The sequence below is a fragment of the Lontra canadensis genome, unplaced genomic scaffold (assembly GCF_010015895.1).
Source record: "Lontra canadensis isolate GAN:19392208 unplaced genomic scaffold, GSC_riverotter_1.0 scaffold129, whole genome shotgun sequence".
NCBI lineage: Eukaryota > Metazoa > Chordata > Mammalia > Carnivora > Mustelidae > Lontra > Lontra canadensis.
Window position 1 is genome coordinate 7,699 of NW_022631123.1, and position 288,358 is coordinate 296,056.

General features: G+C 41.2%; 2 protein-coding genes across 2 annotated transcripts; one reads left to right on the forward strand and one right to left on the reverse strand.

Annotated features, from left to right (window-relative positions):
• The first annotated feature begins 10,466 nt into the window (after window positions 1-10,466).
• On the forward strand, window positions 10,467-200,753 carry FNDC3B (fibronectin type III domain containing 3B). The gene is made up of 25 exons (XM_032842390.1): window positions 10,467-10,531; window positions 31,012-31,088; window positions 42,496-42,572; window positions 59,161-59,404; window positions 63,616-63,903; window positions 104,607-104,665; window positions 111,745-111,896; window positions 114,082-114,141; window positions 123,001-123,139; window positions 126,220-126,273; window positions 142,037-142,161; window positions 143,378-143,552; window positions 145,414-145,500; window positions 146,899-147,037; window positions 149,414-149,485; window positions 151,448-151,566; window positions 153,800-153,905; window positions 154,844-155,016; window positions 157,374-157,487; window positions 157,806-157,955; window positions 160,303-160,583; window positions 173,702-173,914; window positions 187,039-187,205; window positions 190,168-190,295; window positions 199,118-200,753. The coding sequence occupies exons 1-25, from the start codon at window positions 10,467-10,469 to the stop codon at window positions 199,427-199,429; spliced, it is 3,576 nt and encodes a 1,191-aa protein (XP_032698281.1). The 3' UTR covers window positions 199,430-200,753.
• Window positions 200,754-261,392: 60,639 nt separating this feature from the next.
• GHSR (growth hormone secretagogue receptor) lies at window positions 261,393-264,827 on the reverse strand. The gene is made up of 2 exons (XM_032842385.1): window positions 264,032-264,827; window positions 261,393-261,827 (listed from the first exon to the last, which is right to left on the reverse strand). Exons 1-2 carry the CDS (start codon window positions 264,825-264,827, stop codon window positions 261,523-261,525), a joined length of 1,101 nt encoding a protein of 366 aa, XP_032698276.1. The 3' UTR covers window positions 261,393-261,522.
• Window positions 264,828-288,358: the final 23,531 nt, after the last annotated feature.

The window sequence follows — 288,358 nt, forward strand, 5'->3', positions numbered from 1 at the left end:
TAGTGCTAGTTTGTGAAGGGCTTCTCAAACATCTCTTCCGTCTTGGAAGTAGGTGTGAAAGACCTTCCTCTTGAAAGCCTGTTACGAGCTCTACGTAATTTGGTTATATGATACAATTTTCCCACTAACCCTAAGGAAGGCCTGATTTTTAGAACGCCTGTGTTTCATAGAGGGGCAAGCTGAGGGTCAGAAAGGCTTCGTGACTTGCGTAGGACCACACAACCACTAATGAAGGAGCTGAACTTCAGTCTGATTGGAGTCTGAAGTGCAAGCTCACTGCATCTGTCTGTTCTAGATTGCCAAGTGTGGATGGTCCTGGCCGGTGGGGATGAGATGGGGTGAGGGGAGGCAGGCAGAGGCTAACACGTCAGTGCAGCCATGGACTACTATGGCCAGAATGCTGGCCCAGGGAAGCCAGATAAGCCAACATCCTGGCAAACCCATTAGGCGTGATATACTGATGGGCAATTTTGAAGCCTGGGAAACATTCGTAAGAAGCTGGCTGCCTCGTTGCCCGAAAGCTCACATGCTGACTTTCCAAAGCATGTGGGAAGAGATCACAAGCTTTACTTAAAACTGCCTGTGAACTTTTTATGAGGCTTTTAAAATCACCACTCATAATGCTTTTCCTTGGCAGATGGTAAGACACAGACTGGTAAGAGTTAAGGGGCTAAAGTTTTGCAGGGGGTCAAGGCTGTAGCGGTGGGAACAACAGGAAAATGGAAGGGACAGAAGGCAACAAAAGCTTGTTGTGTAGATACCCAGTGAGCTGGGATGTCCCTGCAATCCCACATTGTTGTCATTTTAATATGTCTTAGAACCAAAGGTATCTGTGGAGAGTGATGCTAAAAGGGATAAAAATGCAAATTATAACAGTAGTCCATAGATAAGGAAAATTGGAAGAAGTCTGGAGTTGTTTGTGGATGAAAATCCTGTGCCACATTCTGCAAACCCCGGGTCCTTTACTTCCACACTGCCCGTTAAGTTCTGCTCCCTCACACAGGCGGTGGGTAAGCATTTGTGATCTTCCTCTTTCTGTGTTGTGAGGTAAATATGAATGCCATAAATACTAGTGTTTGATCAGAAAATTGGTTTGTTTTTGGAATCTATAGGTTTCAAAAAGATTTACTCTGTATTTTGACGTTCTCTGGGGACCAGTGGACCTTGAGTCTCATAAAAATAATAGTTGTCATCAAGGTAAATAGAGGATGTCAAGTCAGAAATTACGTTGAGGCAATTACAATGTCTATATTAGAATAAAATACTCATGTCTTGTCTGTAGGGGAAAGGGTGTGAAGTGGGATTACCTGAGTTTGTGCCATACCCTCCCTGCTGGCAGCATGCATATAGTGCCCAGATATGAGGGTTTAGAGAAGTAATTCTGTCCCTGGGCCTTATTCTCTCATCCCTCTGATGAGGGGAATGATTGAATGACCTCTTTAGGGTTTTACATTCCAGAGTCATCAACGACAGTTTTGTGGTGACCCTGACTGGCTCCATTCTGACCCTGGCGACTTCCGGAAACATTTTTTGTCTTCTTCCTCTCTTTGCTTTTGCTTGTTTTGATGGCGCTTGTTTCTTGGACTTAGTGGGTCTACAGGCAAAACCAGCATGTCTTCCTTGGAAGCACATAGAAGTGGGTGTGGGCAGGCAGGGTCGTCCCTTGGCTCCCTTTGTGCTTCTGTCATCCACCCAGGTTGACAGTGTTTCTCGGATGTGGATGGTGGGTCTCCTAGGGATTTGGTAAAAAATGAAGATTCCCAGACCTCTTGGGTCCCTAGTGAGGATGGATCCCTGGAGGTACAGCTGTCTGCAGTCTGTACGTTAACAAGCCCCCCAAGTGGTCCTTGGGCTCACTACACTTGGAGAGCCTAAATGATTCCCCTCTAAGTACATGCTGTGGTCTTCAGACATAACCCATGGTTCCCTGAAAGCAGCAGTGTGTGTGTGTGTGTGTGTGCATGTGCATGAGTGTAAATAAAACTTCTGAGAATAAGTTGTAATCATCTGGTTTATTCATTCATGTAACAAATATTTGCATGCTTACTGTACACAGAACTCTGTAGCCACTGTGGGAGTGGAGGCAGGACGGATGGGATGTTATGAGGGAGAGGTCAAATCAGGTTGCTCGCTGGGTCTGGGAATCCAGTTGTACCACTCTGTTGGAAGTGAGTATACAGAAGAGCAGGCAACAGCTTTGGGAGAGATGATGCCTGTATAAATGGGATCCTATAGGGTGATGGTCTGCTGTGCCTGGATTGCTGGAACCAGTTATAAAATGGGTTCTACTTAGTAGATTCTTGGTATCTTAAAGAGTTGGGAGCTTATCTTCTAGATCCTGTTCAGTCTCCTCAGAAGCAGGAAAACCCGATACCATTTGGAGGCTGTGGTTTAGGTCAGGGGAAAAAAATACTGAGGGGACACACTATGTGTAAAGGTGACCTTTCCTCTCCATCTTGACAGAAGCTGATTTCCTTAATAATCTCTGACTGATTTTGGATCTCTACCAGAATAAGCTGGAAGTAAGATTTGAAGTGAGACAGGCATACCTAGCAGTTACATTCATTTTATGTTTCTTTTTTTTTTTTTAAACCTGCTTTTAGAGCATACTTTCTGTGGTTGGTCAAGTCATGTTGGTGTTTCTTTCAGTGTAGCCACTCAGTACCTGCCTCCCTCCTGAACCTGAGAGAGAGCGAGGTATCGGGGGACCTCAGGGGGAACAGACCGCTGCTCACCCACACAGTGGGTGTCCTTGGTGTTTTCCCAGATGGCTAAACAAATCATGTGCGTGATTGTGTTTTCCTTACTCTGGCCTGAGAGTGAGGACGAGTAGCTTGTTGAGTTTAGAAGGATCTTGAGCTTCCACACCAGAAGTAGTTTTAAGTGTGCATTTCCTTCTCAGCAGGGGTCCCCTCAGCATGGAGGTGGTTTTGCCCTTAGGGCAACGACTTCTTTGGCCTACCAGAATCATCGAGGTAGATGGCAAGAGATCCTTTGCCAACCGGACGGGGTGGCAGCAAGTGAAGCCTGGGTCAGCGGAGAGAACAATTCACAAGGCCAATGCGGTCACAGGATGGATAGAGTCAGGAAGAAGTGTGAGTCAGGCTGGTGACTGGCCGGGGTCTCCTCATACCGGCAGCTAGAGAGCCAGGTCTGAAGGTTGAGTCAGAGCCGCCTGGCCTGAGGTCAGTACAGCACAGTAGTTAGGGTGTGCCATACTCCAAGTGGATTTCCTGAGGCTCAGAGCATGAGGGGTTTTTCCTCTTGTGGGGAACCAGCAATCAGCACCTTGAGGGTTGCGACCCATGCCCTGTCCAGAGCTTGGTGGCGGTTCCAGGCACGCTTTTGCTAAAGGTGTCTGCAAGACCAGTGGTTGGGTGTGATTTGGCTGTGACACGATGAGCAGTATTTTTCAGCTGCAGCCAAATGCACGAGTCCCCTCAGCAAGAAACTAGCATGGGATCCTGAGGAAGTTCTCTCACCTTAAGATGTCATCTGTGTTTTTTTTTATGCCAGTACAAGTAAAAACATGGTGATATTTGGAATTAATTTTAAATGTTCTTATAGAATCTGTTTAATTTGGTGCCAGGACGTAATGAACTTGAGGTGTGAGAATGAGAAATGGAGGTGAAGTTTTTTATAGTTTAAGAGAGGGTTAAAAAGGAACTCGGAGTGTTATGGAGAGTTTTCAGCTCCGAAACCCCACCCTTTTGCCACACCAGCAGCAGAGAAATTACAGAAAGCTGATTGTGTTGTCTATTTGGCAAGTCAAAGCAAGATACAGCAAGCTAAAAGATGAGTATTCTAGATTGCCTTCACTTTCTGTGACATGAAGTTTCTAAATATAAAAAATACGAAGCCCCCGGGCGGTTGCTCTTTGGAATTTGTGTGGACAGATTCAGGTCATCTTTATTCTTCTTTGTGCTTTTTAACAAGAAAGACTTTCTGATTAATGAGTCAGAATTTCTGTCTGAGAGCTTTTAAGTTTGATTGTTTAAAAGCACAATTTGTTAAGCAATCATTACATTTATGATGTCCGATTTAGTAGGAGATAGAAATTGCCCTCCCGCTCCAATTTCATTTCCAGGAGTTTATCATTGCCACGTACTAAAACCTAGAAGTTCTCCTCTACTTCACAATATATTTCTCTTTCGCTGTGTCATTAAAGTGAGTTGCTTTACTTAAATATAGGTGCAGTGTGGTTCTTAAAGCTTTGTCAGAGTGTGTGTCATTTTAATCCACTTTTGATTGTTGTTAGAAATACAGTTAGGCAGTTCTATCCATCTTCTGCCTCTCTACTTTTGAGAAAACTTTGTTTTCTTGTAGGGTGACATTACAAGTCTTTCCGTCTTCAGTGGCGTTTCATATTTGCACTTATCCAAGTTTTTCCAGTCTTAGCACTTTATGTACCTGGTCTGTTCTAGTTCTTGACTAATGATATTAATAAATTCAACTACATTATAAGATTATTAAACTGTAAGAGAGATATATTTTCTTCCTTCCTTGCTCAGCCTCCTTCCGCTGTGGAAATATAAGGCTAGAAGTCCTAACTTCCCAGTATTGCAAGTAGTTACGTTGAGACTAACGATTTCTCGTGTGGTTCTTCCCCCAACCTCTGCACCCCCATTTTGGCATAGTGATTTTCATGAATATTACTAGCTAACTTCTGTTCATTTTCATTCCAGTGTGTCCTAGGTGTATGGCTAGGTGGGTAACCTGCTTTTGATCCCCATGATTCCTTTGAGATAAGTGCTATTATTTAAAATACAAATGAAGACATAAAAGTATAGAAAATATAAGTAATTCATTGAATTACCCTTAAGAGATGGAGTGGAAATTTGAACCTAGGTCTTTGTTGACCTCAAAGCCTTGACTTTAAGTAAGTCTCTGCTGCCTCTTGCATTATTATTCTTGTTTTGTTTTTTTTTAAGATTTTATTTATGTATTTGACAGAGAGACAGATCACAAGTAGGCAGAGAGAGAGAGAGGGAAGCAGGCTCCCCGCTGAGCAGAGAGCCGGATATGGGACTCAATCCCAGGACCTTGGGTTCATGACCGGAGCCGAAGGCAGAGGCTTTAGCCCCCTGAGCCACCCAGGTGCCCTGCATTATTATTCTTTTATTTAGCTCATACTAATGAGCTCTGGCCATTGCCATTCATGGGTCTTTGTGTTGAGAAAACCACAGCAAGTGGAACAGTGGATACGGACAATAAAGAATTAAATGAATAAACATACACCATTTCTGGAGGTGGTAATGGCTATGAAGAAAATATTGGATAAGAGGGATGACGGGGCTATGCTTTCTGGCAAAATTTATAAAATAAGAGAATTTTTCTAGTCATTGGTTCTGTTGAATATCCTAGAATGGTATGAATAAAAGCAAGAAAAAAGAATTCAAGCCTTAAAAAAAATTCAGGATCAATAAAGTTTTGTAAATGAAATGGTGATTTTATTAGCAGATAGGCTTGTCAGACAGGGAACTAGAAAGGCGAGTTGTTTGTATACCTCCCTCGGTGGTGTGAGCAGCCGGCCGGTAAATGGGGAAGGAGCTGAAGGTTTAGAGGCTGGATGCACCAACAATCCAGTTACCAGTTTTTCAGATACTAGTGAGAAGTTTTCTTCCTGGGTTTTTCCTTTTCTTTAGGAAATACTATTTTAAAATTATTTCACTAGGAAGTGCTAACAGATCTTCTCTGTTAGCCCTTTTGATAATTCTCAAGAATGTTTTTCTTCACTGCTCAGTGTTTTAGTTGGTATAACACTTGGATAGTTGATTGAATGGTTGATACGCAGATTTTTTGTTTTATGTTATATGTCAATATACACTATTCTCATGTGTAAGATACACAGAATAATATCCTTTAGAACAGTTATGCACAAACAGGCAATATTGGATTGATTCATCGGATCCGAGGATGTGATTGGAGAAAAATGTAGGACTAGGTCTGCCGGGTGAGGGAACCGGAAGTTCTGTCAACACAGTGAACACACATCTGGTTTGAAGAGCAGCTGGGACATCTAGAACATCGGCAGCGGTGCCTCTGAGGTGTGGTGGAGCTATTTGACATGAGTTTAGGTCTGTGCAAGAAGGGTGCCCCCCGGGGCTTCGGGATTTCGCTGCATGGTTTTGTCAGCTATTCTTATTTTTTTCCTAGGCCCTTTGCGTATTACTCCTTGAGTCGGTGATCAGATGAAAGGGACAGTAGGCATAACCACCAGCCAAAGTCCTCTTGTAGCCTAGACAGCAGAGGGGCACAGTATTGGAGGCTTTAGAACTGCAGCTTTGTTCGGATCATTCTAGGTGTTTCTGGGCTCTTCTTCAGATGGGCCTCCTCCTCAGGAGTCCGCCCCTCACAGCATCTGAGATTCTCTTCTGTCCCACGATGCAAGGAAGACCAAGGAAGACGTCCTCTTTTATTCTGTAGAACCCTTTATCATCGTGGAAATTGGGCCCACCTGCCTCAAAGTCTTTGTAATACTTTCTGCCAAAATTGCACAGTCCAGTGCCTTTCAGTTGGATCACTCGGATCACTTCATAAGCACTGTCAACCACCTGTTCCACAAATGAAGTTTTTAAGATTCAGAAGTTAAAGAAAAAACAAAAAAGACCAGAATTCAAATATTAAGAATGTGTGTTGTTACCATTCTGGAGATTGGTGTCCAAGCAGTGAAATACTCGCTGTAATTCCCCCCTTCCTCACCCCCCAGGGTGGTAGACAAAGGCCATTACCGTTTGCCATCTTGAAGTTGTGGGTTTTTATCAGTGACTTTTGTCGTGAACGTGGATCTGTCACAGAAGACCATTTTAGCTCTGTCGTCTGCTTGGTTGGGTCTTCTCTAGGAGCTTCTGTCAATTTCATAGTATCTTTCATGTCACACATAACCTTTTTATTTGTAAAAGGTCAGAGAAAGGATTTCCCATTTCTTTCTACTAGGTAGACTTAAAAAAAGGGCCTGGCCTCTTTCTGGCTCTTTTTCTTCCTCTCACCGTGCCCATTGATTGGCCCGGTAGCCCAGAAGTCCATAGACCAGCAATCCAGATAGACACAGAAGACCCCTGATCCTGTGTAAAGCCTCACCTCTGGAAAATTATTTGTTCTAAATAAAGCAGAACATTTCTGTTTTCATTACTCACATTCTTACTTTGGGAAAGTTGGAGATACTTCATTCTTTTACAGAATGTATTTATCTTATTTTCAAGTGTTTAAAGATGGAGTTTGTTCTTCTGCAGTGATCTGTTCCTTACTGAGATTTGAAAGGAAATGTTTCAGTTTAAAAACTCATGAAAAAAAATTCCTTTCCATTTGCAATATGGCATGTTACCTTTTACCATTTTATTTAGAATATGTTTATCATAGTTATAGGAAAATTTAGCTACTATTGGCCACAATAACAGGCCAAAGGATTCTGTGAACTTTGTATTGGTAATTTAGTTCCTTACAAAGACAAATAATTGGTCCAATGTAGTCACTGTTTTTTTAATTACAAGGAAGTAATTATACTGCTCTAATTTAATGTAGATTTTGTGCCTTCTTTGCTTCCTTCTAAAACATGTAATGTGTATGTTGAATTCTTACTGAATTGCTAGTGCTAGCTTTTGTAAGCCATCACTGCTTTTGGAGACCATACCTTCTATTTCACTCAGAGACTAAGATTTTTGAAGACCAGGCAACAAAAAGGACAGTGGCTACAATTGACAAGAACTGAATTGTAGATGTTGAGTCTGGAAGAGGAAGAGAGCTGTGAAAGCTGAAGTAGGGCTTTCAAAAGTTGGGGAGCTTCAAGAATTTCCATGAAATGCGTTCTTAGAATTAATTGCCTCACTGCCCTTTCTGTGATGTTCCATCTGCTATAGTTTTGTTTTTTAATTTATGGAAACTGGAGAAAGTAAATAGTTGAGTTAATAAAGTATCATGTTTCTTTTGATGTCTAAATAAAATTTGGGGTTGCATATGCTCGTCTCCTCACCTCCATGGCAATATTTTGTTAAAAAAACAGAACAACAACAACCAAAACCAAAAACGAAACCCACAAAACTCCAAATTTGGGATTTGAACATTGTGGCAAAGTCCTTTGAAAAGCGTCTGAAATGCTTGCTTTATTCAGTTAAGAATTTAAACATTTATAGTAGGCCATTTATGGGTGTTCCCTTTGCCCCCGAAAACAACCCAGACTTATTGACAACTTCCACAGTCTTGGAAAGACCTGCCAAGCTGCATAAACTTGGCCAAGGGGGAAAATGCACATGACATTTCCCCAAATTTCTGATTTCTAGTGCCTTGGCACTGTGCTGTTTTTATTCCTACTTTACAAATCCTCTACTGGCATGAGAAAATGAAGTAGATGGGAGGAGAGATTAATGGATGTTTTAAGTGTCCTCAGTTAGCATCTCTCCTGTCTTTAACAGATGAGGTGCTGAGGAGAGGCCGAGGTTGAAGCCTTCTCTCTCTCCCTTGCCCTGTTCTCTCTCTTCCTCTTAGTGAGCTGCGTTACCAAGACATATTCATACAAGCACCCCCCTGTGGCTTTTCCGTGTCTCACTGACAACCACAGCGGGTAGCATGGCCCACAATTTGGCTGACTTGAGTTTCAAAACCAGAGTTATCATTGACAACATGATTTAACTTATTTTTTTATTTTTTAACTAATTTTTATTTATCAGCTGGAGGGAGGAAACTACTGTAAAATCGTGTCTCAGTTATTGCCTAAGATGGTGATAATACTTCCTGGTTTTTCTAAATGAGTTCTTCTGGGTTATTGCACAGTGGCTTGCCTCGCCGAAGCCGACCATATGCCCTAGCCTCTCCAGACATATCAGAAGTATATGGCAAAAAGTAGAAATGCTGGGTTGACTTCCCCATTTCGTAGTTGAGATGGTCAGCTGTGGGTATGTTCATCTGTCCAAAAGTGTTTGTAAAACACTTTTGAAAAACATTTGTGGTGCTCTTTCCTTTTGAACGTTTGTGGTACTCCTTCTAAAACCGCATCTTAAAATCCTATTATAAAAAATCCTATTTGTTTTGAAAAGTAAATGCCATTATCGTTGGTGAAATTATTACTTGACCTCTGCTTATTTATTGCATAGTAATAATGTGTAACAGAATAACTTTATTGTTACTGTTTGATCACGGCTAACCCCTCCAGCTGAAAAGGTGAGCTTCCTGTAAGTAGTGATGTGGTGGTCTCATTCACCTGCCACTTGGGCACTCAGTACATGTTGGAGGAGTAATTGTTTTGTTTTTGTTTTTAAAGATTTTATTTATTTATTTGAGAGAGAAGGAGAGCACAGGGTAGGGGAAGGGACAGAGAGAGAAGCAGACTCCCTGCTGAGCCGGGAGCCCAATGCAGGGCTCGATCCCAGGACCCTAAGATCATGACCTGAGCCGAAGGCAGATGCTTAACCCACTGAGCCACCCAGGTGCCCTGGAATGACTTAAAAAATATATATATTTTATTTATTTATTTTTCAGAGAGAGTGTGCGGGCACGCGCACACCGCTGCGTTGGGGCAGGAGGGCAAGGTCAGAGGGAGAGGGAGAGGGAGAAGCAGACTCTATGCTGAGCAGGGAGCCCCTTTTGGAACTTGATCCCAGAACCCTGGGATCATGACCTGAGCTGAAGGCAGACGCTTAACCAACTGAGCCACGCAGGTGCCCCATATTAGCTTTAATGTTTGCTTCCAAAGAAAGGCGAATTTGCCTAAACTTCGTAAATTTCAGTCGTAATAGTGGGATAGTCACAATTTATAACGTTCAGTTATTTGTAAGATATAGTTTGCTTTCTACTGTGGTGCCATTTTAGAGGGGAAATTTGTTAAAAAAAGAAAAAGTACAATTACAGTGTTGTCATTTATACACTCCGTTTTTGGAGTATGAAAGCAGTGCCTTCTTAAATCTGATAATAAGTAATAGCCCCAGAAAACCAGTGTTTAGAATAAATTTGGCTGTTTGCTTCCTTTAAAATCACATCATTCAGCCAAGTTTCTTACATTGTTTGGAATGAGGAGATACCAGGAACTGTGATCCTGTTACTCTCAAATACTTAGCAGCTGATGTTTACTAGTTGCTCGGTGTGTCTCGACCGTATACTGGGTTTATTCCTGTTGCACGGATGGCGAAACTGAAGCTCAGTAAAGTTAGGCCCCCTGACCAAATGCACAGAGCTGGCCAGAAATGGAAATGGAATGTCCGCCCAGGCAGCGGGACTTCAGCTCTGCTCCCCCAGCACATCTCTGTCCTGCTGCAGCCTCGTTTCCCGCCTGTGTGGCCAGCCTGCTCTGAGCTGGAGTCACTGTAGAGGTTGTGGCCCCAAGTGAACAGGACTGGGGTGAAAGAAGGGCAGTGAACGTGAGGCTGTGGGCATGCTGGCAGCTCAGAAACACCTTGGGGTTCGTGTAGTGAGCTGTCCTGACACAGAGTTTTAAAATGACATAGTCTCAAATGTAACCTTCTCAGCAAAGGCTACGGATGGCCCCCAAACTGGGGGAGTTATCAGAGGATGAGGTGGAAATGCTTCCGGGTTCTTCGGGACGGTAAGGTCAGAATCTGATCGCAGCATCTGTCGCACACGGCATTTGTTACGAAATTCCTTCTTTCTCTGGTCAGCTCATCCGTTTCATCCCCGTCAAGAGTCATGGGTGTGAATAGATAGGTTAAACTAAACCATAATTGGTAAGTTTGTTCAGTGTAACATATTGGGTGCAGGGAGGTGGGAGATTAAATATTCAAAAATTGGATAGTGGTTGGATAACCACTGTATCTCATTTAATGGTAAAACATAGAAATCATCTTTATACTCTCATCTCACTTTGTAAGAGCATACAGTGTTCGAAGTCAGTGAGACCATGGAGCATAACCAATCCTCGTTATTTTCCGGGTGAAGAAACTGAGGCTCAGTCTATGCCGTTTGCCTAAGATCACACAGCACAGAGCTGACGATGACTGGAGGCTTCCTGAGTCTTCTGCTGTGTCTGTGTGTATAGTTACTGTTTTGAAGTGAGTCCTGTTCCTCACTATTAAGCTTAGACTCGGTTACTCTTGTATCCATATTTGGTGTATGTGCTGTGAATGTCAACACCGTGGTGTATTTTCGGGCCAGTGGGAGTATCTTAGAGGAATTGAACATATAGTAAACATTTGCTTTGTGCCGGGCAGGCTTTACTCTCAGCCATCACTGTTAATGCTACGAGAACTGATAGGGTCATGGCTGTCCTCACCATCAACCCCATTCTAGAGGTTAGAAGGCCTGAGTTGCTCAGAGCTTAAGCATACTATTCAAGTGGTGGATCGAGGTTTCAAATTCTAACTTTCAAGTATTGTCTGTTTCACAGCAAGGAAAAGGAGGTTGCCACTTTCCCTGCCAACTCTTGACCAGTTGATTGCAGTGATGGGAGCACTCAGTGCAGGATCCAGAAATGGCCTCTGGGCTCAGGTGGGAAGGAGCAATGTTTGCTGAGGTCTGCCTCGGTCTCAGGTTGGGGTCCGAGGTGATACATGCAACATAGATGTTCCCAGACTGTTTCTCCTAACATAACAATCTGATTCTTGGCTTCACAGGGTCACAGACTCAATTTTAAGCTTACATGGAAAGGTGGAGATAGGGTTTGTGATTCGGCTCTGGAAAAGCAACTCCTGTTCATCCAGTTCACGGAACACTGTTGTATAGAAGTACTAGTGCTCATTCTAATTTGCCTCTCTGTTCTTGGGTATGCTCACATGTATTTATTCAGGAAGGATTAATTCTATAAGTACCTTATCTCCTATTTTATTTTGACCGTAACGATCTCCAGTTATAGGTCATTACGATTTCTGGCTTCATCCTACTTTTGCTATTTCCCCTGTCAAGAGCAGGTAGCCCCGATGTACTACTACTACTACTACTACTTCTTTTTTTTTTTTAGATTTTATTTATTTATTTGACAGACAGAGATCACAAGTAGGCAGAGGGAGAGGGGGAAGCAGGCTCCCTGCTGAGCAGAGAGCGCGATGTGGGCCTCGATCCCAGGACCCTGGGATCAGGACTGGAGCCAAAGGCAGAGGCTTTAACCCACTGAGCCACCCAGGCACACCTACCCCCCCACCGCCCCCCACCCCCATGTAGTTCTTATGGTAATGAGGACTTAACATTAGAGCTCTGGAGATAGAAATTAGTTCATTAAGATTGGATGTGTCAGATGCAACTTACTTCAGGCTAGAAACAACAATGTCTTCAAAACTCAGATAATTATTTGCAAGAATTCATTCTCTAGAGTTTCAATATCCAGAGGAATGCTGTTTATTTGCAAAACAGTGAATGTCTCAAATGTTCACTTGTGATTGTTCATTTTTCATTTCTGTCTTTTGACTTCTCTTCACATCCGCAAAGCTATGTTCCCAGTGTCACATACTAGGCTGCAGTCTGTCTTCTCTCTGTCCTCTTCCTCTGACTTTCTTTCTCACTTGTACTGTCATTTTTTTTTTTTCACAATATTTGGGTTGTGAGTCTCAAATACATTAAAAGCTCCTGCAGAAGACTCTTCACACTCAGAGTATGAGTCATATTACTCTTGTTTGTAGCAGACTGATTATTTTGAATGGCTTTTTATTTGGTTGGGGGGCTCCTAATTGTTGACTTGTAAACTTGGGCTTGGTGGTGTTTCCTGCTCCTCGTTTTTGCTAACATCTTGGTTGCTGGCTTGGGGTGGAGGGCATCTCTGCCGTTCACCACCTCTGCTGGACTTCGTCTAGGATTTGGGATGCCTGGATTTTGTCTAGGTTTGCTTGGCCTGATGTCTTTCTTCCTTCTCATGCTGGGACACTCAGTTGGAAGCAAGGATGTTTTTGATGCCTAAAAATGAGTCCTCTTGAGGAAGCTGCAATAACTCAAGGTTGTGCCAAAGAAGGAAGATCAGATCAAGCTTTTCAAAAATTGCATCATTTTTATAATAACTGACATGCCCACACGGAAAAGCCAGGGGCGAAAAGATTACGTTCATCGTGGGTGAACAAGCAAAACTTATACAGTCGTATTAAGAGTTCCCCTGTTGCGGAGTAGTCCTGCTTCAAGCATTTGTCCAAGCAGCAGCCCTTAGGGAGCTCCTGCTGCTTGCCAGGTGCCCCAGTAGATATTTGGAGAGCTGTAAAAATGGAAATGCGCAATTCTTGCCTCAGATGAGCTTTCCTGCCATGTGAAATAAGACAGAAACAGGATCTATACTACACTACTATGAGTGAGATTGTGTGTCACTATTAAAAATAAGGGTCCCATTTGATAATCAGGCGTGTGTTTCTTGTGGCATATTCTTACAGTGGTTGGGATGAGACTGAGAAGCTCCAATGTGCAAGCCTAGCATTCGTGAAAAGCATATTCTGTTTTTATGAATTATTAAGTGATCTTGGGTACAGTCAAATGACTGGGGTTGCAAGTAAAAATTGAAATAAAAATTGAAAATTGAATTAGCTCATGCTGCTCTTGATTGCAGTGGTAAATGTCTGTTTTCCCGACACAAGCAACGTCTGCTGTAGATTTTAGAAAGTGGTATTTATATCAGTTCTGCATTTCTTTCCATCTGTAGAATGTTTATTAATCTTCTGTAATATGTGAACAAATGGTTATATAAATATTTGACTTTAAGAGCAAACCATCACTCTTGTTTCATGGATATTTTTAATGAATTGGAAATCATTGTGATTTTGTTTGTTTGTTAATGGAATTTAAGAATATTTTCGTATACACTCCAAAGTTTTGTGTTTTGTGTTCGAATTACAGCTTTCTGCTTCTATAAAATCATCATCTCATCAGAATATACATTGTACTGTTTTCAGAGTTGGTGGAAATACCGAAAAGAATCTAGTTGTAACATAGGTATCACATGCCCTAACTCCAGATTTCTTTAAAAAAGTATTAAAAGCATGAAGGATTTTTTACAACTGGAAGTTATGTTTCTAAATATCTTCCTCATCCAGTCTGGGCACTGAAAAGTTACATAAGAGCTTCATTTCATAGGTGAATCACAAGTGGCATTTTAAAAAATGGTGTTTTTCTTGTTACCTTGGGTCCTATAGATTTAATGAGTTTAAATTATTCCTTTGGCCTCTACCCGGGTGGGTAACCTAATTCTAATACCATGGTGAATGGTTACTGTGACTACCGTGTTGCTAAGAAACCTGTTATGTTATCAGGTTGCCTTGGTGAAGCAATGGCTTCTAGGGCCTCCTTAGCACTGAGGGGAGGTGGCTAATCGGAGATACAAGAGACCTGCATAGAATTTGTTTCCCAGGTTATAACTAATATTTCATCAGGAAGGGAACCAAACCTGGATCTGTTAAAGTTGACATAGAAGAAAGTCCCAAGTAATTTAAAATTAAATCAAACCTCTAGTTACTTTTTAAAAAGTTGTGACCCAAGATACAAAGCTGCTCTTACTAGTATTAGGTTAGAGAGCCATTTGTGTATTGAATGGTATGTATTTCTCTTTCTTCTTAACTTTGCATTCCGTTTTTGTTTCTTGGAGTGACTCTTGGCAGTGCCTTTACAATGTATGGATGATTGAATTGAGACTGTGAGGAAAAAAAAATGGGACATTATTTTTCTATTAAATGAGTTTGTAAGAAAACAAATGCTACACTACGTAGCCTTTTTTTTTTTTTTTCTTTTTTTTTTAAATATGCCAAGACCTGTTACTAGGTTAAGAATTCTGTTCAGGGCAAGGCCCTGGCTTTGGCTGGTTTTGCTGGTTTTGCTCCATGTCAAAAGGCTCTTAGATAATTTTGTCATCACTGCAGCTTCTTCGGGCCCCACAGCCCACAATCTCTTGTGGAAGGATCAGGGAAGCTTTGCCATAGGCTGTTCACTACCCGAGTGGGTAACTCTGGTTTCCTCTGTATTCTTTTCTTCTCATTCCCACATTTTCGTTGGGCTCATTATTAGCAAATCCAGTTCTGAGAGCCCTTGTTCTGCACTGTTGTGCAGCTGGAGAATGCCAAAGGAGCTCTTTGCCCTTTGCCACTAGCCTCCTCAGGGTAGTGGTGGTGCAGTCATAGGGCAGTGGCACGGGGTGGGGGAGGGGCTTGGACAGGGCAGCCACCCAGGACTGGGGACCAGGCACAAGCAGCTAAGAGCTCAGGCTTTGGACATCAGCCTGTCAGGGTTGTTTTGGGTCTTTGCCTCCGATTTTCTGAAATGAGTTTCATAATGACCCTAATCCTTAATTTCCTCCATGGTCAAAGAGGGATGATAAGTGTCTGCCTCAGAGGGTTGTGAGGATTAAATGAGATTATGTGAAATGCTTAGCATGATTTGTGGCACATGTTAGGAGCCTTCATAAATGTACAATGTTAATTATGGTTGCAGAGGACATTTTTAGGGGGCTGTGAGTTGTTCCTTCAAATCTGAAGACTTAGGTAGCTGGCATTTGACAAGCCCTCCGCCAATAAAAGCTTTTAATTGGTGGGGCGCCTGGGTGGCTCAGTTGGTTAGGCGGCTGCCTTCAGCTCAGGTCATGATCCCAGGGCCTGGGATCGAGCCCCACATCGGGCTCCTTGCTCAGCGGGGACCCTGCTTCTCTCTCTGCCTGCCACTCCCTCTGCTTGTGATTTCTCTCTCTCTCTCTCTGGCAAAGAAACAAAATCTTAAAAAAAAAAAAAATCTCTTTTAAAAAAAAGAGATTTTAATTGGTGAGAAGAACTTTCATATTTTCAAGTGTTCATTTGATATCTTACTTTCTGTAGTTGCTTCCCATTTGTCCTTTGTCCTTGAATTCAGTGTTGCTCTGACTCTTGGTCTCTCTGGGGCCTCTGTTTTCTCAGCTGTAAAATGGAGGGGTAGAGGTGGGATTTGGTTGATGTCTCCGCTGATGCCTAACTCTGTGATCTGAATGAACTCTGGAAGTGGGTGGTGAGCAGTTCATTCTGGTTTTTTTTTTTTTTTAAGATTTTATTTATTTATTTGACAGACAGAGATCACAAGTAGGCAGAGATGCAGGCAGAGAGAGAGGGAAGAATCAGGCTCCCTGCTGAGCAGAGAGCCCGATGAGGGGCTTGATCCCAGGACCCTGGGATCATGACCTGAGCTGAAGGCAGAGGCTTTAACCCACAGAGCCACCCAGGCATCCCTGAATAGTTCATTCTGAACAGAAGAAGGAGATTTAGAGTTTAAGGCAGCCTTAAGGTCTGATAAAGTCAGAATGGTCCACACAAATGAGAGCATCTGCCTCTTCTCTTTTCCCTAAGAAAACAACAAGAGCTCTCAAGGGGCAGTAAGTGGACATTCTTTTCATGTGTTTGGGTTAATTATATGCTTTAAGCCATCATTTTCCTCTTTTAAAAAAATAATTCCTAAAAAATTATGAAACAATCTCACAGTTAATAGAATTGTTGCAAGTACAGTACAGAATACGTCGTAGTGCTTGTTGGCTAAAGCCACATTTTTTGCGGGAAGTGGGGGGAATTGAATAGTACAGAAAACTGAAGGATTCCATTCAGAATCATGTGTAACCTTTAGTTGGTGTATCTGTTTAATCTCTTTGGGACTGGGACAGTTACACAGTCTTTCTTAGAATTCTGCAAACTTCATACTTTCGAAGATTACTGGCCAGTTATTTTGTAGAATGTTCTTTTATTTGGTTTGTTGATATATCATAGATTCAGGTTATCCATCTTTAGCAGGAATATCACAGAAATGATGTTGTGTTCTCATTGTCTCCTGTCAGATGGTTAAGATTTTGATTTGTCCCATTACTGATGACCGTCATTTTGATCAGTTGGTGAAGGTGGTGATGTCTGCCAGTGATTTTCTCATTTTCCCATTGTAATAAGTACTTCATAGGGATGTAAATAAGTCACAGTCAAAATGCCTGCTTACTTATTTATTCATTCTAGTATGGACTCATGATTTTGGTTTACTTGTTTATTTATTTTTTTTCAAAGTAGGCTCCATGCCCAGTGTGGGGGTTGAACTCACGACCCTGGGAGTAAGCGTTGCATGGACTCATGGTTTTACTTTAATCCGTGGGTTATAATCCATTAGTAACATTATTTATTTCGATGCACAAATAAAATCTCTTTCAGCCTTCTTCCTTGTCCTTTTAAAGTGTCTCCATCATTCTTTGACTACTTCCTTTCTGATAGTAAAAGCTCTTTCAGGCTTATCTGAAAATTTTCTGCCATAATTAAGTTTTTAATTTAAATTAAAAATTGTTAAATTAATTTTTTATTAATTAAACATTTTCCTAGGAAATCCTGGTTTCTGTTAGTAGAAATGGTATTTAGAAGCCAAGATCTGGGTGGTATGTGTGTCTGTTACTGTGGGGGTTGTACATCTCCAAGACTGTCAGTGGACAGAACTGGAAATTACTTATATATATGTGTAGACTTACGCAGTCACATCGATATAAGAGTACATAAAACCACAGACTTGCATAAACATTTTATATTTATTTTTACATCTCACTGTAATATGTATGTTGAAATCTGTGTTTGCACTGATACATCCAGTTCGAATCCAAAACCAAGAGTTCATTTTAATTTTCCTTACTATGTTCGTATAAAACTCTTCTATGACTGTGACAGATCTGACTCCATATGTAAAGCCTTCTGCTGCTTCCCCTACCTCGCCCCTTGGGCCCTAATGCCACATGTGAGGCTTGGTCTTTGCCTGGCTCAGGTTCTCACACCAGTGCCAGGTTGCCACCATGCTCGATCTCGTCTTCATCCTGGTCTCCAGATTCACATGCTGGGCCACCCTTTCCTGTGGACACTCCCATCTGGGCTGCCTCCATCCCTGGACATCTCCCCATCCCACTCCAGCTGTCGTTCTCCATGCCAGGCTGACTTCCTGATCCTGGGATCCTGGATTGCCTGCCATGGGGATAGGGAAGGGGAAGGCGAAGAAATAAATGAAGAGCTATTTTTCTGTTCTACATCTGCCAAGTGAAGGAGTGGTAACTATCAGGAATATTTTATTTTTGACATTATTATTGACCACACTATTGTATTAGTAATTGTAGTTTGTCATTTGAGTGGAGCTTAAAAGCGTGAACATGGAGATGTGTGTGCCTCAGTTGACTGGCTTAGTTTGAAACCTAAAACTCTACCTGAAAATGGGGTAAAAATGATTTTGTAGTTCAGAGAGAGGAGAGAGGAGCATTTGAAGCAGTGCTGTTTTTTTTTCCCCCCTCAAGAGCATATCTAAGTACCTTTGATTTTATTTAATTTTTAATAAAAAGGCTATCTTTGTGGCAATTGTCGACATAATTGCTTCCATATGCCTCTGTGAGTGCAAAGTTAGAGTTTGAACAGCACTTGTTAGCTAAACCAGCTTCTTAGTGGATTTATTTGAACAATGCTTAAGAATTTTTACGCTTATGATCTTATCCCTGTGTGGATGTTGGGGCCAGCCATGTTTTCGGAGCTCCCTGTTCCAGCCAGCCTCTCTAAGGGCTCCTACAGAGAAGCTCTGTTCACGCTTCCATTGGAAACCTAGCATAGGGGCTGGGTTCTGGCTGAGTGCCCCTCTCAAGAAAGCCATGGGCCCAGCGGGGAAAGTGCAGGGTGGAGATTTTCCACCCAGATTCTGGCTGCTTTCCAGACCTTTTAGTGTCTGTGGGGTTTCTCCTCTTTTCTTTCTCCCTTTAAAAAATACTGTAACACTACTACTTGGGACATATGAGGGACGTGGGCATCATGTTGGCGGGGGTGGGGTGGGGGGTGGGGTAAGGGTGGGCCTTTTAGCAGGCTCCCTAGTGGTGCTCTTCTGCCACGGTTTTTCTTGCGAGGGTGACCTCATAAGAACTCGTAGCAGCACTGTAAGGTAAGTCTGTACCTCTTGAGGGTTTCTAGTCACGGGCGTTGTGTTTCCCTGTGGTTGTCTGAGTACGGCAACAAGACTCTTCTGCTGCGTCTTTAACTATTTTTCTGTAGCATTCTTTGCACAGATTGTTGACAGATTAAGTCATCCTTACCTGTTTTTCACCTTCCAGCCTATAGATGATTACCAAATGGCTGCTGTGTAACAGATACCGGGTTTCCCTTAAAGTCTTTATGCACAGCCGCCAGATTTAGCAAATAAAAATACAGGATACCCAGTTAAATTTGAACTTCATGCGTACAAATAACTTTTAGCGTATGAACCAGGCAGTATTTGGAACAGAGTTAATGTGAAAAATTATTTTGTATCTGAAATTCAGATTTAACTGAGTGTGTCCTGTGTCGTTTTTCTGGCAACCCTACTTCATGAGTCTGCGTGATGCAATAACTTGGATCCAAGTTGTAGTTAAGGTACACACACACACACACACACACACACACACGTACACACACATGCGTATATATATATACGCATGTGTGTGTATGTGTGTGTGTGTGTGTGTGTGTATAAAATCAGTTTCTAAAAAATTGGCAGCCTTCACACATAAGCCCTTGGGTGTACAAAAATTTGAGGCTTAGTCCTCCTTAAAAGGCAACTTGAACTGCAGTTGAGCTGGCAAATCACATTTGCTGGATTTCCAGACAAAGTCGGCCATCTTGACGTAGGAACTTGAAGTTAGAGCATCTAGAATTTCTAACTATCATTTAATTCCTCCTTCTCGTTAATGACTCTGCAGCTTATAGATTAGACATTTAGGCTCTCTAAGCATTCCCTTATGTAAAACCCCCCTCTCCTTTATTCACTGGAAAAAGCTGGCTCTCTGAGTTTGTATTTGTGCACATAGGAAACAAAGTTTTGGAAAGCCTTCTGCCTTTTTCTTTTATTTGTTCAGTATTTCCTTTGGCATATTCTACAAGAAGACCAGAGAGTCCCATATCCTTTGACTCACTTGATTCAACTAACACCCTCTTATAAGGGCAAGTGGTTCTTATTCCTCATTTTGTAAGTTAGGAATTCTCCCAACTTTAATGATTTATTGGGTACATTTCCAAAGGATAAAGAGTTTGTCTTGTTATGAAGTCTTAGGATTGTCTTATCAACGCTCTGTTGTTGAATGAGTAGAATCTTGGTGGGGGCACTCCTGTTCTCAGCTCTGTCATGGAAGAGATTATTTGAAAGCATACTCATAAGTGGGTGTCACCTCTATGATTTGGCTTAATTAGGATCTGGAGTTACTATTTGAGGCTTTTGAATGATTTACTACAAGATTGGCAAACTTTCTGTAAAGGACAAGATAGTAAATATCTTGCAGACGTTTAGTCGGTGATGCATATTCCTCTTTAATTCTTTCACAACCTTTAAAAACTTTCTTTTAAAACCATTTTTAGCTCCTAGGCTATACAAGAAAAACAAGCCATAGGTGGGCAGTAGTTTCCCTAAGGGAGAGTATTTTCTCTTAGAAAATGATTGCATGGAGAATTTTCTGGGTTCTGAGATTTACCATTTGTTTTTGACATATTTACAAGTGATGTCCATGGGGAAGTCAGGTACAAATGAATACTTACTAATAAAAATAGGTGATGAGCTATGGACAGTATAACATCCTGGGGGACACTGCCCCCTCTCCTTCTGGCCTTCCTCCAAGACATCATATCATGCTTTTGTTTTCGTTTGATTTCATATTTATCCTAAGCAAAGTGACTTCCTGCAGATTTCTCTTACCAGGTATGTAGGAATAAGTAATCATACAGCAAGTTCATGCCCAAAGTGGGAGAAAGCAAGGTAGGTCATGAATTTGTCCTCTGTCATTAGGGTTTTCTTTTATTTAGGCAGGATTTGGTGAAAGTTTGGGTAGAGCTGGATGTCTTAACGAGTTATGGTGTCTTTCAGAACTGACAGTTCTGAAGCTGTGTAAGCTTATTATTTTAAACCTTATGGAAGGGAATGTCACGTTCACCTGCATCATTTACTGTCTTCCCCCTGACTTCCCTTTGAGAGGTTATCTTGGTGTTCTTTCAAATTGCAGTGGCAACAACATCCATGCTCCCCAAAGCACCCTAAAGCAAGAGGCAACCAGTCAGATTCATGACACACTTCATACCTTTCCTGCTGCTGTTCTTGCTGATTGGTGCCAAAGCCGTTCAGTCATTCCTTGTCTATTATGGTAAATGGGAAGTGGGGTATTTCCCATTACTTTTTTCCTCCAGCCCTTTACAAATGATTTTTGGGCCCAAATGCAATTGTGAATAGTCAGACATAGCTTCTAGGAAAGCTGTTGGGACCCACTGAATTGTGACTATTGGACAAAGGCATTTTGTTCAGAAGGCTTGTCCCAAAGTGGCGTTGGAGTCTGAAAGAAGGGCCGTCAGCGTCTGGTTCTTTCTGCTGTGAACTAATAGGAAAGCTGATGTTTGCTGAGTGGATGGCTGTGCTCACTGTCCAAACAGATCTCTGTTTGCCAACTGTGAACATATTGCTGCCTCTGTGAGGCACTCCATCATGCCTTGAATGGATCCTCTTGTGTTCAGAATTTTCTGACTCAAAGAGAGGGAGAGAGAAATATTTCTTTCAGACTTCAGCATTCACTGTAGCATCCATAGTCTCATCAGACCTTTAGAAACCAAGCATGCACCAAGAGACGCTTCTTAAGGAGAATGAATGAGAAAGGGGCAGAGAATAAGGAAGAAAGTAAAAGACAGCCTCATTGAAATGCCTTTATTCTGGCCACTTGTGGCCAAGATTTCGTAAATAAACCCGGCCGCCTTGGTAAACAGAAAGGATTGTGAGAATATTCCTGATTTCTCCTGAGCAAAAGAAAACTCTCCGCACTGTTTCCAACCCATGATTCATTTCTGTTCACTTTTCCCGACACACACCTCCCAAAGCACGTCATGCATTCGTAGTCTGTTACTGAATGGGTAATAGAGTTTTATTCTACCCGGATCATTTCTTTCAAAAGGTTAATTGATAGAAAGAAGTTTTCATCACTTTATAAACTCTATTTTAGAGTTCCAAACTTCTTCTGTGTTCAGAGGTGCAAATGAAACATTTGCATTTTAGTTACTTCAATCATTCTCTAGCCCCAAGTCTGTTGTCTGGCAGGGTCTAGTATTAGCTGCGTGAAATGAGGACACCACTCAGAGGGACACATGGTTAGGCATTCTTTGCAATTACCCATTGTTCGTTTTAAGGTGTAGAAACCTTGGTTGAGTCGGGGCTGTTGAGAACCAGCTATGTTGATGAGCCGTGCGAGGATGTGAGCACGCGACATGGACACGACACGTCCATTTGGGCCTGACTTACTACCAAGATCCCGTGAAATGCTGGGCAAACTTTGCTTGGCATTGTGGGGGAAATGCAGAGGGTGGTTGTAGTTGACGGCAAGGACAGGTGCTTTACTCAAGGGGAAGGAAGATTCCCATGTGGCAATAAACTATTGCTTTCCCTCAGTCCGTAAGAAATCAGCATTGATTTGCCCACTGGAGTAAGTGAGTTTTGGCTTAACCTAGTAAAAAGCTTAAAATCAGAATCACCACCTCAGCTTAAGCTCTGGTATTAATCATTTTGTTGTCTGCTTTTTTTTTATGCATAAGTTTGTGTACCCTTGGAAAAGTCTGGGTCCTTAAGTCGTGAAAACTGGAATAGAACAGGAATAGTCATAGGGACAATCTGGGTAGGAGAGGACATGGCAGCCGTGCCTGTGGTGTAATGGTGATGGTCTCAGCTAACCCACATGGAGAGTTTGGCACATGCCAGCCCTCCTTCTAAGTACTTCAGGTCTGACACCCTTCTTCCCATGGTCTTGTGAGATTGGTACCCTTGCCTCCTTCATGGTAGAAGAAAGGAGGAAGAGCTGAGGAAGTGAGGCACAGAGAGGGCTTTAGTCATCTGCCAAGGATTGCACACGGATAACTGGAGGAGCTTGGAATGAAATTTACAAGAGTACGGCTCCAGTATCTGTGCCACAACCGCTGGACTCTGGGTGTCTGGGAACGAAGCCTGCATTCTCCAGAAGCAGCCCTAGTGGCCATCAGTGGACGAATGGGTAAAGAGGTGGTATATGTGTACACTGGAATATTACTGGGCCGTAAAAAAGAATGAAATCCTGCCATTTGCAACAACATGGATGAAGCCAGAGGGTATGATGCTAAGCAAATACTATATGATCTCGCTCATATGTGGAATTTAAGAAACAAATGAGCAAAAGGGAAAAAGGAAAGAGACAATCAAGAAACAGGTTCTTTATCATAGAGAACAAACTGATGGTTACCAGAGGTGGTGAGGTGGGTGGGGGTTGGGTTATAGGTGATGGGGATTAAGGAGTATACTTGTCGATGATGAGCACTGGGTGATACGTAGAATCGTGGAATCACTATACTGCTCAGCTGAAACTAATAAAACACTAGGTTTTAAAAAATCAACACAAAAATGAACACCTGCATTGTCCTTGTAGAGTTTTCAATTTACCTTTGCTTGCAGTGTGGTTTTGGGTAAGTGTTTAAAGTTGCTCAGAATAAAGTGCTAGGAAGCTGGTATCACTTCAGAGAGAGAACCTTTGCTATAGGTAAAGGAATTTGCCTCTGTTCTGTATCCGTTTTTATCACAGAGAGATGTTACGTAGTTGACTTACTCTTTACTAGTAACTTGTGAATCGATACTGTGGTCTAGTAGATAGGGCTGGGTAATAATACATTTTGTTCAGTGCCTAATTGACATATGATTTTAAACTTAAAACCAATGAATCATTATGAGGTATCTTAGTATAAAACCAGGATATTTATACTTGTATGCTGTGTATAAAAAAAGAAAAGCAGATATATAAATTATTCCACCATATATTTCTTTATGATGTGATGAGAGACAGAGTAATAAGGAGTATAAGGCTTGGAAGCAATGTTTTTAGACTTTTACTACTGTAAGGTAATATGCCTATTGGCAACACAATTAGTTTTGCTCAAGGGACTTTAGGGCTGATTGAAATTGACCAGTTTAGGATGATTTTTATAACAGTTATATTTATTGCAGCTCATTAATGCTATTTCAGTAGTTACCAGTCATCTGAAATGTTGCACCACATAAAGAGGAAGTCTTCCAACTCCTAAATAGGAGTCAGAAAAGTTTTGCACGAATAACGTAAGGCATGTCTTGTTGTTTATTTCTAGGAGCCCATCAAAATATAAGTTTGTGTAGAAGTATATCCTAGAGACTGTGTTCCACAAAACCAATTATAAAAAAAAAATAGATGGTACATATTGTGATGTTTTATGTAGTTGTAAGCCCTGTAGCTGATAAAAAAAGTTTTGCCAGTGTGTTGAGTCCATGAAACGTCTCCAGAATTTCTAGGACTGGGCTTGCTCTAAAACTGAAGTTTGTTCAGGAGGCCTCTGTTTTGAGAGAGAAATCGTGACAGAAAAGTATAGCTCAGCGTTCTGCCTCATTATTTATAGGGATCTTCGTTTTGGCCATCTTGGCCTTGATTAGTTTTTTAAATCTTACATGTCTTGGGTCTGTTTCACCTGTTTCGAACCCATTTTTGTGGAGCTATGACGTCACACCCAGAAAATTCCCAGCCCAGCTTTCTCATCACATCCCCGATCACTGCCTTAGTTGCCAGCCAGGACGTTTCAGCAGTCTTCTCTTTTGGGTTTAGGATTAGTCTATGAAATACACCTAAGATGTTAATTTATGTGAAAACCTGAGGAAATCGTAAAACACGTTTTGTGTTAGTTTTGCCTGATGTCTATGCACTCAGAAGTAGAAATAATTGATAGCATTATTAACACTTGCTTCCCAATCATTGGGCGCAAATGAACCATAAATAGCAAATAAACAATAGGAAGAACTGGGGGGGAAAACGAATGAAGAAGCCCCCTGGGGATCAGTTGTGACCACCTTTTGCTTTTGTGTGCGTATGCTTCCGACTGTTACGTTTCTCTTTGGTAAATTTTGATAGGCCAGACTTTTCCAGATGATCATTTTGTGAGTAGGAAATTTAGTCAAATTAGGAGAGTAAAAGATAACTAAATAATACTTTAGCATTAACAGTGATTCTTTTTCCAGAGACTTTAGAGAGATTTGTTCTTTAATTTCCTGGTAATTCTCGTTCTGTAAAATCTGGGTTAGGACCGCACATTGCCTGGTAAAATCTGAGCTTTCATTTCCTTTCATCTGGCTGACATTAGTAAGAATATTTAGATAGGAGCACCTGGGAGCAAGAAAAACAGAGGGTATGATAAAGCTCAAATTGAAGGAATCTGGCATTTCTCCCAGCCACCAGAGAACAATAGTAGTTCAAACGTTAATGTACCATGTGGTTACAGCAATCGTAGGTAGACATGCTTGCTGTCCACGGTCAGAAGTGACTTTTTCAAAACATGAATAATACCTGTATATATTTAAAAAAAATTATTTATTTTAGAGAGAGATAGAGAGTGTATGTGAGTGGAGGTCTATGTGGGACTCGATTCTAGGACTCAGAGACCAAGACCCCAGCTGAAAACTAAGAGACACAAAACTCACTAAACCACCCAGGCACCCCAATACATGTATTTATCTTAAACTCCTCCCCATACATCCTTCTTCCAGAGTTTGTAGACTAGGAGGCAGGGCCAGGGGTAGGTAGGAAGAAATGGAGAAAAATGAGTATAATTTAATTTAATTTATTTTTTTTTGCAGAGTATTGTTTATTGGTTATTACATTCCAAGGATTAATGAGACTAAGGGGGATGTAGAACTCTTTAAAACGTGGGATAAAGTAATATTTTTCATTATGTTGAGACTTAAGTTCTTGAAAACATGTGTATATGTAATACATGGCATTTTAATGCAAATCAGATGTATTATAGAGTTTATGGGATGACCAAATTTTCCTAGGACTGTTTACACTCCCATCTGTCCAGAGACATCAAATTTTTTTTTAAAGTAAATTATTTTGTTTTGCTAACGAATGGTGTTGAAACTTCTGGACTGGTGGTTGTATGTGTTCAGAATATGAGGACACTAGATTAGTGGCTGCTCGGAAATTGTCTTCAATTTTAGATTTAGTGGGTTGTGCCAGTCTCTTGGAGGGGATCATGACCCATGTTTTTGTAAACTCTGGATATTTAGAAAATTAATCTAAAAATTGCTTGGTATATAAGGTAAAATGAATGATTTGGTTATAGCAATACTGAGTTCAACAGAAGTATAACAGATCCTAATTTGAAGTTAAAAGGAGAAAGAGGCCAGGTGGATTCATTCAGATGAGCTACCGTATCATTGCATTTTGAAAGTTCTGTGCAGGAAATGAATTTTGGTGATTTCTGAGACATCAGACTTATAGCTGGATAGACCCATGTTGGGTTGTTCACAAACGGATTTTCTAATTGTGTCCACAAAGTTCTTACATGCCCAGTGGGCATCACTGGACCTTGGATAGCTCTCCAGGTTGGATTTATGAACTTGCTGATTTTTTGCAGTTTATTCTCAAACTGTATACCGTATTTCATTAATTTTTTTAAAGATCTTCTTTATTTATTTGACAGAGAAAGAGACAGTGAGAGAAGGAACAGAAGTAGGGGGAGTGGGTGAGGGAGAAGCAGGCCTCCTGCCTAGCAGGGAGCCCGATGTGGGGCTGGATCCCAACCTGAGCCAAAGGCAGACACTTAACCACACTGAGCCATCCAGGTGCCCCCGGTATTTCATTAATTTTAAAAAGCACACTTCCATCTCATTTTAACGTATTTTAAATTGGCTATCATCTTACAATTGATTAAATGTAAATTGAATGCAGTTTAGGCAGTGGTTTTGTCTTTTTTAGTAACATACACAGTCTTTTTGCATTTTATCAATGGCATCCCAGATTTGGTGAAATAGTATGCTGTTTATTTAAAAACAATGGCCCTGTACTACACATGAAAAGATGCATCATTTTTCCCCCCCTCTTCTTATTCTTTTGGATCGCAGTAGGGATTCTAGACTTCGGACTGGTAATAAACAAATGAATTTTATTTTATTTTTTGAATGGGTAATCCCTCTGTGTACCCCATCAGTTTCAAGAGTTCTGTAAGTTGCTCTAAATCCATAGCAGTATGATTATATGATTATCCCATGAATAGTCTTTATGAACAAGCGCCCAGACTGGGGTAAAATGAAGAAGTGGGTTCTCACAAAAGGAAAACTTCGTTTTTTAAAGTAACAAAATCGAATAGAGGTAAGCATCTCTGAGTAAGACCTTTCCAGAATGAATTAATATTGGCACTTTGAAAAACCTTTGTGAAATTTAACTGAGAAAGTACTTACAGACCTCCTTTCTACGTTATAAGCTGTTCTATTTATTAGTTCTTAGGATTCTACATTTTTTGTGGTACTTTTAAAAAACTTTGTGGCCATGTGCAAGAAATGAAAAGATTTGCTTTTGTAAAAAGCCAAGTTACGAATAGGTTACCAGAAAGGTCTCTCAAAAAACCCAAGTTACCAAAAGGTTACGAGAAAGGTCTCCTTGCTGATTCACTGCCGTTTTTTTCTAAGCTGAAAAAGCAGCAGGCTTCTCAAGAGAATGAATACTTATTTTAAAGTTATCTCATCCGGACAGCTACCAGCTCTCAGTTTGCTAATCAGGAATGGCCAAGACTATACCTACCCCATGTTAGGATAGGTAAGAGGGGGAGAAGGCAAAATTATCAGCATGTTTAGTAAAAACAAACAAAAATACATCCCAACGGGAATCTCACATAGAGTACGATTATTGGTTAAACAAGAGCATAACCACCGACAGAATGCAATGATTGATAATCCACATCTTGTTCTTAGAGTGATGGACCAGTGTTTTCACAACCCAATTTTAATAAAGGACTATAGAAAGGTAGATTGTTATAGCGATCCATGGGAATGCAGTTGGAAGCCATTTCAGAGAAAACCCAAGTGGATTTGTCTATAGAAGAGTCGGCCTGATGAGATTTAACTCTCCCAAGTATCTAAAGGATTGTTTATGGAAATTGAGGTTACATTTAGTCTCTTTGTCTCGTTTGAATGGAATCCAGATTTCTGCTTGTTAAAGGGTTATTAAAAATTCAACTGACTATATTTCAAAGATAATTGGCTTTATTAATTGATTAATGAAACAAGCAGCATCCCCTCTAGCAAGTAGAGGGGAACTCCAAAGGGCTACAGAAAGGGTAAGGTTTTTAAAGCCAAGACAAGGGAGTCATAAACAGAAAAAAGGATTATTTCAGGTGAGGTCATCTTCATTTGGGGACAAAAGGGTTTTAGTATGTGGATTACGTCATTTTCCTTTGGGGGATAAAGAGCCCTGTGACGGATTACCTTATTGGTGTCAACCAGAAAATTCCTGACTGACTGGTTAAAGGTTACATTCCTGAGGGGTTGAAACTGCAGTTAAGTTAGGTATTAAGTCTTGGTTTACCAGTATGGGGCCTTAACCTAAGTGATGCCATTTTGGGCCTGTGGTTTTCTTTTTAACAAAGGAAAAACCATTTATCAATTAAGATTGCTAAGAAATGGATTTGCTGCATTTTGAGGAAGTGAACTCTACATTACTTGAAGTATTCTGGGCACTTGCTAGAGAGTTTATTTAGCAGTTCAATTCTTAGATGAGGAACTGGACTGGATTCTTCCCACCCCAGGGGAATTCTGATTTCTGTGATTTGGGCTGTCAAAATCTTTATAAAGATTTTATCTTTCTACTCTGTTTACCTCTTCTTAGGTGTGTACGGTTTCATGGTAAACTATCTGTCACTGGTGACCAGTAGTCATGTAAACGAATGCAGTGATCATAGAGACTGCTTTTTTATGTGCTTATTATTCTATATTATATAGAAATCCTGTGGCCATTTTGTTGTTGCCTTGAAGTATACAGACAGTTGCTTTATTGTTATTAAAATGGGAGGACTAGTTTTCATCAAATTATAGTCATCTTTGTTAGTTGAAATATATTGAGTTAAATACCCAGCAGTGGGATAAAATTCATGGAACTCTGCTGCCTTATTTTCCCTCTTCACTTTTAAACATTATGTTGAAATTAAGAGTCAGCCAGTTTTGCTTAAACTAAGTATAGATGAGATGTGCTCAAGGATCTTGAATACGTTGATTTTTTTTCTTCCTTTTATTTATTTATTTTTATGGTGTTCTTTCTAGGACGTTATTCCTCTGATTGGTCCATAGAGCACTTATGTCAAAATTACTGGCGTGTGCGGTTGGTGGGAGGTGGGGAGGAAGAGAGAGGTGGCTAGCCCGGAGGGGGGGGGGGGGAAAGCAGATGCCAGAGGCCTGGAAATCTACATTTTCAAAAGTTTTGGGTATTCTAAATGTACTCACATTTGAGGTTCACAGCTGGAAGGATTTTAGGGATTGTCAACTAACAGCTGTTTTCTAGAATCGGCAGGCGTAGACAGAAATGACAGCAGTGCCATGCAGCATATTACTCTTCAAAAAGCATAGAATTTATTAGGTTCCTTTTCTTTTACTTTGCATTTGAGGCAGTTAACATGGACAGTTAAGTGACTTGCCCAAGGACCTCCAGATTGGATCCCATATCTCTACTGAGCGCTGCTTGGTTTGGGGAGAGGGGACATGTTGAAGAGAAGAACATTTAAAAATGCCATTCAAAAGCTGAAATGAACCAGGGACCAGCCTCAGTGATGCTTTTTATATGTTGCCATTTTGAATATCCTGAGTGTGCTGTCACCGTAGACTTTTTAATGTGTCACATTGAATTGGAAAAACAATTCCGTTGAGATTAATTGGAGCCATATATTTTCTGAGTGTGGTTTTCTACCTGGTTTGTAGTCATCTACAGAGCCCCCAAGTCCACAAGATTATTTTCACTTCCTGCTTCCCCACCTTCTTCCAGGTTAGGTTATCTGTCTAGAGCCTCCCCTCTTTTCAAAGAGAAGGTCAACTTTCTACCCCAAACCCTTCCCATTATCTCATTATCTACTCTTCCCTTTGTTCTAGCCACACATTGCGCTACAGACCTGACCTCCTATCTGTGGCCAGGAAGTTCTTAATCAGATATTTTGGCATTGTTTTTGTCATCTAAAAGTGAACAGGGCCCTCCTTGTTAAGTACGAGGCTGAAGGTGTGTCTTGTTGAACCTCAGGACATGTGTGTGTGTGTGTGTGTGTGTGTGTGTGTGTGTGTGTATATATATATATATGGGGATTATTTTATAGGTGAAATCAGGAGGAAGAGAAGTCACAAAACAATGGTTTCTTAAAGGCAGTGATGGAGAAAAAGACAAAAATTCATGCTCACAGTTTAATCTGAGTAGGAGTGCCTGGGAAGGGAGGGGTACAGGCCTAACATTTTTACCTTGAAGGAATTTGTGAGTTGCTCGTGTTTTGTATATCATGCATATCTGTTTGTGGTTATTCCCATTTGGATGTATTTTTGTTTTTATTGATCGTGTTGATAATTTTGCCTTCTCCCTTTCCTATCTATCCTAATATGGTGTAAGCATAGCCTTGGCCATTCTTGATTAGCAAAATGAGGACTGGCAGTTATCTGGATGATCTCACTTTAAAATATATCCATTTTCAGGGCGCCTCGGTGGCTCAGTCAGTTAAAAGTCTTGATTTTGGCTCAGGTCATGATCTCAGGGTCGTGAGATGGAGTCCTGCGTGGGTCTGCTTGAGATCCTGTTTCTCCTTCCCCACCCTTTCTCTAAAATAAATAAATATATTTTTTTAAAAAGTAAAATTTAAATAAAATAAAATATATCCATTCTCTTGAGAAGCCTGCTGGTTTTTTAGCTTGGGAAAAAAAATGGCGGTGAAGCAGCGAGGAGACCTTCCAGATAACCTGTTCCCTAAGCATAGACCCTGTGTCTTCATTGGTCTCAGGTCCCCTTAGTGAAGGGAGGTTTGATAATTTAAAAGTGAAATTGTAGCCTGTTCAGTAAAAGTGTTTCTCTGGAGCCAGTGTGCCAGGGCTAGAAAGTATTTCTGCCATAAAGCAGGCCGCTGCCCCTTGAACAATAACTATGTCAGCACATTTTTATAGCTGAGAAAAATAGCTGGCCAGGGTTGACCCAACCTTCCCACAGTTACTCCGAGGTGTTTACTGACTGCCTTTGATCAGACTTCAAATGAGAGAGTCTAACCTATTTGTGGTGGTTGTTTACTGTCAGTGCTCAGTCTGCCCTTTGTTTTTCCCACACAAACAAGAGTAAAAGCACCAGGCTGTGTCAACGTGGCTGGTCTATAGGAACTCTCATTTATTTTCCTGGCTGCTTCTCTGTGGTTTAGGTAAGGCAGAGACTAGAACTATAAATTGAGCTTGTCATTTCAAAACCCATTATTAGATCCCAGCTCCTGGACCATTTAGAGAATTTTTATTAGCAATCAAAACACTTTTGTAAAATTAAGTTAATTTCAGAAGATTGCCGGGCATGGTTGCGAGAGACCATTTCCAATCTGACATTGGGTGGTTGTGGGTGAGTGTGGCCTCCTAGGTTGGAGAGAAAATGACATCAGGTAGGTAAACTGTCATTGGTGTCTAACAGGAAGTTCCCCTTTTTATGTTTCCGTAATAACCAGTGCCTTAAAAAAAAAAAAAAAAAAGTGGTTCTATTCCGTGGATCTGAGACGTTCTCTCTTGCCTTGAGATTTGAGGTGCATGAGTTCAAAGAACTGAGCTAGTAAACTGTGGTGGAATATTGTCAATAAAATGCCTGTAGAATATTGTCAGAGGCTTTCCTTTATGGCCAGCAGTCTTGCAAGGGCAGCTAAGGAGCCAACCCGGAGAGTAGTTAGAAGGAATCCTCTTTGGTTTGTTTTGTAAACCTCATTAGAGCAATGGACAGTTGCATTCTCCTCAGTATGTTGAGTAATGATATGTTGAGTAAAGAGCTATACATCGTTATTACTTGTACTTCAGCTCTCAGGTGGGCGATGTTTGCAATGTTCGTTCCTTTGTAAGGTGAATGATGTCAAACAGCACAAGGAATGCAGTCACATACTGTCTGGTTAATAATTTCGGTAGCGGTTGCTGACTTGCCCCTCTAGAGTGTGACCTTGGAATTGTGAAGTGGAGCTCAGATAGGATAGGAAGTACACATTTGCCCCCTCACTTCTTCACAAAGTTGTCATGAAAATAACTGTTTGCTGTTTTGCATTTTGCTCACTCTTTTTTGTCCCTCCTGGAAGAAGAGGGCCTGTGGCCAGCCAGATGGGCAGGGAGTGGGGGTCTGGAGAGGAAGAGTAGACAATGTTTTTTATTCATCCCTCTTCCCCTTTACAACCCTTCTGCAGAGAAAGCTGGCAAGAGAAGGAAGGCAACCCCATTGAAATACTCGGGACCGCAGTGAATACATTCTCCCCCATTCTTGCTGGCACGTTGCTTAGTTGCCCTTCTAGCCATCAGCTTTTAACAAACAATCTTTCCGATTCTTTCCCTTACAAAACTAACAGACTTTAGTGGTTTTTTTTCCAGTGCTTTTCTTTTAAAAACAGCAGTTTGTGTTTTATTTGAGGACCTTTAGAATGAGATGTAAAATACTCTGCTGTAATAAATTGTTACCCTCAACAAGACCGTCCAGGGGCTCCGCTGGAATTGTGCTCAGCTATTTTGACTCCATGTTTCTGGTAACTCCCTCTTGAGTGTGTTATTAGCTGGAACACCAGCAGTTGGGTGAAATGGTCCCTCTTTACTCAGTGGAGGAGGGGCGAGGGCCTCTCAGATGCCCTTGATGGGCCTAATAGGAAATATGCTGGGGAAGAAGGCTTTGAAATAAAGGCTCAGTGCCCCTTTTTGATCCCTTTATTTTAACTTGGAAGCTAATATTTGCAGAGCCTTTAAGAAAAAATGTCAGAAGCCCTTTCGTAGTATTATTGAGTTGTCTTTGTATCATTCCTGAGAGCTTTGAAGTTTATAAGGTTCTGGTTGAAGTATAAATAAGCAAATCCATGGATTATCTGCCATTAAAACCTGACATTAAAAATCAAAGACAGACTGGCTGTTGGTATTCATTTAGAGAGTTTAACTCACAGGGTGAGAGTGAGTATGTTTCATTGGTAGACTGGTAAATTATATTCTGAATTTGGACAAGGCAATAAAGGTAAGCTTGTAAGCTGCGTCCCAAGACCTGGGGAGGTACAGCTTCGGCATCAGCGTGAAGCCATGGTTTGTTTTTTGTTTCGTTTTGTTTCCAAAGAGCATCTTCTCGAGCTAGTTGTCATAGGCCTTCTGCCTAATTCTTTAATCATTTCGATTGCTGGACTGCAGTTTCACCAAAGTGTCCTTGCTGCTTGAGACGTCTGGGCCTTATGCCTGACTCCACAATGAGACACACAGTGTCTGTCACAGAAGCCTCGGGCCGAAAGCAGGACACGAGGCTAGGGGTTCCCCTCCCCCATGCACTGCTGTGCACCTGTGTGTTACTCATGCTGCATGCCATTCTCTCCATAATTAAGAACAGCAGTGCTTGTTCTCTTCAATGTCATCGTGTCCTTGGCATCCTGCACAGGGCCTGGCAACTAGATCGGGTTCAGCAAGGGTTTGTTGAGCTGAACAAGCAGCAATCAAGAGTTCTAAAATCAGGAGTTGAGGGCTGTGTTACTGGCCTCCCATAATACCTGATGTCTTTGACAATCTTAGTTTGTATTTCTGAGGCCTTGAATTTAAGTCAAGTTCTTTTTATGAGACTGACACGCTACCTACTGTGCTAACGGGGCATCTTAAATCAAGTTCTTTTTAAAACTGTAAGATCATCATTCCTGTTGTGGATGGATTCACCAATTTCCTTCCCTCTTCACTTCTGATCACTGGGAGTTTTCAGTATCCTTCCCTTCTGTACCCCATGGGTAATTTTTATTGTCCAGCTCTAGAACTCTTGGCCTCTAATAAAGCAATTGCTGCTTATTTATATGGTAGTTTATTGCTAACCTAGCTGTTGTAAAATCCTCTCTCTGGCTTTCAATTCCTTATAGCATCTTGTATGATAAGGGTTTATTGAATTGAATTCAATAAAATATCAGTGGGTATAAGTGGAGCACTCTGATCACACAGTAATTATATGGATTTTATTAACATTTAGGCCTTAAAACAGTGTGATAAGGTAGATTGGGTAGATATCTCAATTGAAATTGAAGTAAATTGGGATTCAGGAAGTTTGGTCTCATGTGAGAATTATACCCTTGTCCCCTAATTCTTAATGCCCTTAAAACAGCTAAGGAGCGAGACAAGTCCCAGGAGAAATATTTGAAAGGAAAGACTTACATTTCAAATGGACAAAACAGCCTTGATAACTAAAATGGGGGCACTCTGTGTGTTGAAATGGTTAAGAGGCAAGAGGCGGCGACCCATTATTTATGAATTCTCTCAGTAAGTCGGTTTCGGTTCTTGGTATGGTGGTAGACATCGAGCAGATTTCAGCAGCAGTGTTTAGTCATTAGGCAGTTTGTTGTTATGGTCACTTGCTAGTTTAAGGACAATGGTTGAGCTAGACTAGAAATTCTTGGAACAAAGCCAATGTCAGAGACCTGTAGAGGGATCAACTTTCAGAAAACAAGGGCTGATCCCTTGGTTTAAAGCTGTCTCAGGACATTTGAAAGCTAGGCACATCCAACTTTCTAAGGTTTCCTAGAAATTAGGGGAAGATAACAGGTAATTTGGGAGAAAGGTAGATAACCATGGAAAGGCATCCTTCCTTTCCTTTTTCAAACTTGGTCCTTTTTTAAAAAAAAGATTTTATTTATTTATTTGACAGACAGTGATCACAAGTAGGCAGAGAGAGAAGGGGAAGCAGACTCCCCGCTGAGCAGAGAGCCCAATGCGGTGCTCGATCCCAGGACCCCGAGATCATGAGCTGAGCCGAAGGCAGAGGCTCTAACCCACTGAGCCACTCAGGCGCCCCGGTTCTTATTTTTTTAATCATAATTAGTCTATCTTGAATGCATGACATTTTTAAATGGAGGATGCTGTTTGCAAACTACAAGATGGAACATGTTTTTGGAAGAAAAAGTGTCAAGAACAAAACAGTTAACTTGCTCACTTGAGAGACTGTAATTCTTCTTTTGTCTCTGTGGTAAATGAATGTACACTGTTAATCCTTTTGTTCATACAGTATTTTTCTTCCATGACTTGACCAGGCAATGTGCTAGGTACTTTTATATACATCACATCTTGTGGTCCTCAGAACAACTCTTGAAAGTAGGCCCTGGTCATCCCTTTTTTTAGGTGGGAAAAGTGCTCGTCAGAAAGATTTTAAGAAACTTGGCCAAGGTCATGCTAGAAAGTGGTGAGGTTCACTCAGACCCAGGCCTCCCTAGCTTCCCGGCTTTTGTTGTTCACAGTGCCTGGATTCTGCCCTTCCCAGCCTGTTTCCTCTCTGGCAGGATGCCTTTGGGAGGGAGTAGTTATAGGTCAGAGAGACAGGCTTACCCGAGCCACAGAAATGCACCTTCCCTTCCTGGGCTCTATATGAAAATCACACCTTGAGGGAAAATGACTCCACAGCAACATTTTCAGGAACAATGAATCTTTCTCCCAAAGGAGAGTAAAATTAGAAACAACTAAACTATGCTAGTAAATCCAAAGGGCCTTATAAACATTCATTTCTGTAATTACTAACGTGTCCATGGGATGACAATCTTTTAAAATTTTACTAAATTTAGACAGTGCCTGAAATGCCTCCTTGTGTTTATTTGTTGATATGTCTGTATCCCTGTAATTAGACTATCAGTCCTTTGAGGATAGAGAACATATCTTCTGGTCTTTGCAGAGCACAGCGTCTGGAAATAGCATCCTCCCAAATACAGATGTATAAGGAATGAAGATGTGCTCTAGGAGATTTATACTCCGTTGCTTTTGGGTAGTTTATTAGTAACTCCAGGTTTCCTGTCTTACTTTTTAAAAAATATTTTATTTATTTATTTGAAAGAGAGAGAGTGAACAAGTAAGAGAGAGAGGGCACGAGCAGGGGGAAGGGCAGAGGGAGAAGCAGGCTCCCTGCTGACCCAACCCCAGGACTCAATCCCAGGACCTCGGGATCACATCCTGTACTGAAGGCAGACTCTTAATTGACTGAGCCACCCAGGCGCCCCTCCATTTTTTTGGTTATATGCTCATCATCTTAAAAAAAGGAAGTGACATGCACCTAACATCAAGTTAACTATTTTAATTCATTGGCATTTAGTAAATTCATGGTGTTGTGCAATCGCTACTTCTATTCTTAAACGTTTTCATCATCCCAAAAGGAAACCCTGCACCCCGCAAGCAGTTTCTCTCCAGATTCTTCCCACCCCTCGGCCCTTGGAAACCACAAATCTGAATTCTGTCTCTTGATTTTTTCATTCTGGATGTTTCATATAGATGGAATCAGTCATACCGTATGTGAACTTTTGTGTCTGGCATTTACTTAATGTTTTTAAGGTTCCTCCACACAGCATGTATCACTACTCGATGTCTTTTTATGGTTGAGTAATATTTCATTGTGTTATATCATATCTTAATATCCATTCATCCTTGAATGGACCTTTCAGTTCTTTCCATCATTTGGTTATTGTCAGTAGTGCTCTAGCAGACATGTGTGTTTAGGTATTTCAGTCCTTCTTTTTGAATCTTCTGGTTATATACCGAGGAGTTGTATTGATGGGCCATATGGTAATTTTATGTTGAACTTTTTGAGGAAGCACCAAACTGCTTTCCGCAGGGTCTGTTCTATTTAACATTCCTAGCAGGAATGTATAAGATTTCCAATTTCTCCACATCCTCCCTGATGCTTATTTTCCATTTTTCTGAGAATAGCCATCGGAGTGGGTATGAAGTGGCATCTCACTGTGGTTTTGATACGTGTTTCCGTAATGACTAATGACGTTCAACATGTCATGTTTGTTGACTGTTTGTACATCTTCTCTGGTGAAATGTCTGTTCAAGCCTTTTGCCTATTTTTAAACTGAGTTGTTTTTTTCTTGTGTTGTAAGAATTCTTTATGTGTTTGGGATACAGGTCTCTTATCAGGTACATGATTTGTAAATATTTTTCCTGAATCTGTAGTTTGTGTGCTCATTTTCTTAAGAATGTCCTCCCCACAAAAAGTTTCATTTTTGATGACAAATTCTAGGTTTCTTTTCTTTTCTTTTTTTTTGCTTGTGCTTTTGATATTATCTCAGAATCCACTGTCCAATTCAATATCATGAAATGTACCCTGTTTTCTTCTTAGAGTTTTATGGTGTTAAGGTCTTGTATTCAGGTCTCTGATCCAGTTTCAGCTGATTTTTGTAGATGATGTCAGAGAGAGGCTCAGCGTCATTCTTTTTGGCAGTTTGGGGCATTTGGCAATTTCCTATGACTTTGAGGATCAGCTTTTCCATTTCTGCCCAAAAGGCCATTGGGATTTGATGACGGTTACATTGCCACTGTGGGTCACTTTCAGTAGTATTGCCAGCATTATTCAGTCGTCATCCCATGTCTTTATTTAGGTGTTCTGTAGTTCCACTTATTTAGGTCTTTAATTTATTTCAGTAATGCAGTTTAAGGGTATAAGTTTTCCACACACCCATCCCTTAGTAAGATTTATTTCTAGGTATTCTTATGGATGCTGTAGTAAATGGAATTGGTCTTTTTAAATATGGTGTATAAAAACTCTCTTCACTTGTGTGTTGCTCTTGTACCCTGCAAATTTACTGAATTCATTTATTAGCTCTAGTAATTTTTTAATGGAATCGGTAGGATTTTCCACATATACGATGATGTCATCTGTGAGTAGATAGGGTTTTACTTCTTCCCTTTACAGTCTGGACACCGCCTCTTCTTTTCTGTTGAAGAGTGGTGGTGAAAGTGAGCATTTTTGTTTATTCCCGATGTTAGGGGGAGAGATATCTTTACCCATTGGGTATGATGTTAGTTAGCAATGGGTGCTTTTTCATCTTGTAACCCCCCAAGTCAGAGGTTATCAAAGTATGGCCCATTAGCAGCAAGTATATCACTTGAAAAATTGCTAGAAATGCTAATAGTTGGGACCTGTCCCAGACTTTCTGATTCTGCAACTGTGGGAAGTAGAGTTTAGAAGTCTGGATTTTAAGAAACACTCCCGGTGAATCTGGTATACACTAAAATTTAAGAGCCATTGCACTAGATTTTAAGTTTCTTTGAGGTCAGGACTTGGGTTTTGAGGACCTGCTTTATTTCTTTGTATTCTTTTTAGCTCTCTTGTGAGATTAGTCAGTGTTGAATAATTAAAAAAATAAATGAAGGAAAAGAATGTCAGAGTTTCCCAAAGTGCCTACACAACCTCTTAGCTTGTCTGCATGTCTTGAGTCACCATCAATAATTGGAGACTCATTATTAGTAATTCACCAGGTTGATCTGAAACCCTCCCATTTCATATTCAGTCTTGGATCATGGCAGACAGCACAGTGCACACTTATTTAGAACATTTGTTCTGAGAGTTTTTTTCACTCTTAATTATCTGCTTACCTGCTAGCTGTGGACTATAATATGCTTAGGACTACTGTTGCCAGCCAGAATGTCTCTTTTGGCTACTGAGACACAGTGGTCATTTTTTACAGTGTTTTTTGGATTTTTGTCACATCATTATTTTGCCTTAGCTTTATTTTTCTTTCTTTTATCTTGCAGTGTTGTCATCTGAGCTACTTTACATCTTTTTTGAATAAGATAATATTTAAGTAATCAAGATAAGAAATATTTAAGTATCAAGATAAGAATGTGATCCATTGCCATTTGTTGCAAATAGCCATTTGGACACACAAGTACCCATATGTAGACAAATGCACTAATTAATTCCATTTATTCACTACTTGTTTACCTATTGGTGAATACTCAACTTTTAAAAATACCGTTTAAAATTGTCCAAAATTGTGGTGTAATTATTTATTTATAGCTGGTCTTTTCCTAAAGCCAGTTTAAATGGTAATTTATACCCTGTATTCTAATTGTCCACCTCTGTCAGATTTCTGACCCTCCTTTGTACGCTCACCTCAAGCCAATCTAGTTAACCTTGCCCCAGAATGGGTGATTACTCTGAGTTTAGCATCAGAGCATGGATTATCTACGTGTGTAAGCTCTGGGGGTCAATGGTAGCAGGAGGAGAAGCACAGAGTGAAGCAGAATGTCCTCACTCACAGCCTTGGCAGGGGCTCAGAAGCTCTCCATGGACATGTGTGGTTCTGAAAAATACAGCACTGTTGGGCTTTCCTGCAGTCTCTTTGATGTGGGAGTAAAGTCCTAGCATCTTTGCAGGAATTACTGTTGATTGACTAAACTGCTCTCCAACCTTTCTTGTTTAAGGTTTGCTATAAGCAGATAAAAAATCAATTCATTAACAAATACTAGCTGCCTTTTAAGATACTAGACCATGTACTTGCATCACAGTTAAATTTTTTAATGAGTATAAACAGTCATAGTTCTTGTTTCTCACATCTTGTTCAGTGACAACAAGGAATTCTTGACATTTGAAATCATAGGCTAAAACCTGAAATTGATCAAATTTCTAAAGGCATTTTTTCATGGAGTTACTTGGCTCTTAGCAAGCATACTGCTTGCATCCTAAAAATCATGCATGTGACATTTTTCATCTGTCTGCGGAAGAACTCTAGCTGAGCTTGCTTCCTAATTACTTTCTCAATAAAGAAAGAAATCTAACTGTAGTTTGGAAGTATATGTTTGTTTACTTTTGTTTTCAAATTATTTAATCTATGTATACATATATCTGTGTAAACCCACCTATGTGTAACATAAGTGTTTAATTAAGGGGGGTTCCAAATACCTCAGAGGTTTAAAGTACCACCGCCCCCCTCGCAAGTTTAATAGTTCAGTGATTTCCCAGTGAAGTCAGAGAGGAGGTTGGCTTGTTTGAGAAAATTATGTGGCTTCCCCACCTCATATATCCATTGTTAGTCTGAACAAGAAGAGAGCATTTTCACAGTATTCTAAGAGACTTATTTAAGTGTTGTGTGTTGATTAAACGGTATCGATTAAAAAATCAAAAGAAACCTAGAAGTTTAGGAAGAGAAGTTTGTTTTAATTAGGGAAGAGTTGTAATAAGATCAGGAGCTTCTGAAACACAAAGAGTTGAGCAGAGGCTCAACTAACTCACTGGGAAGTTAAGAATTCAAGAGAAACACTTACTTCTCCTACCCCCATTGTGAATGGATTTCATTTTGCTAGCTTTTCCACTCCTAAGTGCCTGTGGGTGCAGTGGTTTATTTCAGAAAGGAGAGGAACTTAGGGTTCCAAGGCACAGATGAGTTTCAGGAGCCATCACTATATATTTCGCAATGCCCTTTGAAAGGGTTTGATGACAGTGACAGGAGGAAGGGGGAACAAGCATGTTAAAGTCATTTGGCTACTTTTGAAATCAAGGCCAGGAAGAAAACATTTTCTGGCTGTAAATCACTCACTTGTCCTACATGCTTTAAAGCATTTTATACAAATGACTTTAACAGTTTTAGGGGTCATGCCTGGGGTTAAGAGACTGTTTGCCTGGTATATACTTTGGTGATTGAAAAGCAATACTTTTGTGGAGATGGTAGCATTTCTGTTCACCGTCTGTGCTGCATTTATGCCATGAGCAAGGTTTACCTCTTAAGGCAATATTGTCCGAAGCATGTACTAGTTGATTTTCTGGGTTACAGGAACATGAACTATTAAAAAAAAAAATGTACTCCTTGTAATTGTAACAAATAAGAAAAAGCAAAAAAGTTATGAATAAAATGAAAAAAATTGTAAAGATCACTAACATTTTGATGAGCGATTATTGTGCTGTGCTGTGCTCTAAAGCACTTTTTGCATGTATTATTGAACTTTAAACTCAATTTGGTGGGGTAAGAATTGTTATCCTTATGTGCACCTGTTGAGAAGTGAGGCTCACAAAGTCTAAGTGAATGGTCTAGGGCCACACAACCAGCGTGAATAGTGAGCTAGGGACCGAAACCCAGGCGGAAGCTGTGATTTTGATGCCTGCTTCTAGAACCGAGTGTATTGACCCCTCCGGTTTCACAGGTAGTGAAACCTGGCACAGGCTAAGACTGATATACTTGCTTGTGATTTTTTTTTTTTTTTAAGTGAGTCAGATCAAGTAAAAATACTTGCTAAATACCTAAATGTCTTAATGGCTATGGCCAAAATACTGAGGCTGACAAGAAAGATGGGGTTGGAAGATGATTTGGAAAGCGCTTTCAGTGGCTGGTGAATATATCAGCTTAAATCGTACTTCAAAATGGAGTGCGGTCTTGCAGTTACCCCCTCTCATGTTCCTGTTGTTGTCTTTTGCTTTATTTGATTACCAGTGTGTTAACCCATGAGACTGCTCTCATGTGAGAGTATTGTATATGTTAGAGCTTATCAGGTAGTTTTGCTGTTTTGTATTGTCCCTGCAGTTGGAGTGAACTCTAGTCTTAAGGAGTTTTATAGGAATATTCACATCTTTTCTGCCCTGCCCCTGTTTTTTTTCCCCCTATACTTGCAGACCTGCTGATAGGCACCCGGTATCCTTGTCTCCTCCACATCCCGCACCAGTCCTCTCCTGCGAAGCGTTAGAGCACTGGATTTTACTCTGAGGGGAAAGCGGCCTTTTGCTAACAGTGTAAATGCAGCACTTGGGGAAGGGATCTGTCTTCTTTTGCCAAGAAAAGGATTGTGTTTTTCTCGGTTTTTGTTACAGCCTAACAGTTTTAATTGCCGGCAGCACAACACACATTAGGAGAAAGAAAATAAACAACACTAGGCACTTGGAGCCAGGAAGTCGCATCTCAGACTAGAAAGGCAGCTTTGGGTTGACGTAGGGGCAGTGGGTTGCTGACTAGGGGAGCCAGGTACCAAACTGAAACCCAGTAACTGTGAGCTTCTTGCACGTCTAGAGAAACCACTTAATCATAGGATCGTTGGAAGGGTGTTAGGAGTTGATTTTAATGTTAGGATGATCAGTTTCTTTGTAATTAAATATTAACTCAAACTATGTCTCAGGTAACTGAGTTTTGCTGTTCTTGGTTTGCTGTAGACATGGGATTAATATTTATTGAATTTAATATTTTGAAACTAACACCTTGTTAATTGAATGCTTTATTTTGAAATAATCTGGGTAAATTTGACATGAATCTTCCTAATTATGCCTAGGTTGAAAATTTGATCTCTTTTTTCCCCTGCCTTATAACATAAGAGGCATTCGTTTGGAGTATTTTAAAGTTTTCTTCTATTTTAGATAATTGGTATGTCATAGTAACTTACTGAAAATTATAATTGAAATGAAAATTATAAACCCAAATTGTATGGGAGCTTTTTAAACCAGAGGAGATGGGACATATTTAAACTTTTATTTGTTTAAGCATTTATTAATAATACATTCTTTTAAGGCAGAAAAACCCAACCATTTTGCCCTACTTTGTTAGATGACTCTTACTGGGCAGCCTTCGTTTATGGAACTTGAGGCTTTGGGAATCATTAAATATTTATAAAAATGCTCATAGTTTTGTGTTGTTTGTTTGTTTGTTTGTTTTTACTATTGATTTATACAGCTGGAGAATTCTTTTCATCCATGATTTCAATTCTTAGGCATGATGTACCAATTACTGAAGAGAAAATACTTAAAGTAATTCTCTTCATTTTTGATAGTATATTAATTCTAAAAATACCAATAATTATTTTAAATAATGTGTATGTCTTCAGTGGTTAATATCTTACTCTTGTCTCCCATAGGACCTGCTGAAGTTCCCATGATGTCACCCAATGGATCCATTCCTCCCATCCATGTGCCTCCAGGTTATATCTCCCAGGTAAACCACAGGATGGGCTTCTCCACCCACTATGGGCAATGTCGTTGTTCCAAAAGAGTATATGTTGAGGCTTCAAAAATTTATTCCAAGATTAATTGAGTCGGGTAACCTGAGAGTTGTCATCATTTTGGTAGCACCACATGGTCCTTCCCAAGTCTTGCTTCTTGACTTGCCAGAGAGCCAGAGGGAGAGAAACACAGTAGGGCTATCAGGCAGTCCTCAGCCAAGGTGTGTTCACATTTGGCTGTGCCGCAGAGATTTCCCTCCATCTGTACCACAGTTTGCTGGAAAAAAAAGAATTTGTAGACCTAATTGGTAAAAATACCAAAGGAGACATCGTTAAAACAAAGTGAGGGGAGGGCTCTTTATTATTCGAGTCGCATTTCTCTGTACTGTGGCCTTCCCTGGGCGTGGTGAATTGCTGAGTGTGATGTGAAAACTTGGCTGTTTGTACTTAAATTTCTCTGAAATTTGACTTTTTTCATAAGAAAACAGCAGTAGCAGTTAAAAGAGTAAAAGCAATTTCAGAGGTACGCTGGAAGGATTAAGAAAAATGTTAAAGGCTAAACTGGACAAGGTTTACAGTATTCAGGGTGCCTGGAATATGGATGTCTGTACATGACTTTCATTTTGTCCTGTGCTCAGTGTACGAGGAACACTCCCTGCCCCTCTCCCTGGACAGCTACCTTTCCAAGGGCCTAATTGACTATTTTTCTCCTCTCTGCCCATTTTGCTCTTTTGTTGTGATTATAAGAGCATTCTGTACTCCTTAGGAAAAAATCAGAAAAGACAGAGAAGAAAATATTTATAGTTTTACTACCCACAGAAGATAATCATCGCATTAACATTTTCTGGCTTATCCTTCTAGAGTTTTTCCCTTTCTATTCTTTCTCTGTCCCTCTGTCTGCTTTTGAAGTGGTTTTAAAAATCTGTATTTTTCAGTTTTTAATGATTTTGCTAGGGTGAAAAAAAATTGGCAGCTGCATAGGAAAATTGCTAAAGTGCAGGCAGGAATCAAAGATTTATCCTCCTCTGATGTTAAAACTTAGCCATTTCTTCACTGTCTGAGCCATAGTGCAGCCACTAGAATTTCATTTTTTCCATCCCTACTTTTATGTGAGCCAATTTGACTTTTTTTTTTGAGTAGCCAGACTGTTGGCCAGTCTCCCCGCTGTTGCAAACAAATGATTTGTTTTACATGAGTCTTTGTAAATAAGAATTCACTGGGAGGAGAGGTGCAGAGCGGGCCCTTCCAGCCAGGACACGTGAGGATGGATCCCGTTCACGTCACCAGTCAGTTAACAGAAAAGAACAAGGAATGTAGAATTCCATTATGTCTCCTGCTCATTTATTTTGAGGAAGTGTTTCATTCCATTGACCCGAGTACAGTTCTCACAATTGGGATAGCAGAAATAGCACCTCCTTTTATACTAAAGGCCCATTTGAGGAATAACAGAAAGTTGGGACATTCTAGTGAAGAGAAGCAGCAGTGGGCTTTTTCTTGCTGGTGGTGTTGCTGGGATTGCACTAATCGCAAAACATTTATTAGGAGTCCTAGGCAAAATAGAGACGTTTTATACTGTGGTATATTTCCAAGTCTATAAAAACATCTATAGAAAATCCAAACAGAAGGGTTTAATAGCAGAGCTGTAAACTCACTTCTGTAAAACTGATGATGGAAACATAACGAAGCACTTTTTCAACTGAGAATTATGGCAGAAAATGCTAGAGGATGTTGGAAGAAGAGTAGACATGGAATCATTTGGATTCTGAGTGGAGAAAAGAGAAAAATAAAACAGTCTATAAGGTATATATTTAACTTCATTTAGATGGGCTCCTGGATCAGAGGATGGGCCCAGAGCCATGTGACCTTCAGTGGTCACGCTGTCTCTTTAATGATATCTGACTGTGAAGTATCTGAGTAAAACTGACTATTAATATGGAGGAAAATTAAGAAACTGGTAGAATGCTTGTACAACATCTTTTTAAAACTCACGACATGTATCCTTCAAAGAAACGAGGAGGGTGTAACCAGGTGTGAGATGTCTTAGGAGGCTTGTTAACACCAAGAGATCTAAGGAGCAAAGTACATTTTGTCATGTAGTTGTGGAAAGAAAGAGTCCCACACCCCAATTCTCCTCCCAGCTGGACATATCTGTGAATTGCCCAACACTAGTCTGTCCCTGTGTGTATTAGTTCAATTCTTCGTCATATCCCCACAGTTCTCTTCCTCAAATACATGTGATGCCCTTGTTCAGATCTAGAGTTGGGTGTACATCCCATCAAAGCAGAGTTCGAGTTCTCTAGTGTGGTGGATGGATTTTCAGTAGTTAACTTTGTTCTCCTTCCAAGGGTCACCTTTTCCTGTTGGCCTATGTTGTTGCCACCTTAAACTTCTGTCCTTTGGATATATCTGGTCTTTTCTCAGCTACATACTTTTTTGCCCATTATTTCCCTGTTCTTGGAATACTCTAGAGCTCTTCTTTGTCTAACAGTTTAGTCATTTTTCTCATTCAGATGGCCCTCCTCAGTGTGACCCTCTCAAGAACCTCCAACACAGAAATGGTGGTTCTGTTTTTTTCAGCATCTTTGGTGCTTTGTTCCCATCTCCAGCAGGAAGTACAGTACAATTTTATAACCATCCTCAAGAACTCTTAGTGCCTTATTGGTATTATATCTGAGAATCTAGAATACTGCCTGGTACATAATAGGTACTTGATAAATGTTTTTAAAGGTAAGTGATTGGCCAAGCTGAAATAAAGTGAATATAACATAGATTTGCTTCAGAGATGAGGAGGTTCAAGTGGAGTAACGAAAAGTAGTTGGAAAAGTAGCAAAGTAGAAAAGTAGTAAGATCAGAGTGATGTGTACCTAACAAGAGTGAAATTCTCTGGGGTGCCTGGGTGGCTCAGTGGGTTAAGCCTCTGCCTTCGGCTCAGGTCATGATCTCCGGGTCCTCGGATCGAGCCCCGCATCGGGCTCTCTGCTCAGCAGGGAGCCTGCTTCCCTTCCTCTCTCTCTGCCTGCCTCTCTGCCTACTTGTGATCTCTCTCTGTCAAATAAATAAATAAAAATCTTTATTAAAAAAAGAAAAAAAAGAGTGAAATTCTCTGAAAGTGCCTTTGAAAGAGAGGAATGCCGAGACAGTACAGAAGAGGAAAGAATGGTCTCTTCAGCAAATGGTGTAGGACAACCAGATATACAAATGCAGAAGAAATGAAGTTGGACCTCTGCTTCATACCAGTATACAAAAATTAACTCAAAATGGGGTATAGACATAAGTGTTAGAGCTAAAACTATATAACTAGAAGTAAAATTTCATAACCTTGGATCAGGCAATTGATTCTTAGATGTGACAGTAAATGCATGAGCAGCTAAAGAAAAAACAAAACAGATAAATTTAATGTCCTGCAAATTAAATTTTATGTGCTTCAATCAAAACTTTTCGATACCATCAGCAAAGTGAAAAGGGGATTGAAAGAATGGAAAAAAATATATGCAAGTCATATATTTCAGAAGGGACTAGTATCTAGAATATATAAAGAAGTCTTACAACTCAAGAATAAAAGGACAACCCAATTTAAAAATAAGCAAAGGATCAGACTAGACATTTTTACAAAGAAGCTGTATACATTGCCAGTTAGCACATGAACAGATACTGAACATTGTTAACCAGCAGGGAGATGCAAATCAAAGTCATGATGAAATATACTTCACACATACTAGTACGGCTATAGTTAAGAAGATCAATAATAACAAATGTTGGCAAGGATGTGGAAAATTGAAACTGTTACATACTGCATTTGGTGATATAAAATGGTATAGCGCTTTGGAAAACTAAGCATTTGCTCAACTAGTTGAGCTGAGTTACCACATGACTGAGCCATTCCACTCCTAGGCGTATACTCAGGAGGAATGAAAACATATGTTAACAAAAAAACTTTGAGATGTGAATAACAGGATTATTCATAATAGCCCCCAAATGGAAACTACCCAAATGTCCATCGGCTTTACAAATGAATAAACATGATGTGATATATGCCTACAGTGGAATATTATTCAGCCAGAAGAAGGAAGTACTGATTAGTGCTAAAATGTGGATGAACTTGGAAAATACTATGCAAGGTGAAGGAAGCCAGACACAGTATCATCCCATTTATTTATAATGTCGGGAAGGGGCAAATCCACAGACACTGGAAATGGATTAGTTGTTGCCCGGGGCTGGGGGAGAGAGTCTTAGGGAGTGACTGAGAATGACTATGGTACTTCTTAGGGGAGGGGGTGATAAAACTGTTGGTCATTCAATTCTGTGACTATACTAAAAACCACTGAGTGAGATACTTTAAAAAGATAGATTTTATGGTATGTAAATTATATCTCAGTAAAGCTTTTATAAAAGAGAGGGTAGAGGGGAAGATGGTGACTAGTCCTAATTATTTGTTATGGGACAGCTGGGAAACATGGGTCAGCCTCTCCTGGTGCGGCTGGTGATGGTGGTAGTATTTACTGTGTATGGTGTTCACTTTGTGAAATGCTTTCTTTACTTCTCTAATTTTACATGTAAGGAAGCTGAGGTCCTGAGTAGAACCAGGATTGCAACCCAGGCATTTCTAAGTTCATGGCCTCTTTCCCTCTGTGATGTGATTTTGGAGTCAGCATCGGAGCCTGCCTTGATGTACTTATTTTTGCTTTATGTTACGTTACCTTCTGCCAGTGCAAGTGTAGATGTGTGCTGTGTCTGCTCGTGCATTTCCGGAGCTGAAATACCAGCTGCTCACATACAGAATGGTCCATGATTAGAAGAAAACTGAAGAGGGAGGCAGGTGAATGCTTAAAGATGTTACATTAGTAGCTCTAATCCGAGTCATTGGAGAAATTCTTGATTATAGCATTCATGACATAATTTAGTAGCTGAAAATGCTTTAAAGATAAATTGATCAGATCGATTAAATAAGAATGTCAGTAATGAACAGATCGTCTCATAGAAAGATAAGTATCTAGCATTAAAGACAACTCTGCTCTGCACAATCTCTTTATTTATTTTTTGTGGGGGAAGGCGGTGTTGGGAAGGACTGAACCCTGTGAACCTAAAGATAGTGTGGTCTTGTGATCCTAGGACAGGAGAGCCTGGAATCTTGTCATTTCAACTCTGTAGTCTCTGATATTGCAGGGTTGTTTTTTGTGTTACAGTGTGTGTGTATTTTCTGCTTTACTATTTGGTGAGAGGCTGGGAGAGGTCTGAGGAAAAAGTAACCTGACATTTTCAACTTAAGAGAAAATAGAGGCTAAGTTTTTTTGTTTTGTTTTGTTTTGTTTTTCAACTATAAGAGGGCTCTTAGTCTTATGACTCTCATCAGCATTATTTCCATTCCATAAAAACAATTGTGCATGTGATTGGGGTTGAAACTCTGGGGTGAGGGCAAGGACTGTAGCTGGGAAGAATATGGACAATACTTGAAGAGGCCTGCCTTCAGGTTCCGCCAGATCTCACCATGGCTACTTTCTGTGTAACTTTGACAAATTGTTTTCACCACATACACAAATGCGTACATGATATGGTAGAGGTAAAGATTAAGAGAAGTGTTATGTGAGATATGTAGTCCACAGTGGGCATTCAGGAATTAGTAGCTGTTATTATGAAGAAGACTGCTAGAACAATTTCAGTGAAAGTTTGGCAGACTTTGCCTTCCTAAAATACATACTGAGATTGTACAGTATGAAGCAAATTTTTCCTTTCACTGTATACTGGCCATGGTGTTCCTCAAATTTTTTAACCTCATCATTAACTTTATGAATAATTTCTATGTAAAAATTTCTTAAACAGATGCCTTGAGTTTTCTTTTCCATGCTTCCATAGTAATTTATGAAATATTTTTCAACTGTTACGGGAAAACCTTATGTAGACCAAAAGGTTTAAGCATATGAAAAGAAAAAGTGAAACATCCAAGTTAATGTTCTGTCATTTGGGAAATGACTCTTTTTTCAGGTTAACTGATGTAACTTAAACACTTCATGTTGTCAAAGTAAGTGTTTTTCTTGTTATAGCACAAGTACACACTTTATCTCGTTCCATAATGGATCGATACCTGTTGAAATTGTGTATATTTCATTTCCCTTGACTGGGGAGAGGCAAGAAATGTGTTGAAAAATGCATTTAAATTTTGGTTGGTCATTCTTCAGTGGGAATTGTTTCAAGAGTTGGCCAGAAATCAGAGCCCCTATGAAGAAATAATGGGGTCCATTAGGTGGAAACCATGGAATGCTTTTTCCCATTTTGCTCAGGCAGGCCAGCTGAGAGCTATAAATATTAGCCCCAACCACTTCCCTTCGATAATTACAATCGGGGATTAAACCAGTGGTGGGTTCTACCTTCAATACTGTGAAAATGATGAGCAGAAAAGAGCATAGGGGGTTGCCCTGAGCCCTGACAGTCTAAGAATCAGACACATTTGGTAGCCAATAATAAGAAAACTGGAATCTCTTTCAAGACTTGAAGTCCTTTGGAAGAATAGATTTTTCTGTAGGAAGTTAGGAAAATTTCCACAATGGACAGAGTATGTGCACGGCAGTTCGAAGCTTCTGTGGAAAAGAGCGGAGGATTTATATGTCCATTCTGCTTTAATTCCATTATCAGCAGATTCACAGCAACTTTCTTTTTCATCTGACGGCTTATTTGGTCTGAAGAATGAATTACAGACAGGGTTGGCAATGCTAAATAAAAGAAATGTATCAGGGACATTCCCTCACTCAAAGCATTGTGTAAGTTTCTTCCTTCTGAGCTTTTTCTTTGTCTCCCTTGTCTGCCTTTTCTCTTGGATTTCTTTTGTTTCTCAGACACTGATGTCGTGGCATAATAGAACACAGGATTAACAGGAGGGAACATGAGCCTGGTGGGCTCCGTGTCCAACCCCTTGTGCGGTTTTAGGAATTTTTTTTCTCAACTTTTTAATTTAAATTCTAGTTACTTAACATGTAGTGTAATATCGGTTTCAGGAGTAGAATTTAGTGATTCATCTTACATTAGGAATATTTTTAAATTATTTATTCGGGTGTTCCACTTTTTTGTTTACTTGAAAATTGTGGGTTTTCCTTTCCTTTAGCATGCAGGCTTCACAAGTCCATGGATCCTCATGCCCCATGCCTCACTGGATCTCCATTTTCTTGAAAAGTGCCCAGCATATGTGAGGCATTTATTGAAATTTGGCTGGTTGGCTGTGTCATTTTCTTCCTATAGAGAGAGGAGGGGAAAGGAAAATGTTTGAGGATCTTTGAAGTTCTTTTCTGATCTCAGTGAGGTGATATACTTCTACTGTTCATATTGTTCCTTTAGTAGGGGACCAAGTGAGAATATAAGTAAGTTTCCATAAGTAGTACCAAAACAGTATGGCATATTCCCTTGTTGTTTAGCATTCTTTTGACTAAAATGATGTGTTTTACTTCAGTAGGAAAATGATAGTTGATTTTCATTATAATAACATTGAGACAGGGCACCTGGGTAGCTCAGTTGGTTAAGTGTATGACTCTTGATTTCAGTTCAGGTAATGATCTCAGGGTCATGGGATCAAACCTTATATCAAACTCTGCATGGAGTCTGTTTAAAATTCTCTCTCTCCTCTCTCCCTGTTCCTTCTCCCCTTCTCTCTCAAATAATAAATCTTTAAAAATAATAATATTGAGACAGTGTCACATGTAGAAATGACTTTGGAATCAAGAAGTATTAAATTATACACATAATACTATATTTAATTTTATTGCACAATTTGTCTTTCTAAATTAGTAACCCACATTTGTCATATATAACTGCTTTTCTTGGAAAAATACCTTTGCTCGACTTGCTGGGTGCAGAACTTTACCAAGATGGATTTTATATTCCTCGCATTCTTTGAAATCCATGTGGTTTATGAACTTGGACTTACATAATAATATAGTTATTTTGCTCTGTGATAAATAGGATCTGAGTATCATCAGCATGGATTCTTAATCCTTATGCCACGGAGCGCATTGGCAAACTGGTGAGGCATTTGTAAATGTAATATGTAAAATTCATAGATACAATCTAGAATAATCTATGTTTCCCATGGGTCTGAGACGCTAGAGATGTGATTGGCTCTCTCTTGCGCGCAGATCCACGGAGACTGCCTGAGCTAACAAACACTACCTACCTACAGATTCCTGCAGTGGTATCTTTCTTAATATATTAAAGGCCGCTCAGTTTGGAACAAATTACACCATCAGACCTCTCCTTAACCATTTGTCTTCTGACAAATATTCTGTTCCTTAAAATAGCATTTTAGCTTTTTCTGAAATACTCATTTGGCCCATGTTACTGATTGAAACTTGGTGGATGGAACTATTCACTTGTCCTGTGTGCTTATGTGCACATTGGGAAGGATTAGATTTGTTTTTTGATCTTTCATTGTGGTCCTTTTCAGTATTGAGGTTGGTGATGTACAATAAAACGTGCTAGAAAAGGCACATTTCCGGAGTACTTGAGTATGAATCTTGATGAGCACTTAGTTGGCCTTAGGTTACTTAATTGCTCGTAAAGCTACTTCGCCTTGACTTAAGGACTCTCATGTTGCCTATGTTTGAGGTTAGAGGTTTGCTGAAGATTATGCAAGTTAAGTTCTGTGCCAAACACTTCATAAGCTGTTAAAAGATACACAAATCACAGGAGTTGTTACTGTCCCCTTTCATTGTTATATTGTTTGCTGTTTGGCCTTCAGCAACAGTGCACAGTGCTGTATTTCTGCTCAGAGGAGGCCTCTTGGCTGTCAACAGTGTCTTGAGACACTTTGCTCTTTATAAGCAGGGACCTCTGTTTCCCTGTGGGATCCTCAGGATGCGGCCACTGAGTCGGCTAGTAAGAGGGAGCTGGAGGCAGCTGAGGACCCAGTCTGGGTTCTTCAGTTCCTGAGATGTTTCTCAAACCTTGGCTGGGCATCCTGTTGAATTTGGAAGGTCTTAGATTACTGCCATGTCCCCTCAACTACCACTTACCTGCTTTAAAGAAAGACTACAGACGATGTAGCTGTTACTGTCCTCCTCTCTAGCTCTCAGCGGTCTTAGTTGTAAAGCATAGGGTAGTTCCCCGGAAAGAGCTAAGTGTGTTTAGTAAGGCACTAAATGTTGATTTTGTTTATATGTGCTTTTGTTGTGTTTTTTTCCCAGGTTCGAAGTTTATATAAGTGTGCGTAGCTTGGCTTGTGTCTGTGTTTAAAAGCGTTGGCATGTACAAAGCCAACAGATGGGACATGACGATGACTGCTTATGAGGTTATCTCCTTAACAGTGGTCACCTCTGGAGCAAGCCTTTGTGTGAGAGTCATGCCCAGAAGTACTGAAGACAAATGCCACCTAATTGTGATCCCCCAAGAGGGAAAAATAAAACAAGATGAATCAGAGAGTCAGACAAACCATAAAAGACCCTTAAACATAGGAAACACAAGGAGAATTGCTGGAGGGGGTGAGGGGTGGGGGCTGGGGTAACTGGGGTAAGGGCATTTAGGAGGGCACGTGATGTCATGAGCACTGGGTATGCTCAACCTCTGAAACTTGTAATAAACTCTATGTTAATTAATTGAATTTAAATTTTAAAAAATCGTTAAAAAAAACCTTAAAATAATTGTGGACAAACCCCCCAGATTTGTATCTGGATCCAGCCATTTTCTGCTTAGTCTATACCTAGCCATTACCTGGAGCTGGCATGTGGGTTGAAAATTAAGCACCAGTAGAAAACTCAAGGTTTCTAGATGTAATGAGTGTGTTTGTAAAAATGGGTGAATTTTTGTTTATTTCTTATTAATTAAACCTGAGGTTTAGTTATTGATAAAGCAAATGAAATGGATTATTTATTTAACCATTGGCAAGAACTATCCGGAACTTTTTTTTTAATTTTTTTTTTTTAAAGATTTTATTTATTTATTTGACAGAGAGGCCACAAGTAGGCAGAGAGTCAGGCAGAGAGAGAGGGGGAAGCAGGCTTCCCACTGAGCAGAGAGCCCAATGCGGGGCTTGATCCCAGGACCCTGAGATCATGACCTGAGCCGAAGGCAGCGGCTTAATCCACTGAGCCACCGAGGTGCCTCAGAACTTGGGTTTCTTGATTGAGGGGAGGATATTTATTACCATTCTGTAGCTACTCTGCAGGATCCTCTCATGATATCATGAAAGGGTTTTGAGAAGCAACCCAGGAACATCACCAGTAATTTATTTTTCCTTTGGGCTACAAAACTAGCCATGCTGTGTGACGAAAGGAGCTGGTCCTCAATCTGGAGGGTTTACTGTCTAAAACACTAATGATGGTGGATTTAAATAACATTTCATCAGTGTTAGCCATTACAGGTAGGAAGAGTACTGACAGTGAGAAGTTGTGTTTGGTGTTTTTGGCCACAGTTGTAATCATTAAATTAGTAAAGACAGGAAGAAGTAAGTCAGGAGATTTTGGGAAATACATCCAGTTCTGCCTCAATTTTTAAGTCCAGTAACTTGACTTCATCTATAAAATAGAACGATGCTTGCTCCTGTAACTCTTGGGTTGCTTCTTGAATATTCCATAATGCTGGTTTTCATTTTCTTCTAATGGCACTTAGGGGATGGTTGTGTGGGTTTCCTCCGGGATAGCAAGATGAGGATGGGCTCTACGGGAAGCATGGTCTTTAGGTTTCAAATCACTGCCTGTCCTGAAGAACACACCTGCTTTTACTTTTTTATGCTGTTCACTGTATTAGAAAATACACAGTGGAGAGCTAGTGCAAGAAGGAAACGTGGGAGCTAACGCTTTTGTACTCCTGGTTGGTCATGAATAAGATTCCTCAGCTGCAGGGCGCCTGGGTGGCTCAGTGGGTTAAGCCTCTGCCTTCGGCTCAGGTCATGATCTCAGGGTCCTGGGATCGAGTCCCCCATCGGGCCCTCTGCTGAGCGGGGAGCCTGCTTCCCCATCTCTCTCTGCCTGCCTCTCTGCCTACTTGTGATCGCTCTCTGTCAAATAAGTAAAATCTTAAAAAAAAAATGATTCCTCAGCTGCATTTAAGATTGAAGTAAAACTTGCATTGGAAAGGTCTATTTTTCGGTGTCTTTCTTTTGGTAAAATCACATTTAATGTAAAATAAGAGGGTTGGGAATGATGGGTCTGGAATTAACTGGGTTTAGATTAAGTGAAATTTTAGAATAGGAGGTACTTAACCTGAATTAAGGGAGAAACTTTGATAATGAATTTATAAATAAGTCTTGGTGGACATCAAATCTAAGCAGAGAAATTTTCCTTCCTTCCCTCCTCCTCTCCTCCTCCCTCCCTCCCTTCTTACTCTTTCATTTCTTTGTTCACTTAGCATTTATCAAAAGCCTCCTGTGTGTCCAGGTGCCCTTGGGGGACAGGAGATAGAGCTGTAACTTCTGCTACAGGACAGATGTTGGGGGGTGGGGGACACCAGTCTGGCTGGGAGAAGCCTGGACTGTTGGCCTGCTCATTCCTCTGTCCACGCAAGTGTTTTGTATCCTCTGGCCTTTTCTTCTCCTGTTCACTGCTCGTGTGCTTATTTCAGTGGAGACTTCTTCCCTTCCTGGAATGGCCTGGGAGCCCATTTCAAGTTTGTTGGCAGGAGTTAGGAATTGAGCTGGAGCCTGATTTTCACAAACTCATTTGGTCCCAGTTTCCTGTGTGCAGTCAGCACTGCAGCAAGCCGGCCGCCCAGCCCCACACCCTGCTTGAGCTCGTGCTGGGTTCGTGTGTGTCCATGCGCGTTCTGCCCTGCCCGCTTCCTGGATCATCCTCGGCCAACTGGAACGGCCTTTTAAAATTTCTCCTTTGTTACTAACCATTTAAGCCCCTTTTTTGATTGTTGTTGCTTGCAACCCAGAAGCAGAAGGGAGAGAGTTGGAAGAACTGAAGCGTTAATTAAAATTTCCTGCGGAGGGGTGCCCGGGTGGCTTGGTTGGTTAAGCGTCTGACTCTTGATCTCGGTTCAGGTCATGATCTTAGGGTCCTGAGATGGAGCCTCATGTCAGGCTCCGCGGTCTGCAGGGAGTCTGCTGGAGATTCTCTCTCTTTTCTCTCTCTCTCTCTCTCTAATACATAAATAAATCTTTGAAAAAAAAGTTTTCCTGTGGAGCATTTTATTTCAGTAAGGGGAGCTACCTTCCTTCTCTGTGAGCTATGAGAAAAGACACTCAAAATGTGTTATTAAGAGCTCTGTTTTAGTTCTTGGGACTCAAAATTGTTCCCTCTCTTTCCCTTTTGCTCTCTGGCCTTGAGTCAGTTCGCTGAACTTTCCTGAGCTTCGTTCCTCTTAATCTCTAAAATGGGGATAACTGGATATGCCTCACAGGATTGTTGGGAGGATTTAATGAGGTGTTAATCTTAACAGTAGTAATGACTAGGCAAGATTTTTCTTTCAGGTGTCCGTTACTGTTCCAGGCCCTTCACGTGTGTTGCCTTGTTTCAGATGGAGGGTATTAAAGCAGAGCAGCAAGTAGTCAGTAAAGACTGGTTTGTCTTAAATCCTTTCACATTTCTGAGAACCCAGCTGTTCTGTTTCCTGTGGTTCATTATTTATGTATTTATTTCTCAGCATACCTAGCTTCTGTGTAATTCTCTACATACTGAAAACTTCAGAGTACGGATCAGAAGGAAAATTGAGGTGCAAGTGTGACAGAGATTCTCCCTGTTGTGAGCACCTTATTTTCCAGCCTCTCATCTTTGTGTCTAGACCACCGATTAGCAAGAGTACTAGGCACATAGACGTTTCACAGAGAATGTTTATTGAGCAGACTCAATGACGTGGTGAAGAATCAAGCCAGCTCGTGTTGGCCATCGAGCTCTGGTAGGTGCTGTGTTGATTTGCTAGGGCTCCTGTAACAGAGTACCACAGAGTGGTTGGCTTCAATGACAGAAATTGCTTCCTCACAATTCTAGAGGCTACAGATTTGGTTTCTTCTAAGGCTTCCTTCCTTGGCTTGTAGGCGGCCATCTTCTATCTTTATGTTCTCACATGATCTTCCCTCCGTGTGTGTCTGTCCTAAATTGCTCCTCTTACAGCAGTCTCAGTCATATTGGATTAGGGCCCAACCACAGAACCTCGTTTTACCTTAATTATCTCTTTAAAGTCCCTGTGTCCAAATAGTCACATGCTGAGCTACTGGGGAGTTAGGACTTCAATATATGAATTGGTGAAGAGTGGCAGTGGGCAGGGTTGGGGGGAGCGCACACACTTAAGCCCATAATGGGTGACTGTCTGAGAAACTAGCACATTGGTGAGTGACTGTTTTGTTGAGTCACAGAGCTAGGAAAAAATCTAGATGAAGAATAGTTGTGATTTTTGAAAAAACAATACTGTGTTCTGATTTTTGAAGAGCACTTACTGGAACTTAGTCTGATGTTTCTCTTTATATTACTCTTAGAGTATGTAGATGAATCCTACCTATTTTTTTCCTCAGTTATGAACATCCAGTGCTTAGCTCATAGTATGTTACAGGAAATAATTGTTGAATTGAATACAGGTGATTTGTCTGCCTCTGGATATTGTCAAAATTTCATTCATCCCAAAAGCAAATGGATCTGTCTTTTCAGTGGTCACTTGTGAAGGCACATTTTATTGCCTCAGGATTTTTGGACTGAACTCTTTCAAATGTCTGAATTCTTCTCTAGTAATACTTCTTTATGAACTTTCTTTTTTTTTAATTTCAAGATGTTATTTACTTATTAGAGAGCGAGCACATGAGCAGGGGCTGGGGAAGGGTGGAGGGAGAGGGAGAAGCAGACTCCCTGCTCAGCAGGGAGCCAGACCCTGGACTCTAGCCCAGGACCCTGAGATCATGACCTAACCTGAAGGCAGATGCTTACCTGACATCCCTAGGAACCTAATTTTTAAACAAAGAGTACTATTACCATGATTTCCTGAGTTGCTTATTATTTTGTGCATTTTTATTACTCCTTGGATTTTCTTATTGTTTGGGGGAACATAAGCACAATTTCCTTAGACATAGATCAAACCTGAATTTGATAAATATATTGCAGTTTGTGTTACGGAAGAACAGTGAACAAAATATTCAGCATATTTTTAAATTTTTGTTTCTCATTATTTTAGAATTATTTCATTTCTTAAAATATTTTTAATGAACAAATACCACAGAATAATTTAAGATAATTAAAAATGTGGCTGTCAGACAATTTTCATTATAACTAGGCCATTTGTGGTTTCAAAGAGCTACTTGGTTTTCTGACTGGAAACTTCTCTTTTCGTGAAGCATAATTTATGCATCAGAGTTATTAATTTTTCAAATTAGTGGCAGTACTTATTCTTTCAAAATGTACTGGTAAAAAGCTAATGTATTAGCTCTGTATCTCTTACAGAGTTTTTTCCCCTGTAGTAGAATTCTTTTCTTTGTTAGTGCTTTCTGTTCACCTCATTTTTTAAGTGTTTTCTTTTAGCAAGTTAGAAATTATAATGAAATTAAAATAATTTCTTCTCACTGTAATATGCTCCTGTTTACAAGTAAGCCCAGAGTTCTTCATATTTAGTGAGGGCCGTGTTCTTGTTTTACTGTATTGCCTGAGTCTGTGTGGCTGGTAGGTCATTAGAAGTTTTACAATAATCAATGTAATGCAGGTTGCAAGTTTTAAGAAAACAAATACTTTGCTTTTGTGGACCTTCTGGTGTCTACCACAGGATTGAATTGGAGGTTCCGTGAAGGAGGAACATCTGGAATATACCTTACTTTTTTCTTACTAGCCAGAGGCAGAGTGGGGGAGAAGGAAGACGATAGAATAATGTGTGTTTCTATCAGATAGTAAGAAAAATCTGTACGTACACAAAAATTGTACAAACTGCAATTACCAAATGCCCTTTTCTCGCTCTGCATTTTAGATGATATAGAAGATGCTAGCACGCACATAGCATTAACGACGTCATAGTTTAAGCATCATTTCACATCTACCTTCTATCAACTGCCATGCCTTCATAAATGGGGTTAATGGGATTAGCTTGTCAAAACCCAGAAGAGGTTACATTTATTAAAGAATGCGTAAAAAGCCCCATCTTGAGCTTTAGGAGGGAGTATGACTCAGAATCTTCATTTTAAGGAGTTAATACTGTTATCTTAATGAACTGTTAACGTAGTGATTAATTCTGAAATTATTATGTTAATTGGTTCATTAATAAACATAACAATCTTTCTTTTCTTAACATAAAGATGACTGGCTGTTAATTCAGATGGGATCTAACTCGTACACTCATGTACAGGCTAACATTGATAAACTTGACATTTTGTATCAAACAGTTTTTTTTTTTTTAAACAAAGCATATTATAATTTTTTTATTAGAATGTTTTAGATATGATTAAGTCATTTTATTTTGGCCTATAATCAGCCTCCTGAGGTGTAATGAGAAATCTATTTCAATATACAAGTTTAATTTTCAGTGCTTTTTAGTAGTGGTGGTGGTGGTTTAAAATTATTACTATTTTTTTTAAGCAAGCTTCCTACCAGTGTGTGCCTGATTGTCTTAAATACTTGATTAGGCCAGCTGGTCTCTTTGGCATCTAGGTGTACTCTTGGGCCCTGACCCCAGGGGCCTTTCTCCGAGCTATCCCAGCACTATCAATTCTTTCAAATCCTAAAGCATCCCTCATTCTGCCTTTCCCTGCTCCTCTGCTCCTCAGCTTTCCCTCTTAATTATGTTATCTGTTGTGTAATTTCTTACCTGGCATCTCAACAAAAGCCTTTGTTTTGAGAGCAGGTCCCATGGAGTTGGCCAGAGAGGCAGTAAACATTGTTACTATACTGCCGTAGCTACATTCCTTGAGGGTATTAGAAAGCCTCTGAAAAACGTGTGGACAGAGTGGTGATGGGCTCCTTCTGCTTATAGCAGGTCCCCTGTCCTAGTGTCTCCCTTCACAGCTCCCATTGTCATCAGGATGTCTTGGGAGCAAAGGTGTCCATCTTGATTGAGTATTGTTTGAGTTTTTTATTGGTTGGAATCCCCTCATTTTATCTGCTATCCTTGGTCCCAAATTAAACGAACCTTTGGTACTCCCTGGCCTCTGAAGTTAATGTTCTCTTTGTTTCCGAAAGCCCTGTACAAATAGTACGGTCATGCTAAAGCAGGAATGGGTCAAAAGCTGTCAAGCCCATCTGGAAAGCTTGCCCTGTGAAGTACATTTATGTAACTCAGAAATTTCCTTTCTGGAAAACCAGTGAACCATTAGTTACATTCAAAGTCATTGCTAAATCACACATGAAATTCACTTGTCTTGGATGAAGTCTTCAGAAGTCTTCTTCCAGGTCTTCTTGGAAAATCTTATGAGACAAACGAGATTTATTACCAAGCCATTGATCTCTCCAAAAAGTTTTGTGTAATCAGAATCAAGTGGTTGATGAAAGCTTATTTTCATAAGTTTTCATTGTTAAACATTATTATTTCTAAGACGCATCTAAAAATTGGTTTGAATTAGAGAGCCAGAATTCAACATGCACTATTTTTTTCTTCCATGAGGAGAGGAAAATTCCAGTAAGGGAAGCAGTAAAATACTATATATGTCCACGAAATGTTGATAATATATACGACACTGTCTCTTTCTGCTGTTTTCTTTAGGTGATTGAAGACAATACTGGAGTCCGCCGGGTGGTGGTCACACCGCAGTCTCCTGAGTGTTACCCCCCAAGCTATCCCTCAGCCATGTCTCCAACCCACCACCTGCCCCCCTACCTGACTCACCACCCCCATTTTATTCATAACTCACACACGGCTTACTACCCACCTGTTACTGGACCTGGAGATATGCCGCCTCAGTTTTTTCCTCAGCACCATATTCCCCCTACAATATACGGCGAGCAAGGTGAGTAGATTATTGCTGGCATTGGGAGCTGTTGAAACAGGTTCCAACTCGGAAGTAGCTTAGGAGAACCATGGAGCCTTTGTTTCTCCTGCAGTGAGCCTGGTAGGGGATCTACTGGCTGTAGAAAGCTCACAAGAAATTCCTAGCTTCCTTTGTCTTGAAGCGCATCTTGCAAAGATTCCTTTGTGGGTTTCAGCTCTTTGTGTTTTCCAAGATTCTGCCCCCTGTTCCAGCCACTGCAAAAAGAGAAGGGAGTGGGATAGCTACTTGTTACTGTAGTAAGAAGTGAATGATGTAGCATTATGTTCCTGTGTCCCATTTTCTTATTTTTCTGTGACAGTGGCCTGAGATGGAACTGTGGGACATTGTTGCCTAGGCATCCATATGGCCTAGCAGCAGAAGGAAAATTAAGCGTTTTGTGCCCAGTTGCACAAAAGGCAACTACGTGGCTTCCTACTAACACACTGTGTAAGGCACTCTTCATCAAGCAATTAGCCGGTCGCCAAGGCTTTTAGTCATTAAGCTTAGACCAAATCAGAAAACTCGGATAGAGGACTCAGTTTCCCAGATGCCCTGTGTTGGCAATCTTAGTAGAACTCAGAATCTCCTCGATAGGGTCCTCCTGAAGCCCGTTTTTACTTCAACCAATTTCACTGTTTAGTAGCCAAGTACTCACCTCAACATGAAAGAGTCTCAGACATTACGTCTTTCTAGTTTGGGCCTTGGTGTTGGTTGAGTCTAAAGCCTTTTTCTATCAAAATGGATACTAAGAAACCAGATACGTGAGGGTAAAAAAAATCAGACTTTTTTTTTTTTTTTAAAAGATTTTATTTATTTGGCAGAGAGAGAGAGAGAGCACAGGCAGGGGAAGCAGCAGACGGAGAGGGAAGAGATAAGCAGGCTCCCCACTGGCAGGGAGCTCAAAGCCACACTCCATCCCAGGACCCCGAGATCATGACCTGAGCTGAAGGCAGATGCTTAACCAACTAAGCCACCCAAGTGTCCCCCCAAAATCAGACTTTAATAGCTAAGATGTCTAAAGCTTTGCAAAGTGATTTTCTTCTATGAATTGAAGCATTTTATCACTTCAAACATTTCTTTCTATTGGTTCGAATACGAGAATTCCTGCTGTATAAGGAATAGCAACTTACTGTAAACTTCACTTATCAATTATGTATGTATATATATTTTTCCCCCTGTATGCTTAACTCATATCGTAATTTTTTTCCCTAACAAAATAAAAATTTGAGATGGTTATTTTAAGTGGAACATCCTCTTCCAACTTAGGGATAGAATTTGAGTTTGTTGTTTTGGTTTTTGTTTGTTTTAGTAGTTAGAAATTCAGTACTTAGAAATACAAAATTCAGAAGAATCAAGTGCTATCATAGCAGGGCATGGAGAAATGATGGCATTGATAATTTTGTATTGATAAAATCTTCCTGCCTAATGACATAACCCCCCCAAACAGAGTGAGGAAATGCCATGAAAGCATTTGGATAAAATCTGAAAAAAATAATTAACTGTCATTTTTAAGAAAGTATTCAGTGCTTTGACACAAGGCACATGAAATATTTGAGTATTGTCAGAGTTTTCTGATTTGGTCTGAGCTTAATGACTAAAAGCCTTGGCGACTGGCTAATTGCTTGATGAAGAGTGCCTTACACAGTGTGTTAGTAGGAAGCCATGTAGTTACCTTTTGTAAATGATGTCCTCTTCAATTTTAGACAGCAGTATGATTTAAATGGTCATTAGAATTAAGAAGAAAAGTGTTTTTCTTTCAGAGGGTATTTTGGTTTATTTTCATTGTAATAACATGGTGTAATAATGTAAAAATGAAAGTGCCTCATTGATTTCAAATTAAAGAAAGCAAAAAACAAAATCCTTTTGTTTTATAGTTTAAAAGCCCTATATATATATCCCTTACCTTACTTCCCGGTGTATGTATCTAAAAACAACTTAAAACATTTAATTTCCCATACCGGAGGAGTAAAGTTTCAACGTGTTTTAAAAGATTATTATATTAGTGTCCATGGTGAATATCTTAAATTTCAAGTATAACGTATTGTGATATTTAAAACAATTAATATCCTTTTGTATATTTGGGTATGATTTAATTGGACATAGGCTCTTAGAACAAGAGAGGGAGCGTGAGCCCGGGGTGGGGGGTGGGCAAAGAGAAGGACTCTCAAGCAGACTCCCCTCTGAGTCAGGAGCTGATGTGGGGCTCTATCTCTTGACCCTGAGATCATGACTCAAGAGCCAAAATCAAGAGTCTGATGCTTAACCAGCTGAGCCACCCAGGCACCCTGGGCATAGGCTCTGAATCACATTGCATTTGTGTTTTTACATTCTTTAGTGCAGTTTGGTTACCTTGTGAAGATTTGCTTTTTAAAGATCTTCTCTAAGCTATATGAACAGAAAGAAAAGTGGAGCTTTACCATTGATCAGTTGAAAGGTCAGTTATGTTAAGTAAGGGGAGTGTGCATTCCTGGTATGCTTAAAACAGGCCCCATTTAGGTCTCTTGTCCAGAGACAGGGTAGGAATGCTACCTTTCACTCTCAGAAATATTCAGCTTGGAATGCTAACTTACTTGGTCATTCTGTGCGTATGGGGGCCCTTTTTTCTTATTATCACTTAAGGACCCAATCTCTGTGTTATATATTGTCATTTTTATTAATGTCTAAATGCAATTTTTAATTGATTTTAACATCTTTTAATTTAAAATAAATGTTTTCCCCTAAGATCAGAAATTGTTTTGTAAGCTCCCATTGTTTTTTTTTGGAGCCACTTAAAAGTCTACATAATAGGGACTCCTGAACGGCTCAGTCGCTTAAGTGTCTGTCTGCCTTTGGCTCAGTTCAGGATCCGAGGATCCTGGGATCCAGTCCTGCTTTGGGCTTCCTGCTCAGCTGGAGGTCTGCTTCTCCCTCTCTTCCTCCACCTACTTGTGCTCATAAATCTTAAAAAAAAAAAAAATTCTACATAATGAAGCCAGGTGACATTCTACTAGTCAGTTTATCTTGCCTCTAGTTTACTCGAAAATAGACGCTTGAGACCACAGCTTACTACGTGAGCCACCAGGTTGCAGAGATGGCTTCTGTTTACTCCTGCTGTTTCTCTTTGAACATTTCCCCTGATTCTGTGAGCTTTGATTATTTTTAGTTAAATTTTTCATCTCATCATGTTAGTAAGTTTTATTCAGAAGTTGGCTTTTTTCACATGCCATAAACAACTCCTTAGATTCTGATTGTTATACACTTTTCACTTGATCTTAGCCAAAAGGCCGAGAAGCCATATGTTATATGCTTTTCAGAAGAAATGCTATTTTGTTTATAACGATGAGTATTGTTTTAAGTGTCTTGATTCTAAGGACACGTTTATGGGGCTGTTTTTTTTTTTTCTGATTTGTTTTCGATATATTGCGGTTAAAAAACATTGGACAGTGATTTTTGACAACAAAATCTATATATAAATTCAATTAGAATATGAACTCTTCAGGGACAGTAACCTTATCTTCAGTATTTTCCATAATTTTTGGAACATTCATGAAAATGCACTACAGTTGTTTTATTTGTTCTTTCACACAATACAGTTTTTAATGATCATTCTTCAGTTGGTTCAAAATGAATGGGAACAATTTAAACATGTATTCTATATATATGTAAAATTAAAAATATTTAGTAGTTTTTTAAACTCCTTCTTCAGGAGCCAGGTCTTTTGACCATTTATTTATTTATTTATTTATTAAGATTTTATTTATTTATTTGACAGATCACAAGTAGGCAGAGAGGCAGGCAGAGAGAGAGAGGAGGAAGCAGGCTCCCTGCTGAGCAGAGAGCCCGATGCGGGGCTTGATCCCAAGTCCCTGGGATCATGACCTGAGCCGAAGGCAGAGGCTTCAACCCACTGAGCCACCCAGGCGTCCCCGACCATTTAAAATTTCTTACTGAAAATGTAGACTGGGGCGCCTGGATGGCCCAGTTGGTTAAGTGTCTGCCTTCTGCTCAGGTGACATTCCAGGGTCCTGGGATGTCTCCTGCATGGGGCTCCCTGCTCAGCAGAGTCTGTTTCTCCCTCTGCCTGCCACTCCCCCTGCTTGTGCTTGCACACTCTTTCTCTGACAAGTAAATAAAACAAAACAAAACTAACTAACTAAATACATACATAAAATGTAGACTGAGTGTGTGTTTGTCATAATCCTCCGTTTCAGAAATCATACCGCTCTATGGAATGTCAAGCTACATTACCCGGGAAGACCAGTACAGCAAGCCTCCACACAAAAAACTGAAAGACCGCCAGATTGACCGCCAGAACCGCCTCAACAGTCCCCCGTCTTCTATCTACAAAAGCAACTGCACACCCGTGTACAATGGCTATGGGAAGGGCCACAGCGCTGGAGGCAGCGGAGGCAGTGGAGGCAGCGGGGGTGGGCCAGGAATTAAGAAAACGGAGCGGCGGGCCAGGAGCAGTCCAAAGTCGACTGATTCTGATTTGCAAGGTAATGGGCAGAGATGTTTGCTGTAAGGAGTGATCCATGGAGCCGGACATCCGAAAAGAAACATCTTATACCTAACAGTGTTATTTCACGGCCATTGGTCTTATAGGGATGGCTGGTTAGACCTTCCGATCGTTTTCCGAGGAAGAGCTGAATATCGTATCCTCTGTTTTTATTAATAGTTTATGGCAGAAATATCCTTGGGTCACAAGTGCCATGTGACGTTTTACATAAGCTCAATAACAAGTATCCGAGCGAGTGGCTTTTCACATTAGCCCATTTCCTGTTGTTTTCACTCCAAATAGACAGGCAGGGAGGAGATCCAAAGAGTCTTTCTAAGAAGTACAGGGCTAGTTTAACAGTGAAAATAATTACACCTCATCAAACCAGATGTAATTACTTGGTTCTGTCGTGAAATGTATCATTGTGGAATAGGAATATATTTCTGCTATTTCTGCTTACTTTCAGGCATCAGTTCTTGCTTAACACCACCTTTGCATTCTGAATGAAGTATTCATTGCTCAAGACTGAGGTGAAAGAAATATGGTCACCGTATATGAGACATCAGCTCCAAAGGGCATGTGCTTTTTTGTAGATGGGTCTTATGGCTATAGATTGGTTAATTTGGGGAAGCAAGTATATGTACTTTAAGGTTTTTTTTTTTTTTTAAGATTTTATTTACTTATTTGACAGAGATCACAAGTAGGCAGAGAGACAGGTGGAAGGGGAGTGTGGGGGGCGTGGGCTGAAGCAGGCTCCCCGCTGAGCAGAGAGCCTGAAGCGGGCCTCGATCCCAGGACCTTGGGATCATGACCTGAGCCGAAGGCAGAGGCTTTAACCCACTGAGCCACCCAGGCGCCCCTTAAATCAAGTTTTTAGCCAAGATTTAGAAACTGCCTCTTTCAATGCCATCGGAGTTAAAAACAGCCTTTTGATACAGGTGTGTGGAGAAGGCTGACTTAAGTGAAGTAGAATAAGGTAACATTTTGAAAAGCGAGGTGAGTTTTCAAATATAAATATATAAAGTCATGAGCGTCTAGAAAAGACAGGATAAGACGTGTTTATAGCAGTCATACTCCTTTGTCTTATCAGACCTCATCCACTTAGGAACAGGGACTGTGTATGTGAGATGTGTTTGTGAATGACAGAGACAGAAGTTGTTTTATGTTTGATTGCGTAGAGAAGACTGGACTCCTTTGGGGCTGAGGAAACTGAAGTAGAACCAGCCATTGGCTTCAGCCTTCCCCCCCCACTTTATTTATGAGTGAATTGTAGCATTAAAAAGAGGAATAGCAAGATACAGTCAAAAGTGACCAGAAATTTCTCTGAGTAAAATGTATTATAGATTCCTTTAATTTTGTTTCTTATCCTTTTTCTATATTTTTCCAAGTTCTTATTATGCAAAGTGTAAACAAGTATATAAAAGAGACCCAAAGTTTAAGAGACCTTTAAGTAGTTTTTTAGGTATAGTGCTATTTTTGCTATTTTTTAACGTTATTTTTAGTCAACTGGTAATACAGACTCTCAGTTTGAAATTAGATCACTAGCAATGTTAGACTTTTTAACAATGGGTATGAAAAGGAATTCACACCAAAAAATTAGAAATTAGTTTTTCTAAGGAGAATTTTAGTTTGTAAAAAAGAGAAAAGGAATGTAGAAGCAGTTTTCAGAGAGCTTAATGAGGTTTGAACTACCTTGATTATTTGATTTATTCTCTAATACTGTCTGTCTTGCACCAACAAAGATTTCAGACAGATGACATAGATATGTATAATAGCATCAGAATAAATCTAAGGAGCAGAGAGATAAAGGAAGGAAATTAAGATGAATCAGGGTCAAAGTTAGCAAATAAAACTAAGGTAATTATGGATTAAGTATAGCAAAAACAAGTATCTTCCTTATCTGTATAGTTATTCTGTATTGCATGTCTAAATGTGTAAGCTGCTTTATTTTTTAATATATTCACAGCTTTAAGAGACGATAGGGATTTGCACTGAAATCTGTACTGAAATGTTTGCTAACATCTATATATTTACAAACATTTTGGCCTCTTACGTAATGAATGAGAGTATAATTATTTTGAGCACCTTAAGCTCTTCACTGTTGTGTAGAAAACATGATGATGATAATGGTGATGGCAAATCTGATAGTAACAGTGAGATCACTCTCCTGTGCACTTACAGGAGTGTGTGTGTTTTGCCATGAAAAAATAGAAAAAAATGAATATCTCTGCTTTAGTCTGAACTCGGTCTAATGCTCCTTTTCTCATCGCATTATTTACCTCCTCAAAACCACTCTAAGTGTAGTTCTCCACGTGGTTGAGCCACGAAATAAAGAATCAGAGTATTATGGTTTCTGCCTCATGTCAATAAGGATCTGAGGGGTTTACATGTTGGATTTAAAAACTAAGTATTCATTTTCCCAAATGAAAACTTAGGTCCTGACAAAAAATCTACACACAAGTGTTTATAGCAGCTGTATTCATAATTAACAAAACTTGGAAGCAATCTAGATGTCCTCCAGTAAGTAAACAAGCTGTGCTATATGCAGACAATGGAATATTACCCAGTGTTGTTAAAGTATAAAAAGGGGTAAAACCACCTTAAATGCATATTACTGAATGGAACATGCCAATCTGAAACAACCATGTTCCAATGAGGTAAACGACCCGTGTTCTGAAAACTAAGACATTGTTGAAAGGATTTGAAGAGGACACAGACAAATGGAAAGGTATTCTATGCTCATGGATTAGAAGAATTAATATTGTTAAAATGTCCATACTATCCAAAGCAGTCTACAGATTCAGTGCAATCCCTATCAAAATACCAATAACATTTTTCACAGAAACCAGAATGAATGATTCAAACATTTGTGTGGAACCACAAAAGACCTCGAATAGTCAGAACAGTCTTGAGAAAGGACAACAAAGTTGAATATATCACCATCCCAGATTTCAAGATATACTGCAGTGCTGGAGCAATCAAAACAATCCGGTACTGGCAGGAAAACAGATGCATAGATTAGTGCAACAGAATAGTGCAAAGGTAAACCCATGGTTATATGGTCAATTAATCCATGACAAAAAAGGTGAGAATATACATGAGGAAAAGATAGTCTGTTTTATAAATGTGACTGGGCAAACCGGATAGGATGAAGCTGGACCACTTTCTTAGACCCAACACAAAAATAAATTCACAATGGATTAAAGACTTAAATGTGAGACCCAGAATCATAATACTCTTAAAAGAAGACATAGGCAATAATCTGTTGGACAGATTTGGGCCTTAGCATATTTATGGACATGTCTCCTCAGGCAAGAGAAAAAAGAAACAAAAATGAACGATTGGGACTACACAAAAATAAAGAGCTTTTGCTCTTTATTTACCCAGAGAAAACCACTAATTCAAATGAAATGAAATGAAAAGGCAGTTTACTGAATAGGAGAAGACATTTGCAAGTGATACGTCCAGTAAAGGGATGATCTCCAAAATGTATAAAGAACTTCTACAACTCAACACCAAGAAAAGATCTAATGGTAGAGGACCTGAATGGACATTTTTCCAGAAAAGACATACAGATGGCCAAAAGGCACATGAACAGATGCTCATCATTATTAATCATCAGGAAAATACAAATCAAAACCATGAGCTGTCACATCATCCCGGTCAGAATGGCTAGTATCAAAAAGACAAGAAATAACAAGTGTTGGCGAGGAGGTGGAGAAAAGGGAGCCTCATGCAGTGTTAGTGGGAATATAAACTGGTGTAGCCACTACAGAAAACAATATGGAGGTTCCTCAGAAAATTAAAACTATAACTACCATATGATCCAGTGATTTCACTTGGGTTATTTACCCAAAGAAAAACACTAATTCAAAAAGATATGCACCCCTGTATTTATTGCAGTATTATTGACATTAGCCAAGATATGGAAGCAACCCAGATATCCACTGATAGACACGTGAGTAGAGAAATCTAAAGAAGTGATATATGTATATAAAATGGAATATTATTCAGCCATAAAAGAAGAATGAGATCTTGCCACTTGCAACAATATGGATGGACCTAGAGTGGGTATTATGCTAAGTGAAATAAGTCAGACAGAGAAAGACAAATCACCATTTGATTTTACTTATATGTGAAATCTAGAAACCAAAAAATAGACTCTTAAATACAGAGAACAAACTAGTGGTTGCCAGCGGGAAGGGGAGGGGATGGACAAAATAGGTAAAGAGGATTAGGATTATACTTCCAGCTGTAAATATTTTCAAAGAAGAGAACCACAAATGAATCAGATATTGTTTAAAAATATAATAAAATATAAAAGAGTGCTCGCTTCGGCAGCACATATACTAAAATGTAAAAGAATAAGCTGACGAATCAATGTACAAACAAGAAAAGAATTGAATAAAATATAGTAGATTGAATGAAATAACCTACAAAAATCCCAGAATAGATCCATGAACCTCGCTTTCAGATCTACTAAATCAGAATCTGTTCACCTGATCTGGCTTCATGTTTTCTTGTTGGTTTGTTTTATCAGTCCTCCGCTGGGGATGATGTCAGCCAAAATAAAGAACTACTGTCTTAGAATTAAGGATGGCTACAATATGTGTGGTTCACTAAGTTGTGTACAGTAAGAAATAGGAACTTTGATTCTCCATTTTTACCTCCTAGAACTATTTCGGGCACATAGTAGGTACATAGCAAACGTTTGTGGAATGAATTGTGTATTCTTTTTTTTTTTTTTTTTTTTTAAGATTTTTATTATTTATTTGACAGAGATCACAAGTAGGCAGAGAGGCAGGCAGAGAGAGAGAGGGAGAAGCAGGCTCCCTGCTGAGCAGAGAGCCCGATGCGGGGCTCGATCCCAGGACCCTGAGATCATGACCTGAGCCAAAGGCAGAGGCTTAACCCACTGAGCCAACCAGGCGCCCCTGAATTGTGTATTCTTAATTGGTTTGTTTTCTAGAACAGGTCTTCCATTTGAACATATGTAGCAGTTTGGTGTTTACTCTTCCTAGGAAGAGTTCTTTACCCCTAGTGAGACTGCTCTGCAGCCAACCCCTCCTTTCATTTACTGTTACCTTCAGGAAAACAGCTTAGGGAGATTGAGTTCCACTGTACCCTCTAAGGAATGTTGGCTCATGTTTCTTTGTACTACCTGGAGTTTAATGGTGTGTTGGGGGCACAGAATGGTTTGGACTTTGTTAGCAGGCTTCCTTGGCTTAGAATTGATCTGGCTTTGTCACTTGCTAACTATTTGCTTTTAGTATTCTCTGAACCTCTGTATCATCTGTGAAATGGGTATTGTAATTCTCTTTATTAAATATTAAAAGTAGCCTAGTTCAGTTCTTAACACCTCAGGATAATGTTCCCCCTTTTTACTTGAATATTTTTGCTCTCTCCCTCATGTCATCTTAGGATCACCTTTCATCCAGGACAGCCCCCTCTCTAAACCGGTGTCTCTCTATCCTCATATGCAGTGACCCTCCTTCCTCCCTTCCGACGCTCTTCCTTCCTGCAGCTCCTTCCCTTGTAAGCTAGAAGTGCCTTCCTTCTGCTCAGACCGCCTTAACGCTTTTACAGCTACACCCTGCGTTCCTGGACATGTGTATACTTTGCTAAATGATCCTGACACTCAGTCTAGTCACTGTCTGTCACCACACAAAGTGACCAAAAAATTTTTCTTTTGATGAGAACTTTTGAGATTCACTTTCTTAGCAACTTTCAGATTTACAGTACAACATTGTTGACTATGGTCCCCGTGCGGCACACTACCTCCCTGTGACTTACTGTTTATAACTGGAGGTCTGTGCATCTACCTCCCCTTCCCCTGTTTCCCCCATCAACTAACCCCCTTCCTCTCTGGCAGCTGCCAGTCTTTCCCCTGTATCTGTTCGGTTTTATTTGTTCATTTGTTTGTTTAGATTCCACATGTAAGTAAAATCACACTGTATTTATTTGTGTTCCTCTGTCTGACTTCTTTCAGTTAGCATAGTACCTTCTAGGGACGTCCATGTTGTTGCGGATGGCCAGATTTCCTTCTTTTTTATGGCTGAGTAATATTCGTGTGTGTGTGTATGTGTGTACGTGTACACACCATCTATTTTCAGTTCATCTGTCGGAGATCACTTAGGTTGCTTCCTTATCACGACTACTATAAATAATGGTTCAGCGAACTCAGGGCTACATATATCTTTTCAAATTAGTGTTTTTGTTTTCTTTGGATGAGTACTCCATAGTGGAATTGCTGAATCCTGTGGTATGGAAAAATGTGTTCTCATCTGCAGAATATTGCCCAGGGGATGGGTCTCGAGAGTGTTCTGTGGCCAAGGCCCAGTTAAAATTGTCCTATTGTCTTTCATCACGGAGACTGAAGAACTTACTGGTGTGTGTCCCTGAGTGAGAGGGAAGTTTCATTCTTTTCCTTTTAGCCTCAGTTAGAACCAAAGCATATGATATTAAGGAAGTTACCCAGCAGTTCCAGGTTTGAGACTGAAATCCCGCAGTTTTCGTCTGAGTGGTAGTCCCATTATTCTATATCCTCAGAAAAGAGAAAAAGAGTATCTACTAGGCTATTTCCTAAAGGATTACGTGAATCCAGAGTGAACCAGAAAAACTTCAGTGAGGAGCCACTGTCTGATAATACGAAAAAGACCTAGCAGGCCCTTTAATTATTATGGGTGTGTGTGTCTGTGTCTGTGTCTGTGTCTAGGATGGGACAAGGACAGGAAGAGAGTACGTCAGACATGCTAACTCACAATCTCCACTTTGTGTGTGAAGGTGTGGCGTGTGTGCAGTTAATACTGCAGACCTTTCCCTCATCTGTAGGTTTATCCCAGCAATGAAGATGTCTTTCTCACTCATTACTTGTACATTTTAAAACCTTAGTGGAACTGTTAAGATACAATAGTATATGTTTTGGGATTGTGTGATACACAAGTCATGTCACTAGGCCTCAGGTTTCCTTTAGTAAGATGAACAGGTGAATTGGGGTCAGTGATTTTCAAAATCTTACCCATGAGTAGATCCTCCTTTTTCAAAAACTCTTGTGTCGATCCCAATTAAATGCAGATCCTTATTCCCATGCCACCATTATAAGCATTCGTGTGTGTGCATACACACACACACACACACACACACACATTCTGAAAGCAGACAGAGCTGGTACTGCTGTGGTTGGAGCGGGGAACCCGGGTCCTTGTTAGCGTCCACAAGGCTTTCCCAGAGCTGAGGCTCCTCTAGACCCCAGCTCCTTGGTCTCAGACCCGCAGCTTCACTGCGACAGAGGGGCTTGTGAGATCCGTGTAAACTCATGATCTTTCCCAGCCTTCAACAACCTGTAGAGCTGGGGCCCACCCGTATCGGTTTCCCTCCGCTCTCTGGGTGGGGAGTAGGCACAGTAACACTTGAGAGCCTCTGGTCCTTTGACTGCCAAGCAATTTTTAACTGCGTTTTTAATGGACATTAAGGAGGGCGCGGGATGTAATGAGCGCTGGGTGTTTTATAAGACTGATGAATCACTGACCTCTCCCTCTGCAACTAATAACACATTATATGTCAACTAATTGAATTTAAATTGAAAAAATAAAATAAAATAAAATAAGACGGAGAGACTCTGGGAGGCATTCAGTTAAAACAGTTGATTTAAGTGAGGCATATTCCTTTCGTAGTGTACTGATATAATGATAAGCATGTACTATTGGTGGAAGAGTTCCAGTTGTGTCACTAATATATAGGTAGTAGCTGATGTGGAGGATTCTAGAACTTTCTGTGCCACGTGGGAAAGACTTGGAACAAAATGGTAAGAATTCCAAATATGGAAGAAAACGAAGATACAGCATACTTTTGGCATTTGACCTTTGGCCTTTGGAATTGCTGGCAATCCCAAGATTCAGTTATACTTTAGATGAAATTCCACTGCACGGAGTCATAGTTTCTGACTGTAACGTTGGAAGCTGGTGACAAAAGCATTATTCTTGTGCTTTTCTCCTTTGGAGATCACAAATTGCCTTCTGACCCTAGCAGTTTCCCTTATTATCAGGTTTTCGTGTTCTAATTCCTTCTCAGATGGTCCTCCCTGATATATTTTTCTCTTTTATATTTTGCTGTCACTGCTCAGAAACAGAATCTGACCCCAGTGTCTGTTTACCCAAACTTAGCTTGAGCGCGCATTCATTCTTGCAGATAAGAATTATAGGAGTACGACAGGGATGGTGTTTTCTTCTCGAGGTCTGAGATTGTGAACGCTGGGGAGGCCTTAGAGTTTCTCCTCCTGCTGGATGGCATGGGCTCCGGGAGGGGTGGCTGCGTCCACCTGTGCAGGGCCAGCGACAGTGATCCCCTTTGTTTGGAAGGAGGAACTCAATGTTAATAAGGTCTGGAATGTTGGGAGTCAAGGCAGATTTTCTTCTGGAATCTCTTCTGGTCTTGGCTCCCTCTAAGAGATAACATTGGTGCTTTTCTGTTTAAAATAAGCTATTTGGTGGGGCTTGTACACGTGGCAGGTGGCTGATGGCTTCGTTCACTTGCAAGCTCTTCTGTCTCCTGAGCGCGTATTCTCCAAGGCCTGCTCAGACTGGGTGTGTGGGAAGAGAGTCTGGTTGTGGCAGGGCTCTGGGGCTTCTCCTTGCTCCTGTACTGTGTGCTTCCCACGCTGCAACTTGAAAATCTGCGGCCTCTAGATGGATTCCCATCAGTGTGCCATCTCTCAGGTCTGTCTTTGCAGATAAATCCTATGTGTTTTCACTTGTTTGCAGCTGTGGATGATTCCTCAGCATGGCAAAAATATCAAGAAAACATGAAAAAAATTAAAAGTGAGCTCAGGTCAGTGGAATTCACCCGTCTTTCTGCCAAGTACAGTCTGAAAGTGAAAATAGTCCAAGCAAGCCTACATAGCTTCATTTTTTTTTTTTTAAAGGACGATAGATATGTGGACCCCTGGCTCAAAATGCAAGAGACATTCCTTCTAGCAGGAAACCGGGCAGTTAACACCCTCTTTTCCATTTCAAATGTGGGCTGCCAGATCCGTTCTCTGGTTTTGGAGGCCTCTGAGTGATGATGATGGAGGTCTGGAGCCGACTTCCTGCAACAGCTGCCTACGTGTGGGATGGCAGAGGAGACAAGCCTGGGGATAGAAGGCTGTTTTCAGAAGGAATGTGCTGTTTGTTGACATGTGCTTTCCGACCTGGGCATTATCCTCTGAAGGCCTGAGTTGGAGAAATCTGAGGACGGACAACTCTCTTTTCTGTTAAGATTCCTGTATGCTTTTTTCCCCTCTTACACAGTTGTTAACTGACTTTCTGGTGCAGAGGCCCGAGTGTGGCTCCACGAGGAGGAAACTAGGGTGGCCTAAGTTGTTGCTAATGAATAGAATGTGTAGGTGTGTCTTTATCAAGTCCCATCGCTTATCTCTCCGCCTTTTGCCCTCTTCCTCCCCCCAGTCCTCATTGTTCCTGCAGTCTGGAATGTTTTAAAGATGTTAAGGACCTGATCTTTACAGGGACAGGATGAGGTATTTTTGTCCTGGCAATTGAAGGAGTCTTAACCCAGTAAATCATACTTGAAGTTTCACATTTTTCCCCTATGTGTAAAAAGATAACGTGTGAAAGCATTCTTTGAGTTTTCTTTTGAAACGGATGTTCACCCGAAGACTGAGGGCAGAATTTTGATTAGTCTCTACCATATGTAGTACTTAACTCCATGCACCCATGTTATTTTCTCTGCCTTTTTACTTTTTTGGGAACTGGCCCTAGCGGCATTTTGATGACATCAGAACCCGTGTTGGTAAAATATATGGCATTCCAAAAAACCCTTTAAACAGCAGGTATAAGTGATGACATGGTTTGTTTCTGGTATATATGTAACCTTCAATTTTATTGAATTGAAACTTTTATATGCTGTTCTCTCATTTAGCTGAGTTGAATTCTGAATTTACCGGGGTCAGAGGTCATCATCAGATATGTGCCCGACTTAGACGCAGAATGACTTACTAGCTGGGACCCTGCCATTCCTGGTTTTGTCCCAACTCGGCCACTTGAGAGCTGTGTGCCTTTGGGCAAGATAGTTCATCCCTCAAAGCTTCCGTTTCTTCACAGGCATATAAAATGGGGGTAACTCATTTCAGAGGCTGTTGGGAGCTCTCCATCCTATTTCAGACGCTGAATGCTTTAAAAATGTTACAGAGCATGGGTGAAGAACGACCACGACATTTTTCTGCTTATGAGAACTGCGTCCTGTGGGCCGCATTAGCAGAACCCCAGCAACCCGGGAGCGTGCCCCTCGGAGTGCCCAGGGGTGAGGCATCGTGCAGTCGGGGTCAGTGCTGAGTCCTTGACCGCCAAGGACTTGAGATCTGAGAGGTTTCTGTGGAGAGTCTGGGCTCCCCACCAAAATTCTCTTCGCTATTGCTACCCATAGACAACCTGAAGAATCCTGAGCAAGAGTGAAATTCAGCCCTCCCTCCTCATCTTTTTTCTGCCTCCTCTGGCCAGGATTCCCTTCTGAGATTGAGGAGGAGAGCGTGCTGGGTCAGCTTGGTTCCCTGTCCGAACCTCCTCAACCTCTTGACTGCTTTAGATTACTTTGCTGGTGTTGCGGGGGGGAAAAGGCAAAGAGCTTAGCTTGAGTTGATTTGGGCGAACAACAGCTTGTCTGTATTTATTTTGCCACCACTGAGCTACTTGCTGTAGGACAGTTAGTTGACGCAAGTGGTAAGCCAACAAGGAAACCCACTACATTTCATCATCTTTCACAGTTTTTCCTTACGCCCCAGAAGCCGTACAGCCATCACTTCCACATCCCGTTGCTCATATCCTGTTGGTCATACATTGTGTCTGTTGATACAGCACAGAAGGCACTGAGGTATGAATTTAGAGAAGATGGTCATGGGGCAGGGGAGTAGAGGACAGCATCATGGGGGCTGGCTGCCGCATGGTGTATGGAACCACAGACTGATCCTATTAATACCTCATCCGAAATATTCTCACCGTTTGTGATGGAGTTGGGGCAACTTTCCAGCTACGTCAACATAGATCATGTCACTGGATCTTCTGTGGAAGGGTCCTCCGGGATCCCTCTTTATCGCTGCTCTATGAAGAGGCAGGGTTTTGTGGGCTCAGTGCCTTATGACGTGACAGTTGTAGTCAGAAAAGGTCATCTTTTCTGCCATGACCAGCCTAGTTTAATTTAATTTGCCACATTATCAGACATACCACACACCACAAACACACCACAGTGTCACAGACTGTATTGCCCTCTTCCAATTTTGGGTGCTTTAAAAAGACCTTGAAATTCTATTAAGAAATGGGTGGAGAACACAAGTGTGAAATAGGACCCGTCTAGGGGAAATAATGGTGATACCAGCTTAGTGCTTGTGATTTGGGATTTATAAAATAAACAGTATAAATGTCTCTGCAGTTGATTATAAAATTTCCTCTCCCCGCCCCCCCTCTAGTGCTGAATTGACATTTCAAAAAAACTACCTCCCAAGATCTTAACTCCTTGCCACCTTCATCACAAGAATGGGGCTTTCCACATAGGCGTTCTGCTCAGAAAAGGGCAGGAAAGACCAGGTAATAGTGGCAGGGATGATTTATTCCAGGCACAGAAGGGAATTGTGATGGTTTAGGGAGACTGCGGAAAATCAGGAGGCAGAGAGAAATGAGAAGGGCCTCCGGGGAGGGACACAGTGAAATAAAAGGAAGCCCTAGAAGTAGGAGAACAAGGAGAATGAAAGGGGCAAACACAGTAGACAGGGACGATTAGATGGAATGTGCAGTAACATTAATTTGGGAAAAAGCGAGAGAAGATCAGAGGGGCCTCATGGTTGCATTTCTGCACCTTCCATTCCTCTCATGTGGTAGACAGTTTCCAGCGGAGTAGGGTGGAGGGGGAGCCTCTTTGCTCCTTTGTGGTCCTTGAGCCATTTTATTGGCGGCTGCACTTTGAACAGATTTCCATGTGAATAAAACTCTTTTTCCTTTCTGGGCTTTCCTCATGCTTGGACCTTTCTCCTGTGCTAGATCAGAGCATCTCCTGCCAGAGCACCTGGGTTTAATAAGCCAAATAAAAATGCAGTCTTTCTTTTTTTTTTTTTTTAAAGATTATTTATTTATTTATTAGAGAGTGCATGCACACAAGCAGGGGGAGCAGCAGGCCGAGGGAGAGAGAGGGGGGGAAGCAGACTCCCCGCTGAGCAGGGAGCCCAATGCGGGGCTCGATCCTAGGACCCTGGGATCATGACCTGAGCCGAAGGCAGTTGCCCAACAGACTGAGCCACCCAGGCGCCCCAAAATGGAGTCTTCTGTGTGGAAGTTTGAAGGGAGTTAGTGGTCCATTATATTGAGATAGTAGGTTTTTGAACAGTGACCAGTAGTTAAAGCGATACTACCAATAGTTAAAGTGATATTGTAAAAGTTTGATGTGCTTAAAAACTGGAAAGTTAGAAATTTTCCCTTTTTTGGTTTTAGTTAAAAACTAACAGGGATTCATCTTTACCCTTGGGTCATTGTACTTTTGTTAAAAGTAGCCAGCTTTCGGGGCACCTGTGTCGCTCAGTGGGTTAAGCCTCTGCCTTGGGCTCAGGTCATGATCTCCGGGTCCTGGGATCGAGCCCCGCATCGGGCTCTCTGCTCAGCAGGGAGCCTGCTTCCCCCTCTCTCTCTGCCTTCCTCTCTGCCAACTTGTGATCTCTCTCTCTGTCAAATAAATAAATAAAATGTTAAAAAAAAAAAAAGTAGCCAGCTTTCATTAAAGACGGTGTGATTGATTACTTTCAGGTCCTGTTACAAACTGAGGTGACTTTAAAATGCAGCTGTTTTTTTCTGAATGATGCTCCCTCTTACTTACCTTTCTATGTAATAGGAAAGAGTATGGATGGCATTTCTATGAAATGATCAAATTTTGCTTTCTAGGCTTATTAGAATTTTCCCCCATGAAAGCAACATGAGGCAGTAAGAGGGAAGAGTTAGGTCTACCAACAGTTGTTGTTTTAATTTTCAGAAATGCATTTATTAATGCTAGTTGTTTTTTTTTTTTTTTAAGATTTTATTTATTTATTTGACAGAGAGAGATCACAAGCAGGCAGAGAGGCAGGCAGAGAGAGAGGAGGAAGCAGGCTCCCCGCTGAGCAGAGAGCCCGATGCTGGGCTCGATCCCAGGACCCAGAGATCATGACCTGAGCCGAAGGCAGCGGCTTAACCCACTGAGCCACCCAGGCGCCCCTATTAATGCTAGTTTTACTTCACACAGTGAACTTATATTAACCTCTTTTTCCCTGTTATTTGAAAAGACATATGTGATTCTGTGGTACAGCAAAATCCTTTAAACCAAGAGGGATGGAGAAATTGCCATATTTGAGTTCCTCAAAACTATTTAAGTATTTTGCCAAGCACATTAAAAAAAAAATTAACCTTTCTCAAAGATTTATATTTTGGTGGAATGTTGTTCCAAGGAACTCCGTAAAATATCAGCATCTCTTGAAAACTGGTTAAAAATCATGTGTTACTGAAATAAATGGTTATTAGTACCTTAATTCTTTTTTTTTTTTAGATTTTATTTATTTTTTGACAGACAGCTAGAGAGGGAACACAAGCAGGGGGAGTGGGAGAGGGAGAAGCAGGCTTCCCACAGAGCAGGGAGACCTATCCCAGGACACTGCGATCCTGACCTGAGCTGAAGGCAGACGCTTAATGACTGAGCCACCCAGGCATCCCTGCAGACAGTTTTCAATTTGAAACTATGTTTTCAGGTGCCTGGGTGGCTCAGTTGGTTAAGTGTCCCAGGGTCCTGGGGTCAAGCCCCAATCAGGCTCCCTGCTCAGTAGGGAGGCTGCTGCTTCCTCCCTCTCTGCCTGCTGTTCCCTGAGCTTGTGCTCTCTGTCAAATAAATAAATAAAATCTTAAAAAGGAAAAAGAAAAAGACACTGTGTTTTCATTTCCTTGAAGGTTTCTGTGTCCATGAATTATTACTCTCCTTTGATTCCTCTGGATTCAGTGGATTCAACACCCTCTAGAAGATCATGTGTGAGGGCAAAGCTGTCTCTGTTAAGTTTGTTAAGTAACTACTGTGTTGGTGTTTGTTACAAAGACAGGTTCTATTTTAGGTAGTAAAGCTACATGTGTTGTAGAATCAGACTGCCTGTTGGATTTGCATGATTCTGCTGGGTATATGTGCCTGTTTGCTGCATCATTTCTCTAAATCATTGAAGGCCAGTTGGTTAGCATGCTTTTGTTCCCGCAGTCCGTAGTTGGAATGGGAGACACTTGAGCCCTCTTTTACACATTAGCTTCCCTAGGTAAGCTTTCAGAACTTTGGTTTTCTGCACTCGATAATCTGTGGGATGTTTTATACCCGAAATTAGGATTCTCAAATGTTCTTCTCTTTCTCTCCTACTTCATACTGTATTCCTTGCATTTTTAAATTCTGTGAATTCATTTATTCCCCCTACTCTGTAAACCTGCCTTCCTTGACCTGCTGTATTTATCGTCACTGATACTTTTAAAATTCCCGAACTTTTTATTCATTCATTTACTCATTTACAGCTGGGGTATTTTCATTTTGTTTTGCTTTCAAGGAAATAGAAGAATGTTTCTCGTACTTGATTTTTATCAAAGCTCTTCACCCATTTACTTTTGAAGAAGTAAAGTTCAACACTTGCGCTTATTTTAAGACTAGGTTTCAAGCTCATAGAGTTCTGAAGAAAACGATAAACACAGCCCTTCAGTTTAAGTTCATGGTCCTTCTTTACAGGAGTGTGATCCACATGGTTGATTAGCTGTGTCCCCTTATTTCACCGTTTCATTTCTGCTCACCCCTTTTGTCCTTGTTGTTCTTCAGTAATCTCCCCAGTGAGTGATTAGCCCCGAGTAAGAGGCTAGGGGGAGATGTGTCCAGATGGCTGCTGTTCATAGCTCCGGGAAAGGTTTGGTGTGTGAGGAGAGCCTGACACTTAGAGTGAGGCTCAGAGCTATCTGCAGAGTTCATTCAAATACTGAATAGATCCATAGGAAACTGGATTTTGGGTTTTGTTTTGCCTTTTTTTTTTTGGTCAAAAACAATTGATTAGAAATTTTGTGATTTAGGGTGCCTGGGTGGCTCAGTCAGTTAAGTCTCTGCTTTCAGCTCAGGTGATGATCTCAGGGTCCTGGGGTAGAGCCCCATGTCAGGCTCCCTGCTCAGTAGGGGAGTCTGCTTCTCCCTCTGCGCCTCCAGTGTGCCATCTAACCCGTGTGTGCGCTCTCTCTCTTGCAAAAATAAAGCTTTTTTTAAAAAGAAATTTCATGATTGAAAAAAACTTATGATTCAGCTCCGTATTCCAGATCCCCAGTATGATTGATAACCATATGTATCCTCCAGTGTGTATGTCTGTTTTGCTTTTCACCCATTCCTGTGCCTCTTGCAGTGTTCCTATTTTCCCCTCTTCCAATGTTAAGAAAGAGTAAGAGGCTTAGGAAAAGAAAACTATGAACGCTTGAGGAATGCAGATGATTTGCCCAGTTAATAGGCTAGTTTTTGTAGTCAGCATATCACAAGTGATACATTTTTTTAAGATTTTTTTCTTTCTTTGAGAGAGAAAGGGAGAGGGTGTGTGTACACACAAGTTGGGGGGGAGGGGCAGAGGGAGGAAGAGAAGCAGACCCCCTGCTGAGCAGGGAGCCTGAGATGAGGCGCAAGCCCAGGACCCCCGAGCATGACCTGAGCCTAATGCAGATTCTTTAACTGGCTTAACTGACTGTGTCACCCAGGGTGCCCCACAAGAGATATTTTGGGGGATCAGTGGATCAGTTACTGTTTAAGGCAGGATGTTGATGGATTTTAGGAAGATACCAAGGGATACAATGGATACGTTTACAGTGTCTAAGATGTTTACTTGAAAACAGTGGCTGGAGTCCATTGATTAATGCTGCTGACTGAGACACCAAAATGGAAAGTAAACCGTCTCTAGACAAGTGGTATTATAGGTAACGATTATGTTAATTATACTTTATTTAGTTGGTGGTTTTGTTCCTGGAAAATTACTTTTTTTTTTCCAAGAGGAATTTGAGGCATTAGAGAGTTGAATGTTTTATGGAAACTCTTGTGTGTAATTTTTCGGTTTTACCCGACTTCGTAAGTCTTCAGGGAATATTTTCAGGCCTAGATTTATGGGCACTGTACATAGTATCCGCTACCAAAAGAACATTCTGCCATCAGGCTCATTGGGAAACATCTTGTCTGTCTTTCTGTTATGAGCAGATGTTCCCTCAGCATTTTGGAGTTATTTTAATGCACAAGATGGAAAAAAATAGAAAAAAGAGAAAGATAGGCATAAATTTCTGTGACAGAGAAACTGTGTGTGAGCAGGGGTAGACGTCAGTATTTTCCATCTTTTTTATCCCTGTGTTAGATTTGGGGTAAGACAGTGCGGTGACAGTCTCTTGTCACACCCTAAAAATTCAATAGCAAATTCCAGTTCTATATCAGTAGGAGAATGGACTCAAAAAAAGTTTGTGGCTAAACTCTAACACACTCCTGGCACATAGCATGAACTCAGTTCACTTAATTTGGCTTTGTTCTGTCTTCCTTCATATCAAATGACTGCTTTTCGTGAAGAAGCTTTGCACAACAGAGCATACCTCTGATAGGCTGTGTATTAGCTTCCTGGGAACTAACAAATTACTATAAGTAGGTGTTTAAAACAGCAAGAACTTCATCTCTTCCAGTTCTGGAGAGAATCTAGAGAGGACCATTTCAGAGGTCAGAAGTCTGAAATCGTTGTCACTGGGGTGAAGTCAAGGTGGTGGCAGGTCAAGCTCCCTCCAGAGGCTCTAGGGAAGACTCCGTTAGCTTCTAGCCAGTGGCTGCCGGATGCCTTGACTTGTGGATGCATCACTCCCATCTTCAAGAGCAGCATCTTCCAACCTCTCTCTCCTCCATCTTCACATCATCTTCCCCTCTCAATATGTCATATCTTCTCCTGCCACCTCCTTACACAGATCCGTATTATTTAAATGGAGCCCACTCACGTAATCCAGGGTGGTGGGCACATCTCACTCAGAATCCTAATCACATCTCTGAAGATTTGGCCACATAAAGGCAGTACTCACAGGTTCCAGGGCCTGGAGTGTGGCTCTCCTTTGGGGGCTATTTTCAGTCTCACTGCAGATTACCCTCTGTTATCAGCAGACTAGAACCGTGACGTGGCCAGAACCAGCCCCTTAGCCTCCTTACTGTGTAGGTCTGATTGCAGTGACTTACAGTTAGTATAAATGGCCACTAGCAGCACTGAGAATCTGTTTTCGGATAACCTAGGCCAAGAAGCATTTAGCTGAGCTACCTCCTCTCTGTGGTAGTTTGCGTTGGGGAAATCTCCACATGGTCAGTTAAGTTAGTTAAGGCAAGTCATGAAGTTGAATGCTGTTAACAATTGTTCACTTTAACTCGAGTTGTCTCATGGATGTGCATGTGTATAAACATGTAAAGTGGTGGATGTGTACTTCCAGCACACATTTAATGGAAATTAAATATCAGAATCTGTATAATTACTTTTTTCTTTTTTTTTTTTTTTTTTAGATTTTATTGAGAGAGAGCAAGCTAGCATGCACACATGGGGGGAGGGTCAGAGGGAGAAGGAGAGGCAGACTCCCTGTTGAGTGGGGAGCCCAATGCGGGGCTCCCATCCAGGACCCTGAGCTCATGACCTGAGTCGAAGGCAGATGTTTAACCAACTGAACTGTCCAGGTGCCCCTATATAATTACTTTTAAGAGATGAATAGTTAATGGCGTTTCCCAAGAAGCGAAAGAAACCTATTAAGAATATATATGTATATTTGGAATATACAAATGAGTATGTATGTATGTATGTATATGCATACATATATATAGTATTTATTATGTATTTTTAATATATATATGTATTTGTGGGCTTTTTTTTTTAACCAGAAAGGAAACAAAGATAGTTTTCAACTAGTGTGAGATAAGAGTCACAAAGCTTTTAAAACAGTTCCTCATGAATCCAGTAGTTCTGTGATGATAATGATTAATCATTATAGAATTCTCCTAAAGGAATTCTGCACACACGGTGCTTGTTAGGTGTTGACTGGGTAACTAATGTTATAGATTGATTACATGCGTCCTTTCCGTGGGGACTGTTCTGTAGATGAAGTCTAGTAATTGGTTTAATTCTGAAGAAGAGTTAAATGGACTGAGGGTTTTGAAGGGGAGGGCATGGAGGGTTGGGTGAGCCTGGTGGTGGGTATTAAGGCAGGTACGTATTGCATGGAGCACTGGATGTGGTGCATGAACAATGAGTTTTGGAATACTGAAAAGAAATTAAAGAAATGGAGTGCAAGTTGTCATAAGGGTTATAAATTCTGCCTCCTTGTTGTCTGCCTTGCTGTGTTTTAGATTATTGCCTGATGTAATAAAACTTAAGTCTTATAGATTGCCTTTTTCACCCTTTGGTGGGTTTTTACCTGAAAAAGAAAGACACAGAAGATTCTAAACTTCATACAAGATAGTATTTTAAATCCATTAAGGTTCTCTTTTATTCTAGAGCTGTGGTGGGAAATACAGATCAGAATTAAGTGCCTGCTGTATAACTATAGAGTTTAAAGCAGATCACTGTTTAGATGAAGCAATTAGAGCCCTACTATATCTGTTATAGGTTTGCAGAAATTACCTGGACAAGCATTGTGGAATTACAAGGAGTCCTAAAGTAAGAGGTGAATGAGAATAATGAGGTTGAGGTACAAAGCCCAGACTGGTTAAATGAAGAAAAAAGAAAATCTAGTTTTGACTAGACACTGAGAACTCAGCCGGATTATCCGGTCTCAGCAAAGATGACACCCTGTCGGTGGTGCAGGTGAAGATAGTAGGTGCAGATTCCGTGCCACCCTGCGGATAGGAAATGGAGAAATTGAGGTTAATGTTCAAGGCCTGTAGATCACAGTCCTGCTTGTAGCAAGGTTGAAGCTGAGGCAGATGTGCTATTTTTATTGTGTAATTAACTCTTATGGTATTCAGAAAGGGGGAAAGAAGCTGAGGGAATCACTTCTTGTTACCTGCTTGGAATAGCTTCTCTAATCTTACTTTTAATGAATTTAAAACGTGAACTTTGTCCAATTTAAACCATTCAACCGCCCATAGTCCTGAGCCTTTAGCTTTAGCTACTTACGAGTTTTTTCCATAAGAATATCAATCACTTACAGCATATACTGTGCCCTGCCAGTTCCTTTTGGAACCAATTTAAATGAGAAAAATAAAGGACTTTGGGAAAAACTATTTAAGTATGTCTGGTAAGTTGTTTTACTATTTGAGAACAACTCTGGAGACCAAAATATATTTTCCACTTAGTAGAATTTGGCTTTTTTCGTGAGCCGCAGCATTGATGGAAATCTGTTGAAATCTTAAATGTAGAGAGTGACTTACTTCTTTTGGTATTACTTGCGGTCTAAAATGATGTTACCATCTACACTACAATATCTTTCTGATCCATAGCGCTTGGACTACAGTGAAACATGTTTACTGTGATCCACAAGTTTTCTTCCTGTTCTGGATTCTTCTGATCGTAGAACAAGTATGCTACAAACCGTGGTTTTCCATGGGATGTCGAATGCATATTTTTTTGTCTCGAGTTGCAACTCTTTTGAGATACTAATACCTTACACTAAAACTTAGGTCTAGAAAATCACCTTGCTTATTACAAGACAAGTAATAAGTTTCTGAATATCTAAAACATTCTATTAAACATGACCCTTGTCCTAACTTTTCAGTGTTCCTGTAGTCCTTGCTTATTTTTTAAAGACCTTTTTAAGAGCAGTTTTAGGTTCATGGCAAAACGCAGAAGAAGATACAGAGACCTCCCGTGTACAGTACTTCTGTTTAAATCTTTGTGGACACAGATTTGAAAACATGTACTTTCATAGAGTTTTTATTCCTTGAGCTAGTCTCTCTGCTTTAACTTTTGTTCCCTCACAGTTCATTTCATCCCACAGCAACTGGGGAGACCTTGTTAAACCCTCCATGTTTTCCTTTCCAATTGAACATAAAGTGCAGACTTCTTAACCCATATCCGAAGTCTGCCTCAGCTGGCTAATACCTTGGCTCCTTCCAGGCCTGTTCTAGGTCTCTGGGCTCGGGACGCATAGGGCTCCTCTCTAGTTTCTCCAGTGTGCAAGAGCCTTCGCTCTTTCTGTTTCCTTTTGGTCAGAAGTTCTCTTGTTCTTTACGTGGGGGCGTTCCCCCATCTTTCCTGAACCCCAAATGCTTCAGAGTCAACGAGGCCTTCTCAGACTGCTCTGTCACATCACCCCTTCAAAAATCTCCTTCCTGGCACCTACCCCTAGCTGAGCTCATGGTTTGTTCATGGATATGTATGTTATCTGTATTCACTGCCCGGCGTTCACACTTTGAATGTATTAGAAATGGATCGACATTGTCCGAAGTTCAAGTGCAGAGCTCATTCAGAGGGAGTCCCAGGCGCTTTTGTGAGTAATACGAATTGCTGAATTCGTCTTTTATTTAAAATTTTTCATTGTATAAGGCTTGAGTTAAAACAGAGAATTCCATTGCAGTTGGAGGGAGTTACAGATAGTTTCTTATGAGTGTTCGTATGTCAGAGTTGCATAGCGCGTAACCTTGAATGCTTTTTTGAGGAACTGAACTGCCAGGTAAGGAATTCTATGCTGAGCCTTTTGCAGCCCCACTTTTATTTATAGGATAAAAGGCCTTTCCTATAAATGAAGTCTTTTTTTTTTTTTTTAAAGATTTCATTTTATTTATTCGACCAGACAGAGATCACAAGCAGGCAGAGGGGCGGGGGTGAAGCAGACTCCCCGCCAAGCAGAGAGCCCGATGTGGGGCTCGATCCCAGGACCCTGGGATCATGACCTGAGCCGAAGGCAGAAGCTTTAACCCACTGAGCCACCCAGGCATGCCTATAAATGAAGTCTTAATGTTTCCCTCCTGCTAAGTAAATGTAATAAATGGTCATCACTGTACACCCCTCCCCCATTTTTATTTACTAAGAATTAGCCTCTTTGGTGGGGACGATTTCAGAGTCCATTTTGGCAGGCCGTTAATCGCTTCTGCTATCATTAGCTTTTCCCCTTAGGTGGCATCTGGACCTTGTGTTTTCCTTATGCAATTTTCATTGAGTTGAAATTAAAACTTCACTCAGATACTCCTAACTGCATGTCAGTAAATATATTTTGGAATGGTAAACCAGTTTTTATATGGAAACTGATTCAGCCTTTGGTTTTAAACTGTTGATTCCTTCCATGGGTTGGTGTTTTTCAGGCAATAGCTTTTTAGTAGTCAGTTTCTCTTAGCCCTTTTATTAAAGAATCTTTGAAAAAAATGGTATTGCAACTTCTGTATTACTTAGCATCTTTGGCCCTCAGAAGGGTTTTTATATTGCTCATTCTAGTGAAAGATGAGATGAAAATCCTCTTTCCTGACTGTTGGGAAACATTGTGGGAACCTGACTTTTTAACCACTGTGCACCTTTGTTAGGGACTGTTTACCCACTTGGTCCCACTTGGCTTTTCCTGCAAGAGCTTCCTCATGTGGTTACCATGCTCAGATGAGGGAATTCTTTTTTTTTTTTTTTTTAAGATTTTGTTTATTTGACAGACAGAGATCACAGTTAGGCAGAGAGGCAGGCGGGGAGAGAGAGGAGGAAGCAAGCTCCCTGCTAAGCAGAGAGCCCGATGCGGGGCTCGATCCCAGGACCCTGGGATCATGACCTGAGCTGTTGGCAGAGGCCTTAACCCACTGAGCCACCCAGATGCCCCTCAGATGAGGGAGTTCTTAAGTGGACTTCTGGTCTGTGCCAGAAATAAAAATGGGGATATATCACCTTCCAGATGTTAATAGAATGAGAAAGCAGCACATTTAACTTTGAGATTATCATTATCCATCCACATATGACAGCATTTGACATTTTGGAACAAGGGTAGACTCTACCATCTTGGTTCAGAGAGACACACCCACCCACCCCCCAACCCCATCCCAGTAATAGCATTCTAGGAAAGAAAGCCTCTGTGATATGTAGCGTAGGAGATAAGCTTGTTCTGGAAGAACTCATCTGAATAAGAAGCAAATCCTAGCCCCTATGATATTGTCACTGAGGTCCCTTCACCACTGGGCTTAAGCAGAGACCTCTAATTCCAGCTTTTTTTCTCAAAAGATTCTAGCAATCTGAACTAATCATATAGGAGATATAAACCTGTGTTTGCTTGAAACCATTGTTGTCACCGAGGTCCAGAGTCAGGATCATTCTTTCTCCTGCTCTCCATAATAACTCTCTGAGGGTAGGGGATGGAAAGGTATTTCAGTGTTTAAAAGGAATAAAACATGGTACCATGAGTTATGCTTGTGACTTAAAAAACTTTGGTATTTTGTTTGGTTAGAATACCTTTTCTGTTCCTGCATTGAGCTATGGTGACCACCTCTAGGGAGCCTAGCTAGAAACTGCCTTTAGTGCCTTAAGGAAAAAGTGGCTGAGCTTTGTGACAGTGGGAACATCTTATAACACCCTGACCCTGTCTCTGGTCGGTGACCAACAGGCAGAGGTTATGGACTGCAGCGAGGGAAAGGACTGACTACTGCAGAAGACAGAACCTCATTCTAGACACAACTGGATGTAACCTGTATTTAGATGTTGCCTTGGACAACTTTCAGGGAGTTTTTAATTTCACATGTCAGGCTGATACTCTTTATTGGAGCCTATGGATTTTGCTGGAGAGCACAGAACCCTACAAACTCAGTGTGATGACCTTGGAACCTCCTTAATTTTTGTCTTCCCATTCTTAATCTCTCTTCCGACTTCCTTTCTCTCCTCTGAAAATGAACACCTGCCAGCGAAACCAACTTTATGCAGCTTTCGCTGAAGACTGGTGTCTCAGAATCAGTTCTGGCAACTAATGTAAAGTCAAATTTGGAAGACGCCCGGATTCTCATGGAGTTGTGCAAGCTGAAATTATTAAAGAGGATTAGGGACCACAGCTGGTGAGCAGATGGAATGCTTCTAATTTCACCATCTTAGGTAGCAGTAAACCTAAATCTGCACAAAACCTATTCAGTGTTTCTCTAGTTCATTTCCCTTTATCCTGCTGGAATATGTGATTCCCCATCAGATGTGATGCCTTAATGGTTGGGGATGATGAGCCTTAACAGGCCACTCCCTTAGATGATACGGGTCACGATTCAGTGCGGCCATCTCCAACTCCATTGCATGTCGTGTTGTAGTAACCACTGTTTAATAATGTACTGATGCGAAGCTCAGGAGGCAACAGGGGGAGAAGACGACTTTCACATTTCCTTCAAAATGTAGACATGAAGGCTAGCTCACCATAACACGACCAGCGTGATTACATTCCGTTGAAGGCCAGTTCACACTGCAGTCATTACAGCTAAGTACTTCAACCATTTGCTGCTGAAAGGAATTCCTGAATCCGTCTCCTCGGCTCTTTTTCTTGTGTGTCCACTCCTTTAGAAATTTGCCATGCCGTCAGAAAAGCCCTTGAAGCCAGCCACCTTCCACTGCCTGGCAGCCTGATTATAGGCCACCGCTCTCCCACCCCTGCTCTTACCCCCCAACCCCAGGTCCTCTGTCCCTGGCGGCTTTTGACGAGGACCTTCCAACAGAGCAACTGTTAATCTCAGAAACACATGCCTGAGCTGCACCATTCACAAAGGAACGTATTGGTGAGACTTTTGCTCGGTGGTTAAGAAGGTCAGATTGGGAACTCCATTCTGCTATTCCTGTGCAAAGATATTAATTTATGTTTTAATGGCTGTTATGTCATCTACGAACAGAATTCACGTCCGCTCTACAGTTTAGCTGCTCCTTTAGCCTTGCTGATGAAAGACTTAAGGAAAATGGCTGCTCTCCTTTTGAGCGAATGCTGAGTGTCTGAAAATACAGCCAAACAGCTGGAGCCATAAATAAGTGTAGTCTGGATACACTGTGTACTGGCTGGTTGGGAAGAAAACAACACACATATTTCAGGTGGCTTTGCACAGCAAACAGCTGTAGTTGATGGTCCAACATAGTCTGTTCTTTTGGAACCAGTATGAGCTTCTTCTCTAAAGCCACAATCAGCTGCAAAAATATTGTAACGTGTTTTGGAAGCAATTACCGCATAATAGTGTTCTAGCCTCAAAACATCCTGAACGATCCATTTCTATATGGGAGGGGTGGGGGAGGAAAGGGGGAAATATTATGGTACTGATGTATTGGCATGGAGTTAGTCTGTAGAAGTATTGTAGGAAGTGGTCTTTTTTGGAATCGGTTTTACAAATGATTTTTGGTAGCTTCTTTCTGGGACTTCTAAATTTTGTAATTGGATGTGACCTCTCATAGAAGGGTAGCGTAAACACATTTGAACTTTCAGTGTAATTATTTTGTACTGAACCAAGGAGTCTAGCAATCCCTTCAGACTGATTTGTTTGTCTATCATAAGTAAAATTGTTCTCCCCACCCTTCTCTTACTCCTCTTGGATGTAGTAGATGGCAGAATGAGAGGAGGTTCTGGAGGTTCTCCAAGAAAAAATACACTAAGCAACAGAAGACCTAGAGTTCTTTTTGATTTGCCCAGGTGATCTTCACCAAATTCTTAAACTCTCTAGTTTGCAGTGTCTGTATCTAGAAAATGGATGTACTAATACCAAATATTACATTTGCAAATACATGGTACACGTGTTAGATCTCTAGGGCTGCCATAACAGAGACCCCAGACTGGGCAGCTTAACCAACAGATATTTTCCCACAGTGCCGGGGTCTAGATCTAAGATCAAAAGTGTTTTCAGGGCTGGTTCTTTCTGAGGGATGTGAGGAAAGGCTCTTTTCCAGATTTCTCTCCTTGGCTTGTAGATGGCTGTCTTCTCCCTTTGTCTTCATATCATCTTCTACGTGTATGTGCCTATGTCCAAATTCCTTCTGCTTATAAGTTATGACATTAGTCATATTGGGTTTGGGGTCACCCTAATGACCTTATTTTAACTAAATGACCCCATGCAAAGACACTATCTCCAAATACAGTCCCTTTCTGAGGTACTGGGGATTAAAACTTCAAAGTGTGAGTTTGAAGGGAAACACAATTCAGCTGATAACAATACCATATGGAGACCTATCTAATTATAACTGAATATTCTTAGGCTATATTTTATATTTTGGGTTGCTCTGGCAATTCAAAATATTATAATAACATTTTATTCTAATGGATACATTGATAGAAAAATAATGATACTTTTTTAAAACCTAAAATTCAAAGCTCACTTGTGTCTTCATTCCTTATGATTAATTTGCAAATGAAACAATACATCTTTTCCTCTGGAGGCATTAGATGGAACTTCTGTGCACCCACCATTCTGGTTCTCATTTCTTAAGACATCTTTTTGTTTGACTCTTAGTTATAGAGGTTTGCTTGGGAGTTTATTGGGAAAGCTTCAGTGAGTTGAATTGCTTATTGCCAGTAGCATCAAGAAAATCTGAATTTTTTGCCTAAGGGTAAATAGACTCTTTTTGGAAGTGAACGTTTGAGCAAATGGCACTGTTTTACTCTGAGTATCTAACTGCTAGATGGCTTGCTACAGGTGGTAAGCCGGTAAAGACCGAGCCTGCAGCAAAGCCAAGGACTTTGCGGGCCTGGGATTGAGAGCAATGCAAAGAATGAGATCCCTTAATGGAAATTGCTGAGCTTTTCGTTTATTGGGATTGCAGTCGGAGGACTGTTAATTATGGGAAGAAAGGCAGCCAGATGGTCACATACTCCAAGGCAAAAAGGAGAAAGGGTAGTCAGGGCAATTGGAAGCATGCATTAAGATTGCAAAGAGGGAGACGTGCAAATACTTCTGCAGGTCAGACTTGCCTCTTTGGCTGAGTAATTAATTGCTAAATAGGCATAATAGAGTCATCTCAAATGGTTCTTTAGAGATGCAGGATTTGTGCACACAAAAAAACCTATTGTGGAACAGGAAAGCTGGAAAACAGCTAACTTGATTAAACAAAACCAAAGCATTTTAGCCACTAAAAACAACGTGGTGCATTCTGATTTAATTTTCTGCAATCAGATTAGTACATAACACATTAAAAAGCTACCCCAGTAGGTAAAAAATTCTCCGTTGCTTGATTAGTAATGTACTGTTACATTTTTATCATCATGGCAAGCTTAAAGACTTTGAGTTTTTTTGTCAGGCAGACTTAGCTTTAGTTATAGAAATGTTTCCAATCCACAACAAATTTAGGATTCTTACTGAACTTATTTCGTATGTGCATATTGGTTTCCTGTGCAAAAATAAGGATCTGCAGGTGTTTGACACAGTGTGGTCATAATACATTATTTGGTATAATGTCATGAGCTATCACGGTGCCTTCCCCTTATAACTCTCCCCATCATGATGTCTACCATGGTGCTTAAAAGATTAAGCAGAGATTAAAAGCATAGTATGTGTGTTCGTAGGTAGTGTTTCTCTGACCATTTATTCAGTCATATGTGTAGTAAATTTTGCCGTGCCAGGCACTGAGCTAGGCAGCACTGGGGAACTAATGACACATGGCACAGACCTGATGGCTGTACTCATGCAACTCACCCTTCCTGTTTATGTCGGGATTGGAAAGGGTTTACTGTGAACAGGAACACGCAGTGGGACGTATACTTAACTATGGAGAGGAAGACGGATATTAGGGAAGATCCTACAAAGAACACCAGTGCCAGTGGTTGAGAGAAGGGTGACACTGCCTGGAAGAACTGATCTCTGAATGGAGACATGAGGGAGGAGAGGAGTCAGCTAGACTAGGAGAGGAGGGGTAGACTCGTGTGCGTACCCATCTGTGGGTAACTTAAAAGCCTTTTATATTTTGGTATCTTAAAATAGAAACTTGATCATTATAATCTCTAGGAAATTATTATAAAATCAGTTACCTAGCAAAGAAATTGTCAGTTTAATGTATTTGCTGAGCCATGTTGTGGCTCTCTTTAAATCTGTCATTCATTCCTTTTTTGGTGCCTCCCTCATCGCCACCCCCCCGCCACACCCTCCATCCCCACTTTGGCCTTCTCTTTTAAATTTTTTTCTTCTGTGCGGTCTTTTATATTTTCTTCTTGTGGATGTTTACCTCTTGTCCAGTTTGCTCTGTGACCCAAATAAAATGGCTACTTTTGCTGAGGGGTTTCCCTCAGACCTGATGAGCTCACATGATCCAGGGGTTGTAAACCCGTGCTGTTAGGAGATGGAGATCAGGTGAGGATGATTTATCATCTGTAGACATTAAAATGTGGCAGGTAAGGTGTGCCACTTGTAGAGCTAGTTTGGGGCTTAAATGTCATTATTGCAGTTCTCAGACCTTTTGACTGAATTTTAATGTACATGTAAAAGGTCTACATATTAAGGCCTGTGACTACCCTATTTTGGATAACTAGGGTGGTCCATTTGAAAAGAGTCACCAGCTACATAGCTTAAGAATTTTATTTTGTACAGAAACTGAATACTTTAAATTCCAAATGATTTAATTTTATGAAAGACTTAGAATGAGACAGCAAGATCAGCACGTGTGATTTTGGTATAGAGTATCGTTTACTTGAAAGCAACACACAACTTCTTTCATGCTAAGCTTGGACTTGTGAGAGTTCTGCTCTGTCATAGATGTTTTAGAGAGTAAAATCCTGAAACCTTAGAAGTAGAGGGTTTCTGGTTGTCGAAGAGAGGTCACAGTCTCAGAGGAAAATCTCTGGTAGCATCCTCCGTGTAGACCTTGTTTGCCCAATCTAACTTTCCACTTTAGTTTCTTCAACTCAGCGCCATGCATTTAGAGTACAGTCCATTTTCTTTTCTGAACTGGGACAGATGGTGCTGTCTCTTTTGATTATCTGTTTTATAAGGGAAGTGTTGGTTAGGAAGAACAAGAAATGAAACACAGCCAGATTAAATTGAGAGCAGGAATTGTACAGTCGAAGAAAAGCCAAATGTGTTCAGTGTTTTTCTACTTAAAGTTTACCATGACTAACTTGACTTTCTAGAGTTCAAGTTAGCTGTAGGGTGTTTTTTTTCCGCTTTCTTCAGTTTATTTAGGTCAGGGACTATATAGTCATTTTCCATGGAATTTGTAACCCTCTGAATTGGATAATGGCTTGACAGGATTTATGTTTAATCTATGTTATATCTTTTTTATATATGAATTTGGTGTGTTACATAGTGTTTAAGGTGTATAGTGTGTTACTTTGATACATTTATCTTTTGTAATGTAATTGCTAATATAGTGATATTTATCACATTACAAGATTATAGTACATATTATCATCTATATTCATTATACTGGGCATTAGATCACTATGGCTCATTTACTGTTCATTGTAAGTTTGTACCCTTAAATACCATCACTTTTATCTCCTCAACCACTCTCTTCCCCTTCTGCTGCCCCCTTTCCCCAATTCCCTCATACCACCATTTTACTCCATATTTTTCCGGGTTTAACTTTTAGAATCTATGTAAGTGATACATCGTGCTGTTCTTTGTCTGACTTACCTCGCTTACCATAGTGTGCTCAGGGTTCATCCGTGTTGTCCTAAATAGGAAGATGTCTTTCTCGTGACTGAGTAATATTCCATTGAGTATATACAACACATCTTTTTCATCTGCTCATCTGTTGACGGGCATTTGGGTTGCTTTCATGTCTTGGCTGTTGTGAATAATGCTGTGATAAACATGAGAATGCATGTATCTCTTCAAAATCCTGTATTCATTTCCTTTGGGTATAAACCCAGAAGTGGAATTGCTGGATCATATGGTAGATCTTTTTAACTTTCTGAGGAATCTCCATACTGTTTTCCGTAGTAGTTGGCCCAATTTACATTCCCATCAACTATGTATAAGGGTTCCTTTTTCACCACATCCTTGCCAGCACCTGTTGTTTTCTGTCTTCTTGAAGATGGCTCTTCTAACAGGTGTGTGGTAATAGTTCATTGTGGTTTTGCTTTTCATTTATCTGAGGAATAGTGATGCTGAGCATATTTTCATGTGTCTGTTGGCCATTTGATGTCCTCATTGGAGAAATGTGTGTGTTGCTCTTCCTATTTTTTAGTCAGATTTTTGTTGTTATATTGTTTGTTTTTATATTGTGGATATTAACTCTTTTTTATTTGTTATATTATTTGCAAAAATTTCTTTCCTTCCATAAGTTGTCTATTTTGTAGTTTCTTTCGGTGTGCAAAAGCTTTTGAGTTGATGTAGTTCAATTTATTGATTTTTTTTTCTTTTATGCTTTTGATGTCATGCTTTCAAAATTATTTACAAGACCAATATCAGTGAGCATCTTACCTATGCGTTTTCTTCTCAGAGTTTTATGGTATCATGTCTTATATTTTGACCTTCCATCTATTTTGTTTTCTTTTTTTTAACAATATAAATTTATCATTTTATAGTTTTTTAAAGATGTTTGTGATTGTGTTGGGCCCATCAGGATAATATCCCTATTTTAAGATCTGGTCATTGGGAATCTTAATTCTTTCTCTACCTTAATTCTCCTTTACCATGTAACCTAACATATTCACACATTCTAAGGAGTAGCACCTAAACATCTTTGGATTATGGTATCCACTGCACCTAAAGTCAGCTAGAAGCTATAGAATTTTTTGATTGTTCTTTTTTTTTTTTTTTTTTTTTTTTTTTTTTAGTACAGTTGATACAGTGTTATCTTAGTTTCGGGTGTACAACATAGTGATTGGACAAGTTCACCACAAATGTAGCTGCTATCTGTCCTTATACATCTCTGTTAGAATATCATTGACTCGGTGTTCCATTTTGCCTGACCCCCCCCCCCACCCCTCTGGCAACTATCAGTTTGTTCTCTGTATTTATAGATCTGATTCTCCTTTTTGCTTATTCTTTTTTTTTTTCTTTCTTTCCAGATTCTACTCCCATTTTGAGTTAATTTTTGAGTGGTGAGAGATAGGGGTCCAATTTTGTTATTCTACACGTGTTTCTCCAGTTTTCCCAGCATCATTTGTTGAAAAGATTGTCCTTTCTCTTTTGGGTATTCTTTTCTCCCTTGTTACATATTAGTTGGCCGTATATGCCAGAGCTTAATTCTGGGCTCTGTAATCTGTTCCATTGATCATTGTACCTTTTTTTGTGATGGTACCATTCTGATTTTATTATTGTGTCTTTGTGGTATAGTTTGAAATTTGAAAGTGTAATACCTCCAGCTTTGTTCTTTTTTCTCAGGATTGCTTTACCTACTGGAGATCTTTTGTGGTTCCACACAAATTTTAGGATTGTTTCTTTCTGTGGAGAATGCCTTTTGTATTTTGATGGGGATTATGTTGATCTGTAGATAGCTTTGGATAGTATGGCCATTTTAACAATATTAATTCTTCTGACTCATGAACATGAGATTTCTTTTGTTTGTGCCTTTGATTTCTTTCAGCAAAATTTATAGTTTGCATTGTACACATCTTTTACTTGTTTGGTCAGATTTATTCCAAAGTATTTTGGTTTTGATGCTATTGTGATTAGAATGTTTTATTTCTTTTTCAGATGCTTCCTCATTAGTGTAAAGAAATGCAGTTGATTTCTATATTTTGATTTTGTATCCTCCCATTTTGCTGAAATTATTGGTTAATTCTAGAAATTTTTGACTGATTATACAGGATTTTGTAATGACAGTTTTACTCCTCCCATTTCAGTTTGCATGCTTTTTATTTCTTTGTCTTGCCTAATTGCTCTAGCTTGAACATGCAGCACTATATTGTATGGGAGTCATGAGAATCGGAATCCTTGCTTTGTTTGTGACTGAGTAGAAACCATTTAGTTTGTCTCCACTGTGTATAATGTTTGTTATGTATATATGGCTTTTATTAGGTTGAGGTATGTTCCTTCTATACCCAATCTGTTAAGAATTTTTATCACAAAAAGATGTTGTGTTTTGTCAAATGCTTTTAACTGTAGCTATTGAGATGGTATAATTTTTATCTTTCATTTTATTGATATGATGTAGTATGTTTGTGGATTCGTGTATGTTCAACCATCCTTTCATCTCAAGATTAATGTGTTCTTGAATTTGGTTTGCTAATATCTTGTTGAGAATTTTTGCATCTGTATTCATTGGAGATACTGGCCTGCAGTTTTCTTGTAGTATCTTTATCTGGTTTTAGTATTAAAGTAATGCTGACTTTGCAGAATTAAGTTTGGAAGTGTTCCCTCCTCTTCAATATTTTGGAAAAGTTTTAGGAGGATTGGTATTTTCTTTAAATGTTGGATAGAATTCTCCAGTGAAGTCATCTGGTCCTGGAGTTTTCTAAGTTGGGAGTTTTTTGATACTGATTTAATCTCTTGTGATTGGTCTGTTCAGATTTTGTTTCTTCCCAATTCAGTCTTGGTCGGTTGCTTATTTCTAGAAATGTATCCATTCCTTCTTGGTTACATAAATTGTTGGTAATTGTTCATAGTAATCACTTATGATTCCTTGTATTTCTGTGCTGTCATTTGTAATTTATCTTCAATTTCTAGTTTTGAGTCATCTTTTCTTAGTCTAGTTGAAGGTTTGTCAATTTTATCATTTTTGGAGAACCAGCTCTGGGATCCATTGATTCTTTCTTTTTTCTGATTTCTGTTTCATTGACTTCTACTCTGATCCTAAATATTTCCTTCTCCTGACTTGGGGCTTTGTTCCTTTTCTAGTTTCCTGATTTGAAAGTTGTTTATTTAAGGCCATTCTGACTTCTTAATATATGTGTTTATTGCTGTAAACTTTCCTCTCATAACTGCTTTTGCTGCATCCCATGACTTTTGTCTTGTGTTTCATTTTCATTGGTTTTGAGATAATTTATTATTTTCCGTTTGATTTCTTCTTTTACCTAATGATTGTTTCAAGTTTGCGTTGTCTTAAAATGCCATTTAAGATGAATGGCTCTTGGGTTATTGGGTTGCTTTGTTTTAACTTTAATTGCTAAAAGACTTAGAAACCAGAAATGTATTTACATGTTGTTTTTCTTTCTGGTTGCTTTTAAATTAGAAAATCCTTGGCTAATAGTCGCTTTTGACAAATCTGAAAAATTTGGATGAATTTTGATAAATTCTACTTTATGCTACTAAAATCTCTCACCAGCAGTCTACACATCTCTGTGCTATTGGCCAAGCGACCTTTAGCCAGAATATTTTTTTTTGAAGATTTTATTCATTTCTTTGACAGTGAGAAAGACAGCGAGAGCAGGAACGCAAACAGGGGGGAGTGGGAGAGGGAGAAGCAGGCTTCCCACTGAGCAGGGAGCCACATGCGGGGCTCAATCCCAGAGCTCTGGGATCATGACCTGAGCCCAAGGCAGTTGCTTAACTGACTGAGCCACCCAGGTATCCCTAGCCAGAATATTTAATAGGTGTTCAAAACAGAAGTCTTAAGGAGGTGGACAAAGGGACATAGAAACAGTTTGAAGGGCCTCCCACTGGCTACATTTGGTATAGTTTTAGCATCAAAAAGAAGGATTGCACTGGAGTATTACAATGTTTTTAATAAAAAGAATCCATGAATTCATATATACTTAAAGTGAAGGAAGAACTAATACACATAGAAAGAATGATAGAAAGCGTTATCGCCATCTTGCAACTATTAATATAATACCTTCTGGCAAAGATCATCATTGTTTAACCCTCAAGTGAAAGGAGGAGAATGTGCTTTCACTGTGGAGGAACAGGTTACCCAACACTGTAACCAGGTCATCACAGTGCAGAGCTTCACCAAAAGCTTCCAACTGGTGTACTGTGTGCTTCCTCATGTATTGGATGAATTATATCTAGAGAATTCTTGCCAAAAGTTTTTAATTTGAATCTAATTATGAGGAAATAGTTACACATTTAAAATAGTGCTACATGCTCGAAGAAACCTGGTCTAGACTCTTCAAAAATAACAACTTTAGGAAGACAAAAAAATATGGGGGACTTCTGTTCTAGGTTAAAGGAGATGAACAAAACCGGGTAGATGAATCCAACATGTCTTTCTCTATTGGATCCTGGATTAGGGGGAAAAACATTAAAGATACTAATATCATTGGAATGATTGGGGTAATATGAATATGGGATGTATATCAGATTTTATTCTGTTGGTGTTAAATTTTTTGGTTGTGATGTTATGGTTGTGTGCGAGAGGGTCCTTGTTCTTGGGAAAGACACGCTGAAGCTTTTGGGGTAAACTCAAGATCTTGTCATAAGATCAACAAATTCCTTCCAAGTGGTTCTTAAAAACAACGTGTGTGTGTGTGTGTGTGTGTGTGTGTGTGTAGACAAAATGTGAATGCGAGTATAGCAAAATGTTAGCAATTGATCTGTCTAGGTGAAAGGTGTATGGGTATTCATAGTACTAACTCCTTCACTTTTCAATAGATTAAAAGGTGTTTGACAATGTATATTTGTACAAATCAGGCAATTTCCTGAAAATTTTTCCATTTCTAGATTCTCTGGTAAAATGGCAGTGTCGGTCAGCCTTAGACCAATGATCCTGCCTGGCAATAATTGATTGTGATACACAGCAGCTCCCCCTGTTAAGTAGGGTGAAGGCTTTTTCAGTTTTCCACAGTCTTTACCCTTCCCATTTGCATAATACGTCCACCTTCTTTTACTCATTGACATTACCTGCCTTGCGGCTAATATGCATCTGAGTATGTACCCACTTGTATGTACCCACTTATATCCTTTGCCGATTTTCTGGGTGAGGTCAGTTGTACCATGGGTAGTAAGGACTTTTCCATGTGTTAAAACTCTGGGGAATGATTTGGAGCTCTAGCACACAGAGTTAGCTCTGAGTTTGATCCCCGTGTCAGCTGATGAGCTTCACTGGGTTCTTTGGCCGTTGACTGAATATCCAGCCTCACCCTCAGATGTGTAGGTTAGTCATATGGGACGTCAATTAAGAAAATGTAGGTGTAGAAAGTGTTCATATAGGTGTTATAAATATTAAAATTCTCTTTCGAATTTAATGTGTTACAACATTGTTCTCTCTGGATTCTGCCTGTTAGTTGACATAGTCTTGGCAAAAGTTTTGAATAAAGCCACTTGAGAAGTTTTCAATGTGGCATGCCAATTCTTAATGAAAAAACATTTTGTGGAAACGTTTACAGATGCCAACGCAGAAAGTAGTATATAAACTTTAATTACGTTTGTAAGTCGTTCTATCCTGTGTTTAAGCGATTGCCTTCCTGTTACACACCCAGGGAGGGTACCAGCTCTTGCTGGATAATCATGGAGTTGAGCCTTCCCCCAAAATAAAAGAGCTATATCTGGCACAGGTTAGGACTCAGCTAGCCAGTGAAATGTCTCAAACACACAGAGGGAGGGAAAGGACAGGACTGGTGTCTAGTCATGCTTGACAGGCAAGCATATCTAATATGTAATACCCCATCCATTTTTTTGTGGGGTTATCATTGCTGTTTAGTTTGACGTTCTTAAAAAATACTAGCTGTGTTTGTCTAGTTCCATGTACAGGTGTGATTTTTGTGAACTCAAGAATTTTTCTCCAGAAATTTGACAGAGATGAACAGAGACCATCCTAATATTTCAGGCAGAACCAACCCAGTTTAGTTAGCATTCCAAGAAGGTGGTTAAGAGAGAAGCTATGAGTTGACCTGGAAGTCAACAAAGGGATTATATCTGGTGTTTCTCTTTTCTTTCAAGTCCCGGACCTAGCACTTCTGGGTTGTCCTCCTTACTACTTACAGTGTTAGATAACTTTTGCCCAGAGACCCACTTTTGCCTATGAGTAGATGAATGTGCATATTCCTGGTAGGATTTTGCTCAAATCTTGGGCCAGGAAAGAAAATCACTCTTTCTACTCAGTTCCAGAAATATTGACAAAGGCTGGGAGGAGATCTGCCTCCCCCTTACCCTTATCCCATTTACATCCTCTGGCCATCCCTCCTTTCCAGCGGGGCACTCCACCAGCAAAAGGAATTCATCTCTCCTCTGCTCTTCCTCTTAGGGCTCCAGAATCTGTTGGGAGCCCAAATTCCCTTGAAAATATTTTCCTCGACTGGAAGGCAACTTCCTACGACATATGTTCACCTGCCTGCTGCTTTCTCTTTAGTGTTGAGCGTCTGGTATTCCCTTAGCTATCTTCCAGAATTTCCAATAGAGTAACCAACCACTTAACCAGCTAAATGGCTAGAGAGATGTTTGCTTTTGCATTTTAAGCATCAGGATGATTGATAACTGAAGGTATTTCTGGAATATTTGTCCTTGGCATTAACTGCATTGTCCTAGATTATGTAAATTTATTCCTTGTGATTTTGTACATTTTTAATATTTGATTTTAATGCCATTAACTCTGGATTATAATCACTAAATGGAGGTCCTTAAGTAATTAATACTGCTTTTGTATGCATTTATTGATTCTTTTTTCTCAGCATAGGTAATATTTTTTAAATGAAGATAGAGGATTTTTTTTTCTTTTTGATTAGAAAAGCAATTCAGCAAGCATTCTTTAACCATCTTACCTCATCCCCATTCATTCATTTTAGCATTGGTAGGCAGTGATTGCATATTTAACTCTTCCTTACTATTGAGTCATATTTTTTTTTTCATTCCAAAGTGTTTATTTCCATTCATTTAGTACTTACATTGAGTATTTAGTGGTTTTTAAGCCTCTTATCCCCAAAATGGGCATGACGAGAAGTTGCATATTTTCCACGCCCCTAGTTTAATATATAATATGTATTAAAGATAGTAGCGAAGTCAGCTCTTGGCAGATCTGAGAAAGCATATCATGTTATGTCGGGCATATCTGCAAATGAGGCGTGCGGATGAGAACTAGACAGAAGGTTTACAGAGAAATAATGCTGATGTCATTCTGTTGGAATGAAGGGGTTGTTACAACCATAAATACATTCTATAGCTCGCAGCTAAGTGTCTAGCTGCATTTCTTTTCTAAGATGGAAAAAATGTGAAGCAAACCAAAGAAGTAGATTGTGTTTATAAAAGGGGATATTTTAATTAGTTTAGGCCTTACAGTTATTCAAACAGTCTGAACTTACAGTTCTTTGTGGAGCAAACATGAAAACCATTATTTGTGGAAAGTTTAAATTTCACATGACACATATTCCATCTATGTGTGTGGGTTGTTGTTTTGTTTTGTTTTTCTTAAAAAAAAAAGCATATTTGCTTGCTTGTATATTTTTATTTTAAGTTTCCCTTTGCTAAAAAATGCTTTATTTTCTTGGGAGAAGATTTGTTTTTTGGGAGAAGAAACATGTAAGTTACTGTGCAGAAGCCCCCTTCCCCTTTATTTGGCATTTGCAAATTGAGTGGTTCTCAGCTCATTGGGATATGTTTAAATGAGAGGCTTCCCTCTTGACTCCTTTTAAAGAAATTACCTGTCCCCAAAAGTGTCTGTATCTGTGAAACAAAACACCTATTCTCTCTATGAAGCCCTGTCTACGAGTACCTAGTAATCCTTCTTTACTGATTGGCAGTCTTCACTGCAAGGAAAAGGCTTTCAAATATTAGGAAGGTAGTGATGTGAAAGGTGGGTTGTCCTGTCCATCCACGTCAGCCATGGTGGCAACGAAAATCAAAGCAGGTAGAAAATGATTTTGATCTGTTGGCTTAGCTCCTGGCAGCTTCAGTGCAAGGAGAAAGAAATACAAAGTTGACCTCTAAGATCTGCCTCTGTATTAGTTGACTTGCTACAAACCAGAGGGAAGAACGCAGGCCTGATGATGAAAAGAACCTTGTCCTACAACCTTGTGCCAGAACCTGGCTCCCCCCACCCCACCCCACCCCTTCTAGGACATTCTGCTCTTCAGTTGTCACGCACCAGATTCTTTAAGGAAGTAAAGACAGAAACAAACGAGACCTAGTTTTCTCTTTAACTTGATATAAAAGATTTACTGAAGGCAGGTCACCAGAACTGTTCTTTCTGGTTTCGTTTGGAAATTTTTGTGAGAGCATTCACTACTATTTATCTGTCCTCATGCACGATACAGCATGTGTGTGCATGAGCTCGAGGCGAAGGGAGAACCACAGGGGTAAAGAAAGCAGGCGAGCAAGCGAAAGCTTCATCCAAACTCTGGAATCTCCTGGATAGCTGAGCTCCAAAGCTGTTGAATGGAAAGGGTGATAATTTGTAGACTGCTCCGAGGCACAGTTCAATTTAGCTTTGTGAGAAGCAGGCCAGGGTCTGAGAGAACTGGGTTATTCAGGTGGGAGAGTTGTGAATTTTGGCATCCCATAAAGGACTGCTAGCTTTCACACGTGAGTTTACTTTACATGTGTAAGTAACTGTCACTTTAGCTCGGTTGAATGAGTTTTATTTTCACTCTTGTGTGTGCACATTGTATGCCTGGCATTTACTCTTTTCTCCTAGTCTGGGGCAGCACAAATGGAAAAGTGTTCAGTAAATGTGGTATGAATGCATTTTTCTCTTCTTTCTCTGTATTCAGCATTTAGAATCTTGAAAGAAAGAAAGAAAGAAAGAAAGAAAGAAAGAAAAAGATAGAAAGATAGAAAAGGAATCCGGTCTGGCTTTGAAACTGCCGTTTCTCCTGATATAATAGGCCAGTGAATGTCCCTTTACTACCTTTCCTTCCCTCGCCCTGCCCTTTTTAGTTTTGATCTTCTCAGAATCCTTTGTTTATTTGGCTCCATTCATGACCTGCTTTTTCTTCTTTTCTCACATACCTTCCCTCAGATCCAAAGGCCTTTGCTCTATTTATTTGACAGCTTTCTTAGAGATGGAAAAAAAGAAAAGAAAAGAAAAGAAACAAGCCCAACAACCCAGGCTCTCTGATGGGACCTGGGGGTGGGGGTGTTCTGCCGCCACCTTCTTGCTTCCATGCGTATACCCACCCCCCTCAGGCCTCGGCTCTTCTCTCTCCACGTGCTCGCCTTCGCCACCCCCAGAGCCTTACTCATTTGTCGCCCGTGCGGTCAAAGGTTCTGCTTGCTTTTGGGCCACACACTGGTCTGTGGCCCTAGGGAGATGTGTCTGCTGGCCTGGCATCTGTTGCCTCCCTCATTCCTCCTCCTCATTTCTCAGTCACCAATGACACCTGCATGTGTAGTGTTCAGCCTCAGAGGTGAAAACCGTGATGCACAGAATAGACTTGGGCCCTGCCCACTGCTGTGAGGCGGAGTGGAGACTGTCCATCTTGCTCACAGTGGTGTGCACATGAGCCAGCGGATGGTGCCCTGAGCAGCCAGCACGTACCTGGGTGCTCAGGAAAGGTCAGCTTTCCTCACCGTGATCACGGACAGACTGGAACAGTCCTGACCTCCCTTTGGAAGTTGCTTTTATCCCATTCTGGACCTTTCACTTGTATTTCTGGCGCTTAACCTGAAACCCATTCTTTCCTGTCTTAAACAGACACCCCCCCACCCCCAATCCAACCTCCTTTTCCATTTTTCCTTTTTCTGTCAAAAGCCTGACCATTTTCTCCTGTTATCTGTGTTTGAAAGCTGGCGAGGGTGAGGGGGCTTCCATTTTTGTGGGACAAAGTGTCCCTTTTCACTCCTTTCTTTCATGCCCTATATCTAGTACACAGTCCTGAGGATTCTTCTTTTGCTGAGTTCTTCAGTTCTTCTCCTCGTCTTTGTTGAGTAGGTGATTATCTCCGTTCTAATCTAAACCTTCATTACCTCAAGGATAGGGTCTGGCTTTGGGCTTCTTGTCGTTGTGCGGTTGTGCCAGTGACTGCAGAAGGAAGCAGTGTAGCTAGTGATGAGAGCGTTTGAAACCATAGGGTCCTGCAAACTCTGGAGTAACCAGAGATTCAGAAAGTTTCGTCTTTAACAAGGGAACCAGTTCATTTATTGCAACTGTGCTTATTTTTATTTTATATTTTTTATTTTTACTGACAGTTAACTTCTCAGATACACATTACTTATAGTTTCCTTAATTACAAGAGGCTTTCCAGAAAGTGTGAGGGTTATGTCTGTGTTTGACTTATAAACTGTTATCTACATCTTAACGGAACTGGGACTACGTGATTATAAACGAGCTTGTCATTTGGTCTTCTGAAGGTGAAGTTCCTCAGTTGTAATTTAAACACCTGTATTGCCGCCAGCCGGTTTCTTTTTCTCACCAAAGTAGAGGTAAACACATTCTCCTAAGTAGAATGCAACAGGAAAGAAAGGAACTGATCCTTTTAAAGTTTAGGGTGGTGCCAGCTTCTTTACTCAGACTTGGTTTCGCTTGTTACACAACAAAAATACTCACTATCTGATTCTTCACGGGGGAAAAAAAAATTATTTTGAGTCTTGTAGCATTGCTGTCTTCCTAAAATGTGTATTTAGCAGGAAAGACAAGTAATAAACAAGGGAACACACAGACAAGAGGATTTCCAGATTTTGGTAATCAAGAGAGAGGAAATAAATGGCATGTGAGAATGACTGGAGGCTGGGCAGGGGGTAGGGTTGAGGCAGGATTCTTGTAGAGTGACTTTGAGATTAGACTTGAGCAATGAGTATGAATAACCCTGGGGAAGAGCTGAGCCTCCTAACCTCTCACCCCCAGTTCCACTTCCCTCCTCACCTCCAAATGCCTGCTTGTCCACAGGGGCAGCGAGGTTTTGGTTCTCAGGTAGCTTTCTAGAATGCTCTGTTTTGGGTTATTTATATCAAAGCACCTATCACATGGAATTGCCTCTTGCTTTCATTTCCCCCCCATTAGACTTGAACTATTTGAGGGTGAGGACGTATGCTCAGCAATCCTGTAACTCTAGCATTTACCTCATAAACTAGGTTTAACAGTTAAATAGATCGGTAAGTTCAAAATTAGATTACATGAAGTAGGTTGTGAAAGTCGGGAGGTTGGTTCCTCTACAACACATAGTCTTAAGTTTAAAGTCTCTTATTAACTTTTTTTAATACACATTCTTCCCTCCCCATCCTCTCTGCTTCAAGCACGTTTCCCCTTCTCTTTCTAAAACAGTTCTTGCCCTCCTGCAAAACCTTCCCACTTCCCCATCTTATTTAAAGACATCACCATCCATCCAGTTGATCAGGCCCAAAACTGGGACATATCCTTGATTCTTTTCATTCCTTCACCCTTGATTATCACACCCAGTCCTCCAACACCTATACCTCTAAAACCAGTTCTATTCTCCCTGTCTTTCATACCACCCCCAGCCCAGGCGACCTCTGTCCTCCACCCAGACAGCACAGCAATGTGCTGACTGATCTCTCCAGGAAGTTCCATGCATACTTTCTATATGTCCATTATTCATGCAAAACCAAACAGGTCTTCTCAGACTTGGGGAAAAAAAAAAAAGACCATGTCAGTCCCTCTCCTTAAACATGTCAGTGGCTGCCCATTGAACTTAGAATAAAAATTGAACTAAAAAATCTGAACTCACAGCCCTGGATGAATTGGCCACTGTCTCTTCAACCTCATCTTTTCATATGGCCTCAGCTTCTAGTGATCCAGTCTCTCCCTTCTTCTTAGGACCTTTTATTTTCTGTTGCCAGGGACATTATTAAATGGAACTCACTGTTAATCTCATCAGCTTTGTGAATATGTAAACCGGTACAGTGGCAGGTTGGCACAGCCTCAGTGAGATCCCCACCCGGGCATCATTGCCATTCCCGATTCGTCATTATCCTGTGTGTGGTACCAAAAGTTCATGGTCACAGGCAGCTGACTCCATGGTAGCACTAGTTAAAGCCCTTGGAGAAGGAACTGGACAACCTCATTACCTTCTACTGGTATTAACCATTCTTCTTTTTTCTTTTTCCATGCAGAGTATGAGTTGGAAGTAAAGAGGGTGCAAGACATTCTTTCAGGAATAGAGAAACCACAGGTATGTCTTCTGGATTTCTCAGCATAAATGACACATTCTTAAGCATTTCAAGTGTGCTTTTCTTTCACCACATAGTAGGTAAACAAAAGGGCCCCTTCCTATTGCTGATTATTTATAAACTATGAAACAGTGTTGTTATTAATGGAGCATGAAAATACAGAACAGCAGTCTTTCTATTCAGTCATAAAACACCAAAATGTCTTCTCTGTTTAGGTATTCTGGATGCAATTAGGTATTCTTTCCTACTTCAAGGATACATACCGTCCCCCTCACACCCTCCCCACCACAGGTCCACAGAACAGTTTTCTTTTGATGATTTCCTTTAGCCTGTGTAAATGTAGTAATAATCATTTTTTAAAACCTCAGTGATTCCAAGTATTTTTCCAGGTAACTTTCAAAAAGGTATTTAAATGTTAGTTGAGAAAAACTAAGTCCAAAATATTGAGTGTAATGGCAAGAAGAAAAATTGGTAGGAATGATGATATTGTGAGGTTTTAAGTTTGATTTTGCCAAATGCTTTGAAATTCAAGCAAAAAATGCAAACTGTTGACTCAGCCTTTCATCTGAGGTGAGAGAGCCAGTGTTTTGGATGTTTTCCGGCCCAAATGGAAAACCTTGATCCTTGGTGTGTTTCAGATACTGAGGCTTTTTAACAGAAGAATTCACACATGCCTCAGGGTACACAGTTGACTTTGACTAACCCTAAAAGCATGAGATATGTTGGAGGACGGGGACAGTAGGGAACTTACCGAGGAGTGGGGTGTCAATGTTGGGTTGTGGAGTCTGTCCTGACTCTGGTAAGGAGCAGGTGGACATTGCAAGTTTCTGAGCAGAGAAGTTACGCAGTCGGGGCTATTCAAGCTGATGAAACCATTGACAGAGGCACTGGATTGAGAAGAGATTGAACCCAGGAAGGCAAGCCTCAGGAATCCATTACTGTGGTGTCAGTAGAGGCTCTAGGAGGCAGAATTCAGATGGTGTTCCCCGGCATTGCAAGGAGAGAACGGAGAGCCATGGAGAGACCTCAGTAAGGTGTTACAGTCTATCGGATACTTGGTGTCACAGACTGCTGAGCTCTCAGGCTTTGATGCCTCCTGTGAAGAGTGGCTTCCTCTGAGAGTCTCCCTGGATTCCTGTCCCTGCCTGTCAACTGGGATTCTCCACACAGTATTTAGAACCACTGTTACTCCCCCAGCCTCTCTGTGCCCTGCCTGTATGTACATAATACATCGTACGCCATTTACTTGCTGCCGCTTCTTCCCTGGTCATTTGTGAGTCCTCTAGAATGGGCTCCTGTCTGTGTCCTTTGTGTATCTTCAGTGCCACTTTTAGACGTGTGGAGTTTGTTTCACTAGCAGGACACCCTGGGAGGTGAAGCCGGCCGGCGGTCAGTCGTAGGTGCCTGGTGGGTCAGGGCTGTGGAGAGAGGGGAATGAGACCTTGATGAGGAGATCCCATTGCATGGAGTTAGGGTTCAAGCAGAGCACTGGGTGACAGCTTGGGGGGATGGGGGTGGAGCATGGAAAGAGATTGGAAAAGTCTGGGGGACAGAATCGTGGGAGAAGCTTATACTTGTGGTACAGCAGAATGAAGAAAACTCCATGAGGGAGGCAGGCGTCAGAATCGGAGCGCAAAGGCAGAGCCGCCAGTTAGTTGAGTGACTCAGCACAGTCACAAAACTCCACAGTCCTGCCTTGCTCACGTGTACACATACACGTGTCTTGTCTTGAGTTACTCCTAGTCGTTTCCTGACTGCACAAGCAACAGAGTCTGTGTTTGTTCGGATCATGTGGCTCTGGCCAGATAAGAGCACTATGGAAATGCTTTAGTCCTTCCCTTGATTCAGCATTTATTGAGCACTTACTCTTTATGGATCATAGAGCAGCTTTGAGGTAAATGGATAGGGCACGAGCTGTAACATTGATAGGATTGTCATCTGAGTGGCCAGAAAGTCCAAAGTGGGTCTCATTTGGCTAAAGTCAAGGTGTTGGCAGGCCTGCATTTTTTCCTGGAGGCTCTGGAGGGAGTCTGTTTCCTCACCTTTTCCAGCTGCTTCTGGAGTTCACCTGGATTCCTCGGCTTGTGGCCCCATCCATCCTCCTACCTCCTTCTCTGATTTTCCTTCCTCCTCCATTCACTTATAAGGACCCTTGCTATTACATCAACCCCACCCAGACACCCCAGGATTGTCTCTGTCTCACATGGTCCTTCAGTTAATCACATCTGCAGAGTCCCTTTCACCTCGCAGGGCAATATATTCATACGCTCCAGGGATTAGGATGTGGGCGTACTTTGGGGGTCGTTCTTTTTCCCCTGGTCCCCACATAGACCTTGTCTGCTTGGTGATTGCCCCCTCATCCTTCCCAGCTCAGTTAGTTGTTTTACACATTTTTTTTCTCCCTCCCCTCCTCTCCCTCCTAGTCTCACCTCCCCTGTCTCTATCTGGAGTTCTTATTCATGATTGTGTCTCTTATTTATCTTTGTGCCTCTGATACCTAGCGCGGTCCTTGGCACATTGTGAACCCTTAACAAATATTTGCTGACTAAATGTGGGGCCGACTGTGGGGGCTGCCGCTAGCTTCCAGCCAGGGAGACAAATGCCTGAAGGCTGGCCGCCATCAGACAGGGCTCAGCCAGCAGTGGTGGAATGTGGGACAGCTTAGTGCCAGAGCTCGGGGCAGCAGCATGAGGAGGAGGGACCTCTGCTTTGCAGTCTGGCACTCTGGGCCATGAACTGTCTCTGTGATCTTGGGTAAGTGACATGAGCACCCCCCCACCAAGCCTCGGTTTCCTCACCTTTGAAAGGTAGGACAATAAATAGCACCAGGGCTATGAGAAGTAAATCATATGTGGTGTGTACAGGACTTGGGATGGAACACCTCTGTGTCGTGTAGAGCGTGTCATTATGTGAAAGTGAAATTCCCTGCTCCACTCTGAAATGGGAAAGGGGTGCCTGGCCACTTCCCAGAGAAAGACCCAGAGCAGCAGCAGTTGGGCTCTTTTTAAATTTGTTTTTCATTTCAGCCACGTCCCATAACGCCTCCCAATGAGAGGCATATATTTTTCTTTGAGATTCTGCAAATGATTTGTTTTAGGTGTATTAAAGGTTTTTAGGATTTGTTGATTCCAGCCATCTTTCTAGAGCCTCGAGCCCCCTGAATTAAGCGAGTCATTGGCTCTCCAGAAACCGGGATACTATAGAGGCCCAAACAACTTAGCCATTGAGTAAAAACAGGGTACAGATTGACGAGGTATTTGTCCTGAGACTTGTAAGAATTCGGTGCCTTGGGATCTGCAAGGCATCTGTGGATCTCAGAAACAAGGTTGCTGTTATTCTAAGTGACTTCGGAAGAAACCCCGGTCAGTACGTGTCACCTCCAAAGCCAGCGCGGTTTAATCTGCTCTGATAACAGTGCTGGATGTTGTCCCCCACATACTGCTGGACTGTTTATTTTCAGGGTGCAAATAAATGTAAGCTGCATTGTTCCCATTCACTCATGTTTAGCTTGTGGAAACAATTGATTTGTCGGTTTCAGAAGTGAGTAAACTGACCTAAGAGAAACAACTGTCCCTCCAAGAAGCCATTCCTCGAAAAAATAATCAGTATATCTGAAAAGATTCAAGGTTGTTAGTACTTAAGGAATGATAGAAACAGATTGTGAAACCCTAGATTTGAGTATCTTTTTTTTTTGAATAATGATCTCTGACCTTTGCCTTTTAAATTTTCCATTGTGTTATTATTTTCATGATGATACTTTTGAAGTGAAGCCAATATTTCCATGGTAATATTTCCTTAACGTACTCCCTAATTGGATCTGCAGGCCTCCCACATAGTTAACTCCAAAGTCCTGACCAAATTTAGAAGCTACTGACTTACATAGAAAATATTTTTTTAACATGGGATGAATAATTTAGTAACTTTATGAAAATAAATGGTATTTTTGATCCAAATAATGAGCATCATTTGCATATGATATAATTTAAGAATTAAGATAGTAAAATTTTACAGAAAAGTTTTAAAATACTGAATGAACAGGAGAGAAAGGGGGACAAGGAGAAGGAGAGCTAAAGACCATATATCAAACACCTACCAGATCAGGCATCTTACTTCCCAGTGTGTATGCACATATGTATGCTTTTACCTAGCAACTACTTCGAGTTGGAGTCTACATTTAATTAACACAGAGAACAATGATTTTTAATCATTATGTAATTACTTAGAAGTAAATGATGGTTTTATGAATCCTTCTAGATCCTTCAAAGCAGTTTAATTCCTCAGCAGGCTTGCACTGGTAACCTCCACAACAAACCCATTTACATCTCTGGTGCCAAAGCAAGTGTCAGCTTGGGTCTTGTCCACTGATCCTGTAACTAGAAATTACCACTTTTATCATCATCGTGAAGGAGATCGACTTCAGTTTGCAGTAGAAAAATTAAACATCAGGAAGTCAGTTTCATGGCTTCTACACTTTTTTTTTGGATGTCAGCCATGACGATCCTTGTGATAGTCAGATTAGCTTTCCTGAAGAAGCCCTGAGCCAGCCAGAGTTCTTAGAGCCTGAATCTCTCATTAGGGTCACCACCTCCCTGGACACCTGGAGTAGGCATCTGGTGCAGAGGATTCCCCTTTATGCGACATTCTCTTGAAAGGCACCGTGTCTTCTCCTGGCATCCTCCTTGAAATGGAAGTGAGTTCCAAGTTGTGCCAGAGACAAAGCTCTCTTTCTGTCCGGATTCCAGCGCCTAAAGAAAGGAAGCCTGAGGCCTGGGAGTCTGCATGAGGGAGGCAGCAGGAGCACAGGAGGGAATGTTCTCCTGCTTCTGCGACAGTGCTAGTCAGCTAGGTGGCAGGCCGCTTAGCTCTAGGAAAGAATTCCCAGAAGCCACAGTTGGCTGTTCTTTGAAAATGCTGGACCGTTCTCAGCACCTCTGAAAGCCTGGCCCGTCAGAGGAGCGCACGTGAACGGAGATCTGCGTTCAGAGGACCCTTTGCCTGCTTCAGTCTTGCTCAGGGAATCTGGAGAAAGGGGGAGCGTTGTTTTAGTCAGTGTTTCAAGGGCTGTACGTCACTCTTGCATTAATAATTGAGCTAAGTATAAGTTCTTAATAGCTGATGGAAAATAATTTAGAGGGTTGTGAGCTTATGGATACTTGTTCAGTATCTAACGCACTAGCATTCGCCAAGCTACTTTGAAACTTGATGTTACTTCGAATCAGTGTTCATCGAATCAGTGTTACTCCACTCTGTTCTTGGAATTGTGCACAGCAGCGATTTTCAGTACATAATGAGCCCTCTTTTGTAATTGTAAACTAAACTCTTCGTAGCAAAATATCTCCAAGTTAAAAATCAAATATAGCACCCAGTACCTCAAGATGACCCATTAATGATGTGTCCAAGAATTCAGCAGACACACTGGTGTGTATGTTGTAGAAATACTGCCTTAAACTCTGTCTAGTCAGGAGAACCAACACACGAGTTACCAAGGAAGGGCTATGTGAGGAAATGACTGCTGGGCACAGGTACCAGCAAAACGTGGCCAGGGCACAGAGAAAACAGTGGTTGATCCTGAGCGGGGTTCCAGGCAGGGGTAGACAGAAACCTTTCCTGACTTGGTCTCAGGCTGCTGTGGGTCTCTCTGTGCTGTGTATCTGATGTGAGAACATTTCCCACATGTCAGTCTTCTCTTCACTCGGTTGGTAGTTTTTGAGGCAGCAGTCCTAGGTTAGAAAGTAGGAAAGTCAAGAGCTAAGTTATAGGTGGAAGGGAATGGCATCCTTGAAGGGGTGGTATAGGGCAGGAAGGGCAGATGGCAAGAGGAGATGCTTGTCTGGAGCCATAGCAACAAGGATGGAGTTTGATTCTGTAACCATGTCTCCGATTTTTTAAAGAGGTGTGTAATGCTGGTCTACCATCCACTGTGTCACCTGTATTAAAAAAAATCAGAGTATCATAGCCCCTTTGGTTTTGTTTTTCAGCTAGCAAACATTTACTAAGCCACGACTACTCACAGTTGACTAGGACTTGAGTCCTGTCCTTATGGAGTCCCACAGTCCAGTGGGAAAGGGAGACAAATGCCATAATGTGATTTATGATAATAAGAATATTAACAAGTTGCTGTAGAACAGAGGGGTGGTGATAGGTGAACTACTTCAGGGAAGGTTACTTGGGAATAAGAAGGCTCGGCTGATGTCATGAATGACGCGTAGGAGTTAGACTAAAGAATTGGTTAAATATATCATGAAGCTGTGTCTGTACGGAGCAGAAATGGTACGGAGGGATCTCTGCGAAAAATGGAACGAACGACAGACTCTCAAAAAAAGATTGGAGTGCCCCAGGAAGCACTAGTTAGAGTGAGCACCTGGGATGGAAAGGCAGGAAGCCCACAACAGGGTCTCTTACTGAACAGCTTACAGCTCCGGGTGGCTGGAGCCCCATCCTGCTGAGAACGGCAGGCACGTGGGGTGGAACCTGCCTCAGTGGGGTCCTAAGTAAGGGAAAAAAGCTGGCATGTTTGAGGGTGCCAGAGTCCTCTGTTCAAATGAGGTCTTACACAGAAGCTGCACACACACACATACACACCACCACCACTAGCTGGGAGGAGGTGAACCACCACCTAGGCACCCATTTCAGCCCAGGGCTGGGTCCCACTCCCCCCATCGCTAAGTTCTTCTGGGAGCTGAGGCCTCCAAGAAGCCTGGTTTGAAAGGTACTGGCTTTGGCAGCTGGGAGGCCTCCAGAAAGTACCTGCGGACAGGGCTCCTTCCAGGTAATGAGATGTTCATCACGGAGATCATGAAAGTCTCACATTCAGCTTTTTACCTTTAAAAAAAATTCCCACACAAGACTGATGATTTTACTTTCTGGAGGATCAAATGTGAATTGCGTTAGGAGAGATATTCCAGGAGCTATTGTGGACATCAGGATCTAGACCATCCGTGTGATGGTTTTTGCCTTGTCATTAAAATTGTTTACCTTACGTTAACTCCCGAGCCTGTCTCAGGCCACTGCTCATCATCACAAAAATGTTACTGCAAGATGTAGTGTCTGAATAATTTCCTCTGTGTTTGTTTTTCCTCAGGTTTCTAACATTCAGGCGAGAGCGGTTGTGCTGTCCTGGGCGCCCCCTGTTGGACTTTCATGTGGGCCCCATAGCGGTCTTTCTTTCCCCTACAGCTATGAGGTCGCCTTATCCGACAAAGGACGGGATGGAAAGTACAAGATAATATACAGGTAGTCCATGTCTCCACATGTTTTCTACACTGCTGAATGGTGAAATCGGAGTCATTAGGGAAAATCAGAAACAGGAAGAATTTAGAGGCTTTGCAAACTTTTCTTTAAATAGTTCATTTTAAGAGTTAGTGATAATTCTAATGGTAGGAGTTATTTTTGTCCAGAGTGATTGCCGATCAGAAATGACTTTTGTAGTTATTTGGTGTTGATGAGCTATTACTTGGTTATGTTAGCCTGTCAATATAGGACTAATGGAAAATTTCCATGAATGCCTATCAGGGTAAAAAGTGAGCATGACTTTGAATTTTTAAATACATATCAGTCATGCGCTCTCATGATTGATTACCTTTTTTTAGACCCAGACGATTTTTTAGTCTGATTTTTTGAAATTCTGTATTATGGTTTCCTTCCATTTCATTCTATTTCTTACTCTCCACAAGAGTTTTCTAGCCTGTAGTAAAGATTGCTTGAAAGCATTTCAGTCCAAGGCTTCCTAAATAAGTATAGCTCAGAGTAAGGAATCATCCCACACCACAGAAACCAGGTCACACCAACTCACTCCCAGGTGAGGACACTGTGGTGATTCCCCATTGTACTTAGAATAAAATCCTAACTCCTTACTCCAGCTCACATCCATTTGGTTCTGTTTTGAGAAGTTGAAATTTGTAAAGAAATGCATAGAGCACCATTTTTCCCAGCTGCTCCAAGAAACAGTGAGGTTCTGTCCAGTCTAGTGCAGGATGACCACGAATGGCAGGAGCTAGCCTCCAGCGCCCAGGGGGGCTAGGTCAATGACGTAAGTGAGGAAGGTTGGGAGTGAGGTGAGCAAGAGCTTTCCTGCCTTCCTCTGAAAGCACCAGCCGCCACTCATGTCAGGCTGTTATCGTAAGGGAATACAGCTCTAGAGTTGCCGATTTCTTTGGATTTTTTTTTTTCTAAGAAATACTGGAAATCTGAATTGTTACATAAGCTTTGCTAATGTCAGACTCATTCAGCAAACTCAAAAACACTAAGGATACAGTGTAGGTCAAACTTGAGAACTGTAGGCACCGTGTGGACACTGGCTTCCAGTTTGCAACTTTAAAAAAAGTGTTACTGTTTGAAATAACATCCAACTTATAAAATGTTGCAGAAATAAAGAGACAAAGGAATTTACCCAGATTTCACCTATTAGTATCTTTTTATTTTCTTTGGCTTACTTTTGGAGTTATTCTTTCTCTCCCATTTTTGCTCTCCTCCCAACCTGTATTTTTTCCATTAGTTGTCTATCACGTGTCCTTTTACTGCTAAATACTTCGGTATGTTTCCCAGGAGTAGGGATATTTTCTTACACAGCCACAATGCGATGACTAACTTCAGGAATGTACGTTGATAAAATACTTCAGTCTAGTCCATTGTCCACATTCCAGGTTTATCTATTCGTTAAATACTGTCCGATAGCGTTTTTCTTCCCCTGAAGTACAGAATCTTGTACAGGGTCTGATATTATGGGTTCGTGGCCATATGTCTTTCACCTTTAACTTGGAACACTGGCGCAGGATTTGTCTTTTGTGACCTTGACCTTTTCTGAAGAATATAGTCAGGCCCCCACCCCTCACCTTTTAAAAACTTTTAATGGAACATTCCTTATTTTATGTTGGCTGTTGCCTTGTGATTAAGCTGCATTGCATTTGCAACTTCTGATCATATAAGTGGTTTTGTTTTATGTAAGCAAGTATTGATTTGTCAGAGAGCAATTAGTATTGATATGTGAGGGAAGCACATGGAGATTTCTTCAAGAGAGTAGAGAAGTTGAAGTATTTGGGGTTCCTGCCAAGGTCAGTCTGAGAGCTACCTTCAGTGGACAGCTGGTGTAGTTATTTTACACTTCCATTTATCTCTCTATTTAATTTCCTTGCTTACTTGTTTTTATGTATTTACTTTGAAGTACTGATAAGACCTTTTGGAACTTTGTTAGTAAGTTAACCTTGCCATTTCCCGGTCTAGGGTGACATCATTAAAAGGAATCTAATTTGCTAGTCCAGAAGGGTAATAATACCAGATAGGCAAGATTATTTCTGGTTTATTGTGGTATCAGACATGAGTTCTGGAACCATTGCTCTACATGACTGTGAGACCCAAATCTAAAACCTGTCTTAACTGTTGAAACTGATATCATTGACTAATAGATAATTTTTCTTTGCAGTGGAGAAGAATTAGAATGCAACCTGAAAGATCTCAGACCAGCAACTGATTATCATGTGAGGTGAGTTAGGATATGAGACCTGACCTGTGTTGGAGAATTCAGATTGCTAAAATAGATCATGTGCTCCTTTTAGGAAGTTTTTGGGTAAGGGCACTTGCCTAACGGAAAGTTGTGCTCCCTTAGCTCTTTGGCCATATGTTAGTGCTGTGCACTTGAGAGATGGTAATTGGGGAGTAAACAGAAGGCTTCTGATAATTGAGAACTAGATGATATGCTGAATGGAATTTTTAAAATGATTTTTAAAGTAACTTTTATAGAATCTTCTAAGATCTACTGGAATATATGGTTTCACTTACAGTATTTCCTTTCTGTAAAAAAAATGAATATTTTGCCATTGGTGTTTCAGTTGTTTGTCAAGCCCCTTCACATATAAATATATATAAATACATAAATTCAGCACAAATGAGTAAGTCTTGCTTTGTTGCAAGAATACCTTTGGGCCTTAAGAGACAGTAGGTTTTGAAATGAGACAAGTAATGCAAATATCTAATAGGCATTAACCCAACTTGGCAGAACCATGAATCTATATAATCTGATACGTAGTCTGATATCTCTACTCTGATTTTTCTGGAATCTCTGCTGGGACTACTATAATGGGCAGAACTAACTAATCTTAGGAAGAAGCCCAGCCAACCATAGACTTGTGAAGAGGAGAGTATTACATGAACTTTTACAGAGCTCACCTAATCTTTAAAGATAGATTCACATATCCATTTGCAAACAGGTCTCTGAAGGTGGTCCGTAACATTTTTTAAATTTCAATTTTAACTTAAAATTTTACGTAATTTGTAAGCTGACCAGGAATTATAATTTTATCTAAAAGAACACATAACAGCAGATTCTGTCTTCATTCTTTGTCTATGTATGTGTGCATCAAAGTGTGTAGTACAGTTGCAACACCAAGCATACATTGTTTATTATACTTTCCAAAGGTTCCTTCGTGATGGAGTGGAGGGAGTATCACCTAGTAGGGAGAGTACATATCAGTTGCCAGGTGGCTTAAGTTCGAGTCTCTTTCTGCCATGAATTGACTATTTTAACTGTGCTTAATCACACAATATTCTCTCTAACAAAGGTAGGGAAGTAGCAATTATGTGCCTTATTATATTATATATGCCAGATTATATATATGCCTTATTAGCCACATAAGTGTTTAAAACTAAATGTAAAGCCATACATGAAAGAGCAAGGTGTTCTATATTTCGTCTCAACGGGCTTATCTGCCTGGTTGTTACATTGCTCAGAACTGTGTTGCAGCGCTCTCTTCCTGTTTAAATCAAAACATTTGGATTTTGAATCAGTTAGCTTCAGCCCAAGCATTTTGAACTTTTCACAGTCCAGACAAACACAAAGATGGGTGTAATTTGTGAAGCTGAGATGATTATAGAAATACTTGATTCTTTCAAATGGTTGATTTGACAATGAACCAGAAAACCTGCCACCATATAGGGAACCATGTAAATGTTCTGCATTGTTAACATATGTTTCCTTTTCTCTCCCGTCTTTTCACAGTGGATTGTTATTGCTTTATAAGGGTTTACTTTATTAATTTCCTGCTCATTCATGAGCTAACAATGTCTTTGTAAAGAAACTTACATATCTTCAGGAGGCTGCCCTTGATTTGCAATTCTCTCTCTTGTTTCCCTTCATTTCTTTTTAACTCATCTTACAAAGGGTAAATTCTGACAACATTGGCTCATTGGTTCTTTTTACTGCCATGTCTTATAAGCATCTTGAACTCCCGGGCAGATAAAAGGAATAATCAATGGACGCCCCAAGAAGAAGAAGAACATGGGGTAGTTACTCTCTGGAGGCTTTGGATCCAGACCTCTCCTGACACATCGGGGACCCTTCTTCTTAATGCTTTACATCACACCTGTGCAACACCACACTGCAGCCTAAGACACCACCCGCTGTTACGTGGTGTCTTTCTCTGCTTGCCAGGGAGGTAGAAAATTCTCCCTCTTTTTGGTTGTATTCGCTTTTAGTATTTAAAAAAACTCTCTCCTAATAAAAGTGTCTACAATTCAGATTTTCCTTGTTCCCTGCCTGGTCCCCAGTTCCCTGTAGATCATTCACACTCTCGCCTTATACAGTTTTTCCTTTTTCAAGCTAGAGAAAAATCGAACTGCTCGCAACTCCTGCTTGGCTATAGCTTCCTCTGCATGGAATTGCTTTGGTGAGGCAAGGTGACAGTAGGGCACAGAGCTTGGACTTCAGGGTTAATGGCTCCGGTCACTTAGTAAGGGTATGTGCTTAGGCAAGCCATTTAAACTTAAATGGCCTTGTTTTCTTACTTATAAAATGAGAATGAGAAGGATACCAGCCTTGGGAAGATGGTGTGAGAACAAACGAAGTATATGTACAAACTTGTTCTAAGTCTGTGAAGTGTCTAAGTGTTTCTGTTTGTTCTGTTTTGTTTTTCCAAGATGTTATGGTGTTTCCACACTGACAGTAAAAAGGGCTGCATGACACAGGTTCAAAGCCTGTGTATGGTTTGACCCTATCTCTTACTGTTTTATTGAGGTAAAGATATGTCATACTTGTCACTGAAAACAAAAGGGAGCAAAAATCCTTTTTATGATGTAGCTGAGTTAACATTCACAACGTCTTAGTTCCAGGAATATAAGCTTGCATGAAACAACAGTAGCCTCAAATATGATTTTAAATTTAACAGTCACCTCTAGTGCCTCAAAAGACTGGGTGGAAATAATTTTCTCACTAAATTTCCATAATAGAAGCTGCAGAAGAATTCCATTACTGTAGGACTGCGAAAGAAGCAATTACGTTCATTGCCATTTTTATGTATTCGTGTGTTACCAATTTAGAAAGTGTCACCCTGGTGCAAGTCTGTAGAGCCAATGATGGAAACGACGAGAGAGTTCTTTCAGCAGTTCCAAGGAGGCCGCCTCCTCCTTCCAGTTCTTAATGCTGCACGTTTTGATGAAGGCCTGCGGAAGTCTCCGCACCTCACTCTTCAGTAGAGTGAACAGTTTCTTTCTCATGTCATATACTAAAGTCCTGTCTTGGGCATCTGTTCTTACGTTTCTTGTTGCCTTTGATTTTGCCACTCTGATTCCATCCCCTTCATTCAGATCATTCCATATCTTCATTCAGTGCTTTTTGCCATTTTCAACTCTTTTCTCCCTCCTGCTAGTGAGTATTGCTTGAGTTGGTTCACCCATCAGATATCCAAACCTTTCTTTAGTAACAGCCTCTGAATGTCATGGATGATGTTGTTGGCTGTCTGGTGCTTAGCTAGCCTCAGTTCCTGGGCAAGACAGCTCATGACATCTTCCCATCAGCCTGCTGGGATTGGGAATCCTCAAGACAGTGCTACAGGTCGTGCATCTGTGGCTGTTTAGACTGGCATCTGACATGCCATTTACGCCAAATTCCACGTGGAAAATTGCATATTGAGATATGTTAGTTTTCTTTTTTTTTTTAAGATTTTTAAAATTTATTTGACAGACGGAGATCACAAGTAGAGAGGCAGGCAGAGAGAGAGAGACACGAGGAGGCAGGCGCCCTGCCAAGCAGAGAGCCCGATTTGGGGCTTGATCCCAGGACGCTGGGATCATGACCTGAGCCGAAGGCAGAGGCTTTAACCCACTGAGCCACCCAGGTACCCCGACACATGTTAGGTTTTAAAGATTTTTTTTCTTATTTTTTGCTGTGAGTTTTTGTGTTCATTTCTGCACATCTAACTATTCAACTTTTTTTTTTTTTTTTTTTTTTCCTCCCCTGGTGATTGAGGAAAGCAACACTCCTATTGATTTGAAAATTTAGGTCTTGGATCTTGGCATAGATTCTTACTAAAGCCATCACTTTTTTATTTGTTACCAAATTCTAACACAAATTGCTTTTTGCATTTTAATGTTGGTTGAATGTTTAAAAGGAATCAGTTTATAATTACCAAAGTGTATTTATTCAGTGCTTCCACATAGGGCATTGTATTATTTCTTGTATAAAGCCACCTGTACAAAATCTTATATGTGTGTGTGTGTGAGAGAGAAAGACAGAGAAAAGGTGTGTGTGTGTGTGTGTGTGTGTGTGTGTGTGTGTGTGTGAGATTATATATTGAGGGAGAAATGAGAAAAATCCAGTACATACATACATACATACATCCAACATGAATAACTATTTTATAATACTTACGTATAAGTGTATGAGTTTAAACACATAAACATCTATATTAACTTATTTATACGAATATTTATACATACACAAAATACCATACTTCTGTTCTAGTTGGTAATTTTAGAATTAATACTGCCATTGAACTAACCATTTTATCATGGGAGTCAGGAACAATGGTGGGGTAATCAGGAATTTGAGTGATGGAATGGGTAGCAATTTCATGACAAACTTTGAAGCAGTTTTCCAGTCATCGGCATTAACAATTTGGCAAAGAAGTTTTCCAGAAATGATACCACATAATAACATTTCTCAGAAAAATTACATGATGAAACATTTCCAAAAATATGGTTGAGCATCTCAGTACAGAATTATGAAACAGGTGTTACTGACTAGAAACCGTGGCTCCTACCATGTCACAGATGGGCTGGAGGAAGTTGGAGGCAAATTTCTGAAATTTTTGGAGCACCTGCTTCATAAGGGTTTAGGCTGTATTTAAACAGAAACAAATGTGAAAACCCAACACAAGATTAATCATATCATTAGAAAAATGTATTCTTCTTGTCTGGGATAAATGTAAAAAGAACTGAACTGTTTGTTGACTTATTTAACCCAAGAAACTGATCCTCATCCACTGATCCTCCTTTCACGTGAGAAACACATCACCATCCTATGAAAAACATTATTACAACATTCTTGAGACTAAAGCATCAATTCCGGAGACTTTTCTGTAAAAGTTACTGCTAAAAACGGAGCAATTAGTTGCTGTCTACATACTGAACGACTTTAATTGAAGGATATAATCATGGGATACTTAGATGTTGTGTCAGCTTTTAGATAACTCTACACACACAGAACGTTTACATTGCATAGAAAATGGATTTCCTTTGTGGACAGACTTTTACGAGTGCAAAGCACTGACTCCCAATTTAAACTATAACGTTCTTTGAGTTGAAAGGCAAGAAAAATAACTTCTTGGGCCCCATACAACTGCTCATCTTCAACAACCTCAAATTTTTAGTCTGTCTCCAGGATCTTCTGTTTCTCCCATCAGTAGTCGTCCTGCCAACCTGGCTGTCAGGAGCCTCCATCACTCCTGTTTCTCTAGCCTAATAAATGTGGATTTTGTGACTGCCAGAATCTCATTAAAGAGTAAGAGTGCACTTGACTGAGTCCAGATCTCCACAGATAACTCACGGCCGTCAGCCAGCCCCCTGTGGGCCCTTGTCCCTGCTTCCTTTCCTCCGCTCTATGCGCCATGTAGATTTTGGGGGCTGACTGTGTCAACATTCAGGACCCAGTTGACCTGAGTATAGTCTTAATTCGTAAACACATGCCCAGTGTCTATGGAGTGAGACTCCTCCTAGGAACCCAGGTGGGTCAAGAGCTGGGTACAGGGCAGCTGAGACACTGTGTGTGTGCTGACGAGACAGCAGAAAGTAGTGAGGACTCTGAGCTGGACTGTACCCGCCCCACCAAGAGGGGAATCGCTCTCCTCTATCTGGTTACTACCATGCAAGTATGCCACTGCATTGCTAGAACTTCTAAGTTTTGTTTTTTGTTTTTTGTTTTTTTCATTTTATTTTATTTTTTTCAGTGTCCCAAGATTCCTTGTTTGTGCACCACACCCAGTGCTCCACGCAATACGTGCCCTCCACAATACCCACCACTAGGCTCACCCAACCCCCCACCCCCATCCCCTCCAAAACCCTGTTTGTTTCTCAGAGTCCACAGTCTCTCATGGTTCGTCTCCCACTCCAATTTCTCCCAACCCACTTCTCCTCTCCATCTCCCAATGTCCTCCATGTTATTCCTTACGCTCCACAAGTTAAGTTGAAACCATACGATAATTGACTCTTTCTGCCTGACTTATTTCACTCAGCATGATCTCCTCCAGTCCTGTCCATGTTGATACAAAAGTTGGGTATTCATCCTTTCTGATAAAGGCATAATACTCCATTGTATCTATGGACCACACAGATGAATATCCATTCATCCGTTGAAGGGCATCTTGGTTCTTTCCACAGTTTGGCGACTGTGGCCATTGCTGCTATGAACACTGGGGTACAGATAGCCCTAGAACTTCTAAGTTTTATGAGAAACCAGAGGTTTGTTTTTCTTAATGAGAGCTCTCCAGAACTTGAAGTGGTGGCTTGATCTTTAACTTTTGATTTCAGAAAATTTGAGATACAGTTAGAAGTAGACAGTAACTGATGGATTCTCTTAGACCCATCACCCAGCTTCTCATTGCCTTGCTGCCCGCACCTCCTCCTCCTGCCCTCACAGCTGTGGTAAAGTCTGGACGTCATCATATTTCATCTGTGTACCACATGACCATCATCACATGCCCGTCCAAAAAGCAAAAAGGATAATTCCTTCATGTCTTTAAAATTCAGGGACTGTTTCCATTTCCTCAACTGTCCTAAATATGGAGGTTTTGTTTCTTCACTCTATTGTCATTGAAATTCAGACATGGTCCGACTATTCCATTGGGCTAGTATCTCATAAATTTCTTTTCATCTGTAGGTTTCCTCTCCCTTTTTTTTTTCCCTTTGCAATTATTTGTTGGAATAATTTTTTTTTGATCCTGTAGAATTTTTGACAGTATGAATTAGGCTGATTGCATCCCTGAGGTTTTGCTTAATATATTCTCTTGTGTTTCCTTTATAGTGGCAAAGAGGCTTAATCTGATACAGGTTTGGTTTTTCTGCAAAGGTTTTCTAGATAGTGGTATTTGTCTTTCATTAGGAGTGCATAATGTCTGCTTATCTCTTTCTGTACTGACCATTGCCTATGTCCTTCCATTCATGCAGAGGTGGCTATGATATTTTAAAACACTATTTCTTCCCTCTCCTCCACACATATCTTGGGCCAGATGTAACCCATGAGCCACCAGCTGTAGAATCTAGTCCATCTATTAAAGTTTAGGCAGGAACCCTGCCCATGTCTGAAATGTTCTGTGATTCATTTTCCGAGTGAGCCTGTCCTAGTACAGGGAAATGATTTGCCAGATCTACCATTCACTTTTCTATTATCATGTTCCTACTTAGAGTGACTGCAGAAAGGGACATTTCTTTTCACTAGGTTGGGTGAAGAGCATCTTAGTAAGTATCCTTTGTTTGGATCAGATGTCATGGTGTCCTTCCATAAGGCACATAAGTCAAATACCCAGAAAATATGCATCTTACCTTGTAACATAGAAATAGGCATTAGTACCTTTACAATGCGTGACCTCTATAAATTGTTTGTGATTGACCTTGAGGAGAAAGGACCTTGCAAATCACATGCCTAATTAGGTCCTGTTTCCATAATGTTATCTGTAGCCATTGTTTATGTTCTTTGCATAGAGTGAGGAAAGATGAATTGTGGGTGTTCAGAGATGCGTTAATTGCGGGATGAGTATGGACAGTAGGCAATAGAGTGTAGCAGTTAGATTTCCACAACTGTGTTCAGTTGAGGCAACTTTCTAGCTGTGTAGCTTTGGGAAATTTACTTCCCCTCTGGATTCTGAATTTTCTTCCATCTTTAATGGGACCTCAAGAATTAAGGGCTTGAGACATTTACTGACTCTGATTAGCTTAATCCTTGCATCTTTATTAGGCAACAGTTTCTTTGTTGTCTTTTTAAAAGAGCAGATTTTCAAGTTGGATTTTTTTTAATGCTCAAGATTAAGAAAAAATGAAAAAACAGAAAGGAAGATGGTAAAAAACCAACATAACCCTCCTTTATGCTATTTGAAAGAAGCATAGTTTTATAACAGTACGTTGTATGCTTGTTGTTCGTAGCTGGTCTGGAGAAATCGGGCCCATATGTTTAGCACTGAGCCTGGCATTTTAGTGCGTGGAGTACACAGCTTTTAATCTTGGTGCCAGGTGCAAAAGTAAAATGTTCACATGGATAAACTGTACCTGAACATTGTTTTTCTTGAGTCAGAGATGCACTTGGCAGTAGCAGGCATGTTTCTGTGTGTGAAATGTCCGTATTTCCACCCAATTCTCTGCGGTGTTCGAAACAGTTTAAAGATGGTATCTGTTCTACCCCATTGTTTATACTTCTCGCTCCAGTCTGTAGACTCTGAGCACTGCTTCTTGTCTCTTTTCGGCCATTCCCTTACTCTCCTTTCAGCCTCCTTCCGCACAAAGTCTTCTGGAAAGTGGCCTGATGGTTTAGAATGTATATTTGAAGACCGATTTGGGGATAAGGATATTTCCTTCTCTCCTTCTTTCCATCCTTTCTTCCTTCCTTCCTTCCTTCCTTTCCTTTTTTAAGATTTCTGTATTTCAGAGAGAGGGGGGTAGGGGAGGACTGGCGGAGCACAGGGAGAGGGAGAGAGAAACTGAAGCAGACTGTACACTCCCATCTCACAACCCATGAGATTGCGACCTGAGCCGAAACCAAGAGCCAGGAGTCAGGCACTTCACTGTCTGTGCCACCCAGGCGGCCCAAGGATATTTTCGTATTCAGCGTATTCTTTTCCAGTCAGTAGACCCTGCCTATCGTAATGCGTTCGGACAACTAGTAGAAGGAAAGAATGAGTTGAGGCACATTCCCTGCTGGGGTCATTATCTCCTGAGGATGCTGGCAGTAGTTAAGTCAGGACAAGACCAGTAGATAAGAGAAGGAGTCATGGTGTGTACTATGTAAATTCTGTTCTTCTTTGGAAAGCCCTGATCTTCTGGGCTGGGCCACCACCACTGACCATCTTTGTCTCTTTGCTTTCAGGGTGTACGCCATGTACAATTCCGTAAAGGGATCCTGCTCCGAGCCTGTTAGCTTCACCACCCACAGCTGCGCACCCGAGTGTCCCTTCCCACCTAAGCTGGCACACAGGAGCAAAAGTTCGCTAACCTTGCAGTGGAAGGTGGGTAGCGCATCATGCACAGTCTGACATCTAGCCATTTGAAGCATCCCTATTTAGCACTACAGTCTGGTGATCATGTTTGATTTTCTACATAGTAACTATGTAAAACAATTGATTATGATATTGAAAGTAGTCGGTCTGTCTGTAAAAACTGGGCAAAGCGGTAGGAGGTAGAAGTGCAAAAAATAGTTGTAGCTTTCTCTGCAGGGGTAAATCTTTCAGGTTCACGAGCAATACGTTATACGTGGTATGAATTCTTAAGATACTTGGATTTCATCACTTTCTAATGGTTTCGTTCATTTCAACAGACGTTTGAACTGAAGACTCTAGTAGAAAGTTCTCATGAAGAGAGATTTAGAGATAAGTTGGTTTTAGGCTCCATGGGCTTGTTTCAGTGGCAACTCTAAAATGTTTAATATTTAAAACAGCCTAGAATGTTAAGTGTTCTAACTATATTAAGACTTAACTTTCACTGATGAGGCCTTAGATCAGCTGGGGCTCCTCATTATTTTTTAAAGTCTGAATTGTATAGTCGTTTTCATAAAATGCAATTTCCTGGCTACAAATAACTCTTGCCAAAGAGAGGTCTTTATGGCGTAGCCACACAGTTGTGTGTTCCCAAGAAAGTAGCAGATTCTCTGTAATACCAGTCTCTATGGTAATTATTTCTCTATGTTTCTATTTAAATGGAGCTTAAGATACGAAATTTTTAGAGGGAGAGCTAAAGAGTTGTGGTGTTTGGGGAGTACACTCACGTGTGAAAGAAGTAAGGGGACTAGAAAGATCTTGTATTGGTGAAGACCTACTTTGTTCCCAATGTAGGAGGTTGAATTTGTGCAGGGCATCCATTCAGGCCTTTGAGAGAAGTGGTTAGCAGTAAAGCCCGGGCTTCTGGAGACCCCTCTTGTGTGGGGAGCTGCATTCTTATAGCCACTGGCCAACATGGAGTGTGTTGCTTGGCAAAGGCAAAGTTTAGACTGGCTTAGAATCTGAACTATTTTATTTTCCTTCCTGGCTTCCAGGGATAATCCAGGTCAGTGATTCCCTACCTTTTCAGAGTTGTAACACCCAACTGGTCATCATTGTTGAAGTCTTTGGAGATACACATCCATTTTAAAACATGGTCTCTACTTGCACATGTACATACATGAACATATCTTTTTTAAAGGAAAGAATTAAAATTCATTTTGTTTGGAAAATAGAAGAAATCTTCTTAAGATTACCAGAGGGACCCCGGGGTCTTATAAACCTAAAGTTGGGAATCACTGATAACATACTCGGCTTAAAACCTGGATGAAATTCAGGTCTTAGAGCAGCACCTTCAAGAAAAAGATTACTTATTTGGAGGAAAACATTTCACGTTGTCTTTCTCCCTTTATTTAACTGTGAATCAAAAACATACTCTTTCTTGTTCCATGCAGTCAAGTACAAACTTGAAAGTTCTGGATTCAGTTCACTTTTCATTTAAATGTCCTTAAAACAGATTTCCTGATCACAGTGTACCAGCTGGGGGCCCGAGGACAGGGGGACAGGGCTCGACTCCCGACCTGTCCTTGAATCCTCAAACACATGGACAGTCAAGATCTTCTCACTTCTTGTTTGTCAGCAGTAAGAGACAGGGCAATACAAAAACCAAAGTCACTGCTCCCACCCTCAAGTTATTAAGAACCTGGTGGTGGGGCAGGATATCATAGAAGAAATGACCGAAGCAGTAGTTTCTCTAGAGAAATTTCTAAACATCATTAATAGAGTTCTTATCTTAGAAATGGGTTCTCCTCTAAAATTTTGATTTTGTCCGTTATTTAGAACTCGAGATGTATCCCTGTCTCCCAAAACGAGCCACAAAAAAGCCTGAGATCACAGTTCCGTAGAACCTAGAGCACTCCCCTGAAATCTGGGTTTGAGACCAGATATGACCCAGAAGGCGAAAGCAGGGGAGAAGGGTTTCTTCATAAATTTAACTAATACTTGCTGAGCCCTTGATGATGATTTGTTATTCACAAAAATAAAACAACAGTTATTGTTCCTGCCCAGTAGTTGAGTAGGTGACATATATAGTCTCCCAGTGACCTACCACATCATTTATTCTCGGAACATGCAATTAAATGTGATAGCAAGCGGATAACAAAAGACCACACTTGACAAACAGCCGAGCTGGACTTTAGATGCAGTTGTGGCGGCTCCGCTGCCTTTAGCTAGGGACCGGACAGTGTAGTTGTGAAGCTCTTGTTTTTCCTGGGGGAAGGCCAGGCACAGACACATTGGTGCAGTGGGGAGCCCTGGTCTCCTCCTCCTTCTAGCTGCCTTCTCCTCCCTCCATCTTAACTACGCTCGTGCAGTGAGGGACCCCACGGCAGCACCCCCTTCTAGCAGGGCTAACCCCATAAAACACTCTTCTTGAAAGTTCTCCACTCCCCTTCCCGTGGTCTAATGCCCATTTTCTCAGTGAAATCGACCTCCACATGCTTTGAAGAGGAAAGCAAACGATGAGACTTCTTTTCCCTAACATGTGAAGAGCTAATTGCTCCTAGTAACCTCCCAAGAGATCTCATTTTTTTCTCATTTTTTTTTAAAGGGAAATCTCAGTGGCACAGAAGGCTTTCTAATCTTAAGCACTTAAAAAAAAAAAAGTCCTCTGTGGAGGAAGTTACAAAAAAATATATACTCTTAACCCTGAACCTGGCTGCTCAGGTTTACCCACTGGACTCCAAGCAGCATCTACATTTCCCAGCTGCCTTTTTTCTCCCCCTCTTCCCGAAGTGCCTCTTGAAAGTCTTATCCCCAGAGGAAGTAGAGCACAGTGTGGGTGTAAAGGTAGAGGCGGAGGGGAAAGAAAGCAGCTTTGGCTCTTTGTGGGGCATGATTTTGTAGTAGTGGGGCTCTCTCTACAGTTGAATTGTATGAAAATTCATTTGTAATAATGTTTCCCAAGGTAATGCGGGAGCCACCAGGGGTATCCGCCCAAAGGGTGAGCACAGGGCTAGCATAAATAGTGTATTTGAACAAAGCCGAGAGCTCGGAAGTTTTGTCTGCGAACTGCTTTCTCTAATCTCATTGTACTGTTTTCCCTTTTTTTTTAGGCACCAATTGATAATGGTTCAAAAATCACCAACTACCTTTTAGAATGGGATGAGGTAAGCGTATTTTCATATCCATCCATCTGAAACACCATTTCAAAAATAAAATTGCTGAACAAATACCATTTTATTCTTTTTTAAGATGTGCTAAACACATGGGGGAAAAAGAACGTAAGTAGTGAAAAATTTAAACCCATAGTATTGACTGTGGAAAAGGAAGATGGACGAAAGCAGTGTAATGAATTATATTAAATTGCATTAAATGTATTTAGTAGGCTTATTTGCAAGAAATGCTACAGAAAGAAAAGACAGGGTCTTACCTCTCATGGAATCCCTGGTGCCTAGCCAGCCATCAATTCCTATTAAGAATCAACTGCTTTGTTACCTTGACCGCTCAGGGCCATTCTGCATAGATGGTTTTGATAAGGTAAACCACAGTGTGACTCGGGAAGCATAATTTGTTTCTTCTTTTTGAAGCCATGGATGTACTTTGGTGTTGCACTGTTGGGCATTCTCTGTGGGAGAGTTGGAGCCATGCCTGGAGGTCTCACTCTCCCAGAGGCAAGTGTGATCACCCTGCGGGCTAGACTGTCCCGTAACAGGCGCCCTGTGCCCCTGTGCTGTCTCTGTCACCAGAGGCCCTATAACAGTATCCATGGTGAAGTTTCCTTACTCATGAGCCCACTCTGGGCTGAATGGTGACCCTGTGCATTTCTGGCCGTGCTAACACTACCCGCAGAATCTCACACAGGAAATAACTGGATGCAGAAAGAAGCCTTTCGTTTCTAAAAAGGAACCGTACTTTTTGTTCCTGTAGATTTTAATTCTATTCACTCATTTACCCTCGCTCTATTCTGTCTTGCTGTGAGTGAGCAAGTAGACGAAGGGTTTCGAGAAGAAATGTAGACGTTGGGGAGAAATGCAAGTTAACTAGTTTTTGGGACTTAAATTTAGGGAGATTTTAAAAGATTCAGAATTCAGGCTTGGGTAAAAAGGGACTTGTTGAGTGTGGAAAAAATACTTTCACCAAATGTAAAATGAAATTGAACAAAACTCTCACGATGAAATTTTGATGTGAGAAAGGGGGCCCTCCATCACTTTGGGCATTAGCGTGTTTTCCCATCTGGGTTGCATCTGAAAGCTGGAGTCCAAGTTACCGAAGAAACAATCTGTTGTTCGGAGATCCTTGTGAATAGTTCCTGCGTACAGATGGGTGAAATCCCAGACTTACTTGACCAGGATATTTTACAGATTAGGTGGATTTCATTTTAAGGTGGTTTGGTTGGAAAGTGAAGCCACCCTGACAGCCCTTGTGGAAAGAGACTTCTTCTAGGCAGTCCAGAAGGCTGGAAAGGAACCTGACTGACTTGCAGGCACATGGCGACATCTTGCCATCTCCTCTGCGTCCCAAAGGACAAGTGAGAGTTCGACAGAAAGTGTTAAATGTGTGTTGGTGTGTTGCACCAGCTTGATGCTTTTTCTCTTATCTTGAGATTTTATATCAGGATAGAATTTACCACTAAAGAGGAGGCACTTTTCATTTCAGATCTTCCCCGAGCTCTGTGTACAGTGCGGGCTTATATGTGTTTGTGTGTGCGTGTCTCCCATGGGGTGTTTTCTTTGTTGTTTTGTTTTTTGGGTTTTTTTTTTTTTTTTTTAATTTTTGCTGCTTTGGACCGTGGCCTCATAAGTTAAGTAAGGTCAGAGAAGTTGAGTGTTTGAATGGGAAACCTCCAAGGAAAACCCAGGTGCTACAGGAAATGGTGATGGTGACTCAGTTGTTGGCCACCTTCCCTTTGAATTTGGAATGGAAGTGTCCTGGCAGGGTGCGTAGAGGAAATAAGCTACAGCCGCAGATGAAATGGAGAAGCTTTGTCTGATGACCGTGTATAATCAATAGCACCCACTACAGACTAGTGGCCACACAATGTTAAACTGTTTATTTTTGGCCTTCTCCTATCTTTTCCCTGCTTGCTCTCTTTCCACTATTGCCTTGCTCCCATCTTAATTCTTCAGCCTTCCCTTTCCTCTTCATTTTCTCTCCACCTTCTCATTCCTGCTGGTGTTGGCCCTGTTGAGCTTTATGGAAGACTCCAGGTTAGTGGACTCTCACCTACTATATAGGCCTTTTGCCAGTAGGAATCCTTTTGTATTCCGTGGCCTAATACTCACCTTGTAGAAAAACTTCTGGACCCCAGACTCTGCGAAGCGCTTCCTAGCCTTTAAGTATTATGAGCTCCCTGGAAGGAGAGTATGATCGAAGGAACACCAAGATTAGGAGCTGCGGATTCTGTTCCAGGCTTTACATGCGCAGCTTAACCCTTCCAGTCCTCAGTTTACCCATGAGCTCATGTATATTTACACCACTGAGACTCTCCCCAGACTCCTTATTTAGGATTGTCCCTTGTGATAAGAGTATGTTTTAGGGTCCTTTGCCTGTTCATTTATTAGATATTTCAACATTTGTGGAACAAACCCTCAGTGCCTCAACACTGTATAGTGTCCTCGGAGGGATCTCTGACAGGGAAGGTAGTGGTCTTACCCTGAGAGCTGAAAAAGCTAATGGAATGCTGTCCTCTAAAACTTAAAAACAGATGTAAATAAAACAGACTTAACCACATGCTTCTCAAACTTATTTCCATCCAGTAGCTCCTTTGCTTGATACTGTGCCTCTCCTTTTCAGTCCCTCTAAAGAAAGGTTGCAAAATGATATCATTGGGATTCCTGGCAGTGAGAATGGGAGCAGTAGTGACCAATCCATTTCTGTCACTTCAGAAGTAAGGCTCCTAACAGGACTAACAGTTGGTGTTTCTAAATTTGGGGCCAGGTTAGGGATCAGTAGTCCTGAGGCCATTCACTTGTGTTGGTTTTTGCATCCCACATTCCCATGCTACTCAAGCCTTGACTTCCTGAAGGGAGAAGATCAAATGCTCAGAGAACAGCATCTGCCCTCCAGGAAGTTTGAGGGCGTGAGGCTCTGGCTATCCCTTTAGAACCTTCTCCTGGAAGTCTCTGGAGTCAGGTATACCTGGTAACAGGGACTTTCTCTAGAATATGCCCTAGTGGAGTATGGTGGGGCAGCAGAATGGGAGCGGGTGTTTGCTAGAGTTATTCCCCTCCCCACCCCGAACCTCCTCCAGAGCCCAAGCTCTCCTCTCCCAGAGCATCTCTCCAGACCAGCCATATACCCATAAGCCTCTCTATTGTCCAGGTGGCTGGAAGGACAGAAGAACAGTAGGTTGCAGGAGGAGCAGATCCCTACCTGAGAAGGAGAAAGGGGTTACTCCGAGTCTTGAAAAAGGTTGTGTTCAGGATTAGCACTCCACCCTGTTTCTGATCTGACAGCTGGTCTGAGAATCATGGCTTAGAGATGGCCCCATCCATCTGGGTGTCCATATATATATATATATATATTTTTTTTTTTTTTTAAAGATTTTATTTATTTATTTGACAGGCAGAGAGGCAGGCAGAGAGAGGAGGAAACAGGCTCCCCGCTGAGCAGAGAGCATGATGCGGGGCTTAATCCCAGGACCCTGGGACCATGACCTGAGCCGAAGGCAGAGGCTTTAACCCACTGAGCCACCCAGGCGCCCCCATTTTTTTTTTTTTTTTTTTTTTTTTAGTGTACTACAACACTGGTTAGAATACTCGGGATATTTTGTTGTTGCTCTTGTGCAGTTTTTTAATCACCATTCCAATAAAAACTATGGGTGGGAAATTTTGAAAGAGCAGCAAGTCCCTACTGTCAAGGTTCTTAGAGAAAGACCTTCACTAATGGAAGAGCAGCGGCAGAGAGATCAGTGAGTACCAGGCCTATTTCTGCTGGGACCTGGAATCCTGTCTGGAGTTGACTATGGGAAGAGCTAATAGTTAATCAATAGCTAACTGCTGCTCTTCTCTAAGGGCAGGTATGGCCCTGATTGGAAAGAGAAAGCACAAACCAATTACCCATTACCGCTCAGAGGGAAGCTGATTCTCTCTCTTCTGAATTTGTCGTCATTCCTGTTGCCTTGTTGTTCCACAGAATTCACTTGGAAATTACTAGTAGTTCTGCAAGAGGTTTAGCTATCTCCTTTTCTCTGTTGATAATTGTAACTGGATAGTCCCTTAAGTTTTAAGACTGTGTGGGAATAACTCTGACGGGGAGATAGTAATGCACCAGTAAAAATGGAACACACAGGTGTCACTAGCTTTTCGGCTGTGGCCATCAGTGAAACAGGTCCGTTCTCATAATGTGGAACGGTGTGCACGTGGCTGGTCACGTCCCCCTGTTGTTGTGACTGAGGTGACTGGTGGCGTTCTCAGTCATGGACGTGAGAGAGTTGACCTTGCTTTTTTGTTGGCCTTCAGCCACTGTGTTCACCTCCAGAAGCTTCCCATAAGAAAGGCAGAAGGCTATTTTCAAGGTAGTTTTCTACTGGGCCACCCGATGAGACATCATTGTGTTTTTATCCCTTTCTGATCACAGTGTGGTCGCTAACCCCACATTTACCCCCATGTTTGCATTTTAATTTACAAGTCACAGTCATTCTGAAGGCTGGCAGAAAGCAGGCCCAGAGTCTCCTGAGGGTTTCTTTCTTATGCTAGATTAGAGTATTATACCTAGCACTGACTTTAAAGGGACAACGACAGACTTAGTCTTTCATGAATTTTAAGTTTTAGTTTAATCCAGAATTAAACTGTTCACTTTTTAACAGCAAAACAAGGCTTAGATGCTAGTTTTCTCAAGGTGGATGTTCTTTCCCACAATGGAGAGACTTTGGAGTAGGACTTTAGGAAGGAGGAGCCAGTGCTTAAAGCTCATGACCCCATTCAGGGGCCACCCCCGAGCTAATTGTTTTGACCTGCCCATATCCCTTTCTTGGGCATGAACCTGAGGTAAATTGGCTGACCTCCTGTTGCTTCATCTGCTTGATGATGCTGAGTTATCTAGTAGGGGTGGGAGCTTTTTTCTAGAAGCAGTTAAGAGGGATGGATTGAGGACACTGATATCTCTAGGGTAGGGAGGGCTCTTCCCAAAAGAATTAGGAACCTTGCGTTGACTGGTGCTTCCAGGCCTGCCCAGTCTGTTTTAAGGGATGGTGATCTGGCCTTTTTTGGGGGGAAAATGTGAGTAAAAGAGCAAACTTCACAGTCAAGTAGGAACTTTCTTTTCCATTTTAGAAAACTTAAGTTCTGTGAAGGCAGTATTTATGGAAACCCGTTGAGAGTTTTACTCTTAGATAAGGTTTTCATTTGTGCCACACTGAAGTCTGACTAGCGCTAGGGCAGCGGGTCCATCAGAGCAAATGCATGTCTCCCACAGCCTTGCTGGGATTGTGTGACGTGAATTCATACTGATGATGGTGTCGGTCACATGGTGTTCACCTCACGAGACCTGGATTAATAGTCTCTGCTTTGTCTGTAACTAGTCAAGCAAGTAACCTTGCCCCAGGGCCTCTGCTTCTCCACTTGGAATCCGTGTTAGTCACCGCCCCCAGGTGGGTTAGGATTCCGTGGGTGAGCCTGGGGACTAGCAGATGCAGTGTCCTGAGTATTTCATGTCACCTAAGCACGTATCAGGGTCTAGGGTAGGGAAAGTCAGCCGGCAGAAGGATTGGATGACAGTCTTCTGAGGAACTTCGACAGAGGAGCCCTAAGGCCAGCGTCTCCGGCTTGAACTAAACAAACACGACGTCTGTGCTATATATAGATGTTAATTTGCCATTAGCTTGGCTTCTGGGCACGACATGTAGGGAGCATACGAAAGAACCAGAAAAATAGCTTTGTGGGAATGTGACTAGTACAGTTCCCAAGAATCTTTCTCACATGTGACTCAGCTAGCCCAAATAGGAATTTCACATCTGTCTGTGCCGGTGACTAATGAGCCAACACAGCTGTAAAACACAGGCGACTGAGAATGAAATAAATGCCACAGAAGTCAAGGGAGGTATCATTGGAAGTAGAAAGAGCAGAAAAGGCCAGCCCCGGGGGCCCCGTGAGCCAGCCAGAGTGCATCAGTGGTCCTGTTGTCGAAACCTCGTGGAGCTGACAGCAGGCCCGGGATTGTTGCTTCTTCAACCCCTAGTTTAGGAGGAGCCAGCTTAGCTTGTTTAGGGAGCGAGCTGGCCCCTGATGCTTGATAACCAGTTTATGGAACAGATTACTTTTTAGCTTGGGTGTTGCATGGTTAGTACTGATAATCTTACGGGACACTTCTTAGCACAAGGGAGTTTGCCCATGGCTTCTCTGGTTCAGAGGTTCAGGGAAGGGACTGGCGCTTCAGCAAGCAGAGTGACTTGCTGGGGAGGAGAGCTCCCTGAGGATGCGGCCGCCCCAAGGTGCCACACGGCCTCACGTTGCGGGGCATTGGTCCAGCGAGAAAACCGGGTTTGCATCCCGCAAGCCATCTCCAAGGCCTGGAGGAAGTGGAGGTGCCATTTGCCTGGCCCATGTGCCTTTTCAGTCGTTCTCAGGGTGTACCCTCACGGAGATGGAAGGGTGGAGTGCCCAGGTCGCTTGGCACATTGTCCATCACAAGCCATCTTTCACATGAGTGTCGTACGCCGAATTGAGGACCTGGCAGGGTAGCCGTGTCTTGCCACACCACAGACCTTCACTGCCATGTGCAGGGGTGGTGGCAGAGAGCCAGGGGACCAGCTTCCTCCACCCAGGCTTCTGTTGGGAGGGAAGTAGGCCAGGAGGGATGTAAGAACTCAGAGGTTCCAGGTACCAAGGCAGAGAGCTACGTTCCAAGAAGCCCTCTCTTGTAGGAACCTCAGCCCCAGACACCTGAACCCTGGAAGCAATTGGTCTCCCTGCTTTGTGTCATTTGTCACATGTATACAGGCTGGGTCAGGCTGGGTTAGTATGTGTTTGGGCAGCAGGCTTTGTGGGCGGCTTCTGGCTGCTCCAGAATTACAGATATCTATCTTGGACCATGGCATCTGATTTACCAACTCCTGTTTTTCGTGCTTGTTGGATGCCAGCTGCACCAAAAGGCCCCTTTGGCTTTGGCTAGGTGGACGGGCTGAATATTCCATGCCTTGGCTGACACGTAAGTACTCAGGGCAGCCTGTTCTACAGTTGCTCCCTTGCCTCTTTCCTTTCCCTTCGCTGGGCCAGTCTCCACACTCTGGACTGGACAGCAGATGACCCTCCATATTTGAAGGGATATATAGGAACATGGTGTTGGTTGGTTTTAAATCCAAGGACCTGATGACTATCCTTGACTATTTCAGGGAGCTGAGCCTTTCCCACTAGTAGGAAAAACTGGCGTGCCAAAGGATAAAATGCATGCAGTGTTTATTCAGTAACGTGGAACACAAACTATCCCACCCCCTTGCCTTACCTTTGAAAGTTCCTCTGTGCCAGAATGCTCCAAATGAAAAAGCCATCACTGGGGGGGAGAGTGAAGTTTGGCACAAGGAACCTTTGAATCCACCCAGATGGGGTGCGTCCCCACATCTCTGTTAGGACCCCCTTCTTATGTATGGTTGTGCTGAACACATACATGCTCTTTTATTTCTCAAGCCAACATTTATCTTTGATGTTGCCTAGGGTAGGCCCGTGCTGGAACAACTTCTAAATATAGACGTCCTTGCAGACTAAATCTTTGAGACTGGCGATAGTTCAGTTGGCGAGTGCAACTTTATTTTTTATTTGATTTATCGTTGCCATTTTTGACAGGCTAAACTCTGCTGTTACAGAGAGAGGGCCGTGGCCCAGAGTTGCGCGGCCCCTGTCTCGAGCCAGCAGCCCCGGGGCCATGAGCACAGGGCCACCGATAACCAAATTCATGTGGCTTAGTTGCCAGGCAGTTACCAAACTAAGAGCAGCCCCGGAAGGCAAGTGGGCGGGGCCATGAAAGACCCAGAAAGAGAAGGAGGTCAGTAGCAAGAGGCCATGGATCAGGAAACATCAGGGAGAGTTCTCATGACCAGAGGGAGGTGGTTCACCACAGATGCTAACGCCCTTGTGGGGGCCATTCTGATTTCCTTGTGCCAGGAATGAAGCTGTCGGAAAGAGGAACAGGAAGGATCATTTCCAATTTATTAATTAGAAGGCAGATGAAAATATCAGCCAACTTCGTCTGTTAGTGCCAGCGTTGGGCATACCAGCTTCCAGGGTAGTGAGTGCCAGGCTGGTTGGAAATGTTAGCCAAAGCAGCCACATTCCCCACAGTCTACAGAGTTATTCTGGGCGGAAAAATACTGTAGCCTGAATTAATTGGATTATGCGTGAGTTCGATGTACAGAATGGGCCATGGATGTGTGAAGTTCCTTAGTAGGAAACCAACCCATTTAAAGGATTCATCTTCCCAAGTACTGAGGACAGACTAGTGAAGACACATAATAAAGAGGGAAAACGAACTTGAAAAAGGAGCACTGGGTGTGGTGCATAAACAATGAATTTTGGAACACTGAAAAGAAATAAAATGGAAAAAGAAGTTCCATTTTTAGGCTTTTAGTTATGTCATTTTACCAATGAACACAGTACTCTTTTTTTTTAAAAGAGTTTATTTATTTATTTGACAGGGAGAGATCGCAAGTAGGCAGAGAGAGACGGTGGGGCGGGGGGGGGGGGGGGGAAGCAGGCTCCCCGATGAGCAGAGAGCCCAATGCGGGTCTGAATCCCAGGACCGTGGCATCATGACCTGAGCTAAAGGCAGAGGCTTTAACCCACTGAGACACCCAGGTGCCCCGAACACAGTACTTTTAAACATGTTTATAACTTGGGGCGCTTGGGGGGCTCAGTCAAGCACCTGCCTTTGGCTCAGGTCATGACCCCAGGGTCCTGGGGTTGAGCCCTGCATGGGGCTCCCTGCTCAGTGGGGAGCCTGCTTCTCTCTCTTCCCCCTGCTTGTGCTCCCTCTTCCCCTTTCATTCTTTCTCTCTCTCAAGTAAATAAATAAAATCTTCTTAAAAAACCATGTTTTTAACTTTGAAAAATTAGCTGAATTTTATGAAATAGATCAAACACGTTTTATATACTTAGCAGATTTTAAATAAGCAGACCCACCTGTAAATTGATTTCTCCACTGGAGCTTTATTCCTTTATATGTTCATAAACAGACACCACGGAGAGTCGGAAACTCAGGTACGTGTGGAGGAGCCTTTGCAAGATTATTTAATTTACTCACTCTCGTGGCCTTAGGTTATATCACACCTGAACCATCCCCAGAAGACTGCTGCATGTCTGTGTTTAAAAATCTTCCCACAGGGCGCCTGGGTGGCTCAGTGGGTTAAGCAACTGCCTTTGGCTCAGGTCATGATCCCAGAGTCCCAGGATGGAGTCCCTCATCAGGCTCCCAGATCCATGGGGAATCTGCTTCTCCCTCTGACCTCCTTCCCTCTCACACTCTCTCTCTCAAATGGATAAATACAATCTTAAAAACAAAACAAAATAAAACAAAGAAAAACCCAAAAAACTTCCCACAGTTCTCTGCAGTTTTGGGGATAGCATTACTAAATATCTTCAGTCTAAACTGTACCTCCGTAAAATGAAGTAACTGCATTGCCCTGCCTAACAGTTTTGGTTGATTTTTATAATCTAGGAATCTGGCTACATTTTTAGCTTCTACAAAAATTCTTAAAATCTCTTCGGAGGCTTTACTTTGTTGGCTTTGAGGAAAAATGGCATGTACGAAGCTCATGTAGAAGATAAGAACCCTTTATTCAGTCAGATGTTAAACATTTGGGTTCTAGCATGCTCGCTTCTACTCCCTTACCTCCTATTTATAGCATGAGAGGAATTTAGAAAAGTTTACTGAAAAATGTCATACTATTAAACCTATATGGACATCAAAATAGATGAGTATGATATTGTACAACAGATTTCCTCAAAGCTTAATGGCTTAAAACAGTCCCTTGTGCTCGTGGATTCTCGGTTAGGAATTGGGACCAGAGTCCTGGGAGAATGTCTGGTGTGTGTTCCAGAATTTTCTGGAGCCTCTGGTGGGCAGGGAGGCTCATTTGCTGGGGGCTGGAAGCTTCTGGCAGAGCCTTCACTCACAAGTCTAGCAGTCACTGCTGGCATCGGTGGAACCTTAGCCCCTTCACAACACGGCAGCCCTAGGAGAGCCAGAGTAGGGAAAGTCAGTGTTCTGGGGAAAAGGCAGAAGCTTCGTCATCTCTTCATACCTAGCCTTGCAAGTCACACAGCTTCATTTCCACTCCATTCTGTCCATTACAAGCACATCACAAGCCCATTCCAGCTCAAGGGAAAGGACTTTGGACTTTCTTAGTCATGAGAAACCGTTAAAAATCTTTTTTCTTTATCTTTGTATGTCACATACAGTGTTACTATGCCTTGGGATTGTTACATCCAAGGTCATGGACTTTGAAAGGCAATATGACTGTCGTTCATACTGCTGCTGCTCTTCCAAGTGTTCTGGGAAGAGGGAGAAGGAAGACATGGACGGCCAGAGATGCAGCAGTGGGTGGGACTCATCCTTGCACCCAGCCCGGTTGTGCTAGCCAGGATGGCATAGTTTGGGGGCGCTCAAACACTGCTCTTCTCAGTTAGCAGATGGAAGAGGTCACTGCCTGTTCCTTGATGATAAGGAGAGGGAACCCGGGAGACAACAGTATTTCTGCCACAGGGGTCATACTTGTAAAGCAGATCGGTGTCCTCTTCTCTTGGGTAACTCACAGGTAGTCAGCAAAATGTTTACTTTCAGGGGGGTGGGGAAAAGACAGTGAGGAAATATGTTATAATTTGATTTAATAGCTATAAAATTTCAAAGTTTTTGAACTATAGATTAGAAAGAAATGGAAAAATATTGGAGTACATAGTAACAGGGCAGAAGATAAAATAGGAAAGTAGAGACTATGTTCCATAAAATACTTAAAGCCTTTTACATTTATAATTTATCTCCAAGTTTTATTTTTGTTTTAAGATTTTATTTATTTGACAGAGAGAGATCACAAGTAGGCAGAGAGGCAGGCAAAGAGGGAGAGAGGAGGAAGCAGGCTCTCTGCCGAGCAGAGAGCCCGATGCGAGGCTCAATCCCAGGACCCTGAGATCATGACCTGAGCCGAAGGCAGAGGCTTATCCCACTGAGCCACCCAGGCACCCCTCCAAGTTTTATTTTAAAGACTGAAATGTTTGATAAGGCATTTCCTTTCCCCCACACCTCTCCGTGGTTGGGGTGGAGGGCCATCCTTGTCGCAGAGGTTATTAACACATCTTGAGAAAACCTTTCCAAGGGTGAGTCAGCCTCTGCTGGTGAGCCACTGAGAGTCCACATTTTACGGGCTGCACTGTGTTTCCTTCTCTTACCCTGCCCTTCCACGGTCTGGTAGAACGTTGTGCTGGAGGTTATTGAGGACTGACATTCTTCACAAGTTAGCAGGAACCTTGTAGGACCTAGAACATCTGGACTCTGATTATTCTTAGAACTTGTAAACAACTATGTGACTTTTCTAAACAGTGAGCGTTAGAAGGATTTTAAATCTTCCGAGTCTGCGATTCTCCTCAGAGATGGTACCTGTCTTTGGTATGTGAGTCTAAACTGAAACGAGGCACTTGCTCAGCCAGAGGGAGGCAGAAATAGGGATGGCCGGCAGACATCGGCCACGGGAATGCTGGACAATGAGAGTTGCCGTGGCACAGGGGGAGTGGGTTGCCTGAGACCTGCTCGGCTCGAGGGAATGGAGAGGAACCCAACCCCCTGGGGTCTGGAATGGTCTAGAATGTAGATCATACATAATGTGCTCTCATTTCGTGGTAATAAAGAGGAGGTAAGACAGAACTGAGCAGCGGGGTCCTGGGCAAGGGCCGACATATATGCGCTGGCTCGCTGGCTGTCCTAGAGAGCAGTGGTCACCAGGAGTGGGAGATAAGCAGCCTGCGCTCTGGCCAGGATACATCTCCATGGGACTCAAGGCCATGGTGCCGAACTGGTGCTCTCACTGGGGCTGCATCTGGGATGGTGATAGATTAACGAGAGCTGTAGAGTGAGTTGAGTGAGAAGAGGAGCGCTCAGCTGAAGAGGGAGGGAACCCAGGGCTGTAATGCCACACCCCGTGTGAAATGGAGTGCCTTGAAGTTCATCAGCACACCATGAGTTCGCAAGCCCAAGATTTGTTCTCATTTAGGAAAGAGTAATCTTGTCCTTGAACTCAGCTGTGCTGTAGAAACCAGCATCTGGGCATGCCCAGGATTTTGAAATGGAAACCAGTCAGGGAGCCCAAAAATCTGCCCCTTTTGGATTTGTGTACACTGGCGGTAGAAGGTGCGGTGAGAACATGACTGGTGGTTGTATCGCTTCGTGTCAGATGCAGCCCAGGGCCTGGATCTGTTCCAGAATGTTGGAGGGTGTGGACTTGAAGCTTTCTTTCTGCTCTTTTTCCTAAGTGGGGTGAAGTTTGGTTTCCTTCCTCAGGAGAACGGGAGCCTCATTGCGCATCTTAGGGAGGTTCTGATCCTGCCTTCTCACACGCTGCCCACCTGATCCACCCACGTACAGAGACTCAGGCGTTTCTAGGCATCCACGCTCCAGCTCTTCCCTTAGAGACCCACCAGCAGCTTGGCCTTTTGAGCAATCCTCTTCCTCTCCTCTGTGTGACACACCACACGTGGCCTCATGGTAGTCACTGACCAGGACACGGCCATGGCCACCGGTGTCCCTGCTGCCTGTGTTTGGCCATATCATTAGCAGCAGACCTAAAAAACATCCAGAGATACTCGTTTCTTTTAGGACCATGTTTTTGTGGGAAACTTCACACAAGGCTGACCTTAAATGATGAAAAAATAAGTTTCCAAGTAAAGCTAGTATCTCTCTGATCCTGTGTAGTTTAGATTAGGTTTTATTAGGAGGGGGGGTACCTGCCAGAGATCATAATCTCTGAGTCATTTGGAGCCATGCTACCTATAACATGAAAGTTACGATTTACCATCTGTAAAACTTCACTGACAGTAATGCTTAGACATATTTAATTTCTGATAAACAGTGATAAGCACTCACATGACAGCCCCCATCAGTTCAGCTGAATCCTTCAGTCTTTGAAAGCATTATCTTTTTTTTTTCCCCCTTAACCCTACTGATTTCTGTCAACAAGAAGAACTGGCTAATATCTTATTTGCAAATGCTGTTTACAGCCTGGCACCCTTCTTGGTGTACAGACCAGTCCTCCACATTAGCCTTTGAACATGTCCTTGCCCCCAGAGCCTAAGCCCGGAGCTCTGTGAGCACCTGGCACGGTCTGTCCAGCAGATCAGGGTCATGCTGCCCCCCGTGCTGTTCCCCATTCTTATTTGCTAACCCCTCAGCTGTAGTTCACTTTTGCACTGCAAGGACTTTTGTGAATATCCTTTTTTTTTTCTTCCCTGACATCCCTTTTATATTAAACTCCATGTCATTCATGAGTATTTCCTTACTTCCCTACTTCCTTCACTCTGTGAACTATGTGTACTCTTAACCCTTCAGACTCCAGATGCTGTTTCTAAAACTCGGTTCTAAGGTTCCAGCAGCTCTGGGTCTTTCTGCATGTTGTTAAGGACCGTGCACAGAGTATTACATCTTGAAAGGTACAAATTTTCCAAGATGGAAAGTTTGGCATGCTTTATCTAAACAGGTTGGAGTTTATTTAGTAGTTGTTCCTGATACTGAGGCGGGGTGGGGGGAGGAGGAAATTTGGCAACATAGGAGAAATGTCTTCAAGGTCACAGAATGCCTCTTTCCCAATTCTTCAGCAAATCACAGTGCTGTGGCCCTTTAAAAGAGAAGTCTAGTCCCCATCATCGATCTTCCCCATTCTTTTTTCTCATTTCAGCCACAGACAGTCCAGTTTTTACCCTATTAAAGCAAATCAACCTAGTAAGGAACAGACTGACTTTTATTTACTGGCTATAGTTCTAAGCACCAAAAATGGGCAAAGGAGACCAAACAAAGAAATAGGGAAAATGAGGCATTGGAGGGGAGCCAGCGTCGGGATTGGAAGGGATGAGGCTTCCGTGGCGGCAGGATATGCTTTTCTTGCACTGTTTACTCTAAGCTCCGAAATAGAAGAGGAAAGAAGGTAGATCACGCTACAGCTTGAAATGGATACAAAACATACCAGGGTGTGCACAGAGTATAATCAGACCCTGGATGTAATTATGCAAATGTATGTATAAACGGTGTTGCTATGAATAAATCGTCTGCTGCAACCTTACCACTCAAGGTTAAAGTAAGCTGAAACGCCAGCCACTCAGTGACTTTGCCCAAGTAGCAGCTGAAAAATGTTATGCTTTGCAGTTTGCATCTGAGTGGACTTTGAAACCTTGATAATATGAACTTTGAATCTCAAAGATTAATAGGACTTCTACTCCTTTCCTGGAAAGGGCACCACCTTGCTTGGTGAAGGGAAGGGAAGGCGGGGAATTAGTCTGAGGATGAATGTACCAGTGGTTTTTAATCTGTTCACCCTAGTGGCACTTCAAGCTAGTTGTGTGTTTATTTTATTTTTAATTAAACTTCACCTGGAATGTGTTTCAGTGGTAAGCGTTCTGGAGGCCTGCTTAAAGGAAGGAAATGCTTAAATTTGCTTAGGAGAAAAATGTGCTTTCATCCTTCTTTATAAAATAAATTGAAAACTTCAAACATATTTCTGAAAGCCCTGGGCCCAACCGTCTGATTAGAATGCTAAGGTTCATTCAGTGTTGGCATGTGGCTTTCTTTGCGTGAACATCGATAAAAATGCTGTGGATGATGGGCATGAAATACTTGTTCTGCCATCTTACTGATAGGAGGAGTCCGTGCCTGAGCGTGGCACAGGGCAGGTGACCTTTTTTCTTACACATGGGTCTGTGTAGACAACCTACCAGAGTGGTTTCTTTTTACTTCAAAGAATTTGAAGCATCGCATACTGCTAGAAAGGCATTAAAAATGTATTTCCGGCCTGATAAGAATGGTAAAGAGTGGCAATCATACATAAAGGTGAATTCAGCCAGGGTTGCTCATCAGACATCAAGGTGCTTATCAGACATGCAACTCCGTAAGCTGTGACTGAGCTCCCTGACTGTCCACAGCACTGTTAGGAGGGAAGCGGATATGGGCGAGATGAGTCAAAGGCATGTGACCCGTATTTAGGGATCAGTGAACAAATAGCTCACCACTGCAGGAATGCACATGTTCAGGGACTAGCGGGAGGGGGGCAGAGTGGGAAAGGAGAGAGAGAAGCCTGGGGAGGGCTTTCTTCTCTGGCACGCTAAGCTCATTAGACTGATCCTCAGGTGCTCTGCAATTACTGCCTTTCCAGAACTAGCGATCCCTGAAATAAGCCTGCAGACTTACCCTTGGTTGGTCAGACTTGGCAGTTTGACCAAGGCAAGTGAGGAGGATCTTAGAAATGGTGCATTGCCTTATACCTGATAGGACTTTTGTTGTTGTTGTTGTTAACCAAAACCAGTTCAGAAATACCACAAGCATGAGGCATGACTTGTCTCAGTTACAGGTTTTTCTTTCTTTCTTTTTCCTGATTTTTTTTTTTTTTTAATTTAGAGAGAAAGAGAGATTGAGAGAATGAGTGGGAGGAGGGCAGAGGAAGAAGCAGACTCCCTGTTGTTGGCTGGGGAGCTCGAGTGTATCCCTAGACCCCGGGGTCACGACCTGAGCTGAAGGCAGATGCTTAACCGACTGAGCCACCCATGTGTCCCCAGATGTTTCTGTAGTGCCTTTTACGTTCAGGATGACATTGCATTGTCAAACACTCCCCTAGAAGCCTTCTTCCTTCTCTTGGTTTTGTTCATCCAGACCCAGGAAATGAAACAATTATTCAGAAGGCCTTCCTCAGTTTCTTATTACTGATTTTGTTTTTTAAAAACTTGTGTGTATTGTTTCATTGTTGCCTTTTAGGGAAAGAGAAACAGTGGTTTCAGACAGTGCTTCTTTGGGAGTCAGAAGCACTGCAAGTTGACAAAGCTTTGTCCAGCGATGGGGTACACGTTCAGGCTGGCTGCTCGGAATGACATCGGCACCAGGTATGATGTCTCCTCGCTCTCCTGCCGCTGAACACTCACGTGGTCATTCTGTGTCTTCCTCTCATGTGGCTGGAACGTGTGAAGACATCCACTGCCCCACGCTGAACCATTTTGAGATTTTCCTCGAAGGAACCCTAATCAGAGGGTGAAAGGCGTGTCCCAAGGTGATGAATGCCCTGGGTGGCCTCCGTGCCAGTTCTCAGGCTGTGAGGCCGAGGCCCCATGACGTGTCCCTGGGAGCCCAGATGAAGGTAGCAGTTCAGATTCTGAGAGAAATCCCTCTTGAGGCTTTATTTTTTTTCAGAACACGTGCCTTTTCCTTTCATCACTAGTCATGTGGTTGCCTTTTTCAGTTATATTTGAGGTTGCCTGATAGAAAGGGGTTTCAGGCCGGCCATTGTTGTCAAGTCCTGGGCAGACTCTCACAGGCCTGGAGAAAACTCCGCCTGGCCCAGGCACCACAGCTTGCCTCAAGCTGTAGAAGAAAGGCCATAATCGGTGTCCGAGGGAGCATCTGGGGATTAAAGATGATTTGAAAGGACCATATTTCAATTGTACTTCCTGGGTAACTCTTGATTAAGGGAAAAATCCTTTTTCTTTCATCACTGCTTATTGAAAAATCTTAAAGGTTCAGTGCATCATTGGTCCTCAAGCTTTTCTCCAGTCTCGAGAACATCACAAGGGTTCATAGCCCCCTCTCTCCACCCGTGATAGCCGGTTCAAGTCTGCCGGTTGAAAAAGTCCTAATGATAAAGGCTTCAAGGGTTTGTCAGTGAATTGGAAGCACCCACAAACTTCTGAAAACTAGCACCGTATATATTTGTAAAGCAGTGTATTTCGTCAGCAGACACTGATTTGTGCTCATACTGATAGGAAGGTTCCTTGGTAGCTGTGGGTCATAGCTTAGTGCCTTTGCACAGTGTTGTGCTTTCTGCTGGGTGCTTTCGGGGGGTGGGAGATAAATCCTTAACGGTGTATCCTGCAATGTGCTCTGCTTTCTTAATGGCAGACTGGCAATCAGGCAAATGGAAAGTAGGGGTAGTAGGGAATATCACATAAAGGGTGCTTGCCTTGCTTTGTTGGCTGGATCTGTCATGCCCCAGACTTTCCAGCCCAAGCCAGTCAGGCAGTAGGTGGGCCTGTCCTTCTCTTTTAAAATGCCAAGACTCCTCCCATGTTCCTAAATGTATGTCTTCCTGGGTTTGTCTCTCCATAGCGGTTATAGCCAAGAGGTGGTATGTTACACATTAGGAAACATTCCTCAGATGCCCTCTGCGCCAAGACTTGTCCGAGCTGGGGTCACATGGGTCACATTGCAGTGGAATAAACCAGAAGGCTGTTCACCCGAGGAAGCGGTCACCTACACCTTGGAAATCCAGGAGGATGAAAACGTAAGCCCTGCAGATTTTATACCCTTGCGTGTGTTCTGTATAAGTCAGTATTGTTGTAACAGACAGAACGCCATAAAAGTGCACTAGCTACATAAGTTCAGAACCAAACTCTTAATTTCTACCACTATCACCGCTGGCCACAACCTGTCCTTCCCACAGTCTTCCCTATGTCAGGGAGTGGCATTCCTGTCCTTGTGTTTGGGGAAGCCAGAAAATCTGGAGTTATCCTCGACCCCATCTATATAATCAGTCGGCAGATCCTTTTAAATCTGTGTCCATATATTAACCCGAAATCTGGCCATTTCTCAGTATCCAAGGCTGCTACCCCTTCCTAAGCCACCATTATCACATCCCTGGATTATTGTGGTGGTCTCTTTACGTATTTTCCCTCCTCTCACACTTATTATACTGTAGTCTGTTCTTCACAGGAAGCCGAGGTGATCTGTTAAGTAAAACAGATCCGGTCGGTGCCCTGCTCAGAACCCTTCCTACCTCTGGGCCTTCCCCACCCTTCCAGAATAAAAGCTGGAGCCCTTACAATGCCTGCAAGGTCCCATGCTATTCTGTTTTTCTTTTAGGTCCTTGCTTCTGCCTCTGTAGTCTCATAGGACACGCAGGCATGCCTTGACCTCAGGGCCTTTGCAGTTTCTGTGCCCAGCAGCTCGAAGGCCCTTCCACTTCCTTTGACTCTTTTCCCTCATTTCCCTCAGGTCTCCTCACATGTGACCTGTGCAGAGCCACCTTCCCTGAAACAGCACTATGTAGTAGAACTTTCCACAATGATGGAAATGGTCTGTAGTTTGTGCTATCCGATAAAGGTAGCACCTAGTCACATGTGACGATTAAGCACTTGAAATATGGCTGTGGGCCCACGGAACTGAATTCTGAATTGTATTTAGTTTAAATTTAAAGAGCCCCACATAGCTACCTTATTTAACTGGCACAGCCCTAGAGGAGCACCTCACTCGACCCACCGCTCTGTCCTTTCACCCAGCTTGATTTTCTTTGTCGTTGCCCTTAACACCCCACAGCTTCATATTTATGTATAGGTTTTATTTTTTTAATCACGGTCTCCACCTGGCATGTAAGTTTCTGGCAGGCAAGGCTTTATCTGTTCTTGGGCAGTACAGAGCCCGTAGAAGGCGGAAGGAAGCCTGATGCCTAGGAGGTGCTCCGTAATCATTGATGGCTGGCTGGATGGAGCGGTGCGTGATTGAGAATACTAGTGAATGAATTCTGCATATTGGGCTTTTAGGGGGATACCTAGCCTCTTAAAGGATCATGCCTTTCCCATCCAGACTGTCCTTTCTCCCTTGGCCAGAAGAGGACACTGTGTGGTCAGAAAGCTCAGCCGCAGTTCGTTACGTAGCACATTGCAACTACACGGTCAAGAGCCCGGAAGAAAACGTTCTTCTCAGACTAACATTAAATACATTTTTTTACAGTACATACTACTTTGTCACCTGGCCCTCCTTGGTGGTTTAATCCTTTGTTTAAAATGCTTATTGAGGAATTGGGAGAAGTTTGCTCTGGGAGGAAAGCATGTGGTGGCATCTTTTCCAGGGTGGATTTGCATCCTCTCAGGAGGAGAGCACTGTTCTCATGCACGTTCGAGCCTCACAATAAAGTTCGACAGACCCAGGAGAAACTACAATGAGATAAAGTCAAATTTTTACTTGATAGAGCTACAGCACTATCTACAGCACCAAGAACTCTGACACTCTCTTTTTGCTGTCGCTGCTCGACGTCTGGCTGCTGGTGGTGATGGAAAGAGGCAATAGAAAAATCCTAAACACAGAGGTATTTAGTAATGCCCAGTTTTCAGTGATACTGATATTTCTTTCTGGCTTTGCCTTTGCAGGATAACCTTTTCCACCCGAAATACACTGGAGAGGACTTAACCTGTACTGTGAAAAATCTCAAAAGAAGCACACAGTATAAATTCAGGGTGAGTCAGTCATTTTGGTACCAGAACTGATTTAAAAAAACAGCTGTTTCATGTTGCACCCATTTACCATTTCAAACGGACTCTGTAGGTGGAAAGATTTTTAAGTTTCACCATGCTTTACATTATTAAAGTAACACTTACAGAAGGCGCACTGTACTTTAAATTTTAAAGCCCAGTTTTGAGAGGGGAACCTGTTGTCACATGCTGGAACAGACCACATCACGGGGTGGCCGGGTGCCAGTGGCTGAGGGCACCCGAGCTGAACACTCAGTGCACCTGTCACCCACACGTCCCCCCTTGCCCTCCCGTGCTTCTCCTTTTAATTCGATTTCCCGTTCACTCTCTCTCTGCCTCTGCTCTTCTGCCCATTTCTTTTTTCTCCAGCTATTTTTATGTTTCTTTTCCGTGCCCACTCTGTCCCTACTTAGGCATTGCTTTGGTCATCAGCCACCACTATTAATGTCACTAGAGGACTCCGCACTGTAAGGAAAAATGGAGCTCCCAGCCGCAGCCGTTAGAGCGAGCAGAGGGCAGCGTTCTTGGCTGCAGGGCTGTTTACCAGGGTCTGCTAGGGCTGTGTCCTTTTTGGAGGGAGAAGTTCATCTTCTGAGTCTTCCCTTCCTTTTCCAGTTCGGGGGACCAAGTGGTGTTTGACACGTAGTAGTCATTCAGTAAAGAGCTGTCAGATTATCCAGTGAAGTGTGGGACGGTTCGAGGAGAATGATAGTTACTGATTTTTAACAAATGTTTGTTATTTGGAGCCGGCTCTGAGAACATAGGGCTACTGCTAGCATTTCTCCACAAGATGGCATTGCCCTCCTCTTAAGTAAATAAAGGCATTTTTACCTGTTTTCCCCGCCTCATACTTTCCTTCCACAGAAGAGTAAGAACCAGGAAGTAACATACTGGTTTTGTTTTATGTCTTCTTGAAAGGATAAAAATTTAGTCTTTTGCTAAAACCCACCTTTACTGTTTTAATTGTTCATAGCTAACGCTACAGGAAATAAGTACCTCGTAAAGGAAATGCTTATAAATCAGTTGTTTGAGATTGTGAGAGAGGAAATGTATGTGTGTGTGTGTGTGTCTGTCTGTGTGAGTTTACAGATGCCTTGATATTGCCATGTTAAAAAGTGCCCATTTCAGGGTTCCTGAGCGGCTCAGTCAGTGAAGTGTCTGCCTTTGGCTTAGGTCATGATTCCAGGGTCCTGGGGTCCTGGAATTGAGCCCCACATCAGGCTCCCTGCTCAGCAGGAGTCGGCTGATCCCTCTCCCTCTCTCTGTGCATTCTCTCACACATGCTCTCTCAAATAAATAAATAAAATCTTTTTTTTTTTAAATGCCCATTTCTTTAAAACCTGATATCTAAAGCACGTTAATATTTTTTTGGTTGTATTATAGCTCACTGCTTCTAATGTGGAAGGGAAGAGTTGTCCAAGCGAAGTTCTGGTGTGTACGACAAGTCCTGACAGGCCTGGGCCTCCCACAAGACCCCTCATTAAAGGACCAGTTACATCTCATGGCTTTAGTGTCAAGTGGGGTACGTTTTGCTACTGTTCCTATTGCTTATTTTTGACAGATTTTTAGAGACTAATTAACTTCAGTAGTGACAAAGCAAAATACAAAATAAAAGGTGTTATTTGTGGGAGTTTTACAGATTTGGAATGTATGTATGAGAAACATCCAGAGAATTCCACCAACTGGTAAAATGGACAATTTTAAGAGCATTTTACTTCCTCTATGGTTTTTCCTGTATTTTTCCTCCTATACTTTTAATATATTACTGATCTGAATGTAGTCATCTCTGAAAATATATTCATTCTTCAACAGCATGCCATTACCAAATGGTAGTGATAGTTAATGTAAAAAATTGATTTATAAAATTAATATTGAAAATAAAGTTCAGACTTCAGGTATGTCATCATAAGAAATTTTGATATACAGAATGTTCAAGTGAAGAACAACTAGGAAATCTAGTTTTTGTTGTTGTTTGTATGTAACCAGAAGTCCTGAACTTTAGGAATTTTTCACTTGAGGTTATTTTGTGGTGCTTGGGGGGTATCAAGCAGAAGGGTATTGTGGTTTACCTCTGCAGCATGGATTATTTCAATGAAATGAAGGCTGTTAGAGGAGTGCTTGGGTGGCACAGCTAGTTAAGCATCCCACTCTCGATTTCCGCTCAGGTCATGATCTCAGGATTGTGAGATTGAGCCCAGTGTTGGGCCCCGTGCTCAGAGTGGAGTCAGCTGAGTTTCTTTCTCCCTCTCCCTCTGCCCCTCCCCGACATGCACTTGCGCATGCGCTGGCTTGCTCTCTCTCAATAAATAAAACTTAAAAAGAATTGAATGCCATTAGAAGGAACACTTGCAATTATATGTAGAACTACTATGACATATGTAATTATCACTAATGTGTCATAATAGCTACCTGAAAGGCAAAAAAATAAAAGGAGAAATTTAAAATAAGAGTTTACCTGGCAGCCAAGTGATGTAAAGGGAATTTGAAATATTAAACTGTTGGGGCGCCCAACTGGCTCAGTGGAAAGAGCATACAACTCTTGATCTTGGGGTTGTGAGTTCAAGCCCCAGGTTAGGTGCAGAGATTACTTAAAAATTTTTTTTAAATAAAATACTATTCAACTGTTATTGGAGGATCAACCATCGAGACATAAAACTGTATCAGGTCACCTAAAAATTTTGAGGCAGAGTTATTAGGATATCTATTTCCTTGGAAGATGGATATGATAAAGAAACTGTAAAAATCTAGGTGTGCTTTTTGCCAGATTGTAAAGCTTTTTTCTCAGAAAAGCCTAGAAAGTTCCATAAATACTAAATATTTACTTTCATTAGCCATATGCTATAATATTTAACTTCATTGGGGTGCCTGGGTGGCTCAGTGGGTTAAAGCCTCTGCCTTTGGCTCAGGTCATGATCCCAGGGTCCTGGGATCAAGCCCCACATCAACTCTCTGCTCAGCGGGAAGCCTGCTTCCTCCTCCCTCTCTCTGCCTGCCTCTCTGCCTACTCGTAATCTCTGTCAAATAAATAAATAAAATCTTTTTAAAAAAATTAACTTCACTACTATTGTTTTAAATATCTTCTTCATGAAATTTGTATACAGTAATGGAAATGCCAAGTGAAAGAAGGGAAGAAAAGTTCCTAAATCGATACCCAAATACAGGAGTACAGACTGAGAGTAGAGTAAATTCTGCATAGTCTTGCAAAATTATAATGCAAGGTATTTTTCTGCTCAGAAAAGAAAACTCTTGCAGGCCCAGAGTTAGTGGAGTAAATACCTGACATCCACAGGGCTCTGGTAATAAGCCAGCACCCCTTCCTCAAAACACCTCTTTGGTGCATGTTCTCATGGATCCACAACTTTGGCTGCATATCAGGTTCACTTGGGGCCTACAGTATGCTTAATAGCAAACTGTGATGGAACAGATCATTACATTCTCATGTTTTATTTGTCTTGTCAGTGAATTTGTGCACTTTTCTTTCCTTCCCTCTCCATCTCAAAAGAATCTGGTCGCTGGTAACTTAAAGTACAGAATGAAATAATGATAAAGGAAATACATATTTCACTTCACATAGAAATTATTAAATACTAAAAAAATCTCAAGTAGATTTAACTTAACTGTTAGAAAAATCAATTCATATTTTGAATTTTGCTCATGTTTCACTAAATTGACTCTGACATTTCTAGCTCTAGAACTTTGAATAATCTGAGCACATTCTGGGTTTCTTGATGTTTTCGCTTCTTTTGTTTTTCAGGAACCATACAGTAATGGTTTTACCTTTTGCTTAAATCCAGAATTAAGGCAGTATGATGTTACATGACTTTCTGTGTTCTAATGATATTTGCTGATAAAAATCAATGCCCTTTCGTAACTAATAAGGCGTTTGCTTACTTTCCAGATCCTCCAAAGGACAACGGTGGTTCAGAAATACTCAAGTACTTGCTGGAGATTACTGATGGAAATTCTGAAGGTGAAGTGTTGGGAAATTGTTTTACTCAAATCCAGTAGCAGCCCCTATTATCCAATATGATAGACATCTTTATAGTCATAGTGGGCATAGTGAGCAGCCATTCACTCTAATGATAGTGCTATTAGGAGAAATAAAGCTGAATCACTTACTTACAGTTTTCTCTTTTACACACAGCATCAGGGATGAGAGTGTGCTTAAAAGGTACATTTTTATCATGTTTTTAAATTTTCCATGTCATTTCTTTAAACCAGTGGTCCTAATTAATAGAATAATTACATTTTTGTCCCCTCCCTTAGCACACTTTCTCTAGAAATTCTTATAAGCAGAAGAGTGTCAGAAGCAGTCACCAGGAAGGATAGGGTGGAGACAGCAAACAAGTTCAATAATCTACAAATTCCCACATACAGTGATAGCAAACAAAACATAGTATTACCGTGAGCTCGTGACAGTGTCACACTTTTATATCAAGTTTAGCAAATGTCTTTCTGTCTGTGGGACATCTGAGTCAGATTATTCATCACCTGTCATACTATGTGGATTAAAGCAGTACCATGTTAAAGATCGAATTCCTTCAATAATGCCTTTAAAAAATTTCTTCGATCTTTTTTCTAATAAAATTTATTAGGCTTTAATAGAAGAAAGCATAGTCATCAAAACTCTAAAAATGACATATCTCACCATTCTGATAATCCCTTTAACCACTCATTTAAAAAAAAAAGTGATTTATGGCATACGGCAAAAAGAAAGAGCAGTAGCACTGACTTTTACAAACAGGCGGCACAGGTGTGTGCCTGTCTTCTGTTCTGTACCTCAGTAGCCACCTGGAGTACTTTGGTTTTCATGTCAGTCGGCTTCTCTTTTAAGCTAAAACATGAGAATGCTTTGAGATGGGCACAGCTGTTTTAATAGACATAAAATCATATTCTGGGCTAAAAATTTGATTTAGATTTTGACATTAGAAAACCTCCTTAGGAGAGAAGTCAGGTGTATCCAGTGACTCCTTGTGAAAATCTAAGTATATTTTGAATTTTCGTGCCTCTCTTGATTATTGCTATCCTATCAAAAGTAGACACCATTCTGTCCTTAAAGTTTTGCCAGCACATAAAGTGGGCTCTTCTCCGTTGTCCCTGTTCTCATTTGCCCCTTCACAGGTTTTTAACCAGTAGTGTCAGAATAATGCTTTCTAATGCCCCCTGTCCTTGGCCCTGGTCCCTGTGGCTTCATGGTAAATCCATCCTACCAAGGAGCTTGGGGAGGGTTTGGGAGGCAAACCCTTTCTTTCTGGTGGCATCCGCTTCCGCAGGTACCAGCTCTTTCCCGGGCCCTGCTTGCTTGCTTTAACCCCCAGAAGTGGTCATAGGACTAGGTCACACCAAGTGCTTCATCTTCATTTGTCAACATCCCAGCCATTTCTGTCTTTTAAATGAGCTCCATGAAGACAGCAGGCTTTGCCCCTAAAGGACTCCCGTCTCTAACGGGAGGATTTCACTTACTGTGACCTCCCTGCAGATGACAGAGGAGAGACTCTGTGGCGTATCCCAGGCTGCCCAGCAGCCTTCCCCATACCCGCTGAGTCTCCTCCCCTGATGACGGGCTCACTGCACCCTGGACCTTGCCCTCTGTCACCGCTTGTTGCCCCCCACCTCCCCATGCCCACTACGGATTCTATGTGGTTTCTAGCATCCAAACCTCATAGTCAGAAAATGTAATAATGCTGGTATTGAGTAGTCTAGCCTGCAGAACTAAGTATTAAAAATGACTCCGTGTGAATTTTAAATATTTAACTTTGTGAAGGAAGTGGTAAGAGGACCCTTGGCTATTTAGAAAAAAAAAAAGAAAGAAAGAAAGAATAGGAAGTGCTGGTTCTCATGGCAACCACTTGGAAATTTTCCTCAGCCGTAATGGTTGATCCGATGACATTTTCCGGAAGGCATAAACTCACACCTGAGTCTTGTCTTACAGCAAGTCAGTGGGAGGTGGCGTACAGCGGATCGGCAACGGAATACACTTTCACCCACTTGAAACCAGGCACTTTGTACAAACTTCGAGCATGCTGCATCAGCACCGGTGGACACAGTCAGGTGGGTTTTGTTTTGATGTAAAAGTAAACTTCTTGGGTCAAGTTCAGACAACCAGTCCGTACCATCCAAATAAAATTATTTTAAAATGTGTTTGAAAACTTGAGTTTTTTAAATTGTGCCTTAGAGGACAAAAAAGCTAGGCCCTGATGATTCTCAGCTGAATCGTGGTGTTGTCAGGTACATTTGTCTCTTAGTTATTTCTTACAAGACTCTGGCATGATCATGTGTGACAGCTAAAAATTGAATGTTGCCTGACATTCATATTAGCTCAAGAGGATCCTCCGTTATTGCAATGATACCAAGAGCACAGAATGTAGAGTCAAAAAGATACGACCTCTTGTACAGCTCTGCTGTTACCACATCTGGCAATTTTGTGAGGATGAGATACACTTTCCCCAAGGTGCTTTACTGCCATCTGCTGGAAAATTATTACAAAAGCTGTGTAAATTTGTGATGGCAGAGCTGAATGACACCTTTGCAGTTGTGCAGTGCACAACTTACACAACTGTAGGCAGCAGCATATTCCTTATTGTCTGCTCTTAATTTGACCTTAGACCAGCCAGTTAACATGTCAGGAGCCTTGGTGTCAGCCACACCGTGTTCTCATAAATACCTCATAATAACCTCATAAATACACAGGGCATGCCCTAGAAATCAGATGGTTGTTGTCTAAATGGCTTTAACTTACATTCAGAAAGTGCATGAAAGGCAAGGTCGTCAAAAGCCATTTTCGTTGTAAGAATCTTTAATACTATGGTTTGAAACTGGTCCTGAGAGAGAGACTAGGAGATGGTGGCTTAGGGCCCTCTGCTGGGTTTATTTTTCACAAGAACACTTGCCGTTAAGGCGCCTAGCTTTGCAGTCAGTGGTCAGCATACCTCCAGGGTTGTCTTGTGTTTATTTTCTCCCTGCCCCCACCCCCGCCGTAAGGATAGCATATTGGGATGTCTCGACTACCCGTATAGAGAGACTATGTGGAAAGGGGGTCCAGTGAGACCGTTCTCCAGTGCCAGAGCTCTCTGGAATGCTTCTCGGGGTTACCCACACCAAAGCCAGACTGTCAGCCGGTGTGTGAGGGGCAGTGCTGCCTGAAAATACGGAGTCCGTCTCCTCTGTAACACTTCTTCTCAGGAAGAAGGAGTTCTGTTGAGGAGTTCTGTGTGTTCCTCCCCCACCTTGTTTTCTCCAGGCTCAGGATCAGGCAGTCAACTTTCACATCACCAGCCATAACACAAACAGATCCTACAAGAAGAAGGCCTACTTATTTTAGCATTAACAGAACCTGCTGGCTAATGTCAGACTCAGTTGATTAATACTGAATTTATTTGCTTTTCTGCTCTGTATGTGGATGGTTTGCCATTTATGGCACATTTAAAAATTTCATCCAGCTGTTGTTTTGTGTTTTCTGTCCTCATGAAGGCTCTCTCTAATTTGGGTTTAAGGGAAAGTAATTGTGTGCTTAGAATAGACAACCCCTATCTGTGAATCTGACTTCAGAAATAATCATTTTTACCAGTGCCGTATGCAGCCAGTATATGGTCACACTTCGCATACACACGAGAGGGGGTGTTGTTGCATGAAAATTATGTGTACACAAGTAGAGCATGGCATCAGAAATCTGAGCTCAGGCTTCAGCAAAATCAAAGAGTAGGATACAGCCAGAGTCAAACCATAGCACAGGAAGAGATGGGATGAAGTGTAAGAGAACACAGCCAGCCCACCCATGTTGATACTCGCCACTCTGTGGCTCCTGCAACCTTTGTTTCACAACCAGCCACTCATGCTGGACACTCACATCCAAGAATTTGGTTTCCTCCACCTCCTGTCTTCCCCCCTTTCCCTTCTCTTCGTTATGGTGATCCACTGCCTTGTCTGAGTTTTGTTTTAAGTTTTCTATTTGCTTTACCCATCCCCCTTAAAAAACTCCAAATCCAGTTTTGCAAATCTATAGCTCTTCTTAAATGGAGGGAGAAGGATGGGAATTCTTGTCCTCAACATACTTTAATAATGTTTTGAATTATTTCCTAACTTTTTCAAGTCTTATGTATTAATTTATTTCCTCAATTGGAATAAAGATTTTTTTGAGAAAAAAAAATTATGTGATATACGTTCAGTATGTGACTGACCCCTGTTGGCAGCATGTTTGGTTGGAGGGTAGAATTTGCCTGGTATGTAGCGGTCTTGTGAATTCACAGGACCTAATAGACGGTTCTCTCTGCTTTTTCTCCTGCAGTGTTCTGAAAGTCTCCCTGCTCGCACACTAAGCGTTGCACCAGGTCAGTGTCGACCACCGAGGGTCTTGGGTCGACCAAAGCACAAAGAAGTCCACTTAGAGTGGGGTGAGTGAACACAACTTGACATTGACATTAGCAACTGGGACAATTGGAGATTGGAGCTAAGATTTAATGCTTTGTTACTAAGTCATCTGTCTTCTGAAAACCATCGTGGTTTTGGCTCAAAATGTCCATTTTCTGTTGAACGTGTATTGGCCTCGGTTTGTGTTCTCCTGTGCGCTGTCACTTCTCCTGCTGTACCAAGCAGTGCCCCACATTCTGGGTGGGCATCTCTGACCTTCAGGGGGCACTTTCCTAGATCTTGCAGAGCAGCCAGTCTTGTTCAGGAATTTTTCAACTTCATTTTGCAACTTCATTCACAAGCACAAATTGATTGTGATCAATTTAGAGATAAAAGCGAGACGTGGTTCGTACGGTGACGTCTCGTCCTTTTGTCCGGTGGGTCCTGGTGCTCTGCAGTATTGACTCAAGTTGTATGAGCATTTCCTGTGGTAGCAGCAGCTGACAGCATGTAAAATTGCAGATACAAACCTGCAAACTCTGACTGCTTTTTCCCCACCACCTATGTCTACCACATAAAAAAATACTGCACCAACTCGGGGTCATTGACCTTGATTTAACGAGACCTTTGGTTTTAAATTAAAGAGAAGATTTTCTTCTTCTGTAGCTTCCTTTCCTTAGATTATAAAGACATTTACCTGATGGTTCTGTTGTTTTCAAATTATTTTTTTAATGTAAGTAAATGTACTCAAACGTACTTGCTTTGGAAAGTACAGGTAGTATCATTCAGAAACTCCTCCGTATCTCTTTTCTTTCGGGGTGGGGGGTGGGGAGTGGGGAGTGGGGAGTGCTCTTCTGTGAGCGGGATCCTGAGGACCAGCTACCCCACACGATGTTTTGCAAACCTGGTGGGAAACCAGGTATGATGTGGTCAGCTGGAAGCACAAGAATGTTTAAAGATGAAATGCATTCTCCATTCCCAGACGTTCCTGCCTCTGAAAGTGGTTGTGAGGTCTCCGAGTACAGCGTGGAGATGACAGAGCCTGAGGATGTAGCTTCGGAGGTGTACCATGGGCCAGAGCTCGAGTGCACCGTCGGCAACCTGCTCCCCGGCACCGTGTATCGTTTCCGGGTCAGGGCTCTGAATGACGGAGGGGTGAGTACACGCCTGTACGCCACAATCCAGATACAAGGTTCTAACTTCCGTATCCACCCTCCTGAAATTCCTCAGTGTTACGTAGCCAACCTTGATGACCATTAAGGTCTGAAGTACATTGTTGTGATTGCCTATTGACCCAGTACTGAAAATTTTGTTTTGTCCTTGTATCATTCTATTTTTTTTTTTAAGATTTTATTTATTTATTTGAGAGAGAAAGAAAGAGCATGCAAGCAAGGGGGAGGTGGGGGCAGAGGGAGAGGCAGACTCCTGCTAAGCAGGAAGCCCAATGCAGGGCTTCATCCCAGGACCCCGGGACCATGACCTGAGTCCAAGACAGATGCTTAACCACCTAAGCCACCCAGGTGCCCCTCATATCATTCTATTAAGGAAGAGTTCAAGGTTAATAAGAACATCACCCTTAAGATGCTTTGGGTTTTTGTTTTTTTTTTTAAATAATTTCCTACTTGCTTGTTGACTATATTAATCAGTTCTGGCAAATTAGGATTACATAATCACTCCTTTACCATATTGTCTAAATGACCCAGCAGTATCTTAGGTTAGTTCTCAGAACTGGAGTGGGATAGAAGGTAGGGAGGCCAGCTTCTCGTTTTTGCTTTGTTTCAAGGGTAGACTGGAGAACTCTTCTCGGCCCTGCTGTCTGCTCCTCTGGGAGGTGTCGAGGTAGCCTATCAGAGACTGAGTCAGTCTCTGTATTACACCTATATTTTAATTGCAGAATGATGTGGGTTGGGGGGAGACTGACGATAAGAACAAGGTAACCAGATAGTGTCAGGCTTTGCGGCTCAGACTGCTGCTACAGACCGCCCCCCCCAGGTGTGCTCACAAGTCGCACGGTCAAGTCCATACAAATAAATAGATGGAATTAATTGATGGAGTTTTTAAAAATCAGGAAGCATTGCCAACAGTGGCATGAAATTGGTAGTGACTTTTTCTCATTGTGGGTTGTCCTGCACGAGTCTGACAGAGGGGAACGTGTTGGTCTCCAGGCCATTTTCCACTAGCCACACTCACAGTGAGAACATTTGTTCTAAAGTAGGATCACAATCCCTTACCAGGAGCTGGATTCCTTCTAAATTCCCAGTTGGGAAGGAATTTCAGACACAGCACAACTATTGAAATTAAAAAAAAAAAAAAAAAAAAAAAAAGACCAGCGTAATACCAATAAAAATGTTTTGATGAGAAGATAAGAAAACTTATGCACCTGAATTAATATGATTAACAAGAGCATGAAAGGTGATGACCACAGATGCTGCGGAAATAATCGTACTGTTGTTTTTGCTCCTTTTCCCGTCCACTGTTCAGGGCATCGCCGTCATAACAAAGATAAATGTGCAGCTCTGGGGCTCTTGAGTTTTACTTTCTGTCTCCTTTCACTAATTTATCATCTAAAAAAATTGTCCTCAGCCTCCGTTTAATTCTGTTCTATTGAAAGCCAACCACATACCTGACTGTAGTCCGCTTTTGAGGTCTGCTCCAGAAAGCCTCTCTCGATCCACCACAGCCCCCACACCCACGTATTTGCAGATTATCTTGGAAAATTTGACTGGTTTTTTGGTTGTTGGGTTTTTTGGGTTGTTTGTTTGTTTTTTTGTTTTTTTTTTTTTACCATTTTGGAAAAGCATTGTCAAACACTTCATTAGCCTGGAAATTATTTTATTTTGTTCTTTGCCCCAGCTATTTGTGGTATCACAAATTCCACTATTAAATTGAGTGACTCTGGCTCTCTTGAACTAATAGCGGTTGGCTCTGAGTAGTGTGATCACTGAAGGCCTTTTAAAGAACAGAGAAGTGTAGTATAAACCTTCAAATAGTTGAAATGGTGGGGTGATGCTGAGAACATGTTAACAGGAGCTTTCATTTTCAAAATGGAAAACACCAGTAACTAGAAGAAAGAGTCAGAATTTGATAACCACCAGTTTCAAGTAGGTTTTTGTGTGTTGAAAATTAAACTGTGGTGTACATCAGACCTCGTTTCCTTTGATATCCTATGAGGAATGCTAAAACAGAAGGTCGTCTTGTGTCAAAAATCAGCATGTTTTTGTTTCTGATGTCAGTAAAGGAAAAATGGTAAACCAACCTTGTGATCGTTGAATAAAAAGACTATACATACATAATAGACATTCACCACTCAGGGATTGAATGTAGGAAAATACCTTATACACATCCAACTGAGAGTGAAAACCATTAGGTAATAATTCTTTAATCAGTTGTACTGTGAGTGCTGTTAACCTAGATTTCATACATCCACACATACACACGTGTGCATACATACATCCACACATACACACGTGTGCGTACAACATGCACACAGGCCTGTGTGTGTTCTCTTTCAGTACGGACCGTATTCCGAGGTCTCAGAGATTACCACTGCTGCCGGGCCCCCTGGACAGTGCAAAGCACCTTGTATTTCTTTTACACCTGACGGATGTGTCCTCGTGAGTTGGGAGGTAAGTCAGGCGCACGTTCTGCATCAACTTCTATTTCTTCTACTTTATGCGCCCCCAAATGCAAGTTACAAGGAGCCTACAGAGCTAAAATTCACACGTAACACATTAATCTCCCTTGGCGTTTGCTGATACTTAGAGTCATCCACATTTTATCACTTGTCAGAACGGAGAGGAAATTAAGTATCTCTTTTCATGTCTTTCTTTTGTATTTGAAATATCCAGGGGCACATTGCTTTTTTCCCATTTCAGTTAGTTGAACACAAACATCATGGGCTTTTCTTCTCAGTGAAATTAACTACTTGAGTTTCTGCTTTCCAGAGTCCTGAGAGCTCTGGTGCCGACATCTCGGAGTACAGGTTGGAATGGGGAGAAGATGAAGAATCCTTAGAACTCGTTTATCATGGGACAGACACCGGCTTTGAGATAAGGGATCTGTTGCCCGCTGCACAATATTGCTGTAGACTGCAGGTAGGTGGACATTACTTAATGTCACTCCTAGGCCCTGGTGTTCCATGAGACACTCCGGGGAACTTACTCAAAGGCCTGTGATTGAGGCTGTCAAGAGGGATGATACGGAAAAGAGTCCTTTTAGGTAAAAATACATGTAATTGTCTTGGTGTCTTATAATTAATTTCTGCTTCTCTAGGATGTCCTGAAACATAAGATCAGAAAGCGTTTCCACAGCATTCTTATTTCTCCCCATCCTGATGTCTTGCTTGTGAATCCACTGACTCAATGACCGAGTGCAAGGCAAAGGTGTTGGGGCTCCTTGGGGAAGGTTCCTTCTGTTTGAATTCTCCCAACATGGTCGTTTCAGCGGGAGAGACACTTAAAACTGGCAGAAGACAGAAGCTGTCCATGCTGGTGGTTGAGTGGTTGCCAGAAACAAACGTTAGGGTGGTTCAGACTGTTCTGCATTAGATTACAGGATCCACTTCTACTTCTCAGGGACCCTTAACAAAGCTCGTTAGCTGGAAGCTTTGACTTGGGAGTCCAAACAGAGTAACATCAAGAACAGTTGGCTGCTAGCCTAACCCCTAAAAGTGACAGCAGTCATGAGTTTCCTTTTACTTCATTGACTCGGATAAGTTATTTTTACCCCCTCTGTAAAGCCTTATTGTCCTAAGAAAATCGGGTTCTTTGTCCATTTCTTTCCATTCGTTTAGTAACCGTTTTTTTGAGCATGACTTTGTTCCAGGATCAAAGGATGATCAAGATAATCAAGAGGAGAGGTACAAAGATTAGTCAGATGTGGTTCTTGACCTTGGAGAAGTCTGTCTTCACACATGTGTGGACTTAAATAGATGAAGAAGCGAAGATGCCCGATTTAGGTTTCCACCTGATCTAAGTGATGAAACAAATTGCTTATTACAAGTCCATCAACATACCAGTGTCTCTGACCTCTTTGGAGAAAATATTCCCTTCATAAATTAATTTTTCGGATCAACTGAGACTTCTCTGTTGAATTCTGAAGCCTACTTTATCATAAACATTCTGATTAAACTCTTTTGTTATGCACCTTCCTTCCTTCTTGAATGGAGCACCTGGGACATAATTAACTCTTTGTCAATGAGTCAGGGTCACAGCACATTATCTGATCTTTGTAATAGCAATGCTGAGTCACTGGGAAAAGGTTACAAAATATGTGCTACACTCCTGTTTTTGGAACAAGGCAGGATATAAATAAAGAACTGTCTGCCACCACAGGAAAGAACTTCACTATCCTTTTTGAGTTTAAAATTTTACCAAAAAGAGAGTTGAAGTATTGTCCTGAAGTAGGACAATGTGACAAATATTACAGTAGAGTTTCAAAAGTGATTTGTTAGGAAATGAATGCTGTGAACATCTTTCAAATTAACAGTAATACCTAAGTGTTATAGGGGCACCTGGGTGGCTCAGTTAAGCCTTTGCCTTCAGCTCAGAGGGATGAGAGGGACTACAGCAGGTGCAGTGCGGTTTTTTGGTGAAGAGGGATGGGGTGAAGATGAGGGGACGGTGCGGACACTTGAGTTCGAGATGCCTCCTTGACATTCAAGTGGAGATGTCCCAAAGAAAGCTGGATATACTGGGCTGGCATTCACAGCAGTGGTCTGAGCTACACAAGTAAATTTGGGAGTAGGATATAAACAGTATTAGGGTATAATATGGCATTTATCCCTGGGATATGATATAAATGGCATTTACCTCTGGGACAACGTGATACCTCAAGGAGTTAGAGCAGAGATTTAAAAAGAAGAAGAGGTGTCCATGGCCTGAGCCCTGGTGGCCTTCAGTGTTGAGAGATCCAGGTGATAAGTAGCATTCGGCAAAGGTGATTGAGAAGCAGCAGCAGGTCAGTAGAAACGAGAGTATGGCCCTGGAGACCCATTGAATAAGTATTTGATAGAGCAGTGAGTAATGAAGGTCTTAGCTCTTGCGCTCAGGTAAAATCAGAAAGGGCTGAGAATTGACTTCACATAGCAGTTTATCATTCACATGGAAAACTGTGGAAGAATACTGGCCATTTACTGTCTACCCTGGACGGTTACTGGGGAGTTGTCACAGGGCAGCATATAACCTGAAGCGGGCTGTGCAAACACAAAGTGTTATTTAAATTATTTTTCATAAAAGGTGATGATGGTGATATTATCTTCTGCTTTATTAACAGAGAAGTTGCCTTTGGCATTTGTGGGGAAAGTGGATTGTGAAAAGGGAACATTTTCTGAGATTCAACTCTACCCAGGTTTCTAGAAGTAAATTGTGTGCAGCACCTAACATGAAGGCATTAGAATTTACATTGGGGTAACGTGGACTTTGCTTGCCCTTGTCTTTTTAGGCTGTCAATCAAGCTGGAGCAGGACCATATAGTGAGCTTGTCCTCTGCCAGACACCAGCGTCTGCCCCTGACCCTGTCTCCACTCTCTGTGTCCTGGAAGAGGAGACCCTCAATGCCTACCCTGATTCACCTTTTGTGTGCCTTGTACTGAACTGGGAAGAGCCGTGCAATAATGGATCTGAAATCCTTGCTTACAATATTGACCTTGGAGACACTAGCATCACCGTGGCCAATACCACCACCCACGTTATAAAAGACCTCCTTCCAGAAACCACCTACCGGTGAGTGCAGGAAAGCAGAGATAAAGTTGTATCAACACATCAGTCCTTGGGGCTCTAGACCCTTCAGGTTCTAAAGGCCAAATGAGTGAATTCTAATCATTCTTAGTTAATGTATTTAAGAGTACCGAATGCAAATACATCTTGAAAACTTGTGTTGCTTTGTGCTTTGTGAGTCGGTTACAAATTTATACAATTCCTAACAATTGAGGGGGAATTTTACCTGCTGCTTTAAATTAGTTCTTCCCTCTTGGTCTCTTAGTAAGCCACTTTTCTTAAGCCACTTTTCTTCGTACTTTTATCCTGGACTCGTGTCCCTCTGTGGACACCGTCTGTCCTCAGCATGTACTTACCCACCTCCCAAGCCGCGCTAGAACATTCTTTTGGTTCCCCCAAAGCAGACACAGTGTTACAAAGCATTGGTGATGTAGCTTGTACTCAGGGTTTTTGCAAGGGGGGTGGGGGCAGAGAAAAAAGTTACATTACAGGTTACTGAGCAAAGCTCAGTTAGCATCTGCATTCTTTCTCCCCCCATCCCAGAATTCTTAGAAAGCCAGCAACCTCCCCTTCCTCTGCTCACACATCTTCTCCAACATGACCTCTTGAAATTTCAAATTATTTAGCTCTGTCTCCAAGTTGCCTCAACTCCTTGAAAATGGACAGTGTATAATTAGCGTTAGAGTCCAAGAAGCAGCTGTAGTCACTGAGGTGTGCCTTCTCGGAGCATCTCCCTCAGTCAGGTTCCATACAGTCCTGATTTATGATGGCGTGAAAGCAAGGCACATTTGGTAGGAACTGGATTCTGATTTTGCATTTCGAGCTGTTCCTGGACTAGCTTAGTGGTCGTGTGGTCTGACCCTGACTCTAATGTGGCCGCAACCGTTGTGCTCACAACCATTCTGTACCCATGCAGCCTTTCTGGTCTTCACGTTCAGACCAGTACTCAGTACGTCACAGGAGATCATCAGTACTTGATTATACAGGAGGCTTTGTGATTGAGGATTTTCCCAACTGTATGCCAACGTAAGTGTTCTGAGCAGGTTTAAATGGGCAAGGCCAAGCTTCAATGTTTAGGTGTATTCAATGCATTTTTGACTTACATAACGAGGGGCACCTGGGTGGCTCAGTCAGTTAAGCATCTGCCTTCTGCTCAGGTCATGATCCTAGGGTCCTGGGATTGAGCCCAGAGTCAGGCTCCCTGCTCAGGAGGGAGTCTGCTCCCTCTGCCCCTCCCCTTGCTTGTGTTTTCTCTCTCTCTCTCTCTTTCTCTCTCTCGCTCTCTCTCAAATAAATCTTAAAAAAAAAAAGAAATTGACATATATAACTAGATTTATTTTTGCTTTTCAGAAGCAATGACGGGTTCGTAAAAAACCTCTCTTGGGTATAGTACTACAAACACTGTGTGTTGGTAAAACAATTCTAGACCCTATCCTTGCCCTCAGAGTGCTCACAGAACTGAGGGACACTTAAATAGCAAGTGTAGGACAGTAGGTTATTATGATATCACAGGCTGAAAATAAAACTGTGTACAGAATCCTGTTGGTATTTCAGAGAGGAAGACCCAGGTTCAGAGTGTGATCAGGATGCTTTGAAGTGGGACTTGAGAAAGAAACGAAATAAAGTGGGATATGACTGACTGAGATGAAGAGGCAGGCCAAGGGTATTCTTTCATTTTTAGCCTTTTAGCCATTCTCAAAAAAACCAGTCCTCACTCTTGTTTGCTGACCACATGCCAAGCGTCTGTTGTGTCTACAGCTCTCTAACCAGGTGCTGAGGAAATCCAGGGATGACTAAATCCACACCTTCCCCTCAGGGAATTTCCCCAGTGATGACGCTCTAAGGAAAACCTCACCATGAGGTGTACCTCTGGGGAAAAATGACCAAGGGAATATCATTCCCCAGCTGTCCAGAATATTGCCTGACCTCATCCCTTTGGGGAATGGAAAAACCTTGGAAGAAGCCACACTGGTTCAGGGCCTCACAGAAAGGTTTTGTGTCCATTCTGATCCACACCCGTGTCTACCCCAGAGTGAACTCAGACCCTCAGGTCAGCTCTCTGAATGTTTGGATCAGAAATCATAAAAGGTCCCTTTTTTTTTTTTTTTTTTAAATACAATTCTTGCAGGGCAAGATGTTAGTCCAAGATTTTTGCTTCTTGCAGGTATTGTATCTACCTTAAAGGTGATGTAAGTGATTATAAAACTTCAAGGTTTATGGAAGGATCTGCTCATGGGGGCATGCTGACTCTTCTTACTCAACATATAGTCTGATGACTTTGAGAAAGAAATCTAGAGCTCAAAGACTTAAATGAAAGAACAGATACAGGAATCTTTGCTTAATAATGAAATAACATTCACAGTGGAAATTACGAGAAATATCTTCCACAAAAATGATGATTTAAAGATATTCAAAAGTCCCTCTCTGAGGTGCCTGCGTGGCTCAGTCGGTTAAGTATCTGCCTTCGGCTCAGGTCATGATCCTGGGATCTTGGGATCGAGCCCATGTTGGGCTCTCTCCTCAGCAGGAGCCTGCTTCCCTCTCTCTCTGTCAAATAAATAAATAGAAATCTTACCCAAAAAAGTCCTTCTCAAGACGCCTGGGTGGCTTAGTTGGTTAAGTGTCTTCCTTCAGCTCAGGTCATGATCCTAGGATCCTGGGATCGAGCCCTGCATTGGCCTCATTGTCCAGGCAAGGAGTCTGTTTCTCCCACTGCCTTAGCTCCTCTCCCTGCTTGCATTTGCACACACGCTTTCTCTGTCTCTCTCTCCCCATCAAGTAAATAAGTAAAATTTTAAGGAAAAAAAAAATCTAGAAGTCCCTCCCAAGGTAATTCTATTTTAGAGAGGGTGAAATGTTTAGTAATGTAGGGACTATGGAAGAATGAGTTTAGATTTGAGTAGTAAAACTTTAAGACTTTTAAAAGTATTTAATGGATGTAGCATGAACAGTTCAGTATTGATATGCAGGAGTAGTATAATGAGCTGGATGTGGAAAGTCTCTCTTTAACCTGAACAAGGTAGTTCTGAAAGATCCTATTTCAGACAGACTGCATGAGGATGGAATGGCTTTAGAAAAGGTAAATCTTTGCATCTAGTTGTACTGTCTGTTCTTGCCGTTCCCCCAGCCCGCCCTCTCTCCAAAAGAGTTAGCTGTCATTGCTGGCCAAGCAATAAGTAAAGTGGATGTTTGCTATTTAAGATATTAAGGTCATTATTTATATATAAGATTTTTTTTATACAACTTTAGACCAGTTTCTAGAGTACATAATTGGGTACGCTGTTGTAGAAGTCTGACCAGCCCACTGTCTTGTTCTTTGTATGTTTCAAAAACAGAGCTGCCATAATTATAATGAAATACAAAATTGAGTATTTCTTGTAACTAAGGGTATAATTTCAGTCCAATCAACATTTACCTCACCTTTTTCTGTTCCACAAATTTGTTAAAAGATAAGTGAACAGATCATGATGTTCTAGACAAAAGCGTGGAATGAAACATTTTAAGCAGACTGTGGGGTTTGGAGAAAGCACTTGTTTCTTTTATTTGTTTTTAAATTTCAGCAGTTACACTTTGTTCTCACGCTGAGTTTGTCTTTCTCTGTTTTGCCAAAACAAAAATGTGCACCTCTATAAGCAACCCTCTGACACCGGTGGGGTTTTTAATGGATTTGTTGCTTTTCCGTTGGTGCTTACAAAAACACGCACTGGCTTACTGACACCCTGTAAGGAATTTGGTTGAAATTACAATGCCTTTTTTTTTTTTTTAACATTTTATTTATTTATTTGACAGGGAGAGTGAGAGTGCACAGGCACGGGGAGCAGCAGAGCGGGGGTGAGAAGCAGACTCCCCACCAAGCAGGGAGCCTGATGCGGGGCTCAATCCCAGGACCCCAAGGATCACAACCTGAGCTGAAGGCAAACACTTATACCATCTGAGCCACCCAAGTGCCCCTATGCTGCTATTTTTAAGGGCATTACTTTTAAACTTACAGCTGAGTTTGGAATTGTGCTTGTGTTTTAGCTTGAGGAGAAGAAAATGTTTTTGAAAACAGAGACAGAGCTTTCTTTCGACACACAGTGCCGTAGGCTCTGGGAGCAGAGGGAGAGAAGACTGCCTGGCAGCCTTCCTTCCCAGTGTCCTGGCTTGAGTATCTCCAGTCACAGGGCCGTGGTTCCAGCTTCAGCTCACCAGGCAGTCCAGTCCACTTGTGAATAACTAATTTTATAGTGTTTCCATTATATTTTGTTAAAACTTCTGATACCTCCAACACCTGCGCAGTTGATCCTGGGCCTTCGTTGAGAGCAGTGGTTATCACAGTGTGGGTCCTGGACCAGCAGCATCAGTGTCTTCTAGAAACTGGCTGAGATGCAAATTATCAGGCTCTGCTCTAGACCTACTAAGTCAGAAACTCTGGGAGTAAGGCCTGGCGCTGTGCTTTAACCAGCCCTGCAGGAGATTTTGATGCATGTTAACGTTTAAGAAGTTTTGCCTTAGGGGTACCTGGGTGGCTCAGTGGGTTAAAGCCTCTGCCTTCGGCTCAGGTCATGATCCCAGGGTCCTGGGATAGAGTCCCGCATCGGGCTCTCTGCTCAGCAGGGAGCCTGCTTCCCTCTCTCTCTGCCTGCCTCTCTGCCTACTTGCAATCTCTGTCTGTCAAATAAATAAATAAAATCTTTAAAAAAAAAAAAAAAAAAGTTTTGCCTTAGAGCAGTGATTCTTGGGTATTGATGTATGTGAGAATCACCCGGACAGCTTTTGCATCCTAAAGAAGTCTGAGCCCCATTCCTGTAGCCTGTGGTTTAGTAGGACCCAGGAGGTCTAGACATCACTGTCGTGTAGTGTCAGCTGTCCTATCTTTAACCATCCTCACTTCCTTCACATCTGTCTTCACTAGCATGGGTTTTCGGTTCACTCCTCCATCCTCTTCATTGGGTGAATTCTGTTTCTTGATGGACTCTTTAATGAGTGGTGCCCAGACCTCCAGGAATGGTCTGGTTGGCTGGCTCAGAGCAGAGCCAGACTGTCACTTTCATGGTCTCCATATTGAACTGTTGGGAAGGTTGCCTACGATTACTTTTTTTGGCAACCTCGTTATGTGTCTGACTCATACCAAGCTACCAAACAACTAAAACTTAAGGTAGATTTGTTCATTACACTCTTTTATGCCCTCTTTGCTAGGTAAAACAGATAAAAATAACATCTGTTGAGTCCTTACTCTATGTCAAAGCCTGTCAAAAAATGAATCATAAATCATTGTAATAATATGAGATAGGCTGTATTGGGAGACGGATTCTAAGTCAAACAGCTTGACTTCAATCCTGGGTGCCTCACTTATACTGGCTTTGTGACCTCTGGTAAGCTATTTAAGCTCTCTCTGCCTCAGTTTTCTGATCCGTAAAATGGAGACAATACCTTTAGTTACCTAGTAGGGTGTGTTTTAGATAGGTTTCCGGGTGCCTCATACAGGACCTGACACATAGTAAGTCAGCACTCCGTAAATGATCTATTGCTAATGTCCGGTAGGGAAGAAATGAGCTGCAAAGTAGGTTGTAACCAGATTATAGGTCTGTGGGAATCTGGCATCATTTCTTAAGCAATGGAGGACTTTGAAGGCTTGGTTTCCTGTCAAAGGCTAGTCTGACTGCCTAGAGACAGAATGCAGCACAGGTACTAAATCCCTTTACTCCAATGGCGTGATTTCCTCCAGAGATTTCTTGTGTTTTAGCTGGTATTTTATATTTCTTCGGAAGTTACCTGATGATTATTCCCTTCTTTCATATTTTTGTCCTAGATGATTAGACAGCGGGCTGTGGGGAAGGGTAGGGTATAAAAAGTCCATCTTCTGCTCTTAGGCCTCTCCTCCCGGCTATCCCAATTGCCCCCAACCCTCACACAGGAGACACCCTGAGTACTGGAATGGCTGATTAGGATTGAGAAGTCACCCTTCCCAGCTGAGGAAGTTCATTTTGAAAGTCATTCTTATTTTAACATATACAGAGTGTCAAATTTGAGAGTGTTTATATGTATAAGGTGTGTTATAGAAAGCTATGATTCTTTTTTTTATTATTAATTTAAAGATTTATTTATTTGTTTTAGAGAGAAAGAGCATGGGGAGGAGGAGCAGAGGGAGAGGGAGAGAGAAACTCAAGCAGACCCCGCACTGAGCGCAGAGCCCCAAATGGGGCTTGATCTCACATATAACCTGACTGAAACCAAGAGTCAAATGCTCAACCAACTGAGCCTTCCAGGTGCCCCTGGAAGGCTACAAACTTCTGAAGCAGGAATGTTTTCAGCATGTACAACTAGTAGTAGTAGTAGATATTTTATTAGAAGATTTGTCAGCCAAAAACTATAAAGACTATGCTCCTTAATTGAATTTCTTTGATCAGAATTATCCGTGTACCGCTGGGCATTGCAGACTGTTGGCCACTTGAGGTTTCCATATCAGCCTGCCCAACACAGAATTTCTCAAGAGTTAGACATCACTTCCCTTAATTGGAAAGCAAAATTCCATTTCCCTTATACATAATTTGCAGAGCTGACAATTTCAGAAATTGATACAATGCATTAAAAAAAAAGAAGAAAGAAACCTGGGGATCCAATCTGAATTTCAAGGTTACCATGTTATTTCAGGTAAAGAGAAAACTTGTCAAGTTTGGGTTTGGAGTAGACTTTAATTAATCTAATAAAACTTGAAGGTCAGTTTTCTCTTCTTTTTTTTTTTAATGATTTTATTTATTTATTTGACAGAGAGAGATCACAAGTAGGCATAGAGGCAGGCAGATGGAGGTGGGGAAGCAGGCTCCCCGCTGAGCAGAGAGCCGGATGTGGGGCTCGATCCCAGGACCCTGAGATCATGACCTGAGCCGTCTGCAGTGGCTCAATCTTCTGAGCCACCCAGGCACCCCGAAGGTCAGTTTTTTCTGGCGTGAATTCTTGGAATGGTTCCTCAGGTCAGTGTTTGTTTTGCTTATTAGTTCTGCATGAGATCCCACTGGAATTAGGAAATTATCTTCACACTGCATTTTTCACTCCCAAATAAACAGCAACCGTCATACTCCTTATTCAGCTTTTCCTCAGCCTCCTAGACTCAGAGCATGTCATATTTTTACCAAAATGCAAGAAGACATGGTCTCATTTCTTTTCTTTTCTTTTTTTTTTAAGATTTTATTTTTAACTAATCTCTGCACCCAATGTGGGACTCTAACTTATAACCCTGAGGTCAAGAGTTGCACGCTCTACAGGCTGAGAGAGCCAGACAGCCAGGCGCCCCATGGCTGCCTCTAATTCTATCAGTACCTCAGTTGTATTTCAGTTTTGAGTTTTACTTTATCATTACAACTAAGTGATGTTAGTTCAGTGCATCAGCTACGCAGAAAAATGTTTTTCCATGCATTTTTACTGAAACAAAATGTATTGTGTAAAAATGTGGATAAGTTGAGGTATTTTAAAATTTACTTTGAGGCCAGTTTTTAAGTAATGTAAAAAAACTTTTTAACTATTCTAGATGCCCGCTTTATTGGCAAAAGGCAATTGTTGATCTGAAAGTGTGATCTGAATTAAAATTACCTCTTGATTGGATTAGAAACTGTGTTTGGTTCAAGTTACACTCTGAGAGTATGGTGTGCCAGAATGGACGAAAGACTTTGTGCCTAAAAAAGACGAAGTTCACATCACCTCTGACCTCTGTCTGTCGTGTCAGTTGGCGCACATGCTGGACCTAGCCAGGCCTCGGTTTCTTCATTTGTAAAGTAGAGTAATTCCTACTTCATGGGCTCAGCCTAGAAATTAAGGATACTGTTGTACGTCTCAAACCTAGGCTTCAACACCAAGAATAACTGTGTCATTGAAGTTGAGTTCTATAACCTGAGTTCAGCTGCGGTGTTCTCTCTCAAAGAGGAAATACTAGCTGCTGCTCTAGAGCACAGTGCTAAGAGCAGAGCTCGTTCTCAGTATTGCTCTTTGCAGTTATTCTTAATGCCTCTGTCTGTCTCCCAGCTCCATGCCTCCCCTTCACCTTCTGAGAATGCTTTACAGAGAAGTGAATCTCTGTAGGTGTTGCTGGTTCCTTGGCCATAATTTGGAGGGAGGAAAAACATAGACTGTGTTAACAAAGGACTTAAGTTACAAAGTGAGTTGTGGTAATCAACCAGAATGAGGCTGCATGTGTGCGTGCCCAGCACCGTGCCCCCCTCATGGATGCTCAACTCGTGTTCTTGGCTTGGGAAAGGAATGCCAGTCTCAGAAGAAGTCCTAAGAATGGTAACTCTAGAAATTAGCACTTTAAGGTTCACTGAAGTGCTTTTGCCCATCGTGAATCCTTTTCTGGTCTTATGGTGAAGTAGAAAATAGTCTAAAACTAGAAAAGGCTTCCTATATGCCTTTCTTAATTAAGTAATCAAATTTGTTTGTAAATGCATCAAAGATGTTAGTATACCCATTTTGTAAATAAGGAAATCATTGACCTAAACGAAGGTGTTAGGTCATTTCCCCAGGGTCACACCAAAGTGATGAGCACGATTCCCAAAGAGGCTTCACTGCTAAAGAGAGTTAAAATGCTACCATGACATTCTTGTGGTGGTGGTGGTGGTGTGTGTATTCAAGGCCAAGATTATGTGCCTACCAGATTACATGCCTACATATCAGTGCCTATCAGATTACGTGCATACAAGATTACGTGCCTACGTATCAGTAAAAGGTCAGAAAACCGTAGAGGTTCAATGTAAGGAACATCATACCTATCAAAATATTATAGAGGCTTTGGAGAAATAAGTGAATTTACAAAGAAATCAAATATTAAATCTATTTAATAATTTATCTTTGGGTTTTGATACTTGTATTTTATAAACTCGCTTTTAAAACTTCTAAATGAGGCAGATCTCTCTTTTTTTCAGCAGAATAACAATCTTAAGCAACCCATTACCTTCCTGTTGTCTGTTAGAGTAGCTCAGGGCTGTTGGGCTGCACAGGGCAGAGCAGTAGGATCACTGGGAGTACAAGGTGAGCTGGGCTCTGGTGGACTCCGAGCAGGCAAACAGAAGAAAGCATCTTGGGCTCTGGGCTCCAGGAATACCTGTCCCTATAATAAGGGGAGGAGGGGATGGCATTCTGCACAGTAGAAGGACATTAATGTAAACCTTGTAGGATTTGTCACACCATTGAAGAAAGGCTAAAACTTAATGTCTGGCTTAATTCTCTTTTCCTAAGAAGAGAAAAAGGGTAATTCCAACCACCATGATGACGACCTTTTTTTAAAAAAGATCTTTCCTCTCCAGTTGAGAAAAATTTCCTCCTGTCCAATCACAGGGGGAAAAAACTCCTGTATTAACACCGAAATGCTGTGAGATTTTAAGTTGAGAGGTGAGGCAGAGTTTATTTTAGTCTTTCAAGGTTATATCTATAAGAGACCTGATAGAGCCCCACATTTAATAGAGTCTGGGGAAAGTAAGGCTCTTTTTAATGGAATTTTTGCTGTACTTTATCAGAAGTATTTGCTACATTCCAAAACTAGAAGACAGATGTTTATCCAGCTTGGGGTGATTACGAATAGAGCTGCTATAATCGTTTTTGTGCAGGTTTTGTATGAACATAAGTTGTAATTTCTCTGAAGACCCAGAAGTGGAATTGATGGGTTATATGCATGTATATTAAGCTTTATAAGAAGTCAAATAGGCCAGCTGGTTTTTTCCAGTGCGGCTACACCATTGTGCATTCTCACTGGCAACCTGTGAGGGTTGCAGGTGCTCCCCATGTGTGCCAGCATGGTATTGGGTTTTTTTCAAATGACTTTAATAGGGATAGAATGATACCTCACTGTAGTTCTAAGTCCCATTGTCCGACTAGCCCGTGATGTTAACTCTCCATGGGCTTATTTGCCATATGTGTATCCCCTTTGGTGAAATGTTGGTTCAGGTCTTTGGCCATTTTTTAATTAGGTTGGCTGTTTTCTTACTATTGACTTTCAGAAGTTTTTATACATTGTGAATACAGTCCTTTTGTCAGATGTATAATTTGCATATATCTCCTCCCAGTCTGTAGCTTGCCTCCATTCTCCTAACAGTGCAGATTGTTTTAATTTTTAAGAAGTCCCAACTTCTCCCTCCCTCCCTTCCTTCCTTCCTTCCTTCCTTCCTTCCTTCCTTCCTTCCTTCCTTCTTTCTTTCCTTCTTTTTTTCTTCTTTCTCTCCTCTCTTTCTCTTTCTCTGTTTCTTTTTCCTTTTTTTTCCTTTCTCTTCTTTTCCTTCTTTCTTTTTTTGATCATGCTTTTCACATCATAGGTAAAAACTCTTCACCTAATTCTAGGTAACAGATACTGTTTATTTTCTTCTGTTTTCTTCTTAAAAGTTTTCTGTTCTATACTGTATGTTTAGATCCATGATCCATTCTGAGTTAAGTTTAGACTAAGGGGTGCCTGGGGTGGCTCAGTGGGTTAAGCCTCTCCCTTCAGCTGAGGTCATGATCTGGGATCAAGCCCTGCATCAGGCTCTCTGCTCAGCAGGGAGCCTGCTTCCCCGCCCCCCACCCCCCCCCCGCTTTCCTCTCTGCCTACTTGTGGTCTCTCTCTCTGTCAAATAAGTAAATAAAATGTTTTAAAAAAAAAAAGTTTAGAATAAGACACAAGGTTTACACAGAATTTTGTTTTCCTCTTGACATCCAGTTGTTCCAGCACCATTTGTAAAGACTATTATTTCTCTATTGAATTACTTTTGCACATTTGTCAAAAATCAATTCTTCATATTTCTGTGGCTCTATTTCTGGAGTCTGTATTCTCTTACATTGATCTGTGTGTCTGTCTCTTACCAGTACCACACTGTCTTGATTACTGTAGCTTTATAGTAAGTCCTAAATCAGAAAGTGTGATTCTGTCAACTTTATTCTTACTTGTCAGTTATGTGTTTGGCAATTTTAGTTCTTTGGCCTTGCCACATACTTTGAGAATCAACTTCTCTGGATCTACCAAGAAGAATCCTGCTGGAATGTTTAGAATTGCATTGTCTCTGTAAACCAATCTGGGGACAACCAACGTTCCTTTTTTTTAGGAGTCTTTCAATTCGTGAACACAGAATGTCTTTCTCTGTTTAGGTCTTTAAGATTTTCAGCAGTGTCTTGGAGTGTTGGTTTCTTTCTTTCTTATCTCTGTGCCATTTTTTCCCACCACTGGCTGGGACTTCTAGTACATAATGTTGAGTTGGAGTGTTGAGAGTAGGCATCCTTGCATTGTTCCCTATCTCAGAAATTATTTAGTCTTCCACCACTGAGTATAATGTTATCTGTAGGTATTTCTGTAGACGCCCTTTTCGGGTTGAGAAAGTTTCCTTCTGTCCCTAGTTTTCTGAGAATTTGTACATAATGAATAGAAGTTGGATTTCATCAGGTGTTTTTACTGTACCACTTGAGAGGATCATGTGTTGTTTCTTCTTTAGGCTGTTAAACTGAAGGAATTGTGTAAGGGCTGGGGAGGGAGAGAATGCAGAAGAGAAAAAGGAGAATGGAAGATTTTTCCCCATGTGCTCTGAGCATCCTAAGATCCCTTTCCTGAGCCAGGCTTCCTTCTCATAGAGCCCTCCGTCCATGCTGATGTCTGCTCCTAGATACCAGGGTGCATTGAGTCCATTTTGGGGGATCACAGAGGGGAAACTGGTGAATTCACTGCTGGTTGGCGGTAGTTTACCTTCTTCCCCAGACCCTCCAGCTGCTACCTTTCAGAGCTAATAAACGGCTGCTGCATGTCTTTTGTCCTTGTCTGATGGCCACATCAGTGGGGGAGACCCGGGTACGCTGTGCTTGCTTCCTCTCACCTGTAGTTAACCGAGCTTTGCTGCCTTCTCCACAGTCTGCAGGCACATTAGTAGACTGACTTGCCGAAGTATATAATCTGTACATTTGAAGAGTTAATGCGAATTTGAGGTTGCAAGATGAATTTAGGTATCATAGTTACTAAATAGTATTTTCTAAGTTAAGTGTAAGCAATAATCAATGTCAGTGAGAGGTACATAAAACCAAATTAGAAGAGTATTTTAAATTGATCTGTTTCCTCGGAATTGATCTCTGACTTATTTTATTGTCATGTGTCTTGGGGCCCGGGTCGAGGTTTCTGCTGGAGGCCTGGGGGTGGGGCACGAAGGGGTGATGGGGAGGCATATCCGGGACTGAGCGGAGCTGTGGAAGTGTCAGGTTACTGAGAAAACCGTCCACACCATACAGAAGAAGAGAGGAAAAACGGAGGGTGGAGGGGTGGTGGGGCCGTGGCGTGAGACCTTTGGTCTGAGAAGCAGAGCAGGAAAGCCTGAACCAGGCTGAGTAGGCTGCCAAATGCCAGGAAGAAAGAAGTTTCAAGGGCATGTAGTCCCCGCGGGGAGGCGGCTTTGAGAACATGGATGGGGGGGCAGTGCCCTCGTTGTGTTGTATGAGGACCTTGGAGGGCTGTTTCAACCAACCAGTAAGGAAATGGAGGAACAAGAAAAATAGGAATAATAACAGGATACTGTTTTACTTACAGGTTTTAACTCTGTTTGATTTTAAATTTATAGGCCATGGGGCAGGTTAATAACATCTTTATTACCCATGACGCTGCATATTGCAAACATGCGGTGAAGATTTTTACTCATTTGAATGACACCCCATTACCAGCGGTGTCTGCACACCGAGGTCTGGTTATTGACGAGCAGAGACTGTGGGGTGAGGCAGGAGAAATGTCCTGTTGGAGAGTTGTCCTTGGTTCTTAAACTCTAACGGAGTCTCCTTTGCTCCCTTGTTGCATGTGTTCCTTGTAGCCCACTCACTTCCAAAGCTAACTCTGAGGCAGCTAGCAGGTGGCTACGGTAAGGTATAATAGTAATCTTTAGGATGTCTTCCCTCAGACAGTAGACTTTTTTTTTTTTTTTTAATTAAAGAACTAAGAGATATATTGCTGATTCCTTCATTCTTGTTTTTTTGGAAGAGAGGATATAATCTTTTCTGGCTGCCCTATTCTCTGTTTGTCTTGAATTACTTTAACTTGTTTTTCTTTATTCCGTAATACTGGTTTAGGGGCACCTAAGAAATACTGCACACGATGTTTATTTGAAATGAGGAATTGCTGCTTCTTAAACCTGCAATGTTTATGTATTTTTCCCTTTTCCCAGGATCAGAATTCAGGCTGTAAATGAAATCGGAGCTGGACCGTTTAGTCAATTCATTAGGGCAAAAACTCGGCCATTACCCCCCTTGCCTCCAAGGCTCGAATGTGCTGCAGCAGGGCCCCAGAGCCTGAAGCTGAAATGGGGAGACAGTAACACCAAGGCACACGCAGCCGACGACCTGGTGTACACACTGCAGCTGGAGGACAGAAACAAGAGGTGAGATGGCAGGGAGGGCACACGGGACAGTTCTGTGCTTTGGCCTGAGGAACGAATCCTTGCTCGTTTGTCGGTCCTCCTGCTTGAAAGATTTCCTGTGTGTTGGGGTCCTACATTTTGTACGGTCCATCCTCCATTGAGAATTTTCTAAACTAACATTCTGAAGCCCCTGACTTGCTGCATGTGATAATCTATGTGTTTATTTTTTTCTTTCATAAAGCCAGATAATGCAGAGAAATTATCTAAAAAGAAAACTGCCAAAGTCAAGTCCATGCTGTGTTAGAGTGTTCTATTAGTCACAAGCGCAAAGGGAAATAAGACTCAGGAAGAGATGTTAGCTTTTTAAATATTCAGTGACCGTCGGGACAAATGTGTTTACCAATCTGAAATAGCTGTGGTACAGATGTGTACAGATGGGGATCGTGCTCTGTAACTATGGGCAGTGCAGGATGAAATTAACCACAGCAAGCAGGAGATTCTTCATAAGACTGCACACCCAGGAAATACTCTCGGCCACAGAAATCAAGTCTAGCCTTTCGCGTCGTATTTGTTTAGCCTAATTTCATTTCCTCTGAAAATGGCCGGTCAGAAGATGGGCCTCTGAACTGTATTTAGGAATAATTCAGATGCAGAGTAAAGGTAATGATGACAGAATATTCTGTGACCAAAAGTCCAGATCAGAGAATCAGGTGAAGGAGGTGGGGAGGGGGGCATAAATCCAAGACATCCAGATGGACAGGTACGTGCTGCTACTTCCCCAAGGCATATCTGCTGAACACCAGACCATTTCTGTCCTTCCCACATTATGCGTTAGAGTCTCCTGCCCCTTTCCCGGGGAACTGGTTAATTAGAACAGACACCCCTAGCCAGTCTTCATCCCCCACCCTGTACTCAACTACATTGATATCTTTCAGAGCAGTGGAGTCCTGCTGTGTGGAAGGCACTGTTTGAGGTGGACCTTCTGTGGAGACCAAGATCAAGGAAAAACAAGCCCCTGCCTCTAGCAGCATAGTATCTACCCCCACATGGTCTCAGAACATGAATGCCCTTGGAGAAAAGTGTTGTGGGAGGCTGGAGGAGGTAGAGAGCAACCAGAAATGGCTTTTTGAGACAGGTGGCATTTGAACTTAACTTTGAAGGACCTGTCAAGCCTAGTAATTTGACTAGAAAGGAACAAAAAGTGATTATCCTATTAGAAACTCATCCTGGTATAGAAAGCATATAGAAAATGAGGCTTCTTTTGGTAGGTTCATTGGAGATTAAAGGCATACTCACTCAGACAAGACCATTCATCTTACTAGGCTTTGTACCTTTGGATGCACTTTCATGGGTTCATTATTTTACTGGCAGGGAACAGCGAGAGCAAGAATTATGGACCAACAGAAATCCTGATAAATATTTAAAGCTAGCAGTTGGGGAAATTTGCAAATGAGCCTTTGTTTTTTGCCCTGGGCTTTTGGCTTCCTTTGGTGGTTGAGAGAGAGTCTTTGTTAGAGAGTATCCTGTAGTCATGTCCTCCTTTAGAAAAAGTTAAGTCCAAAAACATTGACACTGGTAGCAGAGTTGGGATCAGAGCGGGGGCTGCCTAACTCCTCATGCAGTTGCCTCTACTGTTAGGTCCAGGAATGTGGGCAGAGCGGGGGCTCTGCACCAAACCAGTTGTCTGCATCATATTGTAGGGGGGGCCCCTCGTATGGAGAACTGTAGATGCCCGCGAATGCTGAATCAGATAAGCATGCTGTCATGAGACGTTTAAATATGCCGGACAGAAGAGAGTGCAGAATCTAGCAATCAATTCATGCTATTAAAAGAGGAGGGCGGAGGCCCAAAGATGGCACTGTTAATCAAATAAATGACTTGCCTAAATTTAAATGGCAATTTAAGAAAACTTACCATTAGGGACAGTATTTTTCTTAATTTTATCATCTGGAGTCCAAAGGTATCTTTTTAAAATCAGATTTGTCAATGCTCTCAAAGTTATTAAAGTGATGGGAGTATAGACCATAATAAATTCTCATTCTATTTGGGGAATAATTCTCCTATGATTTAATAGGATGAAACTTGGCCTAATTTGAGTTTGAAGATGACCTTCCTTAGTGTCTAGAAACTGAACTTTTGTATCAATTGGCCCCTTAAATCCAAGCCTTTATTTAACTTTGGATCTTGACTCATGAGAATTAGGGAGAGATCATCTGAGTTGGATACATTATAATTCTTGTGATTAGTATAGTTTTTGTCCATTCTGGTCTCCTTGAGGTTCTTTGGGACTTGGATGTGGCTTGTCCTACTGAAAGTAAGCATCTTCATTCAAGGAGAGGATTTTTCCTTGAACTCACTGCCACAGTGATCTCCCCTCGTGACTTTTGGGAAAGGTACACATATTCCCTAGTGTATACATTCATTGCAATAACCACTAATAAGTTTTTATTATGTATGTGGCAAAAATACTGTATGTCCTACTTGTGGCCAAGGTGAGAACCAGAGGTAGATAAATTGTGGTTTTTGGTGGATTTTGTCACCAGGTGCTGTGGGTATTGAAAGGAAGAGCTGCCAGTGTGTGAGTTGTCTGGCTGTCCTAGTCAGCTATGAAGATAATGTTAGTCTTAAAACATTTTACAGCGGAAGCACAATGAAAATTAGTAACTCCATTCTCGGTAATTTTAAAAAATTAAAGAGTTGTCTTGATTTGGCTGCTCAAATATCAGTCTACACTAGACTACATAAGAACGTGAACTCAGTCCCTTTTCACCTTTTTCACCTGAAAGCACTGAATCTTCTAGATTATTTGGGAACTACATCCTTTACAAAAGGGCGTCTCTTGCAAATGATTAGGGCATGCTATCTCTTTTTTCTTCGTATCTTTGTTTCTGCTTTTGACAACTAAGAAAGATAACCAACTTTTTTTAAAAGATTTTATTTATTTATCTGAGGTAGAGAGAGAACTCTCCCTCTGCAGGGATGAGGGGCAGAGGGAGAGGAAGAGGGAGAAGCAGGTTCCATGCTGGGCAGGGAGTCCAACACAGGGCTTGATCCCACAATCCAGGATCATGACCTGAGCTGAAGGCAGACGCTTAACTGACTGAGCCACCCAGGTGCCCCAGATACTGTTTCTTTAAGAGTGACCACTTAAGATCTCAAAAGCCCCTAAGGTTTTACATCTACACTTTGCTGGTTTGTTATATTTATTTATATACCTCTCAGTCAAAAAATATAAAATGAACTAGAGATTTCTAAGTATAATCTTGAGCCAAAAATATATTTCTAAAACTTCCTAAATGATACTATTTGTTGAGCACCTGCAAAGTGCTGAACATCGAGAGCTTTTATCTACATTATTTAGTTTTCGAATAAAAAGTGAAATATTTTCTATGCTGATAGGATTTCTACCAAAGCCTTCCACTGGCTAGATGAAAAATGGGTTGTTTTTGATAAGTTTACTTGAATTTAATTTTAATGATTATTATGATTTCAGTGTATGATTATAGGCTTAAAATTAAATGAGCAGAGACGGCTTCTTACAGAAAATAATAGGGTAAGTGAGTCTTAAAAGAGTCCCAATTTTACAGCCTCATGCAAAAGAGCCTTAGGTTGGAGGCAAGTGATAAAGACTCAGAATTGGGTGGAAACCAAGGATAGAATCTCCAAAGCACAGAAATGTGCCCTAGATCTTTCTTCACCTGACTGCTTCTTCCTATTCTCGTTCTTTTACATGTGGCTCTTTTTCAGTTTGGGACTATTTCATGTAAACAGAAGGGATCTCAAAAGAGCATCTTGCCCAAATCCTTGCCTCCCAGGTAAATCAACCTAGAATTCATCTGGGTCACCTGGGCTTCCTGTGTTGAAAATTTTGTGCCCCATGAACAGGATATTTATTTTCCATGTAGTTAAGCTTTTGACTCACAAGGCTCCCAGTCCAAGGTCACTGACCACGTCTTGATGTAGCAGCTTCAAAGCAGTGCCTTATATTTATAGGGCCGTTTATTCCTCGCAGTTAGATTATAATGACCCAGTCATCATTTTTTTCCTGAATTATTATAATGTGCTAAGTCTTTTGAGGTATGTGGCTACCTATAAGGAACTTACCTTACTAAGAAAATAGTTAACGGGAAACAATGAGCAGACAGCACAAGAGATTTTATTTAATTTCAGCAGAAAAACAAAAATTATCTGGCGTGACCTAGAGTGATTAAGTCTATTATTCTTAGCAAATCTGGCACAGAAGCTCTGAATGTCTTTGGTTCCTGTGTATGCAAGAAGAATATACACCCAGAGTAAACATTTTCATAATGCTGCATTAACCTAATACAGGGATTAGAGTAACAAGATCAACTCATGCATTTTAAGATCGTAACGCTGTACTGAGGATTTTGAACGTGCATTTGTCTGTGTTACTGAAGTGAAACGTTGGGCTGCCCTCACAGAATTTGAGTTGATGTTGATTCTCGTCCTGACCCTCCTGGGTCTATGTTCCTGATAATTGTACGCAGCACCGAGACGAGAGGAACTTAAGTTCCAGGAACGCATTTATGGCTGATCCTGTTGTTCAGGTTTAGTCAGATTGCCAGTGTATTTTAAAGCCAATGTATTCCCAGCAAAAGGGGGATGGGACAGAGGGATCGAATAGAGTGGCTAATTACCAGTTGCTCTCCATTTAACTCAGCCCTTAAAGCCCGTGACACTTTTCCCTTCATCAGGCAAAATTGGAGGGCTTTGTTAATGTGTACAGTATGACTGACTGCTGACTGTTAGAGAGGGATAGAAAATAATGTATACAAAGAAACCCTGAAAAAATACACACTAGGCAACTAATAAAAGTCGCCGGGGTGTATGAGCCCTACGGGAGAAGTGAACTTTCCTAATGTATGCTTATTATGGAACAGACCTCTGCTTTCCATTTCTCAGAGCATATTGTTGAATTAAATAGATGTAAGGCAACTAGCTCAGGGCCCACAGAGACCGTCGATACTCGTTTCTTTTGTTTCTTTGGAATAGTCCTGGTAACACACATGATCACCCTTGTTGGATAGATGACACTTTGATACCACCTTCCCTCAGTGGAGGGTGATGTGGTTCTCCACAGGGCTGTCAGATCTCTGCTCTAATCCCAGATCTGTTACTGAGTTTCAGAGATGGCTAGAGGCATGTCCCTTCACTTCTTTTTGCCTTAGTTTCTCTCTCTACAGAATGGAACTAATAATGCCTATCTCCAGTCCCTGATTGGTGGAGGAAAAGCATTGATATGTCTTAGAAAAGCAAAAAAATTAAGCCTACAAAATAAAGAGTACTGTGGACTTAGTCTGACTAGGTTTGCAGCCTGAAATGTCAGGTACAAGCAGAGGTAAGTAATGATAAATGAACTTAAGAATTAAGAGAACTTCATTGGACTGGAAGTAAAAAAAATTCAGGTTATAGGGTTGTTGTTTTTTTTTTTTCTATTTCAAAATGGAATTTTGATCTCTTTAAACATAAATAGAACATACAGCATTTCAGTGTTTTTTTCCCTAAATCATGTAAGATTGAGGCAAACCCATTAAAATAGAAGTAGACAAACTGAAATCTGCAGGACTCTGGGAAGAATATCCTTGAAGAGAAGATTCCTACATATGCTTGAAAATAAAGCAGAATGGGAGATTCTGCTTTCAAGAATTTGCTTTTAAGAATCTGCTTTCAAGATTCTTAGGTGGTCTTCACACTGAGATCTCTTTTTTTTTTTTTTTTTTTCAAAATAAATAAATCTCATTTTTAATACATCAATAATGAGGTACAGTTTGAACAACAACAAAAATGAAAAAAGGAATTTTCTTTTATTCTCTGTAGAGTCTCATCGGCAGCTGTATTGACATTTTATTTCTTAGAAAAGGAGCCTGAAATGAAACCTAACCAAAAAGTATTAGAGTTGGATCCCTTAAGAGCTAGTAGGCATGTATGCAACTGAGAGCATGGGGGTAGGAGAGGAGCTCCTTTTGCATTGGTCTTTCAGAACTCCCCGGCGTTTGGGTGCTCGGTCTGCAAATGGGGCCTCTCACCAAGCTCAAAGCCAGTCTAAGAAACACCTTCCCTGCCTCAGGTGACCCACACGATGCCATCTGCTTCCAACTGCTTCTGCATAGACATGACAGGACTCCGTGTTCTCGGCGGAGCGAGGACACATCCTCTCCATCCCCGTTTGGAACACCCTCCCCTCCCAAACATGGATGGCTTCCGTAATGAAGGAGATTCTGTCTGTCTCTCTCACACACATAGCCCATGCGGTCCAGGGAGATTGAGAGAAAATGAAGGCAGTGGCACATCATTGTTAAGTAATATAGCTGTGCTGATCTTACTAGCAGCTGTTGATTTGTGATGCTGTAGAACAACTTTCAAAACATGCCATTTGCAGCCTTGAGTGGACTAGAGGCCATTTTAGGTCAGCAGAGTAGATCATGGTGAGGAGTTAATATTAACAAGCTACTGTTAGCCTGTAATGGGCCTAGGGATTATAGGGTAGGAACAAGGTAGTAAACACAAGAACCTTCGTGTTATCTTATTTTCTACGGTGAATTTAAGTTATGAGCCATCCAGGGCATTCTTGGATTTTTTTTTTTTTTTTTTTGAAACAAAACTGTTTTAAGGAAATAGGTTTTTAAAATTGAATTATTTACCTATCATCATTTTACTCTAAAATAATTTAAAATAAACTTTCGAAGATCTAACATGTTTGAATTTCTTCCTTCAGTTGCCTTTCACTGCAAAAAAAAAGTCATCTTTCACTATGTGTTAAAACCTAGAATGCTGAGGTTAAAATATAGCCTTCCCCTAGAACTTCGTGAAACTGTTAAGAATCTGTTGTTTTGCCTTCCTAATATGTATTTAATAAGAAATCGTAGGATTTACTTGGTCCTCTCATTTGGCTCTCGTAAAAATTCCTGCCAGGTGAACGAGACAGTTATTATTATCCCGAGTGTCTGGAAACTCAGCCTGGAGACTTACCAGCTTGTCCAAGTTCATAGTAACAGACTCTGCATTGTGCCCAAGGTTTTTGTCCGTCTTTGTACCAACCAAGGAGACACTCTGACAGGCAAACAGAATAAGCAGAACCATTTTGTATTCACAGATCTGTAGAACATTTTCTTAGATAACTGTTAAATTGGCGACGTTAAAACCCGTGTGTGCTTGCTACCATAGAAGTGTTTAGTTTCAAGACATTATTACAGTCAATGCTGAAGCAAGTTGGAGGCAGAGCCATAAAGAATTCATTTAGACTGTAAACTTTCAGTGACCCACCCAACCTTCTGCCTTGTTTATGTTTCTACTTCCAAGTAAATCTTAGTACAAGAGAACATTTCTTGCCATTTTTCTTTTCCCTCAGTAAAAATGCCCCGATTTCCACGAATGGGCAGCACTGGTCCTGGACCCACGGTTCCCATTTTCATCTGCCTTCCGCAGCCGTTCTTGGCCTGGGTTAACCGGGCCAGGGTGGGTGGTGCTCACATGTACAGCTTTCTCTGTGGCTCAGGAAAACCTAAGGGATGCCATCCTGGGGCGTCCTTCAGGCTTCTCCAACATTAACAACCAAGGTAAACCACTCATAACCCTTGGTGTTGTGTCCTTAATAACATGAGTGTTAGCATTACCACAAGTGCTAGGCATTTCGTAAGGAGTTCTGCCAGCATGATCCCATTTGATTCTCACAATAGCCTCTGAAGGGAGGCATTATTGTCACACCCATTTTTCACACACAGAAATAGCTTCCGTGGCTCTAGAGCCCAGGAGCCCCAGGCTGTGAACCTAAATTCAAACTCAAGTCTGTGAACTCAGGATTGTTTTCATACCCTTCCCCTCCTGAGCCAGTGGTGCAGCTCTGCGGGTGTTTCCACACCTGTTCTCTTGGTCTTCCCAGGAGTCTTGGGTCATGGGGCTGAGGCCCACCCATGGGGCTCAGGCCACCTGGGCAGCAGGGGTAGAGAGCAGAGTGGAAGACCCCCTCAGAGGCGGTGCCAGTGTGGGCCCACAGCTCTGGGATGACCTTTAAGCAGCTGTGATTCCGTGGGGGTGCCTGTGGCTGCATTCGGGAGCAGACACTGAAATTGCTCTGTGACTGCACTGAGCACGTGCTGTAGTCCAGGAGCCGTGCTGTCAGGTGTGCATAGTTCATTGTGTTTCTGTAGCATCAGAGCGCCTCCCTGTCACGGATCCCTTATTGCCCAGGCCACCCTCTCTTCCCTCAGGAGCCAAGGGGCTGAGATCTTGGTGAGAGTTCCTTGACCATCCTCTGATGATGTCAGCACCCCAGCTGCTCCAGATCCTCCCGCTTCTCAGTTGACATCCACCCCCCCTTCCCCAGGCTTGGGACGGTGCACACTGAAATCATAGCTTTCCGGGCCTTCGAGACTGTAGGACTCCTGTTGTCCTCTGGCAGTGACTCCTGTCCCAGACAGTGAATGAACACAGGTGGAGTCCAAGCCATGACCCTGGATAGTCCAGATAAAAGGGGGAGGGATCAGCAAAGCTGGGTGGCTCCTGTCGTCTCTTCATGGCAGAGACGTGCTCTAGGGGCTGGATCCTTGGCTGCATTTAGAATGTGTAGCCTTCAATCACCTGAGTCTGGAGACACACGGCGTATCTTTAATTCTATCACCAAAAGCTTCTGGCTGACTTATTAATTAATTTTAAAATGAAGATGGTTTAAAAAAAAAAAAAGATTTAGGAAAGAGAAAAAATTCAGTTGGTCTTTGTTAAAACCCTTATTTGATGAATATTTGTAGCCTCTGCGTGGGTGGTTCTAGCCATGGGTTGCTCCCCTCGGAGCCTCCCTGAGAGGCCACCATGCAACTAGCTTTAATCACTGGCTCCAAAGAAAGGACGTTCTTTCTTCTCCTGCCTCTTGGAGTGATGGAGAATAATGATAGCGTTGCGGTAAAAGAGGGACCCTGTGCCTCTTGTGCTGGCTTGTGAGCTTTTTATTTTGTTTGGGTTGCACAGAAAGAAATTGAGGATCCGTGACACACACTTAAGGCGAGCTCTGTGTAGGGCCTGTGGCATTTAAGTGAGCTCTCAAACCCAGTCCACTACAGACCTGTGAGGGAGGTGTTCTCACCAGGGGTCCCAGCACGGAGCGTGAGCGGGCTGCCTGAGGGAGCCCTGTGGCTGACGCCTCCGGCCGGTGCACAACCTGACTCACTGAACGGCCTCTCTCCCCACACCGTCAGCTCTCTACCCAGGAGAAAAGAAAGGAACCTCAGGATTAGTCAGTGGGGATGTAGGTGGTCTCTCAGGAGGGAGAGTGGAGTTTGGTAAAAACCCTAGCATTATAAAATAGTGTGAGGGCACCTGTGGGAGTGGTGATTACAGGTCAGGACCGGCCTAAACACTTCTGTTAACCCAGGAAACCTGACCACGGTGCCACGAGGGAGGTTGGGGCCTGAGGACCCTTATGGCACAGAGGGGAAGACTGAGGCACAGAGAGGCTAGATAAGTTGCTGGCAGCTCACGGTCTCGGTGCCTATTCTGCTCATGGAACCCTCACGGACGAGGAGTGTATTAAGGATGGTGGGAACCGGTGTTAGCCCTCAAAGTTTTCAAAATTAAGACCCTTGAAACCCCTAAAGTGAGACTAAAAGTGCCAAACTGGCCATTAACTTGGGAAGGTCATGTCTCCAGAAACCTAAAATCCGAGGTGAGATTTTATGAAGGATTTGAGTTTTTGATTAACAAGCTGACTTACATGGAGCTCTTAACTACAATCCATTGACCTGTGCATTTAATACATTTCTTTGTTAAAAGTAAAGCAGCATGAAATTAGACATGAGTATGGTCAATGATTTCCATATTAGAAGGTGAATACCCAGTCTTTCTATTCTCTTACCCCACAATCTCACCCTTGCACTTCTGTTCTGCTCTACCTCTTGTGTTTCCTCAAGAAGAAGGAGGGTGCGGGAAACCTGTCAAGGGATAAACATAGGAACTTCTTTTTTTTTTTTTTTTTATAGATTTTGCTTGTTTGTCAGAGCACACGCAGAGGGAGAAGCAGGTTCCCCACTGAGCTGGGAGCCCATGCTGGGCTCGATCCCAGGACTCCAGGATCATGACCTAAGCCAAAAGCAGATGCTTCACTAACTGAACCACCAGGTGTCCCAAAAGAATGAACTTCTAAAACTCTTGGCAGACCTCAGAAGTCCTCAGAAGGCAGGAGTGCGGCTGCCTTGCTTCATTGCTTAGCTCCTTCTGACCTTGGGCCTGTGTATCCGCCCTAGGGCATAGGTGCACGAGGACAGGACACCCCCTTTTCTCTGAGCAAGGCTTTGGGGTGGAGTTGGCCCTGCCAGCTATTTCAAAATGTTTCTCCCAAAGCTGCTAGGATTCCTGGTGTCTCCCCTCGCCGCTCCCATGCCCCTTTGACTCAGGAGAGAGCCTGTCACATGCCCATCATCCTCCCTGCACTGACTGAGGGCTCCATACCTGGCTAATTACAAGACCTAGGAAGTAGCCCCATCCAGTTTGGCTACTTCCCCAGCATTCCTTCCCATTCTAAGGGGAGGGAGGTCAGACAAAAGCAGGGCAGCAAGCGAGTCATGACTTCTTATTGCCAAAGTAGACAGAGGGCTAAATTAAAGGACTGGTCAGACACATGCTTATTCTAGAGAAGGCTGGAGGGAGAAAGGACGACCGCTTTCCCTCCCGTTCTCTGTACTCTCCTGCTGGGTGCGCCAGACTGCCAGCCCCCAGCTTCCTCTCCAGGGGAAACGCCAGCTACAAGCTGGGCCTCCTGCACCTACATCTGCCTTCACTGAATGCAAGGGGAGTAAACTGGAACCTGAAATCCACTCAGTAAATGTCTCCTTCAGAGTCATTCTAGCTTTTTGCTGAAAGCAGATGCAGCCCTGCTTTTTTTTTAGTAAGTAACACTATCCCCAGACTTAAACAGATGCTCTAGCGGCAAAATCTCAGAGTCCTTCATTGCTGGCACCTGTTTCTACAGTGCCTTCTGTAAGTTGGGATGCGATTTTTAGGAACTGAAATGCAGCAGTGAAAGAGCCAAACAATCAATTAAAGGGGGAAAAATAAAAACAGTCCAGAAGCAGATTTTGATGTATTTGAAAATTGGTATGTATGCTATTTGCCCAATTTAGGATGACGCTACCATATCAGAGTCCTAAACCTGCTTCAGTCCATTTCTCTGAGTGCTACTGTCCATGCAGATGTACTGACTTTATTGTCAAAAGGAAACAGTCTCCTGAGAGCAGGGCATGTCAGGGAAGCGGTACTATTGCTAGTAACCCCTCTCCAGATTCTTTGAAAAACCAGGCTTTTCTTGCAAGTTTGTAATGAGGATGTAACACATTTACTTCTTAAACCGTGACTTCCATTTTGTGGTACAACCAAAGGCCGTGATTCTGGTCAGAGATCCTGGACCATGGGGAGGCTGAGTTAATGAATAGCTATTTGCCTCCAGCATTAGCACGGGTATCTTCATTAAGGTGGTAATGTGTCAGGGCACCAAACAGGTTGCCATGGTATTTGTGAGTTTCTGAGCGGACTCTGGCTTTCCCTGAAATGGAACATGTTCAGCCCCTAGTAAAGGTGCTTCCTTGCACAGCACAGCAGAGGGAATGCAAAATAGTGAAATGACTATGGCTCAGGTACTCAGTTGGGAAGGTTGATGAGTGCATGGGTGTTTAAGTATTGAGTGTTTAAGTATCGGGGCGCCTGGGTGGCTCAGTGGGTTGGCTCAGGTCATGATCTCGGGGTCCTGGGATGAGCCCCACATTGGGCTCTCTGCTCAGCAGGGAGCCTGCTTCCCTCTCCCTCTCTCTCTCTCTCTCTGCCTACTTGTGATCTCATTCTCTGTCAAATAAATAAATACAATCTTACAAAAAAAAAAAAAAGTATTGACTCTCGGACAGGGTTTCTGAAAAAGTTGTTTAATCTCTAGACCTACCCACCCACCCATCCATCTGTCTGTCCAGAGGGATGGTTCACCCACCCAGGGAAAGGCTGCTGCTTTCAGAAAGCTCTGACCACACACAGGCCCAGCCAGCCCACGGGGATTCAGTCTCACTCATTCATCTTTGAAGCCACAGAGCCTGGCACACAGCAGATGCTCAAGAAATGTTTGCTAAATGAATTCATAAATCCTGCCTACCCCTTAGGCCACAGTGGCCTAAGAGTCTAGACATTTTAAAGCATTGTTCTGACCGACTTCCAGCAGTATCTGAAGACCGCGATTGTCCTCAGACACTGCGAGAGCCGATAAGCCTGTGTCAAACCAAGTCACATTGTGGTTCTCCACACGTCCCTGGGCTGGCGGGATTCAAGTCCCAAATCTACAGAAATTCTGGATAATTTGGGGGCAGTTACTTCCAAAATTTTATATTTAACTGTAAAAAGACAAACAATGATGGCATATACTAATCCAAGGTAATCCAGTTTCATTGTAAAAATACAAATTTTTCAAGACCCTGGGGGAAAACACTTGAAAACGTAAGGCCTTTTTTTTTTTTTTTTTAAAGATTTTATTTATTTGACAGAGGGAGCACAAGCAGGGGGGTTGGAGTGGGAGAAGCAGGCTTCTCTCCAAGCAGGGAGCCCGATGTAGGGCTCGATCCCAGGACCCAGGAATCATGACCTGAGCCAAAGGTAGACAATGACTGAGCCACCCAGGCGCCCCAGCCTTATTTTCTATCTTCAGGCCTTCTACACTTATGCCTCTTGGAGATAATAATTAGCAGAGTACAGAATAGTCCCAGCTCAGATTGGAGAAGGATCCAAAAGCTGCCAGTTTAAGCTGTCCAGTTTACCTGTGCTGCATTTCCATTATTTTGATTAACCTGATGAAGGATTCTAAGTATTTTTTTCTTCTTTTAAAATCTTTTCTCAAAGATCTGTAATCTTCAATGTGTTCTCACTAGTTTGGGAAAGGGGCTTTGAAAGCTCTTGTGAAGAAAGAGGTTAAAATTGAAGAAATTTTCAAGCTAAACCTTAGTTCTTTGAAAAATCCAGGTAAAGAGGACATTGTATTTCTCAGGTGCCCAGTTAACATGAACTTCATTGCCTCGTATGTAGTAGAAGGTAAGTTAACAGTGATAATTAATTTCTTGTCACTAATTAAAGTTGAGGTGGCTAATGGATTCTCTTCCTTCCTCTAGGTTTATTTCCATCTACAGAGGACCCAGCCACACCTATAAAGTCCAGAGACTGACGGAATTCACATGCTACTCCTTCAGAATCCAGGCAGCGAGCGAGGCTGGGGAAGGGCCCTTCTCAGAAACCTATACCTTCAGCACAACCAAATGCGTCCCCCCCACCATCAAAGGTTTGTAGGCAGTGAATTCTAGCACATTCTTCTGTGAGAGTAAGGAAGTGCTGGAACTTAGAGTAGGAGGCTCAGTTCTGATCTGACGTATACTCTTCTAATATTTCTAACATCAGCAACATAGAATCCTAACAGTGGTCTCAAAGAGAAGGTTGGGGAATGGGTTCCCTGCGAAAAGGCCTTTCCTTGGGTCTGTATAAATAATTACTGCGAATAATGTAGTAGCCTCATCCCCACAGGAGGTGGACAAAGAAAAGGACCACACCGAGTGACACACTTGGGGTTAGAAATGAGGGTGAACTCCTGGTGTTGATACACTTACAACAGTTCACCATGGAGGGCTTGAGGCTCTCCCTGCCCAGAGACCGTCAGAAAGAGCTGAGGTCGGTGTCTGCCTTCCGGTGACTCTCGTGCCCAGTGCCTGGCCCAGGCAACTTGATCGGCCTGTCCCCCAGCCGCACTCTTACTGTGCAGAGGTGCCTTTGAGAAAAGAGCAGCAGTGGCCTGTGCTCATCTCCTTGAGTATCTGTCTTGAGGTTTGCCAGTGACTAGTTGACTCCGTCCCTTTGTGGGGAAAGGGAGTGAGCAAAAGCCACTCTTGATGGACTCTCCCTCCACCGGGTCTGGTGAGCCCTTATCTCCCTCATGCACGGGTGACTTGCAGGATAGACAGACAGCAATAAGGTGGGGCTGGCTCGGCCCTCCCAGCTGCCCCCCCGCCATGGCCTCCTGAGCCTGTACCCTCTTACCTCAAAAGGATGATTCTGGTGAAGGTCCCTGTGGCCACTACAAGGGTGGGCAACGCTGGTGGCTCTTTCTAGCCGCTGCCCAAAATGACCCAAGGCTGATGGACACGCAGGCAGCTTACCTGAACTAGGTTTTTTCTGGGTAAAAGTGTGGGTTTGCTGTGTATTACTGGATGGCCAGGGGGATGAGTGTAACCTTGAAAAAAGGTCCTTTGTATGTGTGGCCCCAGGAGCAAGGCCATTTGACTTGGTGCTTCCATATTGGGTGAGGGAAGAGGGGCTGTCTGCTTCGGCCGGGGCAGAGTCCACCACAGAGGGAGAGAGACCTCAGGGCCTGGGTCAGGGTCTGGCTTGGAGTCTGTTCCTCTAGCTCCTTCCAGGGTGCTTGATGGTAGCTCCCTCCCCTCCGCAGTCCAGAAGTTCTTTGGCAATCACTTCTCTATGTGAGTGTGAAACTAGGACGAAGGGATGTACCCATGCAAGGGCTTGTGTGTCCCTTGGGTACTAAGTGGCCCAGCCCTTCGGTACAGCTTCGCCTGGTGGCCATAACAGAAGAGATTCCCGAACCCACTGGGGCAGATAGGTTTGCTGTGACAAGAAGGGCTGGCCACAATTGACCAGCTGGCAAACATCAGGGGTCTTTATGACACTCCCTTCTCTGGGGGGTTGTTGGTAGAGATTCAATTCATGGACAGTAGAACACTGAGTAGAAAGCACTTGACTTTCATGTACATTTCCTTCAGAAGGGCAGTTTCCTGCCACTGCCACATTGATCAGATCCTCTTCCTCTTTGGGTCAGGAAGTTGTTTTCTTAGCTGGAGGGCTGTTTGGTCTGATAGGGCCCCTCATTTTTTCCAAAAATTGCGTGGAGTTTTGGCCAACTAATTGCAACTTATTTTTAAGAAAACCTGTATTTTTCTGAAGCAGTGTTGTACAGAATCGCCAAGTAGAAAGCGCTGCTTCTAAAGAATTTTAAGAGGAAGAGGGTTCAGAGAGGAGTAATGCGTTCTAGTTACAAAGTAGGAAAATCTCAGGTATTGAATTAAACTGTAGAGATATAGCATAAGCTATGAGAAAAAAATTTTTAATTCTATAACATTTTACATGCTTTACTATAAACTAATATGGTTTTCCTTTAAACCAGAATTATGAGGGCACCTGGGCGGCTTAGTCGGTTAGGCGTCTGCTTTTGGCTCAGGCTGTGATCCCGGGGTCCTGGGAATGAGTCCTGCTTTGGGCTCCCTGCTCAGCAGAGAGCCTGCTTCTCCCTCTCCCTCTGCTATTCCCCCCACCCAACACTGCTTGTGTTCGCTCTCTCTCAAATGAATAGACTCTTTAAAAAAAAAAAAAAAAAGAATTCCTTAAAGAAGGAAAAAAAAAAAACAGAATTATGAGTCTAGTAGGTGAAAAATGAACTAAAAAAAATACAAATAGGTAACTTGATTTTAAAAGGGTTTCTGTCAATGCTGGCCATTCTCTGGGACTTAATCTCACATGTCACCTGCTTCTCAAACCTTCCTCAGACTCACACAGATCAGACTCTCCCTCTGTTGTTCGTACCCCCCGTTTAATCGCCTTCACATTTTGTTTCTATTTGTATTTGTCTCCTACCTTGCTCGCCTCTTCCCTCAACTTGATCTTAATTCCCTTGAAAGTAGGGTTTTACAGCCCGTTTGCATTCTCTGAAGTCTCCAGCTCAGGGCCTCATCATAGAACATGCTCAGTAGTATTGAAAACATAACAAAAGTACATGGGGCGCCTGCGTGGCTCAGTCGGTTAAGCTGCTGCCTTTGGCTCAGGTCATCCCAGGGATCCTGGGATTGAGCCCCAGGGCCGGCTCCCTGCTCAGCGGGAAGTCTGCTCCTCCCTCTCCCTCTGCCCTTCCACTGCCTCATGTGTGCACTCTCTCTCTCTCTCTCTGTCTGAAATGAGTGAAAATCTTTTTTTAAAAAATTCTTTTAATTAAAAAAAAACGCAGTCCAGGCCAAGCAGTTATTAATAGGATAATGAGTAAAGGAATTTTTTTCACCAATAGCTTGCTAGTCATGGAGTAGCTTCTCTGTGTGAAGGGTGCCCTGCAGGTTCTCTAGGAGGCTGGGCAAATATACTCCCCTCTCAGAGCGGACACAAGCACACTCCCACTCTAAATTACAAAATGTTGGCAGTTACTGTGATACTTTGAATTTTGAGTTTGAACATGTGGATTTATATTTCAGCACCTCGAGTAACACAGTTGGAAGGAAATTCGTGTGAAATCTTCTGGGAGACGGTACCGCCAATGAAAGGTGACCCGGTCCACTACATTCTGCAGGTGTTGGTTGGGAGAGAATCTGAGTACAAACAGGTAAGAGCTAGTGTGTATGGCATGTGTGTGGCTCGTCAATCCAGCCTCTGCCTCTTGCCATGAGCAATTCAGTGACTGGTGAGGGGCATTTTTCTTCAAATCAGTCCTAGGAACTGCCTAACACGGACCCCTTTATGTAAGCCCTAGTTTACATTTTGTCTGTGGAAGTATTAAATTTTTAGTTCTCAAGCATGACCTTATAAAGAACTTTGAATTCCATATTTGTATTTGATACTGGCAGTGCTGTTTACAAGTAATCAAAGTCTTTATGCAGTTGAAAACCAGAGTGCCAGTGGTTTGACTATAGAAGGGAAGTAGTTTTCAGCCCAACTGCTGAAACTTTTTTTTTTTTAAGGAGCAGGGCCTGAACCCACCACCCTAAGGTCAAGACCTGAGCTGAGGGGTGCCTGGGTGGCTTAGTCAGTTAAGCATCTGACTCTCGATTTCAGCTCAGGTTATGATCTCAGGGACTGGGTTCGGCTCAGTACTGGGCATGGAGACTGCTTGGGATTCTCTCTCTCCCTCTGCCAGTGCACAACCACCCCCCGCTGCAAAAAAGACCTGAGCTGAGATCTAGAGTCTAAAGCTGAGCTGACTGAGCCACCAGTTCCCCAGGCCCCTCTGCCTTTTCTGTAGGAGCTATAACAGAAGGAGAAGGAATAGGACTTGTCAGCTCTGGGGGCCTGTGACTGAGCAACTCCAGTCACCGTTTGTCACCCTGTAATGTGCAGGGGAATCCCCAGGGAATCTGTTCAAATGCAGATCCTGGTGCTGTAGATTGTGGGGTGAGGGCTCCAGCCCCAGGTGATGCTGGGGTGATGCTGGTCGGGGAGCCAGAACTTGAGTCAGCAAGGCTTTACAGATGCCATGATAAACCCACGCAAGAGAGAACGTAATTGGACTATAGCCAGATAGAAAATTTGCTTTTCTTATTTTTCAAGACACTTTTAGTCCTTAATTCTTCCAACACTATGGATTATCAGTCACTGGCTACAAAAGATTAAGATACCCCATCAGTTTCTGTCCTGCTTCCAGGAACTTAATAACTGTTTTTATGAAATCAGGATATGATACCATTACTCTAAGGAAAGGTGAAGCCCATTCCTTACCAGAACTTTTAATGGAGGCATGCGTATATATCAGACTTAGAAACTACCTTCTGAAACATTAGCATAATTTGTAAAGACCTCTCAATTCAGCTCTAGAGGCTCCAGATACAGGTAGAAAATAATTTGATTCAGAGTTTTTGTTCAATTGCTGGCTAATGTTCCTTATTTAATAGTGAAGAATACTTGCAAATGTGGAAAACAAAGAAAATTTCGGTACATTTCATGTACTTTGTTAATATGAAGAAGCAGATAAAGAATGAATTGCTTTAACCACGTTTTGCAAAACACTGTTTTTAACTACAACATCTACCAAGTATTGATTAACATCAGTGGACGATGCCATTGTCCAGTTTCCGTCATTCCTCTTTAAGAGCAAAACACCGTTGTATTGTTTCACTTTCCGGTCTCATTCTAGTAGATGTTTCCCATTTCAGAGTAAATAATTTCACGTGTTTGGTTCAGCATACCAGAAAAAATAGGATTGGTTGCAGGGTCTCAGCTCTGATAGAGAGCTTGGAATTTTCCCCACCAGATTTTGTCATCTTAATGCCAGCAGCATTGTCCTATTCCATAGCAGTGGGATGATGGCTAAAGGATGAAATGTCACAGAATTTCACAGCGTAACATTTAACACTTAAGAGTAATTCATGACCCAACAGTACATTCACTCCATGTTCGTCATTGTTATTTTAAAGACATTTTATTCACATACCATACTTTTCTGCTTGTACTTAGAAAAATTTCTGCTTCTTAGAATATAGTGATTGCTGTTTGACATTGAAAAAAATAGCATTATTTGATCAGTGATTTAGATTTTATCAGCAGGTTGGCTCTTTTCAATCAGCTCTTTGTTTGGGACAGCTGACTGGTTCAGTGAGAAGAGCACGTGACTCTTGTTCTCACAGTTGTGAGTTCAAGCCCCGCTTTGGGTGTAGAGAGTAATATCTTTAGATTTAAAAAAAATTTTTTTTAATTTGTTTAATGGTATATATTTAGACACATGGACATATAAATTCTAATATGATACCTAATCACATGTGTATACCTCAGAATTTCTTATTGTAGATATAACTGGGTTTCTTTTTGGAAATATATGAAAACATAGTACATGGGGCAGGCTCAGTAGATAGGGACTAGCCTTCCTCACATAACCATGTGTTTACTACATTTCCCAAGAAATGATTAAGGTGGGGAGTGGTACATAAAAAGCTACAGTTGAGTCAGGAACAATTTGTACTGACTTTTTTCTGTGTGGATTTTTTTGTTTTTTTGTGTGTGTTTTTTTATAGGTTGGTTTTGTTTTTTGTCTCATTTTGTTTTCTTCTCCCTGTTCAATAAGCGTTAACTTAAACATGATGTTTTGAGTTCACCATTCACTTGTTCTGGACATGAAATAGGGAATGAAACCTATTTATATTATGGCTGCAAGAGTAATGGTTAAAATAATCATTGTCCAGAGATAACAGGCTTTGAATACGTAGAAGCAAAGCAAAAGAAAATGGGAGGTAATTACTGCTGAGCCCATAGCACGGCAGGGCTGCAACTCTTGGAGCACTCATCAGACAGGATCCTCTCATATGCGCCCTTGTGTTCCTCGTTTTTATCTTCTCGGCCCTGGCCCATAGTTAGGCGCTCAGTCCATGTTTCTTGCTTGCATGAAAGAGTCCGTTTCAAGGGAACGGAGTTACTTAACATCTGTGGTGGTGATAAGAGTAAGCTTCAGCGTGGGGTGGATTTAGAAGCATTTGTAACTTAGGTGGAAAAAAATCACCTCTAACAGGAAGGGTCTTTCCGCTTCCCAGACTTGTGTTTGTAGGCAAATGAAGGCACCAGAGCTCTCTCGGATGTTTTGCTTGAAACATAGACTTCAATTTTGCCTTGATTCTAGCTTATTAGCTTGCTTTTGTTCAACTATCACAATATGAGGTGAGCAGCTGGCCTTAATTATAAAACAAGCTCTTCAAGTAGTAAATCCTCATCTAAAATTTTACTCTATATTAGGATGCATACGTATGTTGATTTGGCTTTTCTGCATTGATACACATGTTCTTTCCAAGAAGCTTAAAACTTCTTTTCAGATGGTATTAATTATAAAGCATTCTAGAAAAGCATATGCAAGTGACTAATTTTTTTTCACAGGATATAACACAGTTTGATATCTACATAAGCATGTAATGAAAGATGATGCATAGTCATGTCCCTGTTCAGACGCAGTCACTTGTACAACAAAATTTAAACAATGGAGATGAGGAAAGAGCAACAGACTAACAAAGTATTGACTGTTAGGGGACAAAATTTGTGGCAAGTCATTAATATTCTTAGTGCTCAGGCTTGTTGCTTTAAGAAAACCTTTAAAGCATCTGAAACTTTATGGACCTTTACAGTTAATTTGATAGCATCTTTGTATAAATAAATTTTCACTTTGTATCATTTTCGATGATAGCATGGGGACTTGTACTGATTCTTTGTGGCATCACATTAGGTACTGTGAGCAAAGACCTTTCCATACACAATTGTTTGAAAGTCTTAGAGCTTAATGTATTTTTTAATGTCTTTCTGTTTAATTCCCTGACAGTTTTTTTTTTTTAATTTTTGTCTGAGTCAAGGGTCGTAAAGCAAAATAATAGATCAACACAGGGGAATTTAAAAGCCATCATTTTACGGATTCTTAATTGTCTTAGGTTTTTAACTTCCTTTAAGTATCTGATGACGGCCATCAGAAAATTGCTCATACATCCATTTCAAATGCATGAGACAAATACATCTTCAGTTTCAGGGAGCCCAGGTATAGGATCCTGGTTTATTGAGAAACTGTTAGGTGCTCTGTACTATGAGGGATGTCCAGTGTATAACAGAAGACCATGGTCAGTGCTCTTAGCTTTCTAGACCCGTTGGGGTGAGAACAGCAGACCGTCAAGAAACGGTTCAGTAACAGCCCCTTACCTGCCCTCCTCAGCTCAAGGTCCACCCCGCACTGCACCCACTACAAAGGAGGCTTACAGGTTGGTGAGCTCCCTCTTAAGCTGGAGAGTATCACGCAGTCATGTGGTAGTAGAAAAATTAATTCACCTCACTGAGACTCAGCCACTTTGTTGTACAAGGAGGGACACTCATCCTCTATCTAACTCAGGGTCACTGTGAGCTTCCGCCCCTTCAGTAGTGAGAATGTGCTGTGTAAATGACAATGCTATGCCAGTATGTCTCCCTTTGCAGTCCTGGAGAGGGGCAGTGTTAATTAAGAGATGCAGGCACTGGGCCCAAGGCAGGCCCCCAGTGGTTCTCCCCAAAATACTCGCTGGAATAAAGGATTCCAACTCCACAGCATGTTGTTCTGAATTCAGGGTCACAGATTCTTTAGTTTAGTTATCTGGGTACTACTTTAAATCCTCCTCTTTGGAATAAACATGTCAAAATTACTTTAAAATATATCGTACATCAAATCAAGAACAGAAATAGTCTTTATATAAATAATATCACTTATCTACTTCTTGTGATATTATGATTGGTTACTTCAATAAAGACAATCTTAAGTGGAGCCATGCCTTTTAAATTGGGTTGAGGCAGGAGGAAAAACCCGTAATGGTGCCCCTGTCAGAGTGAATGAAAATAAAGGGACACAGGGCACACAGCCTGCCATCCTGGGGTAGGGAGCTGCACTGTCCCCTGAAAAGTCACTTCAGTCAAGGCACAGGTGTGTGGCAGACAGGATGAACATGTAGTTCGGTGACCCCCCCAGGCTGTGACTGTTTCCACCAAAACAAATCCGTTAGCTCCAACCCCAGGAACCAGAATCCACGGGAAAGGGGGCAGTGGGATTGTTTAACTTTTCCTTAGCTAAGGATTAATCCAAAAGGCTTGAAAGCACTGTTGACCATTTCTGAAATACACTAGAAACTATATTTTCTATCACTACACTGAAAACAACATATTGTTAGTGAGTCCATTTCTTTACAATGATGGCTGCACTCCTGTACGAAAAACTTTTCTGTTGCCTCTGTGCTGTGAGTGTATGTTCAGGTTTATGGGATTCTGGTAATTGTCCTCTCTTCAAGCACTGTGGTAAAAGAGTATCTACTCTGGAGTCATTGAGGGTTCTAATGAGAGAACATTCACTGACTGAGCATCTACTTAATTCAGGCCATCCATAGTGCTGGTTGCTGTGGCATTACTAGAACACAGTCCCACACTCCATATGTGTAGCTTGGTTGGTTGGTTTTTTTAAGATTTTTTGTTGGCAGTGCTTGTAAAAGGGGGGGAGCTGTTCCAATTAAAACAACAAGAATGACGAAAAGAGAAACATTTACAAATTGAAGGCTGTGTTTTAATTGGACTTGTCATTAGGAAGTTCCCTCCAATTAGATATCCTTTTCCTTCATTAAGCTTTTTGCCACATGGTATGAGAAAAGTAGCATTCCTTTTTTCTCTAAATACATTTTCAGAGATATCCATTCCAGGGATTAGAGTTCAGCAGAGCCATTGAAACGAAAATACGAAGTCTCTTTTCAAGATTCCACGAATTGGGCTCCTAGGAAATAAAATGACCTTCTACGCCAGCTTTCTTCAAAAGCTCTTAACTTTGCAAATTCTGGAAACCATAGAATTCATTTAAACAGATAGAAGTCAGCATTTATATCCCCTTCCCAAAAGTCTCAGAAACATCTGTGGGGATAGGTTAGTAACTGGTGTTCTGCCATGAGGTCATTGTTTGATGGCAGAAAGTAAGAGGCCACATCCCAAAAACGCTAACCAAGCCTTTGCTTGGCACAAACGGGTAGGGGGTGGGGAGTGGAAGGACTGCTTTCCATACCATAAAAAGGGAAAGGCAGTGTTTTCTGTCTGAGACAGCAGGAACCAAGATGTGGTGATCTGGGAGGTTTTTAACAGAAACCCTGGAAAGACAGTAGAGCTGTCTGGGAAGACGAAATCAGGCCAAGAGAACTGGACCTCATGTCGGACTTTTGTTGTAAGACTAGGACTAAAGCAGAGGACAAGTGGTAGCATCACTACCTCCGACAGAGGCTAGGAGGTGCAGGGCTGGGCAACTCCAAGGGTGAGCGTGGGTATTTGAGTTAAGAGTGGGATCTCACTGGGGGTCTAACCCTGCCCTTATTTGTTGTGAGTCCTTAAGAAATTAACAGCCTCCCTGATCCTGTCTTTAACTCTAGCCAGGAGGATTGAATTTGATGGAAGTTGGCTTACCTTCAGTGTGTTGCTCTCACAAAGCCCTCTTGACGTCCAGTTTCTCATTTAACCCTCAGCCCCTCTTACGGTGAGGTTAGGTACTGTTACTATCCCCAGGTGAAAGAGAAGAAAAACTAAGTCTCAAAGCTGATAGTTCCCTAAGTTCACAAACCTAGAAAGTACTGGAGTGGAGACTTAGACCTGGGGTCCTGATTCAGTTCCTGTGCTTGAGAAGGCTCTTCCCAGTGACTCCCTATCAGACCAGGCCCAGTTCCTCAGGGTTGTGCGGAGAAGAGCTCCCACAGCTAGTCTTTCAACCTTTGATAAGTGCAAACAGATATTTTAATAAGTGTGGCCTCTGTAAGAATCAATAAAAGAGGTTATAGCGGGAAATCTTGGAGCAAAGACGTAAATGGCAGCTTCACTCCAACTTAGTAAACATCCCGGTGCTGACTTGCCACCATAGAATCAGAACGGATTGTTGACTGGGACATTGCAGATAAGAAAACATAGCTTGGGGGCACCTGGGTGGCTCAGTTTGTTAAAGCCTCTGCCTGAGGCTCAGGTCATGATCTCAGGGTCCTGGGATTGGGTCCCGCATTGCATCGGGCTCTCTGCTCAGCGAGGAGCCTGCTTCCTCCTCTCTCTCTGCCTGCTTCTCTGCCTACTTGTGATCTCTCTGTCAAATAAATAAAATCTTAAAAAAAAAAAAAAACAAAAACAAAAAACCAAAGCTTTGGATGGCAACTGTTGAGGGACCTTCTTTGTCAAACTGGTGTACTCATCCCATGGGTTACAAATCATTCCCTTTAGGAATGGTCCCAACAGTTTCCAAAAAAAGACTTTTCTCAGAAAATAGCAACTTCAATGCTATAAGGTTAAGAAATTAAATCTAGATTAAGAAAGCGAAGAACTGGGACGCCTGGGTGGCTCAGTTGGTTAAGCAGCTGCCTTCGGCTCAGGTCATGATCCCAGCGTCCTGGGATCGAATCCCACATCAGGCTCCTTGCTTGGCAGGGAGCCTGCTTCTGCCTCTGCCTACCACTCTGTCTGCCTGTGCTCATGCTCTCTCTCTCTAACAAATAAATAAATAAAATCTTTAAAAAAAAAAAAAGTGAAGAACATTCATACTTAAAAGATCTCTTTAAAGAAAAAGAAATGTACACCACTGTTTTCTTGAGACCACTCAGGTGTTGTGCAAGAATTCATAAAGAGGTTCCATCATGGTACATAGGTAGAACTCTCCAGTAGCTGGCGGTAGGTGTGTGGGTTGGGACAATGACCACAACGGACAGCCAGCTTGTCTTAAACCATCCATTTAGCTAACTCATCATTGGAACAAAAAGAAGGAGTGGTCTGGGTCTTCTTATGACTCTTTCATAGTTGGTTGCTCCAGCCCAATTCTGTCTAGGGCGCCAGCAGGAGCATGCTTAAAAATCTTACAGAGGAGGCGTGCCTGGGTGGCTCAGCGGGTTAAAGCCCCTGCCTTCGGCTCAGGTCATGATCCCACGGTCGTGGGATCGAGCTCCGCATCGGGCTGTCTGCTCGGTGGAGAGCCTGCTTCCTCCTCTCTCTCTGCCTGCCTCTCTGCCTACTTGTGATCTCTCTGTCAAATAAATAAAATCTTTAAAGAAAAATCTTACAACGGAATAGCAGAAGCAACAACGAAAGAGGAAGAATTGGTTTTCTGGCACCTAGGCACTAAACAAAAGTATAATAAGACAAAGTCTACTTGTGAAGATGGAAAAGGAGGGAGGAAAAAATCTTAAGAAAAAGGCTAAATATCAAGAGAACAATGGAAATTGGGTCCCTTTTGTAAACTGGGAGATCCTTCTGCTGTCTTTGCCCAACACTAAGTGCATGGCCAATGCACCTGTGTTCACTGGCAGGATGTCCTATTTTTTGGTAGAAGTTTACACACCAGACTTTAAAAACACTCAGCATTAGTAGATTCCCACTAACTCTACAGCTGGCAAGTAGAGATCACTGGAGATACTTTTTATTTTTTAGGGCATTTGTATTAATGGACAAAACTGACAGCTTTACCGGGTTAGCCTGTAGCCAGGTTGAAAACGCGAACACCTATCACTTAATTGCTGTGCTTTAGTAATACAGTTGGAGTTGTTTTAAGATTCTAGATCCTGCACTGTGCCCTGGCCACGTACCAGGCCTGTTTTAAGCACTTTATAGATGCTAACTCAGTGCCACTCATCCAAGAAAGATGCAGTGAATTTTACTTTCTGGTTCTAACTGTTCACCAGCCAAATCTCTTAAAATTTCGTTAGACGTGTATTACTTTGGTCAGCTGCAGTTCCATTCACTGGATTTTGTATTCTGTTTGCTCGGGGCGGGTTGGAATGAATATCCATCTTTTGTTGTTGAATGAAATACATACGAGGAGAAACAGCTTTCTACCCCATTTTGGTCATTCTGGTCATCCTGGAGTAGACACCGGGGGCCTGACACACCTGGATTATCAGATTATTGTTGTTCCAGAGTAATTGACCCGGACTTCTCTGTCTGTCCTTGAAGGTATACAAGGGAGAAGAAGCAACATTCCAAATCTCAGGCCTCCAGACTAACACAGACTACCGGTTCCGCGTGTGTGTGTGCCGCCGCTGCGTAGACACTGCTCAGGAGCTCAGCGGAGCTTTCAGCCCCTCTGCGGCTTTTGTATTGCAACGAAGTGAGGTCATGCTGCCAGGGGACACGGGGAGCTTAGATGATCCCAAAATGAAGAGCATGATGCCTACTGATGAACAGTTTGCAGCCCTCATTGTGGTTGGCTTCGCGACTTTGTCCATTTTATTTGCCTTTATATTACAGTACTTCTTAATGAAGTAAACAAACCCAACAAAACTAGAGGTATGAATTTAATTAATGCTACACATTTTAATACATACATTTATTCAGATATTCCCCTTTTTACGCCCTTCTGTTCTTTGATTTATATACTTGTTTTACAGATTTAGCTAGGAAAAAAAAATATCAGTGTTTTGGTGCACCTTTTTGAAATGCAAAACTAGGAAGAGATTAAACTGGATTTTTTTTTTTTCAAGGAAAAAAAAAGAAGAAGAAAAGCAAACCAGATACCAAAAGCTAGCTTTCTTATGTTTTCTTTTAAATTTTCAGATTTGCCTTTATTCTGTTTTCACTGATGTCTTTTGCAAGCCTTTGATTTTTTTTTTTTTTCCATGTTACGGTTTAGTAATTTATATTCACCAGTCACTTCTTTGGTCTTGATCATCCGTCTCTGTGAACGTGAATCACAGTGTGTGTACTTACAGGCCTAGGATTTCAGTGTCATCGGAGTCTTACCACACAGCTACAACCGCAACAACAACATACGGAAGATGTGTTCACTCAAATAAGGCTGCCCTAAACAACCATTTTGTCACTCAGTTATTTAACTGTTTAGCTCATTTAAATCAAAATGTGTACTTTAATCTGAAATGTTTTAATAATCTCTGTTTCTTATGATTTTTAACACTATGAGCTGCCTGTCTAAGAAATCAAGTAACCAAAATGCACCTATAAATTATGGAACATTGTAGATTTTACCCCATCGATTCATAGCCGTAACTTTAAGAGGGCATTGTGCAATAGTTAGTTGTTTCCTTGTTCAGCTGTTTTAAAAGCTGCTTTAACTTGTTTGTTTGTCTTTGTGTATAACTACTTCTAATCTAATCACTAGAGTTATTATATTCTGTTATGTTTGACCAGAGTTATATGACGAGAACTGGTGACAGTTTAGTGCCTCTGCCCCTTGTCCATGATTTACACTAATTGTGAGCAGTCTTCTTACACGTCAGCTCATTGTTTGGAAAGATTTGCCGTAAGGCTATTCTTTGAGGTATCAGTGAAGTGATTGAATTTCAGTACCTTAATTCAGTGCACATCATATTCATCTAACAGCGGATAAAAACCTGTTAAAACCCAAAAGAGAGTCATCTAAACTTGTAGTTCCTATTTTTGTGGGGTTGACCTGGCCATGTGTGGAGAGGGAATGATAGATGGTGGTAAACACAGGGTGTTTGGGGTGAAGGAGCCCTAGATTCTCTCCCTGGATCTGTCACTAACTTGCTGCGTGACCTGAACACGTCACTTTACCTCTCTGTGCCTCAGTTTCCAGTGCATTAAATAATAAAGAGAAATAAAATAAAATGGGGATTCTAACGTTTGTAAGTGCTTTGAGATCCTTGATCAACAGGTGCTATTGGAGTGCAAAGTGTTACTCTTGCATGTTTATTCTGAGTCATGAGATAATCAGTTTTAACCCAAAGTCATTGGATTATTTATATGAAGTCCATAATGTTCGCGTACCTCAGGGACATTTAAGAGTTGGAGGTGCAAATATATTCCAAAAGGGTGCAACAGACACAGTGTATCTCCCTGCTTCTGTTTTTGTATATTTTTGCTACTTGGTTTTTCTTGATCATAGCAATTCTGTGCTTGGTCTGTGTTGTCTTAAGATGCAGTATGCTGTACTAGCTTATGATATTCCCATACCAAAGTCATGGGGAAACCAACATTATTTTGTTTTTGGTTTATTTATACTATATTCTGCATACAGTACTTTAAATGCCAATTACAGTGCAATCTTTATTTATTGTAAAATTTTTTAAATGTACTTATGTACTAATTTTCCCTTGTAGCATGTTATTTTTTGTGTGTGTGTTTTATACTTTTGTAATTTTAGGTCAGTCTTGTTCCTTGGCAACATCTGTAGTATTACGAATCTTCTGACATTTTCTTGTGTTTTTAAAAGATAAGAGCATCTAGTGCATTAAATGCCAAAAAAAAAAAAAATCCATTATCAGTGATTGAAACGTTTACATGTACCCAAAAAACCATAATCATCTCTTGAAAGAAAGCGCTACGATCAATGAATTATTCTGTGTGCCTATATTGATGTAGTAAGTACTAGAGAGTTTTGTATTTTGTTATTGACTATAATAATTAGTTGAATTAGCCTTGCAAAGTGATGGCATCAAGGTAAATATATTTTTGCCAAAGTTCTGGCCTTCCAAAACTCAGCCCTCTACTTAATTGTGTATTACGACCCACTATAACATTGCATCTGCATTTTCTGAGACCATCTCAGGCGGGTGTTTTTGTTTTGTTTTGTTTTGTTTTGCAGGGGTGGGGCGGGGAGGCTTTTTTTTTTTTTTTTTTTTTTTGAAGCAATGAAGATTCAACAGAGTACAAATTCCATGTTGGACAGCAGGGGGGGAAATCGGTCCTTTTTGGAAACACTTCAGAACTGCTGCTATAAAGTAATTCTCGGAATGGTTTGAAACGTTTTACATGAAATAATGGCGTTAGGCCCAGATTGCGATGAGTACTTTCTCTTTTTGAGATTTTCATCTTGTTGAACCACCATAAAGCTGAAGTGTGTCACAGACCAGCTGACTGCACTTTATTTTATTGTTTCCCGTGATTGGGTATTCATTATCATCCCTTTGGTCAAAAAATGATTACTCCATCTGGCACGGTTCTCTGTCACAAATATGTATATGTGACATTGATATATAGCTCTGTAGACATTGCCGTTAAACACAAACAATAAAATAAAGTGTTATATTAAACTTATTTCTTTGCCCTTTTGCGATACGTAGGAATGAGTGAGCGGCTGGCTTCCAGCGCTCTGTCAGACTCTCATCCCTGGCACAAGAAATTCCAGTCATGTGAAGCAAACTGCCCTTTGTCCTCAAAGAAATGGTCTCAACACTTTTTTAAAAGATTTTTTCATATTATCTATCTTGTTCTTATCAACTTGAAATGTTGGCATTTTCTAACTGTTTCGTTGACTACAGTCATTCAGTATTCCTGTCAAATTGAAAAGTGCCCTAATTGAATGTGTCTGAATGTTATCCTTGCACAGTTCTTTAAATTGAAAGACAAAATGTTTTACCTCACTGTTGGACATACATTCCAAGCTTTTCAACTTTAGGAGAAAAAAAAAATAATCATATGTTTTCCTGTATTGTAAATTTTAGACTATTTCATATACATTGTATTAAAACTGCCATATCAATTTTAATGTATAGATTTTGCAAATACTATGCTATATGTAATACCTAACTGTATCTGTAGTGTATATGTAATATATTTATGCCCAATAAATGTTTTAATTCTTTCTGACTTAAGTAGGGTTTTTCTGCCAAGAATAGGACTTGCTTTTTGTTGTTGTTGCTGTTGTTGTTCCTTCTTAAAAACTTGAACCACATCCCCAAAGTTGCAAATTCAAATGCCTTTGGAGGCCAGGCAGGTGATGATTCTTGTGCCACCCAAGGGAGCAATTACAGCCCAGCTCCAGCTGATTGGGGTCCTGTAAGACCACAGGCCACAATCATCCATGCTCATGTTTCCAAAGAAGCTAACAAAATTCAGATTTCCCTTTACAGAACAGCTAAAATATGACTGTGGCCCACATCGGCCCAGGAGCTGCCATTTATTTTTTGTCAGAGCCTGCGTTCCGAGCATACTATCCAAATGCCGAACCTTAGGAGCCCAGGTCTATCTCTGGATACCGAGACCCAGCACATTCCCTCCCCACTTCTACTTCCCACTTTTTGGCCTGCCTTCTTCCTTGCTCTGAGTCTCATTCAACAACAACAGCAGCAATAAAGCACAGTGACCCTGCTAGGGCCATGGTTTCATTTGGTTTAGATTGTTTTGCTAGGAATCCCTATTTTTTGTTTTATTTCTGGGGGAAAGAAGTGTATGGAGAAACTGTGTTCCAAAGAAGGATGAGCTGTTCTTAAGGGTAAAAGTGACCAACTGAACACATCAAATTTTGCGTGCTCCAAACATTCCACTGAGAATACAGTAAAGGATTTGTTTTTTTTAAGACTGGGAAGAACAGGGAGAGAGCTTGCTGGCACCAGCATTTTGGAAGCCTAACTGAAGAAAGCTGAATTATTATTTCGCAGGGGGAGAAATGAGCCCACCTCGTTGTACATGCAGAATACCCTGAAGGCTCAAAAATTGACAGAAATGTCCTTTTGAAGTGATGGGGAAGGGGGAAAGGAGCCTAAAATACTACTAGTTGAAAGCTGTTTAAAACGCCGTTTGATCCATAAATTCCTCCCTGCTTCGTTTTCCACTGGACAGCCCTCAGAAGGTAACAGAAAGACCCTAAACTTGAAGACACAATGCAGTTGATCATCAAGGTACCATATCAAAAATGGGATTCAGTGAACGTAGGCATACAGGAGAATATGAGGAGTCTTACCTAGCAAGCCTCGTGTGCCGAAAAGAAAGATCTGGAAATCTTCGATGAAGTGGTTCAGCGGTGCGCCCTTGGGTGGCTCTTCTCGGCCGGCGCTGTTCTGGAATATCACTGGCGGAGCTTTTCAAAACCCCTACCGGCAGATCATACTCTAAGCCAATAAAATGAGCATTTCTGGAGTATCATTGTTTTCTAAAAGCCCCCCAGATGATTCCACTCCGCAGCCAAGATTGAGAACCACTGCCCTACAGTGAAACTCTCCCTCGCTAATCCCGTCAGCTTTCCAGTCCTCCAGCTTAATGAAGAGTGACCTGACCTCTGGTGAACATGAATGGAAAGCTCAAGGCCAATAACTTGGAAGAATCAGGGACTGAGGGAGGAGCATCTTCAGAAAACAATCGTTACCTTCAGAGAGATGAGAAAAAATGAGTCATCTTTAGACTGAGGATACATTGCTATGGAAAAAAGAATGCTTTAAGAACATGGAAATATTCCCAGAAATTAAAAATTCATTAGAAGGGTTAGAAGTTAGCATTAAAAGAATAACCTCCAAAATAGGAAAACAGAAATGAAAAGAGGAAAGATGAGGATCAGACCAGGACATTCACCATCCAAACGATAGGAGCTTGGGAGAGAAGGGAGAAAATGGAGAACAAATCAGGAAACGTGTGTTTCCAGAATGAAAGGGTGGGAGGATACCCAAACGATGGAAATGGACCTCTACCAAGGCACATCACCATGAAACCTCAAAATACCAGGACCAAGAGAAGTTCCTCAAAATAGAAAACTGGTCACATAGAATTAGAAATCAGACTATCTTTAAACTTCTCGGTAGCATACTGCAAGCTAGAAATCAGTGAGGCAAGTATGTCAAGACTGGAAAGAAAAAGATTTCCCACCTGCTTACTCTTGGACAAGTGTGAAGTATCATTAAGATGTTTTTAGAAATGTGAGATCTCACAAATTTGCCTCCCATGCACCCTATCTCAAAAGCTACCAGAGGATAAGCTCTCCCATAGAAGCTAATAAACTAAGAAAGAAAAAAATCCATGAAATTCCACCCCCACAGTGATTTTCATGCAGGTTAGAGGTTGGCTGTCTGGCCCTTTGCTCCGAAAGGGTTTATGTAACTTTATCTTTCTCCTACCCCCAATTTGCATAACTGCCCCCTCCACATGTACCCCAAAGCAGGACTGCAAATGACTCTTTTAAACAAACCTCTCAGGATATCTTGCCCTGTGCTAATTAAAACTAGCAATTAGATCCATGTATAGGAACCCTTTATTCAGAATGGTGACCCAAAAAAAGTTCCCACCTCTACTGCTAGACTTGGAGGGAGGGAATATATGCTTGGGACAGCAAGTCTTCTTCAATTCTGCAGCATAGAGCCCCATTATCTGGCACATTATAGAAGCTAGGGAAAAAAAAAAAAAAAGGTTTGTTGACTTGAATGCAGTAAACTAATTTAGTTGGAAAAGTTCACATAGCAGTGATGTGTTCCGTAAGACTCGCCGCTCCAAACCAATCTTTTCACCACAGGTGTATTATTTTTGGTGCAGTATTTTGATTTTAACTTAAGCGGTTTTCAATGATTTATAATTTGAAATGTGGAAATTTCATACAAAATACTGGAATTCGACATTCTTTTAAATTTGAAAGACCTGGCAACTCTAGGTTTTAGTCTGGAATGGTGATGCTCAACAGAGGTCAGTAATGGCTGTCATTGTGACTGGGGCACTTGCTGTGCAGCGGACCACATTTCGCACACACACAATTCTTGGCATGAATATGGATGACGATTTTGATGGAAAAGCATCAATCACCTTGAACATCATCTCTGTCAAAAGTGGATGAATGGATGGCAAGACTTCCAAGAATTTGATGGAGAACGTCTGTAAAGCCAGTTCATAAAAGCAACAAAAACAGTAGCAAAAAGAAAAAATGCCAACATCAGCTTTTTCAGAAGTGTGGAAATAAACTCAATAAAGCCTTGTAACAATTGGAACCTTGATAAGCAGAGCAGGTTTTGTGGTGGTTTACCTCAATCCCTTCCCCTTCTCCCGAGCTCCATAGTAGCCTTGACAGTCAGCCCTGCGGCCACCAGGGGGAGCATACTGGGTTTGCAGCTCCTTAAAATCTCTCCTCCCCGAGCACTGTCACTACTTAACCTGACTCAGAGCTCACTCTAGGAAAAACCTTTGTGGAAAACTCATCAGTGCCATCGTGTGACACTGCTGCTGGTTGAGGCTGCAGTACCAGTTGGGGTAATTGAGAGCCTCGTCAAAAACGTCAAGACCTGGGGAGTAAGATAGCCATGGGGGGTGGGGGCAGTTAAAGCTTGTGACATAGTCTTCAGGGTCTAGAAGGCCATGTGCATGTACTTTGAGCGTACCGGGGAGGGACCCAAGAAGTCCCCAGTCTCACGTCTGCCTGATCACATGACCTGGCACAAGCAGGGAATGAAGGCGAGGGCGGGATTGTAAACTTGCTGCCCATGGAAGGTGTCCTCCAGCCTACAAAGCCCCTTGAAGAAGACTGGAAGACTTACTGGTTCAAGACATTGAAGGAAATCTGGGAGCAGCGTGAATGGACACCAAGTGGAACAGAGATTCCAGCGGCCAGCTGCAGAGAAGGAAGTCTTGAAGGATACCATCTGATTTCCTAACTCAGATTTGCCCAAATATGCAGTGGGGAGGGGAGGATCAAAGAGAATTTTAGCCTTAACTCTTAATATCTTGGCCTTTTAGATGAAAAATGCATTTATGTACTATGTAATAAAAATTAATTTTATGGTTAACAAAACCATGTTGAAGAAATGTCCTTCCCCTTTTCTGAGTCAAAGGCTAAATAAAGGAAGCTTCTTAGCTGTTTCCCCACCCCCCCCCCCACCAGGACTGAAGGCATAGATTTTTTTGTTTTCTATTCAAATAAGTTATACGAGAAACAGGTTCAATTCACGATAACAAAGTTTCTTGAGTATATGAAAAACTGAATGCTTTTGATTTTCCACTATAGCATTGTTTCCCAAAGTGGGGAGGTATACAAGATAACTGTAAAGGGTACATAGTTTAACATCTTTAGATGATGTAGTTTTGTCGAATGTACTAGGAAAAATTATATCCTGCATCTCAACGAAAACAGATAAGACTGAAGTGGTATTTAAGTTTAGGAAAGAAGTATAAGTAAATAATAGTGCAGGTGCTACCGAGATACGGCGGAAATCATCAGAACGATAAGCAAACGAATGAAGTTTGAGAACGATGTACCACAGGTTGCTGCCTGGATCATAGCCTGGATCTATGCCATGTGACATATTTCTAAGTTGGCATCTGCAAATACATGCCTTTATCTTCATGCAAAGCATTCTGTTCTATGAGATAAAAAAGAAGGCTAAAAATCAGGATCCACACGCAACTGGAAGCTGAACTGAATAAGAAAGTTTGCCTAGCTGATCTCTCACCAGCCTCAGTAACCTGTCCAGACCTTCCTGGCCTGCTGTGCATGTTTTCATGTCAGTACTTAGGAATATTTGCATGACTGAAAATCGGCTTATCTGAAGTCAAGATGCTCTTGCATCTTGACTGAAGGTTCTGTGATGTTATTTTCACAGAACCTGAGCTAAGATGAAGCATTTTGGTTTCAGTGGGCACGGGGAAGGAACAGAAGTATGGCGGACCTCTGTGGTCTGTCTGCCACTCCCTCCTGGGGCGTCGAGCTAGGAATACCCCCTCTCACCCCTAACCCCTTCTGCTTTCTTCTCTGCAAGTCATTGTGTTCTTCTAAAACCACGTGCTCGGACGTCACAACGTTATTCTAGGGATGGCTCCCAGCCGTTTGCAATTAGGACTCAAAGGAATCTTGCTCTAGTGGCTTGAACTTGAAGAGGACAATCTTGAGCAGTTGTTTTTCTTGATGTAGAGAAAACCAGTGTTCCGTGAGAGAGAACGGTACAGCTCACAAGAGAAGAGTAGAAACTGGCCATTAGGCCTTAACTAGGGCCTGGTTTATTCTGTTCTTAGGTTCGCTGACCCCTTTTACAGTTTCCTTATGACCCTTTGCCTTTAAGCTAATTGCCCTTGAGTTTTTTACGCCAAGGACCAGAACATCCCCAAAAAGGAGAGCACTTAAAACCTATTTCATACTGCAAAAGGTGCCTATTTAGAGCAGAATGTTCAATGTATAAAATGCACAACTGCAAAGATTTTTATGCTAGAAAATCATGCAGTTGGCCTTTTGCTGTTACATGTTTTGAGTTTTTTTTGTTCACTTTTTGAGCAGTATACACTGAACTTAAGAAAGCTATAGACTTTTTAAAATTAAAATCAAAACCAAAAGGTTATAAGTTTGAGCATTTATTAATGAGCCCTTGCAGCATGTCAAGCACCTGACATGAATTATTTTACTTAGGAGTCATAACAACACCTTGAGGTGAGTACAGCTATCCTCTTAAAGCACAAGATAGAAGTGAGTGTTGATGGAGGATTCACGTCTAGCTCTGGCTAGTTTCTGAGGCTAGTTTTCTCTGACCGCATGTTTTACAGCCTTTTAAGGACCCTTCAAGATCTCTTCTGTTGTTATATTTAAATATGTGAACAGGTTCAGTTAGCTAAGTGTATGCCTTGGACTCAGGTCATGATCCCAGAGTCCTGGGATCGAGCCCCACATCAGGCTCCTTGCTCAGTGGGGAACCTGCTTCTCTCTCTCTCTCTCTCGCTATCTCAGTCGCCACCTCGGTCTCTCTCAAATAAATAAATAAAAATCTTTAAAAGATGTGAACAACAATGTTACTAGCATTTGACTCTATCTCATAAATGTGATGTTAAAATAAGATTTAAATAAATATTAAAGAACCAGCAGCTGTAGCTTTGACCTTCAGGCTTTAGTTCATCCCCTTACTGCCATGCTGCCCCTCCCCATAAAAGGAAAGGAACTGGGTATACTCATCCAACAGTCACATGTGTGAGTAAGGGATGGTTGTCCTTATAAAAAACAAACAGGCTCCCCTGAAATGAGGAGTGAGAACTCTGGCCTCTGAGCCTTGGTTTCCTCTAACCTAAGGGAACTTGAACAGAGTCTCGAGTCCTAATTTTATGATTCTTTGAAGACCGCACTCTTCTGAGGCAGATGGGCTTCTGCCCTAACTGCAGTTCCTTGAAGGTTGAAAGGAGAGAACATCTGCAAGTTCATCCACATGCGTGCCACCTCCAACACTGAGGACACGGGCAGCACGCACTATAAACTTCTGGAACTTGGATTACAAAACTGCCAGTCAGGGCGGGCGCCCAACCCGCGCCCCCCCACCACCCCCCACCCCCGCCCCGCGGTAGTGCTGCTGCTCTGGGAACACACTAGGTTCCTACAAAGCTTATTTCAGATGCTACCACACAGCGGGTAGGAACTGAAAAACAGCATAGAAAGAGTAAACGTGGGACTCAAGGTGTAAAGAGAAAGGGAATACAGGAATGGGTTCTGAAGGTCATTTTGTTTTACAGATTAACACAATGTACATTATCTCATCATGACTTCGGGTCAAGAGTCCACATGGCTTAGCTGTTTGGAAGCAGTGTTAGAAGGCCAAAGGAAGTCTTCTGAGGCATCCTATGAATTCCCGCTAGGTTTCTCCACACGGGTCCAGACCTCCAGGACATGGACCAGTTCACCCATGTGCCTGCCCTCCTGAGGTCTTCAGCCTTGCGACAATGCCAAGCCCTTCCAAACCAAGCCCTGGGATTTCTTTCCCTCTGTCCTCAAGGCAGTTTTGTCACAGAGCACCTTCTAAGCATCTTTCTGGATTGGTGTGTTCAGCTTGTTTAATTAAAAGGGATTTGTGGCTGTCTGTTAGAAAATAGGAAATTTAATATTTTTAAAAAACATATACAATATTTGTATAACCTTGGGATGCATGAGGTGGTGATTGTAAAAAGAAACCTACAATCTAGAAAGGAAAAGATCGACACATTTAACTTAAGAAAAAAACAGAGAAAATAATTGCAAAACATCGCTGATAAAGGTTTAATATCCCTAATGTACAAAAAGTCTTATCCATTTTACAAGAACAACCCAATTTTAAAAAGTAGACAAGGCACATAAAGGGGCAGCTTATAGAAGAATTGTAAATAGCAACTACCATAGGGAATAATGTTCAACCTTGGTACATGTAAGGAAAATTAAAATTGAAGTAATGAGAAATATTTGACATGGGGGAAAAATTAAAAGGTAATCATACACAGGAGAAATTATGGGGAAATAATTGCATATCTCTCTGGGAAAAAATAAATTATCATAACATTTTTAGAAAGTGATCTGGAAATATTAACATTTGAAATGATCATACACTTCGACTAAACAACCATATATTTAAAAGTCTAAAGAAATAAAATGAATATGTATATAAGTATGTGAAAGGATATTTATTTTAGCACTGCTTATTACAAGAAAAAAGCGGTTTAAATATCCCTCAATAGAACAATGCATTCATATAATAGTATATAACATACTTCGTCTGTTAAAAATGAGCTAACATCACATGAAAAGATCACTAACTCTTATGACAACTATAGATGCAAAAACCCTCAACAGAATACTGGCAAGCAAAAGTTGGTAACATGTGAAAAGGAGTATAAACCACCGATGAACGGATTTTTCCCAGGAATCCAAGATGAGATCAACATATGATAATCAACCAATGTAATACATCATATTAATAAATGACAAAGCAATACGATCATTTCAGCAGACACATAAGCCCTTCACAAAATCCAATGGTCAAACATGATAAACACGCAACAAACTAGGACTAGACAGAAACCTCCCTCAACCTGATAAAAAGAATCTATGAAAACCCATAGTAGAACTTCATGCTTAATGGTGAAAGAAAAGGCTTTCCCCCTAAGATCAGGAACAAATCAGGGATGTTCATTCTTGCTACTTCTATTCAACATTGTACTGAAAGTTCTAACTAGGATAAGTAGACAGGAAAAAGAAGTAAACGGATCCAGACTGGAAAGGAAGAAATAAAACTATATTTGCAGGTGACATTATCTGGTATATAGAAAATCCTAAGGAATCCAGACCAAGAAAAAAAAAAAAAAAGGCACTGGTAACACTAATTAACAAGTTCAGCAAGGCTGCAGGATGTAATATCAATACGCAGAAGTCAATTGCATGTGTATACACTAACAATGAAACTTTCAAAAAATTAAATTTCACTTATGATAGCAACAAAAAGAATATTTAGGAATAAATTGAACAAAAGAATGTAAAATTTGAACACTGAAAACCACAAAACACTGTTAAAAAAACTAAATAAACAAAAAGATACCCCATGTTCATGGATTCACTGTCTTATAATTGTTAAAAAGGGCAAAACTTCCCAAACTGATCTATGGATTCAATACAATCCCAATCAAAACTCCACATGCCTCCTTTTATTTATTATTTATTTATATTTTAAATTAACATATTACTTGTTTTAGAGGTACAGGTCTGTGATTCATCAGTCTTATATAATACCCAGTGCTTACTACAACACATACCCTCTGCAATGTCCATCACCCAGTTACCTCTTCCCCCTCAAACCCCTCCCCTCCAGCAACCCTCAGTTTATTTCCTGAGATTAAGAGTCTCTTGTGGTTTGTCTCCCTTTCTGGTTTTATCTTGTTTCATGTTTTCCTCTCTTCCTCTACAGTCCTCTGTCTTGTTTCTTAAATTCCACATATCAGTGAGATTATATGATAATTGTCTTTCTCTGATTGACTTATTTCGCTTAGCATAATACCCTCTAGTTGCATCCAGGTCTTTGCAAATGGCAAGATTTCATGGGTTTTGATGGCTGCATAGTATTCCATTGTATATATAAACCACATCTTCTTTATCCATTCATCTGTCAATGGACATCTGGGCCATTTCCATAGTTTGGCTATTGTGGACATTGCTGCTATAAACACTGGGGTGCAGGTGCCCCTTCAGATCACTACATTTGTATCCCTGGATTAAATACCCAGTAGTACAATTGCTGGGTCATAGGGTAGCTCTATTTTCAAGTTTTTGAGGAACCTCCATACTGTTTTCCAGAGTGGCTGCACCAGCTTGCATTCCCACCAACAGCGTAGGAAGGTTCCACTTTCTCTGCATCCTCGCCAACATCTGTTCTTTCCTGACTTGTTAATTTTAGCCATTTTGACTGCTGTGAGGTGGTATCTCATTGTGGTTTTGATTTGTATTTCCCTGATGCCGAGTGAGGTTGAGCACTTTTTCATGTGTCTTCTGGAAATTTGGATGTCTTCTTTGCAGAAATGTCTGTTCCTGTTTCCTGCCTATTTCTTGATTGGTTTATTTGTTCTTTGGGTGCTGAGTTTGATAAGTTCTTTATAGATTTTGGATAGTAGCCCTTTATCTGATAAGGCATTTGCAAATACCCTCTCCCATTCAGTCAGTTGTCTTTTGGTTTTGTTGACTGTTTCCTTTGCTGTGCAAAGGCTTTTTATCTTGATGAAGTCCCAGTGGTTCATTTTTGCCTTTGTTTCCCTGGCCTGTGGAGACATGTCTAGCAAGAAGTTGCTGCGGCCAAGGTTGAAGAGGTTGCTGCCTGTGTTCTCCTCAAGGATCTTGATGGATTCCTATTTCAGATTTAGGCCTTTCATCCATTTTGGGTCTATTTTTGTGTATGGTGTAAGGAAACGGTACAGTTTCATTTTTCTGCACGTGGCTGTCCAATTTTTCCCAGCACCATTTGTTGAAGAGATTGTCTTTTTTTCCATTGGATAGTCTTTCCTACTTTGTCAAAGATTAGTTGACTATAGAGTTGAGGGTCCATTTCTGGACTCTCTATTCTGTTTCATTGATCTATGAGTCTGTTCTGTGCCAGTACCATACTATCTTGATTACAGCTTTGTAATAGCACTTGAAGTCAGGAAATGTGATGCCACCAGCTTTGCTTTTCTTTTTCAACATTGCTTTGGCTATGTAGGGTCTTTCCTGGTTCGATAGAAATTTTAGGATTATGTGTTACAGTTCTGTGAAAGAAATTGATGGTACTTTGATACAGATTGCCTTGAAGTTTAGATTGCTCTAGATAGCATAGACATTTTAACAATATTTCTTCTTCCAATCCATAAGCATGGAACGTTTTCCATTTCTTTGTGTCTTCCTCAATTTCTTTCATGAGTATTTTGCCTTTTTTAATACAAATTTGACAGTATGTTAAAATCCATACAGAAGTTCACAGACACAGGTTAGCCAAAACAATCTTGAAAAACAACAACAAAGTTGGAGGTCTCATACTTCCTAACTTCAGAACCATTACAAACCTACAATAATTAAAATAGTCTGATACTGGCATAAGGATAAACATATAGATAAATGAAATAGCAGTGAGAGTCCAAGAATAAACCCATATAACTATGGTCAGTTGATAATCAATAAGAGGGCCAAGATCACTCAATGGGAAAAGGACAGTTTTTTTCACAAGCGGGGCTAGGATAACTGGAAATACACATGCAAAAGAATAAACTTGGATCCTACTTCACCCCAAATACAAAAATAAACTCAAAATGGAACAAAGACCTAAGTGTAAGAGCTAAAGCTGCAAAATATCTAGGAGATAACATAAGGGTAAAATTTCATGATTTTGAATTATGCATTTTCTTAGATATGACACCACAAACACACATGCACACACACAATAAATTAGACTTTATCACAATTTTAAAATTTTTGTGCTTCAAGGACACTATCAAGAACATAAAATTAGGGGTGCCTGGATGACTCAGTTGGTTAAGTGGCTGCCTTTGGCTCGGGTCATGATCCTGGGGTCCTGGGATTGAGTCCCACATTGGGCTCCCTGCTCAGTAGAGAGTCTGCTTCTCCCTCTCCCTCTGTCCCTCCCCCTGCTTGTGCTCTCTCACTTTCTCTCTCAAATAAATAAAATCTTTAAAAAAAAAAAAAGAACATAAAACTATCCACTCACTTTCACAACACATATACTGAAAAATAAGTGCAAAAATATAACCTCTAGAATGGAAGAAAATATTTGCAAATTATATATCTGATCAGGGATTGGTATCCAGAAAATATAATAACTATTACAAATCCATAATAAGATAACCCAGTTTAAAAAAAAATCAACAAAGATTTTGAATGGACATTTCTCCAAAGAAATATACAAATGGCCTATAAGCACATGAAAAGACGTTTGATAGTCATTAGGGAAGTATAAATCAAATCTGTAATGAGATATCACTTTATACCCAGTAGGATGGCTATAGATGAAAAAACTAACAAATATTTCAAGGATACGGAGAAATTGGAACCTTTATATCTCATTGGTGGGAATGTAAAATGGTGCAGCTGATTTGGAACACAGTTTGGGAATTCCTCAAAAATTGAAACATAAAATTACCATAAAACCCAGCAATTCCACCCTTGAGAAGTGATAACAAATGTCTACATGAAACTTGTACATAAACCTTTATAACATCATTATTCATAATAGCCACATGTCTATCAGTTGATGAATGGATAAACAAATATGGTATATCCATACAGTGAAATATTTGGCCATAAAATTCTGACACTACAAGATGAACCTTGAAAACATTATGCTAAGTGAAAGAATCCACACACAAAAGGCCACAAATTGTGTGATCCTATTTATATGAAATGCCTAAAATGTGCGATCTATAGAGACAAAAACTAGATTAGTTGTTACCATGTCTAAGGAGGAGACAAGAAGTGACTGGTAATGGGTACAGAGTTTCCTTTTGGGATGATGAAAATGTTCTAGAATTTGATAAGGTGATAGTTACACAATCTTGTGAATATAATAAAGACCATTGAATTATATACTTTAAACAAATACATTTTACAGTATATTAATTGTATCTTAATTTTAAAATGAGAAAAATGGCCTGGAAATATATCCCTGACTTATTATAAGACAAAATACTAACACAGGAAAGTATAGAAGTTCCATCAATTTTTTAAAAAGATTTATTTATTTGAGAGAGAGAGAATATGTGTGCATGGGTGGAGGGAGGAGCAGAGAGAGAGAATCTTCAAGTAGATTCCCACCAAGTGCAGAGCCAGATGCAGGGTTTAATGTCATGACCCATGAAATCATGACTGAGCCAAAACCAAGAGTCAGACACTCAACTGACTGAGCCATTCAGGTGCCCCTATCAAACTCTTAATACTACCTCAGTAAGATCGAGTAAATACATACATATAAATAAACATCTATAAATACATTCACACATAAAAAGCAGATACAAAATCCTGGCATTTAGCAGGTTTGAGACCTTAAATAAGTCATTTGTCTAACCTAGACCTCAGTTTCTTCTTGACAAAAATTGATTCGACTGAATCTCAACAAGAACACTGAGAGGGATTTAACATCTCTAACTAACTTGATGCCAGGGAACAAATAAGAAATTGCTGGAAGAGAAGTGAAAAATCAGAGAGGGAGACAAACATGAGAGACTCCATACTCCAGGAAACAAACTAAGGGTTACAGAAGGAAGATGAGTCAGGGGATGGGATAACTGGGTGATGGACATTAAGGAGGGCACGTGTGGTGAAGAGAACTGGGTGTTATAAACAACTAATGAATCATTGAACACTACATCAAAAACTAGTGATGTACTATATGTTGGCTAATTGAACATAATAAAATAAAAAAGAAAAATAAATAATTTAAGAATGTCCAAAAAAAAAAAAAAAAAGGGTGAAAACAGGCACTAGTGTTTTGAAAAAGCTTCCCAGGTGATTGATTCTCTTTTAATATCCTGCCTTCCATTCCCTCTACCTATAATACTCTCTAATGTCAGACTTTCAGATGCAAAAACAAACAAAAAAAACCCACAAAAAAATTCTTTTAAATATCTCTATAGCTCCTTCTCTTAAAAAATCAAACCTCATAGGACTTTCAGAGAAGGTGGTAGAGTAGAAGGAACCTAAGCTCACCTTGTCCCACAGATTTGACTAGATATCGCCCACACTGGTGTAAATAACCGAGAAATGACCAAAATATTGGCAGTACAAACTCTCCACAGCTAGACATAGAGAAGCAGCCACATGGAAGAGGGTAGGAAGGATAGAGAACATGGGAGCTAAATGAACCCACATGACTGTCTGCAGGAGGGAGATACACAGCAGGCACCAAGAGGGGAGAGAAACAGACACTCACACCATGCATCCAAGACATAGGGAACCTGCATGAGGAAGATGAATCCCCATAACAATCAGCTTTGAAAACCAGAGGGGCACAACTTCCCAAGTTCTTACAATCAGAAGACCTAACATCTGGAACCTTAAAAATCAGCAGGCTCAGCTCAGAGCTGGGAGAGCAAAAGGAAACAGAGTCCCTACCTGAACGACACAACACAACAAACACCCTCTCAAGATACAGTATAGAAGCAAAGCAGCAGTTTGAAAAAGGCCTGGGGTATATAGGAAGGAGATTTATTTACTAATCTCAGAGCGTTTGCTGGAGGGGAAGAGATATTTAGGGAACTTCTCCAGGAACCAAAGGCGCTGGTAAGCATCATCCCCCCCAACCCTAGATACACAGACACCTGCAGAAATAACATAGTGCCATCATTCCATCCAACTTGCTAATAGGCACCCACCTCCATGTTCTTCTGTATGCCCCACCTCCAGCCAGGCCTAGTCATTAGGTCTCCTCCCACAGTGGACCTGTGCAAACCTTGCTAACACCAGGCAATCCACACCCTCCAACATGCCCTTGGCCTGAATCATCCATAGCAGTCCATGACCTGGCAGTGTGTAAGTGGCCCCAACAGAGGCCAGGAACACTCCAAAAATGACTCCTACCCTGTGGAGAAAGGAAGATACCTACACACTCCAGTCTGACTGCAGCAGGGAGGATGCAACACATATAGGAGACACCCCTGAAGCACCAGGTTCTGGTTAACAGAAGACATTGAACTGCAGGGCACTACAGGACCTCTTCTTCATAACTTTCAGGAGCAGGAGACATAGCTGATTTTCCTAACACACAGGAACAAGTGCAGAGAGTTAGACAAAATAAGGAGACAGAGCAATAGGTCCTAAATGGAAAAAAAAAAAAAAAAAAAGGACAAAATCACAGCAAGAGAGCTAAATGACATAAGTCATATGACTAATAAAGAATTTAAAATAATCATCATAAATATTTTCACTGGACTTGATAAAAGAGTGGAAGATCAAAGTAAGATCCTCAAAAGGGGGAGAGAAAACATAAAGAACCAATCAGAGGTGAAGAACTCAATAACTGAAATTTAAAAAAATACGCTAAATGGAATAAATAGTAGAATCAAGGAAGCAGAAAAATGGATCAGCAATGGACAGAAAAATAAAAAGTAAGCAAGCTGAACAGGAGAGAGAAAAAAATAATGATACATGAAAGTAGACTTATGGAAATCAGTGACACCATCAAGCACAACAATATGAGCATTTTAAGGAATCCAGAATAAGAGAGAGAAAAGGGAACAGAAATTTTGTTTGAAAAAATAACAGTGGAAAAACTTTCCAACTCTGAGGATGGAAATAGAAATCCAGATCCAGGAGGCACAGAGAGCCACCAACAAAATTAACCGATGGAGATCCATACCAGAACACATAGTAATTAAAATTGCAAAAGTTGTAATAATGAAAGAACTTAGAAAAGAAAACAGTTACATATAAGGGAAGCCCCATAAGGCAATCAGATGATTTTTCAGCAAAAATTTTGCAGGCCAGAAGAAAGTGGCATGATATATGCAAAGTGCTAAAACTAAAAACAAATAAAAAAACTTGCAACCAACAATACTCTATCCAGCAAAGTTATTCACAGTAGAAGGAGACATAAAGAGTTTCCCACACAAACTAAAGGAATTCATGACCACTAAACCAGCCCTATAAGAAATGTTCAAGGGGACTCTGAGTGGAAAGAGAAGACACAAAAGAAAAGTAGGAAGCACAAAAACATTAAAATTAAATGTATCTATAAAAATCAGTGAAGGGATTCACAAAATAAAAGGATGTAAAGTTTCACACCATATACTAAAATGAGAGGGGTGGGGGGAGAGAAGCAAAGAATGGGTTTAAACTTAAGCAACCATCAACTTAGTATATACTACTATATGCATAAAATGTTGTATATAAACCTAATGGTAACCTCAAATCAAAAACCGGTTACAGATATGCAAAAAACAGAAAGGAGTCCAAGTATATCACTAAAGAAAGCCAGCAAGCAGTGAGAGAAGAGAACAAAAAGAACAGGAGACTACAAACACAACCATAGAACAAGAAACAAAAAATGGCAACAAGTACATACTTATCAGTAATTACTTTGAATGTGAATGGGCTATATGCTACAATCAAAAGATATAGAGTGAATGGGTAAAAAAGCAAGACTCATCTATGAGCTGCCTACAAGACTCTTATATCAGACCTAAAGACACATGCATATCAAAAGTGCAGGGATGATAATTGACTCTCTCTGCTTGACTTATTTCACTCAGCATAATCTCTTCCAGTCCCGTCCATGTTGCTACAAAAGTTGGGTATTCATCCTTTCTGATGGAGGCATAATACTCCATAGTATATATGGACCACATCTTCCTTATCCATTCATCCGTTGAAGGGCATCTTGGTTCTTTCCACAGTTTGGTGACCGTGGTCATTGCTGCTATAAATATTGGGGTACAGATGGCCCTTCTTTTCACTACCTCTGTATCTTTGGGGCAAATAGCATGGAGGACAAGGGGAGTTAGAGAGGAGAGGGAGTTGAGGGAAATTGGAAGGGAAGGTGAACGATGAGAGACTATGGACTCTGAAAAACAATCTGAGGGTTTTGAAGGGGTGGGGGGTGGGAGGTTGGGGGAACCAGGTGGTGGGTATTGGAGAGGGCATGGATTGCATGGAGCACTGGGTGTGGTGCAAAAACAATGAATACTGTTACGCTGAAAATAAAAAAAAATAAAAATAATAAAGTAAAAAAAAAAAAAAGTGCAGGGATGGAAAAGCATTTGTCAAGCAAATGGAAGTGAAAAGAAAGCCAGGGTAGCAATACCTACATTGGTCAAAATAGACTTTAAAACAAAGACTGTGACAAGAGACAAAGAAAGACCCTACATAATCATTAAAGGGACAATCCAACAAAAAAGATACAACAATTGTAAATATTTATGCATCCAACATAGCAACATCCAAATACATAAAGCAACCAATAACAAACATAAAGGAAGTTATCAGCAGTAATACAGTAATAGTAAGGGAATTTAACACCCAACTTAGCTCAATGGAAAGATCACCCATACAGAAAATCAACAGGGAAACAGTGGCTTTCAATGACACATTGGACCAGATAGGTTTAACTGACATATTAAGAAGATCCTATCCTAAAACAGCACAATACACATTCTTTTCAAATGCATTCTTCAAGATGTTCTCCAGGACAGATCACTTATTAGCCACAAAACAAATCTCAACAAGTTAAAAAATATTGAAGTCATATCATGCATCTTTTCTGACTAGAGTGCTGTGAACTAGAAGTCAACTACAAGAAAACATCTAGAAAGAACACAAATATATGAGGGTTAAATCACATGCTACTAAACAATTAATGGGTCCATTGAGAAATCAGATAGGAAATTTAAAAAATGTACGGAGACAAATTAACATGAAAATACAATGTCCCAAATCTTTGGGATGCAGCAAAGCTGTCCCAAGAAGGAAGTTTATAGCAATATAAGCCTACTTCAAGAAGTAAGAAAAATCTCCAACAATGTAACCTTACACCCAAAGGAGCTAGAAAAAGTAGAAATATTTAAAACCCACAACTAGAAGAAAGGAAATAATAAATATTAGGGCAGAAATAAATGAAATAGAAATTAAAAGAACAATAGAGCAGATCAATGAAACCAAGAGCTGTTTTTTCGTTTTTCAGGTTTTTTTTTTTTTTTAGATCAACACAACTGATATATCTTTAGCCAGACTCATCAAGAAAAAGAGAGAGGACTCAAAAATCAGAAATAAAAGAGGAGAAATAACAACTAACACCTCAGAAATACAATGGTTATAAAAGATTATGAAAAAGTATATGCCCACATATTGGCTAACCTAGGAAAAAATGGATAAATTCCTACAAACATGTAGCCTCCCAAAACTGAATCATGAAGAAATAGAATTTTTTTTTAAAGAGGCAAGTATTTTTTTAAGATTTTTTATTTATTCATTTGACAGAGAGACAGCAAGAGTGGAAACACAAGCAGAAGGAGTGGGAGAGGGAGAAGCAGACTTCCTGCCCGGAAAGGAGCCTGATGTGGGGCTCAATCCCAGGACCCTGGGATCATGACCTGAGCTGAAGGCAGACGCTTAATGATGAGCCACCCAGGTGCCCCAGAAATAGAAAATTTGACCATATCAATTACCAGCAATTACGTTGAACCAATAATCAAAAAACTCCCAACAAACAAAAGTCCAAGACCAGAGGGTTTCACAGGTGAATTCTACCAAACAGTTAAAGAAGAGTTCATACCTTTCTCCTCAAACTATCAAACAAAAGAAGAGGAAGGAAAGCTTCCAAACTCATTCCATGAGGCCAGCATTACCCGGATACCAAAACCAGATAAAGACACTACAAAGAACTGCAGGCCAATATCTCTGATGAACACAGATGCAAAAATCCTCAACAAAATATTAGCAAACTGAATCCAATAACACATTTAAAAAATCATTCACCACGGGGCACCTGGGTGGCTCAGTCATTAAGTGTCTGCCTTCACCTCAGGTCATGATCCCAGGGTCCTGGGATAGAGCCCTGCATTGGGCTTCCTTCTGGTCAGGAAGCCTGCTTCTCCTTCTCCCTTTCCCACTCCCCCTGCTTCTGTTCCCTCTCTCACTGTGTCTCTCTCTGTCAAATAAATAAAATCTTAAAAAAAAAAATCATCACAATCAAGTGGGATTTATTTCTGGGATGCAAGGGTGGTACTAGAATTGAAAATCAATCAATGTGACACATTGCATCAATGAGAGACAGGATTAAAACCACATGATCATTTTGATAGATGCAGAAAAAGCATCTGACAAAGCACAACATCTATTCATGATAACCCTCAACAAAGTAGAGTTAGAGAGAACATATGTCTACATAATAAAGTCCATCAATGAAAAGTCTACAGTAAACATCATCCATAGTGGCAAAAACCTGAGAGCTTTTCCCCTGAAATCAGGAATAAGACAAGACTGTCCACTCATACCATTTTTATTCAACATAGTAGTGGAAGTCGTAGCCACAGCAATCAGACAAGGAAATGAAATAAAAGCATCCAAATTGCTAAGGAAGAAGTAAAATTGTCACTATTTGCACATGACTTGATACTCTATGTAAAAAAACAAAAAAACAAGAATCCACCCAAAAACTATGAGAACTGAGAAATGAATTCAGTAAAGTTGCAGGATACAAAATCAATAAACAGAAGTCCACTGCAGGGACACCTGGGTGGCTCATTTAACCATCTGTCTTCAGCTCAGGTCTGGATTCCAGGGTCCTGCAATCAAGTCCCGAATTGGGCTCCAAGCTCAGCAGGGAGCCTGCTTCTTCTTCTGTCTGCTGCTATCTCTTCTTGTGTGCTCTCTCTCTCTCTGACAAATAAATAAAATTTTTAAAAAGTTCATTGCATTTCTATATGCTAATAATAAAGTAGCACAAAGATAAATTAAGAAAACAATTCTATTTATAATTGCACAAAAATGGATAAAATACCTGGGGTCCCTGGGTGGCTCAGGAGGTTAAACATCTGACTTGGTTTCAGCTCAGGTCTTGATCTCAGGTTCATGAGATCCAGTCCTACACTGGGCTCCATGCTCAGCATGCAGTCTACTTGGGATTCTTTCCCTTTCTCTTCTCGTCTGACCCTGCCCCTTCTGTCTCTCTCTCCCAGATAAATAGATAGATAGATAGATAGATAGATAGATAGATAAATATCTTTTTAAAAGAATAACATACTTAGGAATAAACTTAACCAAGGAGGTAAAAAACCTGTACTCTGAAAGCTATGAAAGACTGACGAAAGAAATTGAAGATGACACAAATGGAAAGATACTCTATGCTCATGGATTGGGAGAACAAATATTGTTAAAATGGCCATACTACCCAAAGCAATCTACATATGTAATGCAATCCCTACCAAAATACCAACAGCGTATTTCATAGAACTAGAACAAATAATCCTAAAATACAGAACCACAAAAGACCTCAAATAGCCAAAGCAATCTTCTTTTTCAGAAGAATAAAATGGGAGGTATTACAATCCCAGATTTTAAGATATATTACAAATCTGTAGTTATCAAAACAGTATGGTACTGGTACAAAATAGACACAGAGTAATGGAACAGAATACAGTGTGCAGATATAAATCCACAATTATGTGGTCAATTAATCTTCAACAAAGAGGGCAAAAATATGCAATGGGAAAAAGACAGCCTCTTCAACAAATGGTGCTGGGAAAACTGGACAGCTACATACAAAAGAATGAAACTGGATGACTTTCTTACACCATACAAAAATACACTCAAAATGGATTAAGGACCTAAATGTGACACCCCAAGTTATAAAAATCCTAGAAGAAAGCAGAGGCAGTAAGTTTTCGTGACATTGGTCATAGCAACATTCTTCTAGATACGTCTTCTGAGGCAAAGGAAACCAAAGTGTAAATCAACTATTGGGACCACATCAAAAATAAGATGCTTCTGCACAGCAAAGGAAACAGTCAATAAAACTAAAAGATAATCTAATGAATGGGAAGAAATATTTGCAAATGACATATCCAGTAAAGGGTTAATATCCAAAAAATATAAAACACTAATACAACTCAACACCAAAAATCCCAAATAATCCAATTAAAAAATGGGCAAAAGACATAAACAAATATTTATCCGGAGAAGACATCCAGATGGCCAACAGACACATAAAAAAATGTTCAACATCATTCATCATCAGGGAAATGAAAATCAAAACCACAATGAGATAACACCTCACATCTGTGAAAATGGCTAAAATTAAAAACATAAGAAACAACAAGTGTTGATGAGGGTGTGGAGAAAAGGATGATTTCATTCATATATAGAATTTAAGAGACAAAATGAACAATGGAAAAAAAAGACAAACCAAAAAAAGAGATTCTTAACTACAGAGAACAAACTGATGTCTACCAGAAAGGAGGTGGGTGGGGAGGGATGAAATAGGTAAGGGGGATTAAGAGTACACTTGCTGATGATGAACATGGAATAATGTACAGAATCACCATCTCGCACACCTGAAATGAATGTAACACTTCATGATAGCTACACTGCAGTTAAAATTAAAAAAAAAAAAAACAACACTCAAAGAATGTATTAGCCTTACTACTCATTACCTGTTAACACAGAAAGATACCACGTTTTGCAATCATCACGCAGGTCAAGATCCTGACCTGACATCAGTATTAGCTATTTCTGTGTGACAAGCCACTATTTTTTTTTTATTAACATATATTATTTGTTTCAGGGCTACAGTCTGTGAATCATCAATCTTACACAATTCACAGCACTCACCATAGCACATACCCTCCCCAGTGTCCATCACCCAGCCACCCCATCCCTCCCACCCCCCTTCACTCCAGCAACCCTCAGTTTGTTTCCTGAGATTAAGAGTCTCTTATGTTTTGTCTCCCTCCCTCCCAATCCCATCTTGTTTCATTTTTCCCTCCCTTCTCCCCAAGATCCCCCACCATGCCTTTCAAATTCCGCCTATCAGAGAGATCATATGATAATTGTCTTTCTCTTACTGACTTATATCTTTTAGCATAATACACTTTAGTTCCATCCACATCATTGCAAATGGCAAGATTTCTTTTCTTTTTTTTTTTTTTTTGATAAGCCACTTTTTTTTTTTTTTTAAGAGGGAAGGAAGGAGGGGCAAAGGGAGAAGGGGAAAGAATCTGAAGCAGACTCCACTCCCAGTGTGGAGCCCAACACAGGGCTCGATTGCATGACTCTGAGATCATGACCCGAGCCAAAATCAAGAGTCCAATGCTTAACTGACCAAGACACCCAGGTGCCCTATAACAAGCCACTTTCCAATTCAGTGGCTTAATGGGATCAAAAGACCCCAGGTGTTCTTTGCAAGAACAGTTTCCAGAAAGATGTGGCAAAAGATGGATTACAGAGAATGAAGACTAATTGGTGATGAGGCTGACTTGCAGGCAGTGAAGCCCCTGGTGAAGAGAGGACAGTAGAGTAGCTGGACAGGGAAGCAAGACTGAAGAAAGGGTGCGGTTGTTTGGTTGGTTGGCTAATTTTGTTTTAGCAAACTAAGAAAGGCTTCAGCGCATAATGCATCAGGAGAAGATGCTAATCTGGAGATTGCAACTGGAGATACAGAAGATGTCAGTGTAGTGATGTGGTGGGAAGGTGGAAAGAGTAAGAACTGAGTACACGACCAAAGAACTTAACCTCCGAACCCAGAAGAGATGCGGCTTCATTCTGGGACAACAGGTAGGAAGATAGTGATGGGTGCAGGTGTTGCTGAGTATGGGAATGGAGGAGAGGGTTTGGAGGGGCCTCTGTTCTCTCCGTGAAAGAAGGCATGGACCATCTTCAGGGATTGAAAGGCCTGGTGCCTGATTTGGAGCTTGGGGAGAGAAGACAGGGGTTAGAAAAACTGAGCAGTGTCTGTGGAGATGCCTTTCAGCAATAAGCAATTTTCTCTAGCAAAGATGGGACCCAAGGAGCAGTTTCAAGAAAGTGAGTGAAAGGACTTAATGAGGATTTGACATCACAGGTCAGACCCCAAGAAGGAGAACAGAGTCTCCTCCAGAATATGCAAGGAGTTAGAGGCACTTAGTGAAGATAACTATAAAGAGATGGGACATGGAGCGCTGGGTGGCTCAGTGGGTTAAAGCCTCTGCTTTCTGCACAGGTCATGATCTCAAAGTCCTGGGATCGAGCCCCACATCGGGCTCTCTGCTCAGCGGGGAGCCTGTTTCCTCCTCTCTCTCTGCCTGCCTCTCTGCCTACTTGTGATCTCTGTCTGTCAAATAAATAAAATCTTAAAAAAAAAAAAAAGAGATGGGACATGATTTTGGATTTTGTATCCAAGGCCTATAAAGTGGGAGCTAGAGTAAGGGCCACAAGATCCAGGCTTCTCTGTCAATAGCAAACACTGACTAAGCACAAACTAGGTTTCCAGAACAGGGCTAAGTCTCTTATAACGATAATTTCATTTAGTTATCGCAATAGTCCTGTACAGGATATTGTTATTTTCATTTTACAGATAGGGAAACTGAACTTTAGAAAGGTTAGCTTCTCCAGGCCACTATGGCAGATTTTTATTTTAGAAAAGCGTCTGCAACCTTGTCTCCCGTCCTCCCACTGTGACCTTCCCACTCCCCTGTCAAAGGGCAGAGGCTGATTCTCTACCCTTGGGGTCATGACTGCTTATATTAGCACAATATGGCTGAAGGACTCTGTGTGGCTTCCAAGGCTTCGCTATAAAATGCCCTGCATCTACCACCTGCTTCCATTGGAACATTCTTCTGGCAGAAGACAACCACCATGTGAGAATGATGCCATCCCACAGGCTGTCATGTAGAACTATCACCTGAATGTGACTGAACTCACCACTGACAGTCAACACCAACGCCATCCATCTAAGTGAGCCATCTTGCTCTCGTATCTCATTCAGTCTAGTCGATCTTTCAGAGGCCATGGCCCCAGCCGGTATCTGACTGTGAATCCATGAGAAGCCCTTCCTGAAGTTCTGACCCACAAAATCAGTAGCGAAATGGAATGGCTGTTGCTTTACAACCACTGAGGGACTGGTACTTTGTTATGCAGCGACTACAGTCGGACTAGCCTGATAACATCACAGAGAAACAGCAGTAGGACTCCAGGGCGGTTTTGGCACACTCTGGAGCCTAGCTCTTAACTCATTCTCTTTGATACTTACCTCCACCTAGCACAGTTTCTACCTCAGAGAACAGGCCAATCAAATATTTTACCTACTTCTTAGGTAGATGCCTTCTTTTCACCTGTTTTCTCTTCCACTTCCTAGCAGATTTACATCATATAATAGGTCACTGTTCAATAATGCCAAAATACAGCAATGGTGAGCAAAAACTTTATCACATTATTGCCAAGTAAATCTTCAATACAAGCCGGTATTGATCAATTCAGGAGGGTTGAAAGTTTAAACTTGTACAGAATATGGATCTTAAACTCTTTACTGCTTTCTTTTCAGTATTACTGCCTTTCTCAACAATATGATATCTTCTTGAATGTTCTAACCATCCTGAAAACACCTGGATCCACCCTCAGCAGAACATGCAAGGAATCATGAAACAAATTAAATGTCAAGCAGAGATGAGTCAGTGCGCCCTGGGTTTTATTAGCACCATGCAGTGAAGTCACAAATCCTGCCTGAGTTGAAATCTAAGCCCCACCAAGATCACGGGTCCTGTGCTTGGATCGGTTTTCCTTTTGAATTCTAAATGGCTGAGTTGTTACTACTGAACTAAGACAACAAGGCTGCCCTTGAGTCAACAATGCCCATTTTAAATATCATGTGGTCAGAATCTGTTTGTGCTCTCACTCCCTTGCCACTAGGGTCTAAATTGGGCAGCTTATCTTCATATCAAAAGGGAGCAGGCTGTCCATCCCCTTCATTACTATTTCATTACTAGATTTTTTAAGATTTTATTCATTTTTTTGACAGATCACAAGTAGGCAGAGAGGCAGGCAGAGAGAGAGGAGGAAGTAGGCTCCCCACTGAGCAGAGAGCCCGATACGGGGCTCCATCCCAGGACACTGGGATCATGACCTGAGCCAAAGGCAGAGGCTTAACCCACTGAGCCACCCAGACGCCCCTCATTATTAGATTTCTTATCTACTATTCCTGAGCTCTGTCGCCACTCTTGACATGAGTGATCGGCACAATCTTCACAGAAGGCCCCTTTAACATCACGTGGTGGTGTCACTCAGCCTTGCCCGAGGAATGATGCTGTGTTTTCTTGGGTGTTAACCACACTCAAGGAGTCAAGGGTCTGGAGCCCACCTGAGCCACCTGAGACCAGGGTAATGGCTTTATGGTGCCAGCAGTGACATCAAGCTCTTCCTCGCCCTACTCCTAAATCCTGGTTTCTCTTTTTCTCTTCTCCAGTTTGTCCCCTGCTTTCCTGTACCTCCTAACCGCAGACTCACAAACAGGCTGGAGAGCAGGGAGATACTATTGTGAAATAGCAAACATACATCACTTGATAATCATAAGCAGAATAGTCCCCGGGAACAGTCAGAAGCTATCACAAAGCTCATGTTTCATTATCTGATGTTTATTACTTCGCCAACTGAAGATCTGGGGACAGAATATCACAAAAAATATGAGCTCTGGAGGTTAGTTCGGGTTTATCTATTTTACTATTGATAAGGTCAGTCTTATTTTGCTTCCAGTGCTGCAAAGATGTCCTTGGGTCCTGGAAACCAGGTTTCCTATTTCAGGAATTTTCGGCTTTAGGTAGAATAGGATGTAGGTAAGAGCCAGGCTCTGGAATTGGACTGCTAAGGTTTGATTTCTGCTCTGTTGTCACTGACTGTTACATGGGCAGATTCCTTAAGGCAGGCAAATGTTCAACTATCCTGATTCTCCTTCAATAAAATGGAAGTACCACAAGAGCATAAACTTTTCTTTTCACCACTTTTTTCTTTTCACCATCCCTAGCACCTAAAACATTGTCTGGAACATAGGCCTGGGAACCTAGCAGTTACTGGACGAGTAAATTTCCATGTAAACACGCAAACAATGTCTGCTCTATTGTTTTTGTTCATCTAATTATCCACAATGCCGAGAACACATCTTTTTGTTTCCCACAGCACCTAACCCAGGGTTTTGTGGTATCCATCGACATTTATGAATATGAATGCATTTGGATTGGAGCCCATCACTACATAACTGAAGCGTCTTTCAGTTCCTTCCTGGTGGACAGCATAGGGGTTACAGGACTCAAGAGAAAGGATGCCTCCAGCTCTTTTCGCTTTGCATTGTGCCCCTGTACAGTAGCCCTTGAACATTTTTTCTCCCCGAATATCCTGCTTAACCTTCAAAAATCAACCAAACAGATCCCTAGATGATGAACATCTTTTATAACAACCAGGCACTAATCCCAGATTCTAATCCTGATTCCTGTGTGGCTGACCTTCACAACCTCAGCGGGTCGCATCCCCTCATGGAACTGTGCTGGGCTCTGCTCACTGTAAGGAAGAACCCTTCTTCACAGGGACACTGTGGGACAGATGAGAGAGGGAGTGTGAAAGCACTGTGAGAAGAATGACGTAAGTGGCTGTGCTGAATTTTTTTAAATTAAGAAACCAGAGACTCATTTTTCTAGGAGATGTAGGGTAAAGAATCATGACAACGCATCACACGTCAGTTTTTTATGATTGTGCTACACAGACTTCAAGAGAGACACTTCTACTACTATGACACGATTTTAAAAATCATGGTTTATTTAGTAGGTGTTCCTGCAATCATTCCGCAAATACCTATGGAGCCCTTTCATTGTGTCAAGTACTGTTTTAAGCACAGAGAAAATGTCAGGGAAGAAAACCCCTGACTAGCTTAGCTGATGTTCTGGTGGTAGATCCAGATGTGTAAGTAGATAGTTACCTCATTGGTACATAGAATGAGAGAAAAAGGAGCAGGAGAGTTCTACCATAGAAGCCTAGAGAAAGACCCTCCCTGGAGCGGGGGAGGTGGTGTTCATGATGAGATTAGGAAGTAATACCTGAGCTGTGCCTTAAAGAGCAAGTCAACACTCAGCAAACCCTGAATGAATGGCTGATGCTTCTCCTGTTCCCCTTGATAAACCAATTCCTGGAGGGCAGAGTCCAGCGAGTGAGTGAGGAAGGGAGGAAGAGGTTTCACAGAGACATTATCCGCATTCAGCTTTGAGAATGCCGAGTAGGAGGCTGAAGTGGGGAAAAGGCAGCAGCAGAAGGACTCAGGCATCATCAGGTCCTGGGAGACTTTGTTTCCTTCATGGAGGAACTCGGGCGTATCCCGCTGGAGATGGGGCGTCATCCTTAGTTCAGATGCATCACTCTGGTGGGTGCTTCCTCTTGGCAGTCCTTTCAGCGACTGCAAACAAACTTGACATTCCCATGTTCTCTGTGCCCCATTCTCAGTCCCACTCCCCATGGTTTTCTGGAAATAATGACCCAAAGTCAGTCCACACAAGGGAGTTTTCTTATGATCTTGGCATATTTTCTCTATGGGACCTGGACTGGGCTCCTAGTTATAACCAGCCTTTCTCCCAGGGTTATTTTCATGCTGGGCAAGAACACATGCTATCTGTCACAGCCACTGCTATTGAACTCCAAGATACACTCAACAGACTGAGAATTGGTGGGGGCAGGAGGTCCAGGTGAAGGTGGTCAAAAGGTACAAACTTAAAATTATAACATAAATAAGTCCTGGGATGTAATGTACACAAGGAAAACAAGTGCAAAACATCTTGCTAGAGGCTGACAGGACCAGAAAAATACCATCGGTCTCAAACTAGTCAGTACCCTAGAGAGATTCATAATGGAGAATGTTAAATACATCATTACCTTTGACAATAAGTGAGCTTTGTTGATTGATAAACAGGTTTTGCTCAGAGAAATCCATGCACTCCTTACCAGTGCCTGCACCCCATATGCTCACTACTCTGGTCATGTTTTACAACTCCTCTATGTCATATTACCAACTTATAACTTACAATGTGCTTTTATTCATCATGTCTTTTGATCATTGGATCTGGTAAAATAGTAAATCTGCTATTATGAACCCCAGCTGATAAATGAGAATAGTGAGACATTCAGTGAAAGAACCAGTACTAACACCCAGTGCTTTTACAAAATACACAGAGCCAAGACTAGCTCTCCTTGGCCTACCAAAGAGAGCTCATGGATTTCCTTTAGGATTCCTTAATTTCCTCTTAAAGTACATAAGAAATGCAAAGTGCTGGGCACCTGGGTGGCTCAGTCTTTTGCTAAGCATCTGCCTTGGGCTCGGGTCATGATCTCAGGGTTCTGGGATCCAGCCTGCTGGGAGGGGAGTCTGCTTCTTCCTCTGCCCTTCCCCCCTGCTTGTGCCCATTCTCTCGCTCTCTCTCAAGTAAATAAATAATCTTAAGAAAAAAAAAGAAGAAAGAAGTGCCAAGTGCCCCTACAGCAATGAATTCAATTTTAGAAACCATGAAGGGAAACCTCAGCCTGTCTTTATCAATGTTTTTGACTTCTAGAATCAGATCTACCCTCAACAATAAAGAAGCAAGGTGTGACCTCATGGACAAAGGGACCTCAGTGCAGCCATGCCTTCCACAAAATAGAACCAGAAAATCTTCAGACCTGGGGCATCTCTCTTCCATCCCCCTCCTTCCTCTTCTTATCCTTCTCCTACTCTTCCTTTCTCTCTTTTTCTGTTTCGTCATCACTTCCAAACCCTCATAACTTGGCTTGTACACAACTTAATTTGCCTTAACTCTAACTCCATATGATTTCAAAAGTCCCATGCTCAATACCAACTCACCTTGGTTTCTGATTATGTTAGTTGAAAATCTCAAGAGAAAATAATTGGCCCAAATCACCAGCATATGAATGAGCTATTCTTCAGTCAAATGATTATTCCTGGTTTAATCACCTGTGGCCAGGAAGAACAGTTCCTTGTGGTGTAAAAATGTCTGCCAAGGTTCAGTTTTTTGAGAAGGGCCTTCGGTGGGGGCGATGCCCATCTATTTTTGACACAGGAGGATATACTAACATGTAGAAGACTAACATGTCTTCTACACAGACTTAATTCTAACCATGTTTTTGCATGTTGAGATTTTGAAATTATCTACTAGAAAAAATATTAAGTATTGGAAAAATTCACATAAAATTATTTTAAAATATACAACTCAGTAGCGATGATTACATTCACAATATTGCGTGGTAAGCCCTTTGAAACCATGTAACATGCAGATCTTCCAATTTTCCAATTTTCTTTCTTCCTTAAAAGATTAAGTAATTGATACTTAGACTATTAGTAACAATCAAAATCAATCTGGCTATATTACTGGCTTGTTATGCAGGAACTCATGCCGTGGATACTGTTCCAAATACAGTAGTAAACAGTGGGAATAGCTCCTCCCCTCCTTTTTCTTTTCTTTTCAGGAAAAATAGGAGGAAGAAAGGAGTATTTTGTTGTTTGAAAATGGCTTTCCTAAACAGCAACAACAACAAAAATACAGCCAAAAACTTCTATTATACTCAGAATGACTGCTCATCATGATACTCCAGCCAGAGTGGGTGTCCCTTTCTCCTGAAATGGCTCCCTGAGCAAAACACTGTATTCACCTCTGCTATGAACTTTCCCCCAAAGATGGTGGCCATTGGTAGGTTGCATGAGAGATGTTTTACCTCTGGTGTTTGGATGGAATGGGGCCAATTGAAAGAGATTCGGAACTCATGGACAGAGGGATGGTTTCTGTCAACATAGGGATGCATGATGCTGTCATAACCCTTAGTCTCCTCTAGGAAGAATTCGAAAATATAGGAGACCAAGTTTTTCTTGTCTTTAGCATGGATGGAAAAGAGGTAAGAATGGTTTTGCTGAGCTCTGTTGGGTAGCCCACTCAGTTCCTCTCTTGAAGGTAGCTTCAGAGTTCAAAGGATCTTGTGAGAGCATTAGCTCTGGATTTGCACAAAGTATGTTCACAGGCTTCATCACTTACCACCTGTTTGATTTGAGGTGAGTTATTTAACATCCCTGAGCCCCAGTTTTGTCCTCGATGCCTCTCTTGGTCTCACACTCCACCCCTAAGACTGATGCCAAGTTAGGTGAGAACTTTTCCATGCTGCTACATAAGAATATAAAATACTGCAACTACTCCAGAAAGCAGTTTGACTGTTGCTTTAAAAGATAAACATACACCTACCATACAATCCAGACATTCCACTCCTAGATATTACTCATGAGAAATCAAACCACATGTCTATACATAGACTTGTACATGAAAGTTCATAGCTTAATTTAGAATAACCCCTGGAAACCACCTAAATGCCCACAAACAGATGGATGAGCAGATTGCAATATATCCATGCACTGGAAAACTACACATCAATAAAGATACACGATCTACGGATACACACAACAGAACAGATGGATCACAAAATAACTACGATGATGGAAAGGAGACAGAACAAAGTAGATACTATGAGATTCCATTTATTGAAAAATATAAACTATAAATTCCATTTGTAGACTATTCTACAACGTCCCAACAATTCCATAGCACCAGAGCATGGATCAATAGTCACTGGAGGCGAGAGTGTGGGAGCAAAGGAGGAAGGGGATAACAAAGACCATGATGAAACTTCTGGGACTGATACTTAGTGTTCATTATCTTGTGATGAAGATTTCATGGGTGTAATTTCAAAGCTTATCAAACTTGAAATATGTGTAGTTTACTGTGCATTTATCATTCCTCGATAAAGCTGTTTAAAACAAAGTCCATCTAGGGAGTTCAGGTAAGAGACTTCAGCTACTGATGCTCTTTGTAATCCATTTAGAACTTAGTGTCTCTTAACACCCACTACATAGTACAGTCACTGGGGAAGGTTAAAAATATTTATGCTTGAGCTCTCTCTGTAGAACCTTATTTACGGGATTAGTATGTGACCATGGCATCAATATTTTTTATAACCTCCCCAAGTAATTCTAATGTGAACTAGAGGTTAAGACCCATGGCTGTAGAAAAAAAAAATATTGTCATTGAGCATATTTAAGGAGGACACATGGGGACAACACACTGATCCAGGGATAGAAGCCCAGAGACTCAATAAGAAAACAGTCTTGGAAGTAGAAAGGTAAAGCAGTCCAAGAAGCAATGGGGAGACAAAAAAGAAAGTGGAGCTTGGTACCATATGTGTGGAAGGCTGGCCTTGGCTCTGAGGATAGGAAGAGCAATAGAAACTAAAGGGAATTTTTCTTGGTGGAGTTTTAGTGGTACAATAAACAATTGGCCCAGGGCAGGTAATATCGGTGTTTTGGGTATCCTTCTAAAACCTTAGCCATTTAGGAATTTCTAGATTCTTGCTCCTCCAAAAGTGACCCATGGCCTGGGCAGCATTAGCAACACTGAGGATATTGTTAGAAATGCAGAATCTCTGACCTTACCCCAAACCTATTAAATGAGATGCTGCATTTCAACCAGATCCCCAGGGGATTCATATGCTCAGTAAAACTTCATAAGCACTATTTTGATCCTAATAGAAAGACAACAAAGTATTAACTGATGAAGATAAATGTTCTCCTTTTTAAAAGGAGGTGTGTTTATGGCAGATGTAATCTTGGGCCAAGAGTCAAGGCTCTGCTGTCTGGTCTCCGCTCCTCCACAACCTTCTCTGTGGCCTTTTACTTTTTTTTTCAGCTGAAAATGCCCTTCCATTCATTAACAAGTAGGAGTGTGGCTTCAACCCTCATTCCTTCAGGTTTGTGCTTTGAAGGAAAATAAAACAGGGGAAGAGGGATAGGGACTATACTACACAAGCTGCCCAGGGAGGCTTTACTGGCATTTGAGCAGATGACTGAGGCAAGTGAGGGTTCAAGTCATATAAATATCTGTTAATGAATGAAAGAGCATTTCAGGCTGGAAAAGTAGAGAAGGAGGAAAAATAATATAAAGGCACTTAGAGAAGGTTAAATAAATTATAATCAATTCATTTACTTGAATACTATGCAGACATTTAAAAAGGTGATGTCGGGGCGCCTGGGTGGCTCAGTGGGTTAAGCCACTGCCTTCAGCTCAGGTCATGATCTCAGGGTCCTGGGATCGAGTCCCGCATCGGGCTCTCTGCTCAGCAAGAAGCCTGCTTCCCTCTCTCTCTCTCTCTCTCTGCCTGATTTTCCGTCTACTTGTGATCTCTGTCAAATAAATAAATAAAATCTTTAAAAATAAATAAATAAATAAAATAAAAAGGTGATGTCAATTACTACTTGGCAGCATGGAAAGATTTCCTTAATATTTCTCAAATTATTATAAGTGTATGGTTTATCTTATTGATATAAATGTGTGTGAACACTTTTAGGGAAGCTGATGGAGTGGGAGGATCCTAAGTCAATCTTGTCTCACAAATATATCTAGATAACACCCATACCAGTGTAAATAACCCAGAAAACAACTGGAAGACTGGCAGAACACACTCTCCACAGCTAAATGTAGAGAGGTAACAGTGGAAAAGGAAGGAAGGGCAAAGCCGTGGTCAAAAACCAAACTGGCCTGGGGCGCCTGGGTGGCTCAGTAGATTAAAGCCTCTGCCTTCGGCTCAGGTCATGATCCCAGGGTCCTGGGATTGAGCCCCACATCGGGCTCTCTGCTCCACGGGGAGCCTCCTTCCTCCTCCTCTCTCTGCCTGCCTCTCCGCCTACTTGTGATCTCTGTCAAATAAATAATAAATAAAATCTTTAAAAAAAAAAAAAAACTGGCCTGAGAGATGTCCTCAGGAGGGAAGAACACTGAAGGCATGGAGAAGCAACCCCACACCAGACACATCAGACATCCCAGGCATGGAGGTGAATAGGAGGATGAATCCCCAGAACTTTACAAATTCTTACAATCAGTGGAGCTTAATACCTAGAACTTTAAAAATCAGCAGCCTTGGCTCTGGAAGACTTGACCCCCCCCCATCCTAAAGAGACAACACAACCAAAAGCCTGTAGAGATACAGTAGCATAGAAACAGTTTGAAAAATGCCTGGGGTATAGGGAAAAGAGACTTATTTACTGATCTCTGAGCATGTGCTAGAAGAGAATGTATCCTTAGGAGACTTCTCTAAGAACAAAATTGCTGTGGGGTGTTCCTTCCTTCTCCTACCCTCCAGCCTAGATACACTGACATCTTGGAAAACAGTGCAGTGGGAACATTCTCCACCTGCTAATGGCATGCCCCACCACCGTGCTCTTCTGTGAACCCACCCTCTCCAACCCAACGTCAGCAGAAGTTTTCCAAAGTTTTCCACAGCAGAGTGCTATGGATGTTGCTGGCACTGCACCCCTACATCTGTGTTCTTCTGTAGACCCACCCCCTTCCAACCCACACAAAGCAGCAATACAAGCCTGGCAGTGTGCAAGCAACACCAGCAGGGACCAACACCATCCAAAGTGACTCCAGCCCAGGGAAATGGGAAGATAATCATGCACAACAAACCAACTTTGGCCCCAATAGTGGGCTGGGGCCAGACATCTGATCTGACCGCAAGCCTTGCCTTCCAATAGCAACTTCTCAGGGGACAACACAGGAAAACTACCCTGCGGTTTGGTGCTACTGAAGCTCTGACAAACACCTGGTCTGATCCAATTCAAGCCCAAGGCAGCCCCAGACAGACCAATTAACAACACAGAGACCAAACCCTGCCCACGAACGTAAAGAGCCATTGTAGATAAGTGGGCTGAAAGCAAAAGCAGCTCAGCCACAACAGTAGGGTGCATGCAACATACATAGGAGACACTGCTGAAGTGCCAGGTTCTGGTTGATGGGGGACATGGCAAAATGTTCAAGAGAACTCTGAGTGGAAAGGGAAGACCACAGAAGTAAGAAAAGTAGGAAGCACAAAAACATTAAAATTAAGTATATCTATAAAAATCAGTGAAGGGATTCACAAAATAAAAGGATGTAAAGTTTCACACCATATACTAAAATGAGAGGGGTGGGGGGAGAGAAGCAAAGAATGGGTTTAAACTTAAGCAACCATCAACTTAATATATACAACTATATGCATAAAATGTTGTATATAAACCTAATGGTAACCTCAAATCAAAAACCGGTTACAGATATGCAAAAAACAGAAAGGAGTCCAAGTATATCACTAAAGAAAGCCAGCAAGCAGTGAGAGAAGAGAACAAAAAGAACAGGAGACTACAAACACAACCATAGAACAAGAAACAAAAATGGCAACAAGGACATACTTATCAGTAATTACTTTGAATGTGAATGGACTATATGCTACAATCAAAAGATATAGAGTGAATGGGTAAAATAGCAATACTCACCTATGAGCTGCCTACAAGACACTTATATGAGACCTAAAGGCACATGCATTTCAAAAGTGCAGGGATGGAAAAGCATTTGTCAAGCAAATGGAAGTGAAAAGAAAGCCAGAGTAGCAATACCAACATTGGACAAAATAGACTTAAAACAAAGACTGTGACAAAAGACAAAGAAGGATCCTACATAATCATTAGGGGGCAATCCAACAAAAAAGATATAACAATTGTAAATATTTATGCATCCAACATGACAGTATCCAAATACATAAAGCAACTAATAATAAACATAAAGGAAGTCATCAGTAGTAATACGGTAATAGTAAGGGAATTTAATACCCAACTTACATCAATGGATAGATCATCCATACAGAAAATCAATAAGAAAGCAATGGTTTTCAATGACACATTGGATCAGGTGAGTCTAACAGACCTATTCAGAATATTCTATCCTAAAACAGCACAATACACACTCTTTTCAAGTGCACATGGAACATTCTCCAGAAGAGATCACTTGTTAGTCACAAAAACAAGTCTCAAATAAAAAAAAAAAACAAAAAACAAACTGAAGTCTTACCATGCATATTTTCTGACCACAATGTTAAAAAACTAGAAGTCAACTACAAGAAAACATCTGGAAAGAACACAAATGCATGTAGGCTAAATCACTACTAAACAATTAATGGGTCAACCAAGATATTAAAGAGGAAATAAAAAAAAAATACATGGAGACAAATGAACATGAAAATACAATGGTCCAAAATCTTTGGGATACAGCAAAGCTGTCCCAAGAGGGAAGTTTATAGCAATACAGGCCTACCTCAATAAGTAAGAAAAATCTCCAACAATGTACCCTTACACCCAAAGGAGCTAGAAAAAAGTAGAAAAATTAACAAGCTAAAACCTGGGGTGCCTGGCTGGCTCAGTCAAAAAGCATGTAACTTTTGACTTTTCGGTCATGAGTTTCAGCTCCATGTTGGGTGTAGAAATTACTTAAATGAATAAATAAACTAAAAAAAAAAAAAACAAAAAACAAACAAACAAACAAACAAAAAAACAAACCTCCAAAACCGGAAGGAAATAATAAAGAATAATGTAGTAACAAAATAGAAACTTAAAAAAAAAAAAATAGAACAGGTCAATAAAACCAAGAGCTTGTTCTTTGAAACAATCAAAAAATTTGATAAACCTTTAGCCAGACTAATCAAGAGAGAGAGAGGATGCAAATAAACGAAATCAGAAATAAAAGAGGAGAAATAAAAACACTACCTCAGAAATAGAATAATTATAAGACAACATTATGAAAAATTATAGGCCAACAAATTGGCCAACAATGAGAAATGTGGATAAATTCTGGGAAACATATAACCTCCCAAAACTAAACAAGGAAGAAATAGAAAATTTGAACAGACCAATTACAGGAATGAAATTGAATCAGTTATCAAAAAACTCCCAACAAACAGAAGTCTGGGACCAGATGGCTTCACAGGTGAATTTTACTGAACATTTAAAAAAGAGTTAATATCTAGTCTTCTGAAACTATTCCAAAAAATAGAAGAGGAAGAAAATCTTCCAAATTCATTCTATGAGGCCAGCATTATCCAGATACCAAAACCAGACAAAGGCACTATCAAAGAAGAAGAAGAAGAAAAAAAGTACAGGCTAATATCTCTAATGAACATAGATGCAAAATTCCTCAACAAAATATTAGCAAACTGGATCCAACAGTACGTTTAAAAAATTATTCACCACAATCAAGTGGGATTTATTTCTGGGATGCAAGGGTGGTTCTACATTGGAAAATCAATCAGTGTAACATATCACATCAATCTGAGAAAGAATAAAACCATATGATCATTTCTATGGATGCACAAAAAGCATCTGACAAAATGCAATATCTAATCATGATAAAACCTCAACAAAGTAGATTTAGAGGGAACATACCTCAACATAATAAAAACCATCTATTAAAGACCTACAACTAACCTTATTACACAATGGTGGAAGGACTGAATGCTTTTCCCCAAAATCGGGAACAATAAAAAGATGCCCACTTTTACCACTTTTATTCAACAAGTCCTTGCCACAGCAATCAAACAAGAAAATGAAATAAAAGTCAACCAAATTGGTAAAGAAGAAATAAAACTGTCACAATTTGTACATGACATGATACCTATATAGAAAATCCCAAAGACCCCACCCAAAAACTACTAGAAATGATAAATGAATCCAGTAAGATTGTAGAATAGAAAATCAATGTACAGAAGTCTGTTGCATTTCCATATGCTAATAATGAAGTAGCAGAAAGAGAAATTAAGAAAATAATCCTATTTATAATTGCACCAAAAAGAATAAAATAGCTAGAAATAAACTTAACCAAGGAGGTGAAAGACCTGTATGCTGAAAACCATAAAACACCAATGAAAGAAATTGAAGACGACGTAAACCAATGGAAAGTTATTCTACGCTCATGGATTAGGAGAATAAATATTGTTAAAATGGCCATACTACCCAAAGCAATCTAAGATGTAATGCAATCCCTATCAAAACACCAACAGCATTTTTCACAGAATTAGAACAAATAATCCTAAAATTTGTATGGAACCACAAAAGACCTCAAATAGCCAAAACAATCTTGAAAGGTAAAGCAAAGCTAGAAGCATCACAATTCCTGATTTTGAAACATACTACAAACCTGCAGTAATCAAAACAATATGGTACTGGTACAAAATAGACACATAGATTAATGGGACAGAAAATAAAGCCCAGAAATAAACCCAGAAATATATGGTCAATTAATCTTCAATAAATGAGGCAAAAATATGCAATGGGAAGATGACAGTCTCTTCAATGTATGATGAATGTATGAAAACTGGAAAACCACATTACAAAAGAAAGAAACTGGATCATTTTCTTACACCACACACAAAAATAAATTCAGAATGGAATAAGGACCTAAATGTGAGACCTGAAACCATAAAAATCCTAGAATAGAGCAGAGTTTGTAATCTCTCTGACATTAGCCATAACATTTTTCTAGATAGATCTCCTGAGACAAGGGAAATAAAAGTAAAAATTAGCTGTTGGGCCTACATCAAAATAAAATGTTTTTGCACAACAAAGGAAACAGTCAACAAAACAAAAAAGACAACCTACTGAATAGGAGAAGATATTGCAGATGATATATCTGATAAAGGGTTAGTATCTAAAATATATAAAGAGCTAATACAACTCAACACAAAAACACAGATAATTTAATATAAAAAATGGTCAGAAGGGCACCTGGGTGGCTCAGTCAGTTAAGTGTCTGCCTTTGGCTCAGGTCATGATCCCAGAGTCCCAGGATCAAGTCCCACATCCTGCTCCCCGCTCAGTGAGGCGTCTGCTTCTCCTTCCGACCCTCCCCACTCTTGTGCTTGTGCGTGCTACTTCTCTCTCAAATAAATAAAATATTAAAAAAAAAAAAGGCAATTTGACGGCAGCCACTGAGCAGACTGGACTTCCCTTGCTTGTGCACCTTGCTCTCCTTCCTCTGCAACCATGTCTGATAAACCCAATAAGGCTGAGATTGAGAAATTCTGTAAGTCGAAATTGAAGAAGACAGAAATGTAAGAGAAAAATCCACTGCCTTCAAAAGAAATGATTGAACAGGAGAAGAAACAGGCGAATCCTAATGAGTTGTGTGCCGCCAATATGCAGTGTACATTCCACAAGCATTGCCTTCTTATTTTACTTATTTTAGCTGTTTAACTTTGTGAGATGCAAAGAGGTTGGATCAAGTTTAAATGACTGTGCTGCCCCTTTACACAACAAAGAATGGAGAACTACTGACAACAATCAAGGTGCCTTCCTCTCCCATCTGCCTGTCTGGCTGGCAGAGAGGGAAAAGAACTTGCATGTTGGTGAAGGAAGAAGCTGGGTGGGACGACAGGGAAATGCAGAGTAAAAATCAAGCTGGTCCGAGGTGTCCTGCAGGCTGTAAAATGCAGTTTAATCAGAGAGCCATATTTTTTGTTCAAATGATTTTAATTATTGGAATGCACAATTTTAAAATATGCAATAAAAATTTCAAAACCTGAAAAAAAGGGGGGGGCAGAAGATATAAGCAGACATTTCTCCAAGGAAGACATACAGACAGCCAACAGACACATGAAAAGATGTTCAACACCACGCATCATCAGGGAAATACAAATCAAAATCACAATGAGATATCACCTCATACCTGTCAAAATGGCTAAAATCCAAAACATAAGAAAGAACAAATGTTGGCAAGAATGTGGACAAAAAGGAACTCTTGTACACTGTGGGTAGGAATGTAAACTAGTTCAGCCACTGTGGAAAACAGTATGCTAGTTCCTCAAAAAATTAAAAATAGTGGAGCACCTGGGTGGCTCAGTAAGTTAAGTGTCCAACTCTTTTGATTTTGGCTCAGGTCATGATATCAGGGTCGTGAGATTGATCCCCTCATTGGGCTCCATGTTGGGCATGGAGCCTGCTTAAGATTCTCTCTCCCTCTCTCTCTCTGCCCCTCTCCACCAGCTCACACAAATGCTCACTCACACACTCTCTTAAAAAAAAAAAAAGTTAAAAATAGAATAGAATGAGGGACACCTGGGTGGCTCAGTGGGTTAAGCCTCTGCCTTTGGCTCAGGTCATGATCCCAGGGTCCTGGGATCGAGCCCCGAATCGGGCTCTCTGCTCAGTGGAGAGCCTGCTTCCTCCTCTCTCTCTCTCTGCCTGCTTCTCTGCCTACTTGTGATCTCTGTCAAATAAATAAAATCTTTAAAAAAATAGAATAGAATGAAAGAATAAAAAGAAGAAAATGTAGAGCCTGTAGAGAGATGAATACTAGTTGAGATTGCTGGAGTTCGGGGGCATGCATGGGAGCAATGAAGATACAATAGACATCTGAGCGGATCTCGCTGGTCAGGGCCTTTAAACCCCAGCATAAAACTTTGGGTATCAATCTTCAAGAAATGTGTAGCGCTGAGATGAAGGGGTGGAGGATAGATATTGTGTGATTTGACATCAGTCAATAGCCTGAAGGATGCCCTTCTCCAACTCTTGCTTAGAGAGAGAGACAGAGAGAGAGAAGGAGAGAGAGAGGGAGAAGGAGGAAGAGGAGGAGAAAGTGAAGGAAAGAAGGAAAAGAAAGAAAAGAAAAAAATATACTCCATGAATAAACCAGACATTCAGACATCTCCATTTGGGCTCCTAATTTCATGCCAGCTAAGATTCTAGGGCTTGACGTTCACTTCACTAGCTGGTTAATGGAGGCCTTGACAACGAAATGAAAATGCTTCCATTTCTCTGCTCCAATCTGTGCACTGCCATCTGCCATGCTGATTCCCATGGTGGCTGCCACCATTAGGATGGAATATAGATGGCCCACAAAGCCAGAGATTCATCACTGCCAACACAAGATAGACCCACATCCCCGAGGCCAAGTGGAATCTTCTTTCGGACAATTTGCCTTCAGCAATGTTAGGACTTGGCCCTTTTCATCCTGAGGACTTGTGTGGGCAAGCCCAGCCCCTGAACTGGTTCCACTGACCAACACTTTAATTTCAACATGTGTGAGAAAAATACTGACCATTGTCTGAAAGACTTTTCTCTCTTTGAAAAAGCTTAGATACCGAGGATAACTGTCCTGATATTTTCTACATCTCCTTCAACTCCACTCCACCAGCATTGTGGTTTTCTTTAAATGCAAATGCTACCCCATCATTCACACACTCCAAACCCATCACTGGCTCCACAAACAAATAAATAACTGGGGACATGTAATAATTCTGCTGAATCATTTAAAGTGCACAAATAAGCATTGGTGAATTTCCACTTTTGAGTTATATATAGAAACTATCAGAGTCATCTTGATTCTAAAGGTACTAGTGAGAACAATGGTCCATAGATGCTACAAACCAGTATCCAACAGTCATCTTCTGCCCCTGCTCCCCCAAAGGAAACATGAATTGGCATACTGGTCATGATAATCAGTATATAAAAATAAAGTCACTAATTCACTAGATAATATTAAGCAAACGAGACTTTGTGATCACATTCCGCAGTACTTTGGAGCAGCCTTTAAATACACAAATTCAACAAACCTCCCTTTTCAGAAAATCAGTTCAAACTTCCCCAGTGTGCTTACACCAGTTAAGATAAATGATATTCTATCATCAAGCAAATACTTCCAGGAATGAGGCATTGCACTGTGCCTGACAGGGGTTGCAAAGATTCATCACTGATTACACTCTTAGAAAATAGATCAAAACCCCTGGTGCAGCCTTTGAGACCTTACCTGTCTCTAGTCTCTCAGGCAGTGTCTGCCTCTTACCCCTAGGCTTTCAGTTCTTTCAGTTCCTCTTACCCCTAGGCTTTCTTCTTTCAGTTCCTCAATTATACCATGCTCCTCCTAACTCTGACCTTTTCCACATTATTCTTTATGCTTTCAATTTTTCACCCCCTTTCACCCCTTTTCAGTAATCTGATAAGCTCCCACCCATCCCCATACTATGGCATCCATGTCATTACCCCAGGGATGCTCTCAGCAGTTTTGGGGCCCCGACCGGGTTGGGCAAATGAAAGGACTTGCATAGTATCTACCTGAAACTTCCCCACCATAGCACACAAGTTAATTATAGTTAAATAATTAGCAGGCAGTTACTCACTTGTCATCTGTTTTCCCCATTGGGCAGACAAAGTGGGTCCTAGCACAGTGCTGGCTTGTGTGGTCTAACATATGCTTTCTTTTTCAGTACTATTGTCATCCTGCAATGTCAGTGGGTTAATAAATGAGCAGAGTAGAGAAAGTGGGGACTGCCTATTTCAATAGGTTTAACTATAAAGGGGAGAAGAGGGCTAGGGTGGCAGCTGGAAGTCACTGTGGGGTTGCTCTGCTCAGACTTCCCAAACAAAATAGCATAGACTGGGCAGCTTAAACCACAGGAACTGATTTCTTATGGTTCTGAAAACTGGAAGTCTAAGATTAAGGTGACAGCATGGTTAGCTTCTGGTGAGAGCTCTCTTCCTGGCTTGTAGATGGCTACCTCCTTCCTGTGTCTTCACATGGTTGTGGGGGTGGAGTGGCGGGGGGCAAGCTCTCTGGTGTCTCTTCTTATAAGAGCACTAATGTCATCATAAGGGCATCATCTGCTGATACCATCACACTGGGGGTTAGAAATTCAACATACAAATTGGGGGGGGTACACAATTCAGTCCATAGCAAGAGTTAAGTGAGGACTTTTTATGGTTAACAAGTCTTGAGCAGGCTTAAATGCTGATGACAGGGGCCAACAGAGAAGGAAGAAAGAAACTTCAGGAGAGAGGGAATAGTTATAGGAGGTAGGAGGAGAAAGGAAGTAGACAGAGACAAGGCCGGAGACAAGGGCAGACATGGTTCCAGCGGTGACAAGATAGGAGGGGCCAAGGGCGTGTGCAGCCCCATGTGACTTTTCCCATAGAAGGTCAACTTGTTAAGAGAGCTCTCAACTAAGGACTTCTTATTTCCTTTTGAAGTAACATACAAGAATGCCTGCTGAGGGGCTGGCATTGCTTGAGGATAATGGAGAAGGTTCTAAATAGAGTATGTAAAGCAGAAAGAGGGTGGAGTCAGGACATACTGGCAGAGTGCAGATGGTCAGGACAGTTTGTTCTACCAACTACGTGGTGCTCAGAGAGGTTTCTCCAGCATCATTCAGCATGTGGAGTGTGGATCAAGGAAAGAAGACGGTTGCCTTGATCTGGATCAAGACATCAACCATCTTCCTTCCTTGATCCAGAGCCGGTGACATGGTGGAAAGCAGGCATGTGAGTGGGGAACATTCACTGGAAAGTTTCTGATGCGAGGGGCATAGATTGAATTAGGGTCATGGAGATGGGAGCAGACTGAACTACTTCAGACCTACGTGAAGGGAATAATGACTGAGAGACCAGGAATGGGAGAATTTTGCAGTCACTGAATGGCATGTCTCAATGCAAGATTTCGACACTGTCCAATATGGCAGCTTAGGAGAGAGTGGCTGAAGTGGAGTCATGGTAAAGGTCCCAGAAATGGAGAAGACCAACACTGGAGAGTCAAGAGTCTACTGCTTTGTGCAACCATGTCCAGGAAGCAGCCTCTTTCCAAAATTCCGTTTTCATAAGGCTAATTTCCTTCTGGCAGGGCTGCTCAGGCCACAACACTGATTCCCCAGATAGTGTAAAAAAGCTGTCAGTCTCTCCTTCTCTTTTCACTTATCAGTGCTTCACATTTGAAGCTCTTGGGACAGATAGAAAAAGGCAGAGGAAGCAAGAAACTGATAAAGAGGGGTCACACAAGCCACCGAAGTCACAGATTCCAGGTGACACTGACACTTACCTGATAATGTAACTCTTGTTCCTGGCTCCTAAGACCGAATGGGAATCTCTAACCTGTAACAACTGTGTTTCGGAAGACCTCTGGGAAAATTCTCCTTTAGGGCTTTCTTTAGGGCCAGCACTGGCATCTAAGCATTTTTCCTTCACACAGGACAAGAAGGGATTAAGAGTTACTATAACTATTGGTCTCCAGCAAGAATTGCCAGAATTAGAAAATTCTCCAAGACTGTCCCACTTACTCACAGCAGGCATCACTAATAGATCGCAACAGTTTTTACTGCAGATGTAAGATGTAGCTTTACAATTAAGGTGACAATAAAATTCATGGCCCATACTAGGACACTTTGGAGAGTGCAAGGGAATGTAACTGTGTTCCAAGCAGCCTAGGCTACAAATCTCTAACTCTTTGCCTGTGCCTCGCTTGACTTATAGCTTAGAGCTTGAGTGACTACAGCTTCTCTGAGATTTCAACAGAACACTGACCCTCGGGAAACAGGGAGCCAGGTGTTTCCAGAAGATCAAGCTTAGCCACGCTAGGAAAAAACCTTCCCTGATGCCAGCAAACCGGCTTGAGACTGAGACTGCCTTCCCTGCATGGTGACCCTCCTTACTTCCCTGTGCTCCCTTTTTAAAAATCCCCTGCTTGGCCCAGGACTTTGGAGAAGGTCTTTGGACAGTAGTCCATCTTTTCAGGCTGCCAGACTTCTGAATGGAGCAACTTTTTCTTTCCAACCAATCCCTGTCTCTCCAGTATTGGCTTTTGAGCAGCGAGTAGCTAAACTAGGGTTTGAGTAATAGATTTTGGCCAACCAGCTGGAGGCCGTGCCCCACCCCACCCCCAATACCCACCCCCTCCCCCACCCAGGTCTCCCTAGGAAGTAGCAATCGTCTGTGACAGCAACGCTAGGGCTTACCGGTCCTAAGCTGGAGGGAGCAGTTGTCCTCAGCCCCGCACCGCGACTGCCGCTGGTTTGGTGAGCTTGTGGGCTTGCTCTCTGGGAGTCAGCTGCTCTCCATTATCCTGCCCCCGGGATGATTTTAAGGATGGTCCAAAACAGCTGCTGATCCTTAGTTTTGTTTGGGGGAATCTCCTTTCTCCCCTCTGTTCTGCTGCCCCGGCTGCCTGCCTTCGTTTTTTGTGGGGGGGACAGGAACCTGCACTGGAAAGAGCACTGAGCTCTGCAACTGGGCAAGTCCACTGCCCTGCGTGCTTGGAGTCCGGTTTTCCCGCCGTTTGGCTAATGAAGCTGTTTGGACCCTCCTGAGTCAATTTGTGGTACCACTAGTCAGGGAGATGACTCTAAAGTGACTTTGTACCAGTGTCTCTTCTTAGGAGGGAGTCCGTTTATTTGAGAGACACCTGGTTGGTTTTGGTGTTTGTGTGAAAATGGGGGAGGGGGATCTAGTTCAGTCCCCTCTCGGCTGGTTGGCGCACCTGCAGCTATAATCCCGGGACTAAAAAGATGGTGTTTTATTATTAACCCCACCTGGCCTGTGTATATGTGAAGCCCAGAGGAAAGATGGCCCCTGAATGGATCTCTTGGATTTCTTCCTCATATTTGGTTGTCTCCCAAGAGGGGATTTTGACTTGGCTCTTTTCGAGTGTCTAGGAAGCTATTTGGTTCAGTCAATGAAGGCCCCAACTTTTAAGGAAGAACAAATGCTAACAGAGGTACTCTGGGCTTCATTTAGTCCCAGTTTTATTTCTTCTGTGTTCTTTCTGAACTTTTGTCCAGGAAGATGGGGGATGTTCCTTCTGTTCCCAAGGAAAGTCCAGTAGGGCATATGCTGAATAAATGGTGCAGAGGGCTAAAAACAACCAAAGAAAAAGCCTGTTTTGCAAGAGGGAGAGGCAGGGGACAAGGATAAAGGAATGTTAATCCAAATTTGAATCCACCTTCAGTCTTGCTGGCAGAGCCCCTGCTACCTCTGCCTCGGCCTCTGCTTCCCCTTTCCCCCATCTTCCCTTCCACTGCCACCTGGGCAGCTCCCACAACTGGCTTTTTTTTTTTTTTTAAAGACTTTATTTATTTATTTGTTTGAGAGAGAGAATGAGTGGGATGGAAGGGTTGAGGGAGAGAGAGAGAATGAAGCAGACTCCCTGCTTAGTGGGGAGCCCAGTGTGGGACTTGGTCCCAGGACCCTAGGATCATGTACTGAACAGAAGGCAAACATTCCCCTCCTTCTCCTCATTCCCTCCCCTCCCCCTGCACTACCACCTGGGCACCCAGCACAGCTGTCTCCTATGCCGTCATCTGTGCCTGGGGTCCCATGGGCTCCTGCTCCTCCTACCGTCACCATAAAGGATCTAAAAGCACCCCAGGCTGTCAGGCTACCTCCTCATGAGGTTCAAACTAAAGAACCTCTCAGATCAGCATGCAGGAGCCCAGGACTCCCCTGGACTTACACAGCCCACTTCACATTTCCCCACACGAGCCCCGGGTGAAATTGACGGTGGGGAGCAAACTGATTGCCCTCTTAGTGGACACAGGTGTGTCATGTTTGACATTAAAACTAATCCAAGGTTGTTGGTTTAATTAAAATAGACATGTCTTTAGAGTTATCAGTATTAAATATAAAACTTACTCAACCAAGGTTTACTGAAGGTCAAATGAGCTCATGTTATATCTGTTGCAGTTTGTCAGCAAAAACGACTTAAAATGATGGTTAATTTTGTCTCATGAAGTCTTTATGTGTACTTGGTAAGAGCAAATAGGTTAAATGAAAAGGTTTATAGGCAAACTTAAATAGCTTTCAAAATCTTTAGTAACCTGGAACTTTGAAGTTTTGCTATTCAATGATAAGTAGGGTTGAAGTCATTGGATTTCTAAGCCTCTTCCAAAGAAGTTAAATACTGAAACATTAGTTACTAGCCATAGGTTAATCTGCTTTTCATTTCTTATTACAGGGAATAATACTTGGGTCTGCTAATAAACATGTTTTATGCTTTATTGAAAGTTGTAGGATGAAAAAACATCTCTAAAAATTATGACATATTTATAAATTTGTCAATCTAAAGAATGATGGCTTAACAGACAGTTCACAATTAGTTACTACTTAGTTTCCACTAGAAACTAACGTTTCTAAGAACTAAAATTCTAAGTGTAATTAAGACTGCTAGAAATGATAAGGAAAGCAACTGTATGTGTAGGGACAGTAAGATGGGTTTTTGATAAGGATTGAAGAATAGGAATACATTTTTGTTGAGGGAAGATAAGGTAATTCTGTCCTAAGACAAGACTAGTTATTTAGAGAGAGAGACTTGGGGAAAAAATCCTAACGTTTAAAAAAGAATTGTAGAAAGTTTGTGAAGAAGAATCTTTGGAAAAGAATTTCATGTATGGTCAAGGCTAGGATTGGAATGAATGAGTTTTAAAAGTACAGTTGTAGAAGATTAAATTTTGGCTTTTCTTTCCGTTAAAAAGACAAAGTTTTCTTGGATTGTCTGCTCTTTTTGTTAGAGAGAGAGCACATGTGCATCGGGAGGGGGGGTGGAGGAGGAATCCTAAGCAGGCTCCACGCTCAGCTGAGTCTGATAGAGGGCTCGCTTGATCCCATGACTCCAAGATCATGACCTGAACTGAAATCAAGAGTCATATGCTCAACTGACTGATCCACCCAGGTGCACTGGTCTGCTCTTGATAAGAAATTATAAACAATGTGGGTTTTTTTTTTTCCATCTGCTCAGAAAACCAAAGTTTTGGGGCGCCTGGGTGGCTCAGTTGCTGAGTGTCTGCCTTTGGCTTAGGTCACGATCCCAGGGTCCTGGGATCGAGCCCAGCATCAGGTTCCTTGCTCTGTGGGGAGCCTGCTTCTCCCCCTCTCACTCTCCCTGCTTGTGTTCTCTCTCACTCTCTCTGTCAAATAAATAAATAAAATCTTAAAAAAAAAAAAAACAAAGTTTCTGTGTTTTGTCTTTACTTGGTTTTTGATTACTTAAGAAAGTTAAAACTTCTCTATTAAAGGAGCTAAGTTTTGTTAACTATATAACCTTCTGCAGAATCGTTTATTACCACATTGGTTAAATAGACAATCATTTTTATAATGATCTGTAATCCTATTTAAGCAAGAACTTTAAAACCTTCTAAGGTTTTTAACAAAACTTCCCCTAAATCTAAATTCTAAATGAAGTCTTTTTGACTCATTAGGCTTGTTTATTGTGTTAAATTACATGGGAAGCACTGCCAAACAAATGATGGTAAATCTTAGATTATATTGTATGGTTTGGTACTATAACTGTTCTAGAAATTAAATGAAATTCCTAAAGTTATATGGGGCACCGGGGTGGCTCATTTGGTTAAGAATCTGACTTTGGCTCAGGTCTTGGTCCCGGGATCCTGGGATTGAGACCCATGTTGGGGGGCGGGGGGGGGGGGGGCTGCTCAACAGGGGGTCTGCTTATCTCTCTCCTTCTGCCTCTTCCCTCCTCGCTCTCTCTGTCTTTCTCTCATGTAAGTAAATAAAATCTTAAAAAAAAATTCCTAAAGTTGTAATATGTTCTGGTATAAAGTCACCACTTGACATTCTAATTATTGAAATGTGTGTCTCACACACACACACACACACACACACACACACACACAAACACCTGGATTTTCTTGTCAACTTCATTATAATAAACTCTCTTCAGATCTTTGACTATGTCCATTTCTGAGTCTTTTGTCATTTACCGTGATTCTGATGCTCTTACAAATGTGTTTCATCTTCAAGGAGATTCATAAAAAGGACTTTTGACAAATACAGGTTTCTGATATCTTCAAGACCATGAAACTAAACTGGGTAAGAATTTCTGTAACTAATGGAAAAGCTGCACTCAAGATTACTGACATGGGACTGAATGAATTGAAGATGATTACAGTTTTTATGACTTGTTTGAAACATTTCTGTTTCTCTAATGTGTGCTCTTCCAGATTTAAGGAAACTTTTGGTCTTCAGATATCTATGACTTATAGAAATATGATAAATATCGCTTTGTGAAAAAACATTTTTCTCTCTACCCGAACCTTCCAGAATTCATAAACTCTCCATGAATATTCTTTCTTTCATGGCAATTATAATTGTTTGCATGAGTTCAGTAAGAATCTGTTCTCTTTGTAACAGGACACCGTTGAAAACATTGGTTAGATTACCAAGGCTTTGACTGGAATGTCATATTTGAGAGAGACATGCATAGACTCAGATATGACCCGACAGCTTTTAGGGACTACGGTTGACTTTTTGGAGCCAATAGGGCCCCTTGGAACAGTTGGCTTGGTACCTTGCTTACATAGTTCCCAGCAGCCTTACCCAGTGAGTAAAGAATGTTACCTCTGGAATGTCAGGATATTTGGGGGACCTGGAGAAGAACTCATCTAAATAAATTGGTATTACAAGCAAATCTGATGGCAAGTATTTGACTTAGCTTCTGGCCTTGAGAGACTATTAAAAGTTCTATCTGAAATTCCTTATAAAAAGTTCCAATGAAACAGATTTAAAAGAGTTTATATTATCAGTCACTATTCTTTCTGTGTTTGTGTAAATAATTAAGCCATGTTCGTTAAAACTGGACTTATTTTACAAACAAATTAGTCTTAATTTGGCTATCTTTGAGGGGAATGACAGTGATTTTAGAGAGAAAAATTGTCTTTCAGTAACACACCTTTGTGGGTGTGAGATTCTAGTTCTGCTTGTCTTTAAATGTTTGTTGTTTGCCTAGGGTAGACAACTTGAGGTAAACTTCAGATAAATTGCCACAATAACTCATGTACAGACAACATTCATTCCTGTTATTCCGAGTGGATAATCAGAAGACCCCGTGGGCATCCGATTGTTTGAACAGTTGGACAATGGGGGGCACTTGCTCATTAGAAGTTCTTACCACTCCCTTCTCAGTCCACAATAAGTCCAAAGTGGACCACTGGACTAGCTCTTTCAAATTATTCACCTGTGTAAGGCGGGACCTCCCTGGGGAAATACCAGATGGAGATGACCATTTCTTGGGTATACTTTGCTCCCAGTGGGAAGTTGCCATTCATCAACATGTGGCATGAAATTTGTCTAAATCCTTAATTCTCATTGCTAATGAAACCGCTAACTTCCTCACCAACCTACAGAAATTTCTGGACTTCTTGGCTAAAGTGCTAAGTAGACCACAGAGTAGCCTTAGACTATGTTTTAGCTGAACAAGGAGGTGTATTTGTGGTAGCCAACTCCTCTTGCTCTACTTATATTAACACCACCATGCAGGTTGTAACTAGTGTAGAATTCAACAGAAGCCACTTAGTTGCAGCAAACCCTAAAACAGCCCATCCTTCTGTATCAAGGGGGTTGGAATTGGTTTGCTGGCCTATTTTCTTGGATACTCTCTAGCATCAGATCTATTTTAGGAGGGATGACAAAAATGGGCCTCACAGTATTACTGATACTGGAATATACTTAGGGGCAAGACTAATAATGTTAGGTACCATTACATGATGCAAGAAGGGGTCCAAAGTTTTAGATACAGAACTACCTCAGATACTACCAGCCCCATGCCCACTTACAAAAAAGGACCAACAGTTACATTGTGTACATGTCCGGGCCTGGAATGGAATTCCAGAGCCCCTTCTGTGCCCTGATACAGCTTGAAGCATCTACAGAAGATGGACTTTTGCGCATATTCCAAAGATGGAATGAAGGAATGGCCATTTATTTATTTTTATTATTATTTTATTTATTTATTATTATTTATTATTTTATTACTTATTTTTTCTAAAATAAAATCTGTGTACATTAAATCAAAATAAAAAGACCGTTCTTTCCAAGTTTCTGTTTAAAATACAGTGTAATATTAATTTCAGGTGTACAGTTTAGTGATTCATCACTTACAACACCCAGTTCTCATCACATCAAGTGCTCTCCTTAATACCTGTCATCTGTTTAACCAGCCCCTCACCCACCTCCCCTCCAGTAACCATCAGTTTGTTCTCTGTAGTTAAGTTTGTTTCTATTTTCCTCTCTCTCTTTTTTTTAATAAAAAGACTTTATATTGATTTTTCAGAATGTTTAAAAACAGGAAAATTATTCTTGGTATATATTTGTATACTTTATTCAGGCATTTTTGGCTTTATCTATCTCTCATACTATATCACTAATATTTTGATGAAGAGTACATCTTTTTCAATATAATCTATTGATATTTTTTATAAAGTAACCTTTGGTCTCCTTCTCTGTTACATTTGTGGTTACTAAGCTTGAGATTCTTGACATCTTTGATTGCTTTTTCTAGTAATGTCAGAACAAATCCTGAGAAAAAGGAAGATCTTTTTTCTGTTACTTTTTTTCTTAAAATTTCCATTTCTGTCCAAATTTCTTTACATACTCCATTACTTTGTCCCTATTGAGAGTGCCTTTCTTTGACAAATATTTTTAAAAGACAAAATTTGTCACGTAAGTTGACTCCAATTCTTTTGAATGTTTTGCCATTTTTAGATCTTAGAAAATAGTAGACCTTCTCAATTTTGTTCCATCAAAAGATTCAACTCAAACTTTGAAATGTTCCAAAGATCAACTATAGAATGTCGAAAGTAAGTCTATACAATTTTGAGTCCTCATTACATAATTTGTTCAGTTTCTTCCTGTTTTCAGAGGGGTATATTTTAATGATTTTCTGTTGCAAGCTGTGTTTTCAGTAACTTTACACATTTTCAGAGCTTCAAATGCTGATTTTTTTTTTTTTTTAGTTTTTAGGGTTTTTTTTTTTTTTTGGTATACTATTTGTTGACTATTCTGATTAAACATTTCAACTGATTTTAAGCAAAAGACATATGCAGAAGTCTCATTTATGATTTTATTTGAGAACACTAAAGTTGATTTACAAAGTAGTTCTTCAAAAGCACAAGCATTTCTGAAATAGAGTTGATTCTCAAAGAGAGAATGACTACTACTGTTCTGATACATTTTGTGTCTCAGTTACTCTGTGTGTGTGTTTTGTAAATTTTGGCAATACATCTTCTATTTTAATTGGTGGAATATCACAACCTCTTTGGATGAATTGCAAATTATGTACGTATCACAGTTCCAAGTTCTCCTGTCTGTTCCATAAGATTCATCATTTAGCAAGAACACTATTTTTATCATGGCACTTTGCCTCACCAAAATTATGTTTGTATTATCACCCCCAAATGAATACATTAAACTTCATTGGGAAATGTTTAACCAAAATTACGGTTATTCTCAGTAACATAAGATGCTTCACTTTGGTAAAATGACTCCCGAAAGCTTTATTTCATCAATTGGGTGAGAAAACTCAACCCATTAGTGAGATTAAATAATCTTTTATTTAAAGTGTCTGATGGCATAGACATAAAACTGGCCTCCTTCAACCTGTGCCAAGATCATCTTCTGACAATAGAGCCAACACAGTAACAGCAGTCATGAACTTTTGGTACCTGTGTGGGAAGCTGTAGAATCAACAATGAGTAAGATTAATTTAGAAGAATAATTATTTAAAAGAAATTATTTACATTACACATACTGAAATGTAAATGTATCTTCTAGCAGTGCCATGTGTTAGATGATTGGCTTGGGCAGTTTTCTTAAAAGAATTACTGACTTGAGAAGATTTGTAGCAAAACAAAAAGCCTGTTAACATTGTAACAGAGTGTTTGGGGCATGCTCGACAGAAGGACTGCTTGGTCTCTATTTCTTGCATTTAATACACATACTTCTAGAATTCTCCCCATTTCCCACTGACCCTGTTAACTGGGTGCCTGGTCACTGTGCATCTTGAAAATTACGCTGAAAACCATGGCACAACTGAAGGCAAAAACCCAGCAAATGGTGGTTACATATTACTCCCACACATACACTGCTCCTGAGATGGGAGGAAGTGACTTTCCTTACAACGTGTATTAGAATGCACTTCATTTTTTTTCAGCAAGTGTTTTGCATGCTCTCCTGGGAATAGAGACTGGTTATAGTTGGCTGTCCCTCAGTTCCCCACATATTACAGAGGGAACTCTGTTCATGGAACATGCAGCTTGCACGTGTTACGAGACAAAACCATGGCAGAAGCTGGAAATATCAACTGGAGGTCTACCAGCTGTGCCCTAAATTTCTTTAATGCAACTACTAATGACAAGTCCTTAAAAAAAGAAACATCCAGCATAAAGGCAAAATCAGGATGCCTGGACAGTAGGAGTAACTAGTACTGTCACAGGCAGCGGGGACATTTGTTCCCCTAATGTCCCTTCTCAGCCAATGTTTCTGGGAACCACTACCAATGGGTGGGAGTTGGCTTACAGCATGGAACCTTCTAGGCCCCCTAGGACTCTAGACAGTCTCCAATATGTTCTCTACTAGGATTTATTCTCTTTGAATGGAGCTTAAAAAGTTTCTAATTCAAAGTGATTTTACAATGGCAGTTAGAATTGTTCTTAATTGGATTGCTGGGATCCAGTGTTCTCCCTTCCCTCTGTCTAAGGTCCCAGATGTGCCACGTGCTGGGAGGCCACACTCTAGCACACCCTCACACTTCTGTTCCACCAACTGAGTCATTTGTTCTCAAATCTGTCCCTGTCAAAGTGCCCTCGTTATTCTAACTGCTTGATTAAAATTACATTAAATTGATGAAATGTGATTGCAAAAGGAGAGTCACTATTTCTTTGAAAACTACAGGGACTTCTTTGGAAAGTCTCCATAAAGGCAGCTCACTAAAAAGCTCTTCATTAGCTGTGGATTAATACTACTGTCAAAACTGGAGTTGGGGAGACATGAAAACTACAGAAGGATTCTGCATTCAGGTTTCTTCACACGCAATTTGGGGGGACTTATTCTGCTCTAAAGAAACTCAAATTGGAAATTGTAGATTGTAAACAACCTAATAAATTGTGGTAATAAAAAGTTAATGTGTATTGGGCTCCTCTATGTGCCAGATGCTGCCCCTTTATATATCTTATGTCACTGGATCTGTCAAGACCCATAACCAGCAGATACTTTTATGATATCTATTGTACTATTAAATCAACAGAAACCCAGAGAGGTTAATGCTGAATTATTGCCCTGTGTCACATGGCTGGTTAATTTTCTCCCAGGAGAAAATTCTGTAACTGTCTGGCTCCAAAGTCGATGCATACTCCACTTTTCACGCTTTGTTCCTGGAGCTTAAATTCTGAAAGAAGCTTTTGTGAGAAAGGTTCTGAAGTAGTTATCCAGGCTGAGATAACGAACACATGGCCATGAAGAGAGGCAGTTAGGAAACCGATTTTGCCAAGCTCTTGTCCCTTCTCTTCTGCAGCCTGCCGACGGAGCCTGAAATTGTTTTTTTCATTCCATAAGTAGAGGTGCAAATGTCTCCTGGGAGAGGGCCCAAGGGTTCACTCCAAAATATATCAGCTGCATTTTGAAAAACTGACAGAAGCTTATCAATACCCTGGACAGAGCAATTACCCAGCATTTTTAAATTTGCAGCTGTTTTTACCAGCCGTTCTAAATATTTGTGCATGGTCAATAAAGTTGTGGGGACACCTCTGCCTGACTAGGGTCAGGAACAGACAGATAAATGAGGAGAAGGATTCTAGGCTACAGAGCACCTAGGAGGGTAGACACACAATGGGGCTGTTTCACGCTATTCCAAGTGACAAAATGATAATGGCAGCCACTTAATGAGCATCTGCTAGGTTTGGGTACTTTACGTGGGAGAGGGATTGGGGGGAGGGTAAGGAACTTGCCCAAAGCAATGAAATTCCAGAACTGGAATGCAAGCCTGATTGCTGAGCCCTGGCTTTTCTCTCCCACAACTTCTCTGAAAGTTTCTCCCGTGGAAGAGCAAGTGTCCCAGTGAGAAGCTGCGGGAGTTAGTGTTGGGTATGGAAGATGTCACTCTGAAAGCCAAGGTGCTAGAGGGAGAAAGCAGAGAATACGATCTGGAACAGGGCTGGGAGGGAAGTCAATCTCTGAACTGCAGTAGTGTGGTCTGCCATTTATCACTCTTACAAGAATAATATACATTCTTTGTAGAAGCGTTAGAAACAATGGAAAAATCGAGGAAAATATTTCCATGGACCAGAAAATACTGTTAATACTTTTTATGCTGGATCTTTTCAGTCTTTGGTTCGGTGGACATCTTTTTTTCTTTTCTTTTCTTTACAGGATGGGACTTTTTTTTTTTTAACTTACTAATATCAGATAAACATTTTCCCACATTATTAAAATTCTCCTACAAATCACTTTTAATGCCTGCATGGTACTCTAGATTAGAGAAAGTGAAAGCATTAGAACCTAGCTGGTCTGGGGTCAAATTCCAGCTCTGCCATTTCCTGGCCACGTGACAAAACTCTCAGTTACTCCTTCACCCCCCACGGGGATAATAATAAAACCTCCTCCTACGTATGTTGGGATGATTACCTGAGAACAGGAACTGAAAGCCCTTATCACAGTACTGTATAAATGTTAAGTGTTATTTTAAAAAGTTAACTGTTATCATTTCTGGAATTTATTTAACCAATTCCCCATTCTCCAACATTTGTTTTTTTTTCAGGTTTTCAAAATCATGAATAAGAAGCAATGAGCACGGTTATGGAAAAAATCTTTGTGTTCCTCAGTAATTATGTCTTGATGTGAAATGACTGGATCAAGAAGTATGCAAAATTTGCATGTATTCGATGCATACCGTCAAACTATTCTTCAGGAGATGTGTATTGATTTATAATTACTTTGATGACCCCTTGAACGAAGCTGGCTATGAGATCAGGAGTTGATGATGAGCTATGAGTCAGGAACCAAGGAACAAGCCACATTGGAACACTAGCCTCAGAATGGGAGACCTGCCAAGTCCCAAGGAGACCTGCTGACCTCTCCTCTTTTGACCTCAGGATACCTGCCACAGGCATAGATGTGAGAGAAGGTGAGGGGCACTGGCTGGCACTGAATTCAAGGAGAGATGGACAGAATGGATTGGAAGATATTGGAAAGGGCCTTGGCAGATCAGTAAAAGTAACTTTACTGTGTTAGTAATCACTGCCGAGTGTTATTTATACATTTTAATTTAGGTGCTGCCTTAAAGTTGTAATGAACTCATGTTAATAGCATATATATATGATTTTGTGGTATGTAGAATACATTGAAATTTCACACTCTGATTTTCCTTTATTTACTTCTAATGTTCTTAAGTAGAAATGATGGCAATAGGTAGTAGGGTATTTCAAGGTCTTTTAATCCACAAATTAAACTTGGCCATTTTATTGGTCCTCCAATTTTAGTTTTCAATTTTATTGGTCCCTGGAATCCATATGCCTAGAAGCTAATGCCCAGGAGACATATAATCCAGTCTTTAAACCTTCATTTATCCAACCAACATTCAGTGAGTGGCTGACTATTGCATATAAGATATATAGGAATTCTTCCTTTGACTCAAAGAGCTTGTGGTCTTTGGGTCCCATGTTGTAAGCTGTCACACCATTGGCTCTGGGGGGTGACAGGTTGTCAGGGAAGAGAGGTGAAGAGGGCATGGGGGTCACAGTCCATCACAGGGTCCTTGACTTTTCTTAATATGGAAGCCACTTCTTCTTTTAGAAATTGTTTAACTCATTATTCAATATTGGAGCCCTTGGGGAAATAAAATTCGCTGTAACAAACACCTCCTCACAGTGGCAGAATACATATTTCAGAAATTAAAAGACAAATCTGGGAGAGGAGTAGAGCTGAAATATCCCAGGCACCGAGATATATAACTGTGCATGGGAGAAATTTTCTATAGGTTTTAAAAATATATTTATTAAGCCATTGTTTGGTTTAAGACACCCAAAGGAAGGAAAAACAGTGTCTAATTTACAAGACATGACAGCTATAAACCCTTTAACATTCACAAAAAACTTAAGTAAAAAGAATCACAAATCAAAATATTATTAGTGACATTTATGACACATTGTAACAATACACATCAACAAAGCTGTAAATTCTATAATACCTAGAATACCGCAGGTGTCTGAAATATGAGACGATGCTATTTGGGTATGTTTATATGAGCAAGGGCTCTCCAGTAGCCTAAACCTGCAGTGCTCCAAGTGTTAGCTGTGAATGTTTTTGTGGTTTGAGCCAGAGAAATGTTTGGATTGGAGATGTTAAAAATCATAGAAAACCTTTCAAACTGTTCTCTTCATACTGGGGAGAGAGGTTGGGCATGGGGAGTCTTGTTTTGGGAGAAACATCTGTAAAGTTTCGGCAGAACCTTCTGAGCAGTTACATGAAGCATGTTTTCTGTGGGCTTCACTGTTTTGCCAGTTTGGTGGTTAGTTGAGAGCCCCTTGTGTAATGAGTATACTATGTCATAGCATAAAATAGTAACTGGAAATCTAGCAAATATCCAGGCAACTGGAAGGGCCATAAACCAGGAAGCTTTTTTTTTTTTTTTTTTAAAGGATGATAATTCTCTCAACCAATATGGCTAGCTTCCAACACCCAGCAAGAGTTTGCATTAAAAAGGAAAAATACAAAATAAGCCTAATGCAAACTTTCTCCCTCACCTTTTTCAAACTCAGATGATTGCCAAGAATCAACATAATTGAATTCATTTAATATGAATAAATAAGTGAGCTGAAAGGGGCCCGCGCTCGCCACCAGCACATCACTTTCTGCCAATTTTGACTGACAGCTCATTCTCTAGATAAAAATTGTGTTATCAACTCACTGAATTAACATGCTTTAATAATCATCTAGTTAAGTTATAACTGGAGAGATCCTGGCCAGTGATGCAATTTAAATTGCAAAGAAATCAGAGGAGGATCATTGGATACACATTATTTTTATCTTTAATGATGTTATTTACATTAGATACAGTGTTTCTGAAAGCAGAAAGCTCTATTCTCATTTAGACAATGTGAAAAAAAACTTTGATGTATGTATATATGTATGTCACATTTTAAAGATGTACATAATGTTTCTTAAAAGACAAGTGAATCTTTTCAGGCACCAGTCTTGCAAAAAATCTCACAGATCATTTTTTTTAACTATATACAAGTATATCAATAAATGAAAAACAGCAAAAAAAAATTATAGCTAAATTGTAATGGTTTCAGCCTCTTAAGAAAAGCATTAGAGTGGAAAAAGCTGGAGTTTCAGGTCAAACCCCATCGTGATGACCTTCACTACAATAAAAAGTTGCCTATAAAGAATTAGTTTCCAAGTCTGACGAGTCACTGAAAGTGTTTCTAAATGTCATTGCCAAAAAACTATGATTTTAAATCATCCATGGCAAGAATGTTTTCTTTAAAGAAATTACTGAAAATTTCGTACTCATATAACAGTCACCTTTGTATAATGAAAAAGACCCTACCCCTGATTCTGTGACCTGGGGTCAGGTGTGGTGGCAGATATCTCATTGCTGATATTACCAGGAAAATGGAAACATGAATTACAAATGAAACCAATTCCTTTACTTTCTTCACATTAACAAAGCAAGCTGTGAGAGTGTCTTTATCACTGGCAGACATGCTAATCACATCTACAAATTTGACTGGTTTGTGTAGGAACAGCCCATTTTAAATTTTGAGCCAAATACACAACCATCCAGGGGAGATGAATAGACAGCCCTTAAAATGCTGGAGCATCATTTGATCCATGGTCAACTGGAGATGTTTCTTTCATAACCTAAAGTATTTATTATTACCTACTGCATCATAACACAGAAGTGATCATGAGCTCATTAAAGATAAAATCCTTGGCTCATTAGTCTCTAGAGCTTAGAACGTAGCAAGCAGATACTAACTGCTTGTGAAATGATGGACTTTCAGAAACAATCTTCCTCCTTGTAAGTTCTTCTTTTCCCTGAGTCTTAAACATTTAGGATGACACAAAGATGTTACAAAGAATAAAAAGGCAATGATGGGAGGGCGAAGTCAAGATCCATTTCTCTAAATATTATCTCTGAGTTCTCTCATCAACACCAGTAAAGGACATTGGTGTCCTTGCTATGTAAACTATGCCCCATAACTGATTTAGGCTGAAACTTTAGACCTGAACTCACCAGAAAGGGGAGACCATTAAATAGGCAGGCAACTAACTGAAAGTTAGGTTTGGTTTTCTCCAAAACAACCAACTGTCTGATGGAAATCAAGCCTTCTTTGCTTGTTTTCTCTCAGGTAGGATATACTTGTAGACAAAAACTCTAAGATTTCAGGAAAGTGAATTACCTCTTTGGGATTTGCTGGGCTCTATTTAAGACAATAATGCTGAATGACCTAATTAGTATTTCACAGGCTTAAATGAATGAGAGCATTTTTTTAAAATGTTGATCCCAGGGCACCTGGGTGGCTCAGAGGGTTAAGCCTCTGCCTTCAGCTCAGGTCATGATCTCAGGGTCCTGGGATCAAGCCCTGTGTCAGGCTCTCTGTTCAGTGGGAGCCTGCTTCTTCCTCTCTCTCTCTTTGCCTACTTGTGATCTCTGTCTGTCAAATAAATAAGTAAAATCTTTAAAACAATGTTGATGCCTTCCCAAGAATCAACCAAATAAACAATTTGCTAAAGTTCTGAATTCAAATTAACTGGATAGTGCAGTTTTAGTGTCAGGAAGGATTTCGAACATACCTTCCCCCAGAAATCTAATTATGATTACGTTTTTCATTTTTCTAATATAGTCAATTATTTATGCATAATAATCTTTATTTTTGGTAGAGGAGAAAAATCAATCTTGGTAATAATCTCCCCAGCTGGTACATTCAGTTCCATAGTTGAACCAATAACTTATGTAGGGATTCCTTGTCTGACTTAATAGTGTACAGGATTGTGAAGAAATCATTTTTAGAACAATATGTTTAATAAAGCAAAAAGTTGACTATGGGGGGAGCAAGGTCAATAGGAAAGAAAATTTTAGTTTTATGACCAAAACGTTCAACATTTAGTTGGAGGTGTCTAATCATTCATAAGTATGATTCAGAAGGAGACTGGGTATATAAGTAAACATATCCATCAGATAAGCAGGGGGATGTAAATAGCAAAACTAATTTGGACACAGGACATGGCATAGGCATTTTGAAATAAATGGCTATAATATTTTTAAAAGTTTTGAATATCAATAAGCAGTAGCATTTAAGGAATTCTGAACTTTTCACCATTTGAAAAATGTCTATGTTCACTAAGTTCTTGTAAGCTTTCGAGAGTAAGTTATAAATTATCCCTTTACTCACAAAGCGAAGCCTTATGGTTGGCTTAAGCATTTTTGTTAAGCCAAATAAGGCAGTTTGTGATTTTCTATAATTTTTATAAAGTCTCATTTCCTGAATATTAACACCTATAATTCAACCTAATTTAAAAATTCGTCTTATGTTTCATATCCATTTTCTTCAGAGCATGAAGAGCAGGGCATTTAGGTGTAATTTTGAAGATTTATCACGCTAACATCCTACTACGTTCACTATAAAGAACATTTCAGGGAATGAGTTTTATTTGTAAACATTTTTATAAGATTAACAATAATTTTACATATACTCTAGAATTACACTGTCCACTATGGTAACCATTAGTCACGTTTGGCTGTTGAACACTTGAAAGGTGACTTGTGCAACTTGAAGAACTGAATTTTTTATTTTAACTCATTTTAAATTTAAAGAATTATAATAGTGATTTTAGTTATGGAAAAACTTTTAGGTGTGTTTAGACAACTTAGACTCATGAATCTACTTTCTCATCGGCAAATTTTACAAAACCTAAATCCATTAAGTATAAGTGGTGAAAACTTCAAATCCAGATAAGGTGTGCTGCAAATATAAAGAACATATCAGAGGCTCTGTACCCAAAAGAAGGAAGGTAAAATTCTCATTAATAAGCTTTATATTGACTACTTAGGTGCCTTGCATTATATTTCTCTTGGACAGCACTGATCTGGAGCTATATGAAAATTTCTAGTATTTAAAAGTTATGTTTTAAATGTTTTCTTTTAATGTCATTCTTTTAATCAAAATTTGTTATCATTATGAAAAAGTAAATCAGATTTAGTATTTACTCAGTAAGAAGTGCCCTAATCGTTCTCTCTGCCCATCCTCCTTTCTCCAAATTGCAGAATCCTTGCTAGCACCAACAGCAGAATGCAAAATCATAAGACAGTGAATATGCAGGAATAGTATATGAGAGCACTGATGAGTGTGCAATCAATCCAACTGTTCACACACTACAAGTTCCATCTTTTCTTTCTTCCCAATTGTTTCCAGAGCTGTGTGTTCCTAATTCCAAAATTAACCATCAACTTCTTCCCAAGTTCTGCTGTGCTATGGCTTCTGGTTCAGTATAAGCGATGACTTTGCTCAGCAATGTGCATGGTCATGTATTAATACTAGATTCTGTCCAGGCCCGAGAGCTTTCATCCTTCAGAGTGGAGAGCTTCCTCTGGGAGAAGGGTTCAAATCCCAGAAGCTTGAACACCGCCACCCGGTACTTCTTGGACATAATGTTGTACAGAATGGGATTGATGGCAGCACTGAGGTAGAAGAGGACAAAGGATACCAGGTTGCAGTATTGGCTGATCTGAGCAATCTCCAAGGAGCCAGGCTCGAAGGACTTGGAAAATAAATATCGCCCTACATGGAAGGGCAGCCAGCAGAGGATGAAAGCAAACACCACGACAGCTAAAAGGACAACAGGAGAGAGAGTGTGAGCTCAAGAAATGTCATAGCAAGTCACATTCTATTTTGAAGCCATGGTTTTGTTTTATGTATAGTATCACCGTTGACTTCAGAGAAACATTATGTTCTGCTTGTCCCTATTTCTACTTTTTACCAAGATTGGGTCTGTCTGTACTAACAGTTCATCCATTTTCATTGAGCTTCCTAATCATTTCTACTTAACAACTATTTGAGTGGTTTTTATGACTAGACTGACATATTGACTCAACAATTTATTCACAATAGTCCCCATTTCACCTGTGCCAGATACTACCAAACAAATATGAAGTACAGGGCCATACTCAACCACAGCTACGTAGCAGAGTTTCCTGCGGGCTCAGATTCCTTGTATATAATACACACTTGTAAAATTAGGATCCTTAGGAAGGAGACCAGGACAACTGCTTTTCTCTTTTATTTTTTCTTCTTAAAAGTTTCACAAAAGACTGAATATGCAGTCAGGATGGAGAGTCACTGAAATGCATGATACCTTGCCACCTATGGTAGACATAAGTAAGTTATAAAAGACCATAAAACCCACTAATATTAATTATTATCCATCTGAGTCTTCATTTTACGCAGGGAAGAGAATTTTTGTCCAAGCCCTCTGAATTTCTAGACAAGTTTTTAAAATGCAGAAATCAAAGGAAAATAGCAGAAAATAATACTTCAGTCCTTGTACCATTTTAGCGATTCCCTTCATAAGGTCAAGGCAAAAGAAAATTAACATCGGTGTTGAGACACCAGCGAGGACGATGAACAGCTTAAAAATAAAATTGGAGGAGATTATTAAACTTATTCTCAAAACTAAGTTGCATAGTAACAACTGTTGGCCACCATAGCAACAGGAATATTAGAATTCCCAGGAGGGCACTAGCATGTTTACAATCTTTTAGTCATGTTGTGAGAATCACTGGTCTAGCAAATAAAAATTTTTTTGCATTCTTTGAAAAAGCTGTATCATCTTAATATACAAGATTCCAGGAGCTGTAAAATTTACAAATACAAAAAATCAACCTAGAATGACTTCTAAGAAGCACTAACTAAGCAAATAAATACAAAATGTTGGACTATAATGAAGAATAATAAAATGTACAGAATCTGGCTTTGAAAAAGCCAATAGAATTAATGTTTTGCATGGATATGAACACATTTTGTATTACTTCACTTGTCCATTAAACTTGTGTAGCAAATATGCAGATATGCAGTACACTCCAGTCATGATGCTGCACCTAGATGTTTTTTGAAGGACCATTTAGGGAGGGATAGGAAGTCCTGTCAGCTTACAAAGTCTTTTTCTTTTTTCTCATGTTGGGAGAAGCCTACCTATCTCAGTTATCCTGTATTATCCTGGACTATCCTACAGGCAGAAACAGGGGGTCATGAAAATAAATGGAGACTCTAGCAGGGATTTGTCATTGACTTCTTTTCAAAGCTATATAAACAGCAGCAGGGTAAACAGAAGGAATGCAATTATCTGGGGAAAAATGCAGGTCAGAAAGCACACCACAATGCTGAAAGAAGGGTGAATCATCTCTGGCAGAATTATCCACATTGATCATATCTTTGGTTCAATTTACCACCAAATGCTTTCTAGATCCAATGGCTACTCCTCCCCCAAGCCCATGCCTGTTTTTGTCATGCAACTTAGGTATCCACAAATTGAGGCAGGAAGCTCTACCTTGCCTTTAACACTTAAAGACTACAGTAGACTTTTATGAAGTATCTCAGTTTTGAAGCAATGTCTCTGGGTTGATAAAACTCACGGGAAATATAAAGGTGGGAGGGGACACCTTTCCCTGAAAAAGGAGAAATCAGAAGAAAAAGACACTAAGAAGTAGAGAGGAAAAGAGAGTGAAAACAGTGATAAAGGGGATGGGGGAAGACAGATAAAGAGAGAAACAGCAACAAACAAACCAACAAACAAAAACCAACACACACACACACACACACACACACACACACACGGGGGTGAGGGTTGGCATACACCACGGAGAAACTGAGAAACCAGAGAGCAAGCTCAAGACAGAAACTGATAAAGACATGCAGATAGAGACCGAGAAGAACAGGGGAAGGAGGTAGAGGTTCAGGGAGAAGGGGAAAGGAGGGAAGGCAAAGGGAGACGGGAGAACCCGGGAGAGCGCGGCCGAGGGCGCACTGAGACCCACCCAGCATTTTCACGGTTTGCTTGTGGTTCTGGTCCCTTAGCGAGGCTCCCACGGCCGCCTCGCCCCGCTTTCTTCGCCACAGCTTCCTGCCGATGAGGCTGTAGAGCACAGTGAGGCAGAAGACGGGCAGGAAGAAGAAGACGCTGGATACCCACACCATGACGGTGAGCAGTCCAGAGCGCACGGCGAACTCGGTGGCGCGACACTCGTTAGTGTCCCGAGGATCGGTGCCGTTCTCGTGCTCCACCCCGACCAGCACGAAGATGGGCCCGGCGCTGCAGAAGGCCACGGCCCAGATGACCAGGATGACCAGCTTCACCCGGCCCTTGGTGACTACCACCTTGGCCCGCAGTGGGAAGCAGATGGCGAAGTAGCGCTCGACGCTCAGCGCGGTAATGGTGAGCACCGTGGCGTAGGTGCAGCTCTCGCTGACGAACTGGAAGAGTTTGCAGAGCAGGTCGCCGAAGTTCCAGGGCCGGTACTGCCACAGGCGGACTAGGTCGAGGGGCATGCAGAGGAAGATAAGTAGGTCGGAGAAGGCCATGCTGGACAGGTAGAGGTTGGTGGTGGTGCGCAGCTCGCGGAAGCGCGACACCACTAGCATGGTGAGCAGGTTGCCCGCGATGCCCACCACAAAGAGTGCCACGCAGGTGGCGGTGACGCCGGCCAGCAGTGGCGCGGGGAAGAGCGGCAGGGGCTCGTCGGTCAGGGAGTCGTTGTCGGCGGGAGCGTCCCAGCCCAGGTCCGGCAGCGTGAGGTTGTACCCGGGCTCCTCGCTCGGCGTCGCGTTCCACATGCTGCTGCCTCGGCTTAACTGGTTCTGGGATGCGACTGCGCTCAGAAGCTGGCCGCGGCGGCCTCAGAAGGTCCCCTTAGGCGCGGGAGAGTGCGAACGAGGAGCCGCCGCTGGGTCGCAGGGAGGATGCTTGGAGAGGAAAGAGAGGAAAGTGAGAGGCAGAAGCTTAGGGAGAAAGTGAGATTGAGAGCTTGGGGCGAAAAGGGGGGAAGGGAGGGACACACAGAGACACACGCACACATGCACACGCACGCACTGGTGGTGAGGACAGAGTGACCCACCGGTCTTTCTGGCACCTCTATTTTTACCCAAGATCTCACCCAAACTAGCCCCTAGCTGCCCGGTACTCATGTACCTGTCACCGGGGCAGCCCCGCCAGTCCTGGCTCGCCCGCGCCTGCCTCTTGCTCCAGCCGCATCTCGCAGTTCCTAAAGTGTCCTGGCGCGTGGCCGCCTCGGAGACCCCGCACTGCGAAATGAGAGAGAAAGGAGCTCTCTTTCCAGCCTTGAGCGCTGTCTGTTAGTGTGGTCCAGAAGGGCAGGTCACACCCGGAGGTGGGGGCGGGGATGGTGGGAGTGGCGGGAAGAACAAGGTCTTCAGTTGCCAGAACCCGAGTTCGTCCTCAAAAAGGAGTAAGAGTTTTTAATGGACCTGGTGGAGAGAGGAAGCAACCGTGCCCCACCCGACTTGCAGAAGGGCGAGAGGACGGGGAATAAAGGATCCAGTGTTTGTATGCTGACCTGAGATGAGACCGGTGCACACCTGGGAAGAACCTCGGGCAGTTCTAGAACCTTTGGTCGTTTTAACAAAGAGAAACAGGCTCAGAGTCGTGTGGCCACTTGTCCAAGGTCACACAGTGATTTGGGGGCTCAGGGACTAAACTTGGGTCTCCCTCCGGATTTGGACTTCTGAGAGTGAAGGGCAAGATATGTGAATAAACTCTGTTCTGAATCCCAGCCCTTTGTACAGTCCTTCACCTCGGCGGTGGTAAGGGGTATGTTGTGTAAGAGATTATTTGCCTTCTGCAAATCTCCAGGTGGAGCAAGAAGGAGCAAAAGGAAAGGGACCAGGTGGGAGAGTGTAGCAGGCAAATCAGGAGGAGCACAGGCTGTGAGGCTGGCACGTAGAGGGTGAGTGGTAAACATTTTTTTTTAAAGATTTTTATTTATTTATTTGACAGACAGAGATCACAAGTAGGCAGAGAGGCAGGCAGAGAGAGAGGAAGGAAAGGAGGCTCCCTGATGAACAGAGAGCCCCTTGTGGGGCTCGATCCCAGTACCCTGGGATCATGACCTGAGCTGAAGGCAGAGGATTTAACCCACTGAGCCACCCAGGTGCCCCAAGCAGTAAACATTTTTTTTGAGGCATCACTGAGTTTTGTGTAGCTGTGTTCACACGGGGAAGGTCAACAACCTTTTTATTTTAAACTGTAATGATGTTTTCAGGGCCACTGGGAGTGGGTGTCAAGTGTCGGGGACACAGCTGGATCTCAATTAAAAAGAAATATGGGCTGCATTACTGTTATTGGGTTTGCTGTTGAGGGGCAGGATCTGTGCCCGGTGGAAATGCGTCCGAGGCCACTTGCAAGGTGACGCCCCTGAGCGCGACCTGTCTGTCCCCTGCCCAGAGCTAGGAAATCGACAGCCTAAGATCTGAGGCTAGCGGCTGCCAGGTTCTCACCAACCCGCGTGGTCTCTTCTGGCCCAGCATCTTGGCAACAATCCGACAGCGTGTTCAGCACCGCGGCCAGCGGCAGGTCCCTCCTTAACATCTCTCCAGGACTCTGGTAGCTGCGGCCAAGACGTCTCACCTCTTTCCACTTGCGCCTCAGCACGTCAGTCCTGCTCCACGCAAAGTCCCGAGAACAAGGCACCTGAAGCTGCCCCGCCGACCGCACCTATTGTGCTCACCTGCCCCCGGCCTAAATGAGAATCCTTTCACTGTGTGCTTTCCTGAAGCACTTTAGTGGATTTGCACATGACTTTGACAGATGTTTTACATCATATCTAGTCAGTTGTTAGTGCTTAGAAGTCCACAAAGATCTAAATCTGGATATTTCCACACATACATGAAAGATTGCACACATAGTGAGAGACTGCGTGAGGGAGGTTTGACACAGGCAAGCTACTAGAGAACACACTGTGGAGTTGTGTTACAGATATTGTACTAAACCGACATTTTAAAAAATTTACTTCAAACTACTAACTACTATCTTCAAAAAGATTACAACTAGGTCAGGCCACCAGTTACAGTCGACTTCAACACTTCCTACCCTCCATTATCAGTAGATCTATGTGTGCAGACAGATCTTTAGAAGGAGAAAATAGACTGGGATAAATAAAAATAGTGTAGGAAGTTACTGTCTAAGAATAAAAATCAGAAAAAGATGGTGGGGGCATATTTCTAGCCTATATAGGGCTGAAGCAATTGATGATAGATGGAGAAATCTTTTTCAAAAATCTATGGTGATAAAAACTGGGCATGTTGACTAAAATAGCTAGCTGTTTAACTGCACCCAATCATTTTCTAAAATACAGACAAATCTGGATTATGCGATGAAGAAGAAACAAGGGATAGTATTGAAATTGGTCCTTTCATTCACAACACATAATGTTATATAATAGATAAAATTGTCTATAAGTGTGTGCTAGGCAGGAGGAATAACAAAATAAATAACACCAGGCAGGTCTTGTATTTATTTACTTACAGTCTAGAAAGAAAAATATAGGTAAACGAGCAATTCCAGTACAGTCTGTACATGTATTTGAAGAAGCAGATACAATGAGCTCCATTGAAATATGGAGAAACAACGAACTACAGAGAGATTTAGAGAAGGCTTCTCAGAGAAAGTGGTATCTGAGTGGGATCTTGAAAGTTGAGTTCTGGAGCACCTGGGTGGCTCAGTCAGTTAAGCATCTGCCTTCAGCTCAGTTCACGATCCAGAAGAGTGCCCAGATCGAGCACCCCTTCAGGCTCCCTGCTTAGAGGAGAACCTGTTTCTCCCTCTGCCCCTTCACCCTGCTTGGGTTTTCTCTCTCAAATAAAAATTGAATCTAGAAAGAAAGAAAGAAAGAAAGATGAAGTCGAGTTTTGTCAGATTAAGCAAAACATGCTTAACACAAAGGCACATTGGTGCAAATAAGCCCAGCATCCTTGTCCTTTGAATGGTGTATTATCATGGATTTTTGGATTTTTTAATAGTCAATGAATATGAACCAATTATGATTATTTCTTTTTTTCTTTTTGATGCCCCAATTCTCAAAATTTAAATAAGTCATGTCAAAAGACTCTGAGACCAGCTTGAAAGGTTCCAGAGTCTTTTGACATGACTCACTTAAATTTTGAGAACTTCCTTGCTTTGTGGTACAATAACATACCCCAGCCCGCCTTATAAATTCCCTACTCTAGATCTGGGGGAAGCTGTTTCTCCAAGAATTTCTGGTACCTTCTATTGGGGATTGGCATTTAGAGACTTAAATTTGGGCAGTAGGGGCGGTTATTGTCCCTAAAGCATTAGGGACCAAACCCTGTCTGTGGACAGAGCTAAAACATGTTTTTTTAAAAAATCGTGAGATGATAATGATGATGATACAGTAGAGGAATCAAAAGTGCCCTTATGAAGTGATTAAAATTAATACCACCCATGTGATATTCTGGGAAGGACAGAAAGTCACTTATATAATATGTTAGGTAGGAATGCACAACCTCAATCTAATCATAAGGTACAACAGACAAATTCAAAATGAAGAATATTCTATTCTAAAAATTCTCCCCAATAGTCAGTTTTTTATAAAACAAAGAAAGACTGAGAAAATATTCCAGACTGGGCACCCTGGGTGGCTCGGTTTGTTAGCATCTGCCTTCCATTTAGGTCATGATCCTAGGGTTCTGGGATCAAGCTCTGGGGGGAAGGGGAGGCAATGACTCCCTGCTCAGTGGGGAGTCTGCTTTTCCAACTCCCTCTGCTCCTCACCCTGCTTGTGCTCTTTCCCTGTCAAATAAATAAATAAAATCTTTAAAAAGAAAGAAAGAAAGAAAATGTTCCAGACTAAAGGAGACCAAAGAGGTGTAACCTCTGACTCTAATTCCTGATTCTAGACTGGATGATAAGCCGGAGGGGGAAAAAAACCTGCAATGAAGGACAATATTGGGTCAATTGACAAACTTCAGAGTATTGCGTGTTGATTAAATAAAAGTATTGAATCCCTGTTAAGTTTACTGAAGTTGGTAATTATGTGAAAGAAAATATCCTTGTTCTTAAAAATATACACTCAACCATGATTTGTATACATGCTTCTGAAAAATATATGTGTGTGTAGATAAATAGAGCAAATGATAAAGCAAATAGAGTGAAATGTTAATAAAGAATTGAGAAATGGGTTAAAAGATTTTCTTTATACTATTCTTACAACTTTAATTTTGAAATTATTTCCATATAAAAATGAAGAAGTCATGTTTATATAGATACTTCAATTTCCAATTATTTACTCAATCTATTTGATTTTGTATTTACACTATCCATCCTGGTTTCTAACACCATAAGCATAATTATTTATTATAATATTCACTAAATGATTTCAAGCTGATAACATCAACATTACCACTAATAGTTAACTTGACAAATAAAGTTTGAGATTTCCTTTCAGTTTTCTTTGTCCTTGAAATATATCTCAAGTGTATATGGCTACTATGTTCTAAAATTACTTGAAATAAATGCTTTTCTATGTGTGATTATGTTACTAATTTGACATGTGGTTAGACTTATTTGTTCCATTTACTCTCAATTTTAGTATTATTATATTGTTTAAAGATTCTATTTATTTATTAGAGAGAGGAAGAGAGAGAATGAGCAGGGAAAGGGACTAATGGAGAGGGAGAAACAGACTCCCATGCTGAGCAGGAAGCCCAATGTGGGGCTCGATCCCAGGACTCTGGGATGATGACCTGAGCCAAAGGCAGACAATCACCTGAACCACTCAGGCACTCAATTTTAATATTATTTTAAAATTTAAATTTATTTTTTTAAAGTAAACCCTATACCCAATGTGGGGCTCAGAACTTATAACTCAGAGATCAAGAGCCTCATGCTCTACTAACTGAGCCAGACAGGTGTCCTAAATTTCATTTTTTAATATGTAAAATGTTTATATGATTTGACAGTTAAAACTTTAAAACGAAGCATGGTCCTAAATTTAAAACTTCAAACCAAAGAATATTCAGGAAAATATTACTTATTTTTCATATTCCCCAATAGACACCATTTTAAAAATTTAGCTTCCTGTCTTATGTGTGTTTCTCTGTGTGTGTGTGTATGTGTGTGTAGCCTGCATAAAAGTTATTATGCCATATACGTTGTTTACTATCTTGATTTTTAAAGATATTTTATTTATTCATTTGAGAGAAACAGAAAGAGACAGGGAGAGCATAAGCTGGGGAAGAGGCAGAGGGAGAGGGAAAAGCAGACTCCTCACTGACCTGGGGGCCTGACATGGAGCTTGATCCAAGGACCTGGAGATCATGACCTGAGCTGAAGGCAGATGCTTAACCATCTGAGCCACCCAGGTGCTCCATACTATCTTGATTTATTATCATAACATTACAACCTAGATTTCTCTCATATCAATAATTTTTAAAGTGGTTTTTTAAAGCGGTTTTATAGTACCACTGTAACTTTCTCAAGATGTGGTACTATATTCTTCTGGTGTTTTACTGTTTTTATTTGTTTGTATGTTTCAATAGTCTTCTATGGTTATAAATAATGTTGCATATGTCATTTTTATGTCTACAGGTATATTACAGAATAATACAAAATAAAATTACAGTTTAATAAAAGAAGAAATGGCACATGTAATTCACTGAATAGCACAAATAAAGAAAGCATAAAAAGGCAGTATATAGTGTCCGAGTATTGATTCTGAGCTCTGAAAACCCATATCGAAATTTAGTATAAATTAAGAAGTATAACACGAAATTTTTAGAAGTGGGATTGCTGAATCAAAGAATAAAAGTATCTAAGTCTGGTTATACAGTAGTCCCCATTATACATTCCAAGACCCCCAGGGGATACCTGAAAGTGGGGATAGTATTGAGCTGTATATACACTATGTTTTATCCTATACATACCTATGATAAACTTCAGTTCATACATTAGGCACAGTAAAAGATTAACAATTACTGCTAATAAAATGAGGCAATTATAACAATATACTGTAATAAAAATTATATGTATGTTGTCTATTTCAAAATATCTTATTAAACTTCTCTCTCTTGTTGGGATGAGGTGAGATGATAAAATGCCAATGTGTTAAGATGAAGCAAGGTGAATGAGGTGGCCATTGTGACACAGCATTAGGCTACTGTTGACCTGCCTACACCCGAAAGAAGAAGGATCATCTGCTATGGACTGCAGTTCATTGTGGGTGACTGAAACCACAGGAGGTGACACTGTCACCTGGGTGAATACTGTATATCACCATGTTTCTCTCCATGAGGTTATACTAAATTGTGTCTCCATTAATAGTGAGTAAGAGTCCTTGGTTTCTCCCAACCTCTACAACAGTTTTAGCAGCTCTTAGATTTTTGCCAATTTGTTAAAAGAGAAATGGTTTCTCAGTGTGTTTTTAATTTATATTCTTTCATTAGAAGTGAGGTGAAACATCTTTTAATATGTTTAAGGGCTAAATGCCTTTCTTTTTGTATGAGATTCAGGCTATGACTTTTGCTCATTTTTCTATTGGGTTGCTGTTTTATTTGGGGCCTCTGGGTAGTGCAGTCTGTTGAGTGTGGGACTCTTGATTTCTGCTCAGGTCATGATCTCAAGGTTGTGAGACTGAGCCTTCAGTAGGGTTCCTCACTGGGCATGGAGACTGCTTAAGATTCTCTCCCTCCCCGTGTGCCCCTGCTCTGCCCCTCTCCTTCTCTAAATAAATTAAATTAAATTAAATTGATTTTTAGGGGCTCTTTTTGTATTAGGGAGACATCTCTTTGAAATAACAAAAATTGAAAATATTTTCTCCAGTCATTCATTTGTCTTTTAATATTGCTTATGGGGTTTTTATTTTGACATTCAAAAGTTTAAAATTTTGATGTCATCAAGTTTGTCAGTCTTTTTTATTGCTTCTTTTTATTGCTCCTGGATTTTGAATTATATTTATAAAAGCTTTACTCATTGCCAAGTTGTGAAGGAATTCATCCATGTTTTCTTCTATTATTTTGTGCTTTTGTTTTTTAACACTTGTATTTCTGATCCACTTGCAATTTATCCTGGTACATGAAGCGATATATGGATCCAATTTTATCTTTTCCAATTGATTATCCAGTTGTTTCAACAGTGGTTATTAAAACATCCACTTTTCCTTAATCATTTGAGTGACTCCTTTATCTCATATAAAATCTCTGTATTTTCAGGGTCAAGATTCAACACCTGGACACTGTATACTGCCTCTCCAAGCTTTATTTGTGCTTTTCAATAAATTATGTCCTGCCCTGTGTCATTTCTTCTTTTGGTGAACTGGAATTGTATATTTTTCTTGAATATTTTGCTTGATTATATCTTATTTCCTATACTAATTAGAACTAGAATTGGCTACATCAGGAAAAGAGAGAGACTGAAACATGATTCAAGTTCATGGATTTATTTTTTTTTCTAATAGAAATCAGAATATAAAATGTGCATGGCTAGTATGATGTGATTGGGAAGAGTGCTCCTTCTGCTTTTCTGCTCTATCTTACTTTGTGAGTGGCTTTCAGTATCAAAATTGCTTCATGATCCAAGATTGCAGCTGGAACTATAGTCATTCAAATGATTTCTAGGCAATAAAAAGTGGAAGAGGAGAGGAAAATGGTTTTCTTAGAAGCCCAACTCAAAAAACTCCCACTTGTATCACATTGGCTAAATCCTCTTCAGGAGAGCCTGGGAAATATACATTTATAGTAGGACACATTATCACTCCCAAGGTTCTAGATTTGGGTAAGCAATTTGCATGCAATCTCTGTCATATTTCTCAGCCAGATTGTAATTTCAGAACAAAAATATTTCTTTCCTTAAATGGCCCATAAAACTTAAGTATATAGTGTCTTATAGGTAGAAGATCATTTAAAATAAACATTTACTGATTTGATTAAATTTATATTTCATTTGAAATTATATATATAAACACAGGACACATAAGAAGGCTCATATAGAAATTTAAGTGTTACATTGTACCTTCAATAAAATATATAATTTTTTTCACATTTCATTCAAGCTTTGTATGTAATGTAATATATTTGGCTTTGTCACTTTTACTTTTTCTATCACATCATCTAGCCGCATAAAAGGAATATCATGCACATATTTCAGACTAAGAAATGCACTCTTTTCAGATAATCAAGCTGTAAGAATTGAGATTTAATATCAAGTACATCAGTAGTGGAGAAAAATTACATTTCAACAAAAAAATTAACCTTAGCATCCAGGCACCTAAAAAGCATTTTCTAGCTATTAAATGAGATACATTATCATGAAGGATCACTATGAATAATTAAATAATTATGCATTTTAGAAATTCATCTAAAAATATTTATGCTTTTCTGATTATTGAAGCAACATATATTGCTTCAGAAAGTTAGAGAAGCTTACTAGAAATTTAAAAAGGCAACTTAAGAAAGGAGATGGATTTACTAGTATGGAGTTCAGGGCTAGAGATAGAAATCTGGGAATAGTCAGCAACAGGTAGCATTTAAATTTAGGATACCAAATGAGATAACCTAGGGAGTGATCAGCTAGAAAAGAGAAGAGGTTTAAGAGACTTGAGATTTGGAGCCCTTAAACATTTAGAGATGGGACTAACATGAAAAGGAACTAGCAAAACATACTCACTAGTAGTCAGTAGAATAGAATTACAAATTTGGAGGATGTGATGTTCTAGAAAGCAAATGAAGAAAGTATATCCAGGAAGAAGGAGTGATCAATTGTATCTATACCTCTAAGGGTCAAGTAAGATGAGAATTGATCATTGTATTTAACAACATGGAGGAAGTCGTTAACTGATGATCCTGGTGCCATGTTGAGGATGAACCTATTTAGTTCAAGTAAGCATAGGAGAAAATACTTTGGAGATAGTGAGTATAGTTTCCAAAGAGTTTTATTATAAAGGGAAGGAAACCAATGGAGTGGTAGGTAAAGGAGGATGTGGGTCCAGGGAATTTCTTTTTAAAGCAGTGAACAATAAAAGTAGTTTGTGTGCTGTTGAGAATAATATGCTCCAAAGGGGGAACTTGAAAGTGTGATAAAATATGAAGGGGGGGGGGGAAGGATGGCTAGAGTGGTGTTTCTAAGAAGAGTTGGACCTAGTAAGGATCAAGCAAAAGGGATGGCTTTAGTGGAAGTGTGGGCTAGTTCATTCCCAGGACAGGAGAGAATACAGAATATGTGAGCACAGATGTAGGAGGGTAGGTAGGTGTGCAAGGTGAGACTCATGGGAATTCTTTGACAACTTCGTTTCTTCAGCAATATAGAAAGCAAGGGCAGCAGTGGATAATGGGTGGGGAAGGTGGTAGTGGAAGATGGAGGAAAGAGATGCAACTATGAAATAGTGGTCTATGAAAGTGGGAAAGTGAACTCATGAGGGTGATATCATCTGATTGCTGGGCAGCAGGAAGGGCCCACTTGAGGTTAATGATGATGAATTTAAAATGACACCCATTGACATGACTCTTTGTTTTCTCATCTTTATGTTCAGTTGCACAGGTGCAGAAATGGAGTGGAAGGAAAATTTCCTTTAACCAGAGTTGTAATTTTATTCAGGACAGATGAGAAAGCAAAAGGAGAACAGAGATGTGGAGGTTCTATACAAATAATTGATTAGAAGTATTGACAGTTGAGTTTAAGCTGAAGGAAAGAAGAAAATACAAGAGGAGGATAAGGAACTGAGAAAAGATGATTAGCTCAGTGAATTATCTCTTTGTTTCCAAGCTATCAAAATTTCATGAATGTGTCTTAGTGTAGGTCTTTCTCTATTCATTAGGCTTCATGATCTCTTTTCAATTTTTTTCAATCAGCTTTTCAATTTATGTCCTTCAGTTCCCAAAAATGTTACTGAATTATTTTTTGTTGTTTACCTCCCCCTCCACTTTCTCTAGTCGCCTTTTTAAGACTTCTGTCATTCACATATTGGAACTTCTGGAAGAATCTTTTGCTCTTTTTATTTCTCATTCTTATTATATAAATACAATATAATCTCATAGTGCCCTAAAAATGTTAATTCTAATTTTTGGAAGTTTTCTTTTGCTTCAATGCTTTGTTTTTTTCTAAGTTCTTATATTCCAATATAATGAAATCCTATGCACCCATCCTCCACCTTCAAATTTTGCCAATTTTGCTTCATCTGTTCCATCTACTTTTGCATAAATGTCTTTCAGTACAAAATAAAACAAAAATCCCAAATTAAATAACAATTGGGGAAGTATTAAATAAACTATGCTTCAACCCTACAAAGAAATATTAAAAGAGTGAGAGAACCAGTAGAGGAAGGGAGACCTGAGAGAAGTAGATTTTATGAAACCACCTCTGAAATGTGTGAATGAGATCTCTTGGACACTAAGTGTATTTGTGACCTTTTAGAGGTAATATTTTATTCTTTTAAATAATTGACTATAACGCTCATTATTTTAGATGGTAGGGAATAATGACAAATCTACATATAACACTGTATCTATCTATCTATCTATCTATCTATCTATCTATGTCTCATGATGATGTGGAAGAGTGAGATCCTAATATTTTAAATTTACTTCATGTTAATGATATGACATAGTACTCTACACTTGTAATTCATTTAACGTTTGAGCTTCAAAATCCCCAACAATGTATCAAAAGCATGAGAGAAAACCCCCAACCGCTCACAGTAACCTCTGTGTAGTAGGATTACAGGTTTTCCTCTATTCTCCTCTTCTGAATTTTCAAATTTCTACAGTGGAAAAGTATTACATTTATAACAATAGCATATGTAACACATACTTTTAGATTTTTTTTTTATTTTTTAAAGATTTTATTTATTTATTTGACAGAAAGAGACAGACAACAGGCAGGGGGAGGGATGAAAGGAGAGGGAGAAACAGACTCCAGGCTGAGCTGGGAGCCCAGTGTGGGACTCAATCCCAGGCCCCTGGGACCATGGCCTGAGCTGAAGGCAAACATGAGCCACCCAGGCACCCCTGTGACATGTACTTAAATCGCTTTATCTATTTTCTTAAAGAGGAAAAAGGCGAACCATAAAATATGTGTTCCAAGGATAAGAGTGGGATGATGGAGTTTCCCTCAGTGTAGTCTCCATTCTGAAGGCTCCCTTAGCTACTTTTCCAGATGATTTTCTTGGCCCTGTCTAGAAGAAAAGTGAAGGGTCATTCTTGGGCAGACATTCCTATAGCCCTGCTCCTCAAGGCTCCCCTGAATGACCCCCTTTCTTCCTTGCTTCCAGCCTTTTGCACCATGAAGTCCGTCAAACTGACCCTGCGGTGTGAGGAACACAGGAGACCCAGTCTCTGATGAGGTGGTTGTGCAGCATGAAGCACAGTTCAACTGCTTGACGCAACTTTAAGCCATTTATTAGGTTCTTTCAGTCATCAGAATTCTCCTCTGGGTCCCTTTGTCTCTCACTTCGCTAAAATGTGTGTGTGTGTGTGTGTGTGTGTGTGTGTGTGTGTGTTTGTGTGTGTGTGTGTGTGTTTCTAACCATTTTTGAGTATTCAGTTCAGTGACATTAAGTACATAGTCACTGCTGTGCAACATCACCACCATGCATCTCCAGAACTTTTTTCATCTTCCTAAACTGAAACTCTATACCCATTACATACTCCCCATTCCCCCCTCTCCCCAGCACCTGACAGCCACCATTTATATTCTATCTCTATGAATTTGACTATCCTAGTAACTCATATCATTGGAATTGAGCAATATTTGCTCTTTTATGATTGAGTTATTTCATTCAGCATAATACCCCTGAGTTCATTTATGCTGTAGCATGTGCCAGAATTTCTTCCCTTTTCAAGGCTGAGTAATATTCTATCGTATGTATATACCACATTTTGCTTATTTGATCATCTGTCAATTGGCATTTGAGTTGCTTCCACCTTTAGTCTATGGTAAATAATGCTGCTATGAGTATTGGTGTACAAATATCTGTTTGAGTCCTTGCTTTTAATTCTTTTAGGTATATGCCCAGAGTGGAACTGCTGGATCATATGGCTCTTTTTATTTGTTTGAGGAAATGCCATACGGTTTTCCTTAGAAGCCTCACCATTTTACTTTCCCACCAGCAGTGCATATGGTTCCAACATCTTCATGGCCCTGCCAACACTTAGTCTCTGTTTTTTGGTTGGTTGGTTTGTTTTCTTATTTTATAATAGCCACCCTAATGGGTGTGAAGTGGTATTTCATTGTGGTTTTGATTTGCATTTCCCTAATGATTAGTGATGCTGGGCATCTTTTCATGGGTTTATTGGCCATTTGTATGTCTTTGGAAAAGTTTCTATTCAAGTCCTTTGTCCATTTCTTAATCAGGTTGTTTGTCGTTTTATTGTTGAATTGCCCATTTGACTCTTGAGATTGTGTTTTTTCTTACTAATTTATCCTCTAATGATTCTAATAGCATAGGAAAATGAAAGGACAGATGAAAAGTTAGCAAAGAGCAGGATTCCATCTTAATGGCTATAATTGTTACATCCGGTTCTATAGAAGCAAGGCAATTTCAAAGCCACAACAGATGGTGCATAGCAATTGTACTTGACTGATGGAGTTATAACAAATTCCATTAAGTTAAAAATCCCACTTAGCAGATGCCTTCAACAGTTGTTACCCACTCTGAAGCTAATTTCTGTAGTAAAGACATTGTTCTTTTGGAGTTTCTAATTTGTAGTGTTTGGATCTTTGAAATTTGAGACTTTCCACAAAATGTTCTATTAGTATTTTGGTAGTGGTTCATTTCAGAAGAGTTGAGGGGCAGGAAAACAGAAGGGTAAAGATTACTTTCATCTCTGACAAAAAGGCACAATGGAGGTGGGGTATTAATAAGTAGAGAAGATTAGTAAATAAGATATGATTGTATGAGTTTCTCTGTAAAAGTCAACAATACATCCAGAAACTGTTTTACTCTAGATTGTAATATACATTAATTTTAGTGGAAGTTAAAAACTGTTATTTTTATATCTCCCCAAGCTCATTTAAATAGGATTTTATTCATAGTTCAAGTTTTCTAAAAATCCGTAATTAGTTATTAAAACTGGTAAAGAATACAAACAATGACTATTTGGGAAATTCAATTTTGTTAGGTCAAAATATTATTTAATATGAAATTAAAATGATATATTAAAATATTTCAATCTGTAAAGCCTTGAAAGTGCTTTAGAAGGCAGAAATTTCCCTTGAGCAAATTATGGAACATTCCTTTTGGGAACATCAATGACGAAAGACAATATGGGATTGTAAACAGTGCAAAAGAATGCAAAGAAAATCACCCAGTCTATATTGCCTACTGGACATTTATTACTGAGCACTCATCATCATCATTTTTTTAAAAAATTTTACTTATTTATTTGAGAAAGAGAGCCTGCTCTGAGGGGGAGGGCCAGATGGGGAGGGGTAGAGGGAGAGTGATAAGCAGACTCCCTGCTGCACAGGGAGCCCCACACAGGACTTGATTCCAGGATGCCAGGATCAATACCTGAGCCAAAGGTAGCCACTTAAATGGACTGAGCCACCCGGGCATCCCCACTCAGCATCATTTCAAGCTTACTGTGTGTCTAAAGCAAATTCATCATCTCCAACCTGATGGGTGTTCCTAATAACCATCCCTCATCTCCATACCTAATTACTACCACCTAAGTCCAGTGTACCATTCAACACCCACACAGGCAGCAAGTTTTTCTCAGTCTAATTCACCATAAGAGTTTAGTTAAACTAAACTTTTTAAAATGTTGCTTTCATCTTGTACTCTTCCTATATAAACCATTTGTAATAGCTCATTCTTTAATTTCACAGCAAGTCTTTTAAACTCTGGTTTCTTCATGTCCTCATAATTTGGCCTTTCCCTCCAAATCCAACAAGAGTTGTTCTTCCCCACAACGTGCCATATCTCCATAGACCTCTCCCCTCACTGTCCTGCATCTTCCTGCCGTTTGTTTCTGGCTTCTCTCTTTAAATCCTAACCATTGGAGTGCTGATCCATTTTTCACTCTCAATTCCTACATCCCTCAAAATTTGAACTTCTCAGTATACTTCCTAATTATACACTGTTTCTGTGATTTAATGCCTGTGAGTCACCTCTTTAATGACATTATAAGCTCCTTGAAGTGTTTTATGGGAACCCCGGTAAGTTCAGATGTGGTTCCAGACACTTCTCACTATTTTTTCTGCCAATGCCCTGGTTTGAGTTTCCATTTTCCCCCACCAGAATGGCTGCAACAGCCAAAGGACTTACCTCTTTCTGTTCATTCTTCACATTGCACAATTCATTGTCATCTGCAGCCAGTGGTCTTTTGAAAAGGCAAATCTAATCCTGATACTCCCTTGTTTAAAACCCTTCACATGGGTTCCCATTATTCCTAGGCTGGCATGTTTTCCCAGGATCTCTTGGAAAACAGTTTTCCCTAAAATACAGATTTAAGATTGGAAGTCTCTCCCTCTTGCTCTCTGCAATCCAGATACAGAGATCGTCTCTCAGTTCGTCTCAGGGTTGGCTGGTTTTCCATGCTTGTAAAGATCTCTTTTTCTTTCCTTCTGTTCTACTGTTGATTTTGTACTCACTTATATGATTATTTGTTTAACTTCTATCTCCTCCACTAGAATGTAAGGCTCAGGTGAGCAGGGCTCAGGTCTTTTGTGAGTCATTATTGCCTGGGACTTAATAAATGCTTAATGAATATTTGTTTAAATGATGCACTTTTTATAGTAAGACAAGCCTCTTCTAACCTAGGGCTTTGCTTTGGATCTCAGTAAACACTACGGTTATCCCAGAACAAAGTGAGAGGTCAAATTTAATTGACCGATTATTTCAGATTACATTCATTTTAAACTGATAATATCTTGGCAATGTCCTGATTACACCAAGACATTCTCTGTCATGTAGTTACATAACAGAAATAGGTATGTAAAATGTACTAGTAATTGCTGGAGCCATGGTGTGCTGGTAAATATTTAACAACCAGATCTTCAAGGGGGAAAAAATCTCCAACAACCTCTGTTTGTATGTTTGCCAATTTCTGTGGTGTAACTATTTCCACCACATTCAATGCTATACTGCTAAGGTCACTGAATGCAATTTGAAAGTAATGCTAGAAATCGACCCTTAGAAGTCAATAAAAACTGGATCCAGCACACCACTGGCTGGGAACCCTATACAAGCAGCATGACTGTTGGGAAAGTCCGTGATCTGATTTTGTGTGGGTATGTTATGTAGATTAGGTTTCTTCAATTTGGAAAAATCACACAGTAAATTGGTAAAATGTATCTAATCATGTAACTATAGATGAGGTAAACTTGGGTTTGATTCTGTAGATGCCAGAGTTCTCCAGAGGAACAGAACCTATGTGTGTGGATATATATATACACACACATACATATACATATATACATATATATCTATGTACATATGAATATGTATATATACAGATATATATGTATGTATACATACATATATATGGGGGGGAGATACTATGAGAAATTGGCTCATGTAATTATGGAGGCTAAATCCCACAATCTGCCATCTGCAATCTGCAAGCTGGAAACCCAGGAAAGTCAGTGGTATAATTCAGGCAGAATCTGAAGTCCCTAGAACCAAGGGAGCTGACAGTATAAACCCTAGTCCAAGGGATGGAACTGATGATATGGGATGTTCTAGCTGAAAACTGAGGCAAGGAAAAAAGTGTGAATTTTTCCTTCTCTGCCTTTTGGGCTATTCAGATCCTCAATGGATTGGAGGATGCCAACTAATAATGGGGAGGGCGATCTACATTATTTAAAACTTGCCATTTTCAGAAGATAGTTTAAAGCAAATAAAAGGAAGTACTGCAGTTGACTCTAGATCAGAGTTGGCAAACTTTTTCTTTTATAAAAATCAGACAAAAAGTATTTTTAGGCTTTGCCGACCATATGGTCTCTGTTACAAGTACTCAAGTTCTCTACTCTGTCATTGTAGCATGAAAGCAGAGATCAACAACACATAAGAAATCAGTGGGGGTACGTTCAATAAAAGTTTATTTACAAAAACATGTGGTGGGCCAGATTAGTTTGCTCCCCACTCATCTAGATTAACTAGAGTTATAGAGATAGGAGGTATTGATTCTCCCTCAGAATTCTCACACCGGACATGTTGTCTCAGCCCATCCTGCAGGGAGTGATGGAGTCAGGGGCAGACATATGACCTCTGTGGCTGGTGACACAGGAGAGGAAGTATGCTGAGGGGCATCTGGGAAAAATTTTGCCATTCCTAACGGGCAGCTGCTGTTCTGCCCCTTTTGGAACCTTGCCTTGAGTCACTGTGATGCCTAGAGTCTGCTAGAGCCACCAGCCCGAGGCTGAAGCCAGCACTGAAGAACGCAGAACCAAGAGATGGAAAGAGCCCAGTCGACCAACACTGGAGCCTGCCCCACCTCAGGAATTCCTGTGATGAAAGAATATTCCTATTCTGAAAGCCTGTCACGCATGGGGTTTCAATACATTGAACTGAGAGTATTCTAATTGATTCAATTACGCTTCCCACTGAATTTCTGTTAGTTACAAATTTAATACTGAATTACTGACTCCTCCATATAGGGAATTTCTTGCCCCTTTTAAGAGACATAATCATGCAGTGTTTTATCTTTCCCTAAAAAATCACCAGGTGTTAAGGTTGCCATATCAAATCAGAAAAAAAAGGAACAGTATTGCCCAGTTATTCTTTAACCTTTTCTCTCCTCCCACAAGGCAAAGAGACTGAAAGCACCAGCCCTACTTTTGAGACAGATTTCTTTTAGGCTCTTCTTCTGACCCAGCATAACAGACACTGTTGACCCCCCACTTTGCCACCATTCCATCCACTAATCTTCCCTTTGATCAGAACCTTGATTTTGCTCAGCGACCAGGAGACCACATAGTTTAGAAAAGGGTGGACCTTTCCCCAGCCCTATAGAGGATGATAATTAATCTAATCCAATCATGGAAATTCCACTTTCCTTGCCAGGGAATGATTTAGGAATGGGCATGTCTATAATTCTGAACAGTGAGTGTAGAATACTTTTTCTCAGTCTTAAAAAGAAGTGCAAGGGGGCCTTTGGAAGTTGTAAAGTACAGTTGCATCGTCAAGTACGGCTGACTCTTGAACAACAGGGCCGAGGGGTGGGGGGAGAGGAGCTAGAGGCTCCAGCACTCCATGTGTAACTTTTGACTCCCCCCAGACTTAACTACTAATAGCCTACTATTGATCAGAGAACATAAACAGCCAATTAACACATATTTTGTATGTTACATGTATTCTACGCTATATTCTTACAATAGGGAAGCTAGAGAAAAGAAAATGTTATTAAGAAAATCATAAAAGAAAATACACTTACAGTATTACTGTATTTATGTATTTTGAAAAATCCATGTGTGAGTGGACCCGTGCAGTTCAAACCTATGTGTTTCAAGGGCCCACTGACTTGAATCTGGGGCAGCCCTCCTGCAAGGCTCTGGCGAAAAGCCAACCTGATGAGCAGAGGGCAGCGGAAGACTGAAGAGAGAACCTGGGTCCTCGGGGATGGCAATGAGCCCCTGACTTAACCAAGACTGGAATCACCCAGCCCCGGGCTTTTTACGGTATTGGCGCTGTAATTCATAATTGGTAAAATCATCAATTGGTAATTGATCTTCTGTTAAATGCTGCTGAAACCAACTGGAACACTCCCTGATATGTTGCCTTGGGCAGACTGTGTCTGGATTCCTGCACTTGCCTGGACAGGTTACGAAGAATCAGCATGAAGCTTGTACTGCATTGATCTCTCCCTTGAGATAATATATATGCTCTGAATTGGGAAATGATTTTATGGATACTGTGAAGACACTGTGGCTACAGAATTATTTTAAAATAATAGGCAAGCCTAATGAATAAGTCAGGTTGTTTTACCCTCCTTGGACAAATTCAAAACTGTATATTTTAGATGATAGGCTATTACATCAGTCCCTTTAAAATGTGCATCAGGAATTATATTAAAATAATCAGGTCTCCTAATAAATTTAGAAAAGTCACTATGAGGAGCAATAGGGTGGCTCAGTCAGTTAAATGTCCCACTCTTGATTTTGGCTCAGGCCATGATCTCAGGGTCATGAGATGGAGCCCGAGTTGGGGCTCAGCCCGTGCTCAGCTCAGCTCCGTGCTAGAGATTCGCTTCCTCCTTCTCCCTCTGCCCCTCCCCCACCCCACCCTTGGCTTGCATTCTCTCTCCCTCTCTCTCTCTCTGTCTCTCTCTCTAAATAAATAAATAAAATATTTTTTGAAAAAGTTACCATGAGATAATTTGAGCTTTGGTCATTGTTTCACTCGGATTTTTCTGAAGCAAACTTGTTCTGTTGTTCGGCATTCTTTAACTGTTAAAGCAAAATATGAGACCAAGCTTTAGGTAAGGCAGTTTTGCTCTCAGTACCCCATCTTTACCAGCAGAAAATATTTTATTTGTTTAAAAACCTCTTCTTTAAGGCTCGGTGACATTCTTGGTTTTTTTTTTTCAAATGTGTTTGAACACATTTTAGAGTTCCCAAGATGTGGTGATTATGACTTTATATTGCATTGCAATATAAACAAAGAACAAACAAAGAACAACAAAAATAGTGATCTCATTTGTATAAAGAATATAGAAAATCATCATTCTCTATAAAACCCCAAGGAATGACAGTCTACATCTCCTTTAGTGGTAGTCCATGGAAATTAAAGAGAATGTGGTGTGTCCTTATTATTTTGTTTAATTCTTTAGTGAAAAATTCTGGAGAATGAAACAAAAGTAATCATATACTTTGGATGATAAATAGAATAATTCACTATGACCAAGATGATACAAATGTACCATCTAATTTGCTCCACATTCTTAGATTTAAGGAAAACTTTATCTAGAAGGGATCAGCATAATAAATGAGGGGGACGACTTAGCTGCTGAATCAGACAAAGCTAAGGTCAAGACATGGATCTTTCACCTACTAGGAGCTAGAGCTCCGGCTTGAGCTCCTCTTGGCTTCTTCATAGTAAATGGATGATTATCCCCATCCTTCCATCTTAAGGCTTTTACAGACATTAAGTGCACATGCAAACAGGAGTACCACAGTAGAGAGAGTGTTCAAGAAACGGTTTCTCCTCCTCTTCCAAGTATTATCCCGCTAGGGTGAAAGGTGCCTCCAAGGAGAAGGCTGCCCCAAGAGCAGCGCATTCGGGTCACTTTCCACTTCCGCTTCCTGTGATGAGCTTCCTGCGAGGTGGAGTGGAGGGGAAGGGAGCTTGGGGTTTCATTTCTTCCCAATGTTCATCCACTGTGTTTACACCTCCCAGAGGGGACTGGAGGACAAAGGAGGGTGGACTGCACGCAGATAGCATGGGGAACTTTATAGGAAAGGGACAATTTTATAAAGAGAAGGAAATGAAGGATGCAGAAGCCAAATTGTCTGCTTCACAGTTTATCCTGAGGAATCCTTCATCTCATTTCACGTAGCAATTAGGAGCAAACTGAATTTAGTAAGTTGAATCAGGGGCGCCTGGGTGGCTCAGCCGGTTAAGCAACCATCTCCTGGTTCAGGCTCAGGTCATGATCTCAGGGTAGTAAGACTGAGCCTCACTTGGAGTCCAAGCTCACTGTGGAGTCCTCCCTCACTTCCCCCTCCTCCTCTACCCTTCCTCCTCTGTCTGTGGTTCTGCTCCAAAAAGCTTTCCTGGGTGCATCCTCTCTCTCTCAAATAAATGAGCGAGAAAGAGTTCATGTGTGCCACGTAGGAGGAGGGGCAGAGGGAGCGGAGAGAAAATCTCAAGCAGGCTTCACGCCCAGCACTGAGCCCGAAGTGGGGCTCCATCTCACAACATTGAGATGAGACCCTGACCTGAGCCAAAATCAAGAGTCAGATGCTTAACCAACTGAACCACCCATCCCCTTTTCAATTTTGACAGAGATAAGATTTTGCAGGGGATTTTAGGACAAATAGGAATCGAGAGAGCAAACTGATGGTTGCCAATAGGGAGCGAAGGGATGGGCCAAACGGGAAAGAAGAGTGGGAGGTCCAGTCTTCCAGTTAGGAAATGAACAAGCCATGGGGATAAAAGTCACGACGTACAGAATACGGTAAATGCCAGCGTGATAGCACTGTAGGTGACAGATGATAGCTACGCCTATGAGACTCACATAACGTGCAGAATTGTTGAACCCCTCTGTTGTATACTTCAATTTAAAACAAAAGAACAAGCAGAAGTCTGAAGTGGAACTCGACATAAAAGCAATCAAAATGAGGTTGTTGTACCAGAGGCTTTATTTATTTCAACTTTTCATTTTTCAAAAAGAATTTTCTCGAGTGCTTACAACTTGCCAAGGGGGATGGTCTTAGCACTTCACACCTATTAAGTGTGTCCTTGCAGCCTCCCTGCAAGGTGGGTGATAGTGTCTGAGACATAGGAAGGCGATGACATGACTATAGAAGCCACGCATCCTTGTCCCCTTCACTTTTATTTTATCCAAATAGAGAAATTAAAGTCATTTAATCTCGCCCACTTGGAAAAGCACGTTGGACTTTGAGGAAAATGAGGGAACCTCGCCACCTGGTGGCTTCTTATAGTATGTGACAATAAGATGATCCCTTGCTGCTCTCAAGGAGGTAGAAGGTGAGGTCTCCCCCTTGCTACCCAAACCTTCAAGGCACCTCTCAAACAGCTGAGCTGGCCTCGCCTGAAGGGTCCTTGTTTTTAAAATATCCTGCCCAGATCCATCCTAAGGAAAACTGAAATAGCAGGCTTTTTCTATATTCTTCCTGGGAAGAGGTTTCATGGGACAGAGTCCAGCAACAATGGGCCAGAAATCCCCCGACCTGAGCTGATTTCATTTCATTTTCAAAAAGATCAAATATTCAGTGTTCATGCCTTCTAGGAAGGGATTCACGGTCAGAAAATTCTTATGCTAAAATACCGACATCGTAGTTGCCTCCTATATCTTGGGCTTTATCTACAGAAGAGAAAGGAACACACAGGCATCCCTTGTTTTAAACAAGTCGTGGAAATAAAATGTCACATGGAAGCTGAATATTTGAATTTGTAACCACAAGGAATCTCTGGGCACATTGTTTTCTTAAATACTTGATTCATAAAGCATAGCTCTTGAAATCTGAGTTTCTCAACCCTAGATATGTTCTGTTCATGATTTTCAATTGCCTGTCTATATGTGTGCCCTGCTAATCATATCAGAATCACTTGGGAAAGTTAAAACACAAATAAAAAAAGATCCCTGGGTTTTTCTCCAAAGGTTCTGACTCAGGGGGTCGGTGATGAAGCCCGGGCCCCTGTGTTTTTAGATACTCCCCAGGAACTACTGAAGACCCAGGCGCTCAGGGAACTGATAAGGAGTATTAGTGGACAACACACAAACTGGTTACCATTTTCACTCATCAGGTTGGCAAACCAGAAAAGTTGTTAAACTATCGCCTTCTAATGATGCTATAGGGACCAGGGTGTTCTCACTTCTTGCTACTGAGAGTCTGAGCTGTGGCCAAAGTTTAAGAAAGTCATCAGACATTATTTTTAACATCTAAAATGTTAAATTAGCATTACATTCCCAATTTTGGACCCAAAACACAAGGATTAAGGCCAAAGACATTTCTTTTAGTATTATTTGTAGCGACAAACTGGGAACAAGCTAGTGGTGGAATAAAGACTTAGGATTTAGTCATTCAGTGAGGTATTAAGCAGTAGTTTTTAAAAAATCAATTAGACCTGAATGTTGGAAAGGGGTCCAAATACTATTAAGTTAAAGAGTTGCTGAATTTTTGTGTGGTTTTCAAAGATTTCATTTATTTATCTGACAGAGAGAGAGCATGCAGAGGAGAACAGAGGGAGAAGCAGGCTCCACTGAGCAGGGAGCCCAATGCAGGGCTCGATTCCAGGACCCAGGAATCATGACCCAAGCCAAAGGCAGATGATTAACTGACTGAGCCACCCATGTGCCCCATAAAGGTCATTCATTTTAACATTATATTTTTCATGGTGGGAGAAGAGTGGGAGGGTCTTTGATTTTTAACTTTTTTTTCATACAATTCTACATTTCATTCATCATAAACAGCATGAATTTCTTTATCATTTTAAAAGACCAGATAAAGTTTTCTTTGAAAACATGCTGGAGGACCAAAGAGTACTGTATTGCCTTCCAAAATCTCTGCTTTGGCATGATTATCCACACCATTCAGATAAAATCTCATTTATAAAATATTAGTAATATATGTTCAAGATGTAAAAAATGATAGCAAAGAAAACCACAACTATGAGCCTAGATTCAGAAACAGATTCCTAGATTTCTCCCCTCTGATGCTTCCTTGAGACCCTCAATACTCCCATCCCCTCCCTTTGCCCTGGAATTTTGCCTCTTTCCTACTGGTGATTTTCATTACAGATTCATAAATATGTATCCGAAACAACGTATACCTGGCTGAGTAATTGTCCATTGTGTACATACCACATTTTGTTTATTTATTCATCTGGATAAAAAATGGATATATGGTTCTTTCTTCCTTTATGAACAGCACTGCTATGAACATGTAGGTACAAGTGATTGTTTGAGTATCTGTTTTCATTTCTCCTAGAACTACACTTACAAAGGGGAAGTGTTGGGTCATATGGTAATTCTATGTTTAACTTTTTGAGGAACTACCAAATTGGTTTCCACAGCATCTGCACCATTTTTCATTCTTACCCAGACCAATGTACGATGGCGTCAGTTTCTCCACATTCTCACCAGAGCTGTTACTCTCTGCTGTGCTGGTGGTTTGCATACAGTAGCTATCCCAATGAGCAGAACGTGACATCTCCCTGTGGTTTTGGCTTTTGTCCCGTTTTTGATTGTGCTGTTTTGTCTTTTTGTTGTTAAGTTGTAAGAGTTCTTTACATATTCTGGATATAAGGGGCTTATCAGATACATAAATTGCAAATATCTTCTCACATTCTGTACGCTGGCCTTTCACTTTCCTGATGTCTTGCCACTTTCTTGACAATATTCTTTGATGTACAAGAGGTTGTTTTTTTTTTTTAAGATTTTATTTATTTATTTGACAGACAGAGATCACAAGTAGGCAGAGAGAGAGGAGGAAGCAGGCTTCCCACGGAGCAGACAGCCCAATGTGGGGCTCGATCTCAGGACTCTGGGATCATGACCCGAGCTAAAGGCAGAGGCTTTAACCCACTGAGCTACCCAGGTGCCCCCGATGTACAAGAGTTTTAAATTTCACATCCACTTTCTCTGTTTTTTCTTCTGTTGTTCGTACTGTTGGTGTCATAACTAAAATCTATTGCCAAGTATAAGGTCATGAAGAT

Bases quoted from the DNA above. Each gene is read 5' to 3' on its own strand.
- FNDC3B (XM_032842390.1), top strand. From the start codon at position 10,467: ATGGCCCCCAAACTGGGGGAGTTATCAGAGGATGAGGTGGAAATGCTT. The intron at 31,089-42,495 runs GTAAGGCAGAGA...TGTCTCCCATAG, and splicing joins GCTGCTTCTCTGTGGTTTAG to GACCTGCTGAAGTTCCCATG. The intron at 123,140-126,219 runs GTGGGTAGCGCA...CTTTTTTTTTAG, and splicing joins CGCTAACCTTGCAGTGGAAG to GCACCAATTGATAATGGTTC.
- GHSR (XM_032842385.1), bottom strand. From the start codon at position 264,827: ATGTGGAACGCGACGCCGAGCGAGGAGCCCGGGTACAACCTCACGCTG. The intron at 261,828-264,031 runs GTGGGTCTCAGT...TTGTCCTTTTAG, and splicing joins GCAAACCGTGAAAATGCTGG to CTGTCGTGGTGTTTGCTTTC.